At 40.2% G+C, this 288,358-nt stretch overlaps 2 protein-coding genes and 3 long non-coding RNA genes across 88 annotated transcripts in view, besides 7 other annotated features; 4 read left to right on the forward strand and 1 right to left on the reverse strand.

Annotated features, from left to right (window-relative positions):
• Positions 1-13,976: 13,976 nt before the first annotated feature.
• LOC124901014 (uncharacterized) lies at positions 13,977-14,843 on the reverse strand. The gene is made up of 2 exons (XR_007058840.1): positions 14,648-14,843; positions 13,977-14,526 (listed from the first exon to the last, which is right to left on the reverse strand). It is a non-coding gene; the product is annotated as an uncharacterized LOC124901014 (long non-coding RNA).
• Positions 14,552-15,751: an enhancer, noted in NCBI's record as "CDK7 strongly-dependent group 2 enhancer chr5:78907869-78909068 (GRCh37/hg19 assembly coordinates)". NCBI's record gives its function as "activates an origin of replication core promoter dependent on BRD2, BRD4, P300/CBP, MED14 and CDK7 cofactors, with strong dependence on CDK7, by STARR-seq in HCT116 cells {active_cell/tissue: HCT116}" and the evidence as "EXISTENCE:reporter gene assay evidence [ECO:0000049][PMID:35650434]".
• Positions 14,947-90,752, forward strand: TENT2 (terminal nucleotidyltransferase 2). Of its 82 annotated transcripts, none has more exons than NM_001388117.1 (18): positions 14,947-15,275; positions 15,517-15,581; positions 15,724-15,753; positions 20,036-20,105; positions 22,118-22,291; positions 22,500-22,589; positions 25,758-25,995; positions 43,357-43,471; positions 43,611-43,702; positions 45,350-45,416; positions 47,629-47,698; positions 51,123-51,199; positions 51,568-51,696; positions 59,464-59,507; positions 71,398-71,534; positions 82,085-82,176; positions 84,488-84,567; positions 87,705-90,752. In NM_001388117.1, exons 5-18 carry the CDS (start codon positions 22,155-22,157, stop codon positions 87,777-87,779), a joined length of 1,443 nt encoding a protein of 480 aa, NP_001375046.1. In that variant the 5' UTR covers positions 14,947-15,275; positions 15,517-15,581; positions 15,724-15,753; positions 20,036-20,105; positions 22,118-22,154; the 3' UTR covers positions 87,780-90,752. The 82 variants fall into 82 exon arrangements, with proteins under 82 accessions (NP_001375046.1, XP_047272807.1, XP_047272809.1 ...); XM_047416851.1 differs by lacking the exon at positions 15,724-15,753 and adding an exon at positions 16,978-17,066 and having other exon boundaries at positions 45,338-45,416; XM_047416853.1 differs by lacking the exon at positions 15,724-15,753 and adding an exon at positions 16,978-17,066.
• Positions 31,986-32,487: an enhancer, noted in NCBI's record as "H3K4me1 hESC enhancer chr5:78925303-78925804 (GRCh37/hg19 assembly coordinates)". NCBI's record gives its function as "activates a minimal SCP1, AML or CMV promoter by ChIP-STARR-seq in primed H9 embryonic stem cells {active_cell/tissue: H9 hESC(primed)}" and the evidence as "EXISTENCE:reporter gene assay evidence [ECO:0000049][PMID:30033119]".
• Positions 32,488-32,987: an enhancer, noted in NCBI's record as "H3K4me1 hESC enhancer chr5:78925805-78926304 (GRCh37/hg19 assembly coordinates)". NCBI's record gives its function as "activates a minimal SCP1, AML or CMV promoter by ChIP-STARR-seq in primed H9 embryonic stem cells {active_cell/tissue: H9 hESC(primed)}" and the evidence as "EXISTENCE:reporter gene assay evidence [ECO:0000049][PMID:30033119]".
• Positions 74,858-75,431: an enhancer, noted in NCBI's record as "NANOG hESC enhancer chr5:78968175-78968748 (GRCh37/hg19 assembly coordinates)". NCBI's record gives its function as "activates a minimal SCP1, AML or CMV promoter by ChIP-STARR-seq in naive H9 embryonic stem cells {active_cell/tissue: H9 hESC(naive)}" and the evidence as "EXISTENCE:reporter gene assay evidence [ECO:0000049][PMID:30033119]".
• Positions 91,852-92,353: an enhancer, noted in NCBI's record as "H3K27ac hESC enhancer chr5:78985169-78985670 (GRCh37/hg19 assembly coordinates)". NCBI's record gives its function as "activates a minimal SCP1, AML or CMV promoter by ChIP-STARR-seq in naive H9 embryonic stem cells {active_cell/tissue: H9 hESC(naive)}" and the evidence as "EXISTENCE:reporter gene assay evidence [ECO:0000049][PMID:30033119]".
• CMYA5 (cardiomyopathy associated 5) lies at positions 92,342-202,728 on the forward strand. 3 transcript variants are annotated; one of them, NM_153610.5, is made up of 13 exons: positions 92,342-92,562; positions 131,421-141,909; positions 146,333-146,428; positions 147,728-147,961; positions 149,597-149,619; positions 155,182-155,300; positions 161,259-161,408; positions 164,317-164,463; positions 165,568-165,715; positions 191,477-191,610; positions 193,476-193,575; positions 195,943-196,116; positions 201,876-202,728. In NM_153610.5, exons 1-13 carry the CDS (start codon positions 92,414-92,416, stop codon positions 202,120-202,122), a joined length of 12,210 nt encoding a protein of 4,069 aa, NP_705838.3. In that variant the 5' UTR covers positions 92,342-92,413; the 3' UTR covers positions 202,123-202,728. The 3 variants fall into 3 exon arrangements, 2 of the variants coding, with proteins under 2 accessions (NP_705838.3, XP_047272867.1); XR_001742036.3 differs by lacking the exons at positions 191,477-191,610; positions 193,476-193,575; positions 195,943-196,116; positions 201,876-202,728 and having other exon boundaries at positions 164,317-165,137; positions 165,568-165,647; XM_047416911.1 differs by lacking the exons at positions 149,597-149,619; positions 164,317-164,463; positions 165,568-165,715; ... (2 more) ...; positions 195,943-196,116; positions 201,876-202,728 and having other exon boundaries at positions 161,259-161,367.
• Positions 172,548-173,288: an enhancer, noted in NCBI's record as "H3K27ac-H3K4me1 hESC enhancer chr5:79065865-79066605 (GRCh37/hg19 assembly coordinates)". NCBI's record gives its function as "activates a minimal SCP1, AML or CMV promoter by ChIP-STARR-seq in naive H9 embryonic stem cells {active_cell/tissue: H9 hESC(naive)}" and the evidence as "EXISTENCE:reporter gene assay evidence [ECO:0000049][PMID:30033119]".
• Positions 173,733-174,234: an enhancer, noted in NCBI's record as "OCT4 hESC enhancer chr5:79067050-79067551 (GRCh37/hg19 assembly coordinates)". NCBI's record gives its function as "activates a minimal SCP1, AML or CMV promoter by ChIP-STARR-seq in naive H9 embryonic stem cells {active_cell/tissue: H9 hESC(naive)}" and the evidence as "EXISTENCE:reporter gene assay evidence [ECO:0000049][PMID:30033119]".
• Positions 202,729-243,142: 40,414 nt separating the features above from the next.
• LOC102724557 (uncharacterized) lies at positions 243,143-248,867 on the forward strand. Its single transcript, XR_001742517.2, has 6 exons — positions 243,143-243,217; positions 243,593-245,303; positions 245,691-245,871; positions 246,569-246,665; positions 247,318-247,506; positions 248,691-248,867. It is a non-coding gene; the product is annotated as an uncharacterized LOC102724557 (long non-coding RNA).
• Positions 248,868-262,366: 13,499 nt separating this feature from the next.
• LOC105379048 (uncharacterized) overlaps positions 262,367-288,358 on the forward strand; it is a 115,841-nt gene continuing 89,849 nt past the window's right edge. Inside the window, exon 1 of the long non-coding RNA XR_948500.3 lies at positions 262,367-262,446. This is a non-coding gene — a long non-coding RNA (uncharacterized LOC105379048). The remainder of the gene's footprint in view (positions 262,447-288,358) is intronic.

Raw genomic sequence — 288,358 nt, forward strand, 5'->3', positions numbered from 1 at the left:
CAGCCTGGGCGCAGTGGCTCACGCCTATAATCCCAGCACTTTGGGAGGCCGAGGCGGGTGGGTCACCTGAGGTTGGGAGTTCGAGACCAGCCTGACCAACATGGAGAAACCCTGTCTCTACTAAAAATACAAAATTAGCCGGGCATGGTGGTGCATGCCCGTAATCCCAGCTGCTTGGGAGGCGGAGGCAGGAAAATCACTTGAACCCGGGAGGTGGAGGTTGTGGTGAGCCAAGATCATGTCATTGCACTCCAGCCTGGGCAACAAGAGCAAAACTCCATCAAAAAAAAAAAATTATTGACTGTAATCACTCTGTTGTGCTATCAAACACTAGTTTTTATTCATTCTGTCTAACTATAGTGTTGTATCCATTGACCATCCCCACTTTCCTGCCCCCACTTCCCTTTCCAGACTCTTTCCTACCCATCATTATCATTCTACCTCTATCTCCATGAATTGATTTGTTTTAATTTTTAGCTTCCACAAATAAGTGAGAACATACAAAGTTTTTCTTTCTGTTTCTGGCTTATTTCACTTAACATAATGTCCTACAGTTCAATCCATGTTGTTGCAAATGACAGGATCTCTTTTTTTTTTTTTTTTGGCTGAATAGCACTCCATTGTGTATATGTACGACATTTTCTTTATCCATTCGTCTGTTGATGAACACTTAGGATGCTTCCAAATCTTGGCTACTGTGAATAGTGCTACAATAAACATGAGAGTGCAGATATCTCTTCGGTATTCTGATTTCCCTTCTTTGGGGTATATACCTAGGAATGGAACTGCTGGATCATATGGTAGTTCTTTTTTAGTTTTTTTGAGGAACCTCCAAACTGTTCTTCATAGTGGCTGTACTAATTTACATTCCCATCAGCAGCGTATGAGGGTTTCCTTGCCAGCATTTGTTGCTGCCTGTCTTGGATAAAAGCCATTTTAACTGGGGTGAGATGACACCTCATTGTAGTTTTGTCTTTGTCTGATGATCAGTGATGTTGAGCACCTTTTCATATACCTGTTTGCTCTTTGTATGCCTTTTTTTTGAGAAATGCCTATTGAGATCTTCTGTCCATGTTGTAATCGGATTATTAGATTTTTTTCCTGTAGAGTTGTTTGAGCTCCTTATACATTCTGGCTATTAATCCCTTGTGAGATGAATAGTTTGCAAATATTTTCTCCCATTCTGTGGGCTGTCTCTTCACTTTGTTGATTGTTTCCTTTGCTGTGCAGAAGCTTTTTTAACTTGATGTGATCGCATTTGTCCATTTTTGCTTTGGTTGCCTGTGCTTGTGGAGTATTACTCAAGAAACCTTTGCCCAGACCAATGTTCTGGAGAGTTTCCCCAATGTTTTCTTGTAGTGGTTTCATAATTTGAGGTCTTAGATTTAAGTCTTTAATCCATTTTCATTTGATATTTTGTACATGGTGAGAGATAGGGGTCTAGTTTTATACTTCTGCATATGAATGTCCAGTTTTCCCAGCACTATTTATTGAAGAGACTGTCCATTCCCCAGTGTATGTTCTTGGCACCTTTGCAGAAAATGAGTTCGCTGTAGATGTGTGGATTTATTTTGGGGTTCTCTATTCTGTTCCATTGGTCTATGTGTCTGTTTTTATGTCAGTACCATGCTGTTTGGTTACTATAGCTCTGTAGTATAATTTGAAGTCAGGCAATGTGATTCCTCCAGTTTTGTTCTTTTTGCTTAGGATGACTTTGGCTACTCTGGGTCTCTTGTGGTTCCATATAAATATGAATATTATTTTTTCTATTTCCATAAAGAATGTCATAGGTATTTTGATAGGGATTGCATTGAATCTGTAGATTGCTTTGGGTAGTATGGACATTTGAACAATATTGATTCTTCCAATCCATGAAGATGAAATATTTTTTCCATTTTTTGGTGTGTGTCCTTTTCCATTTCTTGCATCAATGTTTTCTAGCTTTCATTTTAGAGATCTTTCACTTCTTTGGTTAAATTTATTCATAGGTATTTTATTTGTAGCTATTGTAAATGGGATTACTTTCTTGATTTCTTTTTCAGATTGTTTGCTGTTGGAATGTAGAAATGCTACTGATTTATGGCATGTAGAAATGCTACTGATTTTTGCATACTATATTGATTTTCCATCCTGCAACTTTACTGAATTTGCTTATTGGTTCTAATAATTTTTTTGGTGAAGTCTTTAGTTTTTTTCCAAATATAAGACCATATTATCTGCAAACAAGGATGATTTGACTTTTTCCATTCCAATGCGGATGCCCTTTATTTCCTTCTTGTCTGAGTGCTCTAGCTAGGACTTCCTGTACTATGTTGGATAACAGTGGTGAAAATGGGCATCCTTGTTGTACTCCAGGTCTTAGAGGAAAGGCTTTCAGTTTTTTTTCCCCCTTTCAGAATGATACTAGGTCATATATGGCTTTTATTGTGTTGAGCTATGTCCCTTCCTCATCCGTTTTTTTTGAAGAATTTCATCATGAAAGAATGTTGAATTTTATAAAATGATTTTTCAGCACCAATCGAAATGATAATATGGTTTTTGTCCTTCATTCTGTTCATATGATGTATCACAGTGGCTGATTTGCATATGTTGAAACATCCTTTCATCCCTGGGATAAATCCCACTTAGTCATGATAAATGATCTTTTTAATGTGTTTTGGAATTTGGTTTGCTAGCATTTTGTTGAGGATTTTTGCATCAATGTTCATCAGAGATATTGGCCTGTAGTTTGTTTGTTTGTTTGTTTTTTTAATGTGTCTTTGTCTGGTTTTGGTATCAGGGTAATACTGGCCTCGTAGAATGAGTGTGGAAGTATTCCCTCTGCTTCTGTTTTTTGGAATAGTTTTAATAGGATTGGTATTAGTTCTTTGAACATTTGGTAATATTCAGCAATGAAGCCATTAGCTCCCGAGGTTTTCTTTGCTGGGAGACTTTTGTTATGGGTTCAATCTCATTATTTTGTTATCGGTTTTTTTCAGGTTTTGGATTTCTTCATGGTTCAACATTGGTAGGTTGTATGTGCCTAGGAATTTATCCATTTCTTCCAAGTTTTCTAACTTATTGGCATATAGTTGCTTATAGTAGTTTCTAATTATCTTTTGAATTTGTTTTTTTTTTTCTTTTCTTTTTTCTGAGACAGAGTCTTGCTCTGTTGCCCAGGCTGGAGTGCAGTGGTGCAATCTCAGCTCACTGGAACTTCCGCCTCCTGGGTTCAAGGAATTCTTGTGCCTCAGCCTCCCAAGTAGCTGGGATTACAGGCATGTACCACTGCGCCCAGCTAATTTTTGTATTTTTTAGTAGAAATGAGGTTTCATCGTGTTGGCCAGGCTGATCTCAAACTCCTGGCCTCAAGTGATCATCCTGCCTCAGCCTCCCAAAGTGCTGGGATTACAGATGTGAGCCATTGCACACGGACTGAATTTTATTTATTTACTTTTTTTCTTAATACATTTCTGTATTTTCCAATTTTTCTCTAAGAAGACTTCATTCTTACAGTCTTAGAAAACAATAAATTCTATTTAACCCCCACCCCACCTAATCAGCCATTAATCACTCCATACAAATGAGTACTCAAATTTATACTTTATTACAGTAATTCCTGACAGCAGTAATTTCAACTTGAAATTTCCAGAGATTCTTTCCAGGTGAATGAACAGAGAACTACGTTCACAGTATAGTCATGTAGAATTTGCAATTGCCTTCTTTGATTGTGTTGTCTATTCTCAGGCAATATCTAAGTTGAAATTACATGCTGACATACTTAAAATGATGTAGTGCATATTAATTTATTTCCTTTTCTATCTTTAATACATCTTTTTTTAACATGTAAAATGAGGAGTACAGATAGTTGCCAAACTGCATCTTAGCTCTTATACTGTAGTATCATTAGCTGAGATTGTTATATAATAAATTCATTAGAGATAGCTTGTGCAACAGTATGTTTTGAATTCCTATGAACACTTTTTTTTTTTTTGAGATGGAGTCTTGCCCTGTCACCCAGGCTGGAGTGCAATGGCACGATCTTGGCTCACTGCAACCTCCACCTCCTGGGTTTAAGTGATTCTCCTGTCTCAGCCTCCTGAGTAGCTGAGATTACAGGCATGTGCCACCATGCCTGGCTAGATATATATATATATATATATATATATATATATATATATATATATATATGTGTGTGTGTGTGTGTGTGTGTGTGTATGCGTGTATATATACACACGCATATACACGCATATATGTATACGTATATGCGTGTATATATGTATGCACGCATATATGTGTACACGTATATACATATATACGTATATGTACATATATACATATATGTATATATACGTATATGTACATATATACATATATGTATATATACGTATATGTACATATATACATATATGTATATATACGTATATGTACATATATACATATACGTATGTGTGTATATGTATATGTGTGTATATATATACATATATACACACATATATATATACACACATATTATATATATATACACACACACACATATATATATACGCTTTTTTTTTTTTTTAGACCGAGTCTTGCTCTGTTGCCTAGGCTGGAGTGCAGTGGTGCCATCTCGGCTCACTGCAACCTCTGCCTCCCAGGTTCAAGTGATTCTCCTGCCTCAGCCTCCTGAGTAGCTGGGACTACAGGCGCGTGCCATCACGCCCAGCTAATTTTTTGTATTTTTAGTAGAGATGGGGTTTCACCGTGTTAGCCAGGATGGTCTCGATCTGCTGACGCTGTGATCCGCCCACCTCGGCCTCCCAAAGTTCTGGGATTACGGGCGTGAGCCACTGTACCTGGCCTAATTTTTTGTATTTTTAGTAGAGAGGGGGTTCCTCCATGTTGGTCAGGCTGGTCTTGAACTCCTGACCTCAGGTAATCTGCCCGCCTCAGCCTTCCAAAGTGCTGGGATTACAGGCATGAGCCACTGTGCCCGGCATTTTTTTTTTGAGACGGAGTTTCCCTAGCTTCCCTCTTGTTGCCCAGGCTGGAGTGCAATGGCACGATCTCAGCTCACTGCAACCTCCCGAGGCAGAGGTTGCAGTGAGCTGAGATCGTGCCATTGCACTCCAGCCTGGACAACAATTCAAGCGATTCTCCTGCCTCAGCCTCTTGAGTAGCTGGGATGACAGGCACCCACCACTACGCTCAGCTAATTTTTGTATTTTAGAGATGGGATTTCGCTATGTTGGCCAGACTGGTCTTGAACTCTGATCTCAGGTGATCCACCCCCCTCAGCCTCCCAAAGTGCTGGGATTACAGGCATGGACCACTGAGGCTGGCCATTTTCTTTTAAAAGACTGTTTTCAACTGCTCTGAAGGGAGCCAGTATAACTTGGTAGTTAAGCAGTTAAAAATAACAAGCTTGGAAACAAACAAACCTGTTTGTATCCTAGCTGTAGCTTTAAATTATTGTCAGGCCTTGGGCAGTTTACTTTATAGCTCTTATCTTCAGCTTTGCCATTTGCAAAACAGGGGAAATAATGGAACTCCTTTTGTAAAATTGGTTGTGAGGAATAATGACATGTGTACATAAAGTGCTTTGCATCCCGTTTGGTCGAGCAGTGTTTATGGAGTACCAACCCTGTGGCAGGCATTGTGCCAAGCTCCTGCTTATCTCAGTACTGCTTTCTTTCTTATCTCAAATTTTCACCTAACTTCTACTCTTCAAGGAAAGGTTCCCCTGAACCCTCTGAGTTAGTGCAGTTAGTTCAGGTTCTCCATGAAGTGAATGCCAAGAAGAGACATGGACGTATGAATGTACCAATGCGCACTCATGCACAAAGGAAGTAGAACTCCCAGATCTTGTAAATTCCCTCCAGTTTACTCAGTGGGCATATTCTTCTACCTTCTCTCTTCTGGGCCAAGAGAGCCCTGTAGGCTGGTTAGCATCTCTCTAAACAATCTGCCTCCCCACTCCCATCTCCTTTTGAAAAAGCAACATTTTCAGCAGACATAACAGAAGCATGTTGGGTATACAGGAATAGGGATGTAAATTAACAAATCCAGGATGAAGGAACCTAGAATTAGCTGTAGAATGATTGCAAATCACAGAAGAGCTTGCATGCCAAATACAAAATAAAAAATCACAAAAACCACATCAAAAGTCCCCAAGTCCCTCACTACTACCCTTCTTTGCTGATTCTGCCCCAAGGTTTGGGGTTGAGTGTGGGAGGAGGCTACGCTCTGCTGGGGGAGAAGGCATGGAGCGCCGGAGTCAGGCTATCTCTAAATTCAAAGCTTGTCTTTGGCATTATTTGTGGGACATTGAACAAGTTGCTTGGCTGGAGATTCAGTGTTCTCACCCATAAATTGGAGATAATTATAGTAGCTCTATTAGAGGGCTGTTAATCAGATTATAAAGGGTAATTGATGTAAAATGCTTAGCAAGGTGCCTGGCATATAGTAAGCTCCCAGTAAATCTCTCTACTATCAATTTTTTCAGGGCATCTGCAATACCCTACCTACTTAAGCCATTTTCAAAATGTGATCCACATACATTTTCAGGCATCATGATGTCAAAAACTATATAAAAATACTTAGAATTGGCCAGGCATGATAGCTCATGCCTGTAATCTCAGCACTTTGGGAGGCCGAGGTGGGTGGATCTCCTGAGGTCAGGAGATCGAGACCATCCTGGCCAACATGGTGAAACCCCATCTGTACTAAAAATACAAAAATTAGCTGGGCATGGTGGCTCATGCCTGTAATCCCAGCTACTTGGGAGGCTGAGGCAGGAGAATCGCTTGAACCAGGAAGTCAGAGGTTGCAGTGAGCCAAGATCGAGCCACTGCACTCCAACCTGGTGACAGAGTGAGACTCCGTCTCAAAAAAGAAAAAAATAACACTAAGAGTTTATTTACTGTTTTTCGTGTTAAAATTGGCTTTGATGGTTCAAAAGCAAACTATTGCAGATCACAATGTGATATCACTCTACAACTACCAAGATTGCTATAAGAAAAAAGACAGTTATAAGCATTGATGAGGATGTGGAGAAATTGAAACACTCACAGGCTGCTGATGTTAATGTAAAATAGTGCAGCCACTTTGGCAAACAGTTTGGTAGTTCCTCAAAAAATTAAACATAGTGTTACCCTATGACCTAAAAATTTAACTCCTAGGTATATACCCAAGATAGTTGAAAACATGTTTAAACAGAAACTTATACATGAATGTTTGTATTAGTCTGTTCTCACACTGCTATAAACCTGAGACTGGGTAATTTATAAAGGAAAGAGGTTTAATTGCCTCACAGATGCACATGGGTGCAGGAGCCTGAGGAAACTTACACTCATGGTGGAAGGTGAAGGGAAAGCAAGAGCCTTCTTCATGTGCTGGCAGGAGAGAGAAGAGTGAGTGGAGGAACTTGCCAAACACTTATAAAACCATGAGATCTCATGAAAACTCACTCACTGTCACAAGAATAGCACGGGAAAAACTGCCCCCATGATCCAATCACCTCCCAGCAATTTCCTCCCTCAACAACTGGGGATTATAATTCAAGATGAGATTTGTGGGGGAAGGAGGGAAGCCTAACCATATCAATGTTTATAGCAGCATTATTTATAATAGCCAAAAAGTAGAAACAACGCTAATGTCCATCACCTGATGAATGGATAAACAAAGTGTGCTATACCCTATAATAGAATATTGGGCTGATAATACTTTTCGGTGGGAGAGGGGGCACTGTCCTATGCATTGTTAGGATGTTTAGCAGAATCCATGGTTTCTACTCCTTAGATGTCAGTAGTAACTCTCTCCTCTTAAGTCGTGATAGCCAAAAATATCATTGCCAAATGTCCCGAGGACAAAGTCACCTCCAGTTGAATACCACTGATACAAATTAATAGTCCTTATATTCTTCACTGCCATTCACTTGCAGTTTTAAAAAACTTCCAGTTTTATTTAAGAATGTTCTTAATGAAGCAATGAAAATTGCAAATTGGATTGTTTTCACCCGTGAATACACATCTTTTAAAATATTCTGTATGAAAAAAAGAAGCATTTATAAAGCACTTCTGCTGCATACCAAAGAACTCTCAAACAAGTGCTTTTCTCTAAGCACTTGTGGGAATGAGTTGCAGGCTGAACTCACTGATTTTATCATGAAACACCATTTTAATTAAAAGATCTATTGACTGACAAGCTGGTTATTCACACTTAGGTACTTGGAAAACATTTTCATGAAAATAAATAACATCTATTTGTTGACATTCATATAACTGAACTTTCAAGCAAAAATAACAATTTGGTAAAGGTTGCATCATCACTGTGATCTTGATTGCTTCCAAATACTTAAAGATTCTGGCCGGGTGTGGTGGCTCACACCTGTAATCCTACCACTCTGGGAGGCTGAGGCAGGCGGATCACTTGAGGTCAGGAGTTCAAGACCAGCCTAGCCAGCATGGTGAAACCCTATCTCTACTAAAAATACAAAAAAATTTAGCCAGACATGGTGGTGCGCACCTGTAGTCCCAGCTACTCGGGAGGCTGAGGCAGGAGAATTGCTTGAACCCGGGAGGTGGAGGTTGCAGTGAGCCGAGATCGTGCCACTATATTCCCCACTGTGCGACAGAGTGAGACTCCGTCTCAAAAAAAAAAAAAAAAAAAACTTAAAGACTCTTCTTCTGATGAGATTGGAAGTGATATTAACAAATGTGATGTGTTTGATAATGTAGGGTAAAATGTGTCAACATTTGGAAGATCTGCATAACTCAGTGAACCAATATTTCTAAATGACAAGTGTAACATGTCACGAATCATGCATGGTTTGAGAGATTTATTCAAAGTGCAACACGCGGTCAGGCGCGGTGGCTCGTGTCTGTAATCCCAGCACTTTGGGAGGCTGAGGCGGGCAGATCATCTGAGGCCAGGAGTTTGAGACCAGCCTGGCCAACATGGCGAAACCCCATCTCTACTAAAAATACAAAAATTAGCCAGGCTCGGTCGTGGGCACCTGTAATGGAGGCTGAGGCAGGAGAATTGCTTGAACCTAGGAGGTGGAGGTAGCAGTGAGCCAAGATTGTGCCACTGCACTCCAGCCTGGGCGACAGAGTGAGACTGTCTCAAAAAAAAAAAAAAAAAAAAAAAATCAAACCAAACCAACACAAAAACCAAAGTGCAACATGGACCAAAAGTTTTTTTCTTTTTAACAGCTTCTTTGAGGTATAATTGAGACATAATAGGTTGTACATGTTTTTTCCTATAAATACACAAATGAAACTACCAGAATAATCAAAATAATGAACATGGGTATCACTCCCAAAAGTTTCTTTGTATTCCTTTTACCTCTTCCTCCTGCCCTTCTTTGCCCTTCCCCATCCCCTACACCCTCATCTTCCAGGCTGCCACTCACCTGCCTTTTCTCACTAAGGATTTGTTTGCATTTTTTGGAATTTTATATAAATAGGATCATATATACTTTTCAAAAAATCTTTTTCTTTCACCGATTGCAATTACTTTGAGATTAATCCATGTATCATTGCTTGTGTCAATAATTTATTTTTATTCTGAGCCGTATTGTACTGTATGGATATACCATGAATTGTTTATCCATTTACTTGGTTTTAATTTTCTTTTTTGTTTTTTGAGACGGAATTTTGTTCTTGTTTCCCAGGCTGGAGTGGAATTGCGCGATATCGGCTCACTGCAACCTCTGCCTCCTGGGTTCAAGTGATTCTCCTGCCTCAGCCTCTCGAGTAGCTGTGATTACAGGCATATGCCACCCTGATCGGCTAACTTTGTATTTTTAGTAGAGACGGGGTTTCTCTATGTTGGTTAGGCTGGTCTCGAACTCCCGACCTCAGGTGATCCACCCACCTTGGCCTCCCAAAGTGCTGGGATTACAGGCGTGAGCCACCGTGCCTGGTCTGGTTTTAATTTTTATCTTAAATTTATTTTTAGTTTTGTTTTTAGAGATAGGGTCTCACTCTGCTTGTAGTGGTAGAATCAGAGCTCACTGCAGCTTCAAACTCCTGGGTTCCAGTAATCCTCCCTCTTCAACCTCCCTAGGAGGTAGGAGCAAGTTTGTCCAAACCTCAGTCCACAGGCTGCATATGGTCCAAGACAGCTTTGAATGCAGCCCAACACAAATTTGTAAACTTTCTTAAAACATTATGATATTTTCTTTCCAATTTTGTTTTTTCTAGCTCATCAGCTATTGTATTTTATGTGTGGCCCAAGACAATTCTTCTTCCAGTGTGGCAGCCAAAAGATTGGATACTCCTGGTATAGGTAGAAATGGGGGTCTCACTGTGTTGCCAGGCTGGTCTCCAACTCCTGGCCTCAAGCAGTCCTCCCACCTTGGCTTCTCAATGTGCTGAGATTACAGGTGTGACCACTCTCAGCCCATCTGCCTGTTAATGGGTATTTGTGTTACAGGTTTTTTAGGTTTTTTTTTTTGTTTTTTTTTTTTTTGGGACACGGTCTTGTTGTGTCACCCAGGTTGGAGTGCAGCAGTGGTGCAATCACAGCTCCCTGCAGCCTCCACCTCCTAAGCTTACACGATTGTCCTTCTTCAGCCTCCCTAGTAGCTGAGATTGCTATTTGTTTTTAGTAGAGACAGGGTTTCGCCAAGTTGCCCAGGCTGGTCTCCAACTCCTGGCCTCAAGCAATCCTCCCGCCTTGGCCTCCCAAAGGGTTGGGATTACAGGTAATTACAAATACAGTTGCTATGAACATTTGTGTACAAGTCCTTCTGTGGACATGTGCTTTCATTTCTTTTGAGTAAATACCTAGGGATGGAATGTCTGAATCATATGCAAATAAATGTATGCTTACCCTTTTAAGAAACTTCCTAAGTTTTTTCCAAAGTGCTTGTACCATTTCATATTCCCATTAGTAGTGTATGAGTTTCAGTTGCTCTATGTTCTGACAAATTCTTGGTATGACTAGTCTTTTGGAATTTACCATCAAATAGGTAGGGTATGTTGTTGAGGTCTTAATTTATATTTTTCTCTTAATCTGTATTTCTTCTAATGACTAATGATGTTGCATATCTTTTCATGCCTTTATTTGTCATCCATATATGGCTTCTTTGATGAAATGTCTCTTCAAACCTTTTGCCCATTTTTTTGGGTTACTATTGAGGTATGAGAGTTCAAAAAATAGACACTCTGGATATAAATTTTTTTTTTTTTTTTTTTTTTTTTTTTTTTGTGGACAGAGTCTTGCCCTGTCACCCAGGCTGGAGTGCAATGGCGTGATCTCGGCTCACTGCAACCTCTGCCTCCCGGGTTCAAGTGATTCTCCTGCTTCAGCCTCCCAAGTAGCTGGGACTACAGGCGCCTGCCACCATGCCAGGCTAATTTTTGTATTTTTAGTAGAGTCGGGGTTTCACCATATTGGCCAGGCTGGTCTCGAACTACTGACCTTGTGATCCACCCACCTCGGCCTCCCAAAGTGCTGAGATTACAGGCGTGAGCCATCTTGCCCAGCCTGGATATAAATTATTTACCAGGGCCTGGCATGATGGCTCACACTTGTAATTCCGGCACTTAGAGAGTCTGAGGCAGGTGGATTGCTTGAGTCAAGGAGTTCGAGACCAGCCTGGGCAACATGGGGAAACTCCATCCTCTATAACAAATACAATAATTAATCAGGCATGGTGGTGCACACCTGTAGTCCCAGCACTAAGGAAGTTGAGGTGGGAGGATCACTTGAGCCTGGGAAGTCGAGGTAGCAGTGAGTCGTGAGCATGCCACTACACTCCAGCTCTTTTGAGACACAGCAAGACCCTATCTCAAAAAAAAAAAAAAAAAAAAAAACAACCACACACACACATTCTTATCAGATACGTGATTTGCAAATAGCTGCTTCAGTTTTTGGCTTGTCTTTCCATTCTCTTTCTGGGGCTGCAGTGACCTATCATAATGCCATCATACTCCTGGGCTCAAGTGATTCTCTGCCTCATCCTCTCAAGTAGCTGGGACTACAGGTGCATGCCACCATGCCCGCCTCAAATTTTTGATGCTGTTGTAGATGGTATTTTAAATTTCAATTTCAGATTGTTTATTGCTGGTGTACTACAAATGCCATTGACATTTGTGTATTGATTTTACGACCTGTAGTCTTGGTCATTTATTTGATCTGATAGTTTTTTGTAGATTTTGTGCCAGAGTTTTCAATAAATAAAACAAATAAAACCAGTTTTACTTCCTTCTTTGCTAATTTGAATGCCTTTTTTTTTTCCTTGCCTTATTGCACAGGCTAGAATCCCCAGTACAATATTGAACATAAGTTGTCAGAGCAGAAATCCTTGCCTTGTTCCTGATCTTAAGTTGAAAGCACTGTTCTTCACCATTAAGTGTGATGCTTTTTATAGACACTCTCTATCAAGTTGAGGAAGTTTCCTTGTAATCTTAGGAATGGATACTGGATTTTGTCCAATGCATTTGCTGCATGTATTGAGATTATCAAATGGTTTTTCTTTTTTAGTTTGTTAATATGGTAAATTACATTGCTTGATTTACCAATGCTAATTCAACCTTGCATTCCTAGGATAAGCCCCTGTTTGGTTATAATGTATTATCTTTTTTATATATTTTTATGTATTTATATATTTATATATCTTTTTTATATAATCTACTTTTTACTGCCTTGTCTCATGTAAACCTGTGTAATTTCCCATTGGGTCCACCTTAGGAAACAGTCTTTAAAGTTTTCTCCGTAAAGCAAGTACCAGTATACTCTTTTATGGTCAATACAATGCTAATTCAACCTTGCATTCCTAGGATAAGCACCTGTTTGGATATAATGTATTATCTTTTTTATATACTGTGAAATAAAAGTGACTAGAATTGTGCATATTATGTTTATGAGAGATATTGGTCCATAGTTTGCTTGTTTAATATCTAGAGTTTGGGTATTAGTGTAATGCTGGCCCCACAGAATGAGCTGGGAAGTATTCCCTCCTCTTCAATTTTTGGAGGACTTTATCTAGAATTGGAATTATGTTTTCCTTATATATACCATGTTAACACCCTACAAAAGAAAGCCTAAGTAGCTGTAATACTATCAGACAAAATATACTTCAGAGCAAAGAACATTATCAGCAAAGAGGAGGGTCATTTGTAAAGTGGATAATTTCATAATAATGAAACTTTCATAAAGGATAAATTCATACAAATAAGAGAATAACTATGTTTATGCAACTAATAGCTGAGCTGCAAAGTACATGAAGCAGAAATTGATAGAACTACAATTGAAAAAAACCAGTAATAGTCAGAAATTTCAATACTCTCAATAATTAGTAGAATAAGTAGACAGTAAATCAGAAAGGATATAGATTTGAACACTAATATCAACCAACTTGACATGATTGACATTTATAGAACACTCCATGCAACAACTGCAAAAAACACATTCATTTCAAATGCACAGTGAGTATTTACCAAGACAGACTATATACTCTGGGCCACAGAACAAGTGTCAATAAGTTTAAAATTATTAATAGTGTACGAAGTACCTTCTCTGATCACAATGGGATTAAATCAGAAATCAGTAACAGGCAGCTACCTGGAAAACTCCTCCACATTTGCAGACCAACACTTACAAAAAACCCATGGTCAAAAAAAGAAAGCAATAGGGAAATTACAAAGTATTTTGAAATGAAGGAAAATGAAAATACAATATATCAAAATATGTGGAATGTAGCTAAAACAGTATAGAGGGACACTTATCACACCAAATGCCTGTACAAACAAGAGACATCTAAAATTAATGGTCATCAGTTTCTGAGTTAAGAAACTAGAGAAACAAAACAAGAAATTTAAAAATTAAAAAATAGCAGAGTAAAGGAAACAATAAACATAAGAGCAGAAATCAATAAAATAGAAAACAGAAAACCAGTAGAGAAAATCCAAGAAAGCAAAAACGGGCTTTGAGATTTGAGATCCGTAAACCGAGAAGCCCCTCACCAGATCGATCAGAAAAAAAGATGACACACAAATTACCAATTTCAGAACCTGAGGGGTCAGATTTTATAGACATTAAGTGGACAATAAAGGAATACAGCTAACAGATTTGCATTATTAAACAATTTAGACATTTCTACAAATTATTAAAGCTCACTCAAGAGGCGATATCAATAAATATTTGTTGAATTAGTGAATACCAGCTATTACTATGGGCAAGGCGCTAAGTCCAGGCTTTAGAGAGAAAGAAAGCATTTTTTTTTTTTTTTTTTTTTGAGACAAAGTCTTGCTCTGTCGCCCAGGCTGGAGTGCTGTGGCACGATCTCGGCTCACTGCAACCTCCGCCTCCCGGGTTCAAGCGATTCGCCAGCCTCAGCCTCTTGAGTAGCGGGGTTACAGGCGCACGCCACCAAGCTCGGCTAATTTTTGTATTTTTAGTAAAGATGGGGTTTCACCATGTTGGCCAGGCTGGTCTCGAACTCCTGACCTCGTGATCCGCCCGCCTCAGCCTCCCAAAGTGCTAGGATTACAGGGGTGAGCCACCGCGTCCGGCCAAAGAAAGCATTTTCCTTCCAAAGAAGCTCTCAGGTTACTGGAGGGGCAAAAGAACAGATAAAGTTTAATGTTGCTCCGGGGGAGAAGATTAGGGGAACACTGGTTAAAGAAAGGCTTCTCTGGGGACAAGTCACTCGGCCAACACACGAAGGACCCACAGAAAACGTCTGTTACAGCTAGAACGGCTGCACGTGAGTTCAGGCAAGGGGCCCAGAAGTGGCCCTCCGGCGACTGCCTGCTCCACCCCTCTTAGTGCAGTCCTAACCCTTTCCCAACTTGTGCTGGCAGCAGTTAAGAAACTCCTTTCAAATCCGGCTGTCTTGCGCCTGCGCATTCAAGCAAAGCGCTCATAGGCGGGGTGGGGGGGGTGGGGGGGGTTGGGGGGTGGGGGGGGTTGGGGGGTGGGAGGGAGGCGGCCACCGGAAGTGTGACCTTTCGCTCCCCGCTGCCTATTCTCATCCGGGGTCACGTCGGTCTTCCGGGTGTCTTTGACAGGGTTTTCTACGCCGCTTTTTCGGCGACTTTTTGCTCTTCCGCTTTTTGCCACCGCCCCCAACCTTCTATATCCTTGCAGCCCCTACCTTTTCTTGTGTTGCTCCTCCCCTGGCAGCCGTGAGGGGGGTTAGATCTCAGCCGGAGCCGGAGCTGGGCCTAGCTGTCCCACGGGCCACCACTACCTCCTTTGGTTCGGGAGAAAGCTACGACCAAGTACGCCCAGCTCGGGCCTTAGAACTTCTGAACGGGCAGTGCGGGTAGGCCCTGCTTAGCCCTTCCCGGAGGACACCTGTGAGTTTAGGGGGTTTCGGAGAGGAACGCAGCAGTGTAGGCCCAGGTCGGCGGCGGGGCACGGGAAACTTTTCCGAAACGGTAGCGTTTTGTTTTGCGTGGGAGGTTCCAGCAGTATCTCTTGGTTATTCCAAATTTATGGGCGGCATCTGGGCTGCTGTACATTTTGAAGAATCTTAGGACCGCTTACTTTGCTTACTCGTTTTCTATTCCTCGCGTACTGCCTCGTCCACCACTCCAGGACCAAAAGAGGAAGATAGTCTTGGGACCCTTGCATGGTGTTTCAAAGGGTGGTGAAGAACTAAGGTACGTAGCTGGATTAATTAAAAAATTTAAAAGGCATTTATCTTTTAAGCCTTAATTAAATGGCATGAAATTGCTTCAGCTTTTCACTTTATAGGAAAATGCACAGGTTAAGACTGTTGTGTGCGTTTCTTTTCTTGTTCAGCCTTTGTAGAAAAGCTCTTCGTCTCTCAAGGTGAGAACACGAAAGGCTTATATGTCTCAAAACTTATGGATTCTCTAAATTACTTGTCTTATCTCTTTCAACTCTTTGTTTAAAGTAGCAGATATTTTTCATTAGGGTGAACAGAGAAGAAACAAAGGGAAACTGTAAAACACAAGCTAAATAACACATGTGCAGTGTATGATTTTGTGAAGAAAGAGATTGTAACTGATTACTAAATCTGTGTTTTTATATTACAGGTAACATAGTAACTTTTGTAAATATCTTCATATTGTATGGTTCAGTACCACCAGGCTTCTAACACGTACTGATTAACAGCCATAAGGCTATTAATTTATACTGATTAATAGCCAGTAATAGTGACGTTACTTTGTTGGTGTGAATAGCCCTAATTATGTCTGTTCTGGAAATGTCCTGTAACAGGTTCCATGTGAAATAGGCCGTTTATGAGTTGTTTAAGAAATGCCCATTTGGAGCCATGTGACTAGATTATTTTTTTGAACACTTGGGTGTAATTTAATTCTTAACCAAAAGGAATATCCTGTTCAAAACCTGGAAGTAGTTTTCACAGTGGGTTGGCAGGATTTAGGAACTGGATTTTTCGTATTGTGGAGAAAAGTGGGTTTGAGATATCAAAGGTATTTGGACAAAATGGACAGTATCTTGGTTTAGCCAGTAAATTTCTGGTTTTCATTCTAGGTATATTCTGCTTTCTAAAGAATCCTGATGAAGGAATTATATATAACCTTGAGTGTTCTCTAATTTGTTGGAGGAGAGGTCAAGTTGAGGACAGAAATTCCAGGTTGCAAATTCCAGGACCAAATACTTTATAACTAGAAATTACTAGGAATTAATCTTTTTTTTTTTTTTTTTTTTTTTTTTTGCAAGACGGAATCTTGATCTTGTCACCCAGGCTACAGTGCAATGGCACTATCTTGGCTCACTGCAGCCTCTGCCTCCTGGGTTCAAGCGATCTCCTGCCTCAGCCTGCCGAGTAGCTGGGATTACAGGCACGTGCCACTATGCTTGGCTAATTTTTGTATTTTTAGTAGAGGCAGGGTTTCACCATGTTGGCCAGGCTGGTCTCCAACTCCTGACCTCAGGTGATCCATCCGCCTCGGCCTCCCAAAGTGCTGGGATTACAGGCGTGAGCCACTGTGCCCGGCCGAATTAATCTACTCTTTTACTACCTTGTCTCATGTAAACCTGTGTAATTTCCCATTGGGTCCACCTTAGGAAACCGTCTTTAAGGTTTTCTCCGTAAAGAAAGTACCAGTATACTCTTTCATGGTCAAGTACAGATTGTGGAACTGATAACTTTTAAGGTAAGGAAAATTGGATATTGCCAATATCTGGATTTTATGTATCTATCATAAAATTTGTCACATAGGAGATGGTAGAAGACCATAGTTAATGTGGAGTAACGTTTTATATAGCTAATCTCTACTTAAGAAACCTTTCATTCAGAGTATGAAGAAAATGATTTAAAATTTTGTGGAGGTCCCCTTATTTCTGTTACAGTAATAGTTTTACTGTATTTTGTGAAACTCTACAGTCTCTTTAAAAAAATGATTATGTTGTTTATGATAATTGTTTTGATGTCATTTTTATTTTCATCAAAATCAATGTGAAATGTATTAGAAAAAGGCATAGAAATTCATAGGCGTTTCATTTACTTCCTCAACTCTAGATGTCTTTCAGAATACCTATATTGGTGAGCATAGAACGAATGCGTCGGAATGATTTTCCTCTACTTGAAGCCTACCTTCTTTAAAAAGAGCCTGACTTGAGGGCCAAAATTCATACTGAGGAGAGGCTGACAGATCCTTTGTTTTGCAGGGGCTCCAGAGCTTGATATATTTCTGGGAATTTGGAATATGCTAAACTAGATTTCTGCCCTAGACTAAACATCTGGCTGTGGACTCAATCTAAGTTTTTAAGCTGGGGATAATTTGGTCATTAACTTGGTAGAGTAGTTCTGAGCCACAAGTCATCTTTAGACTTAGTTTGGATTTGGCTGTGTAAGAGATGAAAACAAGGTGAGGCCTGGGCTCTTGATGTCATTTTGCATCTTCAAATCTTAATATACATGGACCTTATTCAGTTATAGAGGAAAAACAGCATATTTTTTATAGGTATAAACAAAAGTATCTAGGCTTTTTGCTATGAACCGATTTAAATAAACCTGAAAGTACAAGATTTTAATTCTAGTTTTTCTGAATACATATTTCTTCCATTCACTAGATTTGTAGTGTCTATTCCAACAAAATGAACTATCAAGCAAAATTTGTTACAGTGAATTGTATTTAATATCATTTTCTCATAAATCCTATGAAGTAGGATCCTATGTTTTATGGGAAATTAGGTTAGGGAACCAGAGTAAAAAAGGCCAAGAAGGAGTGTGAGCCTGAGCAAAGGGTGAAAAGTGTTCGTTGCCAGTCTTGAATCTGGCAATCCAAGATTTTTCTTTTTTCTTTTTTTTTTTTGTTTTTGAGACAGGGTCTTGCTCTGTTGACCAGGCTGGAGTGCAGTGGCACAGTCTCCTCGGCTCACTCCAACCTCCGTCTCCCTGGCTCAAGCGATCCTCCCACCCCAGCCTCCAGAGTAGCTGGGACTTCAGATGCAGACCACCACACCTGGCTAATTTTTGTTGTGTGTTTGTTTTTTTTTTGAGACGAAGTCTCGTTTTTTCGCCCAGGCTGGAGTGCAGTGGTGCGATCTCTGCTCACTGTAACCTCTGCTTGCCAGGTTCAAGCGATTCCCCTGCCTCAGCCTCCCAAGTAGCTGGGATTACAGGTGTCCACCACCACGCTAGCTAATTTTGTATTTTTAGTAGAGACGGGATTTTGCCGTGTTGGCCAGGCTGGTCTCGAACTCCTGACCTCAGGTGATCTGCCCACCTCGGCCTCCCAGAGTGTTGGGATTATAGGCATGAGCCATTGCACCCGGCCTAATTTTTTTTTTTTTTTTTTTTTTTTTTGAGATGGAGTTTTGTTCTTGTTGCCCAGGCTGGAGTGCAATTGCGCGATCTTGGCTCACTGCAACCTCCGCCTCCCAGGTACAAGCGATTCTCCTGTCCCAGCCTCCCAAGTAGCTGGGATTACAGGCATGTGCTACCACGCCTGGCTGATTTTTTTTGTATTTAGTAGGGATTTCACCATGTTAGTCAGGCTGGTCTTGAACTCCTGACCTTAGGTGATCCATCTGCTTCGGCCTCCCAAAGTGCTGGGATTATAGGCGTGCAGCCTAATTTTGTATTTGTTGTAGAGATGGGGTTTTACCGTGTTGCCCAGGCTGGTCTTTAACTCCTGGGCTCAAACAATCTGCCTGCCTCAGCCTCCCAAGGGATTACAGGCATGAGCAACTGCCCAGCCCAGGATTATTGTATGTATTTTTGCTAGGGGATTCCCTGGAATGCTGCTTAGTTCAAGATATTTCCATTTCCTCTGAAGAAGCTAGGGTGTACAGGTGAGGAAATATGACAGGATTATTTTCTTTTTTAAAAATCTCTTGTAAAAAGACATAAGGGTCTGCTAAAGAAAGTTGACAGACTCTTGTTTTCTGGAGGTTAACCTTGTCTCTGGTCCAAATTAGAGTCAGGCATTTAGGATGAGGTCTGATGATGGTTCATAGAATTTTGTCCACAATCTGTTATGAACCCTGGACTGGTGAGCCTTGTTATCTGTGGCCAACCTAGGGAATTTTAATCTTATGGAATTGAAAAAACAAGGAACAATGTTTGTGAGGGATTTATTAATTTCTTCCCAGATTTTTCTTTTTCTCCCCTGTTGTCTCTCATAGTTTTTCCAGCCCTCCTAGTCACAATCCCCAGAGGCAGCTACTTCAATTCTTCTGGCTACCTAGTTTTACTTTACTCTGTTGTTTAAAAAAAAAAAGAAAAGAAAAAAGAATAAAGCTTCTATAGTTCATTCTTTTGATTTATTTTTACTGAAAATGAGAATTTAGCACTTTTTGTACCCTCTTGTCATCCTCCATATAAAACTTGTGATATATAAACACAAATGTATAAGGTAGTGTCATATATAAATAATATATAATAAATTTTATATAGTAACTCAGTTTTAAAAAAATCAGTATATTCATTCTTTGTAAGAATCAGGTAACTGATTATATTGCCTTTTTTATATTACCTATTGAGTGTTTTTTTCTTTGGTAATTTATTTTTAACTAGCTACTTTTCTGTATTTCTAAAATTATTTCTACTCTGTTAACAGAACTTATCTCTATGGTCAAATACATCAGATAATCCACCAGTTGATTTTTCTTTTCTTAGATATCTTCTTGAAGCCCTGCATCCTCCCATTCTAATTTGAACTGTTAGCTTCCCATCACTGTCATCTCGGGTAATTTACTTTGTTTCTGCCCTACATCAGATCTCCCTTTTTCTAGATTCCAGGTTTTCTTTTTCTTTTTTGATAACTTAAATGTCTAAGAATGTTTCTAGTTGCCTTTGCATTGATAGTACAGCTAGGTATAGAATTACAGCCTGAGAGCATTTCCGTCAGAGATTTGAAGTCATGAGTCCATGTCCTGTGCTATTGAGAAGTCCAAAGCCATTTTGATTTCTTGCCGTTTGTTTATAACATTTTCCCTCTTTGAATATTTTATAAACTTCCTTTTTTTGTGTGATATTCTGAAACTTCAATATAATATACCTTGACATGTAACTTTTTTACTGTGCTTTGTACCCTTTAGATCCTTTCAGTCTGGGGATTGGTGTCTTTCAGTCTTTGGCATTTTTTTTGTTTTATTTATTAGGTAATGTCCTGTATTTTTTCTGTTCTTTCTGGACCTTCTGTTACAATGTTAGATCACATAGTTTAATACTTTTTGTTTTCTCTTCTGTTGTCTTGCCTCCTTCCTGCCCCTACCACCTTTTCCTTTTCGTTCTTTCTAATACATTTCCTCAAAGTTATCTTTTAAATTTCTGCTGGGTAGTTTTGCTTTCAATTTTATAATTTCCCAGAGCCTGTTTATTTTATTTTTGTGAGATAGGGTCTTGCCTTGTGTCCCAGGGTGGAGTGCAGTGGCATGAACATGGTTCACTACAGCCTTGACCTCCTGGACTCAAGCAATCCTCCCACCTCAGCCTCCTGTGTAGCTGGGACCATAGGCAAACACTACTGTGCCTGGCTAATTTTTTTGATTTTTTTTTTTTATAGAGACAGGGTCTCACTTTGTTGTCCAGGCTAGTCTTGAACTCCTGAGCTCAAGTAGTCTTCCCACCCCGGCCTCCCAGAGTGCTGGGATTGTAGGTGTGAGCCACCACATCCGGCCCCTTTCTTTTTAAATAGCATATTCTTGTTTTATATATGCAATGTCTTTTCATTAATCTGAGTTTTTTTTTTGAGTGTTCATTTGTTCCTGACATCGTTTCTGTTTATTCCCAGGTTTTATTTTTCTTCTGGTGATCCATGGATGCCTATTTTAAGTGAGAATATCAGGAGTCTAATTAGAAACTCTAAAAGTATGTGGGTAGGGCCTGTCAACTAGTTGGCTTCATGTTAAGTTGATTAGTTAGCTACCTTGACATTTTCTTGATGGACTCCCAAGTATTATTATGTTCTCTTGTTACTACGTTACATAGTTTCTCTCTCATTTTGTTTTTTCATAAGAGTTTTCTAATTGCTTGCTTTGAGAAAGTGGGCTGAGGGGTCCTATTTTTCTTTGTAGACTTTACCTGATCCTCATTTTCAGTTTATTACTTTATCCTATCCTTTGCAAGACTACAGCCTTGATATATTGGTCACTGCAAAGAATAAATATCTACTCTCCTCCCTGGATCAGTGAAGGATTCTGATTGCTTTGTACAATTTTTCCCTATTCCTGTGGAACATAGCCCTCTTTTATTGGAAGTCTTTTATATAAATTATGTAGACTTTGAGGGGAATCTCAGAATCTTATAAATTGTTAAGACAATATAAAATCCATTCCTTATTTGATCAGACCTGTAAGATCCAAATTCTAGGAATCAGGATGTCATGTGATGGTTTATACCTTTGTATAAATTAGTTTGAGAATAAATGTAATAATCTGTGGGATTTTATTAATGTCAGGTGATAACTTGGATTTCTAAAAGATTTGTTGATACGAGGGTAAAAGTATTAGGGTAAATTAATCAGAAAATTAGAAATGTGCATATATCTTGCTGTTTGAATTATGTTAATCTTAGATTTGGAATTTATTATTAGTTTTCTTTTGTTACCTACAGTGGCACTTAGGAGACCTATTTAACTTTGCAAATAAAATTTGTAACTTGATAACTAATTGTTTTAAGTTAGTGGATAATAGTTATCAAAGTGTTTAGTGTCTTTAAGCTATGATAATTTAATATTGTCTTTTTAAATTATCCTAGGTAGAAGAATACATGTTCACTTCCAGTGAACAAGAGCATGTTCCCAAACTCAATTTTGGGTCGCCCACCCTTCACTCCAAATCATCAACAACATAATAACTTCTTTACCCTGTCACCTACTGTTTATTCACACCAGCAGCTTATAGATGCACAATTCAACTTTCAGAATGCAGAGTGAGTATGGTGATATTTTGGCCCATGTTGTTGGTAAATTTCATTTTCTATTTGACATAAACCCTTTTTGTATGAAACTTTTGAACATGGAGAATATGTCGTCACATTTTTTTTTGATACGGATGTATTTAATTTTTTTTCAGAGACTGGTTTTGTTTTTAAAGAAAAAATATGTATAAATTACTGTTCTTTTCTTTGATTTTGTTAGCTTGTCTAGAGCTGTGTCATTACAGCAGCTGACATATGGAAATGTCAGTCCAATACAGACCTCAGCTTCCCCATTATTTCGAGGAAGGAAGTAAGTACTTCTTAATTATTTTAAAAGAATATTTTTGCATTTCTGAGAACTCTGTAATGATGTATCTTGAATTAATATTGTATGGACCCTAAGCCCTATGTTTTGTTTTCTGGGACCTGTACGATCAGATGAGTCATGGAATTTTAACATTTTTATGCGTTTAAAAATTTTAGGTGTTCTTTTGTTGATTTGTTCCTGCTTTATTGTATGTTTGTTTCTGCCCTACATCAGATCTCCCCTTTTCTATATCCCAGGTTTTCTTTTTCTAGAATAAAGCTGTTTCCTCAGAAAACCACTTTTTAATTGAGATTTTTTAACTAAATGAGATGGCCTGTATTCATTTGCTAGGGTAGGGTTGCCATAACAACGTACCACACATTGGGTGGCTTACACAACAGAAATTTATTTTCTTACAATTCTGGAGGCTAGATCAAGGTGTTGGCAGGGTTGGTTTCTTCTGAGGCTTCTTTTCTTGCCTTGTAGATGGCTGCTTTGTCACTGTGTCTTAATATGGCCGTTGCCCTGTGTTTTCTGTGTCCTCATCTCTTCTTCTAAGGACACCAGTCATATTGGATTAACGTTCATCTTAAAGACCCCACTTTAACTTAGGTAACTTTTCAGAGGTCCTATCTCCAAATACAGTCACATTCTGAGCTACTGGGGCTTAGGACTTCAACATCTGAATTTCTAGGGGGACACAATTATAGCATTTTCTTTCTAGTAAACTTTATGTTTTTCTTTTGATTTATCTACATCTCACACAGGTAAGGTTCCATGATAACAAATATTGTAGTGAAAATTTCTGTGTGACATAAAACTTCCTATAGTCAAGTCAGGAGTCAATTAATTTTAATCTTTGATTAAAAGAAATTCATTTATTTAAAAACAGAACTTGAGAGGTAGTTATTGAAATAACATTCGGCAATATTTGAAAGATACCACTATTACTTAAAAACCTATATAAACATTCTATAACCTTTATGTCCTATTAAAAAAAACACTATCAGTGAACAAGGTGCTGTAAAAAAAAAAAATAACACTAGCTAGGAGTTATTGCTTATTATGTAGTAATCATTATTTTAAGCCTTTACAACTAACGGTTTGATTAAATCACGTAACACTGAGGTAGATACTATTATCCCTTGCCTGTTGAGGAGAAAGCTGACTCACACAAAGGTTAAGTAACTACTTACTCAGAAGTGACATAGCTAGGATTTGAAATGTTGTATGTCTCTGAGTCATATGCTTAAAAGCACTACAGGTTGTTCTTCAAAATTGTCATTGAGAAAAGTTTTATAATAATTCTAATAGTATTGACTTTATTCAGATTTTATTTTTTAGAAATTGCCTTTATAGCCAATTTGTGAATTAAGAATGAAAATAAGCTCCCTTAGGCCGGGCGCAGTGGCTCACACCTGTAATCCCAGCACTTTGGGAGGCCGAGGCAGGCAGATCACGAGGTCAGGAGATCGAGACCATCCTGGCTAACACAGTGAAACCCCATCTCTACTAAAAATACAAAAAATTAGCCGAGTGTGGTGGCACATACCTGTAATCCCAGCTACTCAGGAGGCTGAGGCAGGAGAATGGCATGAACCCAGGAGGTGGAGCTTACAGTAAGCCAAGATCCCCCCACTGCACTCCAGCCTGGGCAACAGAGCGAGACTCTATCTCAAAAAAAAAAAAAAACAAAAAAAACAAAACTCCATTAATTTGTAGTTAAACATATTTTTAAAATTAAAATTGGCATTCTCATTAGAAGATATTCAGCATATATAGCTCTAAAATACTTTTATGTTTAAAAATATTAAATATACTTTTATGCATTTAGCACTGTATATTTTACCTGTGAGTAGGGGTTCCACTTATTTTGCAGATCTATCAAGGAGAGAGAAATTGACATAATCCCAAAGGAGTGTTAAAAAACCTTCTATGGGCCGGGTGCAGTGTCTCATGCCTGTAATCCCAGCACTTTGGGAGGCTGAGGTGGGCAGGTCATTTGAGGTCAGGAGTTCGAGACCAGCCTGGCCAACATGGTGAAACCCCATCTCGACTAAAAACACAAAAATTAGCTGAGCATCGTGGCGGGCGCCTGTAGTCCCAGCTACTCAGGCGGCTGAGGCAGGAGAATACCTGGAAATCCCGGAGGCAGAGGTTGCGGTGAGCTGAGACTGTGCCACTGCACTCTAGCCCGGCAACAGAGGAAGACTCTGTCTCAAAAAAAAAACCTTCTATGACCCATAGAATTTTCAGGCTTAAAAGGAATCGGGCCATTTTCTGTGGCATAAAGTATTACCTACATGAACAACTTAATATATCAATGAAGTAAATGTCTTTTTTCCCAACAAATACTTACTCTTTAATGATTTTTCCCTTTTTATTTTGCAAATACTAAAACCTCCAGAAAAAGAATAATATGGTGAATATCTGTATGCCTTTTGCCTAGATTCATGAGTTAAAAGTTTTACATTTGATTTCTTTCTCTTTTTCTTTCTGCCCACCTGCTTTTTTTCCTGAACCATATGAAAGAAAGTTGTTGACACCATTTTACCTTAAAACATGTCAGCTTATTCCTCCTACAAAACAAGGCTTTTCTTCTATATAACCAAAATACATTGATTATTCCTGAGAAATTTAATATTAATAAAATACTATTATCTGAGTTGCAGCTCATTTTTGAATTTCTTCGTTGTCCAATGTCTTTATAGCTTTATTGAAAAGTGTTTCTTAATTGGTCTTTCCTGCTGATGAGTCAGAACATAGGTGTATTCAAAGAGCCCTTTTTTATAACTAGCACTCAGCTCACTTAATCGTATCTTCCTTATGTTATAGTTTGGATCTTCTTAGTAATTCTATAAATAGAACTTTTCCTACAAAGTTTTCACTACTGAGATGAAACATTGGGGTAGTTCAAATACAGGAGACTAACCTCAATATATACATGTAGTTTTTTCTGTCTCCATTATTACTATTTTTTTTAAGGTGTTGAGAGGCATTTCTTGTGCTGAACATGAATATTTTTAAGATCCATATAAAGCTAATAAAGTGACCTTATTGAAAGAATCATATTGTCATTATCTCTTATGATATTTATATATATTTAATTGCTTTTTATTTGTTATCAGAAAGTTGTATCTTTAATTACTAAGGTATATTGCTTGTTTTCAGGAGATTAAGCGATGAAAAAAACCTTCCTCTTGACGGTAAACGGCAACGTTTCCATTCACCCCACCAAGAGCCAACTGTAGTTAACCAGATAGTGCCTTTATCAGGTGAACGAAGATACTCAATGCCACCATTGTTTCATACACATTATGTACCAGATATAGTCAGATGTGTTCCACCTTTTCGAGAAATTGCATTTTTAGAACCTAGAGAAATCACACTGCCTGAGGCCAAAGATAAGGTAATAATAATGTAGATTTTAGTTTTGCCTTTTGGGAATTTAGTATAAATAATGTATTAATCAAAAATATTTAATATCCTGGATTAAGTAGAACGTGCCTTTTTTTGTTGCAATGTTTAAAGTACTATTCAGCCTAATTTTCTGTCCAAACATTACTTTGATTTTTGTTAGCTATTCTTTTATAGAAATGCAGCCATCAGGAAATCAGATTTTCCCTGATATATGAAAATTTTATTAGAACCCAGACACTTTCTGAGTTTAGAGAACTGTCTTGTTACTTGTTTTTACTGAAAAAAAAAAAAGTTGTCATATAGCTATTGTAATACAGTGTTAGAACACATTTTATTATGGGATATTTGTGTTATAACATGAGGTTTTTTGAATGTCAAAAATAGAGAATCCAGGAGTCACTGAGAAAAACAATACATTCAAAGTGATATAATCAAGAAAGATTTATCAAAAACATTTATAAAAATTTTCAAATAAGTGAAATGAAGCTATTTAAATAATAATTCTTGGAAAATGACATTGTCAGCATTGGGGAACAATGAGTTATTTAATATCTAATAATAGAAACATATCTCTCCTCTCCCCCATATTTAGTGAAACCTAAAAAATCACCTTCTAGGTAATTGAGAGGGGTTTATAATGTAAATATCTGTATTCTCTTGGGTTGTCTGTGGTTTATACTTGCTGTTTTTGCATTTTCAAAGCTGCCACACTCTTGAGAAATAAGACATTTGTAGGCTAAGGAGAAGGACCTTGAAGAAAATATAGCAACTTTGTTTTACTCATCTTTGGGTTCCTATCAACCAGCATGGGTCTGAAACATAGTAAGTGTACAGAAATGTTGGGTCAGAAAAGCAACATCTGCTTCATTCCTTAGTTGTGCTGCTTTTTTATTCCTCTATTATTCTTTTGTTCTTTAATTTTTTAATTTAGTTATAATTGTACCATAAAATTCACCCTTTTAAAGTGTAGAGTTCAGTGGTTTTTAAATATATTCCCAAAGTTGTGCAACTGTACTATCTGATTCCCAAACATTTTCATCACCCCCAAAAGAAACCTTGTACCCAATAACAGTCACTTCTCCTGCTCCCTGGCAACAACTAATCTATTTTCTGTCTTTATCCCATCCTGGACATTTTATATAAATGAAATCATTCAATATGTGGCCTTCTGTGTCTTGCTTTTTTCATTTAGCATGTTTTCAAGGTTCATCCACGTTGTAGCATACACATCAGTACTTCATTCCTTTTTATAGCTGAATAATACTCTATTGTATGAATATACATCACTTTGTTAATGCAGTCCTCAGCTGATGAATTTCTGGGTTGTTTCCACTTTTTGTCTGTTATGAATAGTGCAGCTATAAATATCTGTGTACAGATTTTTGCATGGACATATGTTTTCACCTCTCTTGGAGTGAAATTGCTTGGTCATATGGTAGCTCTGTGTTTAACTTTGTGAGGAACTGCTGAAGTGTTTTCTAAAGTGGTTGCACCATTTTGCATCCTATCAACAGCGTATAGGTTGCACTTTCTTTACATGCTTTTGAACTTGCAAAACTTGTTATTGTCTGCCTTTTTGATTATAGCCATTCTAGTGGGTATGAAATGGTATCTCATCATGTTTTGGATTTGCATTTCCCTAATGCCTAATGATATTGAGCATCTTTTCATTTGCTTATTGGACATTTGTATATCTTCTTGGGGAAATGTCTATTCATCTAGATCTCTTGCCCATTTTTAAATTGGACTGTTTGTCTTTTTACTGTTGGTTGGTAAGAGTTCTTTATGCATTCTACATATTAGACCCTTATCAGATAATGACTTGTGAATTTATGCTCCCATTATGTGGCTTGTCTTTTTACTTTCTTTTTGGTATCCTTTGAAGCACAAAAACCTTTCATTTTGATGCAGTCCAGTTTATCTATTTTCCTTTGGTTGGTTGTGCTTTTGGTGTCATATCTAAGAAACCATTGTTAAAGGTCACAGAGATTAATGCCTATGTGCTAATTTTTAAAATTTATTTATTTTATTATTATTTTTTCCCTGCCCCGCCTATGTGTTATTCTGAGTTTTATAGTTTTAATTCTTATATTTAGGACTTTGATCCATTTTGAGTCAATTTTTGTATATGATGTAAAGTAGGGGGTCCAGCTTTATTCTTTTGCTGTTGGTCCAGTTGTCCTAGCAGCTTATTGAAAAAACTGTTCTTTTCTCCTCTGTAATTTTTTTTTAACCATATTGAAATAGGAAAAACAATCAGGCAAAATCAGTGGGAGAAAGGAAAAAGGCAAAGGAAACTGAGAAAAGATTAACTTGGGTTTTTTTAGTTAGCTGTTTTTTTTTTTTTGATATAGAGTCTAGCTCTGCCGCCCAGGCTGGAGTGCAGTGGTGCGATCTCGGCTCACTGAACCTCCACCTCCCGGGTTCAAGCGATTCTCCTGCTTCCGCCTCCTGAGTAGCTGGGATTACAGGTGTGTGCCACCACGTCTGGCTAATTTTTGTATTTTTAATAGAGACGGGGTTTCACCATGTTGGTCAGGCTGGTCTTGAACTCCTGACCTCGTGATCTACCCACTTTGGCTTTTCAAAGTGCTGGGATTACAGGTGTGAGCCACTGCACCTGGCCTAGTTTTTGTATTTTAAAAAACTTTAGAGATGAGGCTCTTGCTGTCATGCCCAGGCTGGAATGCATTGGTGGGATCATAGCTCATTGCAGCCTTAAACTCATAGGTTCAAGTGATTCTGCTGTCTCAGCCTCCTGAGTAGCTGGGACTATCGATAGGTGTGGGCCACCATGCCCAGCTAATTTTTTTTTTTTTTTTTTTGAGACGGAGTCTCACTCTGTCGCCCAGGCTGGAGTGCAGTGGTACGAACTCGGCTCACTGCAAGCTCTGCCTCCTGTGTTCGCGCTATTCTCCTGCCTCAGCCTCCCGAGTAGCTGGGACTACAGGCGCCTGCCACCAAACCCAGCTAATTTTTTGTATTTTTATTAGAGACGGGGTTTCACTGTGTTAGCCAGGATGGTTTTGATCTCCTGACCTCGTGATCCACCCTCCTTGGCCTCCCAAAGTGCTGGAATTACAGGCGTGAACCCCCGCACCCGGCCACCTGGCTAATGTTTTTAATTTTTTTTTTTTTTTTGGTAGAGCCAGGGTCTTGCTATGTTACCCAGGCTGGTCTTGAACTCCTGGCCTCAAGTGATACTCCCTCATTGGCCTCCCAGAGGGCTGGGATTACAGGTATGAGCCACTGCACCTAGCTATTTTTACTCATTTTAAAGACTATCGTGGATATGAAAGCCTATGTATAAATTAAATCAGACCTTTGAATGAACGTATAAGAACCTTTTTGCTGGGTGTGGTGGCTCACGCCTGTAATCCCAGCACTTTGGGAGGCCAAGGTAGGCGGATCACAAGGTCAGGAGTTCGAGACCAGCCTGGCCAATATGGTGAAACCCCGTCTCTACTAAAAATACAAAAATTAGCTGGGCGTGGTGGCAGGCGCCTATAGTCCCAGCTACTTGAGAGGCTGGGGCAGGAGAATCACTTGAACCCGGGAGGCGGAGGTTACAGTGAGCCGAGATCATGCCACTGCCGTCCAGCCTGGGCGACAGAGTGAGACTCCGTCTCAAAAAAAAAAAAAAATCTTTTACTGTTTTTTTAAGGTATGTATGCTGGTAGCCCTGTTTTCTATGGAATTTATAATGATAAACTATTGAAAGCTCTCTATTTTTACTTGTATTTGTATGTTGTGATAGTTAACTGTTAGAACTAACTAACTGCTAGTTCTGCATATGGAGTAGGCAAATTTTCAATTTCAGTAAATTTAATAACAATTCATATTAGTGTCAGCATAAACCATCTGGTAAAGTACAGTTCTGTATCGATAACATTTTAAAATTAGTTATGTAGAAAGAGATACTCCTAAATATTTAGAATTAGGGATTTATCTCAGAAGGCTAAAGATTGTGTAATTGAACCAATTTCTTTTTTTTCGTTTTTTGAGACAGAGTTTTGCTCTTGTTGCCCAGGCTCAAGTGTAATGGCACAATCATGGCTCACTGCGACCTCCATCTCCCGGGTTCAAGCAGTTCTCCTGCCTCAGCCTCCCAAGTAGCTGGGATTACAGGCATGTGCCACCATGCCCTGCCAATTTTGTATTTTTAGTAGAGATGGGGTTTTACCATGTTGGTCAGGCTGGTCTCAAACTCCTGACCTTAGGTGAACCACCCGCCTCAGCTTCCCATCATGCTGGGTTTATAGGTGTGATCCACCACGCCTGGCTGGAACCAATTTCTTTGAGTGCCACTCTCTACCTGCCAAGTTGTGGGAGAAAGAAGGCAAGCAGTCAGTTTTGCGTTTATTTTTTAAGTGAACATTTTTTAAGAAAGCTAACGTTTATTGATGGTTCTTGTAGGCATTCTACATATGCTATCTCATTTAGTCTTTTCAGCAACCCCATGACATGGATATTATCCTAATGTTATTGAGGCTCAGAAAGCTAAATAACTTGCTCAGGGTTACAGCTAGTAAGTGGTAAAACCAAGATTTGATCTTTGTCTCTAAAAATATGAAGAGAAGGAGGTTAAGATACTTAAAATCAAGGGTAGGCAGATGACATTGTAACTCTAATACAAGGTAATCTGTGACAGTGGTAGCTAATGTTTATTGAGTATCTGTCATTACTGGCATTGTGCTCGACAGTTTGTTTGGTTTACCTCTGTTTACTTCTGTAGAGTATAAAGTGAGTGAAGGGTTCAGTGTGAGATAAAGTGGGGCAGTGGTTTGAAGCCTTGAATGCACAGTAGAATGCTGTTGAAGGTTTTAAAGTAGAGAAATAGCACAGTCAGATTTGTATTTTTAGAAAGTCCTTGCTGTTTAGTGAGTTTGGTTTAGAATGAAGTGGGCTTGGAAGGTGGTGATCATCTTGAAGGCTGTTAAATTCACCCTGAAGATGGTTGATCCCCTTGAAGGCTATCCTAATGAGAGGTGCTGAAGCTTTCAGTTACAGTAGATGGTAGTGAAAAAGATGTGGGAGATAATGTATAAGGAAAATTTAGAGAATGTGTGGAATAACTGAGTGTAGAAGAGAGAGGGTGAAAGAGACATGAATGACTTCAGTGATTTGATACTGGGTTACCAGTAGAGATAAAGAACCTAGATTTGGGGTGTATAGGCTGATTGAGGAAGTACTCGAGTTTTTTGAACTATGAGAGAATCTACTATAAAACATTTGTGCTCCTCAGAAACTTCATGTTCTGCAAATTGCACACTAATCATATAGGGCTTATGAGAAATAGGGTTGGAACAGACTACTCAAAACCTAAACAATTTTGTAACGAGAACACTATCAAAAATAATAATTGATATCTTGGGAAATAACTTGGATAGGCAGGCAGTTTGGCACGGCTAGATGCTGCTGCAGGGGATATTAGAAATACACAAAATAGAGTTGAGATGCTGGCTTGTGTTGGACATTGACACAGGCAGTTAAAAATGGAGCTCTGAGTCAGTGAGGCTGCTGTTAAGGTAGAGACAAAAGGAAATACACCAGCACAGGGCTATCTGAGGCTAGGAGTATGCTTTCTTGAGCAGAAATCTTGGATGCAAATGCTTTTAGTTCCTTTAGATCTGAAAGGACTCCATACTGAGGGGTTTTTTCTTTGTTGTGACAGTTATAATTCTACAGTTATAGCTCCATGTACAAATCACGTACAAACCCAACTTCTATGTTATATTGATACCATTCCTCTGTTTACCAATCACATATAAGTTAATTGGTATTGTAGAAAAATGTAACTGTATTGACAGTATATGTTTGGAGTTCAGAAGTGAGGTCAGGCTAGAGATACGGATTCTTAAGAGATCTGAAACAAAAGTGACAGTTGAAACACCCTAGAGTAGATAAGATTTTTAATTTATTTAGCATTCAAATATTTGTGAGCTCTAGGCGTGGGAGATACACTGTTTTGCTAAACATACATGGTCTCTACCATTTAGGTACAGCATGGTGAGAGGGGGAGCCATTAAAAAATAACCATACATAGGCCAGGCACAGTGGCTCACGCCTGTAATCCCAGCACTTTGGGAGGCCGAGGCGGGTGGATCACGAGGTCAGGAGATCGAGACCATCCTGGCTAACATCGTGAAACCCCGTCTTTACTAAAAATACAAAAAATTAGCCAGGCGTGGTGGCGGGTGCCTGTAGTCCCAGCTACTTGGGAGGCTGAGGCAGGAGAATGGCGTGAACCCAGGAGGCAGAGCTTGCAGTGAGCCGAGATCGTGCCACTGCACTCCAGCCTGGGCAACAGAGTGAGACTCTGTCTCAAAAAAAAAATAATAACCATACATAGGCCGGGCACAGTGGCTCACGCCTGTAATCCCAGCGCTTTGGGAGGCCGAGGCGGGTGGATTACCTGAAGTCAGGAGTTCGAGACCAGCCTGACCAATATGGTGAAACCCCGTCTCTACTAAAAATACAAAAAAATTAGCTGGGCGTGGTGGCGTGTGCCGTAGTCCCAGCAACTCGGGAGGCTGAGGCGGGAGAATTGCTTGAACTTGGGAGGCAGAGGTTGCAGTGAGCCAACATCGCGTCACTGTACTCCAGCCTGGGTGACAGAGCAGGACTCCGTCTCAAAAATACAAAAATTAAAAAAATGCAGATCACAATTTTATTTATATAAATGCTGTGCAGGAAATTAGTGAGTGCTGAGAGAATGCATTTGAGGTCTCAGGGAAAGCCTCTTAGAGGAGGCAGTATTTGAGTTGAGATCTGAAAGATGAATGAGTTAACTAGTTAAAGAGTGGTGGGAGCCAGGCGCAGTGGCTCATGCCTGTAATCGCAACACTTTGGGAGGCCAAGGTGGGTGGATCGCCTGAGGTCAGGAGTTCAAGACCAACATGGCAAAACTCCATCTCTTTTAAACATACAAAATTAGCTTCGTGGCAGGTGCCTGTAATCCCAGCTACTTGGGAGCCTGAGGCAGAGAATTGCTTGAACCCAGGAGGTGGAGGTTGCAGTGAGCCAAGACCACGCCACTGCACTCTAGCCTGGGCGACAGAGTGAGACTCTGTCTCAAAAAGTAGTGGGGATGGGGAGACTGCTTTAGAGAGAGGAAATAGCATGTTTGAGGGTGTTGATGCAGAAAGGAGAATGGAGTGTACAAATAACTGAAAGGAGGTCAAGATGGCTAGTGTTTGGTGAATTGAGGGGAAGTGGTTGAAGGTGTGGTAGGGGAGATGGGAAGAGGGGCATATTTTGCAAGGACTATTAGGCCATTTTGATCTTTAGCCTAATAACAGCAGTAACCTATTCAGGTTTTTTTTTTTTTTTTAATGCAGGGGACAGATGAGTTAAAAAGTTTATTTTCACTGCACTATGGAGAGTAGATTGAAGTTGAGCAAGCATGGATGTAGGGAAGTTGTACTGTAGTATTTCAAGTGAGAGGCAATGGTACTTGAATTAGGAAATGCTAGTAGTTAAGATGAAGAGAAATTGATGGATTTAAGCTGTATTTTAGAGGTGGAATCCATAACATTTGATGATATATTAGATTACAGTGTCTAAGCCTCTACAATATCGACATTTTAGGCCAGCTTACTTTGGTGTGGAGGGGCTGTCCTGTGTACCCTACTACATTTAGTAGCATTCCTGCCACCAATCCCCAGTTGTGACAGCCCAAAATGCCTATGGACATTGCCAGTCATCCTCTGGGGCAAAATTGCCCTAGTTGAAAACCATTGGGTTCGATTGAGAAGAAGGTTTTGAGGATTACACTCAAGTTTCTGGCTTCTACAGCTGGTGGCCTCATTTGCTGAGACAGAATAGAATGGAAGAGGAGGAAGATTTATATGTGTGCTTAATAGGGATTGACTCATGAGTCTGTGGACATGTGCCTTTAAGAAGCTTTTGAAGCATCAGAGTGGATATTTAGCATTGATAGTTGAATATACTGTGTATAGATCTGGAATTCAGAGGTTATTCATTGGCTAGAAATGTGTATTTGGCCATCATCAGCATACAGATGGTAATTGAAGCCCCAGGAAGAGAGTCTATGTCCAAGACTCGTTGAAATCGGTTGAGGAAAGAATAGGAGAACAAATGCAAACTAAGATTATACACAACTGTTTTGGGACATTTGGCAGTGAAAGGGAGGAGCAAAAGGTGTGAAGTTAGGACAGGCTTTTTTTGGTAAGGTGGGAGAAACTCTGGTCACAAATAAATGTTTGTGGGGAAGATTCATAGAGAGGAAAGAGGTTGACCACTCTGGAAAGAAAAGAACAATCATGAATAAGGTTTCCCACAAGGTGGAAGGGGAATGAGTCCTGTGTATAGGTGGAGTGATTGGCCTTAGGTAAGAGAAAAACTTTTTTGAACTGGCTGATAGGAGGAGAGGATAGGTATAGATACAGGGAAATTTGTAGATACGGTAGGGAGAAGTTAGTGGAGTTTCCAGAGTTGAATGGCATCTTCCCGTTTTCTCTCTCAATTACTATGCAAGATAATCTGTTGAGACTGGAGAAGATAAAGTAGGATATCAGAGGTTTGAGAATAGTGGAGAATGTTTGAAATACCATTTACTGAATGTAGGGAATCAAACTGACCAGAGAAACAGAGTGCAGAAGGTTTGAAACATTTTCTGGGTAGTATAGAGGGCTCACTTAAGATTGGTAATAATGAATTCATTAATAATAATAGTGAGTCAGTCAGCTGAATCTGCCAGCTCCAGGGAAAGATTTTGTTAGAAGTTTTTTTAACTACTTTGAGGATAAACATAAAGAATTGAATTTTGAAAATGAATACCCTCTGAGTTTAAATTTTTTCATGAGTTTTTTTTGTCTTTTTTAAGTTACTGTGTTAACAACTCTTTAAAGTAGAAATCTGAGTTATTCCTGAATTTTAACTTTTGTTTTTACTCTAGGTTTTAGAAGAATATATGGTTTTCTGCACAAAAATGAGAATGTAATCAGTTATCTAAGCCCCTGAATTCCATCTACAGTATTAAATTGTTCTTTGAAATTTCTGGTTAGTAGAAGGTATTATGTGAATTGACTTATTTGATTTTGAATTTTGAGTTGAAATGAGGTTAGGCTGAGGTTTTTCTTGGTATTGATTGTAAAATAAAAAGACAATTATTAAAGAATTGTTAAATTCCCTGTGTAATGTTAAATTTGAGAAGGGGCAAATTTTATGGAGCTTCTTGGCATCCTTGGAAGAACAGTTTGGGGATAGTTATCTTACAGATCTCTAAAGGACTCTGTCTTTTTAATTTATGTGTTTGTCAGAAAAATTCAAAAACCACTGAGATATAAATTTACATAGAACACCTAAGAGAGAACTCAGACAAAAGAGATCAAATAAAAACTTGTTTTTTTCCTATCTTTCTTTTTTGGGCAATTCTTTGGCCAAGTTCAGGTAATAGTAGGCGCCTAAAGTAATCAGACTTCAGGGGGAAAACAATCAGTAATCCAAACTGCCTTCTCAACCCACCAGTTTATAAATTAAGAATACTCCAACTTTGTCCTTACACAAAAACATAGTAATTTAACACACAAGAAGTGGGTTGTTTTAGGCATGACATTTTTCTAGTTCTATTTTGTTTCAGAATTGTTTAATTTGATGGGAAAGGGAATTGACTGTGAAGAATGAATTTAAACTTTTATTACACATCTGGCTTTATTTTCCTCAGAAAATTAATACCAGCTCTTTCTATAGCTACACGTAACAAAGATTAAGGCAATGAGAGAGCCTGAGAAATTGCCAGTTTTTATTGCAATGTTTATATGCTATAATGACCTGTTTTCTGGACCATAGTTTAATTTTATTTCTCCCATTTTGAAAGCTCATTGCTGATTGTGTTTGTAGATAGCACTTAGGCAAAAAAAATTTACATTGTAGTATATGATTAGGTCTCGGTATTTCCAGCTAAAAAGTTTTTTTTTTTTTTTTTTTTTTTTTGAGACAGAGTTTCGCTCTTGTTGCCCAGGCTGGAGTGCAATGGCTTGATCTCAGCTCACTGCAATCTCCGTCTCCTGGGTTCAAACGGTTCTGGGATTACAGGCATGCGCCACCATGCCCGGCTAATTTTGTGTTTTTAGTAGAGACGGGGTTTCTCCATGTTGGTCAGGCTGGTCTCGAACTGCCAACCTCAGGTGATCCACCCACCTTAGTCTCCCAAAGTGCTGGAATTACAGGCATGAGCCACTGTGCCAGGCTAAAAAGTTTTTTTTTTTTTTTTTTCCACTTTCTTTTACTCAAGGGCCCAGCTATCAGGGACAGGTGGTGAACTGCTGAGTATACCATGTGAAGGTTATACAGTGTTAAATACCATGTGAGAGCTTTATATATTGGTACATATAAAAACTTTTCTGGGGCTGGGTGCAGTGGCTCACGCCTGTAATCCCAGCACTTTGGGAGGCCGAGGCGGGCAGATCACGAGGTCAGGAGATCGAGACCATCCTGGCTAACATGGTGAAACCCCGTCTCTACTAAAAATACAAAAAAAAAAAAAAAAAAAAAATTAGCTGGACCTGGTGGCGGACGCCTATAGTCCCAGCTACTCGGGAGAATGGCATGAACCTGGAAGGCGGAGCTTGCAGTGAGCCGAATCGTGCCACTGCACTCCAGCCTGGGCAACAGAGTGAGACTCCGTCTCAAAAAAAAAAAAAAAAAAACTTTCTGAATCCCAGCCAGCACTTCACGTGTCCTTATGGCTTGTGTTGACTTCAGACAATGGCAATTTTATTGGTATTTAATTTGACCTTGACTTTGAGGACAAGTTACAATATTTTTTAGGAAAAATGAACATTCACATTTGGAAGAAATATTTATTTTTATTTATTTATTTTATTTTTTGAGATGGAGTCTTGCTCTGTTGCCCAGGCTAGAGTGCAGTGGTGTGGTCTTGACTCACTGCAACCTCTGCCTCCCAGGTTCAAGTGATTCTCCGGCCTCAGCCTCTCAAGTAGCTTGGACTACAGGCACCTGTCACCATGACTGGCTGATTTTTTTGTATTTTTAGTAGAGATGGGGTTTCATCATCTTGGTCAGGCTGGTCTCGAACTCCTGACCTCAAGTGATCTGCCCGCCTTGGCCTCCCAGAGTGCTGGGATTTCAGATGTGAGCCACTGCGCCTGGCCAGAAATATTTATTTTAATATTTTAGGCTACGTATAAGTAAATTTTTTGTGTAGTGAGAAATAGACTAATTAATTTTATAGTGATAGATCTTGGTAGATAGCCTAAGCAGTTAATTTTATAATGATAGATCTTGGTAGGTAGCCTAAGCAGATAATATTGTAGTGATTTAGACAAGTTTAAGAATAATCCACTTTATATATATGTTGTTGGAGGGATTTTTTTTTTTTTGAGATGGGGTCTTACTAAGTTACCCAGGCTATTCTTGAACTCCTGGGCTCAAGCTATGTTGCTGCCTCAGCCTCCTCAGTAGCTGATACTACCGGCATTTGCCACTGTACCTGGCTTGGAATAGTTTTTTTAAACTAAAAATTAGGAAAAATTTACCCCAGAATTAAAGAATATTTTTGGAGTGCCATTATGCATGGTCAGCTTGTTATTACATATATGATCTAAATCGTATATGATTTTTAGCCAAGGATATTTCATATTATACATTCCTCCTCTCTATTTTTTTAAGAACTATAACAACAGTGAGCCATCTCCTGGAATATTTCTCTAAATTAAAGCACCAGAAATGTTGTTTCAACATATATGTGCATTTCTCTTTTTGTCTCATCTGAACTCTCAATGTTTGTTCTAGGGTAAAGTAATATGATTTGATAATGTGAATCCCCAAGTTAATGGGTAGATAATGACGAAAATTCTTTCACATAAAAACTCATTAAATCTCCATTATAGTAGTCCTTGGGAAAGAAAAAGTGTTTCCATGCATGTAAAAAATGGAGAGGAACAAGAATATGGAATTTCATATTTTCCAGTCATTGTAAATTTTTTAACATGTGACTGTTTCTACATTAACAAGGTCATTCAGATGAAAGAACTTTATAAATATAATAACATTTCACTTGGGCATTGTGAAGGAATTTTTTTTTTGGAGACAGAGTCTTGCTCTGTTGCCCAGGCTGGAGTGCAGTTGCGCGATCTCGGCTCATTGCAACCTCTGCCTCCAGGGTTCAAGCGATTCTCCTGCCTCAGCCTCCGGAGTAGCTGAGACTACAGGTGCATGCCACCACACCTGGCTAATTTTTTGTATTTTAGTAGAGACAGGGTTTAACCGTTGTTGCTCAGGCTGGTCTTGAACTCCTGAGCTCCGGCAGTCCGCCCACCTTGGCCTCCCAAAGTGCTAGGATTACAGGCGTGAGCTACCTTGCCCAGCCAAGAAATTTATTTTGCTATTCAACAAATACTGAGTACCTACGGTGAATTCTAGGATTATGTTGATCTGATCTGCCTGATTCTCTACATCAGGGGTTGGCAGAAGGGCCAGATAGTAAATATTTAGGCACGTGGGCTATGTAGGTCCTCTGTTGCATATTCTTTTTTCTTTTCTTTTTAACAATGACTAAAAGTAGAAATTATTTAGCTTGCTGCCTATACTTGGCCTAAATAGTTCGCCAACCCTGCTCTAGGTCAGTAAAACTTAATCCTTCAAGTATCATGTAAAATTTTATGTTAGCCACTTTTACTGGAGATCTTTTTCACATTTGTTACAAACTTGGACACTTTTCTTTTTAGCTTTTTATTATGGAAAATATCAAACCATATACTAGAGAGAAAAACGTATCATAAATCCTTATGTTGCCCACTTTAACAATTGCCAACATATGACCATAACAATTAACAACATATGACTAATCTTATTTCACCTTTACCTCCCTCCCTCATTAGTTTGAATCAGATTGCAGTTATTTTATTTGTAAATATTTCAGTATTCTGATATTCAGTTGATCTTTTTTGTTTATCCTTCTGCCAGGGCCATACTATCTTGATTACTGTAGTGTTATATTAAGTATAGAAGTCAGGTAGGTTAAATTCCCCAATTTTTTTCTCAGCTATTCTTGGACTTTTGCCTAAGTCAAATTTAAAATTCTTCTGTCAGTTTCTAGAAAGAAGCCTTCTGGGCTTTTGATTTCTTTTTCATTTCTTGTGAAACAAATATCAGATGGGCTTTTGATTTTGATTGCATTGAATCTAAAGGTCAATTCTGGGAGAATTGACATCCTTGACAATAGTCTTTTGATCCATGAATGTGGTGTATCTCTCCCTTTATTTAGGTCTTTAGGTTCTCTCAATATTTTCTAGTTTTCAGTATACAAATCCTGCACATCTCTTGGTACATAGATTTCTAAATATTTCATGCTTTTTGCTGCTATTGTGAAGTTCTTAAAAAGTAAATTTTTAATTGTTTGTTGATAGTATGTATGCTTTAAGTAGTGAATTATCTTTTTAGAAAATTAAAACATGAGAGAAAAGGCCTTGGTTTTTTATATTATGTTAAAAATATTAGTTTTGTTTACACATTCTTCTGGTGTGCTTTATTGTCTGTAGAAATGTTACCCTGCAGCCTGGGCAAAATAGTGAGAAACTATCTCTCAAGAAAAAAAAATTAACCAGATGTGGTGCTGCACACCTTTAGTCCCAGCTACTTGCAGGGCTGAGATGGGAGGATTGCTTGACAGGAGGTCAAGACAGCAGTGAGCTGTGATTGCGACATTGCACTCTAGTCTGGGAACACAGTGAGACCATGTATCAAAAAAAAAAAATTGTTGCTCAGTTTATTCTCATTTTTCTTACAAATACTTTGTATGGGAATTGATTAGAATACTTTCAGGCGTTATTTCTTCAATTTTTTTTCTGTCCTTTCCCATGCTTACCTCTTTCGAGATTCCATTTCTTTCCTCCTGTTATTTGTCTTTGAGATGGCTTTTTCTGTACTACTTTCATTTTATTTTATTTCAGTGTTTTTGAGACAAGGTCTCCCTCTGTTGCCCAGGCTGGAGTACAGTGGTGTGATCATGGCTCACTGCAACCTCGACCTCCCAGGCTCAAGCGATCCTCCTGCTTCAGCCTCCCTAGTAGCTGAGACGACAGGCACGCATCACCATGTCCAGCTAATTTTTAAATTTTTTGTAGAAGGGAGGTTTTGCCATGTTACCAAGGCTTGTCTCGGATTCCTGGGCTTAAGCAATGCACCTGCCTTGGCCTCCCAAAGTGCTGGGATTATTGGTGTGCTCAGCTACCATGCCCAGCCGTGTGCTACTTTTATGTGGAGAGGGTTGAGCAGGCTAGCTTTGTGGCTCTAGGACTTCTCCTCTTTTGCTTTTTTTTTTTTTTTTTGTGACGGAGTCGCATTTTGTCACCCAGGCTAGAGTGCAGTGGCATGATCTCAGCTCACTGCAACCTCTGCCTTCCGGGTTCAGGTGATTCTCTTGCCTCAGCCTCCCAAATAGCTGGGACTACAGGCACGTGCCACTGTTCCCGGCTAATTTTTTTGTATTTTTATTAGAGATGGGATTTCACCATGTTGTCCAGGATGGTCTTGATCTCTTGACCTCGTGATCTGCCTGCATTGGCCTCCCAAAGTGCTGGGATTACAGGCATGAGCCACCACGCCCAGCCTTCTTCTGTTCTTACATAGTATTCAGAAATATACTTCCTTAGTGCCTTTGCTTTTTTCCTTTCCCACTTTTATCTAGAGTAGAATTTTTTACCCTCTGTACTATTGGCATTTTGGGCCAGATAATCTTTGCTGTGGTAGAGTTGTCCTCTGCATTGTAGGATGTTCGGTGACATCCTGGCGTCTACCTACTAGATGCCAGGGACCTTTCACCTGCCCTGCCTGGTCCTGTTATAATAAAAAATGTTTTCATATTCATATGTCCACTGAGAGTCAGAATCATTTTACACCTTTCCTTTTCTCCTGATGGCTCTGTACTGTGCAGTTTAGGTTTCTCTTCCTGGCAGTTTCTGCTGTTGCTTTTTCTTGGAAGGGAACCTCATTTTGTTTGGAGGTCTCTGATCTTTCTGTGGTCCCCTTGCATTTACCTATGAATTGTAGCCTATGAAGCTGCTTGCCTATTTTGGTTGTGGTACATTGATGTGGGCTGCTGAATTTGGTGAGTGAGGGGGAGAAGGTATTACCTATAAGCAATTTGATTTCTGCATGTTCTGCTTTTAAGACTGTTTCAAATCCCATTCCCTTTTTTATTGTGTCTGATACCATGTGAATCTTGCTGCTGTTGGTATTTGTCCCACTCCTGAGTATTCATGATGAATACCCGGTCAGTCAATTGTGTTTTATTTTGTGGCCACATTTTGGTTTGGTTTGATCTCTTTGATTTATTCTCCTAGTTGCTCTGTCTTTTGTGGGGTGAGTATTCAGAGATTTAAAAAAATGTTATGCTTCTTTCATTGCCAAATTGCCCAGAATGCCTCTGCCTTCTTAAAATGAGGATTCTAAATATGTGAAAGACAACATTTTACGTGATGGGTGATACTTTTGCCTCATTATGGACTATAAGGCAGTCCTAGAGAGGGAGAGATTAAAAATACAGGAGCAGGACTGAAATACTGGTAGACGTGTTTGTGCCCTTAAGGTGACCAGAAGGCTTGAATACAAAATTATTGGTAGAGAGATTAGCTTTGAACAGGGGAAAAGGACGCCTTTTTTTTTTTCCCCAGATATGTTCATTTTTAGGTCTGTGGTTAAGAGGCTGAGGAATATCACATTTGGTATTCTCAATTTTCTTAGTAAACTTTAATTTAACTGTATTTGCTAGAGAAAGGGAGATAAGTTTAGAGGGCTTGAAAAAGGTAGTAAACATTTTGGAATGGTATGAAAAACAGAAGTGATATCTAACCAAAGACTTGGAAGTAATTGCTAAGTGATGCTAAGGGCCAACCTAAGACTATAAACTTGAAATACTCCAATTTTATGATTTTTAATTTTTTTTTCAGTTTTGTTTCTTAGCAACTTAGATGTAAGAGCAGTGAAGGTGGTTTTTTTTTTTTATATTGACCTAAGATTAGGGTTTTGTAGGACAAGTATTAGAACATGACAAGGAGATAATGTTGTTGAGGCACGATAAGAGAGTGGTTCAAGGGATGCACTGTGTAGTATAGACTGCATAGGGAAAGAAATAACACCATTTTTATGCTGATGGCTTGGGAGAAAATGGAGGATTCAAGGGAATCTAGATCTCTTGTGGTTCTAGAGCAGGTATGAGGAGAGTGAGAAAGTGTGAACTGGATAGAAGATTGAAGCCAAGATATTATATTGGAATTTAAAATTTCAGAGCTAGAGCAGTTCCAGTTTATTGTAAAGACCACATTATAGGAGTGTATACTGATGAAGAATACTGGAGGAAATAAAAGTCCGGAAAGGGAGTATGTTGTGATATGTAGCCCATTTCAGATAGGGAAATCACCTATGTTGATGGCAAGAGTTGGGCTGGAGGGAAAAGTGTGAACCAGATCAGTAGATAAAAGGGTGGTAGGGCCGGGTGTGATGGCTCACACCTGTAATCCCAGCACTTTGGGAGGCTGAGGCAGGCAGATCACTTGAGGTCAGGGGTTCGAGAGCAGCCTGGGCAGCATGGCAAAACCCTGTCTCTACAAAGATTGAAAAATTAGCTGGGTGTGGTGGCACATGCCTGTATTCTCAGCTACTTGGGACGCTGAGGCAGGAGAACCGCTTGAACCCAGGAGGCTGAGGTTGCAGTGAGCCGAGATCGCACCACTGCATTCCAGCCTAGGTGACAGAGTAAGACTCCGTCTCAAAAAAAAAAAAAAAAGGTGGTAAGTCGATGGCAACATGAAGTTAGGGTTTAGGGCATTGTTAGAAGAATGGGATGGAGGGTGGTTTGCATGAGCCTGGAAGACCGGGGACTGGTGACATCTCTTATATTTGGTATTTGTGGGTGTGAATACTAGGGATTGGGCAAACTTCTTTAAAAAGCCAGATAGTAAATACTTCAGGCTTTGCCACTCACATATTGTTTGTTGCATATTTTTATTTGTTTGTTTTCATAATCCTTTAAAAATATAAAAAAATTCTTTTCTCAGGGGCCATACTAATAAAGTGAGCAAGTGTTAAACAGTTTGCTGACCCATGGATTATTTTTATTACGAAGTATCTGTGACTGTACTTTTCTGTGACTTGTATATTTTACTTTGTAAAATTTATGTGTGGTTTTTCAGACCATTCTCTTCCTGTACTTGAGTAATAGTAGCTTTGTTTTGGGAAATATTAAGAAGATAATACATACTCCCTTTTAAAATAGTGTCAGTATAATTGATTTATGCTTCTCCATATAGCAATTACTTTTACATTGCTGAACAAAACTTTTACTTTTTTTTGCGGTGGATTCAAGTTGAGTCAGCAGATACTGGAGTTATTTGAAACATGTCAGCAGCAAATAAGTGATTTAAAGAAGAAAGAACTCTGTCGAACACAGCTGCAGAGAGAAATTCAGCTGTTATTTCCACGTATGTTTCCCTATTTTGCATGTCCTTTAGGTATATGCATTCCTATTTTAAATTTTATCTTTTTTTTTTTTAATAGGCACAGAACCATGCACCTACTTTAGATTTTAAATACTCTTATTACTTTCTTCTGTTTCTTTAGAAAGCAGACTTTTTTTGGTTGGGTCCTCTTTAAATGGATTTGGTACCCGGAGCAGTGATGGTGATTTATGCCTAGTTGTTAAGGAAGAACCAGTAAGTAAGGAAACATTTATTCCAAGTGTGTTTCTCATGTTAATGAGTTAAGAAATTTTACATAAAAGTCATTGAGGGAAAAAACTTGCTTTGTTGTGATTACTTCTTTGAATTTTGTTTACCATAATTGCAGGAAACCTAGGTAATTTTTTATTTTTAAGGCATGTGCACAATAAGCATAATAGGAAGTATAGCATTAATTTAATTCTAAGTTTTTAAAGTGAGATGGCTTCACTATGTGTTTTTTTTTTTTTCAAGAGCTCTACCTCTGTTTTGAAATGTCATTAGTTTGGATATGTTACCAGGATGCAGCAAAGAAGAGTATGTGGCAATATTATCTTCTTGATGTATTTCCTTTCCATTTGAATTCTCACTGATTCTATTTTTAATCTTTACTTTTTTTCTCTTTGAAAATGCTTATTAAGGGAAAATAGATTTCACTAAAATTTAAAATAAGACTCGTGTTTATTAAATTTAAAATATTTTTCTCTATGAATGACATTTTGCCTTTGTTTTTTTTTCTTTTTCTTTAGCAACAATATTGTGTTAATTTAGTACAGGTTGAGTATTCATTATCTAAAATGCTTGGGACTAGAGTTTTTTGGATTGTAGATTTTTTTTTTTGAATACTTGCATTATACTTAACATTTGAACATCCCTGATGCAAATCTGAAATGCTCCAATGAACATTTCCTTTGAGTATCATGTCAGCACTCAGAAAGTTTCAGATTTTGGATTTCAGGTTTTTGGATTAGGGATGCTCAACCTGTAGTATGTTTACCTGAATTTCCTGTTAACTGATACTCCTGTGTATAATACTGTAGTAATTGGTATTCATTAAGCTGACTTGAGGCAGCCTTTTTAAGATGCTGAGGTTTCTTCTGAACTACCAATGATTAATTAAGCTCAGTGTAATTTTAATATGCCTTATTATGTTTTACATCTTTAAAAATACAAAAAATTATTGAGTGTTAATGTATATTTTTACTATTCATATTATTCCACTAGCGAAAATGACTTCTAGTTACTGCAAGTCAGAAAGAGATTTATTCCAGGAAGAATGATATTTTTCTAGGCTTTGAAATCATATAAAGAGAAAGTTTAAAAAAACTCACATTATAAACAGTGGAGAGTACAAGGGTTGTAATTAAAACTTTTTCGTGCTGCTAGATTATACTCAAGCACATCCCACTCATCCTCTAGTGTTATTCACATATCTAAATCATGATGTCATAGCTTTTACACAAACTGAGGCACCATAGATATGAAACTATCCTTGAGCAGCTTAAAATCTAAATAGGGCTAAAATTCTGTTTATTTTTGTTGGAGGTTGCTTTTTGTACATTTATGCTGAAGGGGAAAATGACATAGATGGCTATTTCAGAATTTCTTTGAAAATTGTGCTTTAAGCTTAAAATCAGGAATTGATTTAGAAATGTAGATGTGAAAGATAGCATTAAAGGTTGACTTTTTCTGTTATTTAGAAAAATAAATTGAATATACTTTGAGTATATTGAAAAATAACTCCAAAGGAAAGTATATCTTGTATGTTTTCTTTTTGTTGAGATACTTTAGGAAAATGAAACATTAAACTTAGAAAGATAATGAAAAAACACTTTATTTTTAACTTTTCAGTGTTTTTTTCAGGTAAATCAGAAGACTGAAGCACGGCATATACTCACCTTAGTCCATAAACACTTCTGTACTAGACTTTGTAAGTCTGACATGCCTCAAGTTTGTATGTCACCTGACGTAACTTTACTTAAAATGCCTCTTACATTATCTTCTGGTAAGAACTGTTTATTCTGGTCAGGATCAGTATAATATGAATTCTTTTTTCCAAATGAATTTCTTTTAACTTTTGATGAAAAAGAAGAGTGATCATTTATTCAACATATCTTTATTGCACTTACTGCAAAATATACCACCTGCTGCAGTGGGGGGGATTCAAAGATATGTAAGTTTTAGTTCTTTTTCTCAAAAGTTTATAGGTTGTTAGGGAAATTAAAGCATGAATATAAATAGTTGTAATACAGAGTATCTGTGAAAAGCTAAAAGCCCTATAGGACTTTATATGTGTGAGAGAGAATTTCATCTGGCTTGCAATGATATGCATCTTTACTTGTTTTAAAAATATCATCACTGAACATGAGACCTAAATGTATTACTTCAACAGAAAGCTAATTGTTGACTTAAGCCATTTTATTTTACGATTTTACTTTTTGAATACACTGACTCTAAACATATTTTAATCCACATGTTAAGCCATCTCAAATAATTTCTTTTAAACTTCCATAGAATTTTATAGAAAGTTGAAGTTACACTGTGTGATATTGGAAAGACACTTGTCCATTTGTTGAACAGACATTCATTATGTGCCAGGCTTTGAGCTGGAAAGTACAAGTCAAGTAACAAGTCACTGTCTTTGAATAACTTACATCTGTTCTAGGAGAGAAATAAATGATTTATTTCAGTGGACCTTCTGCATTCTGAATTATTCTGTAAAATAAAGAATAATTCATACCTACTTGAATTTTTAATAGCTATTTGAATCAAAATATTAAAAATGGAAGGGCCCTTAAAGATCATGTAATTCACATGAATTTTTTTTTCTTTTTCTTTTGGTTATTTTTAATAGTTAAGGAAACTGGTGATCAATGGATTTAGTAACTTGCCTGGAGTATAGTTTGTTGGTCTCAGAACCTGTACTTATTACTCAAAACTTTTAACTCCTAATTTTATTTTTCTGAATTCCTGCTCATAAGTTCTATTTTGAAGCTTGATATATTCTTTTTTTTTTTTTTGAGACAGAGTCTCGCTCTATCACGAGGCTGGAGTGCAGTAGCATGATCACAGGTCACTGCAACCTCCACCTCCCTGGTTTAAGCGATTCTCATGCCTCAGCCTCCTGATTAACTGGGATTACAGGTGTGTGCCACCTCACCTGGCTAATTTTTGTATTTTTAGTAGAGACAGGGTTTCGCCATGTTGGCCAGGCTGGTCTTGAACTCCTGGCCTCAAGTGATACATCCACCTTGGCCTCCCAAAGTGCTAGGATTACAGGTGTGAACCACCAAGCCCAGCTGATATATATTCTGTAATTTTGATGGTAAAACATTGTAACAGAAAATTTTCAGGTTTTAAAAAATCCCGGTACTACTTTTTCTGTAGTTAAAAAATGAGAAAATTGCTCATTTGGGAAAGATTTTCAGAATTTCATTTTTACACACTTCTGTATTTTCCTAATTTTCTATGATAAGTATATATTACTTTCAACTCTAATTTTTTAGTTTGATGGAATAAAAATATGTATGTACATTTTATTATATGTTGTATATGATATATGTATGTATGTAATACATATCTGTATGTGTATTTGAATTTCCTATCAACTCATACTCCTTTGTATAATAGCACAATAATTGGTGTTCACTAAGCTGATCTGAATTTTTCACTTGTAGAGATCATGTATATAATATATGTATTTTTCACTCATAGAGATCACACTTATCGAATGCATCCAAGCCCCGTGTATCATGTTGCAAAGCATTTCCACACATAAGACTCTGTAATTATGATTTCTACAGTTACCATGATACCTTACTGTGTGCTGTACCAAAATTAGCTATTCCCTCTGCTGCTAGCCTAGATATATTTTCACTCTTACAGTGGTCTAATGAACTTCTCTATAGATACTATATTAGATCACATTCCTGAAAATAACCTTAATATAAAGCCCCCTAAATGGTATTACTGGAGCCTCCAACCTTAGAAGAATTTGATAATGTCCTCACTTGTATTCTTTTTCAAAGACGTTTTCTTAAATTATTTTAGCTTAGTAAATACTATTTTTTAAAAAATGTGCGTTGGAACACTGTGAATTCTAGAAACATTTGCAGCTATTCACATTATCTTTTGTCTTTCAGCGGGCTACATTGAGAGACCTCAGCTGATTCGAGCAAAAGTGCCAATTGTGAAGTTCAGGGATAAAGTCAGGTAAATAATTAATGAGCTTTCTTTTTTTAGTTCCTTTAGATCATTTTTAGATACTCATCTGATAAAGATAATTAAGAAGTGTATGTTGTAGCATTACAGTTTATTTTAATCAGTTTTTAGAAATCATTTGACTTGGTGTTTGAAATGGTTTTTTAAAATTGAGCAATACTTTATGCTTAACTGTACTTAGCTATTCTGCTTGACATTTTGAATATGTGAGACTATCTAATTTAAAGAGTACATATTTGTATTTTAGATTTTTAAATGATCTCTTGCCTTTTGGAAGTGTAATGCATTCTGAAGAATATAATTAATGAAATTTGACATGTACTAATATCAAGGGGTTTGTTTTAAATACAGTTATGATTAAACAAGTTGTGTTTCATTTTTATGAAAGATACATATAATACCTAGAGTAATAGATATGAAAGGAAAACAGCAAAATATACTTGTTCCATTTCAAAATTTACATTTATATATTCTACCAGCTTGGGTTCTGAATGTCTTATGGGCATTGGAATTGTTTTGTAAATAGATGTTGATTATTTCATTAGTTAAACTGATTTGTTACTGTTTTCTAAAAATAGAATTGTGACAGATTTCATAAAATTTGTCCAGTTTTACAAAATTAATACTGAAATTGTGCCCACAAACACACACACACACACATTGTTGATCCTTATCATTCATAGTTTGTGTTTTCACGAATTTGCCTACTTGCTAAAAGTTATTTGTAACTGCCTACATGAATATTCATACGCTTTTGTGGTCATTTCGTGGACATACACAGAGTAATGAAAATTTCAGATCACCCAATACCATGTTTCCAGCTGAGATAGAATTAGGTGACACACTGTCTTCTTGTTCAGCTTCATACTGTAAACAAATAACCTTCTCACAGTCTAATTAATGCCATATTTTTCACATTTTTGTGCTTTTTTGCTATTTAGAATGGCCCCCAAGCATAGTGTGGAGTTACTTTCTAGTGTCCCCAAGTGCAAGAAGGCTGTGATGGTGCCCTATGGAGAAAATATGTGTTAGGTAGGCTTCGCTCAGGCATGAGTTATAGTACTCTTGGCCATGAGTCCACTGTTAATGAATCAACCGTATATATTAAATACAATGTCTTCAAATAGAAGCACAACATAAAACTTGGTTATGTATTGATGAGTTTATGAAAATGTGACCAGGCTGGCAGATACCTAACCCTGTGCTTACCCTAGGAGCAATGGTATAGTATTCACTAATTCAGTGTTTGCAGCAACTTTATAGAACGTAGCTACTATGAATGATGACTGAATATATATATTTTAAACAAACTTTAATGCCTGGCTCAAGCCATTCCTTTATATATCTAAACATCAATCAGATCTATAAATACTTATTAAATTTCTGCCAAGTAAATTGTGTCAGATTTTCCTAAAGCAGATATAAAATATATAGGGAGATAAAACATAAAGTTATAATATTAGCTAATTATAAGTTTTTAATAATATATGGTTGTAGTTATAGTTACAAAGGTAGTTTTATTCTTTTTCTATTTAAGATCATCCTGCAAACTTTTTTTGTTCCTAAGCTTTTTTTTTTTTTTTAAGAGACAGGGTTTTACCATGTTGCCCAGGCTGGAGTGCAGTGGCATGATCATAGCTCACTGTAACCTCAAATGCCTGGACTCAAGTGATCCTCCCATCTCAGCCTACTGAGTAGGTAGGACAACAGGCACACACCAACACACTTGGTTAATTTTTGTATTTTTGGTAGAGACAGGGTCTCGCCATGTTGCCCAGCCTAGTCTCGAACCCCTGGCCTCAAGCAATCCTTCTACCTTAGCCTCCCAAAGTTCTGGAATTACAGGAGTGTGCCGCTGCACCTGGCCAAATCCTGCTTCCCAACAGAACCATATCTCATGAATATTTGGTTATATCATTAAATAGTGTTCTACAGCATCATTTTTAATGGCTTTATAGTATTTCATTGAGTGAATAAATTGTCATTAACTTAACCATTCTCCTGTATTTGAACATTTGGTGTGTTTCTGGTTTTTAGATAATATAAATAAGTATTTTGTGCATAAATGCTTTCCATATTGAGGATCACTTTTTTAGTATTTCTAGAAGTAGTGTTTGAAGCAGGAACTGTGGATATTTTTAAAGCCCTGAATTCAATTTTGGAAAAATTTTTAACTGCAGACTAGTTGCCATCTATGTGTTTTTCTTTTCTATTGAGTTACTATGTGGATGTAGTACAAATTGGCTTCAGTGTTAGAATTACACAAACACAAAGAATAACTCTATTATTACTGTAAGTTTCCCAAAGCCAAATAACGTATAATATCTGAAGTGTTAATACTACTATCCATTTTTATTAATATGCATGGATAATGGAAAGATTGTAAGATTTTCTTTTGTTCCACCAAATAAGAAAGACTGAAATGGTAGATTTCAAATTTTATACTTAAAAGCTATAATTAATATAGAAATATTTTGTTTTTATTTTAGACAGTCTTTTCACAGAAAAAATTAGTATTTAGAAGTTGGGATCTCGCATAGGTATGAGTAGAACTGACTTACATAAAGTAATCCTTAATTTTTTATGAGTTTAGCCATTTTTTATACATTGCATCATTATTGCCGTATTTTCTAAATTATGAACTGCATATATTTGCTTTCAAAGAAGTAATCATTATGTGTTTGAGTAGTATAGATAGCTCTTCCCAGGTATCAATAGCCAAATTTGACATGATACTGTAATTTACTAGCCTTTTTAGAGGAAATATAATGTGTAGACAGAGCTTTTAAATTATTTCCCCTGTATTTAATTTGGCTTTTTATTCCTGTTGTTTTAAAGTATATGATGCTATAATTCCAGATTATTTGAGAGTGTATAACTTAATGGGATAACTTGCTCAGAAATGTTTTTGGTCACATAGTTTTGTTTATCTGGAAACTTGTGAGATTTAAAAATTTTCGGCTGGATATGGTGGTTCCTACCTATAATACTGGTGATTTGGGAGGCTGAGGTGGGGGAATTGCTTGAGCCCAGGAGCTTGAGGCTGGAGTAAGCTATGACTGTGCTACTGCACTCCAGCCTAGGCCACAGAGCGAGACTCCATCTCTTTAAAGAAAAAAAAAAAGATTTAAAAATTTTATTTGGGGTAATTGGAGCCTTAGCAGTATGTTACTGATCTTTCCACTGGAATCTTATTTTATATTTTCAGTACTCATCAGATCACATTGAAATAACATACTGAGTATTTGTTCATTCTTATTTCTTTAGTGTGTCATTTTAAAAACACAGATCTATGGCCTTTGGGCCCATACTATTTTGCATCATGGGATGGATGAGCATTAATTTAGTTATTAGGAAGGAAGTTTTTTTGTTCTTCAGCTAAAGTTTATTTATTTATTTATTTTTTCTTAAATAGTTGTGTGGAGTTTGACTTGAATGTAAACAATATTGTTGGAATAAGAAACACATTCCTTCTCAGAACTTATGCATACCGTAAGTTTGTTGTTTGTTTATTAAAAATTAGCCTTTTTTTCTTTATTCATTTTTAAAGATGTTTGGCATAAATAGTGACATCTCTTTAGTTGTGTTTAAGTATAGTGTATCTTATTTTATTTGTATATGTTGCTACACTAAAATCATATACTGTCAGTTATAGGTGAATCAAGTGGCATTTTAATAATTGATAATTTTTAAAAGGTAACTAAGGTAAGTTTTAGACATAAGACACAAAGTGAACAGACACAGTGTTTAATATACACGGAGACAGTGTTCTTTGTTTTGGTATGGAGCTGGGAAATGATGTAAACTTTCAAAGAAACTATAACGTCTCTTACCATGTTAAGTTTTAATTTTACTTTCAGTTGAAAATCGAGTTCGTCCGTTAGTGCTGGTGATTAAGAAGTGGGCAAGTCACCATCAGATAAATGATGCCAGTCGTGGTACTTTAAGCAGCTATAGTCTTGTATTGATGGTTTTGCACTATTTACAAAGTAAGTATAATGGGGTTTTACCCAATTTTTAAAAGTAAAAGACAGCTTTATTATGGTGTCTTCTCTGTTGACCCTATTTTCAAATAGTATTGTTTTAAAAGTTCTTTCTAAGGTCCATGAAACACATTTCCTGTTTTGTTGCTTTGGACAAATGTTTCAGAAGTGTTATTCCTTGGAAAATATAGAAGTTTCACTGTTTTTTTTTTTATTTTTTGGAAGTTTTTCTATAGTCACTTTTGTTTTCAAAGAACTTTCACCACTGTATTGTGGACCCATTATCTTGAAGCAGACGAATGTTCAAAAGGCCTATAAAAGTTAGCTCAAGTACTATTCATCATATTTTTAATTTTGAATTTGAGACAGGAATTAAATTATTTTCCTGTTGGTTAAAGAAGCTTTTAATCTCTGAGTTGCCCTCCTTAACTAGATTTTATCTTCATAGGGCTGTTTTATCAGATTGGCTCCCAAATTTTAATTTTGTCTGGTTAGTCATTGTTTATGAGGCCATTCTGGTAAAAGCTATACTTTTGTCGCATGCATAGTGGCAAACAGTAATAAGTGAACACTTGTAATTTGGACCATTCATAAGTGTGAGAATTTTTACGGTACTGAAAATTTCCTAGACGTATAGGACAGACTGACTGGATCTATTTGAAACCCTTACTTTCATATTTCTCAAAAATATCTTACATATGTAGCAATCCAAGAAATAAACATTAAGCTGCTTTATACTTTCTACTTAGCCTGACACCAAGAGTTGTTAAAAGATGGATGCATCTACTGTTTTGTAGTTATTAGACCAGGAGACTGAGATGTTTAATAACTAACCAACTGAACATATGAATATGTGGTGACATGAAGACCGAGTGAAAGACTTGGTATGAATGTAGTAGAAGACCGTTTGCCAGGATGTCTGGGGCTTGATCTGTTCTGGGTTGGTGATACTTCCACAGTTTAGAGTCTTGGTTTCCAAAGATTACAATAATAGGAGAAAACATATTTTAGCATATATAATACTCATTTCTTCATTCTATGAATATGTATAGAATACCTACCAAATAAATGCTAGGTATTCTAGGATCTGAGAATACAGCAGTGAACAACATACAAAAACAATTACCTTCTTCATGAAGCTTACATTTTTGACTTGTAAAATGTCACATTTTCATAGCTGTTACCTACCAAAACGTGAATTATTAAACAACTCACAGATTACTAATAAAATGTGACATTTTTACCACGGTTGTGAATTGAGCTGCTGATAGAGCACTATCAACATGTGATATGCTCAATAATAATTATTACAGTGTAGTCATTAAAAAAAAGTATTGAAAAATATCCTTTTATTGCATTGTTTGGTGCTCCTTGTATTTAGATTCTGAGAGGGATAACAGATAATATTAGCAATTTTGTCAACAGCAGCTTGGGCTTGGAAAGTTGAGATGATTTGATGCCCTTATAGCTGTGTTTCTGTACTGAGGATACTGGGAACTGGGAAAAGAAGAAGGCACCTTTCCTTATGCTATAGATCAAAAATGGTTAGGGTTGGGGATTACAATTTTGTTAACCTAATTCCTGGTAGACTGGGCTTCTTTGGATAGGGATTGGAGGATGATACCCAAATTGAGAATTTCTTTATAGTGAGTCACTTTTACTAGTATAGGAGGATAGATAGAAGTGGTTGGGACAAAAACAAAGATTGTCTTACCAATGCCTTAAAAAAGAGCAGTTCAGAGGTGAGATTGGTTGTCAGGAATTCTCTATTTTGTTTCAGAATTATTATGTTTAAAATAATACTTAAAACGTAGTGATATTAAAAGTTATTTTACATTTTAAAATTCATTTTGAATAAGTTGTGTATACATTTCATAGAAAATCCTGAGAATATACTAAAGTGGACAGAAAAAAAATACATTTCCCATGAATTTTCACACCCAAAAATTGTTATTGTTAATATTTGTTTTATTTTTTCTGGCTTTTGTTTTTTTTGCAAAGGTTTCAAGATGTTTAGCCAAATATAAATACATAAATGTCAAGTTCAGGTCTTTTAATTCCAAAAGTTGGGGACAAATAAATAACTGTAAAGGGTGGATGTTCTTTTTTCCTCTACAAAAACATGGTCTTCTTAAATAATGTTCTTACATTTTCTTTTACCTGTTCATTACATGATTCTCAGACTTTTAGATTTCAAGGAAAGTAATATCCAAAAAAAAAAGAACCAAACTGGAGTTTTTATTTTGCTATGTTAAGTATTAGAACCAAAAAACTGCTACCAATTACTACCATCACTTCATAAAAGATGGTGCATAAAATACCAAAAAAGCAATGATATAATCTCAGAATAATGGACAGACCATCACAAAACAGTCTGATTGTTACACCCTTTCCACTTTTGGCACACACACACACATTTTGATTTTTTTTGTTTATGACAGCTTAGTAACCTTTCCTCTATGGTGGAGAATTTGGGGAGCATTTTTTCATATTTATCTTAATTGAAGTAGTCTTAGAGCTAGCTAGTTCTCAAGAAAATCTTGATTCTACCTTTAGACACATCTTCATCCCATCTTTGTCTGGAGATAGGGTGCCATTATTTGACTAAAGTGTTTATGTTAATGTTCTTAATTTCATAGTGTGTCAACCTTGTCCGTTCTTGGTAATCAAAGTTTTATGGTATACTCCTAGGGTGAAATTGGCATTCTACATTCTTGACAGAATATAATCTTATACTCTGTCCTGTTACTTACAGAATTTCACTTGAACATGTATTACAGATGTAGGGATTAATATTCTTAAATTGGCAGTTTTTAATAATGACAAAATGGAATACACAATCATGCTGAGAGTGTTGATTTGGTACAACTCTTTTAGAAAGCAGTGTTGTATATTTGTGTTCATGTCCTTTGACTCAGTTATTTCATTTCTAGAAATTTATCCTAACGTAATAATGAGTGGTACATATATGGATGTACATGTAAAGCTATTTTTTTATGGTGTTACGTAAATAATAGAAGATTAGAAGTACTCTTAAATTTTCTAGAATAGGGGAATGGTTAAATTAATTACGATATACCCTAATATGAGATCTACATAGCCACCAACAATCATGTTTTTAATATATTTAATGATACAAGAAAATGTTCATGATATATTCTCATACATCATAATACCAATTTTATTTAAAGATAATAACTGTGTATATATATTTGTATATATACAAATACTGAAAAGGTAGGTGCCAAAATTGTATCAGGGTTATTTGTGGACAGTTTAGCAAAGTTCTCTGTACTTCACTATACTTGCAGATGTTTTATAATATATGAGAGTATATTTTCCTTTGGATGCTGGTCTCAAATGATTTTTTTGACTTATCGAGAGAGACAAAATAGTTTAAATGGGCCATCATTTTATGAATCAGTCATTAGAGAGGTTTGATAATCTTCTTTAATGTTAAAGTAGTTCAGGCTAATCTTAATACATGTATTTTTATTGCTGACCAGTCTTGAATATATACTGGTTTGATGATTGATTTGCCCCTCTAAAAAAATTTGAAACATATGACATTGGCTGTTTTAGATAATACTTTGTGTCATTAATCATTTTTGTCCAATTTTACAAAATATATGTCAATCTTGAACATATATTACTTTATAATATATGTTACTTTATAATATATGTTCAGGTGAACTCTTAACATATTTTTTTCAGTGAACTCTGTTCTCTTGTGGGTTACAGTTTACTTTCATTAAAAATGGAATAGGATTTCTTATATATATAAAATATAAAAAATATGTGGCACCACCATTCCCTATTTATATTTTAGTTGTGATTTAAAAATGAGATTTGACTAAAGCATTTAGCATACATGATCATCCATAATATGTGCCCTACTCCTTAATTCTTACTGGTTACCTTAGAAATTTTAAGTTTGACTGACTTCTTTAGAAAAATGTACGTAAATCACAGATGCCCCAATGTGGTATTGAAAGCAAATTAAAAATTTTAAATTAGGGCCAGGCACAGTGGCTCATGCCTGTAATCCCAAGTGCTTTGGGAGGCAGAGGTGGGAGGATTGCTTGAGGCCAGGAGTTTGAGACCAGCCTGAGCAATATAGTGAGACTCCTCCATCTACAAAAATAAAAAATGAAAAAAATTAGTTGGGCATGGTGGCACATATCGTTAGTCCTAGCTACTCAGGAGGCTAAGGTGGGAGGATTGTTTGAGCCCAGGAGTTTGAGGTTGCAGTAAGCTATGATTATGCCACTGCATTTCAGCCTGACCAGCAGAGTGACTGTGTCTTAACAAAACAAAAAAATTAAACATTGCTATTTTGCCAGTCTGATCAAATCATATTAAAATTTAGTTTAGACTTTGCCAAACATTTTATTTTTGACAGAGTAGTCCCATTTACTGAAGTGGTTTATAATTAATGGCACTGCATTCAGCCATTCCTAGGTCTTTCTTGAAGGACATTAGCTACCCAGAGCTAATGTGTATCTCTATACTGGCAAATTTAAGCTACTCCTCCCTAGAAGAAATGAGATGATTAAAATAGTTGCTTTTCTTGGCAGTATCACATTACTGTGAGGGAAAAGGGCAAACAAGAGTCTGCAAGGTGTATTGAGTAGTTACAGCTCTGCCACAAAAAACTAGTTTTTGTGACTTTGGTGAAGTTATTGTACCTCACTGGCCTTAATCTCACCTGTAACACAAACAGTTGGATTAAATGACCTTTACGTTTTGTTTAACTTCTTAAATGCTTTAATATCTTTTCTGCCATAAGCAGAGAAAGGAAATAGGTCCTCTGTATGTAGAAAAGGTTAAAAAGATTAACACATTTCCTAGAATAAATTCCAGTAGTCAATAATTGACTACAGATACTTGAAAGATGACTCATCAAAGCATGAGGGGGAATTGAGAAAGGATTTTAATTATAATTTAAGAGTTAATGAAAAAGGAGGCCGGGCACGGTGGCTCACGCCTGTAATCCCAGCAGTTTGGGAGGCTGAGGCGGGTGGATCACTTGAGGTCAGGAATTCGAGACTAGCCTGACCAACATGGTGAAACCCCGTCTCTACTAAAAATACAAAATTAGCTGGGCGTGGTAGTGCACGGCTGTAATCCCAGCTACTTGGGAGGCTGAGGCAGTAGAATCACTTGAAACCAGGAGGCGGAGGTTGCAGTGAGCCTAGATTGTGCCATTGCACTCCAGCCTGGGCAACAAGAGCGAAACTCTGTCTCAAAAAAAAAAAGTAATGAAAAAGGTAAGATCATCAATTGGCTAGAAATAATAACATTAATGAATATTCATGGAATGTTTACCATATTCCTAGGCATACAGAGCTTTCTGGTAGACATTTTAAAATTGTCTTTGCAGAGCCTGGCCAACGTGGCGAAACCCTGTCTCTACTAAAATACAAAAAACTAGCTGGATGTGGTGGTGCACACTTGTCATCCCAGCTAGTGGGGTGGCTGAGGCATGAGAATCACTTGAATTCGGGAGGTGGAGGCTGCAGTGAGCCCAAATCGTGCCACTGTACTCCAGCCTGGGTGACAGAGCGAGACCCTGTCTCAAAAAAAAAAATTAATAAATAAGTAAATAAAGTTGTTCTTGCGCTTTCAAAATTAATGATTCTTAGTGTGATTGAAGACCTGCTATTTAAAATTTAAATTTTTGGTACATCTATATGGAAAGTTTATGGGTATAAATTTGTGGGGTCTCTACCAGCAAGCTGTTATGGAAACTATGGGCAAAGTAAAATTTTGTAGATTAGCTGTATTCAAGGCATTACCTATTAATCATGTATTCTGATAATGAGCTTTTGTTTTGTTTTTACTTTGCCTTTGAGAGAGAAATTTAAAAGACTGAACCTGTAGTCCAGAATTCTGAAGTTAAAATAGTTGTTATAGTCAGATTTTTCCAGAATTTACATTGCTTGAAGTAAGATAAACATTTTAAAAACTACTAAACTCATTGAGACTAATATCAGGATATTGTTAATAAATAACTTCTGCAGTACACTAATTGCTTCTCTGATGACTAGTGTTTATAAATCTTTTAAAGTTGTAACATAAAGAATTTACTTAATGATAACCCTGCCTCCAAAAATTTCCAAATTACTGAGTTCTAAAAGCTTTTTTGTCCATTGAAAGATCCTCAACCAGTGGCTAGTATTTGTTTTTGTCTCCTAGCATTCTAGTTATGGTACCAGAATGAGATAAAGGTTTTTTATTCTAATTCTCTATAATCTTCTCTTCATCCTTTGTTTTATTATATTTTTAGTATACTAGAGTATTGAATGGGAAAGGTATTCAAGTTTTTAAGTAAGCTAATTTATTGTAAGATTTTCCAATTTGACTTCTGTATTATAACCAAAATTACTAGAAAGCTATTAAAAAGTCTTATACAAATAGAGAGACATTTAGAATTAAAGTGAGTGGGGTTTGAGTTTACTTGGCAGGTCTTCTAGAATGTTGAGTATTTGAATGCCTCTTAGGGGAAAGGAATATATATATCCTTACTTTCTAAGAGTGATTCTGGTAAGTAATGATTGAGTTTTTTTTTTTTTTACTAATATTCTCAGTCATGTACTGAGAACATGCACACATACCATGGAATTTTATTTTATGCCAGTTTTCAACATGGGGATGAAATGTGATACATAAAGGAAATTTAAATAAAGCATCCTACTTTGTACTGCGTGGTAAAAATTTATACCCTTTTAATTATAGTTGGAGACCGTGTAAGTTGGTCATAATGGTTCATTACATTTACATTAATAGATTTCAGAAGTCATTTTTTAAAGTTTTTGCTAAATCATACATTAAAAGTGAATTAATATGCTTTGTTATTGAGTTTATGTAGTTGTTATACATAGTGTATTCCTAATTCTTAAATCCTTCCTAATTCTTAAATTTGAAAATGTATTACTTGTATTTTACCATACTCATGACATTATATTTTACAGTTATTTCTTATATTGTGAATGTTAGGCACTTTACCTTTTTATATTGTTCTTTTCATATTAAAACAATGTAAAATTACTGTTAATTAATGAGATTGGATTTGTTTAAAACGATTGGTGAAGGATGACACAAATATGGTGATAACATGAGGATATAATTTCTTTGTATGAAATTTTATTAATAGCAGATTGTGCCCTTAGTTTTCTGACTTTTGCTGAGCATTCTTTAAAAATGTACTAATGAGGTTAAAGATTTTTCTTTCATTTTTATTTGATTTTTTTTGTTGTTATTTGCAGTATATCAGTTTTCCTGAACGATTTCAATTTTGGTATTGTTAGTGGAAATTAAATAATAAAGGGACAATTATGAAAGAACTATTTTTATCTCCTAGTGTCATTGAACTGTATTTTTAAAATTGTAGTTTTTGATTGCTACATCCATCTTAATAATGTCTATTCAGTATCTGTAGAGCAATCCTTGTCTTGCTTATTGTGTGTGTATGTCTGATGTTGGACAAATTATGTATGTCCCTTTATTGATAGCCTATTATTCTAAAACCATGTGAGGAACATTGATTTACATAGGGATATATGTAGTTTATTAATAAAACCTTAGTTTGTCAACTTAAATATATTTTAAATACAAACTTAGGGATAAGAATTAATTTCATGAAATATTTGAAAATTGTTGAATTTTAGCATAAACCCTTATGGTCTTATACCTGGGATGTAGCTGACAAATTATTGCATTGTAAAATGAGTCACGTGAATCACGGAAGCTTTAAACTTTTTCTTTTTATAGCCCTACCTGAACCCATCCTTCCATCCCTCCAAAAAATTTACCCAGTAAGTGTTTCTTATAAATTATTATAATACATTTTATGTCAAGTGTATGTAGAACTATTATAAGTAGTATTAATGTGATTATAAAAGTAGTAAGGCTAAGTACATGATAACATTTTCTATATATACCAAGAGAACATTTAAAATGTTTCATATACTGTTTCAGAAAACTCTCTTACTTGTTATTTTGTTATTGGCAGACAGTCTGGTCAGTTGTGTTAATGGTGGAATTTGTTTTGCATGATGCTCAAGATTATCACTAATGGAGATTAAATATACTCAGTTGCCCATTTGGCCTTATTCCAGTTTTCTTCCTACTATTTTAAAATATAGCTTCACAGCATTTCTTTAGTTAGTAACTCAGAAATTTTTTGGCCCAGTATATTTATACTTTGAAAAGCAGGGGGAAAGAAGTTGGACAATTGGATAATCTTTCTATCTTTAATTTGATCTTGCTAAGTAATACACCACAACAGGTAATATTAGTACATGGTTCTTGTCTGCATAATACTATGAATCCTGCTGACATTAATTGGAAACATTCAAGAAATGAAGTGTGGCCACTAGAAAAAATTTAATATGTACTTAGTTTGAGTTTAGAGACACATAGGTTATGTATGTATTCATAATCTATAAGAATCCTTGTGTTTCTTTTTCAGTTTTCATGTATTCTTTCTCCAGAATTCTCTGTTTCTTTGTTTTATATCATTAGTGTTTTCCTCCATAGTCATTCTTTTTCCTGCATTTATTTGGAAATAATATTTAAGCTACTTGTTTAGAATGTTTGACTACTCTTCTGAAACCACGTAATTTTTACATATTGGTTTCATATACTTATAAGAAGAGCTGTCTTCTAAACTTACTAAATGGTCATATTTCAAAGAGAAATATCACCAGCTTAGATGATTAATTTTCAAAAAACTTATTTATTGTGTCACACAAAATATAACAAATTTACTTGACATGGAACATCAGTTAAATATAGTTTAATATCTGATAATTGAGAAGAACCAATGTTCTTGGTTTTGAACATAAGTTATTATTGTAATGCACACATGCAAGGTGCTGGATAATAAACGTTCATTTTAATACAGCCCTGCTGTGGTGGAGATCTCACATTCTGTGGAAGGTCATCTGCTAGGAGAGACTGTATAACAAGAGCCTTTTAGAATCTTGCTATCTCATCTTCCTTTTTTTAAACTAGTTTCTGCTATTATGAAGAATTATTATAATGAGTTTCCAGTATAGCTAAGGATCAGTCTTTATGGTCTCTTAAACATTATGAAAAATGAAAGAAAGAACAGAAATAGAGGTAACTTGAACTTTTTGGCCTTATTCTTTTGAATCTTTTTATTTATTCTTTTTTTTTTTTTTCTTAGAGACGGTCTTGCTGTGATGCCCAGTTTGGTCTCAAATGCCTGGCCTCAAGCGAGCCTTCTACCTTGGCCTCCCAAAGTTCTGGGATTACAGGCATGAGCCACTACACCCAGCCTGTTGGCCTTAATTTTGAATGTTTTTCTCTCTCCATAAAGTATTGACTCTCTTGTTTGTACTGAAAGGTCATATTTCATTTTATTGACCCAACCTCATCTTGCTTTAAGACACAGGTGTCAGTGTAGAAAGAGTTGCATATGTTCTTTAGCAAAGGAGCTAATAAACTTATCCCAAAATAATATTGTGTATTGAAAAATGCTTCTGCAGCAGTCTCACTTAAAACCCTATGCTACATGAAGCTCTTTTTACTAATATAGGAGACTGGCGAAATATCAGTGTACTGTGGTTGGGGTCAGAGGGAATGCTTTCATAATACTCAGATTCTTACTGACGGCCCCATTTTCACTTCTGTGTTCTGTTTTTCTTATTAGCTTTCTCCCATGACAGAGTCCTGACTTCTGTTCATATCCACTACCTCTGGCCCTATGCTTTCCATCTGTTTTGCTTGTAAGCTTATTTCTATACCTGTAATGGGGAAATAGATTTAGCCCCAAGGCCTTAAAAAATACTAATAGCAAGACCTGCGAGATTAGGAATCTCCTAATTTGCATTTACATATGGTTACATTGCCATCATAAATATTTAATTAATTTACCTTTACTATAAGATTTTTGTTTACATGGATAGGGACTTACTACCTGTTCTCACACAAGATTTTTTGTTTTATATGAAACCTGTAGGCTGGTCAGCAGAACACATTTTTAATGGTCCGTCTGATGGAACAAACAAGTCAGCTTGTTTGCTATTATTAATAATAACCATCCGGGCGTGGTGGCTCACGCCTGTAATCCCAGCACTTTGGGAGGCTAAGGTGGGTGGATCACGAGGTCAGGAGTTAAAGACCAGCCTGGCCAAGATAGTGAAACCCCGTCTCTACTAAAAATACAAAAATTAGCTGGGCATGGTGGCAGGTGCCTGTAATCCCAGCTACTCAGGAGGGTGAGGAGGAGAATTGCTTGAACCTGGGAGGCGGAGGTTGCAGTGAGCCCAGATTGCGCCACTGTACTCCAGCCTCGGCGACAGAGCGAGACTCTGTCTCAAAAAAAAAAAAAAAAAAAAAAATGTATATATATATATATATATATATATATATATATATATAATAGCCATCGTTTATTTAGTATCCATTATATATGTCAGCATACTGTACATTTTATACACAATTTAAAAAATCCTGAACAAATAAACTTGCAAGGTATTATTCCTCTTTCACTAATGAAGAAACTGTTTTAGAAATGTTACATGATTGATACAAGTGGTACTAACAATTTTTCCATTATACTCTTTCTTGGGGGAAGGCAAAATTACAGTAGTATTCACTAACATTTTATCTAATTTCTGTTGCTTATTACATTTTATTTGTATACATCTGATTGTTCATATACAGATATACCTTTAAGGGCAGCAGTTACGGCAGAATTTCAGCTTGTATAAATAAGTTTAAGATAAGTTAACAACAACGAAAAAACAACTTTGTTACTTTACAAAGGAAACCGCGGAGTTCTTTTAAATTTCTAGCTTCTCTAATACAAAATAGGGTTTATTTTTAAAATAAGAGAAAACAGTTTTGGAATGGAATAAATTTGTTCAGTATACTATGCTTTTTAGTCATTTTCATATTTTCAAAATTTATAACATTTTAAATATTTTTAAAATTGGTATATTTCAGTTCAGTTGTGATATGAAAGGGATAAAAGGCTATAAACATCATTGTCTCTAAAAACTGTATTATAGTATAGAATTACTGCTTATTACTAAATTCTTATTGACTTAACGTAGCTGATGGAGGGGTACGTTATTCAGTTGAATAAATGAAGCTGAGAAAGTTAAATATATAAACAGATTGAGCTTATGAAGGAATCTTTATTTTAATGCAAGCATATTACTATGAGGGTTAACTTAAATTTATGCTAGGTAGATTTATCAATACAACTTGTGTTTTTTAGCTATTTGTTTCCTTCGCTAAAAGTATCTTTGTACTCTAGGAAACATTTATGTTAATACAGTTGCAAGAAAATAACCCTCTTCTTTTTAATAGTTATGAAATAAAGAATTCTATAGCTCTTCTGTGTAGTTAAATGTTAAAAAACACCTTAAATTATACATATATACATATACAGTAATGTGCTGCATAATGATGTTTTGGTTAATGACAGACCACATACATGATAGTGGTCTCATAAGATGGTGATAGAGCTGAAATATTCCTGTCACTTGGTTTTTGCTGTACTATACTTTTTATCATTATTTGTGAGTGTACTCTTTATGCTTATTTAAAAAACAAGCTAACTATAAAATGGCCTGATAGGTCCTTCAAGAGGTATTCCAGAAGAAGACATTGTTATATGAAATGACAGCTCCATGCATGATATTGTCCCCAAAGATCTTCCAGTGGGACATGATGTGGAGGTGGAAGACAGTGATAGTGATGATCCCGATACTGTGTGGGCCTAAGCTGATGTGTATGTTTGTGCCTTTGTTTTTAACAAAAAAGTTTAAAAGGAAAAAAAAAATTTAAAATAGAGAAAATCTTATAGAATAAGGATATAAAGAAAGAAAATATTGGTATCGTTGTGCAATGTGTTTGTATTTTAAGCTGTGTTGTTACAAAACAGCCTAAAAGTTAAAAAGTTTTTAAAATAAAGTAAGCTAAGGTTAATTTATTATTGAAGAAAGAAAAATTTTAAAATAAACTTAAGGTAGCCTAAGTGTACAGTATTTATAAAGTCTACAGTAGCGTATAGTAATGTTCTAGGCCTTCACATTCACTCACTACTCACTCATTGACTCACCCAGCAACTACCACTTCTGCAAGCCCCACTCATGGTAAGGGTATACTGTTTTTTATCTTTTATACCATGTTTTTAGTGTACCTTTTCTATTTTTAGATATGTTTAGATCCACACATACTTATCATTGTGTTACAGTTGCCTACAGTATTCAGTATAATAACATGCTGTACAGGTGTGTAGCCTGTGCAGGCATACGTTTGAGGTGTTGCAGGTTTGGTTCCAGGCCACCACAATAAAGTGAGTCACATGAATTTTTTGGTTTCCCAGTGCATATAAAAGTTACACTTACACTATCATGTAGTCTCTTAAGTGTGCAATAGCATTATGTCTAAAAAATGTACATACCTTTGTTTAAAAATGCTTTATTGCTACAAAATGCTAACAATCAGCTGAGCCTTCAGCACCAGTTGTGGAGAGTCTTGCTTTGATACTGACGGCTCCTGACTGATCAGAGTGGTGGTTGCTGAAGGTTGGGGTGGCTGTGGCAGTTTCTGAAAATAAGACAACGGTAAAGTTTGCCACATTGATTGATTCTTCTTCAAAAAGATTTCTCTATAGTGTATGATGATCTTTGCTAGCATTTTACGTACAGTAGAACGTCCTTTAAAATTGAAGTCAGTCCGCTCAAACTCTGCCACTGCTTTACCAGCTAAGTTTATGTAATGTTCTAAATCCTTTGTTTATACACTTAGAAATATTATCCCTCTTTCACTAATGAAAAAACTAAGTCTTAGAAAAGTTACATGGTTGTTCCAAGCAGTACTGGTATTTTGTTGTCATTTCAACAAGATTCACAGCATCTTCACCAGGAGTAGATTCTGTCTCAAGAAACTACTTTTCTTTGCTCATCCATAAGAAGCAGAACTTCATCTGTTAAAGTTTTATCATGAAATTGCAGCAGTTCAGTCACATCTTCAGGTTCCACTGCTAATTCTAATTATCTTGCTGTTTCCACCACATCTGCAGTTACTTCCTCCACTGAAGTCTTGAACCTCTCAAAGTCATCCAAAAGTGTTGGCATTAACTTCTTTTAAACTTCTGTTCATGTTGATATTTTGACCTCCCATGAATCATGAATGTTCTTAACGGTATCTAGAATGATGACTCCTTTCCAGAAAGCTTTCAATGTACTTTGTCCAGATTCATTAGTGGAATCACTATCTGTGGCAGTTATAGCCTTGTGAAATGTATGTCTTAAATAATAATACTTGAAAATGAAAATTACTCCTTGATCCGTGGGCTGTAGAATGGATGTTGTGTTAGCAGGCATGAAAACATTAATCTCTTTGTACATCTCCATCAGAGCTCTTTGATGAGTAGGTGCATTGTCAATGAGCAGTAGTAGTAGGTCTCAACAGTGGGCTTAAAATATTCAGTGTACCGTGCTGTAAAGAGATGTGTTGTCATCAAGGCTTTGTTTTTCCATTTATAGAGCACTGGCGGAGTAAATTTAGCATAATTCTTAAGGGCCCTGGGATTTTGGAATGGTATATAAGCATTGGCTTCAACTTGAAGTCACCAGCTGCATTAGCCCCTAACAAGAGTCAGCTTGTCCTTTGAAACCTTGAAGCCAGGTATTGATGTCTCTTCTGTAGCTGTGAAGGTTCTAGATAGCATCTTCGAATAGAAGCCTGTTTCATTTACACTGAAAAATCTGCTATTTAGTGTAGCTGCATTCATCTGTTGTTCAGTGTAGCCATGTTAATTTAGCGAGATAACTTCTGGATAACTTGCTATAGCTTCTTCACTTGCTGTTCACTTTGTAATTTTATGTTACGTAAATAGCTTCTTTCCTTAAACCTCATAACCAGCCTCTGCTACCTTCCAACTTTTCTTCTGCAGCTTCCTCACCTCTGTCATCCTTCATAGAATTGAAGAGAGAGTCTTGCTCTGGTTAGGTTTTGGCTTAAAGAAGTATTTTGGCTTGTTTGATCTATCCAGACCAGTGAAACTTTCCATATCAGCAATAAGGCTGTTTTGCTTTTTTATCATTGATGCGTTCACTGGAGTAGTACTTTTAATATCCTTCAAGAACTTTTCCTTTGCATTCGCAGCCTGGCTGTCTTTGGTGCAAGAGACCTAACTTTTGGCTTGTATTGGTTTTCAACATGACTTCTTCACTAAGCTTAGTCATTTCTTGCTTTTCATTTAAAGTGAGAGATGTGTGACTTTTCCTTTCACTTGGTCGGCCATTGTAGAGTTGTTAATTGGCCTAATTTCAGTATTGTTGCATCTCAGAGAATAAATAGGGAGACCCAAGGAAGGGGAGAGAGATGGGGGAATTGCCTGCCAGTCAGTGGAGCAATTGGAATACACATAACATTTTTGATTAAGTTTGCAGTATTATGTGGATACCATTTGTGGCACTCCAAAACAATTACAGTAGTAACATCAAATATTACTGATCACAGATCACCATAAGATACAATAATAATGAAAAAGTTTGAAATATGAGAATTACCAGAGTGGAACACAGAGACCTGAAGTGCGCACACGCTGCTGGAAAAATGGCACTGCTGATAGACTTGCTAGATGCACCGTTGCCATAAACCTTCAATTTGTAAAAACTGCAGTATCTTCGAAGTACAGTAAAGTGAAGTGCAACAAAACGAGGTGTGCCTGTATATATACAGTGGGCGCTCTGTATGTGGGTTATGCATCCATAGATTCAACCGACTACACATCAAAAATATTCAGGAAAAATAAAAATACAACAATAAAAGTAATACAAATAAAAAATATAACAACTATTTAGATGGAGTTTATGTTGTATTAGGTATTGTAAGTAATCTAGAGATGATTTAAAGTATATGAGAAGGTGTACATAGGTTATATGCAAATACTTCACCATTTCATATAAGGGACTTTAGCATCCCCTGGAGCCCTGGAACCAGTTGCCTAGGAATACCAAGGGACAACTGTACACACATATATATAGCAACTTTTTCATTTTAAAAATTGACCTAATGTAAGGAAGGGATCCATCAATTACCTGAAACAGGCTATAAATGAATACTTTTGAAAAGATTTAGCCAGCCGTGGTGGCTCATGCCTGTAATCCCAGCACTTTGGGAGGCCGAGGCGGGTGGATCACAAGGTAATGAGATCGAGATCATCCTGGCCAACATGGTCAAACCCCGTCTCTACTAAAAATACAAAAATTAGCCGAGTGTGGAGGCACGCGCCTGTAGTCCCAGCTACTCCGGAGGCTGAGGCAGGCGAATTGCTTGAACCCAGGAGGCGGAGGTTGCAGTAAGCTGAGATCACGTCACTGCACTCCAGCCTGGGTGACAGAGTCTCACTCTGTCTCAAAAAAAAAAAAAAAAGAGGTTAACAAATTTTGGTGGAGATATTTTTTTTAATGGTTATAAAACATTGTTTTAAAGTTGGCACTACCTGAATTTTGAAAACGTAGAAAAATTAATTTGGAAATAATACATGAAAATTTTCAGGAGGTAACCACACTGTATTGTATAAATGTGCAATAATAATGATATGTGGCATATACTAAACAGTTAATAAATCCTTACAACCATCTGAGTATTTTTCCTTTCCTTGTATTATAAATGATGAAGCTGAGGAACGCTAAGTAACTTGATTAAATGCCTGCAGCTAATAGAAGGGTGATGCTTCACACTTCAGTCTGACTTCAAAGCTAATGCTCTTAGTCACTTCATTATAGTACCTCTACTTTATGTTATATACTTACCTTGATCTCACAACTTGTAAAATCTACTAAAGTCAGATATAATTAAAGGAAATTTTATGGTGAATCTTTAACATACATCACCAGATTAATGATGACCTACCTGCGTGCAATTCAGATATCTTTGCAGAAACTTCAAGGTATCACTTAGTTCTTTTTCTTTTCAGGCAGAAGTATTCCCTATCAGTTTTTCTTTTCCTTGTAACCTTCTTTAACATACATTTCTAGGATCTCATAATTCATATCATTAGGAAATTATGCTTAATCTCTTTTAATAACGTAAATTTCTGTTTACCTGGAGATGGAAAGTGATCATCTTTGACTTAAGCCTTTCATCATTTAAAGAACGGTTTTCAAATAGAAGGTTAGCCATTCTAACTTATTCCAGAAAGCGCTTAATTGTCCACATTTCAGACTTTGAAGGTAACGTAAGATATCATGGGACAGTCTCAGAAAAAAATGATGGAATCTGGCAAAAGGTATTTTTGCCATTATTATAGACAGTTCTATGAGCAGAAGTGGTGAGAGTTCTCAGATGTTTTCCAAGGGATTTTCTATTTAATTTTTTTTAACTTGAAGAGAAATGAAAGATTACGTGTCTTCTAAAGGATCAACATTTAAAAATCATTTGGAAAATGTTTTCAGGAGTTAACAGGTTATACATTTGATTATCAGAAGCCCAGAATAAGATACCAACCTAAAAAATATAATCTTCCCTCTATATAGGCACACAAGCAACAGTAAAAATTTGTAACCCAAAAATTTATTTATTAAAGAGGTGGATGTTATCAGTTTAATTGCTATTCTGTGGACTGACTTTGTAATTTTAAGGCTGCTTTTTTTCTCTTTGACTTTTTGGTTGTTCTTTATGTACTTTCTAAAATATTAGTTTAAGTTCTGAACCCCCTTGTCCTATCTGAAGTAGCATGTATTTTTCTTAAATACATAACTAAAGTGGGGAAGCACCCTTTTAAAGAAATTCTTTTTTTTTTTCTTTCTTTTTTTTTTAATGAGACGGAGTTTTGCTCTGTTACCCAGGCTGGGATGGAGTGCAGTGGCGTGGATTCGGCTTACTGCAACCTCCACCTCCCGGATTCAAGCGATTGTCTTGCCTCAGCCTCCTGAGTAGCTGGGATTACAGGCGCCCGCCACCATGTCCAGCTAATTTTTGTATTTTTAGTAGAGACGGGGTTTCACCGTGTTGGCCAGGCTGGTCTCGAACTCCTGACCTCGAGGGAACCGCTCGCCTCGGCCTCCTGAAGTGCTGGGATTACAGGCATGAGCCACTGTGTCAGGCCTTAAAGAAATTATTTGTTGAAATTTTAAAGCAAAGAATCTTTCTGTAATGTGAATGATCATTAAAAACTGGGGATGTCTTTTCTTTCTTTTTTTTTTTTTGCGATAAGGTCTTGCTCAAGCTGGAGTGCAGTGGTGCAATGATGAGCCCTCCTGGGCTCAGCTGCTTCTCTCACCTCAGCCTCCTGAGTACCTGGAACGACAGCAGTCATCACCATGCCCAGCTAATCTTTCTATTTTTTTTAGAGATAGGCATCACCATGCCCAGCTAATCTTTCTATTTTTTTTAGAGATAGGGTCTCAGTAAGTTGCCTAAGCTGGTCTCAAACTCCTGGGCTCAAGGATTTCATAATTCATATTGCTATGAAATTAATGTGTTTTATTTGATAATAACCTAAATTTCTTTCTGTTTGCCTGGAGATGGAAAGTGATCATCTTTCACTTAAGATTTTGAAAAACAGTTTCCATATAGAAGATTAGCCAGTCTAACTTACTTCAGAAAGTGCTTAATTGTCCAAAGATTGATCCTTCTGCCTTGGCCTCCCAAAGTGCTGGGATTACAAGCTTGAGCCACCATGCCTGGCTTAGGGGATTTCTTAAGGATAGATAGAATTACTGTTTACTGGTAGCTGCCTTTAGGTGTCCTCATTTTTTCAGTTTTGGTTTGGATTTCTGCTTCAGTTCTCCCTCAATAAGCATGACCTGACTCTTTGTGTGTGACCGTGAAAAAGAACAGTGAAGCTAAGAGAAGACTGGCCAAATTGTCGGTCTCAGGTCATTCAGCATTTTAATGGAGTGGATCTCACGACTCTTCAGTTCTTAATGTCATAATTGCTGACCTTTTTCTTTAAATTACTGAACAAAATAAAGATTTTAAAGGAAGTACAATCATTTTTAGACTTCAGATAAGAAAGTGACTTCTGTTTTAGCATATTCAGTTCATAAATTGAATGCTAATTGTGCTTGGTGCTAGGAATCAAAATTAGTAAGAAGCTTTCAGAGCGGGAGCTATTAAACAGTGACCTACTTATTTGATCTACATTATACCTTTTGTTTGATTTGCCAGAAAATAACATTTAAATTTTATAATTTTAAATATTGTCACCCTAAGTTCAATTTTATACCTAACAAGTAAGAGTTAAAGGGGAATAGAGGCACTGCATCTATTCTTCCTTCTGCCTTTAGTCTTTACTAATTGAGGTTTCTTTCCTACCCCCTCCACTTTTAGACATTAAAATTTCTACTTGAATCTTAAAATGTAATTAATACTACAGCTGTTAGAAATGTAAGGGGAAAGTCCCATGTTGAGGAGTATCAACTTTATGAATTTGGTTGGAATAGAATTTTTATTCTGAGAGAAAGGTAATCACTTCATAGTAGTTAACAATTATTGATAGAATTATAGGTAATGGAACAAGGGAGGAGATATTTTTGTTTTCTTGCTCCTTTGTTTTTATTCATATTTTGGGGGCACTAGCATTAAATGATGCACTATGCAATTTCTCTACTACCATTATTTAGAGAGTCTCCATTTTTTAACTTGGCATTATTTAGATGTCTTTAATTACATTAGTATCTATAAGCCCAGGATTGAGGGGTTTGGAATCTTAACCGTAGTTGTCATTCTGCTGCCTTAACTAATTGCTTTTTTTTTTTTTTAACGAAAAAAAAAAATCCATTTCTATTCTGACGGCAGTGGAGAAATACAGAAAACCATCCTTGATGGCACTGTGCAAATTACCTTGCATTATTTTCTAATTGATGTATATAAATGACTTAATAATTTTGATAGTACATTTAGTATATTCGAGAGCCAGAACTTGCTGTTAATAGAGGAAAAATGGATATGAAAATGAATGGGATAACATAGGAAAACAGAATAAGTACCCGTTAGTATTCTTTCTAATAGGCGTCTTTGTTCCTGGATTTCAGGCAAATAATATCCTCTTTTATAAATATTATGGTAAAAGCTTGCTGAATATTGCTTGTTGGTATGTTTCCTGTCTCATTTTCCCTGCCTTCTTTGTCTTTTCAAGCTTAATTCAGGTTGAACATCTCTCTTCTTTTCCATCTAAGATACAGAAACAAAAGAAAGCAAAATTTATAAAATCTTAAAATTAGTATAAGTACTATTTCTATATTAAAGTTACTCTTACGGCCTTTGGGAGAAGTTTGAAGTGACAGAAAAAACTCTTACTTTGTGCTTGATATAGCCTTTATACATGAAGTATAACTGCTCCTTGTAGGAATAATTAAGAATGAGATAACCTTTGTGAAGAAATCTATATGGTATTGGGTAGATCTTGGTTTGTATAGTAAGGTTTTATTTATGAGTTAGAAAATCTTCTGCTAAATAGCGATCTGTTTGGTTAACTGAGTGATATACTCAAGCCAAGGATTAGAATGTTAGTTTTTCAGGTACATTCTGGTCTACTGCAAATACTGGTGAAGTCTTTAGTGGAAGAAAAATTTCAGGTTTCCAAATTGCCAAATAGAGTAAATTTCTTCTCTCTTTTTCAAAGAGGAGCCTAGTTCAGGATTTATAAAGTTTCTTAGTGTGTGTTTTAAATGGCTTTACATTTTTTCCCCTTCTTCTTTTTGACAGGAGTCTTTTAGTCCTGCTATACAGCTGCACCTTGTACATCAAGCTCCATGTAATGTTCCTCCTTACCTCTCAAAGAATGAATCAAACCTTGGGGACCTCTTACTGGGCTTTCTTAAATATTATGCTACAGAATTTGAGTAAGTAAAACTTTAAATTGTGTTTGTTCACTTATATGTGTGTGTGTGTGTATGTATGTATATATATGAATACGAATATATAAGTAAATGCTACAGATTTAGTCAGGAGCTGTGTTTGTCACTTCCAGTGTTGTAAAGTTGTCCAGAAATGTATAGTTTATAAAATTTCCTATGTGACAATGAATTATTGGAAGCTAGATAGATTTTATATTCTTAGCTAATAAATACATTTATAGTTCAGTAGGCCCAGTTTTAGTTGATTTCAATAGTGGTAGGCCCTATGTGTTGGTCCTGTGCAGGTGCTGTGTAGTTTGGAACATCCATTTTCTATACACTTAAAATGTATAGTAAAAAAACACTGCTAAGAAAGACTAATGAAGATCTATTTAATACTTGGCATCTTCGTAAATAGTTGTGTTAGTGTGATATACAAATTGAGGAATGTGTCTTTTCCTTTTTTCTTTTCTTTTTTGAAGATGATATGTAAACATAAAACAAAGAATGTATAATCAGGCTGGACAGAACTGAAAGTTCTTATGTGAGTTCTAAGTCCAGAGAGAGTGGAGTTAGGAGTTACTTGCAGCTCTTCTGATCAATCTGGAAAAGCTTGAGGGGGGAAGAGAGAAGATTGAGGAATTGTACAGTATTAGAGGCAGGTACAGTTACCATTGGATACCACTTTGAAGAAGTTTGCATAGGGTAATAATAATAGTAATAATAATAATAAATTGCTATTACTAGATGGGAAAATGGTTCTAAACATATATTTATTATATTATTATTTATATTTATCATTTCATTCCGTTTACATAATTGTTATCTGGTGTGTGGTATATTATGCCCATTTTACCAGTGAAGCATAGAGAGAGGGGAAGTAACGTGCTCCAAGATCACATAGCTAATAAGAGTAGTATTTCAGGCCGGGCGCGGTAGCTCATGCCTGTAATCCCAACACTTTGGGAGGCCGAGGCAGGTGAGGTCGCGAGTTCGAGACCAGCCAGACCAACACGGAGAAACCCCTTCTCTACTAAAAATACAAAATTAGCTGGGCATGGTGGTGCATGCCTATAATCCCAGCTACTTGGGAGGCTGAGACAGGAGAAACGCTTGAACCTGGGAGGTGGGGGTTGCAGTAAGCTGAGATTGTGCCATTGCACTCCAGCCTGGGCAACAAGAGCGAAACTCTATCTCAAAAAAAAAAAAAGAAAAAAGGATTTCAGATAGCTTTGACACAGAATTCACACTTAACTGTCATACTGGAGAAGTATAAAAAGGTAAGAGCTTTTATTTATTTATTTATTTATTTATTTTTTTGAGACGGAGTCTCACTGTGTTGCCCAGGCTGGAGTGCAGTGGCGTGATCTCGGCTCACTGCAACCTCTGCCTCCCTGGTTCAAGCAATTCTCCTGCCTCAGCCTCCCAAGTTGCTGGGACTACAAGCACCCGTGACCACGCCTGGCTAATTTTTGTATTTTTAGTAGAGATGGGGTTTCATCATATGGGCCAGGCTGGTCTCAAACTCTTGACCTAGTGATCTGCCCGCCTCAGCCTCCCAAAGTGCTGGGATTACAGGTGTGAGCCACCGTGCTCGGCCACGGAGCTTTCATTTATATTAAGATGAAGAAAGATTAAAGACTGGATGAGACATAGTACATAAATAGACTGTGAAGGTTTAATGGTTATTCTAGAGTTCTCTTTAAGATATTGCAATAACAATAGCTAATGTTTAGTGAGAATTTATCTAGTGTGCTGTAGTAAGCTGAGTGATTCCCATGGATTTCAGTTAATCCTCATAATAACCTCTGTCAAGCTTAGGGAATTTGTGTACATGAAACTTGCCCATGGCAATCTACAGCTAGATTGTGGGAGAGTTGGGATTCACTTTCAAGCTGGACTCCAAAACTACATTCTTAATTGTTAGACTGTATTGACATTGTTTATTATGTTATATAAATTAGGGACTGGGGGATGTTTGTGGAGGGGGAAAAGGATTCACAGAACAAAGATAACTTTTTTCCCATGTATAGTGTAGGATTAGAGCATCTGTATACAAATACCTTGAAAATCACCTGCTTTGTTGAACAGAAACAAGATAGTGGATGTGTAGGTTTGTATGTTAATTTAATATTAAAGGAAACTAGTCTGCTGGGTCAGATGATACTGATGCTTGGAAAGAGGTTTCAGAACTTCACCATCTAGTACATTTGTCATTTCATATGAGATATTTTCAGAAATTTGAAATGTGGGGATCACAGCCAAGAATGTAGTCATGGTAATAAACTAGAAGCTGTATAAAAGAATTATGGCAATTGTTAAAAATGTCTATAAGGATTTCTTCTGAACTTTGAGGTAATCATTTAAAAAGTTCTTTTTTCTTTTTCTTTTTTTTTTTTTGAAACAGAACCTTGCTCTGTTGCCCAGGCTGGAGTGCAGTGGTGCGATCTTAGCTCACTGCAACCTCCGCCTCATGGGTTCAAGCAATTCTCCTGCCTCAGCCTCCTGAGTAGCTGGGATTCCAGGTGCGTGCCACCATGCCTGGCTAATATTTTTTTGTATTTTTAGTAGAGATGGGGTTTCACCATATTGGCCAGGTTGGTCTTGAACTCCTGACCTCAAATGATCCACCCATCTCGGCCTCCAAAAGTGCTAGGATTACAGGTGTGAGCCACCGCGCCTAGCCAAAAGTTCTTTTTTCTGAAAGACAAAACATTAAGTGACTGTTAAGGGATGCTTGAGTATATGGTATAAATGTTGCAGAAGTTTTATATGGTCATTTAAAAATTACTATTTTCGGCCGGGTGTGGTGGCTCATGTCTGTAATCCCAGCACTTTGAGAGGCCATGGAGGGGAGATCACTTGAGCCCAGAAGTTTGAGACCAGCCTGGGCAACATGGCAAAACCCCCTTTCTACTAAAAATACAAAAATTAGCCAGGTGTGGTGGCACATGCCTGTAAACCCAGCTACTTGGGAGGCTGAGGCACAGGAATTGCTTGAACCAGGGAGGTGGGGGTTGCAGTGAGCTGAGATTGCTCCACTGCACTCCAGCCTGGACAATAGAGTGAGACCCTGTCTCAAAAAAAAAAACAAAAAACTATTTTTCTTACCTACTTCACTCACACCTTGCTGCTGAAATACTTCTGTTTTGTTACTTTTTGTGGGTACATAATAGGTTTGTATATTTATAGGGTATGTGAGATATTTTGATATAGGCATACAGTGCATAATAATCACATCAGGGTAAATGGGGTATCCATCACCTCAAGCATTTATCGTTTGCATTACAAACAATCCAGTTATCCTGTTTTAGTTATTTTTAAATGTACAATTAAATTATTATTGACTATAGTCACCCAGTTGTGTTATCAAATATATATCTTATTCGTTCTATTTTCTTGTACTCATTAACAATCCCCACTTCCGCCTCTCCCTGCCACTGCCCTTCCCAGCCTCTGGTAACCATCATTCTAGTCTCTTATCTCCATGAGTTCAATTGTTTTAATTTTTAGATCCCACAGATAACTGAGAACATGTGAAGTTTGTCTTTGTGTGTCTGGCTTATTTCACTTAATGTCCTCCAATTCCATCCATGATGTTGCAAATGAGAGGATCTCATTCTTTTGTATGGCTCAATAGTACTCTATTGTGGATAAGTACCACCTATTATTTATCCATTCCTCTGTTGATGGACACTTAAGTTCCTTCTAAATTTTGGCTATTGGGAATAGTGTTACAAAAACATGAGAGTGCAGATATGTCTTCAGTATCCTGATTTTCTTTCATTTGGGTATATGCCTAGGAGTGGGATTGCTGGATCATATGGTAGTTCTACTTTTAGTTTTGGGGAAACCTCCAAACTGTTCTTCATAATGGTTGTACTAATTTACATTCCCACCAGCAGGGTATGAGGGTTTCCTTGCCAGCATTCATTGTTGCCTGTCTTTTGGATAAAAGCCATTTTAAGTGGGGTGAGATGATACCTCATTGCAGTTTTGATTTGCCTAAGTCTGATGATTAGTGATGTTGAGCAGCTTTGCATATACCTCGTTGCTCTTTGTATGCCTTCTTTTGAGAAATGTCTGTTGAGATCTTCTGTCCGTGTTTTAATTGGATTATTAGATTTTTTCCTATAGAGTTGTTTAAGCTCCTTATATATTCTGCCTATTAATCCTTTGTGAGATGAGTAGTTTGCAAATATTTTCTCTCATTCTATGGGTTTGTCTCCTCACTTTGTTGATTGTTTCCTTTGCTATGCAGAAGCTTTTTAACTTGATGTGATCCCATTGTCCATTTGCTTTGGTTGCCTGTGCTTGTGGAGTATTACTTAAGAAACCTTTGCCCATACCAATGTCCTGGAGAGTTTCTCCAATGTTTTCTTGTGGTGGTTTCATAATTTGAGGTCTTAGATTGAATTCTTCAATCAATTTTGGTTTGTTTTTTGTATATGTCAAGAGATAGGGTTCTAGTTTCATTCTTTCGCATATGGATATCTAGTATTCCCAGCACTATTTATTGAAGAGACTGTGCTTTCCCTAGTGTATGTCTTGGCACCTTTTTTGAAAATGAGTTCACTGTAGATGTATGGATTTATTTTGGCATTCTTTATTCTGTTCCATTGGTCTATGTGTCTGTTTTTATGCCAGTCCCATGCTGGTTTGATTGCAGCTTTACTGAATTTGTTTATCATTTTAAGATTGGGATAACTTCAAGATATTCAAGTGGAGATACTGAGTAGACAGTTGGATATATAAGCCTAGAGTCAGGAGACAGGCCACAGAGCTAAATATTTGGGAGTTGTCACCAGGTAGATGGTATTTAACGCTATGAAACTCCTTGAAAAAAACCAAGGGAGTGAATATATAGATGGAAAAGAGAAAAGGGCCAAGCATTGGGTACTCTAATGTTAAGAAGTTTACAGTTTACAGTTAAGAAGTTTACAGGAAATGCAAGGGATAAAGGAATATGTATTGTTAAATGACACAATAAACAGAGAGACAGACAAATGCAGAATGTAGGCATTCTGGGAAATACCTGGCCTAATCTCCTCAAAAGTCAGTATCATTAAAAACAAACAAGGCCGGGCGTGGTGGCTCACGCCTGTAATACCAGCACTTTGGGAGGTCGAGGCAGGCAGATCATGAGGTCAGGAGTTGGAGATCAACCTGACCAACATGGTGAAACCCCATCTCTACTACAAATAAAAAAATTAGCCAGGTGTGGTGGCGGGCACCTGTAATCCCAGCTACTCACGAGGCTGAGGCAGGAGAATCGCTTGAACTCAGGAGTTGGAGGTTGCAGTGAGCCGAGATCGCGCCACCGCACTCCAGCCCTGGGCACTGCACTCCAGCCTGGGCGACAGGGCGAGACCCCCTCCTAAAAAACAAACAAACAAAATGTGAGGGGAACTTTATTAGATTTAAAGAGATAGAACAGTCATATACAATGCATGAACCTTTATTATAATCCAGTTGGGGTGGGGGAACTATAAAAGGTATTTGAGTTACTGTTAATTTTCTAATTGCTGTTGGTGTTATAAAGGAGAATGGCTTTATTCTTAGGAGATATATACTGAAGGATACAGAAATGAACTTTGATGTGTACCGGTTACTAAGTGGTTCAGTTCAAAATACACACACACACAAATGTGGCAAAATGTTAACACTTGTTGAATTGTTTTTAAATTTTATACTTTTAATTTTTTTTGTATTTGAAATTTTTCATAATACATAGATGATATAAAAATGAGATTGGGGATGAGAAGGAACTAATATATGAGTCTATCTAGGAAGAAAGAATCATTGAGATAGGAGGAAATCCAATGGAATGTGGTATCTTGGGAATCCAGAGGAGAAAAAAATGTTTTGAGGAGGAAGGAGTGATTATCTGTGTCATTATTTTTTGATAGATTGAGTAAGAAGCTATATGGACTCCTCTGGACCCTTGACAGGAACAGTTTCTGTGGAATAATGGGGATAAAAAGCATAGCATTATTGGTGTGGACTCGAGAAGACAGAGGGAGAATAATTCAATATGGATAATGTAACTCATTCTCTAGAGCAGAAAAAAACAGGGTAAAATTAGAGTGTTAAGTGGAGTCCAGTTTTTGTTTTTATTGTTGGAGAGGAGAAATAACCCATCTTGATGAAAAATTGATGATACCAGAGAAAGGTATAGTAAATTTTTGGAAATAAACTTGTTTGAGTTAAGAATGGTTGGAATCTAGAGCACAAATAGAATAGGAGCACAGATAATTCATTAATAAAGATTAAAAGTAGAATATATGGACACAGGTAAATGTAGCTGAATCAGTGTGGTTGGAGCTAGTAGGAATTATCTTTGGATTGTTTTAGGTTTTTAGTGAAATGAGTCAGGGACATGTGCAGGTAATGATTGTGAAGGTGGAAATTTGAGAAGTAAGACGAAAGTATGAATTGTCATATACTAGAGTAAAAGGGTGGATTAACTATGGAAAGACAGTACGGTTGGGGGTAGTAACATTAAGAGCCCTCTTTAGCTAAGTGATCATTAATTTAAAGTGTGATCATTCTGTATGGTTGCATCTCTCCACCCATGTTCAGCTGCGTGGGAAAGAATTGGGGAGTAGATTTAATCAGGGTTGTGTTTCAGCCAACTAAGTTCAATGCAGCAAGAGTGGGTAAGAGTTGAGAGTATGTGAAAGGGAGTGATTTTAATAACTGACCATGCATGGGATATATTACATTCAGTCTTGAAAATGTGGGCACAGAGATGCCTATAGGACATCCAGGTGACAGTTTCCAATAGCTGGTTGTAAATGTTAGCCTGGAACTTACTAGAAAGGTCAGAGCTGGAAAAAGGATTTGGGAAAGAAACATCAGATTATTGGAGCCTAAGGTGTGTACTCTAGCATTAGAAGATTCAAAGAGGCTGAGCCCTGATGGATACTAACATTTAAAGGTTCAGATAGAAGATGAGAAGCCAGTCAAAACAGAACTCTAGGATTAGAGTAAAATTTTTTCCCTACCTACGACATTTGAAATTCTTAACCAAGTTTTCTTTCTGTTTGCTTCCCAGCCCATAACAATAAAACAAAATTATATATATTTGTTCACTTAATTTTACTAGTATATATACATATATATATACATATATATGTATACACACACACACACACACACACACACAGCCATATGGTATCAGACTCATAATTTTGACTTTATTAGACTTGAATTTTTCTTTATGTCGCTTAAGACAGCATTTCCAGTTTAATCAGTTGCCTCAAAATACTTTCTGTGGTCACAAAAAGAATGGGGCTGGGCACAGTGGCTCACGCACCTTGGGAGGCTGAGGTGGGCAGATCGCTTGAGGTCAAGAGTTTGAGACCAGCCTGGCCAAATAGTGAAATGCCGTCTCTGCTAAAAATACAAAAATTAGCCAGGCATGGTGGTGGGCGCCTGTAATCCCAGCTACTCGGGATGCTGAGGCAGGAGAATTGCTTGAACCTGGGAGGCACGGAGGTTGCAGTGAACTGGGATTGCGTCACTGCACTCCAGCCTGGGTGACAGAGCAAGACTCTGACTAATAAATAAATAAAAAGAATGGCTAAAGAGAGTTTATTGATGAATGCCAGTCTGTTAACATTACCAAAGAAGCAAGTACCTAACTTGCTTCTAATATAATTGGTTGTCTCAGTTTTATATTTAAAAGATGATCATGTATTATCAGTGTATTTTAGATTAAATTAAGCCCCATATCTGTTCTTCTTTCTGAAACATCTCTCTTGTGTAGATTCTGTATCTTATTTTACACTTTAATTATTGAGTGACGATAACAATTTTTACATGCTAAGCAAATTATGTTAGAGAGTAGATTAGTATGATAAAAGGCTTAGGTTATGGGCTGTGTTTTAAAGAATGAAATATTTAGGGAAGATATTTCTAAATTACCATTTAAATTCAACTCTTGAGAAGACCATTTGAGTCCAGGAGATTGAGGCTGCAGTGAGCCATGATTGTGCCACCGTACCCCAGCCTGGGCTTGTCGACAAAGCCCTGTCTCAAAAAATATATAACTAAATCTACCTTTAGAGTACAAAGAGTATACAATTATATGTCACGTTTTAATGATTTGAAATGTTTAACAATCTAGAAATATTTAAAAGTTCTTTGAAAATGCAGTAGATTGAATCAGTCCAAATAGTAGTGATTCAAAATATTCTTTTTTCTTTTTGAAGCACTTCAAATGATATAATCATTTTAATAACTGCATTATTTGGGTTTATTGTACATTGAAACTTAAATGATATCTGGTAAGGGATTATAATAAAATGAATATATCTATTAACATATATCTCATACTGTTTCTGTGACCCAGTTTAGAACCAAGTAGTGGCATGTAGTGTAAAATCAGGATTTGTTTTAATAGAAATACAGTGGTAAAGATAGAATTTTTGATTTAAGGAAATAAAAGTTGTAATTTAACAGCAAGATATTGTATTTCAATATTCCAAACTCTTCTGAAAGTTAAAAATCAATCTATGCCCTATAAAAATAATGTTTACAGTTTTAATTCTGCAGATTTAGTTGTCCTATAATCTGTTATTAGAAAACAAATAGTCTCAAGGGAAAATTCATTTTGTTAATAAATTTGACTTAACTAGTATAAAGTGAAGGGATGCAAACTGTAGTATGTAACCTTGTTTGCTTCAGGTTTGTGGCTATATAACTCCCCTCTTCACATTGTTGTTGTAAAGAAACAATGTAAGAAAATTGTTGGAAACATTTGTGTGGATGTTTTTGTTTTTTGTTTTTTTAAGATAGGGTCTCACTTTGTCAGTCAGGCTGGAGTGCAGTGGCACGATCACAGCTTACTGCAGCCTCAACCTCCCCTTGCTCAGGTGATCCTTCCACCTCAGCCTCCTGAGTAGCTGGGACTATAGGCGCCACCACGCCTGCTACTTTTTGGATTTTTAGTAGAGACATTTGAAACAATAGAGCAGAGTAGTCTTTCTGTTTGGAGTCTGTACTAATGAACTGCAATACATGAGGGATCTAAAACATTTTCCTGTAACCAATACTATTTCCATTTGACAACCCACTTAATTTTTAAAAAGCACAAATCCTGTTATATATATTTTTAAAGAACTTAAAACTTTCACAAACTCCTCTTGATCGGAACAAAAATAAATTATACTTTCAGTGTGCTTTACAAGAATCAAAATTCACAAGATGCAAGATTTTTCATGCTTATTTAATATAGAAATTAATCAAATTTCTATAAACAAATGCCATACAGGACCCATGATTATATTCTTAGAAATTCTCTTTTTGATAAATAGAGGAGAAGTGTAGGGTAAGTGTTGGAAGGTCCCAAGTGATAGTCTTTCTCTGCTTGCTTAAATGGTAGAGAAAGTTAAATACTACTTAAAAAATGGTATCAGCTGTTCCTCAAATTTATTTTTCTCTCATATACAAGCTGGGTAGTCATATACTTTAAAATGTTCCTTGAAAAAAAAGAAAATACTTGTAATAACTGTTAGATAAACCTTTTTAAAAAAATGTAAAGTTAGTATGTACTAAATACTGGACAGGCCTGCTGATGAGATTGTTTTACTTGAATAAAATTTTACTCTTAACAGCTGCATCTGATATACAGCCATTAAGTATATTTTCATAGAGTATTAATTTTGCTTTCCTAAAACAGCATCCACTTCTATCGAAAATTTCAAAATTTTCTCCCAAATCATACACATAAAGATGTACCTGAACAAAAACTATTTAATAACACAAGAAGATAACACTAGAAGATTACTTCTGTCTTAACAAATAACAGATTGTTACTGCGTTGTTAACTATGACCATAGTTGTTTTTGTTTGTTTACTTGTACTTTCTTTTCTTTTCTTTTCTTTTTTCTTTTTTTGAGATGGAGTCTCGCCCTGTCACCAGGCTGGAGTGCAGTGGCATGACCTCTGCTCACTGCAACCTCCGCCTCCTGGGTTCAAGCGATTCCCCTGCCTCAGCCTCCTGAGTAGCTGGGACTACAGGTGCACGCTACTGCGCCTGGCTAATTTTTGTATTTTTAGTAGAGATGGGGTTTCACCATCTTGGCCAGGCTGGTCTTGAACTCTTAACCTCGTGATCCACCTGCCTCAGCCTCCCAAAGTGCTGAGATTACAGGAGTGAGCCTCTGCGCCCAGCCTGTACTTTCTTATTTTTCCAGTTACTTCATTTTTTCAATAAATATGTGTTGAAAACCTGGTATGTACTATGCACCTAGGTGAAGAGTGAAAAAAAGAAATATCCAGTATCTTGGAGCTTTCATCCTACTTGAGGGAGACACAATGAAGAATAACATAATAAATAGTAAATGTAAGAAACAAATTCTTAGAAGATGATAAGTGTTGTGGAAAAAAAAATATAGAGGTGGGAAATAGGGATTGTGGTGCTGAGGGTTGGGGCACAGGTTTCAGTGTTCCACAAGAAAATTGGGGTAGGCCTTAGTATTGATACAATAAAAATAATATAAGAGAAATTATGAAAATAGTTAACATGGTTACTGTTTTTCTTCTTATAGCTGGAATAGTCAAATGATTTCAGTTCGTGAAGCCAAAGCCATTCCAAGGCCTGATGGTATTGAATGGAGAAATAAATACATCTGTGTAGAAGGTAGTTTTCTGTTTACCATCTACGTATCATCATGGTACTAAGAGAATTACTTGAGTAATTTCAGCTGTGTTTCAGTTAAAAGTAATACATTTATGTCTGAAGTGATTTGTAAGTCTTTTAGTTTAAAATTTTTAATTTTAAAAAGTCATTTAAAATTTTTTAGGTATGAGAAATAATAAACATAAACTTTAGGCATTCACCCTTTCTAGTTGGTAAGATTCGAGCTGTCTTTATCCCTCTTACTTGTGGTTGATGGATAATTTCATGACTTACAGATGGAAGAAAATAGAATCTTTATATGTGATTCTTATATTGACATAAAATGAGTTATATTCTTTTATACTTAAAATATTAGTGCAAGTTGGACTTTTATTAATAGAAATTGATGTTGCTTTAAAAATTAAATGATCTGAAGAAATTTTCTTCTCTAAAATTAATTTACATGTAGTTGAATATATCCTTGAGACACTTTGAGTGAGTAGAAAACTGACTTCAAGGGACAAAATTATTCTCATAGATGCTAAATTGAAGGCCTTTGTAAATCTGGAGGTTAAAAAGTATAAATAGTTGAGAATCAGCATTTGTAGAAAACATCAGATTTTGGATGTTTTAATCTTGAATTATATGCAGTATTTTAAGAGTTTGTGAATATGAAATTAAATCTCCTGCTTTGGTGTGCTAATAAATGGCACTGGGTGGGCATTATTTTAGTTACTTGTGTTCAGTTGAATACTAAACCCTGTTCTAAAGTGCTATGATGATGCAATTCAGTATAATTTGGCATATGACCTTATTCTGTTAAGGAAAAGAACCCCACGATACTGTGATGGTAAACTGCTTTTTAACATAGCCTTTCTAAGCACTAAAAAATAAGCAAGAGGAGTATTTAAAATTATGGGCCTGTGTAGATTATATGACAAATCTAAAAGTTTTGACCTTTCCATCAGACTCCCTATTCTTCCGTACTTTTTCTAGGTCTTTCCCCTCGGTTACCTTTCCTCTTACCAACAACTTCATTCTTTCTGCCTCCAGTCTTTCGCTTTCAGCTTTAAGACATACATAGGTCTTCTCATTCTTGAAAAATACTCTTTATTTGGTCCTACTGGTTCTTCTGTGCATTTTTCCTCCTTTTTCCATGCTAAAATTCTTAATTTCTAGTAATGTTTACCTACTGCTGGCATTATTTAAGACATTTCATCTCATTCCTGATGCCTTTAGTTATCCTTGTCTTCTCATTATTATCTTCAGTTTCCTCGTACTCTTCTGGTTTCTTCCTGTCTCTCTATATGGATTCTTCACTTTTGTGGGTGAAAGGTGAGTGGGATGGTGGTGTGAACATGGAAAGTATATATATTGGAGACACACATACATAAAAACTGTTCCTTTGTTTTTTTCCTGTCTTCTGTTTGCTTTTCTCTTTTTCTGTTTTCTTTTTCTGCCAAATTTCTCATGCAAGTTACTTCTTTTTTCTTTTCTTTGATTTTTTTTTTTTTTTTTTTTTTTTTTTTGAGATGGAGTCTCTCTCTTTCGCCAGGCTGGAGTGCAGTGGCGTGATCTCGGCTCACTGCAACCTCTACCTCCCAGGTTCAAGTGATTCCCCTGCCTCAGCCTCCCGAGTAGCTGGGACTACAGGCGCGCACCACCATGCCCAGCTAATTTTTGTATTTTTAGTAGAGGTGGGGTTTCACCATGTTGGCCAGGATGGTCTCGATCTCTTGACCTTGTGATCCACCCACCTCAGGCTCCCAAAGTGCTGGGATTACAGGCGTGAGCCACTGTGTCTGGCCAGACTTCACTGTATCTTTTTCTAAACCATCCACTTGGGCCATAACTCCCTGCATTGTCTTCCATTTTCTCCAGTATTGAACCTCTACCTTCAAAGGACAAATCAGCTTTTAAGTTAAAATTAAAGTTACCTTTCTGTGATATTTAACATTAACTGCCTCTCTTCGATATAATGCTTTCTTCTTTTTGATGACTTTTTATTATTTTCCTAAGGGTAGGTCTTTGACCCTCTGTAATTTTTCAGAAACCTTATCCACATTTATGATTTAGACTTAACACACCTATGCTGATGACTTTCATTTTTGATCACCCTCTCCCTTGAATTCTATCTACCTTATTAGGCAGTTCATAGTATATCAAGCTTTTCTGTATACATAAATCTAATAAAGATATTAGGCTGACCCATCTGAAATTGCAATTTTTGTAGGTTAAAAACTGTTAACATATTGACAGTATCAAACCTAAAAAAGAAACTGTAGCTCTCATTTTAATAATTTTTCCTTTACATTTGCATTTAACATTGCAGAACCTTTTGATGGAACAAATACAGCCAGAGCAGTGCACGAAAAGCAGAAATTTGATATGATCAAGGATCAATTTTTAAAGGTAAACAATGCATTAGATCAACCCTAGAAACATTAGTAGACTAGTATGCTTTAAACAGGAAAAAATACGTGTGTAGTAGGACAGAATGGTTTCTCTTCTGTGAATCCATTAATATAGCATGATAGAGAACTTATTATTTGAATTTAGTTAAACTTTTCCTTCAAAGAGATCTGGCTCTGTTTTTATTCACATTGCTTTCACTTTCATAGAAATAAGCATTTTCTCTTTTCTTTTTGAGACGGAGTTTCACTCTTGTTGCCCAGGCTGGAGTGTAGTGGCACAGTCTCAGCTCACTGCATCCTTCACCTCCCAGGTTCAAGGGATTCTCCTGCCTCAGCCTCCCAGATAGCTTGGATTACAGACGAGTGCCACCACACCCAGCTAATTTTTTTTTTTTTTTTTTTGTAGAGACAGGGTTTCACCATGTTGGTCAGGCTGGTCTCAAACTCCTGACTTCAGGTGATTCACCCCCGTCTTCCTCCCAAAGTGCTGGTATTACAGGCATGAGCCACCATGCCCTACCGAAATAAGCATTTTCGTAGTGAGCTTATTAAATTTCCAAAATAAGTGAATAAAACCTAATGGACTCTTTTCCTTCCTTAGTGTATTGGGGAATTTATTGTGGCCTTAGAAGGAAGCTGATGTCTGATCCATGCTTTTTCTAATGTATACCCCACTGTCACAGGAATTAGAGTGCTGTTTTATCTTTGTTTATATTTAGGAAAGTTAAAATTTATGTATATGTCTGTGTTTATAGTATGAATTTATTCATCAGTGATGTTGCTAGATGTGGTCTTAATCTTCAGGGACTTCACAACACATTGTAGAAATGCCTTGATATATGTATTGAGACATGGAGGGGAGGGAAAGCTTTGTAGAAGAAAAAGATGAGAGAACCGCAAAGATCATTTTAGAGGCATACTTTTTCATTATCTAGACATTCAAGTGGACTTTATTTTAATGATAATTTAAAATGCAAGTATTGAGGCATGAGTATCACTGGAACCAGGAGTTCGAGGCTGCAGTGGGCTATTATCAAGTTGCTGCACTTCAAGCCTAGACAACAGAGTGAGAGACTCCACCTCTAAAAAAAAAATGAATAAAAATAATGGCCAGGTGCAATGGTTCACACCTGTAATCCAAACACTTTGTGAGGCCAAGGCAGGAGGATTGCTTGAGGCCAGGAGTTTAAGACCAGCCTGGGCAACGCATAGCAAGACATAGTTCACACACACACATGCACGCACATGCTCACACACACACACACACACACACACACACCCCACCTCACCTCACCCCACCCCTGGGTGTAGTGGTATGCACCTGTGTCTTAGCTACTGGGGAGGCTGAGTGGAGAGAAAAGCCTTGAGCCCAGGAGGTTGAGGGTGCAGTGAGCTGTGATTGTGCCACCGCACTCCAGCCTGAGCATGAGTAATAGAGTGATACCTTGTTTCAAATAAATAAATAAATAGATAAAATATAAGTATTCTATTACAAGCTGTCGTTCAAATGAGACTTTCTTAATTTGGCAACCAGAATAGAAAATTTGTCTTATAGAAATTCTTTAATTTTGGCCGGGCGCGGTGGCTCACGCCTGTAATCCCAGCACTTTGGGAGGCCGAGGCGGGCGGATCACGAGGTCAGGAGATCGAGACCATCCCGGCTAAAACGGTGAAACCCCGTTTCTACTAAAAAAAAAATACAAAAAATTAGCCGGGTGTAGTGGCGGGCGCCTGTAGTCCCAGCTACTTGGGAGGCTGAGGGAGGCAGGAGAATGGCGTGAACCCGGGAGGCGGAGCTTGCAGTGAGCCGAGATCCCGCCACTGCACTCCAGCCTGGGCGACAGAGCGAGACTCCGTCTCAAAAAAAAAAAAAAAAAAAAAAAAAAAAAGAAATTCTTTAATTTTAAAACAAATATTCAAGAGAGAATATTTTTGTTTATCAGATTAAATTGAGAACTCAAAATTAGCAATGCTACATTGGTGTTCTTATTGATGAGTGAGCTTTCATTTAGGATTGTTTAGTTGTAAAACCAATACTTTTAGACAATCGAATAACTGACATGAGACTAGAATACAAAGATCTGCAGTCACCAAGTAGTGAGACAGATTTTTAGCTTGTGAACAAGTTTCTTTTCTTCTCCTTATCAATTCAAATCACCATTTGAATTTTCCAGAGGCATACATAAAGTGCCTTATTGTAAATTTACTCTCTCCTTCATAAATACTATATATTTTTTTGAGACAGGGTCTTGCTCTGTTACCCAGACTCAGGCAGCCTCAATCTCCTGCGCTCAATGATCCTCCCACCTCAGCCTCCTGAGTGCTGGGACTATAGGCGTGTGCCACCATACCCAGCCAATTTTTGTATTTTTTGTACAGACAGGGTTTCACCATGTTGCCCAGGCTGGCCTTCAGCTCCTGAGCTCAAGTGATCTGCCCACCTCAGCCTCCCAGAATTCTGGAATTATAGGCATGAGACACTATACCCAGTCTCATAATTATTGTTTTTAATGCAAAAAGCTAGTAAAGATGTAAGACAGTCAATCAAATAATTGAAATAATCCTCTCTTCTCAAATCCAAAGGTTTTGTCTTAATTACCTTGCTACTTTTAGATTGAATTAATCCGTGAATAAATATTAATATTGTCAGTTGTATCTTTCAGTACCACCTATGTGCCCATTTCTTTATTAATGAATTGGAACCATAAAAATATGGAGTTTTTAAATAACATTTTCTTTTCTGATGACAGAAACAATACTTACACTGTGTTAAAAACTTGGAAAATAAAAACTTAGCCAGCCTGGGCAATACAATGAGACCTTGTCTCTACAAAAAAATTTAAAAATAGCTGAGCGTGATGGCATACGCCTGTAGTCCCAGCTACTCAGGAGGCAGAGGTGGGAGGATCTCTTGAGCCTGGAAAGCGGAGGTTGTAGTGAGCCGAGATTGCACCACTGCACTCCAGCTTGGGTGGCAGAGTGAGACCTTATCTCAAAAAAAGAAAAAATTTGAAGGAAAAAATTATTCAAAATTTATCACCTAGAGAGAACCAACTATTAACATTCTTTTAAACTCTCAGTCTTTTGTTCTGCATAAATTTTAGGTTTTAAGAATGATTTTTCTTTCTCTCCCAGTCATGGCACAGATTGAAAAACAAGAGAGATTTGAACAGTATACTACCTGTAAGAGCTGCTGTCCTGAAAAGATAACTGGCCTCTATTTCTTAATAAATTCTTCCAAGAAATAAAGAACAATAGTTTCATCATAATACATTATGTTTACCTCCATCATAGTTGCTTTTTTCATAGTTCTTGTTTTCATGTTTTATTTTTAAAAAGACATATAAAGATTGCATATTTTATTATGACATTTCCTAATAAACCCCTTTGATTTAAAAATGTATTTTTAAAAATGTTTACATTGATGATGAGTAATATTGCATGTGTTTTCAGGTGATCAGATAAAATATATTTTGGGAAATTAACTGAACAAATAAAAAGTTTTTGATATAACTTCAATTAATTGTACCACATGCTAATCCTGAAGAGATGTGTAGAATTTTGGAAAGGGTCTAATTCATACATGCTTAAAGTATAACCTACGTTAGATAGTTTGTTGTCAAAGTCTGTTCTAGTAAAGTGAAGATTCAAGTCAGTTGTTCAGTTACTTGAAGCAAAACGAAATCTTTCATTTCAGTCAAATCACTGCAGTCATGAAATACTGAACAATTGCCTTAAGTCTTTGCTTGACTCACTGGGATAGACTGAGGCTTTGGGTGTGTCTGTATTAGCATTTCATTAGTACTTCACATGCTTTTGATGTACTCTTGAGATTGCTTTAAATTTTGTATTGAAACAACAATACATTTTGCACTGTAGTAATGGGAGCACTAACTCTTACAACAGTTAGTGAATCGTTTTAAAGAATCAGTTCAGTGTAGACATTTTGAAAAGATTGTTTCCTGTGCTTTACGATAGCTTAGTGCAATGTGCACTTCTGTTTTACTTGCCATTTTCCTGCTCTGTTTTCTCTGTGACATGAAGCAACAGAAACTGAGATCAAAGTTAAGATTATATCCTGTTTGTAGTATCAGATATTTTTCTGTGTACAATTATAGGATTGTAATCTAAACTGGAATTTTTAGGCAGTAAGTCACCACAAAATGTTTTAGATAAGACACAATAAAATTATTATAAATAAAAGCTTAATGTTTGTAAAAAATCTCTTTTTTAGTATTTCTTTTTTCACATGAAAGAAGTGGTGGCTGCTAAAAAAAAAGCTACAGTGTTTATTAAGGGTCTTTTTGATTTATGTAAATATTTGTAAATTGGTCAGTGCCTGTAAATTTAAATATAAAAAGTAACCTTGAAAACAGTTTTAACTTTTTCAAAAGAACTATGTCCAACATTTTTTAGACCTGCTGTAGTACAGTTTTGTACCTCTAACGTATTTTTTTTTTGCAGACCAAATGCTAAAACTTTTGCTTTTCTTTGACTTGTAAAAGGTGCACATTTTCATTTTCTTCCTTAAGTTCAAATTTTTGTATGATGTCAAATGCAATAAAATTTATATATGGACATTGTTGAGGTGCCTTTTTTTTCTGTGAAAATCTTTGCTTTGAGATGAGACCGAGGCTGTAGTTATCATCTAGAACTGAACTAAATCTACTTATTAGCCAGCTAACGACATCAATATCTTATGTCTCTGGCATTATGAGGAATGAAAGTTTACACATAGTGAATTTTTTAGATTCCTGATGTGTAACACTTTTTATGCATTTGAGCTTTTCATATTTTGGGGGGGAATTTTTCCTAAAATTTACACTGTGCATCTCTTAATCAGAATGTACTGAGTAGAGTTAATATTCTAGTGATGACTGGGTAATCATTATAAGCATTAGTCATAGTACTATTCAGTAATACTGTGCAACTTTCAGGGATGGGTAAGTATGTACCCTCTGCCTCTACAGTATTATGACATTTCCTAATAAAACCCCAGAATTTACCATGGTGTGGGTTCCTTCACTGTCACTGTTTTCTCAGTTTTCAGTGGCCCCACACTTACTACTGCTTTTCTTTGTTTTACCACGAAAAACAGATCAAGAAGTCACTAAACTTAGACCCAATTCTATATCAGTAGACTGAGGCCTGAAATTATGCACACATAACTGGCCAAATATCAGATAAGTGAACTGTTAATATATGAGAGAATTTTCTGGACTTTTAAGTTATTAATCTCAATTATTTGTGTGGTGAGTACTAAATTATTTTCTGTTTGTGTTGATCTGTCCATTTCTGTATATAGTTGTCCCTCAGTATATTGAGGGATTGATTCCAGGTCAACCCCGTCCTCTTCAGATACCAAAATCCACAGATACTCAAGTCCCTTATATAAAATGGTGTAGTGTTTGCATATATCCTACACACATTCTCTTGATACTTTAAATCATCTCTAAATTACCTGATACGTAATACAATGTAAATGCTATGTAAATAGTTGTTATACTGTATTGTTTAGGGAATAATAATGACAAGACAAAAAGTCTATACCTGTTCGGTACAGATGCAACCATTCTGCCTCCTCCCTACCCCCTCCCAAATATTTTTCATCCTGGTTGAATTCACAAATCCTACATGGTTACGGAGGGTTGACTGTATTTGCATATGTTGTTAAAGTGGTGTTTAAAATGTGCAATCTGTACTACAATTCTAAATTTTGGATTGATTTGAACTAGGATCTTTGCAAATAAATCTCATAGACATTAATGTTTGTAAGAAATTTTTAATTAAATGATGGAAGGAACATAGAATGGCTACCTGTGATTTTGATTAGTGTTTAACAGATTGCCACAGCTGTGATTGAATTCCTTTTGTACTGGATGAGCATGGTCATTTGGGATTACTGATGGTGAAGTCTAGCTGGTGTTAAGAGAATAAATATTGCTGATGCTAAACCTGGTTTAGTGAGCTGTGGAAGCCTTGACTCTGCTGTTTTCCCTCCTTATGCCCCACTAGCTGATGTATCTGTACTGTAATTCAATGATTTACAGTTCATTACCTCCAGACATAATGCATGCATACCAGCTCGTGTAACTGGTGAATAATCCCCAGCTTACAGTCATATTTAACAACTCTGTGACTTGCTATAATTAAAAATAAATGTTAACTCTTCTAGCCATCAAATCATTCTCATGAAATGAATATCTTTATTGTAAAGTTACCTCCATTTGTACATAGCAGTTCTGGTTCTGTTCTCTTCAGGGAGCATCCATTATATGTACCTGCTATGTGCTAGCTACTTTGCTAGTGTGTAGGCTTGTAAGAGATGGGGATGATGGGACAAAGAAGAGTAGTAAACTTACGAAGTCTGCTGGGGAAGGAGATACAAACATAATTTGAATATAGGATTATGTGGGAACCTGGAAGAGAGGTACTGAGTTTAACTTTGGGATTTCAGTGAAAGGTGGTGATCTTGAATGATGGGTATCCTGGTAAAAATGGGACCAACCTTTGAGGCAGAAGGAATTGTGTTAATAAAGACACAGTGGAGTGACTTGACAATGTTGGGAACTCCTGACTTCTAAAGACACCTGACCAGCTGGGCGTGGGGGCTCACACCTGTAATTCCAGAACTTTGGGAGGCTGAGGTGGGCAGATCACCTGAGGTCAGGAGTTCGAGACTAGGCTAGCCAATATGGTGAAACCCCGTCTCTACTAAAAATACAAAAATTAGCTGGGCATGGTGGTGCGCGCCTGTAGTCCCAGCTACTCGGGAGGCTGAGGCAGGAGAATCGCGTGAACCCAGGAGGTGGAAGTTGCACTGGACCGAGATCGCGCCATTGCACTCCAGTCTGGGCGACAAGAGCAAGACTCCATCTCAAAAAAAAAAAAAGAGTAGACAGGTAAAACATGGCCTGTTAGGCAACCGTTACCTTTGTGAGGGTGTTGGGGTTCAGTCTTTGAGCAGTGGGAAGCCATTGAGGGGTTTTAACCACAACTTGATCCGGGGAAAGGTTTGGGGCATTTGGGCCAGTTTCAGACAAAACTTAGCTTTTTGCTAACGTGGGGGAAATTGCTCCTCCTCAAGGTTTAAGATGAGTGGAGATAAAGTTTCCTGGCTCAATAACAGGGACCACTGAGCAAGAAAATACACAGTATATTGACTTGCGATATAAAGAGAGCCGGGACGGAACACTGGTTCAAAACTGGGCTTTTGAGCAGGGCACGCCTAGCTTTGTTTCTCATTGGGTCATTTTACTAGCAATGACAGCCTGAGCTGCTGGAGCTCTTCGGAGTCTCAGTTTCCTCATCTGGGAAACCAGCACTACAGTAAAACCTTCTACAGGTACCACCACAGAATCGAGGTAATGAAAGCGAGACCCTTAGCAGAGTGCCTGGTAGTTAAGTGCCCAGCTCAGGGTATTGTTTGGGATAAAGGGTCCAGAAAGTAGCTCAGCTCAAAACCGAAAAGACTCACTCTGGAGGAAATAAGAGACGGGGCTAGGTTGCCTTTCCTCCTTTGAACCCCCTGGTGCAGCCGGAGCCCGCGCCCCTTAAAGTGATCTCCAGTTGTCCGAAAGGCCCGCCAGGGATCTGGCGAAACGGGGGCGGGGGAGGGCTCAGGGAAGAGGAGAAGCTGAGCCCGGGCCCCAGAAGCTCGGTGGCGAAACTTTGACGCCTTCTATTTAAAGTCGCGGGGCTCGCCCGCCCCCGGCGCCGGGAACCCGAGCCGCCCCCGCAGGGGCAGGGCTGGGGAGGGCAGGGGCCAGAGCAGTCGGAGGGAGAACACCAGGCGCGGCGCGGGCGGCTCCGGCTCCGGCCCCGGCCCAGGCCCGGGAGAGGCGATGGCGAGCCGCGATAGCAACCACGCTGGCGAGAGCTTTCTCGGCTCCGACGGGGACGAGGAGGCGACCCGGGAGCTGGAGACCGAGGAGGAGTCGGAGGGCGAGGAGGACGAGACGGCGGCGGAGTCGGAGGAGGAGCCGGACTCCAGGTAGCGCGAGCCTCTCTCCTCGGCCCAGGGCCTGCAGGGCAGCTAGCAGCACCCTTGCTTGTTTGCTTTAAGTTTTTAAGCTCTGGGGTTCGTTTGCCTCGAGCTAGGCACTTTCTCTCTGGGTGCACTGTCGTTTAAAAGAACTTGAAGGTGAAGGTGCTCGCTGTCAGCTGGAGTGACAGGCCCGCCTGCAGCAGAGTTCATTACCCCCGCCCCCAGCTCCTTGTGACTCGCTGCTCTTGTTTATTCCTGAGGATTTACTTAGGTCCTGCATAACTGCCGAAATGTGCTGGAACACGTACATCTGGCCCGAGGCACAGGAACAATCGCGAAATCCTGCGCTAGAGGAGAAGGGGGTGGGGTGGAGGCGGTGAAGGCGCACTGGTACCTTCCGATGAATGGCGGTCTCCCCGGGGGCCTAGCAGTAGGCTAGGCTGCAATAAGGTGACCTTATTTTGATACAAAGGCCCATAAATTCTTTGGGGGAAAAGAAGCATGAGTTTCAGTAATCCCTGTTCTTCAAGTCCTGGTCCCAAATCCCAAATATCAGTTTCCGTGAATGCGATGAAGTAATACTATGTACAAAAGATGCACCTCCCACCCTTCGATCTCCCACCCTCCGTCCCTTTAAGAAGGCCCTAAAATGAGAATAATAGAAATCATCTAATGTCTATTTGGATTAGCTTCTACCTTCACTTGTTTTCCTTGAGTATGAGTTTTGGGTTTTTTCCTGACTGTGTGTCAGTCAGTGATGTCTCTTCCTCAGTCTGTTCATAACAGTAGAAAGGCTTTGAAGGTGGCAGGTGGGTGTGTACCATCTCAGAACGCCCAGCTTACCTAATCAAAGCCAGCAGAGCCGATGTTGAAGAAGTAGCCCATAGAGGGGCATTGAGGAGGATGGATGGTCAGACAAGAAGTCCTGAATGTATGTCACCTGTTTATCAAACAGCTGCCAAGTGGGAAGCAAGCACAGTCCCTGGCCTCAAGGACCTTGTGGAAAAAGTTTCCCTAACTTTTTCCCCTATGGGGAAACGTTTCCCTAACATGGGGAGTGTGAGACTATATAGAGGTGGAAGGGAGGACTATGGGTACTGTGCAAGGGCAGAAGAGGGAGTGTTGGGCTGGAGCTGCCTTGAAGTAGTGGGCAGGGACTACAAACAGGAAGAGCAGAGGAGAAGGCACCTGTAGGAAGTGGATCAGGGAGTAGGGGACCTGTGATCCCTTGGCAGTGTTGAGAAGGGGAAGTCTGTCAACTCAGCTTTTATAACCTTTCCCTTACTGTTGTCTGGGATCCTCATATCCTTGCCCAACCACAATTTACAACCAAGAGAATCTGAAAACTCATTTACACTAAAATGTGAGCAGCTGACCATTCACTCTGGGGTTGCATTGCCATTTGACAAAGGTCAAGGCCTTCAGAAAAGGATGTGATTTGTCTGCAGTAAACTTCAGCCTGTTCTGACTACAGACAGTAAGGTGGACACCAGGGAAAGAGGTCAGAATAAATAGAGTGGAGGGACACATGAGGGAATATGGAAAATGGAGGCCTGGAAAAAGCATCCAATTTATTTTTTATTGGATGACAAGGGTAACAGGAAGTCAGCAAAACTTCTGGATTTAGGAAAAACACGTATCGACGAAAAAGCATCAAACTCTGTAAAATATCTGAAGAGATTGGTTCTGAGCCAAATATGAGTGACCAATGGCCTGTGACACGGCCTGCAGGAGATCCTGAGAACATGTGGCCAAGGTGGTTGGGGGACAGCTTAATTTTACACATTTTAGGGAGACATGAGACCTCAATCAAATACATGTAAGATGCACATTGGTTTGGTCCAGAAAGGTGGGAAAACTGAAGGGCATGGGGGCTTCTAGGTTATAGGTAGGTTTAAGTTTTTTCTGATTGGCAATTGGTTGAAAGAGTTAAGTTATTCTCTTAAGACTTGGAATCAGTGGAAAGGAATGTCTGCATTATGATAAGGGGATGTTGAGACCAAAGTTTTATCATGCAGATGAAGCCTCCAGGTAGCCAGCTGGAGAGAGAATAGATTGTAAGTGTTTCTTATTAGACTGAAAGAGTTGTTCTATCAGTAATTCCAAAAGGGAGGGGGGTGTAGTGTAGTGAGGCATGTTCCATCTCCCCACCTCCACCATCACGGCCTGAGTGAGTTTTTCAGGTTAGCTTTGGAATGCCCTTGCTGAAAGGAGGGGTCCACTCAGATGGTCGGGGGCTTAGAATTTTATTTTTGGTTTGCAAACCTTCATTTTTAAAAATTCAAAAGACACAAAGTAATCTGTAAACGTTCCTTTACCCTTTCAGGTATGATATATATAATTATCTATAGTTACCTTTCTGAATTGAGGAAAAATTCTCTTTAATTATAAAATGCTTTTGTAGTGCAGGAAAGCTCATCATTTACATACACCAACATGGATATTGGATCAGAGAACTATCCTTCTGATATATCATCCAGTGATATGAATGTGACATGTAACATCAAGAGGCCTGTGAATCCTATTAGTTGTTCCATAATGGGAAAATCCTGTCCTCTTTGAGCCCAATTTTCTCATCTGTAAAATAATAAGAATTCCTAATTCATAAGGTTGTCATAAGGATTGCATAAATTATGTGAATGTGTGTAGGAGTGCTTGGTTCTTAGTAGGTTCCCATTAAGCTTTAGTTTCTTTTATTCCATCAGATGAGTCATTATTAGCAGGAAGGCTCTACCTTCTGCCCACCATTCATCCATGAAGGGAGAGATGGTCTCAGCTTTCAGTATAAATAATGATCCTATTTCACTTTGTATTCATTCATTCACTAAACATTCATGGAGTGCCTACTATTAATATTTGCCATAGACAATGCGAGGTGCTGGGGATACAAAAATAAGAATCCATTACTGTCCTCATATTCACCTTCTAGTTGGAGAAACAGAAAAACGTAATTATGTCATTAGCTGTTAGAAGAGATTTAAGGAAGAAAAGGTGTGTATGAAGCACCTCAAAGTCTTGGGATACATGCTACCTGGAAGGGTTGGAGAAGCCTTCATCATTGGAGCAGTGTTTTGAATCATAATAAAATGCCTCATAGTGCTTGTAGTTTGTGGATATCAAAAAAGATTTTTATGTTTCTAAAACTTCATGGGAGAACTTTTGTGAAAGGCAGATTATAAAACTCACAGGATTTTAGAGCTAGCAGAGGCTTTGGAAGTATCTGTTCTCAACCGATCTGATTTTAGATTCAGAAACTGTCAGGAGTCGTTTGTTCAAAGTCACACAATTTTTTTTTTTTTTTTTTCTTGAGGTAGGATCTCACTCTGATTGCCCAGGCTGGATTGCAGTGGCGTGATCACGGCTCACTGCAGCCTTGACTAACCAGGCTCAGGTGATCCTCCCATCTCAGCCTCCTGAGTAGCTGGGACTACAGGTGTGCATCACCAGGCCTGGCTACTTTTTTGTATTTTTATAAGAGACAGGGTTTTGCCGTGTTGCCCAGGCTGGTCTTGAACTCCTTGGCCCAAGCAATCCATCTGCCTCCAGCCTCCCAAAATCCTGGGATTATAGGCATGAGCCACCGTGCCCGGTCAGCCACAGAATTTTTTGGAACAGAATTAGGAGTAGACCCCAGGTGTCTGGACTCCAATTTAATGTTCATTAATGTATTCATTTGGCAGATATTTATTGAACTCCTACAATGTGCCAGAGACTTCCTAGGCACAAGGAATACAGCTGTGAACAAAATGAATAAGGTCTCTGCCCTGCTAAAACTCACTCCAGTTTGGGGAGACAAATAAAACATATAGTATGTCAAGTGGTAAGAAATTATGAAGACAAATATAGCAGGATAAATGGGTGGGGTATATTTGGATGAGGTAGTGAAGAAAGCCTCTCTGATGAGGTGACATTTGAGCAGATACTGAAGGAATGAGTTTCTAGGCAAAGGGATGACCAGCTGCAAGGGCACTGAGGGAGGGATATGTGTCTTATTTGAGGAACGCAAGTTGGTCAGGATGCTGGAACAGAGTAAGGTAATGGGGCGAGTGGTCAGAGTCAAAGCTAAGAGATAGTTGGGTTGCAGATCATGTAGGGCTTTGTAGCCCATGGTAAGGACTATGAATTTTATTCTGAGTAAAATTGGAAGCTATGTTGTGTCTACTATACCAGTCAGGATAAAAACAAACAAACAAAAAACAAGGAAAGCACAGTGATTGCAATATTCCTTTAAATAATAAGCACCTATACATTTGTATTTTCATTTGACTAATATTTATTTAACACTTACCATGTGCCAAACTCATGGTTTCCTGTATGGAGAGGAGACAGAAGTAAATAGGACTGTTACTTTTGTATTTCTCTTGCTGTAGACCAGTGAAAGCCAACTCTTTCAGCCTTTCCCACAGATCACTTAGAAACTTTTCAGCATTTTTATTTTCGGTCATTCTCTGTTGGTCAATTTTCATTTCTCTATTTAAGCACAGAGGATTTTTGCCACAGCAGTACCCAAAACTTAAAAATCACCTTCAATTGCAGCTTTGCCAGTGCTTCTATAAAACAGGTCTGTCTAAGCTGACAGAATTAAAATTATTAGTGACATTCACATTTAACTAGTCCTTGCAGGAATAAACCTTTTGGAAGGTGCAAGGAATTTGTAAATGGTTTTCATTATCAGTACAGAGCACTCTGTTTCCATATATCTATTTATATGGTGTCTCCCACAGATGTGCTTACCTAGGTGTTTTGACAAGTGTGTTATTTGAGCCAGCCTTCTTCTGAGGTCAGTGGAAAGAGCTCAGAATGGGAGGGGTTGACTGCTCAGGATGCCAGAGGCTGAGGGAGGATAGAAGATAACAGAGTCACTTGTAGCCAGAAACTGAAGAGCTATTTAAGTGTTGGCTGCATGGATATTTTATGTCCTTGGTAAGACTTTGACTCAACGAAGAGTTAAACTCAGCAAGAGTTGGAATTATTACTATTTTTTCTTTAGAAAGGCAAACTTACTAAAAAGTGTAGGACATACTGATAAAATTTTACACACAAAAAAGTCCATAGTCCCTGGATATTCTGAAAACAGGCTTAATGAAAACCTAATTTTTTTTAGTCATTAAACCAAATTCCCCTTCCTACCAACATGACTTAAGAGAATCAAGTACAAGAGACCAGTTGTGGCTGTACATGAAAATAACCTTTGATTTAGCCCAGCATTATCCTATAGAAATATAAGGTGAGCCACATATTTAATTTTAAATTTTCTAATAGCCACATTTTAAAAAGCAGAAAGAAACAAGTGACATGAATTTTAGTAATCACTTAACCCAATATCCAAAGTATTACCATTTCAACATGTAATCAGTGTAAAACTTATTAGAGATATCTTACATTATTTTGTACTAAGTCTCTGATGTTTTTTAAATACTTACAGCACACCTCAATTCATCCTGCCTAACCACATTTCGAGTGCTTCATAGCCACATGTAGCTAGTGGCTATCATACTGAACAATGCAGGTCTGATAATACCTAGAAATCTGTTAGCTTCATTGGAATCTAGAGAACTGCTGCATTGGTAATAAATTCTATATGCCAGGCCCTGTGCTGGATACCAGGGACACAAAGAGGATTGGATGACACAGTTGTTTTCCCTCAAGGAGCTCAGTCTGGTGAGTGGAAGCGGTTAATTTCAATGTAATATCATAAGCATTACACTAAGGATATTAATAGAGGAATATCCAAAGACATTCTTCCTAAAATGAGATTTAGAAAGATTCCTGTAGAGTGACACTGCAGTTGGGCAGAAAGATATTCCAGGCACAATATGTGGTTAGGTATTCCTTTAGTTCCTGGTTCCAGCTCTTGTGCTGCTGATTGCTGCTTTGTCTAAACTTTCTTGTTATTATCCAGAATCATCTCAGGATTTTTTAAGGTTGAGAATATTTGTTGATCGGATAAGTGAATGGTGCGAATAAATAAATGAATAAATGAGTGCCTGAGTAAAGGGCAAGCCTTCCAGACTTCTACAAGAAGCAAGTTTAGTTGGAATATTGAACTTGTTAGATCAGGTAAGATTTTTGTTGGTTGTTGACAGTTCATTTACCAGGGATTGACAATGCCCAGTGAATCTGGAAAGACAGTAGCTTGGAGGGAACAGTGATAAGTACTGAAGGATTGTTCAGTTAAGGTGTCTGCAGTCATCAGTGCCGCCTTCTGTGACTTGTCAGAAAGCCATCCCTAGACTGACCCTTCAGCCAGATCATAGACGGAAAAATAAGAATAGGCTTTGCTTTTTGCTCAGAAAATTTTTCTATTAAGACAACCAAAGTGGATTCAGTTCCAAAATTCTTCATCCTAATCTGATAAAGTCCAAGATATGTGGGAAGATTAATTGATGCTACTGTTCAGTCCACCAAACTAAATACTCAGAGCCCTCTCAGGGAGCTGTTAATGTGTTTTCTTCCTGTAAGTATGCCTCCTTTTAAGAAAAATTCACTTGCTAAATAGAAATTTACATTCACTGTTATATACCATAAATATATACAATTTTGATTTTAAAAAACTTTTAAAGAAATTTACATTCACTGCAAATTTCCTCCTAATGGCTGATTTCACTAGGGCACTTAAATTGTTGGTTTATAAATAAAATTAATTTCTTCCATTTAAAGAAATGTTTTTATTGGCTGGACGTGGTGGCTCATGCCTATAATCCCAGCACTTAGGGAGGCCGAGACGGGCAGGTCACCTGAGGTCAGGAGTTCGAGACCAGCCTGGCCAACATGGCGAAACCCCCGTCTCTACTAAAAATACAAAAATTAGCCGGGCATGGTGGCAGGTGCCTGTAATCCCAGCTACTTGGGAGGCTGAGGCAGGAGAAGCACTTGAACCCGGGAGGCGGAGGTTGCAGTGAGTTGAGACCATGCCATTGCACTCCAGCCTGGGCAAAAAGGGCAAAACTCCATCTCAAAAAAAAAAAATGTATTTACTGTAAGAAAAGAGACTTATTCATTCAAAAGATATTTACTGTGGGCCTACTGTGTGCCACGCAATATAAACATGTAGTGAACAAAACAGGTGAAGTTATTAATCCTCAAAGTTTAGCCTCTGGGAAGGGCAGGTATTAAATAAATAATCTCATAAGTAATTAGCTACAGCAAATGCATTGGTACAATGAATCAGACCTAGGAAGCCAAGGTAGGGGCCTGCTAGGACCCTCAAGTCCCAGTCGCTGAAGCCTCCTTGCTCATTCCCCTGGGAGTTTTCAGTCAGCCTCTGGGTCCCTCTTGTTAGTCCTCCTCCATCTGCCTACAGCAAAAGGTTTCACTGTCTTGTAATGAGAGTCTGGCAAGACAGCCTGGCTGCTGATGACTCTTATCCTAGAAGGGACTTCAGACGTCATCTCCCTTACCCTCATGCTTCTGATGAGTGAACAGAGGCCCAGATAAGAGGAGGGAAACCGTCACTTAGTCAAGGAATATCTAATCTCTTCCAAGCACTATCACTTGTTATTTTGAGTTATTTTTACAATAGCTCTCTGATATAGGCATTGTTTTCATTCCCATATTGAGTAATTTACCTAATTTCAGACAGCTGGTAAGTAGCACAGCTAGCATTCTAACTCCAGTCTACTGGCAGGGCCTGTGCTGGAACCATCATCATTTCAGGGCTCACCTCAATATTATGTAATATATATATAATACACACCTGTTTTTATTAGCCAATTTATTTCTTTTATATTTGAGTACAATTTTGCTATTTTCAAATAATCATTTCAATTTACTTCAAACTTTTTTAAAGGCAGAAGCATCAAAGACCCAAAAAATCTACATAGTAGCTAATCTTGACTAGCATCTTAGCAATATTAAGTTTCCTGATGTGTAATAAGGAGAGTAGGTCTTATGTTTAAAAATAGACATTAGGCAATCCAGTGTGATTGCATTTTCGTAAGGCCAAAGATAGTAGCACCCAAATAACTTCCTTATATGCTGTATGGGATCATGTAACAAACTTGCAACAGTTATTTACCATAATATGTATAAAATTCAGATCCTCTGTTTAAAAGACAATTTATATTAGTTTTGGGGTCATGAACTTTGAAGTTTTTCTGTTTATTTATTTTTTCCAAGAGGACATGAGAAGAGATTGAGACAACTGACTTCGGCTCTTCTTAGAATTTTGGGAGCTCCAAGAAGAGCTTCAATAAATCCCCTAGTCATCCATCACCATTTTGGGCATAAATCAGGTTACATTGCATTAAAAAACAAAAAACAAAAACAAAAAAAAAAACACCTGATAGAACTGAGAAGACCAAGATTATCATCCTGGCTGTGCCACTTACTAGTTGTGTGACGTGGGGCAGGATACTTCACCTGTCTGTGTCTTTACCACAGCTTTCCCACTTTCTCCCTGACTGGCCCCTGTCTACCTCTCTCAGCTCATCTCAAGCCACTGTGCCATTTTCACTACATGCAAGCCAGCAGGCTAATGAGCTTGTTCCTCATCCAGGTCTTTGCTCTTGCTGTCTGCTGTCTCTGGAATGCTTCTTTAAATCCACTCTTCAGGTTTTGGTGCAAATGACGCTTTATAAAAGGGGCTTTCCTCAACTGCCCTGCCACATGGGCTTAGTTCACTCCCTTCTTGTCTTCCGTGGTCACATCATTCATTATTTCACATTGCGCTTCATAGCACCTATCGTTATCTGCAATTTTATTTATTATTGACACCACCAGAATGTAAATTCCATGAGGGAAGGGGCCTTGCTTCTCTGTTGCATTGCCAACAGCTAGAACGCAGTGCCTGCTACACAGTAGGGGCCTAATAAGTGGTGGTTGTGACCGGACACGGTGGCTCAAGGCCTGTAATCCCAGCACTTTGGGAGGCTGAGGCAGGTAGATCACTTGAAATCAGGAGTTTGAGACCAGCCTGGGGAACACGGTGAAACCCCATGTCTACTAAACATACAAAAATTAGCTGGGCGTAGTTGCGTGCACCTGTAATCCCAGCTACTTGGGAGGCTGGGGCAGGAGAATCGCTTGAACCCAGGAGGAAGAGGTTGCAGTGAGCTGAGATGGTACCACTGCACTCCAGCCTGGGCGAGAGAGTGAGACTCTGTCTCAAACAACAACAACAACAACAAAAAAAGAAAAGAAAAAGAGAAAAGAAATGGATGTTGAATGAATGAGTACTGGGTTTCACTATAACATTTTATCCCTAGGATCTCAGCTCCTTCTGTCTGATGAACGCCATTCATATTACCACCCTCCTAACAAATCATCTTGTTCTTTATTATCCTTGTGCCAAGATAATAAAGGGCATGGAGAATGAAAACTGAGCAGTGGTCATTGAATCTGGCAAAATGCAAGTCCATAGGGAGAGATGAATAACTAATAGAAATGCAGACACCTTTGAGAGGGTTTAAGCCTATCAGCATCTGCTTTAAATTGAATCCATTTTTGAATAGATCCTTTCAAATACAGGATCTAGGTTACTTTCCTGAGAGAAGAGGACACTAGAAAGTAGAAAGAGGGAAGTGGGTGCCTAGAAGAGGAGAGGGCATCCAGAGCAGACTGGGTGATATAGTTGTGCCTCAGTCTATCCTGCTAACAGGAGTGAACCGAGGGTATCACCCAGAAAACTGCAGAAAACTGGCTACAAACTGGCCTCAGTCACTGATAACTGCAGGAAGGGGTGACATTCTTATTTCCCTGACTCCTCAGAGAATCCGAAACAGAAGGAGAAGTTGAGCATGGACAGAGTTAACCGTGTTGACTTATAAACTAGAACTGCCTGAAACCAAATGTGGAGTTAAAGCATCTGATAGAGTTAGGACCCCTAGTGCATTTACATACTTGACTCATTAAAAGAAAATTCTGGTGGAGTCCCTGGACACCATCCTAGGTGGTCAGGGAGATGCAGGATAATACAGCCTTTGTGGCTGGAGGGCCAAGCCCAAGAGAGGAATGCTGGCATCTGAAGATCAGGCCTTATTTATCTGAATAACTGACTGGAATCAGTGGTCTACTTTACCTTAGAGAGAAATGGCAAGAAATGGCAACCACTCTTATATTTTTCTTTCTCTTTCTGTTCAGTTCATACTTGCTGCTCAACCTGCTACAGTTTTCACTTGTCAATCTCATAAGTTTCCTTTGACTGAGTTTGCATAGTTTAACACTTTAGAATCATGAATTCAGAAACCCAGGCTTTAGTGACAACACTGCCACCAAACAGGTTTCAGTTTGCTAGGAAAGCCTTACGTAAGTTATTTTCTGTAGGTGAGAGGTGCTGCCTTGGGTTCCAGAATCTTCGCCAGTTAGTTTTGATTTGCAATAGAAGTAAACTGCTCAATTTAAGCAGAAAATTGGTTGGTAGCTCATAAATCATGGGAAGGTTGGAGAACTAGTCATTAAACAGGAACAGCCCCTCAAACCATGCCTTAAAACTGGTCTGATGAATTATTTCAACTCAATTTTAAAAAGACAACCCAATTTAAAAATAGGCAAAGGATCTGAATAGAAGTTCTCTAAAGAAAATATACAGATGTCCAGTGAGCACATGAAAAGATGGTCAACATCATTATCCATCAGATAAATGTCAAATAAAACCACAACAAAGCCTAAGTGTCTATTAATGGATGAGTGGATAAGGAAAATGGGATATATAGACACAATGGAATATTATTCGGCTATAAAAAGCAATGAAATTCTATCATTTGCAGAGATGTGGATGGATCTGGAGATCATTACGTTAAGGGAAATAAGCCAAGCACAGATAGACAAATATCACATGTTCTCAGTCATTGGGAGCTAAGAAAGTAGATCTCATGAAGATAGAGAGTAGATTGGTGGTTACTACAGGCCAGGAAGGGTAGCAGGGAGGCAGGGATGAAGAGAGATTGATTAATGGGTACAAATATACACTTAGGGCTGGGCGCAGTGGCTCACACCTGTAATCCCAGGACTTCGGGAGGCTGAGGCAAGCGGATCACTTGAGGCCAGGAGTTCAAGACCAACCTGGCCAGCATAGTGAAACCCCATCTCTACTAAAAATACAAAAAAAAAAAAAAAAAATTAGCCGAGTGTGGTAGTGCATGCCTATAGTCCCAGCTACTTAGACAGGAGAATCACTTGAACCCAGCAGGTAGAGGTTGTAGTGAGTGGGATTGCGCCACTGCACTCCAGAGCAAGACTCTGTCTCAAATAAACAAACAAACAAACAAATACACTTAGAACAAATAATACCTGGTGTTTGATAGATCAGTAGGGTGATTGTAGTTAACATTAATTGACTGTACATTTCAAAATATCTAGAAGAAAATAAATTAAATGTTCCTAGGGTAAAGAAAAAATAAATGTTTAAGGTAATGGATATCCTAATTACCCTGACTTGATTGTAAAATGTCTCAAATGATCACATGTACTGAGAAAATATGTACAGCTATTACATATCAATAAAAATAAATTAAAATCTCACACACACAAAACCACAATAAGATACCACTTCACACTTTCTAAGATGGCAAAGACAGATGTTGGGAGAGGATGCGGAAGTATCAGAATCCTCATATAACACTGGTAGGAATGTAAAATTGTACAACCACTTTAGAAAACAGTCTGGCAGTTTCTCAAACAGTTAAACATAGAGTTACCATATGACTCTGCAGTTCCACTCCTAGGTATGTACTCGAGAGAAATGAACACATTTGCCCACATAAAAATCTGTACATTAATATTCATAGCATCATTATTCATAATAGCCAATAAATGGAAACAACCCAAATGTCCATTAACTAATGAAGAGATAAAGAGGCCAGGCGTGGTGGCTCACACCTGTAATCCCAGCACTTTGGGAGGCCGAGGCGGGTGGATCATGAGGTCAGGAGATGGAGACCATCCTGGCTAACACAGTGAAACTCCATCTCTACTAAAAATACAGAAAATTAGCGGGGCGTGGTGGCGGGCGCCTGTAGGCAGGAGAATGGCATGAACCCAGGAGGTGAAGCTTGCAGTGAGCTGAGATCTTGCGACTGCACTCCAGCCTGGGTGACAGAGCGAGACTCCATCTCAATAAAAAGAGATAAAGAAAATGTGGGCTGGGTGCAGTGGCTCACACCTGTAATCCTAACCAATACTTTGGGAGGCCAAGGCAGGAGGATCATTTCCACCCGGAGCAACATGGCGAGACCCTGTTTTTACAAAAAAATTTAAAAATTAGCTGAGCATGGTATAGTTCTAGCTATTCTGGAGTCTGAGATGGGAGGGTTGCTTAAGCCCAGAAGTTTGAGGCTATGGCAAGCTATGATCGGCCACTGCACTCTAGCCTGGGCAACAGAGCAAGACCCTGTCTCAAAAAAAAGGGTTATATTCATACAATGGAATATTATTTGGCCATAAAAAGGAATGAAGTACTGATACATGAATGGACCCTGAAAACTTTATGCTAAGTAAAATAAGTCAGATACAAAGGAAAACATATTGTATGGTTTCATTTATATAAAATGCCCAGAATAGGCAAATCTGTAGAGACCCAGAGTAGATTTGTGTTTGCCTAGAGCTGGAAGGGAGATGTGGAAGGGATTAGGGGTGATGCTTTAGGGGCATGGGGTGTCTTTTTGGGGTGATGAAAATGTTCTAAAATTATCTGTGGTGATGATTGCACAACTCTGTAAATATACTGAAAGCCATTGAATGGTACACTTTAAAAGGGTGAATTTTATAGTATGTGAATCATACTACAATAAAGCAGTTTTTAAAAAATCATCTGGTGAGGAAACTGTTGCCATGGCTGGGGCACTAGATGTCACAATTTGTGCTATTGCCACATCCACACCAGCAGTTCCATATTGCAGCAACTGGGACCCCTGCTACTGCCAGAGAGAACAAGGAGCTGCACATCTATTTCTTTCCTCAGTAGCTCTCAAGTCGGTCTAAAAACGGATGTGAAGGTCTTCACTAGGAGAGTATCTGGTGCTGTCAGCTCTGTCTCCCCAGGCCCCCCAAGGTGGGGAATTCACCAACTGGGAAGAGAGATCATTTGCTCAACTGTCTTTTTGGATGTCAGATGTCTGCTGGACCAGCAGGGGGCCCCGGGCTAGGCTTTTCTTCAGATTTTGTTACCTGACCCTCAGATCATTTAACACAGGATGCAGTATATTTTGCTATTTCTGTGGATGTACAACACTTTGTTTAAGCAATAGAATAAACTAGTTAATATTTCCCAAGGAAATTTAATTGAAAATACAACATAGGTCAGTGAACAGATAAAACCATATGAGGTTGAAGTTTTCCCCCATTAAATATCAGCTGAATCTGAGTATTCACTGTTTATTCCAGCATGGACATTCCATTTTACAATAAGAACAAAAAAGTCTTTCACTCTGGCCTCAATATGACCTGTCTTACACACCTTGGTATTTCTGCTTTGAGGTTTCAAAACTCCTTTGAGATCGTATCACTGTTTGCTATTATCAGGAATTTAATTCCTTCTAAAGCCTTTTGGTCTGTATGCCTAGGGTAATCCTCCTTTGGAGAATTGTCACCATCTCACAGGTGGGCTATAATAGAGTGTATGTATGACCCTGGTTCAGGGGAGAAATCAGACTCCAGTAGTGTCAGATTGTCTTCTCTGGTAAGTTGGAAATGGAGGCAGAGATTCTCTTTAGTTAGCTTGGAGGTTTGGGGGACATTTCTCAACTTTTTGGAGATCTAGTCAACTTTATTTTGATCTTTTCTTGAAAATTATTAATTTTTCTGTCAGTCAAAAAATATTCTAGGGCCGGGAACAGTGGCACATGCCTGTAATCCCAACACTGAAAGGCTGAGGCAGAAGGATTGATTGAGCCCAGGAGTTTGAGGCCAGCCTTGTCCACATAGGGAGACCCCCATCTCTACAAAAAATTAAAAAATTAGCTGGGCATCGTGATGCGCACCTGTAGTCCCAGCTACTTGGGAGGCTGAGGTGGGAGGACGATTTGAACCCAGAGGTCAAGGCTGCCATGAGCTGCGATTGCACCACTGCACTTCAGCTTGGGCAGCAAAGTGAGACTGTGTTAAAAAAAAAATTCTAAATGTACATCTGTGAAACTGTCCAAACTGTCCAAGATGTGGTAAAGAAGAATATTAGCTAAAATTGCTGAGCATAATTTGGTATCTAAGATGGTGTCCAGGAAAAAAAAAAAAAGGTATTTAATGCTAAATAAAAACTCTCTGTCAAGGCAGGAATCCCAGAGTGTAGAAGGGTGGGGAGGTGACAATCCATAGGGAAAGGGTATGACCCCCACTGTGGGTCTGAATGCTGTATCACACTCAAGTGTGTTTCTGAAACCTTAAAACAGTTCACCCAAAGTAGAGCGACCAGAATCCTGTGAGCAGACCCTGTGTGCAAGGGTCTGAAAGCCATTCGAACTGGTCCTATCACCCAGGAGAGGCTCCATCCTTCATCAAAGCAAGTCATGCCAACAAGCAGAAGTTTTCCTACCCCTTTATTTTTGTTCTCTTGGATATAGATATTAGAAGAGGGAAAAGCAATAAAATATCTTTTCTGAAAGCCAGGAGTCCCTGCCTTTGTTCTTGGTTGATCTCTTAATCTCTTTGGGAAATAATTTTCTGTTACTGAGGGTGCCATTTGGGGATAGCTATGTTGAGAGAGAGAGAGGGAGAGAAAGAGAGAGAAAGAGGGAGAGAGAGAGAAAATACTTGTAGAGACAAGGAGAGACCAGAGCCAAATTGACACATCAGAGATAGAGTAGCTCCCTTGACTCCTGATGGTTTTCCTGTTTCCCCTTCACTGGGAGGCCTAAATATACCTCTGGCCCCTGGAACCTATGAGAAGTCTCTATTTCTTTAAAATAAAAACCCTCTATTTAACCTAGCCTGAAAGAGTTTGTTCCTTACCACCACAAGTGCCTTAACCCCTTCTTAACATTTCTAACAGCTTTTAAACATTTTTCTCCTGGCTTGGCGCAGTGGCTCACGCCTGTAATCCCAGCATTTTGGGAGGCCGAGGTAGGCAGATCATGAAGTCAGGAGTTCGAGACCAGCCGGGCCTAGTATGGTGAAACCCTGTCTCTACTAAAAATACAAAAATTAACCAGGCGTGGTGGCGCACGCCTGTAGTCCCAGCTACTCAGGAGGCTGAGGCAAGAGGATCTCTTGAACCTGGGAAGCGGAGGCTGCAGTGAGGCGAGATCGTGCCACTGCACTCCAGCCTGGGTGATAGAGTGAGACTTGGTCTCAAATAAATAAATAAAATAAAATAATTTTCTCTTGCAGGCCTTGGCAACACATGTGCTCTAAGCCAGAGCTAGCCAAAAGAACCCCTTAAAACTGGAGTTATGCCCAACATGTCCAGAAATACTATAAATAGATAGATAGATATAGTATTTTTTTTTTTTTTACAATCAGGAATGTTTTGGACATCAATAATAACCCTAACACTGAAACCCAAAGCTACCATTAGTCCTTAATCACCACAACATGCCTGCAGAAAATTTTTAAAAACCTGCTTCAGAATTGAAAGAACTTTTATTTCCCACCCACACATCTTCCCACTGCAAATATTTTAAACTTGATTGAACAGAGCTACAGACCTGAAGAAAGGTCTATATTGACCTAACACCAACTTAAGCATATATCATCCAGGAGCTGGTAGAGAAAAAGTCTTGATCAATTTCAGTTTGATCTCACCAATCAGCGTCTAGGACTTTCTTTCAATCTCTCCTGGAGTTCTCTTGGAGAACTGAATACTAGCAGTTCTCTGGAATGCACTGTTGATAGCCACTTGACCTCTTTGAGCCTCAGACTCTGAAAGAAGCAGGTACTGCTACCTGCTTCACAGGTACCTGTGGGGGTAAATGAGAATGGAGATACACAAGGACATCATATGTTCCTGGCACAGAGTGGGACATGGACGAGTGTCAGTTTTCTCTTCTCTCCCTTCCCCATCATCTACTAGTACCCTGAACTATTGCAGGATCTGGCCAGCAGCCCGCAATGCAACAGGGCTCTTTCTTTGTTCCCAGGTGGATCGGCAGGTCGAGAAATAATAGACACACGCAAGATAATGAAAGCTGGGTCCAGGGGAGTCACCGCCTTCTGGTCCTGCGATGCTGCCAATGTGCTGGATATACCAGCATTTATTATTAAGTTTAGTGAGGGCGGGGGTAGGTTAGTGAGGGATTTAGGGTCATTTGATTATGAGGTGAGATGGTCACATGGGGATGAAGTAATTCTTTAACATAACATCTGTATGCAGAAGTACAGTATACAGAGATAAGAATTTACAATATAGTGTGTGCATCTGTAATTTCTAACAGAGCCTTAAAACAGAAGCACAGTCTTTCCATAACCTGTGATTAGCAAGATATTAATCAGCAGTAACAGTTGCAGCAAAAGCTGGTTACAAACAATCCATAGAAACAGGACGTGAAGCTAGACAACCGGTTAGACCAGAAATTCTCAGAACGGAGTACGCCTTAACCCTAAAGAGGCCTAGAAGAGTCATGGCAAGATCAGGGCGTTTATAGCCCTATCTTATCCATATGAACAGGTGCCCCTCATGCGTCCGTTTATAGGCTCTCCACAAGGGTCTCATTCCATTCCCAGAGCTATGAACATCTGCTTTTCTGGGATAGGAATCTTGGTGATGTGAAACCTCCCTGACTGCACGTCCATTCATAGGCTCTCTGTGGGGGGAAGCACATCACGCGCTGTTGGCTCATTCTGGCAGTGCAACCTGGCATTGTCTTTACACAGTCCTGCATGCAATTTTGTATTTACAATAATCAGGAGCATTTCATCTTTTATTCTGTAGCAATAGTTTCAGGGGGTCTCCCTACACTGAACATGAGTTGTTTCCTAGGTTCATGTTGCCATTTCTAGCAATGCTATTCTTCAGCCAGCACTCCTTACCCTGCACCCTTAGTTGAGCTGCACTCCTAGATGTACAAATAACTCTTCTTAGTTTTTTTGCTTCGTTTTAATTTTAAATCAAAACTAGGTGTGAACTCCAGTGTGGACTGCACCTATCCTCACTAGTGTCTTTTCTCTAATTTTCTTGGTGTGGCTTGTTGGAAAATGTTAAAGCTTTCTAGTTAGTATTTGAATACATTTCAGGGTCCTAAATGATGAGTGTTAAAGCCCCACTGCAAGAATTGTCAGCTTTGAACAGAATAGAGCCAGGAATGATGCACCTGCAGCCACTGAGACATACAACTGGAACGGCCCACTCAGCATAACTTTATGAATGTTTCTAGCACTAGAAAGGATTTCATTTTACATTTCTATTTGTTTAAGGACTGTGTGTAGCTTGCCTTTTGAACACATAATACACACTCAAAGATGTTGACTAAGTTAATGAATAATAAATGATGATGAATCAATGAATTCAATGAATAATGAATGATACAGGGAAGAATAATTAGAAGACATATTAATTTTGCTTAGTTACACTTTCCAGAGGTAATCATTATTAAAGAGGTACCTTTTGGCTTAATTATAGGCTTATTAATAAATTAAAGTGAGTTTACATATCTTCAAAATTTGGACTTCACAAGGTTAATTCAACACTGAAAAGGAAAAGGAAGAGAAGAAAAATATTTTCATTTGTCATTTGCCTAGTATGACACGAGATGTTTTACATATCATTTCCACATAACTACCTTATAAAGTAGATATGAGCCACCTGTTGAACTAATGATGACCTTCAAGCCCCGGAAAGGAAGGGGAAGTAATTTGCCTGAGCTCACACAGTGCCTTAGTCTGTCCGTACTGCTATACCAAAATACCTAAGACTGAGTAATTTAGAAATAACAGAACTTTATTTCTCAGAGCTCTGGAGGCTGGGAAGTCTGAGATCAAGGCACTGCAGATTCAGTGTCTGGTGAGGGCTTGAACCTCCTTGCTGAGTCCTCACACAGTGGATGGGCAAAAGGCCCTAGAGTGCTCCCTTCAGCCTCTTTCATAAGATTGCCAATCCCATTTGTGAAGCCTCCATCCTCATGACTTAATCATCTCCTAATGACCCCAGCTATTAATACTATCACATTAGTGATTATGTTTCAATATATGAATTTTATGAGACACATTCAGACCATAGCACATAGCTAATAAGTAATGAAGCCAGGATTTAAACCTAGGCTGCTCTGAAGTCAAAAATGCTATTTCTACCATGCTGTTTCTATCCCACGGACTTAGCACTGTGGGGTATATTAAGATAATGACACATAGTTTCTGTCTCAAGAAACTTATTGTTAAGTAGAAGACACATGGCAAATACTAATCATAATAATAGAAAGTAACATTTGGCCGGGCATGGTGGCTCACGCCTGTAATCTCAGCACTTTGGGAGGCCGAGGCAGGCAGATCACGAGGTCAGGAGATTGAGATCATCCTGGCTAACACAGTGAAACCCTGTCTCTACTAAAAATACAAAAATAAAATTAGCCAGGCGTGGTGGCGGGTGCCTGTAGTCCCAGCTACTTGGGAGGCTGAGGCGGGACAATGGCGTGAACCCAGGAGGCGGAGCTTGCAGTGAGCTGAGATTGTGCCACTGCACTCCAGCCTGGGCGACAGAGCAAGACTCCATCTCAAAAAAAAAAGAAAGTAACATTTTAAAAAATGGAGCTGGGTGTGGTGGCTCACTCCTGTAATCCCAGCCCTTTGGGCGGTTGAGGTGAGTAGATCAACAGGAGTTCGACATTAGCCTGGCCAACATGGTAAAACCCTGTCTCTACTAAAAACAGAAAAAAGTTAGCCAGGCGTGGTGGCTCACACCTGTAATCCCAGCTCCTCGGAGGCTGAGGCACAAGAATCGGTTGAACCTGGGAGGCGGAGGTTGCAGTAAGCTGAGATCACGCCACCATACTCCACTCTGTCACTCTGGGTGACAGAGCAAGACCCTGTCTCAATTTTTTTTAAATTTAATTTAATTTAGTTTTTTAAAAATGGTAGTTACCAGAGAAGTACTCTGCTGAATTCCAGTAAATCTGAAGTATTGTATTTCAGAGAAGAAAGTGAGGTAAGAGCCGGCTCAGTGACACTTTGGTTTTCTACAAACAGGTATCAAGGCAGGGCTCACATGGTACCCAGTGTTGCTAAGAGTATGGGTAAGAATGTGTGGCTCTCGTACACACTACTGATAGGAATGCAAATTAATCAACCTCTCTGGAGGGAAAACTGTCAATATGTGTAAAAAGCCTGAAAAAATTATTTTGCTTTTGAGTCTCAAATTCTACTACCATATTATTCTAAGAAAAAAAAATGTGCTGAAAGATGTATCTGTAAGGATGTTTATCAGAGTTATTATAGAGGAAACTTGGAAACAATCTAAATGTTCAACAACAGGGTACTGGGTAAAGAAAGTGTTACATGATGGAATGCTATGTTAACTATTAAATAGGAAGTTGTGGAACTGCAGTGATCAGTGATCAAAGTATGGTTTTCTTTCAGGGCATCCACAAGATCCAAACTATTTTTATAGTAGTTCTAAGACATTATTTGCATTTTCCACTTTCATTCTCTCATGACTGTATAGAGGATGAAAAGCTCATTGATTTTTTTTTTTTTCAGAGTCCACATTGCAACTAATCTTTAAAAAAACGACTACTTTTTAAGTTTTGGTGTGGTATAAAGAAAATATCAGCTGGGCGTGGTGACTCACGCCTGTAACTCCAGCACTTTGGGAGGCCAAGGTGGGCCGATTACTTGAGGTCAGGAGTTTGAGACCAGCCTGGTCAGCATGGTGAAACCCCGTGTCTACAAAAATACAAAAAAAAATTAGCTGGGCCTTGTGGTGTGTGCCTGTAATCCCAGCTATTTGGGAGGCTGAGGCAGGAGAATTGCTTGAACCCGGGAGGCGGAGGCTGCAGTGAGCCAAGATTATGCAACTGAGCTCCAGCCTGGGTGACAGAGTGAGACTCCATCTCAAAAAAAAAAAAAAAAAAAAAAAAAAAAGAAAGAAAGAAAAAGAAAATATCCAGAATTATCTAAAAATTACTCCTTCCTTTTCCAACTACATATCTCTGTGAGGCTAGATTTTCTTTATATATTCCTACTAACAGTACATATTCACATTTTGAATGCAGAAGCAGATGTGAGAATTCAGCTGTCTTCTGCTAGCCCAAACATTTAAAAGATTTGCAAAAATATAAAATAATGTCATTCTTCTCACTAAATGTTTTTGTTTGTGTGTTTTGGAAAATAACTTTTTATAAAATATGTTATTGATGTTGACATGTAGTAGGTTATTATTACGATTTTTAGATGAATTAATAAAAATTTTAAAAGTTCTGTTTTAATTGCTACTACCCTAAATATTGATAAATATAACCCACATGAACAAAAGCTTTTTGAGGTCCTCAATAATTTTTAAGAGTATAAAGTAGTTTTGAGACCAAAAGTTTTGAGAATAGTTGTTGTGGAAAAGTATATTTAATAGCATGAAAAAATGTTCAGAATGTATTTTTTAATTTAAAAAAAGCACATTACAAAACATATCATTTGTGTAAAAGAGGCACATCTCAGGATAGATTAAGAATGAAGAATGCTGATATATTAAAAGTGGTCATCTGAGTGCTGGGATTACTGGTTGTTTTAATTTTCTTTTTTTGTGTGCTTCTGTTTTCCTATATATCCTACAGTGAAATTTATATTTGGTTATTAGAAAAATTTTTTATTTTTACAGGTAGGACCTAAAAATCTTGAACTTTCCCCTGAGTTCAACTGAGGAATGGGGCAAAATGTATTAACAAGGGTGGTCTGTATTATGGTTTTTAAAACATTTTACTGGATCAAATGCACATCATTTTTAGTGGGTTTTTCTGTCTTTCTCTTTTGTGGGTGATTAATAAGAGAATCTTATGGGAAATTCAGCTTAATTTTTAGAACTCCTGAAGAGATGTAAGTGCTATAGTCTTATAACAATGATTTTGGGGATGCAAAGTTTTCCAATAATCTAACTTATTCCAATACAGTCCTCTATAAAAACAAAGCTATTGAATCTCCAATTCTGAGGTTTTACAAGTCAGAAATCAAAAGGCTACTAGCAAGTTATTTCCTAATGTATCAGTAAGGATTTTACTTAATCTCTTTGTTTTTTCCCCCTGTGGAATTTTAGAGACTTCTTTTTATAAGTTCTATTTTACTGTTGGTTATGTTTTAGGTAAGAGGTTTCTTGTGTTTTTCTGGTGGTGCTGTTTGAGCCTGATGATGGGTCCATCAGGTAGGTCGTCTGGGTGCTTTTCACTGGCAGCTCCACCAATAGCCAGGCTGCTGCTGATCTGCTTTCAACTTCAGAGGGATCAGGCACCCCTGCCACCAACCGTACCTGGCAGAATTTGTCTAAAGTGGAATAGCCACTAAAGGTGGTACAGAGAGAAAAAGAATGTAAACTACGTAGACAATTGCTTGGAAAGTTGAAGAGGACAGAGGCAAAGTTTAATTGTCAATATAGGTTTTGTTAGCAGACTTTGTAAATTATGTTCTTGAGAAATGAATCTTTCAGGTCGCAAAGGCTACATTGGAGAAAGAAATTAACCACTTTCAAAAAAAGATAAAGATTCCCATATACCCTTATAGATCATTGGTTTGAGAATAAATAAAAAAATGGGGGCTGGGAAATTTTCTAAACATTTTATGTATGCACAAAAGAACATACTTTCTAATACTGTACTTGAAGAAAACACAAAGTTAATGGCGCTAATAAGTTATCATCCAGAGCTGATCCAGCAGAAAATATTTGAGGATTTGTCAGTAACCATAATATAATGATTAATTTTTCTTGATGAATTATTGGCAGCATTAATTGTGGGCCTAGATTGAAATTCAGTGGAGGAGCACCCAGAAATTGAAGAGAACGTGTATGGTTGTTTTTCAATCACAATTTTCAGTATGATCCCCTTCCATCTTCACTCCCTCTTCGCATATGGTACAGCAGTATCTCAAGGATGCTTCTCTCCGTAGCTGGAGAGTGCCATCACTGGGCCTCCAGAGGACTCTCTCTTAGGTTTATCCAAACAGGCCCGGAGAACCAACACACTGCCACCCAAGTCTGTCTGCTGGCACCAGGCAAAGGGGTCCTCTCTCCTGAAACTCCAGGGCTGGGATGTACTTCACCTATCCCTGTTCATCCCAGGAGCATCTGCTGGAGTGAGACATTGGTGTTTTATTTATTTATTTGTTGTTTGTTTATTTATTTTTGAGTTGGAGTCTTGGCCTGTTGCCCAGGCTAGAGTGTGGTGCGTGATCTCGGCTCACCGCAACCTTAGTCTCCCAGATTCAAGCGATTCTTCTGCCTCAGCCTCCCAAGTACCTGGGATTACAGGTGTGCACCACCATGCCCAGGTAATTTTTGTATTTTTGTATAGATGGGGTATCACCATGTTGGCCAGGCTGGTCTTGAACTCCTGCCCTCAAATGATCCACCCTCCTCAGCCTCCCGAAGTTCTAGGATTACAGGCATGAGCCACCACACCCGGCCTATTTTTTTTCTTCTTAAAAAATGACAGAGAAAAAAAAAAGTGTTGCCAAACACTATATTAGGTATATGGACAAACCCCGATTCCATCTAATAGATGAGCTGGGCTTTATTTTTAAATGTATTACTATTATTATTTTCAAGGCTACAATGTAAGGGCTCTTTCTCTGTTGCAAATTTAATACAAAAAATTGCTGGAAGGCCATGAAGGAAATCTGATCAGATTTCTTCTACTTTTTGGACTGATTTGCCCTCATACTTCATGTTTTTATGGAGTTATAATTGTATTAGGAAAAAAAAGTCAGTGTAACAGGTGGGGAGAAGTCTATCATGGCTCACTGGTTTATTTTAAAAAAGATCCCAACCTGACATATTCTATTCAGATGAAGTGCTCTGTCTCTTAGTAACCACCACTCAACATTCATGGGAATTTGACAGCAGTGGCTGGCTTCTGCTCTGTGCTAATATTCAGTAGCTGTTGAAGAATTCCAGCACTAAACAGTTAAGCCTATTTAACTCCTTTGCTGGGAGTCCCAGGAACCTGAACATTCTCATCCTCCATGGTTTTTCACTTGTATCCTCAGCCAAGGTTGGTGTTGCCTATGGTTGAGTGTCTTTTCTCACTCTTGAGTCTGCCTTCACCAGTGGTTCTCAGCTATTACATATCTGAAGACATTTTTTATTGTCACAACCTGGGATGGGGTACTAATGGCATCTGGTGGATGGGGGCCAGGGAGGCCACTAAACATTCTCAGCACACAGGACAGTCCCCACCCCGCTGCACCCCGCCCCCACCCCCCACCCGCCGTCACAAAGAATTATCTTAGCTCCTAATGTCAATAGTGTCACTGTGGAGGAATGCCCACCTCCCAAGACCACAAATAATTGAGTTTCCTATGTTTTGGTCTGAAGCAGTCACTAAGCTATGTAACAATGCTGTCACACCATAGCTTATTTATTTTGGTTCTCTGGACCTGGCGTCTCTTTGTCCTTAGTTTTTTATAATAGTGGAGAATTTAGTGGTTGAGTTTTATGCTTTTCGCTGGCAGACTCGGATGTGTGCTTGCAGTTTATGTAATTGAATAACAGCCCCAGCTCATGGCCAAGACCTGAATAGATAGATACTCCCTAAATATTTATAAATTGATTGTGCATGCTAAAGCCCAAATGGCTCTTTTTTAACTCTGGAGAGAAATGATTTTTGTAATTCCAGAGTTCTCGATGGGTCATGTTAACACCTTTACCTACTACTACGTAGATACTTCCTACTTGGAATAAATGGAGTTTATGCATGCGGCCCACATGTAGTATTTTGGTTCGGGAGGAGTAGGGGTAGGAAAGAAGATACTCACTACTTCGAAATCTCCTACCTTCACATGGATCGCATCTTCATCTTGTCCTGGTTGTAAGGACAGGCACATGTCTTAGTCACTCAATGACTCAAGTTATCTTGGCTGTTAATAACAAGTCTATGTGTATCCCACCGTTAGCCAATTATCAGGACTGTCCAAAGCCCTAGGAAAGACAGAATGATGGTGGTTTTCCAGTCTGCTTGGAGGTTGGAGTAGCATTTGGAAGCATCTGCATAATACTAACATATGTATCACTGGGTTTTACAACTTTCAAGAAGATTACAGACTTGCAAAGGTGCCCCAAAGAATAGCCAGACACACCATGTGGTTTCACACCCCTCTTCTTTTGCACATGTTGTTCCTTTTACCTGAATTGCTTCTAACCACCTGCATCCTGGTTTTCCTGGAAAACTCATTTTTATCTTGCAAAACCTCACATCAGTCTGTCATACTCTGTGATTATATTCCAGACCCTCCTCTCACACACGTATTCAAACAGCATGCCCCACTCTATCCCAAAGTTTAAAGATGTCTTTCTCTGTACCACATCTGATATCTTTTTTCTTTTTCTTTTTTTTTTTTTTTTTTTTGAGATGGGGTCTCGCTTTGTCTCCCAGGCTGGAGTGCAGTGCTGTGACTGACCATGGCTCACTGCAGCCTTGAACTCCTGGGCTCAAGCCATCCTTCTGCCTCAGCCTCCTGAGTAGCTGGGACTGTAGGCATGTGCCACCATGCCTTGCTGGTTTTTAGAATTTTTTTGTAGTGATGGGATCTCACTATGTTGCTTGGGCTGGTCTTAAACTCCTAGGCTCAAGTGATCCTCCTGACTTGGCCTCCCAAAGTGCTGGGATTACAGGCATGAGTGACCATGCGCAGCCTCACATGGGACGCCTTTTGCACATTCTATTGAAGCATATGTCACACTATATGATAACAGTCTGTTTTTAGGTATATCTCTATGCTAGTCTCTAATTTCCTGGAAGGTAGGAATTGTGTTACTCTTCTTTATATTCCCATTGCTTTGCATATTGTGGGTACTTCTTAGAACTTAAAAACAGAATTCTTATTATTTATTTTGCAAGGCTCATTTAAAAAATTTGTGAAATGTTACTAATTAACTGGGTTATCTCTGGTAATGGGACAGAGATAGAGGTGATGGTAATTAAGGGAGACTATGTAGATTAATTTTTTATAACAAGAATGTTTTTATTTACTTTTGTAATTAAAATGAATTATGTATGTGTATATGGAGGTTTTGTTTGCTGCTGTATGCTCATTGCCTAGAACAGTGTGGTCCATGGTGGGTGTTAAATATTTGTTGACTAAATCAAATAATGAATCTAAGAGCCAAAGGCAATAATATATGTGCAGGTATTTGGAGAGTCATTAAGTGATATGAAACTATAGCTTATTGTTATTTTAATAATAATAATTTTTTTTTTCTGTGACAGAGTCTCGCTCTGTCACCCAGGCTGGAGAGCAGTGGTGCGATCTCAGCTCACTGCAAGCTCCGCCTCCCGGGTTCACGCCACTCTCCCGCCTCAGCCTCCCGAGTAGCTGGGACTACAGGCGCCCGCCACCACGCCCGGCTAATTTTTTGTATTTTTAGTAGAGACAGGGTTTCACTGTGTTAGCCAGGATGGTCTCGATCTCCTGACCTCGTCATCCACCCGCCTCGGCCTCCCAAAGTGCTGGGATTACAGACGTGAGCCACCGTGCCCAGCCAACTATAGCTTATTATTACTGTCTCTGGAAACTAGACGCCTGGTGAGTGTCAGAGCAGGGGTTAGAATCCAGGTTTCCTTACTCCTGTTAGCAGATGGTAACAGAAGCAGCTGTAGAGCTGGCAGGGCCTGAAGCTAAAGTAACCTGAGGCATTTCCTTTAAGAATACCAACTTTTATCTTTTTTGCATAATCTGGTTCAAATTGTCAACCCTATTTTTCCAACTCATAGACATTTTTGCAGTAGATATAATATGACTTATCACTCACTGGTAATATACCTCTAAAACTGTTCTGTGCTGCTTACAGAGCATTGTGTCAACCACTATAGTTCTGGAGTGCTTAAAGCTTATGCAAATACAGATGTGCACATGCTGTGTGCTTCTGAGGGAGATCTGTATGGGATCGTGGCATCGCTGAGTTCTAACTGATGGATTTCTCTTGGTCTGATTAGGTCCATAGGTCAGTTTGTGGTGGATACTCACAAGCACGTAGATTATCTATTATATCTGTTCTTACTATCAAGTGGTGTCCTTTAGTTCCTACCAGCTAATAGATGGTATGTGTGGCCATTTATTTGTATTAGGATTTGACTAGTAGAATTACTCTCTTTTCTTTGATGAAGTTCTGAAACAATTGATAGATAAAGGAATGGTAGCTAGAGATGAAAATATCAACTTCATCATTTATAGAGCTGATATCAGAGAATGTGGCTTAGATACAGGACAACAATGTGATTTCTACTACTGAATCTCCTGAATCTCAGAAATAGACAGATTTATATACCCAGTCACAGGCTGTGAAGAACCACAGCCTCTCTTCATATACTTCATAGCACAAGGAATATTTAATGTTGGTGCAAAAGTAATTGCGGCTTTTGCCACAGTAGAATGGGGAAGAGTGATAAAGAGAAGCTAGGCCAGCATTGTTTTACTAATAGATGTCCTTCTACTTGAGAAGAAACATCTGAGATGAGAAGTTAGTGTCTCAACTAACAAGTAAATTACTATCATGCATTTTAAGAAATTTTAACAAGCTAAAAGATATGAATCTTTACATCACATAGTTTACTCCTACACTCTTGTATAGATGACACAGGAAAATGTTGACAAACAACAACTAAAACTAAGCTGGGAGAACACTGATTGTGTCTAGTGACGCTGTTGTACAGGTGAGGGCTTAGGTAAGCACTCAGTTTGTTTTACGGTGGAGCTACTTTCAGTAGCAACATCCGTATACATCCTAGATTTCAGATGATTAAAATAAGGCAACGTTAATTTATATTTATATCACAAATCTATAGTGCAGACCAAATTGATTAATTTGAAGTGAACTTTTAAGACCTTTTAAAAATTTGCACCATATGGTAATCTTGCTGTAAAAGACCACACCTAACATAGTGCCTACCTAGTACATAATTTGAGCTCATTACATACTTGTTGAGTGAATAAATCTTGACTTAAAACAGATGATGCCCCAGGCAAGCAAACCACTCCTGTTAGCAGGCTGCTCTCAAATAACCATACTCACTCTTTTGAGTTGTATTTTTACTAAGGATCAGTTGTGATTGTTCCAGGACCTTTTTATACTAGTTATACTTGTTATTGCTGTAACATGATTTAATTAAATATTGCTTAAGCTGATGAAATATGAGTACAAAAGTAAAAGAGCTGTTGTTCCTCTGAAAACAAAGGTGAATGCTTTAGAAAGACTTTATAAGGAGAGCCACCAAAAGAAACACTAAGGGACATTGATTCCTGCTTACAGAAAGTTTACAGTCTTATAAAGGAGCTAAGATATACATACAAATAACTTGAATGTAGGATGAACAGGAGAATATTACATTAAGATTCCAGAAGTTCAGAGGCAGAAATTTACTTTTGGCTTGCAGCATCATTGATGGATACATGGAGAAGTTGATATATGAGCTGGTCTCTAAAATAAATAAGAGATAAAATATACAAAGATGATTCATTCTAAGTGAAAAGAAAGATATCAGCAAAGGCATGAAGAGTGAAGCCTATGTTTGGCTGGATTATAGAGTTAATGAATGGGAAGATAACCAGGTTTCAAATAGTAGAGGGCCCTAACTTCCAGGCTTCTAAAGTACCTGATCATTGTGATAACAGGATCCTTATTCTTTCCATCCACAATGATGTTGAATGGCCTTTAGTATATCTACAAAATGAACACTTTCTATTACGGCATAATTATGCTGTGTAACAATTTATTCATTCATGGTTTCATGAAATTTTTTCTTAACTCCCTAATGGCATAAAAGTTCCTTTTAACCTAAGCTATTTTTTTTTTTTTTTTTTTTTTGAGACGGAGTCTCGCTCTGTCGCCCAGGCTGGAGTGCAGTGGCGGGATCTCGGCTCACTGCAAGCTCCGCCTCCCGGGTTCACGCCATTCTCCTGCCTCAGCCTCCCAAGTAGCTAGGACTACAGGCACCCGCCACTACGCCCGGCTATTTTTTGTAGTTTTAGTAGAGACGGGGTTTCACCGTTTTAGCCGGGATGGTCTCGATCTCCTGACCTCGTGATCCGCCCGCCTCGGCCTCCCAAAGTGCTGGGATTACAGGTGTGAGCCACCGCACCCGGCCAGCTATTTTATATTATAGTTTGCTGAACTGTTATTCAGCAATGCATATTTTTTTCAGCTAAACACATTAATATTAAATTAATTCTTGGTGAAATATTAATTGTAGAGTTAATGATTGCTTTTAAGAATTCCATTTTTTAAAAGACTCATATAAAACACTAACAGTTTGTATTAAAAGATCACAAGCTTTCTTGGTGTTTTATGGCTTAAAATATATCTTTCAAAGCTTGTAATATAAGCAGGATCATAGGTGACTTTCCCATTTTAATAACAATTGATATTTAATGCATTCTAAAAGACTTCATGAGAAAGATATCCGACCTATTACATTCTTTTGTTTTATATACTTCCCGTTAGTGCACTGTGATTGCTTGAGAGAATAAAGCATCATGCAAATCTAAGGTATTTTTCATAATTATATTCCTATAAAGAACTTTAATGTTACTTTAACTGCTGATCAGAGGAAGGAACTACAAGTTCCTAGAATACAAATCTTGAGCTCAGTAGAAACAAAGTATAATAATATAATCATGCTGCATAATGACATTTTGGTTAATGACAGACTGCATATACAACAGTGGTCCCATAAGATTATAATGCCATATTTTACTTAGTTTTTCTGTGTTTAGCTGTACAAATACTCACCATTGCATTACAGCTGCTTACAGTATTCAGTACAGTAACATGCTGTATAGGGTTGTAGCCTAGGAGCAATAGGCTATACCATATAGTCTCTCTGTAATAGACTCTACCATCTAGGTTTGTGTAAGTACACTCTATGATGTTCACACAATGATGAAACTGCCTAATGATGCATTTCTCAGAATGTATCCCTGTTGTTAAGTGACACGTGTTATACAAACTTAACCTTCAGATAAAAATAGAGAACCCATTTCACTTCTTCAGAAGTGTAGGGGTTTTTTTAAGGAAAGAATGAGAGAATCAATTCAAAACAAAGATATTGATGAAGAAATGTGGGAAACTATTATTTTGGTAGCTCCTCTATGATGGCTACCCATTTCCCTCTTTAAAAGTTCAATTTGTACATATATGTTACCTCCCTCATATTTTTTCACTTATAAAATGAGAAATATTATAAAACCACAAGGCTCTTTCCACTCATGATTCTAATAACTTAATTTTCAATAAGTTACTGGTTTCTGAGCTAAGATGAAATAGGTGTGCCTAGGAAGGTTGATCACAGCCTAAACAGGAAACAGGAATTTTTGGCATGGTCATCATATTCCAGAACCTGATCCTTCATTTTGAAATATCAGATGTTATATTTTTTAGCACATTTAATGAAATTCATTTTTTGAGAGCTGGTTTATACTAATACAACTCACAAAAAACACATTTAGAAAAATATGTCCATTTAACAGTTGGAGATAAGAAGATCACCAGCAAATGTATTAAAGCTCCATTCATAAATTATCTCATTTCCTTCCTACCGTGCAAAGGGACATGAACACACAATGAAAATATAAATTAGAGTTTATCAGGGAAAATTCAGAAATGGAGAAGTAGTAGATCACACACAATCCTATAAGCTCTCATCTCACAAAGAGTAATGCTTGCTCAGGGCATAGCTGGACTACTATGGGAAGGGAAGGGCTTATGTAGAAGAATGATGCTTATGTGATGCTTAACTTATTTATAGGGATGGCGGATATGGAAATAAAAGACAAAATGGAACTTTGTCAGAGAACTGAAAGCAATGAAAAGAATGGAAATTCGAAAACTGAAAAATACAATAATAAAAAATGACACATTTGATTAGTAAACAGTTTAGACACAGTTGAATACAGAATTAGTATGCTGGTTGATGAATTGGAAGAAACATCCAAATGAAGCACACACAGGATACAGTGAAATGTTTCAATTTGTGAAAAACTGGGATCTCAGATGACAAGAGAGGCAATGAGGCAGAAGCAATATTTGAACAGAGTATGGCTGAGGATTTCTCAAAAATGCTGAGGGACATTAATCTACAGATTCCAGAAACCATGCAAACTCCAAGCAGGATAAGATGTCTAAGAATATGATAGTAACTTCTGAAAACTGAAGACAACCACCAAATCACAAAAACAGCTGTAGGGAGGTAGTGGGGGAAAAAAGTCCAAATCATCTTCAAAAAAGTGACAGTTACACTGACAGCCAACTTATCAATACAAACAATGGAAGACAGAAGACAATGGAATGATATTTTTCAAGTGCTAAGATAAAAATAACTGCCAATCTAATTTTTTTTTTTTTTTTTTTTTTTTTGAGAAGGAGTTTTGCTCTTGTTGCCCAGGCTGGAGTGCAGTGGCACAATCTCAACTCACTGCAACCTCCCCCTCCCAGGTTCAGGCAATTCTCCTGCCTCAGCTTCCCAGGTAGCTGGGATTACAGGCATGCACCACCATGCCCAGCTAATTTTGTATTTTTACTAGAGACAGGGTTTCTCCATGTTGGTAAGGCTGGTCTTGAACTCCTGACCTCAAGTGATCTGCTGGCCTCGGCCTCCCAAAGTGCTGGGATTACAGGCGTGAGCCACCATGCCTGGCCCAATCTAGAATTTTATATCCTGAAAAAATATTCTTCAAGAATGAAAATGTAAAAAGACTTTTAATGAAAAAAGTAGGAAGAGCTTGTCCCCAGAAGATTCACACCAGAGGAAATACTAAAGGGAGGAGGAAAATGGTTCCAGATGGAATCTTAGAGATACAGGAAGGAATGAAGCACAATAAAAAGGTTCTGTATCTAAGTAAATCTAAATAAATATTGACAATAAAAATAATTATATCTCACGTGGCTTAACATTTAGATTGAAAATACATAAGGACGTGTAAGTTGAAGTTAAAGGATTCATGGTCTTTGTGTTGTCTGGGAATAGGTAAAAATATCAATTTATATTAGACATTAATGAGTCAAAGATGTATGTTGTAATTTCCAGGGTAATCACTAAAATAATAGTCAAGTAGAATGTAGCTAACAAGCTAATAGAAAAGGAAATGGAATAATAAAAAAATTCAATCCAAAATAAGGCAAGGCTGAGTGTGGTGGCTCACTTTGTGAAGCTAAGGTGAGAGAATTGCTTGAGTGTGAGAGTTTGAGACCAGCCTGGGCAACATATTGAGACCCCCATGTCTATTTTTAAAAAATAAAAAAACAAAATAAGGCAAGATAGGAGAGAAAAAGGAATATAGAATAGGTAGGACAAATAGAAAATAAATAATAAGATGGCAAATTTAACTCCAAACATATTGGCAATTATATTACATTTAAATGAACTAAATGCTCTATTTAAAAGTTAGAGAGCTCTATTTAAATGGTCAGAATGGATTTTTTAAAAACTATATGCTGCTTATAAGCAACATATCTAAAGTATAAAGATATAGGAAGGTTCCAAGTAAAAATGCAAAAAGATATTTCATGCAAATGATATATATGGATGGATAATGCAAACATTAACCAAAAGATAGCTGGCATAATGCTATTAATATCAAAGCAAAGCTTTAATAGTATCAAACTAGACTCTAGAAAAAAATCTTTATTTACAGATAAAAGGGACATTTCACTATTATTAAAAGTTAAAATTTCCAGAAAGATATAACTATTCTAAATCTATTACCTATTAACATAGATTCAAAATGTTTAAGTCAAATATTTACAGAACCATAAGGAGAGACAAATCCACAATTGTGTTAGAAAATGTTAACACATTTCTCAGTGTTAGAACAGGCAGACAAAAAAATATTACTAAGGCTAAAAAAGATCTGAATAACACAATAAATAAGCCTGACTTGGTTAACATATATAGAACACTGTTGAAAAACTGCAGAACATATGTTCTTTTCATGAACCCATAAACATTTTTCTTAAAATGGCCATATAGCCATGAAGTTTCAACAAATTTTGAAGTATAACTTCATACAAAATAAATTCTCTGATCACAATGCAATTAAACTAGAAAGTAAACAAAAAGATAACTAGGAAATCCTCATGTATTTTGAAATTGCAAAATACATTTTCAAATAATCTATGGGCCATATATGAAATCACAAAGGAAATTTTAAAACATTTTGAGATTAATAACTTTTAAAATGCTATATATCAACCTTTAGGTTATACATCTAAATTTGTGCTTAAAGAGAAGCACATGTCTTGACTTCACATGTTAGAAAAAGGGACAGTTTGAAAATTAATGACATAAGAATCTATCTTGGCTATGTGCAGTGGCTCATGCATGTAATCCCAGCACTTTGGGAGACTGAGCTGGGCAGATCACTTGGGGTCAGGAGTTCGAGACCAGCCTGGCCAACATGATGAAACACCATGTCTACTAAAAATACAAAAAATTGGCTGGCATGGCGGCGCATGCCTGTAATCCCAGCTACTTTGGGAGGCTGAGGTGAAAGAATTGCTTGACCCAGGAGGCGAAGGTTGCAGGGAGCCAAGATTGTGCCCCTGCACTCCAGCCTGGGTGACAGAGTGAGACTCTGTCTCAAAAAAAAAAAAAAAAAAAAAATCTATCTGAAAAAGATAGTATAAATATTAAATAAAAAATCGAGATGACACAACCAGTATCAAGAATGACAAAAAAATGAGTAAAATTTTAGGTCTTGTGTACATTTAAAAGATCCTAAATGGATATTATGAACAACTTTAATTCAATGATTTCTAAACATTTAGATGAAATAGATAAATTCTTAGAAAAGTACAAAATAAAAACTAAAAACAAAAAGAAATTCTGAAGTCATATAACTATTAAATATTAAATTGCTAACTAAAAACCTTACCACGAAAAGGACTCCAGGTCCAGACTGCTTCACTAAGTCTACCAAACACTTAAGGGAGAAATAATGTAATATTTTACACACTCTTCCAGAGGAGAATAAAGGAGGGAACAATTCCCAGTTTGTTCTATGAGGCATCATAATCTTGCTACAAAAACCTGACAAACACATTATAGAAAAGGAAATTACATAGGCCGGGTGCAGTGGCTCACGCCTGTAATCCTAGCACTTTGAGAGGCCGAGGTGGGTGCATCATGAGGTCAGGAGTTTGAGACCAGCCTGGCCAACATGGTGAAACCTCATCTCTACTAAAAATACAAAAATTAGCCGGGAGCAGTGGCAGGCACCTGTAATCCCAGCTACTCGGGAGGCTGAGGCAGGAGAATCGCTTGAACTCTGGAGGCAGAGATTGCAGTGAGCCAAGAAAACACCACTGCACTTCAGCCTGGGTGACAGAGTGAGACTCCATCTCAAAGGAAAAAAAAAAAAAAAAGAAAAGAAAAGGAGATTACAGGCTGGCCATGGTGGCTCACACCTGTAATCCTATCACTTTGGGAGGCCAAGGCAGGAGGATGGCTTAAGGCCAAGAGTTTGAGAACAACCTGGTGACATGTCAAGACTCCTGTCTCTACAAAAAATTAAAATATTAACCAAGTGTGATGGGGCACACCTATACTTGCAGGTACGTGGGATGCTGAGGAGAGAGGATTGCTTGAGTCTAGGAGTTTGAGGTATCAGTGAGCTATGATCGTGCCACTGCACTCCAGCCTGGGTGACAGAGCGAGTCCCTGTCTCAAAAACAAAACAATGAAAAAAAAAAAAGAAAAGAAAAGGAGATTACAGGGTAATATCACTCATTAACATGGGAGAAAAATTTCTAAACATAGTATTAGCAAACAAGAAAATCTTGCATTATATAAAAGTATAATGTATCACAGCCATGTTGAGTTCAGTTCAGGAGTTCAAGATTGGTTTGTTATTTGGATATCAATCACTGTAATTTATCACATTAACAGGATAGAAAAGAAAATATGATCATTTCCATAGTTTCATAAAAAATTTTTTAATCGGCCGGGTGTGGTACCCCAGGCCTGTAATCCCAGCACTTTGGGAGGCCGAGGTGGGTGGACCACCTGAGGTCAGGAGTTTGGGACCAGCCTGACCAACATGGTGATACCCCATCTCTGCTAAAAAAAAAAAATACAAAATTAGCCAGGCGTGGTGGTGCCCGCCTGTAATCCCATCTACTTGGGAGGCTGAGGCAGGAGAATTGCTTGAACCCGGGAGGCGGAGGTTGCAGTGAGCCGAGATCGCACCATAAACTCCAGCCTGGGCAAGAAGAGCGAAACTCCATCCCCCACCCAAAAAATTGTTTAATAAAACTTAACATTCATCATTTTAAAAAACTGCCTTAGCAAATAGGAATAGAAGGAAACTTCCTTCATCAGATGAGGGTTATCCTCCAAATGAAAGGGGAGCCTTTGACATCTCTGGTATCAGTCTGTTTGCTTGATCTAACTCAGATCAGCTGAACCTTCTTGCTCAACGCTGAAAGTGTGGAGGAAGTGAGCTTCCCAAGACATTATTTGTCTCACTACACTCCTATAGATAAATCTATGTGGGATGTTAACTGATAATCAGAAGGTTGCTTTGTGAGAATGCAGTCAGAGGGGAATGGATGAGATGATTTTCATAGCCAATATCTTTTAACTATGAAAAGCTGATATTTACATAGATGGGAACACTGAATGGTATGGTGACCATTTCTCTTCTGTTAATACATTGTTTCTTTAGACTGAGTGTAATACTGCCATGGCTTTACACATGCTAATACTGTATAATCATTCTCTAGTTCCTGTTGGCTCTGTCATTCAACTTTGGATCTCTCAGTGAGCCAGACTGTTTATTCATGCTACATTTTTTATATCCTATGACCTTTTCTTGGAATGACCTCCCCATCCTTACACCATCTCCTATCTTCATTCACTTAGCAAACTCCTATTTCTTCTTCTACAAACCAACTCAAGTATTTTCCCTCTGAAGTTTTCCCTTCTGTATGTTCTAATTGTATCTTGCCTATCTTCTGTAATAGTACTTATCACACTGTATTAAAATGTTCTTAACATTCAACTCAGCAATTCCATTGCTGGGTATAGACCCAAAGGAAAATAAATCATTCTACCAAAAAGGCATGTACACTTATGTTCATTGCAGCACTTCACAATAGCAAAGACATGGAATCAACCTAAGTGCCCATCAACGGTGGATTGGATAAAGAAAATATGGTACATATACACCATGGAATACTATGCAGCCATAAATAAGAATTAAATCATGTCCTTTGCAGCAATATGAATGCAGCTGGAGGCCATCGTCCTAAGCAAATGAATGCAGAAACAGAAAACTAAATATCACATGTTCTCACTTATAAGTGGGAGCTAAATTTTGGGTACACATGGACATAAAGATGGGCACAATAGACACTGGGGACTACAAAAGTGGGGAGGAGGGAGGGGTAAGAGCTAAAAAACACACTGGGTACTATGTTCACTATTTGGGTGATGGGATTAATAGAAGCCCCAAACTCAGCATCAAACAGTATACCCATGTAACAAATGTGCACATGTTCCCCCTGGATCTAAAATAAAAATGGAAGCAGAGTGCGGTGGCTCACGCCTGTAGTCCCAGCACTTTGGAAGGCCGAGGTGGGCAGATCACTTGAGGCCAGAAGTTCGAGGCCAGCCTCATCAACATGGTGAAATCTCGTCTCTACTGAAAATACAAAAAATTAGCCGGGCGTTATGACACGCACCTGTAATCCCAGCTACTTCCGAGGCTGAGGCAGGGGAATCACTTAAACCCAGGAGGCAGAGGTTGCAGTGAGCCAAGACTGCAACCCTGCACTCCAGCCTGGGCAACAGAGCAAGACTCTGTCTCATAAAATAAAATAATAAATTTTAAAAACTGGAAATTAAAAAAGAATGTTTGGTTGTCTCTCCATATTAGATTTTGAATTTCTTAGAAGAAGGTTCTAAGTGCTTTATATTTGTACTCCTAGTATTTGAACTCAATGAAAGTTTATTAAGTTTATTAAGTAAAGAAATACATGAATGAATGAAAATGAGTAAGCAACGATTGAGTGAGTGAATCAGTAGGGCTCTCCTGTCTTGTGACCACCACGTGTGTTCTCTCCTCAGCACTCATGAACTCATTCTAGCTGGTAATGAAAACTTCTCTGGTTGGGCACATAGAATTTACAATCAATAGTTAACTCTAAATTGAACTTATAATTGAATTTTATAATGCTTCTACATTCATGGGCATTCAAAATGCTGACTTCCCAGATGCATGTCATAACCTTAATTTTTAATTTCATCCTATTTCTAAGTGACATGGAAGAGAGAAGATGTAGGATGAGTTGAAAGTTTTGTGGAATAGCTTTAATTAGGTATGTAAAAGAGCCTGAAAAAACAGTTTAAAATAAGATTCTGTTCAGGACCAAGATACAGTATTAATTCCTAATTAAGTTCAGCAGTTTAATACCCAAGCAAATGAGTGAGAGCAGAGTTGCGGGGAAGTGGAGAGACTACTTCTTCCCGACCCTTCACTCATGGCATGTATAGAAAATGATATAATTTATAGCACACTAGGGTGAATGGATCTGGCTGCTTGCTATTGCAGGCTAGTGGCCCAAGGGGCCTGGCTGCCCCAGGCTCCCCATGGCTGTGCTGAGAACTAAGGAGACCAGGATCTCAGGACAGCCATAACCCCTTTGCAGTAGACTGCTGGGGAAACTCTGAAGCTTAATAAGGGAAGTTGAGTGCACCTGCAAGGACTTATGGTCCTGGTCCCCACCCAACCTAACAAACCAGGAAGGGTTTGCAGTGAGAAAGAAAGATATGTGCTATTTAAGTGTCAGAGCTAGGATTGTTTAGGCCAGTGATTTTTTTTTTTTTTTTTTTTTTTGAGACGGAGTTTCACTGTTGTCACCCAGGCTGGAGTGCAGTGGCGTGATCTCAGCTCACTGCAACCTCCGCCTCCTGGGTTCAAGAGATTCTCCTGCCTCAGCCTCCTGAGTAGCTGGGATTACAGGCACCCACCACCACACCCAGCTAATTTTTGTATTTTTCGTAGAGATGGGGTTTTACAATGTTGGCCAGGCTGGTCTCAAACTCCTGACCTCAGGTGATCCACCCGCCTCGGCCTCCCAAAGTGCTGGGATTACAGGCGTGAGCCACTGTGCCTGGCCAGGCCAGTGATTCTGAATACATATTGTAGTCGCCTGGCAGCTTTTAAAATCTAAAAACATAGCAATGTGAAGACCAGACCCTCGTACAATTAAATCAGAATCTCTGTGGAGAAGGGTATGGGGCAGTATTAGTATTTTTAAAAAAGTTTCCACAGGTGGTTTTTATAATGTCTCAGAGTTAAGGACCTCTGATATATGCAGAGACTGATGATAAAAACAGTTTACGAAGGGACATAAATCTAACTGTAGATTTTTTTTCAATTGTCTTAATTTAACACTTATGTTTCGTGTTTTTAACAGAAGGTTTTTTGTTTTTATTGTTGTAGACAGATGTAAGCCAGTCAGTAGCTGGGCTTCATCTTGCATATTCCTAGGAGGAAATATGTTTATGAAGTGATGGCAAACGCGGCTGCTGCATTGGTCAGGAATGATAACCGCAGAGGAATTTAAACCCAGCCTTAAGGAGTAGGTAGAATTTACAGTTGCAGAAGTGGAGTATTGTCGGGGCTCTGCATTCTAAATGGAGGAACAGCGTAAGTACAAGTGAGGAAGAGGTAGAAGACAATTTCAGAGAAGAGCGCTACAGAGTCTAAGATGGGGGCCCAATAGCAAATGAAGGAGCGGCCAAAGCCAGCCATCTCGGAAGGGATGAGAGACCAGTCCACGGACACAGCCTTTCCACACTTCTGTATCCTGTAGCAGCTGCAAGTGATCATGCCCAGGCGCCTTTCATCATGTGTCATCAGGAAGGCCTGACTACAGATAACATTTATTGAGTGAGCACTAACTACATGCCAGGAATATTCCCTAAGCATTTCGCATGAGTTAACTAATTTAATCTTCTCAACAAGCTCACGAGATAGGTTCTATTATTATCCCTGTTTTATAGATGAGGAAAGTGAAGCACAGTAGGTTGACATTTTTTGTGACCTCTCTCTATTCAATGACCTGTTTTCTCTTTATCATGACTCAGAGTTCCCAAGATCTATTTGCCGAACAGTGAATTATTGTTAAAACAGGAATTTACCTGTAGGGGTAGGGTGCAGGTACACACTTGGAAAGAATGTCAGATAGGGATTAGAGAGCTAAGGATTTTGAACATCTTTTTTTTTTTTTTCTTCTGTGGATATGAAGAATTTGCTGAGATTTTAAAGCAGGGGGTGGCATACTGAGCTGGTTAGTAAAGCCAGTCTGGGAGGATGCGGCACAGTGGGTTAAGAGTGGGGGAAAATGAGGTACCTGTGATACCAGCTGACCAGTTAGGAAGTTAATGGCAGTGACTAGGAGGGAAGTGGTGAAAAGCTGGGTGAGGTGGCGATCGTGGTAACAGAGAGAGCACAGATACAAGAGTTATTATGAAGATGCTGGTGACTAGAGTGGGCTTGAGTGACTGCTGAGTCCCGACAAGATCAGGAAGGCAATCCTGATGAGAGAAGGTGGTAAATTTAACTTTAGCTTTTTTGAGTTTGTGGAATAGTGAGTCATTCCAGCCTGGGATGTGTCATTGTATTGGGTATCCTGACTTTGGTTTTTAAACTTTATTTGATATACATCCCTCTTTTTGACATGGAAGGCAATATTGATGTCTGTATTTTAATTTCACATTAATCCTTTACCTGGTAAAAATGTATTTACTTATTCTATTAATTAGTATTATTTTATTATGATAATATATAATTAATATTGTTATTTGCTATAGGTTATCAGACCAGGATGAAGAGGGAAAGATCAAGCAGGAGTATATCATATCTGACCCCTCCTTTTCCATGGTGACAGTCCAAAGGGAAGATAGTGGGATAACCTGGGAAACCAATTCAAGTAGATCTTCTACTCCTTGGGCTTCAGAAGAAAGTCAGACTTCTGGTGTGTGTAGTCGGGAAGGGTCAACTGTGAATTCTCCTCCTGGAAATGTTTCCTTTATTGTGGATGAAGTGAAAAAGGTTCGGAAAAGGACTCATAAGTCAAAGCATGGTTCACCATCATTACGCCGGAAAGGCAACAGAAAAAGAAATTCTTTTGAATCCCAAGATGTTCCAACAAACAAAAAAGGCAGTCCTTTAACTTCAGCAAGCCAGGTACTAACCACGGAGAAAGAGAAGTCATATACTGGCATTTATGATAAAGCAAGAAAAAAGAAGACCACTTCAAATACACCTCCGATTACTGGGGCAATATACAAAGAACACAAGCCATTAGTGTTAAGACCAGTCTACATAGGAACAGTACAATATAAAATTAAGATGTTTAATTCGGTTAAAGAAGAATTAATTCCTCTACAATTTTATGGAACATTGCCAAAGGGTTATGTAATTAAAGAAATACATTATAGGAAAGGGAAAGATGCATCCATTAGTCTAGAGCCAGATTTGGACAATAGTGGTTCTAATACAGTGTCCAAAACACGCAAATTAGTAGCCCAAAGCATAGAGGATAAAGTAAAAGAGGTTTTTCCACCCTGGAGAGGCGCACTCTCCAAAGGATCAGAGTCCCTAACCTTAATGTTCAGTCATGAAGATCAAAAGAAAATTTATGCTGATTCTCCCCTAAATGCCACATCTGCATTGGAGCACACAGTTCCCTCTTATTCAAGTAGTGGCAGAGCAGAACAAGGAATACAGCTCAGGCATTCACAGTCAGTGCCACAACAGCCAGAAGATGAAGCAAAACCACATGAAGTGGAACCTCCATCTGTGACACCCGACACACCTGCAACTATGTTCCTGAGAACAACAAAGGAAGAATGTGAGCTTGCTTCACCAGGAACTGCAGCTTCAGAGAATGACTCTTCAGTCTCACCATCATTTGCTAATGAGGTAAAGAAGGAAGATGTGTATTCTGCTCACCATTCCATTTCTCTGGAGGCAGCGTCACCAGGTCTGGCAGCATCTACCCAGGATGGTTTGGACCCAGACCAAGAACAGCCGGACCTGACTTCAATAGAAAGGGCAGAACCAGTCTCCGCAAAACTGACCCCTACCCATCCCAGTGTCAAAGGAGAGAAGGAGGAAAACATGCTTGAGCCATCCATTTCTCTTTCTGAACCTCTAATGTTAGAAGAACCAGAGAAAGAAGAAATAGAAACTTCCCTACCCATAGCTATTACCCCTGAACCTGAAGATTCTAATTTAGTAGAAGAAGAGATCGTAGAACTTGATTACCCAGAAAGCCCATTGGTTTCCGAGAAGCCCTTCCCACCACATATGTCCCCTGAAGTGGAGCACAAAGAAGAAGAGCTTATTCTACCATTATTGGCAGCATCATCTCCTGAACATGTTGCTTTGTCTGAGGAAGAAAGAGAGGAAATTGCATCTGTTTCTACTGGTTCTGCTTTTGTATCAGAGTATTCAGTACCACAGGATTTGAACCATGAATTACAGGAGCAAGAAGGTGAGCCAGTTCCCCCATCCAATGTAGAAGCTATAGCTGAACATGCAGTTTTGTCAGAAGAAGAGAATGAGGAATTTGAGGCTTATTCCCCAGCTGCAGCCCCTACATCTGAGAGCTCTCTCTCACCATCCACAACTGAGAAGACTTCAGAGAACCAGTCTCCACTGTTTTCAACAGTTACACCAGAATACATGGTCCTATCAGGAGACGAGGCCTCAGAAAGTGGGTGTTACACACCAGACTCCACATCTGCTTCTGAATATTCAGTTCCATCACTGGCAACAAAAGAGTCACTGAAGAAAACAATTGACCGTAAGTCCCCGTTAATATTGAAAGGTGTTTCTGAGTACATGATTCCATCAGAAGAGAAGGAAGACACTGGATCGTTTACTCCAGCTGTGGCCCCTGCTTCTGAGCCCTCTCTCTCACCATCCACAACCGAAAAGACTTCTGAATGCCAGTCACCACTGCCTTCTACTGCCACATCAGAACACGTGGTCCCATCAGAAGGAGAGGACCTAGGAAGTGAACGTTTCACACCGGATTCAAAGTTGATCTCCAAATATGCAGCCCCACTCAATGCAACACAGGAATCTCAAAAGAAAATAATCAATGAGGCATCCCAATTCAAACCAAAAGGTATTTCTGAGCACACAGTTCTGTCAGTAGACGGCAAGGAGGTCATTGGACCATCTTCCCCAGATTTGGTTGTTGCATCTGAACACTCTTTCCCACCACACACAACCGAGATGACTTCTGAATGCCAGGCCCCACCACTTTCAGCCACCCCATCTGAATATGTTGTTCTATCAGACGAAGAGGCAGTCGAGTTGGAACGATACACACCCTCTTCTACATCTGCTTCTGAATTTTCAGTACCACCATATGCAACACCGGAGGCACAGGAGGAAGAAATTGTCCATAGATCTCTAAATCTAAAAGGTGCATCCTCACCCATGAATTTATCAGAAGAAGATCAAGAAGACATTGGACCTTTTTCTCCAGATTCTGCATTTGTGTCAGAATTCTCATTTCCACCGTATGCAACCCAGGAAGCAGAGAAAAGAGAATTTGAGTGCGATTCTCCAATATGTTTAACATCACCATCTGAGCACACTATTTTGTCAGATGAAGACACTGAAGAAGCGGAACTGTTCTCTCCAGACTCAGCATCACAAGTTTCAATCCCTCCCTTTAGAATCTCAGAAACAGAGAAAAATGAACTTGAGCCTGATTCACTATTAACTGCAGTGTCTGCTTCAGGTTATTCCTGCTTTTCAGAAGCAGATGAGGAAGACATTGGATCCACAGCTGCTACACCTGTATCTGAGCAGTTCAGTTCATCACAGAAGCAAAAAGCTGAAACTTTCCCTTTGATGTCTCCGCTTGAAGACTTAAGTCTGCCGCCTTCAACAGATAAATCAGAGAAAGCAGAAATTAAGCCAGAGATTCCAACAACCTCAACATCTGTATCTGAATATCTCATTTTGGCACAGAAGCAGAAAACTCAAGCATATTTAGAGCCTGAGTCTGAAGACTTGATTCCTTCACATTTAACCAGTGAAGTGGAGAAGGGAGAAAGGGAGGCAAGTTCATCAGTAGCTGCAATACCTGCTGCTTTACCTGCACAATCATCTATAGTAAAGGAAGAAACCAAACCTGCATCTCCACATTCAGTTTTACCTGATTCAGTCCCTGCAATCAAGAAAGAACAGGAACCCACAGCAGCACTCACTCTAAAAGCTGCAGATGAACAGATGGCTTTGTCAAAAGTCAGAAAGGAAGAAATTGTGCCTGATTCTCAAGAAGCTACAGCACATGTATCACAGGATCAAAAAATGGAGCCTCAGCCTCCAAATGTTCCAGAGTCTGAGATGAAATATTCAGTTTTGCCTGACATGGTAGATGAGCCAAAGAAGGGTGTCAAGCCCAAATTAGTTCTAAATGTGACTTCTGAACTAGAACAGAGAAAGTTGTCCAAGAATGAGCCTGAAGTAATAAAACCATATTCACCTCTAAAGGAAACATCTTTATCTGGACCTGAGGCTTTATCAGCAGTGAAAATGGAGATGAAACATGATTCCAAAATAACAACTACACCTATAGTGCTTCATTCAGCTTCCTCAGGAGTGGAAAAGCAAGTTGAACATGGTCCACCTGCACTAGCATTTTCAGCTTTGTCAGAAGAAATTAAAAAAGAAATTGAACCCAGTTCCTCAACAACTACAGCATCTGTAACTAAGCTTGATTCAAACTTAACCAGAGCAGTAAAAGAAGAAATCCCAACAGATTCATCTCTTATCACTCCTGTAGATCGTCCAGTCTTAACAAAAGTAGGAAAGGGTGAATTAGGAAGTGGTTTGCCACCACTGGTAACATCTGCAGATGAACATTCAGTTCTTGCAGAAGAAGACAAGGTGGCAATTAAAGGTGCTTCTCCCATTGAAACTTCATCCAAACATTTAGCTTGGTCAGAAGCAGAGAAGGAAATTAAATTTGATTCACTTCCAAGTGTCTCCTCTATAGCAGAGCATTCTGTTTTGTCAGAAGTAGAAGCCAAAGAAGTTAAAGCTGGGTTGCCAGTAATCAAAACATCATCTTCTCAGCATTCAGATAAATCTGAGGAAGCAAGGGTAGAAGACAAACAAGATCTTTTATTTTCTACAGTCTGTGACTCTGAACGTTTGGTTTCATCACAGAAGAAGAGCTTGATGTCTACCTCAGAGGTGTTAGAGCCTGAACATGAGCTTCCACTCAGCCTATGGGGTGAGATAAAGAAGAAAGAAACTGAACTTCCTTCATCACAAAATGTGTCACCTGCATCCAAACATATAATCCCAAAAGGCAAAGATGAGGAAACAGCAAGTTCATCTCCTGAGTTGGAAAATTTAGCATCAGGTTTAGCCCCAACATTACTGCTCCTCAGTGATGATAAGAACAAACCGGCAGTGGAGGTATCTTCTACAGCTCAGGGAGACTTCCCATCAGAAAAACAAGATGTTGCTTTGGCAGAGCTGTCTTTGGAACCTGAGAAGAAAGACAAGCCACACCAACCGTTGGAATTACCAAATGCTGGGTCAGAATTTTCTAGTGATTTAGGTAGACAAAGTGGATCCATAGGTACAAAACAAGCAAAGTCTCCCATAACTGAAACAGAGGATTCTGTTTTAGAAAAAGGCCCAGCTGAGCTTAGGAGCAGAGAAGGAAAAGAAGAAAATAGAGAGCTTTGTGCATCTTCTACGATGCCTGCAATTTCAGAGCTTTCATCATTGCTTAGGGAGGAATCTCAGAATGAAGAAATTAAACCTTTCTCTCCCAAGATCATCAGCCTAGAGTCGAAAGAACCACCTGCCTCTGTAGCTGAAGGAGGCAACCCAGAAGAATTTCAGCCATTTACTTTTTCTTTAAAAGGATTATCAGAGGAGGTTAGCCATCCAGCCGACTTTAAAAAGGGAGGAAATCAAGAAATAGGCCCATTACCACCAACTGGAAATTTGAAGGCACAAGTCATGGGAGATATTTTAGATAAGCTAAGTGAAGAAACAGGCCACCCAAATTCATCCCAGGTACTCCAGAGTATAACAGAACCATCAAAGATTGCTCCTTCTGACCTCCTTGTAGAACAAAAAAAGACAGAAAAAGCACTTCATTCAGATCAAACTGTTAAATTACCTGATGTAAGCACCTCTTCTGAAGATAAACAAGATCTGGGTATTAAGCAGTTTTCACTTATGAGAGAGAATTTGCCTTTGGAACAATCAAAATCATTTATGACAACCAAGCCTGCGGATGTCAAAGAAACAAAAATGGAAGAATTCTTTATTTCTCCAAAGGATGAAAACTGGATGTTGGGAAAGCCAGAAAATGTGGCTAGTCAACACGAACAGAGAATAGCAGGATCTGTGCAGCTGGATTCCTCTAGCAGCAATGAGCTGAGGCCAGGGCAGCTCAAGGCTGCTGTGTCCAGTAAGGACCATACATGTGAAGTGAGAAAGCAGGTCCTGCCGCATTCTGCTGAAGAATCTCATTTGTCATCACAAGAAGCAGTATCTGCTCTTGATACTTCCAGTGGTAATACAGAGACCTTATCAAGTAAAAGTTACTCTTCTGAAGAAGTAAAGCTGGCTGAAGAACCAAAGTCTTTAGTCCTAGCTGGAAATGTAGAGAGAAACATAGCAGAGGGGAAGGAGATTCATTCTTTGATGGAGAGTGAAAGTTTGCTATTGGAGAAAGCAAACACAGAGCTTTCCTGGCCTTCCAAAGAAGATAGCCAGGAAAAAATTAAACTACCTCCTGAAAGATTCTTCCAGAAACCAGTGTCTGGCCTATCAGTGGAACAGGTGAAGTCAGAAACAATCTCCTCTTCTGTCAAAACAGCCCATTTCCCGGCAGAAGGTGTGGAACCTGCATTGGGCAATGAAAAAGAAGCACACAGGAGCACACCTCCTTTTCCTGAAGAGAAGCCATTGGAAGAATCAAAAATGGTTCAGTCAAAGGTTATTGATGATGCTGATGAGGGAAAGAAACCATCACCTGAAGTAAAAATACCCACACAAAGAAAACCCATCTCCTCAATCCATGCAAGAGAGCCTCAATCCCCAGAGTCACCTGAGGTGACACAAAATCCACCTACACAACCAAAGGTGGCTAAGCCGGACCTTCCTGAGGAAAAGGGAAAGAAAGGAATTTCATCTTTCAAATCGTGGATGTCCAGCTTGTTTTTTGGATCGAGCACTCCAGATAACAAAGTTGCTGAACAAGAAGACTTAGAAACACAGCCAAGTCCATCCGTAGAAAAAGCAGTGACTGTGATAGATCCTGAAGGTACAATTCCCACCAATTTTAATGTAGCTGAGAAACCAGCTGATCATTCATTATCAGAGGTAAAACTTAAAACTGCTGATGAACCCAGAGGTACTTTAGTAAAATCTGGTGACGGTCAAAACGTTAAAGAAAAATCCATGATTTTATCAAATGTAGAAGATTTACAACAGCCAAAATTCATTTCTGAGGTGTCTAGGGAAGATTATGGAAAAAAAGAAATCTCAGGCGATTCAGAGGAAATGAACATAAACTCAGTAGTTACTTCTGCTGATGGTGAGAACCTTGAAATTCAATCTTATTCACTAATCGGTGAGAAATTGGTTATGGAAGAAGCCAAAACTATTGTTCCTCCTCATGTTACTGATAGTAAAAGAGTCCAGAAGCCAGCAATCGCTCCTCCATCTAAATGGAATATTTCTATTTTTAAGGAAGAGCCAAGAAGTGATCAAAAACAAAAATCACTCCTTTCATTTGATGTAGTAGATAAGGTGCCACAACAGCCAAAATCAGCTTCCTCCAACTTTGCAAGTAAAAATATCACAAAGGAATCAGAGAAACCAGAGTCAATTATTTTGCCAGTAGAAGAATCAAAAGGCAGTTTAATTGATTTCAGTGAAGACAGACTCAAGAAAGAAATGCAAAATCCTACTTCCTTGAAAATTTCTGAAGAGGAAACAAAACTCAGGTCTGTTAGTCCAACTGAGAAGAAAGATAATTTGGAAAACAGATCATATACCTTGGCAGAAAAGAAGGTGCTGGCAGAAAAACAAAACTCTGTGGCCCCATTAGAGCTTAGAGATAGTAATGAAATAGGGAAGACACAAATTACACTTGGATCTAGATCTACTGAACTGAAAGAATCAAAAGCCGATGCTATGCCACAGCACTTCTATCAAAATGAAGACTACAATGAAAGACCCAAAATCATTGTTGGTTCTGAAAAGGAGAAAGGTGAAGAAAAAGAAAATCAGGTATATGTGCTTTCAGAAGGAAAGAAGCAGCAGGAACATCAGCCTTATTCTGTGAATGTAGCCGAGTCTATGAGTAGAGAATCAGATATCTCTTTAGGTCATTCTTTGGGTGAAACTCAATCATTTTCATTAGTTAAAGCTACATCAGTTACTGAAAAATCAGAAGCCATGCTCGCAGAGGCTCACCCAGAAATCAGAGAAGCAAAGGCAGTAGGAACCCAACCACATCCTTTAGAAGAAAGTAAAGTTTTGGTGGAGAAAACCAAGACTTTCCTGCCGGTGGCTCTTTCTTGTCGTGATGAAATAGAGAACCACTCTTTATCTCAGGAAGGAAATCTAGTATTAGAAAAGTCAAGCAGAGATATGCCAGATCACAGTGAAGAAAAAGAACAGTTCAGAGAGTCAGAGCTATCGAAAGGCGGTTCAGTAGATATCACAAAAGAAACTGTGAAACAAGGATTTCAAGAAAAGGCAGTAGGAACCCAACCACGTCCTTTAGAAGAAAGTAAAGTTTTGGTGGAGAAAACTAAGACTTTCCTGCCAGTGGTTCTTTCTTGTCATGATGAAATAGAGAACCACTCTTTGTCTCAGGAAGGAAATCTAGTGTTAGAAAAGTCAAGCAGAGATATGCCAGATCACAGTGAAGAAAAAGAACAGTTCAAAGAGTCAGAGCTATGGAAAGGTGGTTCAGTAGATATCACAAAAGAAAGTATGAAAGAAGGATTTCCATCTAAAGAATCCGAAAGGACTTTAGCTCGTCCTTTTGATGAAACTAAGAGCTCAGAAACACCGCCATATTTGCTGTCACCTGTAAAACCACAAACTCTTGCTTCAGGAGCTTCTCCAGAAATTAACGCAGTGAAGAAAAAAGAAATGCCACGATCAGAATTGACTCCAGAAAGGCATACAGTTCATACTATTCAGACATCTAAAGATGACACATCCGATGTGCCTAAACAATCTGTTCTTGTTTCAAAGCACCACTTGGAGGCTGCGGAAGATACCCGTGTAAAGGAACCACTGTCTTCAGCAAAAAGCAACTATGCTCAATTTATATCTAATACATCAGCAAGCAATGCTGATAAAATGGTTTCTAATAAAGAAATGCCCAAGGAACCTGAAGACACATATGCAAAAGGTGAAGACTTTACAGTGACTAGTAAGCCAGCCGGACTTTCAGAAGATCAGAAGACTGCCTTTAGTATCATTTCTGAAGGCTGTGAGATATTGAATATTCATGCTCCGGCCTTTATTTCTTCAATCGATCAGGAAGAAAGTGAACAAATGCAAGATAAATTAGAATATTTGGAAGAGAAAGCCTCATTTAAAACCATACCACTCCCTGATGATAGTGAAACAGTTGCTTGTCATAAAACATTAAAGAGCAGGTTAGAAGATGAAAAAGTTACCCCATTGAAAGAAAATAAACAAAAGGAAACTCATAAGACAAAAGAAGAGATATCCACAGATTCAGAAACTGATTTATCATTTATTCAGCCCACAATTCCCAGTGAAGAGGATTATTTTGAAAAATATACTTTGATTGATTATAACATCTCCCCAGACCCAGAAAAACAGAAAGCTCCACAGAAATTAAATGTTGAAGAGAAACTCTCAAAGGAAGTTACAGAAGAAACTATCTCTTTCCCAGTAAGTTCAGTGGAAAGTGCACTAGAACATGAATATGACTTGGTGAAATTAGATGAAAGTTTTTATGGACCAGAAAAGGGCCACAACATATTATCTCATCCAGAGACCCAAAGCCAAAACTCAGCTGACAGGAATGTTTCAAAGGACACAAAGAGAGATGTGGACTCAAAGTCACCGGGGATGCCTTTATTTGAAGCAGAGGAAGGAGTTCTATCACGAACCCAGATATTTCCTACCACTATTAAAGTCATTGATCCAGAATTTCTGGAGGAGCCACCTGCACTTGCATTTTTATATAAGGATCTGTATGAAGAAGCAGTTGGAGAGAAAAAGAAGGAAGAGGAGACAGCTTCTGAAGGTGACAGTGTGAATTCTGAGGCATCATTTCCCAGCAGAAATTCTGACACTGATGATGGAACAGGAATATATTTTGAGAAGTACATACTCAAAGATGACATTCTCCATGACACATCTCTAACTCAAAAGGACCAGGGCCAAGGTCTGGAAGAAAAACGAGTTGGTAAGGATGATTCATACCAACCGATAGCTGCAGAAGGGGAAATTTGGGGAAAGTTTGGAACTATTTGCAGGGAGAAGAGTCTGGAAGAACAGAAAGGTGTTTATGGGGAAGGAGAATCAGTAGACCATGTGGAGACCGTTGGTAACGTAGCGATGCAGAAGAAAGCTCCCATCACAGAGGACGTCAGAGTGGCTACCCAGAAAATAAGTTATGCGGTTCCATTTGAAGACACCCATCATGTTCTGGAGCGTGCAGATGAAGCAGGCAGTCACGGTAATGAAGTCGGAAATGCAAGTCCAGAGGTCAATCTGAATGTCCCAGTACAAGTGTCCTTCCCGGAGGAAGAATTTGCATCTGGTGCAACTCATGTTCAAGAAACATCACTAGAAGAACCTAAAATCCTGGTCCCACCTGAGCCAAGTGAAGAGAGGCTCCGTAATAGCCCTGTTCAGGATGAGTATGAATTTACAGAATCCCTGCATAATGAAGTGGTTCCTCAAGACATATTATCAGAAGAACTGTCTTCAGAATCCACACCTGAAGATGTCTTATCTCAAGGAAAGGAATCCTTTGAGCACATCAGTGAAAATGAATTTGCGAGTGAGGCAGAACAAAGTACACCTGCTGAACAAAAAGAGTTGGGCAGCGAGAGGAAAGAAGAAGACCAATTATCATCTGAGGTAGTAACTGAAAAGGCACAAAAAGAGCTGAAAAAGTCCCAGATTGACACATACTGTTACACCTGCAAATGTCCAATTTCTGCCACTGACAAGGTGTTTGGCACCCACAAAGACCATGAAGTTTCAACGCTTGACACAGCTATAAGTGCTGTAAAGGTAAATAGATGTTGAACACACATAATTAATAATATATATATACACATTTAATTTGCTTTTACATTTTCTCAATTTTAAAGATGATTAATATTTGATCATTGATCTTTAAGCAGAATGGTCTGAAAGCAAACTAAGAATATTTCTCCAAGAATTTAGTTAAGGTAGGCTTGACAGACATTCATTGAGTACAGCCCACCCTCCTTATCCTTGAGTTCTGCATGCTTAGAATCAACCAACCGCAGATCAAATATATCCAGGAAAAACACACACACACACACACACAAAACAATAAGAGGGGGCTGGGTGTGGTGGCTCACACCTATAATCTCAGCACTTTGAGAGACCGAGGTGGGAGGATTGCTTGAGCCCAGAAGTTTGAGACCAGCCTGGGCAACATGGGGAGACCTTGTCTCTACTAAAAATACAAAAATTAGCTGGGCATGGTGGCGCACACCTGTAGTTTAAGTTACTTGGGGGGCTGAGGTGGGAGGATCAGTTGAGCCCAGGAGGTCAAGGCTACAGTTTGCTGAGATCCCGCCACTGCACTCCACTCTAGGTGACAGAGTGAGACCCTGTCTCAAAAATAAAATAAAATAAAAAATAAATAAAAATAACAGCAATAAAAATAATACAAATAAAAACAATATAGTACAACTATTTACATAGCATTTATACTGTATCAGGCATTATAAGTAATCTAGAGATTATTTAAAGTATAGGAGAGGATGTATGCCGGTTATATGAAAATACTATGCCATTTTATATCAGAGACTTGAGCATCTTCATATTTTGGTATCTGCTGACATCCTGAAACCAGTCCTCTGCAGATATTGAAGACAACTGTACACACTGTGTGCCACACATTTTTCTAGGCCTAGGGGCTAGCAAGAGAGACAACACAGGGTCACTGCCCTTGAGGAGCTTGGTATTTTATGGCAATAGTCCTTAACATTACCAAAAATGCCAAATAATTTGAAATTTAAAAAATTACCTTTGAGCAAAAAACTGCAAAAAGCAGTTTCCTTCCTATTTATCTACAATATCATCCTTTAAAGAGACACATTTACAATACATTGAGACATTTCATTGCAAGTTATATGTAAATAATACATTAAGACAGTTTAAGATTTTACTTTCTTTGTATTTCCTTTTAATTTATAAAATTCATGTTAGAAGCAGAAATTTTTTTGCATTCTTTCTGGCTATGTCTGTAGGACCCCAGTGTTCCAGATAAGTTAGTCCCAACATGTATCCTCCTGTAAGTAACTATAAATACTCCACTTCCCTGAGATACTATTGGAATGTAGTCTTTGAGACTCTCCTCTACCTTTCCATAGCCCTCCTACTGGTCTCACCATTCTCACCTCTTTAATCCATTCTCCATAGGGCAGCTGGAATTATCTTAAAATTACTAAATAACAATAACGATTGAGGATTTACTCTGTGCCATGCACTATTTTTTTGTTTTTGTTTCTGTTTTTTAGAGACAGAGTCTCCCTGTGTCACCCAGGCTGGAGTGCAGTGGTGTAATCACAGCTCACTGCAGCCTTGACCTCCCAGGCTCAAGTGATCCCTCTACCTCAGCCTCCCAAGCCCCAAGTAGCTGGGAATATAGTCATGCACTGCCACACTGGGTTAATTTTATAATTTTTTTTGTACAGACAGGGTCTCCCTGTGCTGCCCAGGCTGCTCTAGAACTCCTGGGCTCAAGCCATCCTCCCTCTTTGGCCTCCCAAAGTGCTGGGATTACAGGTGTGAGTCACAATGCCCAGTCTTAAGTTCTTTATATACAGGATATCTTTTAGTCTTTCTAACAGCTCTGTCACTGTCATTAGTTTGCAGATAATAAAATCGTCTCAGAGAGTTTAAATGATTTGCCCAAGGTCATGGAAGGCGAAACTGGGGCTGGTACCCAGATCTTTCTGATGCCAGAGCTCATGTTCTTGACTATATACGCATACTGCTTGGCTCAGTACCTTGATAATGGTAGTGATTTTCAATATGATCATTCAATTAGGTCCTTGTTAAATAATTATCAGACTCATTTTGATTCAACAGATAACATATTAGAATCTTGGCATTTTTTAACTCCCAAATTAATCCTTCTCAACTTGTCTGATATTGGTTCTAGTTCTCCAGGGTATAGTTTTGTTGAAACTTTACTTGTTAAAGTTTGGGGTTAGGGAGTAGGGCAACTTCTTTTGTGAAATCTCAGACGTCACATGCATGAGCTACAGTGGAAGTGGGCCCCATTCTGCGGTGATACTTTGTTTTAACTCACAACTACTGAGCACTGCCAGCAGAAAGAAGACTGAATTTTTTTGGTCTTCTTAATATGTTTTGTTTATCTCTATGAGTTTTAGATATTAAAAAATAATCATCTAAGTATTATCAATTTAAAACAAATTTTATAAGTAGAGAGATATGATGTCTCCTGCCTTAAAATCATTTTTAAAGTTTTTTTTAATTCTTGATCTTCTCTAAACAGTATGAGAAGGAGAAGGTGGGAACCCAGTTGACTAAAGCCAAGCAGCTAGCTTCATTTCATTAAGTCAGCCATGAAGATTAGTAAGAGTTGTTTGGTTGGCAATTCCTCCTCCTACTGCTCCTTTCTCCTCCTTCCTCCTCCTCCTCCCTCTTTCTCCTCTTCTTCTTCTTCTTCTTCTTCTTCTTCTTCTTCTTCTTCTTCTTCTTCTTTCTTCTTCTCTTCTTCTTCTTCTTCCTCCTCCTCCCCTTCTTCCTCCCCCTCTTCCTTTCCCCCCTCCTCCTCCTCTTCTTCTTCTTCCTTTTTTCTTCTTTCTTCTTTGACAGGGTCTCACTCTGTTGCCCAGGGTAGAGTGCAGCGGCGTGATCATCATAGCTCGCTGAAGCCTCCTGGGCTCAAGCAATCCTCTCGCCTCAGCCTCCTGACTAGCTGGGACTAGAGACACATGCCATCACACCCAGCTACTTTTTAAATTTTTAGTGGAGACAAGATGTCAGTATGTTGCCCAGTCTGGTCTCGAAGTCCTGGCTACCAGCGATCTTCCCACCTAGGCCTCCCAAAGTGCTGGGATTCCAGGCAGTAGCCACTGCAGCTGGCCAGTTGGCAACTTTTTAAAAATAAAAATCAATTTAAAAAATTGTAGCTTGAGAATTTTCTAGCATCTTAAGGGCAGGCATTTGTGCCTGTTCCAGGAGCCAATGGCTGCAGTTACAGATCACCCAAGTCCTTGTGTCTCCTCCCCAGTCCATCCCCATCATGTGCTTATCTTTTGTCTGTTATTTATTTTCTTCATTTACTCACTCCCTTCCTGCATTCTCAGTGTTTATTTATCTCCCATTGTGTGTCAGGAACTGTGCCAATCATTGAGAGTGAAAAAAAAAAAAGGAAGATGGACTTGTAGATTCCCAAAATCAATACAATGTTGCGAAAGCCCAATGTTCTGAGAAACTAACCTTTTGGGAGTGAAACGGTGGGGTAGGAAGGGGAATGTTAGCAAAGGTGTCTCTAAAAGGTGATGCTTGGGTGAGCTTTAAATGAGATAGAGCTCTTCTAGCAGTCAAGGGCAGGGACAACATTCTAGAGCCAAGGAATACCATATGAAGGCACACAGATGAGAAAGAGTGCAATGACGAAGCCTGTGTGATTGGAGCCTGGGGGCTGTGGAGAAGAGGTAAGGGCCATAGAGGGAAGTAGAGACCAGATCCTGAAGAGGCCTCCATCAATGTTGTATCTCCATCAGTCTGTGGTAGTGAATCAGACAGCTGAAGCTCTGCTATTTTTTCTGCTTTGTTATTTTTTAAGTTTAGCAAGATTGGCTGTTGCTAGGTTTATAATTACGGCTAAAGTGGGTACCATGCTCCCCTATCACCCCATACGTTTTCTAGTTGGCTATTACCCCTTGAGTATTTTAACCCTTTGAGGGTCATTAGAACTTTTAGGTCCCTTTAGTAGGCAGTTTCTCTCAGTTGGTATGCTAAATTTCAGGCCTTGTGGCACTCTGATCACCTTCTCAGGCCATTAGTATAAATGTGAAGAAATTACTCAGGTATATTGGACCAGTTTAGCAAAAAGACTCCTCTCTCAGAACATATAAAAACCAAGGTCTTACTAGAGAGAACGCATTCAAATCTATAGTTCATTAAAACAGGTATGTTTTGAGCTCATCAGTTTATCAAGAAAGTCCATTCTTTCACTTACGAAGATATACTGTCTTTGTGTAGTTGTTTTGAGGTTTTCACTCAAAACCTCCTAATTATCATACAGAATTATCTATAGTCAGATGAGGCAGTAAAGAAAATTTAAGGATTGATTTGTTAGTGGATATAGTATAGTAAGTCTCTACGAAACATACTAAATTTATAAGGAACTTGGAGCTCACTGGTTGAAGTTCTCTTCCTAAATGTCATATACTAAGGATATCTTAATTCTTTTCTTCAGGTTCAATTAGCAGAATTTCTAGAAAATTTACAAGAAAAGTCCTTGAGGATTGAAGCCTTTGTTAGTGAGATAGAATCCTTTTTTAATACCATTGAGGTAAGTTAACACACCCATTTTACCTTAACCTGGCTTGTTCACAGTATCAGAAGTAAATGATTCTGAGGTGAAGGGATCTGACTTGGGGATTTTATGCGCATGTGTTGTTTGCCATTGTTGGTTCGGTTCCATTCAAAGCGAGAATGCTTAAAGTCTTCTCTCTGTGCATAATGAGTGAGATTCCTTTCTGCCTATGGATAAAAGATTTGCCGGTAACGACAGACATGCATTTATTAACACTTACTATAATAGGGCAAATGCTTTACATGCTTTACCTGACTGAATCCTCACAATTATATGAGATAGGTGTTATTATTGTTCCAATTGTATAGATAAGAAACCAAGTCTTAGAGTACATTCCTCATTTTCATGCCTCTCACTGGGTTAACTCTGCAGAAATGCTCTGAGTCACTGCCCAGTGTCCCATGCCCAGGGCCAGTGAGTGCCTCTCATAGCACGACTATCTCTGATGAGTTCATACTCTCCTAGCTGCTGGCTCTTATCCCTTCTGCAGGGAAGAGAGGGACTAGCAATGCTCCATCCTTATACAGAGATGGCCCAGGCACCCTCACCAGTCAATCAGGACTGGCAGAGGGCCTGAGGCCACTGCAGAGGCTGCTGCACAGTTTCCCTACTACTGGGGCCGCTCCACATGCTGGTTTGCTTGTAAGAGGTCTGCTTAATTCATGTTGTGGATCAACTAGTACATGCTAGTTATTTCGGGTGTCACCTTCCCCAGGTGTCCTTTTTAGGGAGTAAATTATGGGATCATCTTATTACTAGCCCCACTAGTGAGGATAGCCAGGCATCTGGATGTGTCTGGACAGGCAACGAAGTTTCTCCCACTGTGGGATAACCTGCCATCTCACTGGAGAACATTTGGGGAGGTAGCCCCCATTCCATATCTGGGCTTTCTGCCTTGCACTGTGATTTTAGTGGACTGATGCATTTCCACCATCTGAAGGCCAGGGATGCTCACTCAACGTGATGCCATTTTCAAGTTTCATCATGTGTGAGTGCAGGTGGGCAAGACTTCCATATGAAAATATATATATTTTGTATTATGGTAGCTAAAACTTTCTTGATGATACTGTTACAGTAAATTCTATTGCTTTATTGCAAAACTAACTGTGGGAAAGGGATTGGTAGGTTAGAAATTTGAACTGTGCATGTGATGTCTGATTCTCTGATCAGGATGCCAGAGGTCAATTCTTTAAAAGGCTGGTGTTTCCAAAAAAAAAAAAAAGCAGCATTTCTTGTTTCATTCAGAAGTGGGCTTTTTTGCTTGTTTGTTTTCAGGAAAACTGTAGTAAAAATGAGAAAAGGCTAGAAGAACAGAATGAGGAAATGATGAAGAAGGTTTTAGCACAGTATGATGAGAAAGCCCAGAGCTTTGAGGAAGTGAAGAAGAAGAAGATGGAGTTCCTGCATGAGCAGATGGTCCACTTTCTGCAGAGCATGGACACTGCCAAAGACACCCTGGAGACCATCGTGAGAGAAGCAGAGGAGCTTGATGAGGCCGTCTTCCTGACTGTAAGTGCCAAGTAAAATGGGCTCAAACACCTTGCGCCCACTCTGGCACATCTACTTTTAAAGCTTCATTTTTCACTATTCCTTAAGATTATTTATATCTCTGTGTGGGATTTATATAATTCTGGCATTTAAACATTATTTGGGCATGCCTGATGCCTATAGAAAAGGCCCAGCAAACCCTGAAAGCCTCAATGCCCAGATCCAGCTGAAAGATACAGCTGAAAGAGACAGCCTGCAGCATCATCATCCATTGCGTCCCACTGGATTCATTGGTCACTGTCTAAGAGGGAGGGAAAGAAGCCTTGTTCCTGCCATGCTTTCCCTCTGAGGGCCAGCTGGCATCCTCAGCCTGGCTCCTGGGGCCGTCCTCTTCACTCTCTAAGCTGAAGTGACCACTCATATGGGCTGTTCCCCCTCTGAGCCTGGCCAAGGGGCTGAGAGTAACATTTGGGTGTGCAAAAGGATGACATAATGGGGTACCCCTCTCAGGTAATAAATATGTTGGTGTTTTTACAAGGGGTTTCTTGGGGACAGGATTCCTTAATTCAAGCAGGTAACTTGTAGACATGGAAATTCCCTTGGGTGCTCCTCACATTGCACCAGCAGAGACACCTCTGTGCTCCCTGCAATTCCCTAGAATATTCAGTGAGATGCTGGGTCTCCATGAAGCCAGGATTAAGCAGAAATAGTGGAGATGTTTTCCCTGAAGGCAGTTCCAAGCCTAATTGTCACACAGCAAGAAGCACTGCTCTTAGGATGACTGGGAACCTCCCTTTCAAAGTTCCCCATCCTCCTACCCTTTAGAAAACTTTGGAGATACAGCAAGGCAAAACGGAACAATGTTAGCCTTTTGATTTGCCTCTGGGGACAGCTCTTGCCAGGGCAAATTTTGGTGAAGTGGACATGGCCATTCTCAAAGAGAACTAAACTCATTACATTGTTTTGTGTGTAATTAAGGCAAAGCTTCTTATTCATAAATTGGGCACTGTTTGTGAAGCATAATGTTAATTAAGTGCTTTTTGTTCCCTGAGAACCTTATCTTTGTTCTGTAAGAATAAGAATAATTTACTTCTTTCTAGAAGAGCAAACTGTAAAAAAAAAAAAAAAAAAAAAAAGGCATTTCTACTTATAAAAGTAATATTACTCATTTTTTAAAATTGGAAAATATAGAAAAGCACACAAAATATCACTCAGATAAATACTGATTACAGTTTTGATCTCTATCCTTCATTGAAAACATTTAAGTCATTTTTCCTGCTTTAGAGAATTCTATTCTGGAAGCTAAGCCATTGGTTGATGAATAGAGAGAAGCAGAGCATAAGCAACTCATTGCCAGTCCCGCTGATCACAGAGACAGAGCCAACTGCAAATGAAACCATCCTCCATCCCTGTCCTGACACTGCCCATCCCACCCATTCCCCCTCCCCTGCACCCCGCCTTGTGAGCACTTATGTCCTTGCTGCCCAGACTGAGACAAAAACAACCTCAGGGAAGCTGAGGGGTTATGATTTTCAAACGTGGGTAATCTTAATGCTCCTGGTTGTTTTTTCTTTCTGTTGTTAATTAGCTTCTCTCTCTCTTTCTCTCTCTCTTTTTCTCTCTTCTCCTCCTCCTTCCTCTCTCTTTCTCCCTAAGTCGTTTGAGGAAATCAATGAAAGGTATATAAAACATGATACAATGTAGTGGCAAACAGCATGACTGGATGCTTGCTTTTTAATATTTTGGTGCTTTATGGAAAATGAGCTGCCAATTAAAAAATGCATTTAGTGGGCTACAGTATTTTCACTTTTAGACACAGTGCTTTTAAAAGCTAAATGACAGCTTTGAAAGAAAACTGCATGTGCTTTAGTTAAATAACAATTATCATAATGTAGATTTTTAACTGCTTCCTCAAGATGTATTCTGCATTTTCAGCCTAATCTAGGCCATCTTTCCTGTCACTGCATATAGAACATTTTGTAGATGCTTAGATGCATTGGTTAAACATGAGTATTTGAAAGAATCATTCATATCTGCCTTGAGTAATTTTATGATTTATGTAATTTTAATGAACTGTTCTATCATTTTCTCTTCAAAAGATAGTCATGCATTTATCTTCTCTTTCTGCTCAGCTAACCTAAATGAATCTCCCTCCTTTGATTTTGTTTTGTTTTGTTGGTGTTTTTAACACTTCATCTAAGAGAATTCTTCATTCTTTCCAAAAGCAAAACACTCAACAAGAAAACATGTTGTCTATAAAAACATGTAACATCAGATTTATGTTTATCTTTCAGAGCATTTCATATTATAATTATCCAACAGATCTGACACGTTCTTCCTTTTGCCCCATAGCAAGACCTGAGGTCTTTCCTTCTGGTTTGAGCCTAATGTTTTCTCCTTTTAGTGTAATTTTAAATGTAAATTTCTAAATTGTAAATACCATCTTCAGTTTACTTCCATCCCAATTCAAATTGTGATACAGCATAGAGTAAAATCAGAAATTTGTATCTATAATGTATTATAATATAAAAAAGGATTTAGATTAGAAATATGATTTTTTTAGGTAATTGAAATCACACAGATGAATCCTATTTACCTAAAACAAATTCTATTCAACAGAATATTACCAGTTAGTTTTTGAAAATAATTTGACTTATTGACATTAATCAATAAGTGTTTTATAACAGTGGCTCTGTTATGAATAGAATTCCCCAAGGAGCTTTTAAAAATGCTGATGCCTGAATCTTCTGAGATTCTGATTTAATTGCTCTGGGGTGTAGATGAGCATTTTTAAGGCTTCCTAGATGATTCTAATGCACAGCCAGGGTTGAAAGTTCTGGTTTATACAATCTATCCTTCGTCCCAGTAATTCCCCACACTGGCTGTGCCTAAATCACCTGTGCAATTTGTTTAACCAAAGATCCTTTGGTCCCACCCCAGATCCACTACATCAAAATTTCCAGAGTGAGACCAGGCATCTGCTTGTTACCAATTCTCACAGACGAGTCTAAGACACACCAATCAGGTCTAGAAACTGATACCCAGGCCTTATTCCGAGTTCCCTATCTATCTATCTATCTATCTACCTATCTATCTATCTATCTATCTATCTATCTATATTTTTTTGAGCCAGGGTCTCACTCTGTCACCCAGGCTGGAGTGCAGTGGCACGATCTTGGCTCACTGCAACCTCCACCTCCCGGGTTTAAGCAATTCTCCTGCCTCAGCCTCCGAAGTAGCTGGGACCACAGGTGCGCTCCACCGTGCCCTGCTAATTTTTTGTATTTTTAGTACAGATGGAGTTTTGTCATGTTGCCCAGGCTGATCTTGAACTCCTCAGGCCAAGTGATCTGCCCACCTCCAGTTTCCTTTATTTTAAACAAATTATTTTTTCTAAATATTATTGACATTTCTTTTTATCCAAAAAGCACATGGATTTACAGTGCCATTCCATCTATACTGGACAGTGTAGATGCATATTTGCTTACTTATATTTTATCCATTCATGGAAGTTACTGCTCAGTAAGAAAATTTGGTGAGTGAAAAGTTGAAAAATGCAATAGAATGTTTTTACCTTTCTAACCATCAGAATATTGCAAATATAAATTGACATCCACTTAATACTAAATACTCTTTCTTCGGTTTTGTGCTTAAATATGTTCATCTGTGTGTCATTTTAATTAATTTCTATTTCATTGTCCAGTTGACAGTGAATTAATTTTTTGCTAAAGCTGCCTGTCTCTTAAAGGAGAGTACACTTGGGCTAACCATTATTTTCCTGTAAAGAAAAAAGACAACAAAATTCTGGGATTTGGTGAAGAAAGATGAACAATTAAAGAAACCGCTGTCAAACGTTCATGTACACGTGCACACACTTGATGAAGCTGGGCGCCATCACTGAAAAGCTTTCCATGTCCTCAAGAAAACTTCTGTCTCAAAGTCTCAATGTTATTGATGTTCCTTTCTATAAGAAGTGCTAATTATCTACAGTTGGCCCTTGAACAACACGAGTTTGGACTGTGCAGGTCCACTGATATGTGGATCTTTTTCAATAAATATATTGGAAAATTTTTTTGAGATTTGTGACAGTTTGAAAAAAACTCAAAGATGAACTGCATAGCCCAGAAATGTTGAAAAATTAAGAAAATGTTAGGTATGTCACAAGTACATAAAATATATGTAAATATTAGTCTATTTTATCATTTACTATCATAAAATATACACAAATCTATTATAAAAATTAAGAACATCAACATTTATGCACACAAACACCACCGTCCATAGCACCATATGCAGTTGGGAGAAATGTAAACAAACATAAAGATACAGTACTAAATCATAACTGCATAAAATTAACTGTAGTAATACTGTACTACTCAAATAATTTCTACAACTATACTGCTACCATACTACTTTAATAATTTTGTAACCACCTCCTGTTGCTGTTGTGATGAGCTCAAGTGTTGTGAATCTCTGCTTAAAAACTGTGTCACGCTAATCATCTCCCTGTGAGCAGTTAGTCTCTCCAGTAAATTGTATATTGCAGTAAAAAGTGATCTCCTAAGGTTTTTGCCTATTTTTTTTTTTTTTACCATATTCGGTGTGATACCATAAACCTTGAATAACGCCATGATACCCATAGGAAGTGGCACTAGTGATCCTGGATGTGCTCCCCAGAAACAGAGAAAAGTCATGACATTACAAGAAGAAGTTGAATTGTTTGATCTTTTCAGTAGATTGAGGTCTGTAGCCACCGTTGCCTTCCATTTCAGCATTTCAGGTGATTCATCTTGTGAAGAGATGATGTAAACTTAAGGTATTAATAAATACAGTACAGTACTGTAAGTGTATTTTCTCTTCCTTATGGTTTTCTGAGGAATTTCTCTTTTCTTTAGCTTATTTGATTTTAAGAATACAGTATATAATATGTATACAAAATATGTGTTAATCAACTCTTGAGGTTATTGGTAAGGCTTCCAGTCAACAGCAGACTATTAGTAGCTAAGTTTTTGGGGAGTCAAACAGTACACATGGATTTTCAGTTGTACAGAGAGTCAGTGCCCTAAACCCCATCTTGCTCAAGAGTCAGTTGTGGTTTATTTTACCTTGCCACTTTTTCTCCCTCCCTTCATATTACATCTCTAAAGGCAGTGCTTGTATATTAAATGCTTTTTCTCAACACTAAAAATGCTTAAATTAAGGAATGCTGTCAAGCATATTTAGACTAAACATTTACATATCTTGAAAAACACATTTGCTTAGAAAATGCTGTTTGTTGAGGGGATTCATTTTTTTTCTCCGTTTTGCTCTTTTGTGTTATAATAATGAAAGGAGTTGCAACCATTGTAAGACCTGCTTCTAAAAGGATGTCTGCCTGCCTTTTCATATGCTGATGTTAAACTGGAATAGGTTCGGTGCATAAGGGAAAACTCTAACATTTTGCTTGTGGTACCTACCATCAGAGCCTTTGTGCTACAAAATGTCCTACATTAATACACATCAGTGATGTGTATTTTTAGAGGGCTTAGTGCATGTATGGGGCACCATTTTTGTTCATTCTGAGCCTATCATTTCCGCCCTCTCCATCCCCACAGTCTTAATTTAGGCTCGTGCTGTCTTCCCTCACTAGACCCTATGGGGTTCTCCCACCTGACCTCAGACCTCCCTCCTCTGCTTACCCTGATCCTTCCTTAGACACTTGCCAAGACAGTCATCTAAATTTCCCTTTTATAACAATTTTGTGGCTCTCCCTGCCTTAAAAGACAAAATTGAACTCTCAGTGGGTATGAAAGGCTCTTTATAGTCAAGCCACAAACGACTTTTCTATTTCATCCCTGACTGTCTGTGTTTCCCAACTCCCACGGTGCCCTCTGGCCCTCGAATGTGCTGTACTTGGCCGCATCTCCATGCCTGGGTTCATACCCTTCTTCTATCTGCAATGCCCTTACTTGTTCTCTCTTCTGCCTAGGAAACTCCCACTCATTAATACCCAGCCCAAATGTTACCTCCTCTTTGAAGCCCCTCTGGAACCACCTCCCCTAAATCAAATGATAGTGAATTTTATTGTTTCTGACAGTAGTAAGTGTAGAAGTCACTCTTTAAATATTCAGTTTTATTTTATAATATTTTTCCTTCATACTGACCATAAATCCACCATCACTGAGATCCTGATATCCACACCCCCACAAAACTATTGGCCTCTTATTTATTCAAAATATGTTTATTAAATGCCCACCATGTGCCAAGTAATGCATTAGAATACAGTAGTGAACAAAATAAAGTCCTTTCCTGCATATAAACGGTATTCTGGTGAAGCAGACGGACAAAAACCGAAGAGGCTGTGATAAGTCTGGGGAAAACAAAGCCTAGTGAAGAATGGAGGGGGCAGGCAAGGCTGTATTAGTAGCGTACTCTCTGAGGAGCTGACATTTGAACAGAGATCTAAATTAAGTCAAGGAAGGAGCTGAGCAAGTGTCTGGGAGAACAAAGTTCCAACAGCAAGTGCAGTGGGTCTGCTGGGAAAACCAAGACATCCATGGAAATGAAGCCTTTTTGTCATTGTTTGTTTAAATCCACATTTCATCTGGATACAAATACTTAGACTTAGCATCAGTTGGCATTCCAGCTAATGAGGGTGTTGAGTCCATAAAGCTGTTGATTTAGAAATTGTGGCTTGTTTAGTCTTTTACGAATGATAGGCTTTATCCTCTCATTGCTCTTTCCCCAGTACCTAGCACAATGCCTGGGACATAGTAAATAAACATGTTTTGAATGACAAAATGATTAGAAGCTTAATATCGAGGTTTGAGAACAAGGACATCTGCAGTGTGTAAGTTTCTAGATGTGCTCTTAGCATTTTTATCCTTTGAAGCCTCAGTGGGTATGAAAGGCTTTGGATATAAATCCTTTCCCTTTAGGAAATAAAGAAAATAATCCCTAAAATGAAGTAATTTTTAGGACCAACTTTATAGGTAAAACACTTAAGACTGTATTGCTTGATAGAATCTTTCTAACTAGAGGATATAGGAATGAAATTTCCAATATTACCAGTTGCCTAAGAATAGATTTTAGACATATATTTCAAGACTTTAAAGCTTTAAATCCTTTTTTGGATAGAGTGAGAGGCCCTGCCTTATGCAAACCACCACTACCAACACCAGCTTCATTTTGAACAATTTTTTTCACTTTCATTCTGTATGTTAATAATTTTTTAACTTATGTAGAGCTCTATTCCCCGATAGGTTGCTTTCTGCAATGGAGAGCACTGCTTCTTTAGAGAAAATGCCTGCTGCGTTTTCCCTTTTCGAACATTATGATGACAGCTCGGCAAGAAGTGACCAGATGTTAAAACAAGTGGCTGGTAAGCATTTTAATATATTAATTACCTAGATGAAATATGGCAGTTTTTGCTTGTTTGTTTTGTATGTAATGATATATACAAAAGATTTTGAGTGTAAAGACATGTAACTGGAAAAAGAAAAGTATTAGTTGTAAAATGTTACAGCTAGACTCTGAAATTGAGCATGGGAGGAACATCCCATTTCTGTGCATTTCCATCTGAAGCTTTATGACTTGCTTGGAGATTGAGGAGGTGGAAGGAGCCATGGAACCAAAGGGTCTCCTCTTTTTTTTTTTCTTTAATTTAAAAATAGGATTTCTCTCCCTCTCTTCTCATTTGCCTCATACCAGCAGCCAGGTATAGAAGAAAAAAGAAGTCAAATGTTTTCCTACGTGTCAAACAGATTTCTCTTTATGAGTGGTTTTCCCCTCTTCAATTCAGTTCTTTTCCCCTTTTTTCAAACTAAACAGATGAGCTTAGAGAACTATCAGCTCAGCACCATGGTCTGTAGCCAGGAGCCTCCCACTCAGCTGTCAGAAGCATCCTGCCAGCTCTTCACAATATTTTTTAATGTGCTATTTTAACAAACAGGACAATGAAACTTATTTAGATTTTTCAAAGCTGCCATGTTTCAGTGAAGTTACCAAGTTTTTCTTACTGTACAACATGCTCAGGTGTCCTCCTTAAAAGATGCTGTAGTCTTCCAAAATCACCTCAAAGATTACAGCTATTCAGGAGGCTGAGGCGGGAGGATCACTTGAGCCTAAGGGTTCGAATCCAGCCTGGGCAACATAGTAAGACCCCCATGTCTAAAAACAACAACAACAACAACAAAAAACCCCAAAAAACAAAAACAAAAAAGATGGCTGTTGTGTTTAAATTGATGATTAACATTCATTCCTGTACAAAGAGTTTTAATTTAGTAACTACTAAAAAGGCTACTGTATGTCTAAAAAGACAAAAACAACACGACACCACACAACACACAAAAACCCAAAACCCCACCAGCCCTTTATAAAATTAAAAACTCAATCATTGATCTTAATGGATTTTCTCTAGAAATGTCTCAAAGTGTTTTCTTGTAATGTCTTTAAGAGGGATTAGACTAGGACAGTGATTGCAAACTAAGAAAGTTTGATTAACAGAGCTGGTCTTTTGCTTTTAAGGGATTCATTATATGCCACTGTTCATTTAGGAGGATATGCTTTTCAATACTTAATGGGCAATGAGAGGACGTTTAATATATTTTAGAGGTCACAGAGTTAAAATGTCACAAAGTGTTAACAATTAACTCAGCAAGTGCACATGGCGGTCCCTGTGGCTGGAAGCCTTTTATGGAGAGACTGATCTCAGAGCCATAAATGTTACTTTGTGCGTCTGTTTCACAAAATTGGAGCCCAGGGTGTTGACTTGCTGCTAAGTAGTTTTTGTGCATTTGGTGACACCTCTCAGAAGTCCTCACCTGTGACCTGAAAAGTTGATCTGATGACCCCCTACCTAAACTAAGCAGATACAATGAGAAAAGGATGTGAGTTTTCCAATGAGAAGTAGCAGCCCATACGATTTATTCCATGCTTATACGATGGCTGGCATTGTGGAAACCGTTAAGCATATCAAATCATCTAATCTCACCATAACCCAAGGAGGTAGGTTTTGTTATTCCCATTTGACAGGTGAGGAAAGGTGAGGAAAGAGAGGAACAGAAAAATGTTCTATTTTCAAGAAAACACAGCCGGTTGGGGTGTGTTTGGCAGGGGAGTTTGGCTTCAGAGTCTGCCCCACAGCGAAAAGGCAGAGTGCTGCTGAGAAAGATGAGAGAAACAGATCATGATAAACAAACATGAATCTAGGCTTCCTTGATGCTGGCACCTGGGGATTTTTTTTTTAATTGTGGTAAAATACACATAACAAAATTTACCATCTTGCCCATTTTTAATTGTACAGTTTAGTGGCATTAAGGACATTCACATTGTGGTACAACCATCACTGCCATCCTCTCCAGAACTCTTCATCTTGCAAAACAGAAGCTCTATATCCATTAAACACTAACTCTCCATATTCTCCCCTTCTCCTGGCTGTGGCAGCCACCATTTTACTTTCTGTTTCTGTGAATTTGATTACTCTAAGTACTTCATCTAAGTGGAATCATATGGTATTTCTCTTTTTGTGACTGGTTTGTTTAACTTAGAGTAATATCCTCAAAGCTTACCATGTTGTAACGTGAAACTTTTCCTCCTCTTATCTATTCATCCATTGGTGGATACTTGGGTTGCTTCCACTTTTTGGCTATTGTGAATAATGCTGCTCCCCTGAGGACGTTCCAAAGGCCAGGTTGAGTGGAAATCTGTATCTGGTCACAGATTCCAAAGTCCAGTTTGGTTAATGCTTAACTCCCCCAGTGTGGTGGCTCTTTTTGGGCACATTTCATCAGGCAGAGGGGTGATTCTTCTACCCAATTCCTTAGCCTCTTATAATGAAGCCCTAAACTTTCATTTTGGTATTTTTTGGTATCATACCTTTTTTTTTTTCCCCACACAGAGTCTCACTCTGTCGCCCAGGCTGAAGTGCAGTGGCACCATCTCGGCTCACTGCAACCTCCGCCTCCCGGGTTCAAGCCATTCTTATGCCTCAGCCTCCCCAGTAGCTGGGATTACAGGCGTGCATCACCATGCCCAGCTAATTGTTGTATTTTTAGTAGACATGGGGTTTTGCTGTGTTGGCCAGGTTGGTCTCCTACTCCTGAACTCAAGTGATCTGCCCTCCTTGGCCTCCCAAAGTGCTGGGATTACAGGCATGAGCCACTGCGCCCGGCCAGCATCATACTTATTCAAGTTTATTACTGTAAAAGTGTAAACAGAGTTGCTAAACTCCGGGTCTCTGATGTTGTTCTACCACATAAGAATTGTAAATCCAGCCATTATTATTAGATTATATCTATGGAATATTCTTATTCCCTTTTCATTTTAGAATTCTTTGAAAAGTAAAAGTATTTCCTGTTTCTGAAAAAAGGTGTTTTACCTTTAATGCTTTTGGGGGAAGGAGCACATTAAAACAAAATTTCTAACCTACATACTTTGCTTCTTCCTTGAAATTAAGTGATTTTCTTGGATCAATTAATCAGTTTTTAAGTTTGTTAATTTACCCGAGAAAGAGAGAGAAATGTGAAAGATGTTTTCATTTTTAAAAAGCAGATACAGCTCCATGTATAATTCATAGGATAAAAGGGGGAGCATTTTCACTGTTCATGCCTCAAGTAATTCTCAAATACTGCTTCAAAGATGATCGACAATCCTTGAAACATTCTGCTTGGTCCTTTCATAGACCTGGGTAACATGAAAATTTACTGAACTACATTTTTCTGGACAGACTTATTTAGAATGTGACATCCATTTCCTGCTGGGAAGACAAGCAATAAATTCCAAGACAGTATCAGGGTCTCTGACCCGTGATCAGTTCCTGGGGAGGTGCTCTCACCAGCGGCCTCTGCCTTAGCATGCAGTTCGCTCCTCAGGTCTTACCTCTGTGGCCTCTGTGGCTTTCCAGATGATGGGTCCCTCCTTCAGCCCTCATCTTCAGGAGCTTCCTGCCTTGCCCCTCTGTTTCCTGTGCTCCTGCCAAGGCCCCTTTGCTTTCTGAATGTTAGCACTGGTTATCTGTCAGCCACTTTGCTAAGCACTCGATAGATATTATTTGCTTCCTATAATGACACTGGGAGGTAATACTATTATTATTGTTTTCTCATTTTAAAGATGGGGAAACTGAGGCTGAGATAACAGAGGGGATGGATCTGGTGTTTAACCTTGGGCCAGCCACTCTGCATTGAAGTCCATGAACTTGACCCTTCTCCTCTTCTGCTTCTCGTTTTTCACAACTGTGTATTTTTTCAGCTCTTTATCGCTGTTGCATCTTCTCAGTTTGTCTCTTTTTGCTACATTCTTTAGACCCATTTGTGTTTTTCTCATTTGTACCTTCTTGCTGAACTGATCTTTATTTTTCTTTTCCTTTGGTGTCCACTTTTAATAAAGTAATCTCATAAAATTTGGCCCATATTATTAATATTTCAGTAAACTTATCTCTCAGGAAATTGTTGACTGGAAAAAAAACCCATAAAAAATAAATGTAAAAACATGCTATTGGGTCAGGTGCAGTGGCTCATGCCTGTAATCCCAGCACTTTGGGAGGCCGAGGCGAGCGGATCACCTGAGGTCAAGGAGTTTGAGACCAGCCTGGCCAACACGGTGAAACCCCATCTCTACTAAAAATACAAAAAAATGAGCTGGGCGTGGTAGTGGGCGCCTGTAATCCCAGCTACTAGGGAGGCTCAGGCAGCAGAATTGATTGAACCCAGGAGGTGGAGGTTGCAGTGAGCTGAGATTGCACCACTGCACTCCAGCCTGGGTGACAGAGCAAGACTCCATCTCAAAAAAAAAAAAAAAAAGCATGCTATTTTTTCAACTATGGGAATAACCTTTTCCTCTAATTTGTAAAATATGTTCAAAGATTTTATGTCATAAGTTTTGGGGGAGAATTGCATAGAAGTTTGATTTATGGCATTGCATATACCATTAATGTTTGTACGCATAATCATGAACTTTACAAGTTTCTAGGAAAACATCCAAGGATTTTGTTGTCATTAAAATTCAGAACAACGGAGTTATACTAGGTGTCTAAAATGTATGCTGAATCAGTAGGCTACTTTTTCTGTAGTTTTTATATATTTTGTTTAATTTTTAAAAAGTTAGTAATTAAAAAAATTGATAGGGCTAGCCATGTTGGAAAGAAAAAATGGGATAGTCGTTTCAGAAAGTGTATTTTGATATTTTATTTTTGCAAGTATTTTTCTGGCTTGAAGATACACCAACTATATCTTAAAAGGGTTTCATTTGCCTCTATCGTGAATATAGAATCTATATTGATACAGAATGATACAACCTTGGCTATCTAGCAAAGCATGTGTTTTGTTTTGAAGGATAAGCAAGTCAGTTGTTGCCTCCTCTAACCTACATGAGTTTATTGCTCCAACTATAGGACTGTAGAAGAGTATTCTCAAGTGATCCCATTTTGGAATACATTTTTGTTTATTTCTGTGTGTATTATATATGTGCACATGTACAAATGCATAGAAAATATTGTGGAGGGATACACATTCAACAGTGATTGCATCTAAAGAATACAGCTGGGCGCGGTGGCTCACGCCTGTAATCCCAGCACTTTGGGAGGCTGAGGCGGGTGGAATCCTTGAGGCCAGGAGTTCAAGAACAGCCTGACCAATATGGTGAACCCCCACCTCTACTAAAAATACAAAAATTAGCCAGGTGTGGTGGTGCAGGCCTGTAATCCCAGCTACTCAGGAGGCTGAGGCAGGAGAATTGCTTGAACCCGGGAGGCGGAGGTTGCAGTCAGCCAAGATTGCGCCACTGCACTCCAGCCTGGGTGATAAAGCAAGACTCCATCTCAACAGATTAAAAAAAAAAATTGGCCGGTGTGGTGGCTCATGCCTGTGATCCCAACACTTTGGGAGGCCGAGGTGGGTGGATCACCTGAGGTCAGAAGTTCGAGACCATCCTGGCCAAGGTGATGAAACCCTATCTCTACTAAAAATACAAAAATTAGCCAGGTGTGGTGGCAGGCGCCTATAATCCCAGCAACTTGGGAGGCTGAGGCAGAAGAATCGCTTGAATCTGGGAGGCAAAGGTTGCAGTGAGCCGAGATCGTGCCACTGCACTCCAGCCTGGGTGACAGAGTGAGACTCAGTCTCAAAAATAAATAAATAAAATTAAATTAAAGTTAAAATTAAAATAAAATAAAAAATAAAAAAATATAATTGGGGTTGGGGGTTTGGGGGAACAAGAGAGCCCTTCTACTTTTATACTATGTATTTCTGTATTCTTTGAATATTTTTCAACAAGCATAAGTAACTTGTGCCCAAAAAATTAATAAAAACAGCATTAGTTACAATAAAACTTGTTTATATTCCAGTTCCACAGCCTCCTAGATTAGAACCTCAGGAACCAAATTCTGCCACCAGCACAACAATTGCAGTTTACTGGAGCATGAACAAGGAAGATGTCATTGATTCATTTCAGGTTTACTGCATGGAGGAGCCACAAGATGATCAAGAAGTAAATGGTAGGATTGCTAACACAAATACAAATGCATATGCATATTCATGCATCTTCATGTGAAGTATTTAAATATACACCTGTATTATGACTCTTCCCACAAAGCATTTATAGCCATTTACAAAACAACAACAAAACCCCAACAACCATATAATGAAATAATAACTACAGAAGCAAAATTTGGGAATCAAGATCAGGGAAAACAAAATGGCATAAATATTATAATAGTCAACACAAATATTGTAATTGAGATTCACATTTGGCTTTGAGCTCTCAGAATAACAGGAGCAATGAAGTGGTTCTCATTTAGAGAAAGGAGGTAACATACCAGAGTTTCAAGGAAAATAAAGTTTTTAACAGTACGAAAGCCTGAAAGACAAGTGTCACGTGTTCCACTTTTAGGGAAGAAGCCATAGAGAGGACAGTGTGCTCCACAATGACCTGAATGCAAATGAAGCATGGGATGTCATGGGTGGCAGTTTCTCAGGTCTGTCTTTGCTAAAAGCCACCAACAAGCCACAAGATTCATTCAGTGTTCACAGTTCCCAGGGCGTGGGCCTAGGTATGGTGTAGTCTTCCTGTGTCCCAAATTAATGTGTGGATAGAAATGAAAGTGCTTAGTAGGGTGAATGGATGGTATGTCTTACAGCTGAGCCTCTGTAAGTATCTCTCAGCTCAGAAGGACTTCTAATAAGCCCTGGAAGCCAGGCAGTTTGAGGTTGTGCTTCCTGATGAATCAGAGCTGGGAGTGCTGCCATTCTGTGTTGCTTGTTGAAGACAGACCCACATACTATGGAAAACAGATGAGCATGTGGCAGGCTTGGCGTCCTAACTCAGGTGCCCAATTTGTAATCAGGAATGAATGGTAATATATTATACTATTACTAATATTTAAGTCTTTTGAAATGTCATGTGATAATTAATTTAGAAAAAAGTTTAAAAAAGCAATTATAGGCATGGTGTAAAGTTGGCTAAATCTGTCTGTAATGTCATGACTCCTGTTTTATTGACCTATTTCCATATGCCTGTCACAGCACAACCAAGTAAGTGTTACTATCCCTATTTGCAAGTGAGAAAACTAATGTGAGGTTACATAGTTTGCTCAAGGCCTTGCAACTTGTACATGACCGGGGGCAGGAGTCAAACACACATCTTTCAGGCTCCAAAGTTTATTCTTTTGTTTGTTTGTCTCTGTGTGTGTTTTGTTACACCATACTTCATCTCCATCTATTTCTAGCTCTATTTCATGGCTCTCTGAGACCCTTCTTATCAAATAGTTGTTGCTTGGCCTGCTTTTTTTTTTTTTTTACTGGGTTTCACCCCCACCCCAAACACTTCCCTATCCTGTGTCTCATTGTTTCTGTGCCCTGAACTGTGTTAATAACAGTTAGCTAATCTGATAATCTAGTCTGTGATACCATGTCATGTTTAGTAGGGTCTCTAGTCACATATGTTATGTACACTGTTAAAGGGAGTGCCAGGGTAATAGGATGTATTAGTTCATTCTCACACTGCTATAAAGACATACCTGAGACTGGGTAATTTATGAAGAAGAGGTTTAACTGGCTCACAGTTCCACAAGGTGTACAGGAAGCATGGCAGAGGAGGCCTTAGGAGACAGAATCATGGCAGAAGGTGAAGGGGAAGCAAGCACATCTTCCCATGGCTGGCAGGGAAGAGAGAGAGAGTAAAGCAGGAAGTGCTACACACTTTCAAACAACCAGATCTCTTGAGAACTCATTTATGAGAACAGCAAGGGAGAAGTCCACCCCCATGATTCAATCACCTCCCACCAGGCTCTTCCTCCAACACTGGGAATTACAATTCAACATGAGATCTGGGTGGGGACACAGAACCAAACCATATCATAGGACCTTGCCTAAAAGAATGATTCCAGTGAAAATTGCAGACACAGATTCTGGGATATGGGAGAAATATTCTTCAGTGTACAGGTCCTTATGAGGTTCTTTAAACTGAACTTTCTGTCCAGAAAGTACAGCTCATTGGAAAGGAGAGAGGCAATTGAGAAGCCTGCTAAGTTGAAGAGCTCCCGATTTTCTTTTAAAGAAACAGTCTGGGTTCTTAAGTGGAAAAGTTTTGAAGATGTGACATTCAAGAGTCATAAGGGGGGGAAACTGAAATTACCATAGGCAAAATTTACAAAGAAAATCATATGTTTTAAAGGAGATAAAATTTCAGTGAGAATAATCAAATTGGCCCAAATTGGTAGGTTTGTTCAGAATGGTATTGGATAATGTTTACTATTAAAATATTCAAAGTAAGATATTTTTTAAAATTTTTGAAGGCAAATGTCTTAATTGGACAAAGTTACTTCTTAGAGTAGCTTATGACCTATCAAAGTTATTTAAGTATTTCTATAAATTGTGGAAATCCCTAGTGGAAAGAATTCTGGAATTCATGAGAAGAAACCAGGATTTGAAACCTGGAAGGTCATACTGAATACCAAAATAGTTTACTAATCTGTAAAGATGTTTAAAAACCATGAAGTTGTCCTTTTTTTATGACATACTCTTCTGAAATATTGGCACTGGTTCTTAAGATTTTCTTGAGAATGTGTTACTGAGATTTAAGCTAACATATACATTATGTAATTTTAATATTCGCTACTGAAATAAGTTACTTTAATTGTGGTATATGAAGCTCAGAATCTTACTAATATGCTATTATTTTCTGAGAAGTGTTAACAAGTATTACTATGTCATCCTAAGTATCTCTTTTCAGAATGCTGTTGCTTTCACATGTATTCTAAGGAGCTGGTTTTCACATAATGGTATCTGTAAGGTTATCAGTTTGCATTTTCCACTGAAAGAAAATCATAGATGACTTTCTCCAGTAACTATAACTTTTAATTAACTTTGGAAGATGTCTTCGATTTTAATTGTGTCTTATGCTAGAGTTGGTAGAAGAATACAGACTGACAGTGAAAGAAAGCTACTGCATTTTTGAAGATCTGGAACCTGACCGATGCTATCAAGTGTGGGTGATGGCTGTGAACTTCACTGGATGTAGCCTGCCCAGTGAAAGGGCCATCTTTAGGACAGGTAAGGAGATGGATGCTAAGGGTGCATTAGAAGACAACGCTCAGTTCTTCACAGACTCTTGAGATCAGCCAGTAAGTGTTTATTAAGCACCTATTGTGTGTTGAGTGTTGTGCAAAGTGCTGGTTATACAACGATGACTTAAGCCTGGGGTCCTGTTCTCAAGAAGCTCATGCTCAGGTGGGGAGATGGAAAAACAGAGGATCATAGAAAATGTGTGGTAAGGGCCATATCCAGATATACACAGGTTATTATGAGAACACTCCAGAGGGGCACCCAAGTTGGCCTGGGGCAGGGGCAGGATCGGAACTGCTTCCTAGAACTGATGCCTGCAGAAAATGCTTTAAAGGATCAATAGGAAGTAATGCGTTAAAGGAGGATATTCCACTTGAAAAAGACATGAGCAGAGGCATCAAGGCAAGAAACAGTATGGAGTGTGCAGGACACTGTAAGAAGTTTGGTATTATTTCTTAGACTTAAACAAAGGAAAGACAAGATAAGAAAGGCTAACATAGAGAGGCCGTGTTTGCAAGGTAAGAAGCTTGGGCTGCGTGTGGGTGCTGGGAACCCCCAAAAGGTTTTAAGCAGTGGTATTTAACTGGAAATGCATTCTCACGATGAAATCTTTTCACAGGGTAAGAAGCCTAAACCAAGGCTGCACTGCCTTTAAGATAATGGTAACCTGCCTCAGGGGAAGAAATAGTTTACTCCTACCCTTTATCCTTTCCTCTTGCCTTTTAAAACAAGCCTTTATTGAGCACCTACTGAGGACAAGATCATGGCTAACTTGTGTGTACTGGGACAGGGGAAAGAATCTTTATTTTGATTTGCTTGTATATGTATAAAGAAAGTCTAGTGGGATTTATAGGAAGCTACTATTAGGGGCTGTTTGGGGATGGGTGAGAACTGGGCAATGTGGAAGGCAGAGAAGGGAGAGAGACATCACCATCTATATTTGATCCCTTTTGGGTTTTTAACACAGAATACACTTTCTGATGAAAAATTGAAAACAGAATCATGCCGAAGCCGTGGAAGATCACGTGCTTCTCAGGTCCCAGGAAAGCAAGCTGGCATTGCTCCACGACTGTCCTGACTCTCTTTCTGCAGCACCCTCCACCCCTGTGATCCGCGCTGAGGACTGTACTGTGTGTTGGAACACAGCCACTATCCGATGGCGGCCCACCACCCCAGAGGCCACGGAGACCTACACTCTGGAGTACTGCAGACAGCACTCTCCTGAGGGAGAGGGCCTCAGGTGAGGGGCCCTCTCCATGGGAGAGACTGCCCAGAGCCCAGTAACCAAGCTCTGGGTCCTAAACTACCCTCTAACTTCTGCTCACCAAGGGAGAAATGCCGTCTAAAATCCTGCTGAGCTAATGAAGCCGCTGACTTGATTTGCAGCTCTATCACAGTTCACCAATGAACTCCAAGTTTGTAATAAAACACAGGCTACAATGCAGAATAACTCCCTTGTAAGAAAAATGTATGTGAATTTTAATGATAGAACATTCTTTGAGGTATATTTAACTTCAGTCATTAGACAGGATTTATGCATATTTTATGGGTTTTTTACTAGCTATATCAGAATCCGTACCACCTAACTCAGGAAACTAATAGTGAGCTTGTGTATAATGTAAATTGGAATGTCTCCATGATAGATTGGTAACATTAAGGAGCTAATTACATGTATATTATCATGGAGACATACCTGCCTCTCCAAAAGCATGAAATATGTAAAGAGATTCTTCTAGGAAAAAAGAAATGTGACGCACTCTCACCAAGATGCTGAAGCTGACATTCATCAATAAGCAGCTGTGCATCCACTAGGCATTTGGTAAATGTTAACTTATCTACCGAGGTGGTGTTTTCTTAGCCTCCCACCTCCTTGCTGTGGAGCAGCTTCATGTACCATGATGCATATTCAGATCATTCTTAATACTCATATTTTGATAGAGAGGTTTTTAGGTTTTCTTTTAAACCAAGTTTATTGAGATAAACTACTTTGGTAGGATATGGAACTTAGGAATAATGGTATGAAACTAGACAGCTTTTTTTTTTTTATTACACTTTAAGTTCTGGGATATGTGTTCAGAACATGCAGGTTTGTTACATAGGTATACACGTGCCATGGTGGTTTGCTGCACCCATCAACCTGTCATCTGTATTCGGTGTTTCTCCTAATTCTATCCCTCCCCTACCCCCCTGCCCCCAAAAAGGCCCCAGTGTGTGATGGTCCCCTCCCTGTGTCCATGTGTTCTCATTGTTCAACTCCCACTTATGAGTGAGAACATGAGGTGTTTGGTTTTTTCTTCCTGTGTTAGTTTGCTGAGAATGATGGCTTCCAGCTTCATCCATGTCCCTGCAAAGGACATGAACTCAGTCCTTTTTTATGGCTGCATAGTATTTCGTGGTATATAAGTGCCACATTTTCTTTATCCAGTCTATCATTTGGGTTGGTTCCAAATCTTTGCTATTGTGAATAGTGCCGCAATAAACATACGTGTGCATGTGTCTTTATAGTAGAATGACTTATAATCCTTTGGGTATATACCCCATAATAGGATTGCTGGGTCAAATGGTATTTCTGGTTCTAGATCCTTGAGGAATCGCCACACTGTCTTCCACAATGGTTGAACTAATTTACACTCCCACCAACAGTGTAAAAGCATTCCTATTTCTCCACATCCTCTCCAGCATCTGTTGTTTCCTGACTTTTTAATGACTGCCATTCTAACTGGTGTGAGATGGTATCTCATTGTGGTTTTGATTTGCATTTCTCTAATGACCAGTGATGATGAGCTTTTTTTCATATGTTTGTTGGCAGCATAAATGTCTTCTTTTGAGAAGTATCTGTTCATATCCTTTGCCCACTTTTTGATGGGGTTTTTTTTTCTTGTAAATTTGTTTAAGTTCCTTGTAGATTCTGGATATAAGCCCTTTGTCAGATGGATAGATTGCAAAAATTTTCTCCCATTCTGTAGGTTGCCTGTTCACTCTGATGATAGTTTCTTTTGCTGTGCAGATGCTCTTTAGTTTAATTAGATCCCACTGGTGGATTTTGGCTTTTGTTGCCATTGCTTTTGGTGTTTTAGTCATGAAGTATTTGCCCATGCCTATGTCCTGAATGGTATTGCCTAGGTTTTCTTCTAGCGTTTTTATGGTTTTAGGTCTTACGTTTAAGTCTTTAATCCATCTTGAGTTAATTTTTGTATAAGGTATAAGGAAGGGGTCCAGTTTCAATTGTCTGCTTATGGCTAGCCAGTTTTTCCAACACCATTTATTCAATAGGGAATCCTTTCCCCGTTGCTTGTTCTTGTCAGGTTTGTCAAAGTTCAGCTGATTGTAGATGTGTGGCATTATTTCTGAGGCCTCTGTTCTGTTTTATTGGTCTATATATCTGTTTTGGTACCAGTACCATGCTGTTTTGGTTACTGTAGCCTTGTAGTATAGTTTGAAGTCAGGTAGCATGATGCCTCCAGCTTTGTTCTTTTTGCTTAGGATTGTCTTGGCTATGCAGGCTCTTTTTTGGTTCCATATGAAATTTGAAGTAGTTTTTTCCAATTCTGTGAAGAAAGTCAGTGGTAGCTTGGTGGGGATAGCATTGAATCTGTAAATTCCTTTGGGCTGTATGGCCATTTTCACAATATTGGTTCTTTCTATCCATGAGCATGGAATGTTTTTCCATTTGTTTGTGTTCTTTCTTATTTCTTTGAGCAGTGGTTTGTAGTTCTCCTTGAAGAGGTCCTTCATATCCCTTGTAAGTTGTATTCCTAGGTATTTAATTCTCTTTGTAGCAATTGGGAATGGGCATTCACTCATGATTTGGCTCTGTGTTTGTCTATTATGGTTGTACAGGAATGCTTGTGATTTTTGCACATTGATTTTGTATCCTGAGAATTTGCTGAAGTTGCTTATCAGCTTAAGGAGATTTTAGGCTGAGATGATGGGGTTTTCTAAATATACAATCATGTCATCTGCAAACACAGCCAATTTAACTTCCTCTCTTCCTATTTGAATACCTTTTTTTCTTTCTCTTGCCTGATTGCCCTGGCCAGAATTTCCAATACTATGTTGAATAGGAGTGGTGAGAGAGGGCCTCCTTGTCTTGTGCAGGTTTTGAAAGGGAATGTTTCCAGTTTGTTTTATTTATTTATTTATTTTTGAGACGGGGTGTCCCTCTGTCAACCAAGCTGGAGTGCAGTGGTGTGATCTCGGCTCTCTGCAACCTCTGCCTCCCAGGTTCAAATGATTCTCCTGCCTCAGCCTCCCGAGTAGCTGGGATTACAGGCGCATGCCACCAAGCCCCGCTAATTTTTTTGGGTATTTTTAGTAGAGACGGGGTTTCACCATGTTAGCCAGGATGGTCTCAATTTCCTGACCTTGTGCTCCGACCTCCTTGGTCTCCCAAATGCTGGGATTACAAGGGTGAGTCACCGCGCCTGGCGCTTCCAGCTTTTGCTCATTCAGTGCGATATTGGCTGTGGGTTTGTCATAAATAGCTCTTATTATTTTGAGATACATTCAATGAATACCAAGTTTATTGAGAGTTTTTAGCATGAAGGGGTGTTGAATTTTATTGAAGGCCTTTTCTGCATCTATTGAGATAATCATGTGGTTATTGTCATTGGTTCTGTTTATGTGATGGATTATGTTTATTGATTTGCATATGTTGAACCAGCCTTGCATCCCAGGGATCAAGCTGATTTGATTGTGGTGGATAAGCTTTTTGATGTGCTGCTGGATTTGGTTTACCAGTATTTTATTGAGGATTTTCACATCGATGTTCATCAAGGATATTGGCCTGAAATTTTCTTTTTTTGTTGTGTCTTTGCCAAGTTTTGGTATCAGGATGATGCTAGCCTCATAAAATGAGTTAGGGAGGAGTCCTTCTTTTTCTGTTGTTTGGAATAGTTTCAGAAGGAATGGTACCAGCTCCTCTTTGTACCTCTGGTAGAATTCGGCTGCAAATCTTTCTGGTCCTGGGCTTTTTTTGGTTGGTAGGATATTAATTACTGTCTCAATTTCAGAACTTGTTATTGGTCTATTCAGGGATTCGACTTCTTCCTGGTTTAGTCTTGGGAGGGTGTATGTGTCCAGGAATTTATCCATTTCTTCTACATTTTCAAGTTTATTTGCATAGAGATGTTTATAGTATTCTCTGATGGTAGTTTGTATTTCTGTGGGATCAGTGGTGATATCCCCTTTATCATTTTTTATTGCATCTATTTGATTCTTGTCTCTATTCTTCTTTATTAGTCTGGCTAGTGGTCTATTTTGTTAATCTTTTCAAAAAACCAGTTCCTGGATTCACTGATTTTTTGAAGGGTTTTTTCATGTCTCTATCTCCTTCAGTTCTGCTCTGATCTTAGTTATTTCTTGTCTTCTACTATCTTTTGAATTTGTTTGCTCTTGCTTCTCTTGTTCTTTTGATTGTGATGTTAGGGTGTCAATTTTAGATCTTTCCCACTTTCTCTTGTGGGCATTTAGTGCTGTAAATTTCCCTCTAAACACTGCTTTAGCTGTGTCCCAGAGATTCTGCTATGTTGTGTCTTTGTTCTCATTGGTTTCAAAGAAGTTATTTATTTCTGACTTAATTTCATTATTTACCCAGTAGTCATTCAGGAGCAGGTTGTTCAGTTTCCATGTAGTTGTGTGGTTTTGAGTGAATTTCTTAATCCTGAGTTCTAATTTGAATGCACTGTGGTCTGAGAGACTGTTTGTTATGATTTCCATTCTTTTATATTTGCTGAGGAGTGTTTTACTTCCAATTATGTGGTCAATTTTAGAATAAGTGCAATGTGGTGCTGAGAAGAATGTATATTCTGTTGATTTGGGGTGGAGAGTTCTGTAGATGTCTATTAGGTCTGCTTGGTCCAGAGCTGAGTTCAAGTCCTGAATATGTTAATTTTCTGTCTCATTGATCTGTTTAATACTGACAGTGGGGTATTAAAGTCTCCCACTATTATTGTGTGTGAGTCTAAGTCTCTTTGTAGGTCTCTAAGAACTTGCTTTATGAATCTGGATGCTCCTGTATTGGGTGCATATATATTTAGGATAGTTAGCTCTTCTTGTTATGTTGATCCCTTTGCCATTATGTAACGGCCTTCTTTGTCTTTTTTGATCTTTGTTGGTTTAAAGTCTGTTTTATCAGAGACTAGGATTGCAACCCCTGCTTTTTTTTTTCTTTCCATTTGCTTGGTAAGTATTCCTCCATCCCTTTATTTTGAGCCTATATGTGTCTTTGCACATGAGATGGTCTCCTGAATACAGCACACCAGTGGGTCTTGACTCTTTATCCAATGTGCCAGTCTGTGTCTTTTAATTGGGGCATTTAGCCTGTTTACATTTAAGGTTAATATTGTTTTATGTGAATTTGATTCTGTCATTATGATGCTAGCTGGTTCTTTTGCCTGTTAGTTGATGTAGTTTCTTCACAGTGTCGACGGTCTTTACAATTTGGTATGTTTTTGCTGTGGGTGGTATTGGTTTTTCCTTTCCATATTTAGTGCTTCCTTCAGGAGCTCTTGTAAGGTAGGCCTGGTGGTGACAAACAGCATTTGCTTCTCTGGAAAAGATTTTATTTCTCCTTTGCTTATGAAGCTTAGTTTGGCCGGATATTAAGTTCTGGGCTGAAAATTCTTTTCTTTAAGAATGTTGAATATTGGCCCCCACTCTCTCCTGGCTTGTACGGTTTCTGCAAAGAGATCCGTTGTTAGTCTGATGGGCTTCCCTTTGTGGGCAACCCGAGCTTTCTCTCTGGCTGTCCTTAACATTGTTTCCTTCATTTCAACCTTGGTGAATCAGATGATTATGTGTCTTGGGGTTGCTTTTCTCAAGGAGTATCTTTGTGGTGGTCTCTGTGTTTCCTGAATTTGAGTGTTGGCCTGTCTTGCTAGGTTGGGGAAGTTCTCCTGGATAATATACTGAAGAGTGTTTTCTAACTTGGCTCCATTCTCCCTGTCACTTTCAGCTACACCAATCAGACGTAGATTTGGCCTTTTCACATAGTCCCATATTTCTTGGAGGCTTTGTTTGTTCCTTTTCATTTTTTTCCCTCTAATCTTGTCCTCATGCTTTATTTGATTAAGTTGATCTTCAGTCTCTGATAACCTTTCTTCCGCTTGATTAATTTGGCTATTGATACTTGTGTAGGCGTCAAGAAGTTCTCGTGCTGTGTTTTTCAGGTCCATTAGGTCATTTATGTTCTTCTCTAAACTGGTTATTCTAGTTAGAAATTCCTCTAACCTTTTTTCAAGGTTCTTAGCTTCCTTGCATTGGGTTAAAACATGCTGTTTTAGCTTGGAGGAGTTTGTTATAACCCACCTTCTGAAGCCGACTTCTGTCAGTTAGTCAAACTCATTTTCTGTCTAGTTTTGTTCCCTTGCTGGTGAGGACTTATGATCCTTTAAAGGAGAAGAGGTGTTCTGGTTTTTGGAATTTTCAGCCTTTTTGCACTGGTTTTTCCCTCATATTCGTGGATTTATCTACCTTTCGTCTTTGATGTTGGTGACCTTCAGATGGGGTTTCTGTGTGGACGTCCTTTTTGTTGATGTTGATGCTATACTTTTCTATTTGTTAGTTTTCCTTCTAACAGTCAGGCCTCTCTGATGCAGGTCTACTGCAGTTTGCTGGAGGTCCACTCCAGACCCTGTTTGCCTGGGTATCACAAGCAGAGGCTGCAGAACAGCAAAGATTGCTGCCTGTTCCTTCCTCCGGAAGCTTCATCCCATAGAGGCACCCGCCAGATGCCAGCTGGAGTTCTCTCGTATGAGGTGTCTGTAGACCCCTGCTGGGAAGTGTCTCCCAAGTCAGGAGGCATGGGGGTCAGGGACCCACTTGAGAAGGCAGTCTGTCCCTTAGCAGAGCTTGAGTGCTGTGCTGGGAGATCTGCTGCTCTCTTCAGAGCTGGCAGGCTGGAACGTTTAAGTCTGCTGAAGCTGTGTCCACAACTGCCCCTTCCCCCAAGTGCTCTGTTCCAGGTAGATGGGAGTTTTATCTATAAGCCCCTGACTGGGGCTGCTACCTTTCTTTCAGAGATGCCCTGCTAAGAGAGGAGGAATCTAGAGAGGCAGTCGGGCTAGAGTGGCTTTGCTGAGCTGCGGTGGGTTCCACCCAGTTTGAACTTCCTGGAGGCTTTGTTGACACCGTGAGGGGAAAACTGCCTACTCAAGCCTCAGTAATGGCGGACGCCCCTCCCCCCACCAAGCTCGAGCATTCCAGATTGACTTCAGACTGCTGTGCTGCCAGCGAGAATTTCAAGCCAGTGGATCTTAGCTTGCTGGGCTCCTTGGGGGTGGGATCCACTGAGCTAGACCACTTGGCTCCCTGGCTTCAGCCCCCTTTCCAGGGGAGTGAATGGTTCTGTCTTGCTGGTGTTCCAGGAGCCACTGGGTTATGAAAAAAAAACTCCAGCAGCTGGCTCAGTGCCTGCCCAAATGGCTGCCCGGTTTTGTGCTTGAAACCCAGGGCCTGGTGGTGTAGGCACCCGAGAGAATCTCCTGGTCTACAGGTTGTGAAGACCATGGGAAAAGCGTAGTATCCGGGCTGGAATGCACTGTTCTTCATGGCTTCCCTTGGCTAAGGCAGGGAGTTCCTCGACCCCTTGTGCTTCCCGGGTGAGGTGATGCCCCACCCTGCTTCTGCTCACCCTCCATGGGCTGCATCCACTGAGATGAGCTGGGTACCTCAGTTGGAAATGCAGAAATCACCCACCTTCTACATTGATCTCGCTGGGAGCTGGAGACCAGAGCTGTTCCTATTCGGCCATCTTGCCAGCCACCTCTAGACAGCTTTAAATAAAGTGTGTTATTTAAGCTCTTGTTTATCTTCATGATCAACAACTATTTATTTAGTTATGATGTGAAATTTTATATGACTGAACAATGATGATAGTTTCTTTCAAGTTGAAGACAGGCTTCACAAAATAATGATCAAAGGATGAATTAATATCGGGTGGGGGACGTTTTGGTGGGATGTAGGCATTTAAGCAGAAGCGTAAACATAATAAGTGTTCAAGAAACAACATCTCTTTTAATGTGCCAGCTGCTGGAAGGCAGGCTTCAGTATTAGCAAATAGCTTAGAGGTGAACTCTGGCCAAAACAGAGGGAGAGAGGAAAAAAAAAAAAAAAAAACCAGACTTTTATTGAGCATTTACTATGTGCCAATCACTAGCCCAAGTACTTTAGGTATGTTGCCTCATTTAATCCCCACAAAAACTCTTAAGATAAAACAGACACTTTGAGAGGCTACTCAGCTCGTATTAGCAGTCAGGATTTAAACCTCATTTTGTGAGATTTCAAAGTCTAAGTTGTTAACCCTTGCTTTACGTCACTTAGGGGAGTCCTGGACCTTAACTGTGAAAACTCATTGATGCTATATGAGAAGAACCCTGTATCAGAAGTGCCAGAGTCCCAGAGTAATCTCTCCCACCATTTTCTACCATCTGTAAGGAAAACCCAGCTCTTTCAGAGGCAAGATCAGCCTGCTAATGAAGTCTCTGAAATGACTCATTCCCTTAATGGCATCCGTCCCCAGTTGGCATTTGCATAAATCACATCAGCACAGTTGGATACTTAAATCAGCAGAAATCTGGAAACCCTGAGACCTAGTAGCCATCTCACTAGGGAACAGTGATGTCATCTCATAAATATGGCTACAAGGAGAAGGGATGGGGGGATGGCGTTCCATTGAGGGCCTTCAGCTGGCCAGGAACTTGCCTACTCTGAGTGAACCTTCTCAGCAATCCTATGAGGCAGTTAGTGATCTCCACTAAATCAGACTCAGAGAGGTTAAATAATCTGGCCAAAGTATGAAATGATGGAGTGAGGGTATGGAGTCAGGATTCAAACCCAGGCCTGTCTTCTTCTTTCAACTAGTTTTAAGACTGCAGCCCTGAATAGACTGAGGCATCCCTCAATAACCTGATGACTGGGTGGTACCATGCATCCTTAGTTTTCTCTGTCCCATGAGAAACATAGATATGAAGAGAGAATGCACTACCATTCAAATCCCCTCTCGTTAATATTTTTCCCTTCCCTGATTATCCTGGGGACTTTGCAACTAAAAAAAAGGAAAAAGAAAAGAAAAGACTCTTTCTGATAACAACAATGCATTCCAGAAAATCCTTTGCGAAAGCCAGAGAAACCAATGACAGTTCCATTTGTAGGAAAAAAAAAAGACCATCCACCAATTTCATTAAGACCAACATCGAGCTTATTAAAACATAAGGCTTGTCATTAGCTTATTCTATTTGAGATCTTGCCAATCAATTCATTTTTATTTTTCTTGTTGCAGGCAAGCATATTAGGGGCCGGCTAAGCAAAAATTTATAATAGAACAATACAAGGGGTTCTTTGCTATTGAGTGGTTATAGTCCAGCAAATTTAGAAATAAAGGGAAGTTGCACATGCGAAGCCCTGTTGATAGTTTAATGCTGGGTTAGATCTGGAGTTGCTTTCCATTTAGGTACTAAGAGGCCCCTCAGTGCCAGGAGGTGCAACGATATGTTCAGTCCATAGCCCAGGTTTGACTCTCCAACCTCTGGATCCCTGCTGAGTCTGACAATAGATAATTTTTTGAGGCAGGAAAAAATTTATTGGCCACAAATTACTATCCTGTTCATTTGCTAAGTCTACTGCTGACACACTGCATCAGAGCCATCCCCCATCAATACAGGCCTCAATATCTTATTCCCTAGGTTGGCATCAACAGACTGAAATAATTCATCTTTAATCGCAGAGTCCCAGGACTGCAAAACTCATTTTTATCTCTTTGGTTCTTTAATGTAAGAGTTCAAGACGGAAGGAAAATTCTGCTCTTTGGGAGTGGCCATGTGTTATGGTTCTTTTGACCATCTGGTTTTCACAACCAACTTTAAAACATTCTTTACACGGTCCGATGCTTCAAAATTCTGTAAAACATTAACTATTTAACTACGATCTGTGTAGTTCAATCTCTAAGATGTCAGTTGTGGAGAACAAGTCTTACAGTAGAATTGATGTATAAAGAAGCTCAAAACTTGATCATCTCTAGTCAATAAATACAAACAATTCCTCCTTTTTGTCCATTATATTAGAACCCCATTCTTCACTTTGATTCTTTGCACAGCAATGGATAAAGTTACTTGGTCTCTGAGAAAGAACAGCAAGCCAAGATTTGTTTGATCTCACTCCTTTGTTGGTTCCATGAAGGGATCATTGTGTGAAGTTGTCATCTCAGTGCCTATGACAGTGCCTGGCATATTGTAACTACTCAATAAATATGTGTTACTGGAATGAGTAAATATCAATTAGCATCAAACACATAACACTGACTAGTAAGAAAAGTTAGTCTAGCTTTGAGGATAATCTCTTATTTAAAATGAGGAAAAAAATAAATTGTGCCAGCAAAGTAAAGAAGAATGGATGAATTAATTGTAGTGCTTGGATATTTAACCAGGAGATAGGACTAGTCTAATCTGTGGACTGGAAACCTTCCCATGGGTAACTCATAGGGAAGGACTTTACAAGCTTATTTATCCATTGGTTATATAACCCTTACATAGGTTCTGGATTTCATGCAAAAACTCTATAGTACTAAACTAGCTCCAAAAATTGATCCAGAGGTCCCTGAGGGAAATTAGGGGGATCAAAGATTACTTCCATTTGTTGTGGTTTAGTTTAACTGAGCCTGGACCATAAATGGGGTATGAACGGGGAACTTATCTGTGTAGATACTCAATAAATGTCTGTTTCACGAATGAGTGAATGAATGAATGAATGAATGAATGAAGGGGATTAACCAATCTCTTTTTGTCCTTGCCCACTTCAAGCCATCTAACTGGCTGGATCTCCAGCAAACAAGATAGGGAGCAAGAGCTAAATGAGTTCACATTTCTTTTCCACCCCCAATCCCCGATAAAACAAGCAGGCTTCAAAGCTCTGGTATGGTGTAGGAAGACAAGTTGAAAGGAAATGAAAAACAAAAAGGCAAAAAAAGATGAGTAATATTAAATCACACGCACACATGGAGAGAGGGCATTGGTTGTCCTCTAGATTGGAGAATCTAATTTTGCTTGCCAGAATAGAAACACATCCATCTTCAGACCTGCAGTCCTTCCCCAGGTATAATGGCCTCTGGCGATTCCAATTTAAGACCAAAGGTGCTAGTTGAACTTTTATGGTGGGCGTTTGAATGGAATGAGCCTACTGTGCCCCCAAGTTACATGACGCAGTGTCTGAAATAGCTGAGCAACTGCCTCCATTCCATAATCCTCACAGAAAACATTTGCATATTTTTGCGTGTGGGCACCGAGGAGGCTCGGTCCCAGCAGTCGGCCCCTGTTGGGTTTGGGGTAGGCGGGAGTGACAATCCCCGGCTTGTGCGCGGGGGCTGAGGGAGCTCCTACTCACCTTCTTCCTGTTTTTCTTTGAATGCTCTCCTCAGGTTGGGTGGGCTCAAAACACTTTCAAAAATTTTCCACCGTTCTGCTGTTTCCTCAGCTGTTCTGTCTCTCCTGTGTGGAGAGAAGTCAGAAGAAGTGTGGGTGGAGGAGGGAAAACTGAGAGAAATATAGTACAGGGATTAGCTGTGTGGGCTGCAGCGAGAGAAGCCGTGTATTGAATGACAAATCTGTGAGAGTCAATACGCCAGAAAGTAGCTGGGAGTGAGTCTCCTGCTCCCTGGCTCTGGCTGAGGCTATGGGCTGGGGAGACACTCCCGGGGCCATCCTCCAGGGCAAGCATTTCCAGGGAGTTGGGCTCAGGGTGCTGGGCCTGTGAGCTCATATTCCTCCTTCTTCCAGCTTTTGGGGCCCCACCTGGTGGAGCAGGAACAGAATTGCCTGTCATAGGTGGGTGTTTTCAGCTGGGGACACCCACTGCTCTGTCTGTAGAATAAGGACAAATAAGGGTAAGTTTCCTAATGAACTTAGTGCAGAGTGAGGAATCCCAGCATTTTTCTTTTCTTTAAATCTTTCTTCCTCAGCCTTCAGATGGATAGGTGATGACTGACCAGTGGTCAACAGCAAGAGATTGGAGCTTCCTTGCACCCTGTGGCTAAAGGAGGCAGTCATTCCTGCTCCTTGCTTCTTCACAGGGTGACAGGAGGGTCACTGACACGATTGGGCCAAAGTTCTTATTGAGTAATTAAAAGCTAGTCACCAATCTGTATGTGAAATTGTTTTCCTGATCCAGTTGTCATATCCCTCTGTAGGGAGCCTTTGGGAGAGGGAGTTATGAGAAGATGATTCCCCATCGCATCCCCCAGTGTCTTCGCGTTTGGCTATTCCTAAATGAAATCTTTCTTCCCAAATGACCTTATTTGACTTTGATCACGTACAACACCTCCTAGTTGTACAGTAAAACCTCAGTCAATGGAAACCCAATCAGTTCCTTCACTTCTAACTTAGGCCTGTCAATTTCCAAAAGTATTCAGGTTGTCCACAATGAAAGACCCAGACATAGTAGAACCAGTAAAACAATCCTGTGAGAACAAGAGCCAAATAATGCAGGACTGAAGAGACTGAAAATGAAGAACTGAACCTCAATGGAACACAAAATTTAAATCTGAACTTACTGGCAGCTAAAGAGAAAACAGGAGAGAGGGGGAGACAGCAAGAGGAAAAAAAGAGATTACATAACTCATCTCTTTTTTTAAAAGGAAGCACATTTCACTAAGAGAGACAATTATATTTCTTGACATTCAGCTCTAAGATGAATTTTTCATGTAGATCTTTATATAAGGGCTATTGAACAAGATAATAGTGATTGCCTTTAAGAGCAGTTTTACAAAAGCTGCAAAAACGTTCTCTGTATAACCATTATTTTAAACAGGATCTGAAAGCATAATGTGAAGCCACCATTCTGGGCAGGCAGTTTTATGAGGATCTCAAGGAATTGTTTGCCTGTGTGACTGTGGAGGGGTAAAGGAGGGCCTAGAGAATCCAGAGGAATGAATGTTACTAAGCTCCTGGGATTCTCTGCCTGGAATATAAATGATACCATTCAGCCTTTGGAGGGTAACTATAGAGAAAACAAAAATCTAGAATCTTTCTGCTGGGACCTTTGGCTTATGCTGATTTTGCAAGAATGTTTAATTATAGGAAAGCCTAAGCCCCATGGTTGTCAGGATTCAGCCCCCATGTTACTTTTCTACAGTGTTGTGAACTAAGAGTGATGTTAGTTCACACCTGTAATCTCAGCACTTGGGGAGTCTGAGGTGGGAGAATCACTTGAGGCCAAGGAGTTCAAGACCAGCCTGGCCATTCAGCCCCCATGTTATTTTCCACACTATTATGAACTAAGAGTGAGACGCTTACCATCGAGTCTCATAATATCATCATTTATCAAAAGAAAAATAGTTCTGTTCAAAAATTTTTATTTACCAACTTTTTAAGAAGGAAAATCTTCTCAATCCTGATTTAACCAAGTGTTTCACCTTAAACAAAAAGTTCCATATTGACAGTTAGTTAAGATTTTATAAGTAGCTTCACACAGCCATGGCTATTCAGTTGGTTTTTTATATTTAATGTTGCTCATGTTCTCAAGTAGTTTTTTTTTCCTTCCCACCCCTTCTTACCCCGCATTATCTTATGATTATTTTTCCCAACCTAAATGATCATAAAAATCAACCGGGATGCTTACTAAACACCTAGATTCAAAGGCCCCTCTTAAGATTCCGATTCAGAAGATCTAATATGCCCAGGCAGGCTTGGGGAACACTGCCTTACCAGCTGGTCCTTCAGGGCCCAGCCATGTACTCTGTTCACAGTTCACACTATGTGGTGTCGACTGACTGCCTGAATGTTGGTGCTGTCAATGTGAATGTCAGTAAAAGCCAACTGTGTTTTTTAAAAAACAATACCTATTTAGCCATCTGTGGTACACTGCAGTGACGACACTAACTGTAGGCTGCTCCTAGGAATCACGGCACTGGATTCCTCCATATTGTTTGTACACAGGCCGCCCCGCTCCCCTGGGGAGAAAGCATACTTAGATCCAGGGGTTGGACATGGTGGTACAGAGAACAACCACACCCTGTAATTGCCAACCCCTCAAGTTACCTTAAGCACATACATACTCCTTTCCTTTTTTTCCATCCCATACAAATTGCTGAATTATCAAATTCCTGGAGAAGCTACTTTACAGGGTTCAAATTAATGTCCCCTTTGAGATTGTGCAAACACATTCAACCAACTCCTGAACTTCTGAGCTGGTAATATAGCTCTTAAAAGTAAAATATTTAATTAAATTTGGATAGAGAATATGTATTTATGGTACAAATTAAAAAGATACAAAAGAGAATACAGTGGAAATTAAGTCTCCTTTCTACCTATCCTTTACCTACCCAATTCTCCTCCCCAGAAGCAATTACTGTTACCTGATTCATATTGATCCTTCCAGATAGTCTGTGCACATACAAACATCTACAGTTTTTTAACAAATGGTAGCATACTATATATGTTTCACCACTTTGCTTTCCTTGCTTAAAAATATTCCTTGGTGAGCATCCCATATCAATACATATGAAACTACTTCAATTAAAAAAAAAATTTTAGGCCAGGTGTGATGGCTCATGTCTGTAACCCCAGCACTTTGGGAGGCCGAGGTGAGTGGATTGCCTGAGATCAGGAGTTTGAGACCAGCCTGGCCAACGTGGTGAAACCTCATCTCTACTTAAAAAAATACAAAAATTAGCTGGGCGTGGTGGCAGGCAGCTGTAATCCCAGCTACTTGGGAGGCTGAGGCAGGAGAATTGTTTGAACTCAGGAGGCGGAGGTTTCAGTGAGCCAAGGTTGTGCCATTGCACCCCAGCCCGGGAGACAAGAGTGACACTGCATCTTAAAAAAAATAATAAAAATAAATTTTTTTTTAAGTTTTATTTTATTGTTTTAAGAATATAATTTAGGCCGGGCACAGTGGCTCACGCCTGTAATTCCAGCACTTTGGGAGGCCGAGGCAGGTGGATCACGAGGTCAGGAGTTCAAGACCAGCATGGCCAAGATGGTGAAACCCCATCTCTACTAAAAATACAAAAATTAGACAGGTGCAGTGGCAGTTACCTGTAATCCCAGCTACTCAGGAGGCTGAGGCAGGAGAATCGCTTGAACCCGGGTGGGGCAGAGGTTGCAATGAGCTGAGGTCATGCCACTGGACTCCAGCCTGGGTGACAGAGTAAGACTCCATCTAAAAAGAAAAAAAAAAGAATATAATTTAACTTATTTACCAATTGAGAGGCATTGAAGTTGTTTCTATTCTCTTGCCATCACAAACAATGCTGCAGTAATAAACCTTGTGCATATATCATTTCACACATGTGCAAATATATTTGTAAATTAAATTATTAGAAGTGGAATAACTGGTTAAAAAGTGTGTACATTGTGAATTTTGATAGATATTACTGAACTGTCTCTATAGAGGTTGTAGTTGTTTATTTGACTCTGACTAGTAGTGTATAAGAGTGCTTAGTTCTTTATACCCTTGCCTAAACATTGGATGATAAAACTTTTGATCTTTTGACAATTTGTAGAAAATGAAATCTTATTTTAGTTTAACTGTGCATTTCTTTTATTAGGTTGAACATCTTTTCATATGGTTCAGAGCCACTACAGTACTTCTTTTTCTATAAACTGATCATTTCCTAGCAATTTTTTTTCTCTTGGATTGTGGTATTTTTTCTTTTTGATTTGTAGAAGCTCTGTTTTTTTAAGGAAGTTAGCTTTCCTATTAAGAGATAAGTTTCAAATCTTTAAAAATTTTTTACCGTGCATATTTTTTATAATAATTGAGTTGGATTTATCAATCTCTTTTGAAAATAGCTTTTAACTTGGGTAGCATATTTTAAAATGCCCCCATGCCGCCTGCCCCCCTCTCTCTTTCTGTGTGTGTGTGTGTGTGTGTGTGTATGTTTATTCACTCATGTTTTTTTGTAGTAGCCAATACAGTAATTTCATTTTTATTTATTTTTATTTTTTTTTTTAATTTTTTTTTTTTATTATACTCTAAGTTTTAGGGTACATGTGCACATTGTGCAGGTTAGTTACATATGTATACATGTGCCATGCTGGTGCGCTGCACCCACTAACGTGTCATCTAGCATTAGGTATATCTCCCAATGCTATCCCTCCCCCCTCCCCCGACCCCACCACAGTCCCCAGAGTGTGATATTCCCCTTCCTGTGTCCATGTGATCTCATTGTTCAATTCCCACCTATGAGTGAGAATATGCGGTGTTTGGTTTTTTGTTCTTGCGATAGTTTACTGAGAATGATGGTTTCCAATTTCATCCATGTCCCTACAAAGGACATGAACTCATCATTTTTTATGGCTGCATAGTATTCCATGGTGTATATGTGCCACATTTTCTTAATCCAGTCTATCATTGTTGGACATTTGGGTTGGTTCCAAGTCTTTGCTATTGTGAATAGTGCCGCAATAAACATACGTGTGCATGTGTCTTTATAGCAGCATGATTTATAGTCATTTGGGTATATACCCAGTAATGGGATGGCTGGGTCAAATGGTATTTCTAGTTCTAGATCCCTGAGGAATCGCCACACTGACTTCCACAATGGTTGAACTAGTTTACAGTCCCACCAACAGTGTAAAAGTGTTCCTATTTCTCCACATCCTCTCCAGCACCTGTTGTTTCCTGACTTTTTAATGATTGCCATTCTAACTGGTGTGAGATGATATCTCATAGTGGTTTTGATTTGCATTTCTCTGATGGCCAGTGATGATGAGCATTTCTTCATGTGTTTTTTGGCTGCATAAATGTCTTCTTTTGAGAAGTGTCTGTTCATGTCCTTCGCCCACTTTTTGATGGGGTTGTTTGTTTTTTTCTTGTAAATTTGTTTGAGTTCATTGTAGATTCTGGATATTAGCCCTTTGTCAGATGAGTAGGTTGCGAAAATTTTCTCCCATGTTGTAGGTTGCCTGTTCACTCTGATGGTAGTTTCTTTTGCTGTGCAGAAGCTCTTTAGTTTAATTAGATCCCATTTGTCAATTTTGGCTTTTGTTGCCATTGCTTTTGGTGTTTTGGACATGAAGTCCTTGCCCACGCCTATGTCCTCAATGGTAATGCCTAGGTTTTCTTCTAGGGTTTTTATGGTTTTAGGTCTAACGTTTAAATCTTTAATCCATCTTGAATTGATTTTTGTATAAGGTGTAAGGAAGGGATCCAGTTTCAGCTTTCTACATATGGCTAGCCAGTTTTCCCAGCACCATTTATTAAATAGGGAATCCTTTCCCCATTGCTTGTTTTTCTCAGGTTTGTCAAAGATCAGATAGTTGTAGATATGCGGCATTATTTCTGAGGGCTCTGTTCTGTTCCATTGATCTATATCTCTGTTTTGGTACCAGTACCATGCTGTTTTGGTTACTGTAGCCTTGTAGTATAGTTTGAAGTCAGGTAGTGTGATGCCTCCAGCTTTGTTCTTTTGGCTTAGGATTGACTTGGCGATGCGGGCTCTTTTTTGGTTCCATATGAACTTTAAAGTAGTTTTTTCCAATTCTGTGAAGAAAGTCATTGGTAGCTTGATGGGGATGGCATTGAATCTGTAAATTACCTTGGGCAGTATGGCCATTTTCACGATATTGATTCTTCCTACCCATGAGCATGGAATGTTCTTCCATTTGTTTGTGTCCTCTTTTATTTCCTTGAGCAGTGGTTTGTAGTTCTCCTTGAAGAGGTCCTTCACATCCCTTGTAAGTTGGATTCCTAGGTATTTTATTCTCTTTGAAGCAATTGTGAATGGGAGTTCACTCATGATTTGGCTCTCTGTTTGTCTGTTGTTGGTGTATAAGAATGCTTGTGATTTTTGTACATTGATTTTGTATCCTGAGACTTTGCTGAAGTTGCTTATCAGCTTAAGGAGATTTTGGGCTGAGACGATGGGGTTTTCTAGATAAACAATCATGTCGTCTGCAAACAGGGACAATTTGACTTCCTCTTTTCCTAATTGAATACCCTTTATTTCCTTCTCCTGCCTGATTGCCCTGGCCAGAACTTCCAACACTATGTTGAATAGGAGTGGTGAGAGAGGGCATCCCTGTCTTGTGCCAGTTTTCAAAGGGAATGCTTGCAGTTTTTGCCCATTCAGTATGATATTGGCTGTGGGTTTGTCATAGATAGCTCTTATTATTTTGAAATACGTCCCATCAATACCTAATTTATTGAGAGTTTTTAGCATGAAGGGTTGTTGAATTTTGTCAAAGGCTTTTTCTGCATCTATTGAGATAATCATGTGGTTTTTGTCTTTGGCTCTGTTTATATGCTGGATTACATTTATTGATTTGCGTATATTGAACCAGCCTTGCATCCCAGGGATGAAGCCCACTTGATCATGGTGGATAAGCTTTTTGATGTGCTGCTGGATTCGGTTTGCCAGTATTTTATTGAGGATTTTTGCATCAATGTTCATCAAGGATATTGGTCTAAAATTCTCTTTTTTGGTTGTGTCTCTGCCCGGCTTTGGTATCAGAATGATGCTGGCCTCATAAAATGAGTTAGGGAGGATTCCCTCTTTTTCTATTGATTGGAATAGTTTCAGAAGGAATGGTACCAGTTCCTCCTTGTACCTCTGGTAGAATTCGGCTGTGAATCCATCTGGTCCTGGACTCTTTTTGGTTGGTAAACTATTGATTATTGCCACAATTTCAGAGCCTGTTATTGGTCTATTCAGAGATTCAACTTCTTCCTGGTTTAGTCTTGGGAGAGTGTATGTGTCCAGGAATGTATCCATTTCTTCTAGATTTTCTAGTTTATTTGCGTAGAGGTGTTTGTAGGATTCTCTGATGGTAGTTTGTATTTCTGTGGGATCGGTGGTGATATCCCCTTTATCATTTTTTATTGTGTCTATTTGATTCTTCTCTCTTTTTTTCTTTATTAGTCTTGCTAGCGGTCTATCAATTTTGTTGATCCTTTCAAAAAACCAGCTCCTGGATTCATTGATTTTTTGAAGGGTTTTTTGTGTCTCTATTTCCTTCAGTTCTGCTCTGATTTTAGTTATTTCTTGCCTTCTGCTAGCTTTTGAATGTGTTTGCTCTTGCTTTTCTAGTTCTTTTAATTGTGATGTTAGGGTGTCAATTTTGGATCTTTCCTGCTTTCTCTTGTAGGCATTTAGTGCTATAAATTTCCCTCTACACACTGCTTTGAATGCGTCCCAGAGATTCTGGTATGTGGTGTCTTTGTTCTCGTTGGTTTCAAAGAACATCTTTATTTCTGCCTTCATTTCGTTATGTACCCAGTAGTCATTCAGGAGCAGGTTGTTCAGTTTCCATGTAGTTGAGCGGCTTTGAGTGAGATTCTTAATCCTGAGTTCTAGTTTGATTGCACTGTGGTCTGAGAGATAGTTTGTTATAATTTCTGTTCTTTTACATTTGCTGAGGAGAGCTTTACTTCCAACTATGTGGTCAATTTTGGAATAGGTGTGGTGTGGTGCTGAAAAAAATGTATATTCTGTTGATTTGGGGTGGAGAGTTCTGTAGATGTCTATTAGGTCTGCTTGGTGCAGAGCTGAGTTCAATTCCTGGGTATTCTTGTTGACTTTCTGTCTCGTTGATCTGTCTAATGTTGACAGTGGGGTGTTAAAGTCTTCCATTATTAATGTGTGGGAGTCTAAGTCTCTTTGTAGGTCACTCAGGACTTGCTTTATGAATCTGGGTGCTCCTGTATTGGGTGCATAAATATTTAGGATAGTTAGCTCCTCTTGTTGAATTGATCCCTTTACCATTATGTAATGGCCTTCTTTGTCTCTTTTGATCTTTGTTGGTTTAAAGTCTGTTTTATCAGAGACTAGGATTGCAACCCCTGCCTTTTTTTGTTTTCCATTGGCTTGGTAGATCTTCCTCCATCCTTTTATTTTGAGCCTATGTGTGTCTCTGCACGTGAGATGGGTTTCCTGAATACAGCACACTGATGGATCTTGACTCTTTATCCAACTTGCCAGTCTGTGTCTTTTAATTGCAGAATTTAGTCCATTTATATTTAAAGTTAATATTGTTATGTGTGAATTTGATCCTGTCATTATGATGTTAGCTGGTGATTTTGCTCATTAGTTGATGCAGTTTCTTCCTAGTCTCGATGGTCTTTACATTTTGGCATGATTTTGCAGCGGCTGGTACCGGTTGTTCCTTTCCATGTTTAGCGCTTCCTTCAGGAGCTCTTTTAGGGCAGGCCTGGTGATGACAAAATCTCTCAGCATTTGCTTGTCTATAAAGTATTTTATTTCTCCTTCACTTATGAAGCTTAGTTTGGCTGGATATGAAATTCTGGGTTGAAAATTCTTTTCTTTAAGAATGTTGAATATTGGCCCCCACTCTCTCCTGGCTTGTAGGGTTTCTGCCGAGAGATCCGCTGTTAGTCTGATGGGCTTTCCTTTGAGGGTAACCCGACCTTTCTCTCTGGCTGCCCTTAACATTTTTTCCTTCATTTCAACTTTGGTGAATCTGACAATTATGTGTCTTGGAGTTGCTCTTCTCGAGGAGTATCTTTGTGGCGTTCTCTGTATTTCCTGAATCTGAATGTTGGCCTGCCTTGCTAGATTGGGGAAGTTCTCCTGGATAATATCCTGCAGAGTGTTTTCCAACTTGGTTCCATTCTCCACATCACTTTCAGGTACACCAATCAGACGTAGATTTGGTCTTTTCACATAGTCCCATATTTCTTGGAGGCTTTGCTCATTTCTTTTTATTCTTTTTTCTCTAAACTTCCCTTCTCGCTTCATTTCATTCATTTCATCTTCCATTGCTGATACCCTTTCTTCCAGTTGATCGCATCGGCTCCTGAGGCTTCTGCATTCTTCACGTAGTTCTCGAGCCTTGGTTTTCAGCTCCATCAGCTCCTTTAAGCACTTCTCTGTATTGGTTATTCTAGTTATACATTCTTCTAAATTTTTTTCAAAGTTTTCAACTTCTTTGCCTTTGGTTTGAATGTCCTCCCGTAGCTCAGAGTAATTTGATCGTCTGAAGCCTTCTTCTCTCAGCTCGTCAAAATCATTCTCCATCCAGCTTTGTTCCGTTGCTGGTGAGGAACTGCGTTCCTTTGGAGGAGGAGAGGCGCTCTGCATTTTAGAGTTTCCAGTTTTTCTGTTCTGTTTTTTCCCCATCTTTGTGGTTTTATCTACTTTTGGTCTTTGATGATGGTGATGTACAGATGGGTTTTCGGTGTAGATGTCCTTTCTGGTTGTTAGTTTTCCTTCTAACAGACAGGACCCTCAGCTGCAGGTCTGTTGGAATACCCTGCCGTGTGAGGTGTCAGTGTGCCCCTGCTGGGGGGTGCCTCCCAGTTAGGCTGCTCGGGGGTCAGGGGTCAGGGACCCACTTGAGGAGGCAGTCTGCCCGTTCTCAGATCTCCAGCTGCGTGCTGGGAGAACCACTGCTCTCTTCAAAGCTGTCAGACAGGGACACTTAAGTCTGCAGAGGTTACTGCTGTCTTTTTGTTTGTCTGTGCCCTGCCCCCAGAGGTGGAGCCTACAGAGGCAGGCAGGCCTCCTTGAGCTGTGGTGGGCTCCACCCAGTTCGAGCTTCCCGGCTGCTTTGTTTACCTAAGCAAGCCTGGGCAATGGCGGGAGCCCCTCCCCCAGCCTCGCTGCCGCCTTGCAGTTTGATCTCAGACTGCTGTGCTAGCAATCAGCGAGATTCCGTGGGCGTAGGACCCTCTGAGCCAGGTGTGGGATATAGTCTCGTGGTGCGCCGTTTCTTAAGCCGGTCTGAAAAGCGCAATATTCGGGTGGGAGTGACCCGATTTTCCAGGTGCGTCCGTCACCCCTTTCTTTGACTCGGAAAGGGAACTCCCTGACCCCTTGCGCTTCCCAGGTGAGGCAATGCCTCGCCCTGCTTCGGCTCGCTCACGGTGCGCGCACACACTGGCCTGCGCCCACTGTCTGGCACTCCCTAGTGAGATGAACCCGGTACCTCAGATGGAAATGCAGAAATCACCCGTCTTCTGCGTCGCTCACGCTGGGAGCTGTAGACCGGAGCTGTTCCTATTCGGCCATCTTGGCTCCCAGTAATTTCATTTTTAAAAACTAGGTATTTTATCATCTGGAATTTATCTCAGTAGATTGTGTGAAGTAGGAAATCCTACTTTTTTTTTTTTTTTAGTATGGCTATCTAGCTGTCCCATCAGGAAAACCCATCATTTTCCCTTCTGATCTGAAATACTTCCATTATTATACACTCAAGAGACTATATGTTTGGGTCTATTCCTGACCTTTATAATCTGTCTATTGATCCATCTATTTATGCCCCAGGACCATACTGGTTTTATTATTGTAGCTTTATAATTTAGAATTCCTGGTAGATTAGGTTGCCGCTTCCTGACTTTTTTTTTCTATTTGCTAGTTTGTATTTGATATGATCTTTAGAATCAGGATGCGTAGCCTCCTCCATCAGCCTGCTCCTGACTATTTGTTATTTTTAGAGATCATGTTAAATTTATAGATTAACTTAGGGAGAATTGAAATTTTTATGATGTTGCATTTTCCTATCCAAGAACTGATGTGCCTTTCCCTTCACTCAAGTCTTTTTTTGTTTCCCTCAGTAGCATCTTAAAAAATGTTCTTTATATAGATCTTATATCTTTATATATTTTTATGTCTGTCACTATTCTAAATAAGATTTTTCATTTTATCTCCTATCTAGTTGTTATTTGTATATAAAGGCTTTTGATTTCTTGTATCAGTTTTATATCTAGCCATCTTACTGAATTCTCTTATTATGTAAGAGTTTTTCAACTGATTTTCTTGGGTTCTCTAGATAAATGGTCCCATCATCTGCAAATGGTAGTAATTTTACCTCCTCCCTCCCAGTGTTTTTAACCTCATGTTTCTCTCTGACTTAATGGGAATGCTTTTAATATCCCCCTTAACCATTATGACCCCAATTATTTTTTACTTCGTAAAAATCCTTTTCAATTCCTACCAAAAATGATTCTGACCCCATTGTGCACCTTAGTCATGGCAAACTTTCCAGTTGCTCCTTGCCAAAACTCAAGAATAAAAGGGCCCAAGCTAGAGAGGCTGTCCTCACAAGCATCAGCTGCTGGGGGCTTCCACTCATTTTCCTCTGAAACAACAGAGAAAGAGACCATCTCTCATTCGCAGAGCAGCCCAAGGCCTTCTGAGGAGACAGTGAGTCTCCTCTAAGTCATTTCTCTCTGCTTTGTAGCAGTGGAGCTACCAAGGGTGAGATGAGCAGGTTGAGAGGCCTCTGAAGCCTGCTGGGCACAATGCTCTGTGATAAGTTTCAGCTCCACTGGAGCTTATCATCCACCAGCAATCGACTTCATGGCTGCTGCTCAGAGGCTCTAGGTGCTGCGCTGCTCACTGCCCTCACGTCTCTGGGACTTCCACACATAAAGCCATCTCTTTCCATTGCACTATGGCACTTGTAGGGAGGATCCCACACTTAGGGCCCAAAATGAGACCATTTGAGTCAAATTTCTAATTGTCTTTCAAATTTTATTATTGGCTGTAGACTTCCAATCATAGTCACATCAGTCGTGTTATTTACTGGTATAAAATCCCTAAGCACCAACTAAGTACCAACAATCGTGGCCTCATTTGCTGTCTGATCACTCACCTTAGTTTGGGTATTCTGTGAACTTGAATTCTACTGCAAACTATGCAATGCTTGTTATAAGTCATATGGACTTAGTTACAATTAGGACAAATTTTTGTTTCTAAAATTAAAAAAATCATAATCTCTGGAAGAGTGCTACTCTTTAGATCTCAAATTCCAGAATTTTTGAAGTTTTTGTTAGGCTAAAAAGCAGGGACAGCTGACATGAAGACTTTGGTGACATCTGAGTGGAGTCAGAATAAGTAGACAAGGAAACGAACCATTTGTTCTAACCTTTTTTGCTTTGTTCTTGGTGCTTGAGCATAAGGTGGCAACTTGTATACAATAAAACACCACCACATTTCGTATTACTTTTGTTTGCGTGCCTGCTGCTTTTATTTCACAGATTCAATGAGGACATTGTGCACATTTGTCAAATCTGCCTGACCTGTTTCATGCACTGAAAGCAGGACGGATCCCATATTTTGACTTCAGTACCATGTAAACCTTTATTCTTTAAATGAGCAATGAGACAGAGCATGCAGTTGACTATATATGTGGAATTTTCTCCTTGACAGACTTCATCATCTTAAGGGCAAACACTTACCTACAAAACAGTATCCTTGCTGTTTAACAACTGTGTTGTTATAAAATGAAGCCAGTGTGTTGTCTTTGTCTCTAAAGCTAAAATTTCCCCACCAATCCTTGTCACTTTTCCCCTTCCCACCCCCGCCTCCTCAACAAGCCCTCAGAATAACAGGCAGAGACAGGGCCTGGGCACATGATAAGTGATCAATACATATTTATTTAGGGAGCAAATGAAGTCTGAAATTCAGTTCAGGCTGACTATGCTTAGTGAGACAATAATTTTGTTACTAATTATAATTAATGTTCATTTAAAACATTTCTTCAGTCATCAATTCCAATAAGATAAGCAATACATCTACCCCAGAATAATATTCTAGATATTAGTCAGAAATTACATTCTCAATCATAGGACATGGTTTTTCATTAATTAACTGAAGCCTAATTAGTTGTCAGTGGACGTGGGACTCAGTGTCATTGATCCAGTCTGAGTGTATCTAAGGACAGTCCTCTCCTGAGGGCCTGGTCAGGTGATCAGTTCTAAAATAACAACCAATATGATTCAAGGAGTTTGCACTGACCTTTTCCAGACATTGGCACTAAACAGCAGTTACACAAGCAGGTCCAGGGTGTCCCCTTACCCCTGCCTTCTGAGGAGCACAACATGAGTTTTGTCCTTTTAGACATGGGGTCAGGGTGGGGTGGTTATTCTGTACAAATGTTTTGCTTTTAAGAAGTTTGAAATTTGTTTGTTTTCTGGGCCAAGAACATTTTTTCGTTTTTCTGGTTCTCCATGTTATTCTCTAAGACAGGTATTAGGAAGTGAAATAAGTCAGCAAAAGTAGAAATAACCTGGAAAAAAATTCATCTGTGGATGAACAGTGACCACTCTTGGATTCTGATGCTTTTGTGGTATATTCATCAATAACAAAAAAAAACAAAGACAAACAAAAAACCCTACCCTTCTGAGAATGAACATGAAGGCTATTGTACTATTGTATTCATTGACAATTATATCTCCTTGCAGGACTCTGGCTCTCCAGCACCCAGGTTAGGAACTTTCATTAGCAAGGAATCTAACTTGTAACTCTAAGGACTCTCCAAATGGAGGTTTAAAGAAAGAGCCCTGCTTGCTTTTTTTTTTTTTTTCTTAATTCATGCTCTAGGCTATGATATCAAACAGATTAAAGAGAATAGGAAAGAAGCACAAAACTATTCTAGCTTGTTGGCAGATTCAGAGAGCTCCGTCTTCAAATCCAGCAAGTCCATTTGTATTAAGTGGTGGGGCTGTTAACAGTGTACTTGCCAAGCCCACTGCCAATTAGACACCACTATCAGCATTTTTCTTTTAATTTAAATAGGCAATTTAGGAACAGCAACTTTGAGAATTTTTTTTTTTTTTTTTTGCAATTAGAATTCTCTTTTCTTGCCAAGATCGAGTTTGCTTTAAAAGATTTCATCTTCTTTAAAGATCTTTGGTTTCTATTAACTTTGGTGGCTTTAGCATGATGATCATGTACAAAATCATCGTAGATTGGTTTAATATCATCTTAATCCAAAAGTGCCCTCTGGCCAGAAATTGATAAAGAAAATGATATATTCTTGGAGATTCACTAACCACAAGAGTAGTCTGTTTTCTGAATTTTTTTAAGTGTCTGGTTCTGTTGCAAAGAGCATTCTGGAAGGCACATAATAGAAATTATTTGATAAAGTAATCTTAGTGGACAATGGCCATTTTGTAGGACCTGGCTTGCTAATCCAGTGGTCATAAAAGGGGAAGAAAATAAGTTATTTGTTGCTAATAAAAGATGTTCATTCACTACCAAATTGAAATAGGAATCATTTAGCATGTGGCATTATGTTTAAAATTATTATTTTCCTCTTGTATTTAGATCTTTCTCTGGAATCAAAGGACTCCAGCTGAAAGTTAACCTCCAACCCAATGATAACTACTTTTTCTATGTGAGGGCCATCAATGCATTTGGGACAAGTGAACAGAGTGAAGCTGCTCTCATCTCCACCAGAGGTACTTTCTCCTTTGCACACAGTGAGCTATTTCCAAGCTATTTCTTCCCTTCCACCCCTCAGAGAAGATGTCCTAGAGGGCAACTTTATAAACTCCCAACCTACTGTCAGTGGTAGGTTTTTGTCATGAGGACCCAAGGTTGGTCAAAGGTCAAGATATTTCTTTTGTTTTTCTGCTTTACAGGTTCTCAGCCTTGGCTACCTGTTAGCAATCAGCCAGGGTGCTTAAAAAATACTGTTTCCCTGCCTCCACTCCTGAAGATCCTGATTTAATTGATCTGGAGATGGGCTCAAACATTTATGTTTTTAGAAATCTCTCTAGATGATTTTTTTTTTTTTGAGACAGAGTCTCACTCTGTCGCCTAGGCTAGAGTGAAGTGGCATGATCTTGGCTCACTGCACCCTCTGCCTCCTAGGTTCAAGTGATTCTCATGCCTCAGCCTCTCAAGTAGCTGGAATTACAGGCACGTCCACCATGCCTGGCTAATTTTTGGATTGTTTTAGTAGAGATGGTTTTTGCCATGTTGGCCAGGCTGGTCTCAAAGTCCTGACCTCAGGTGATCTGCCCGCCTCAGCCTCCCAAAGTTCTGGGATTACAGGTGTGAGCCACCATGCCTGGCCTCTCCAGATGATTTTTATCAGACTCACAATGTGTTATAATTTGTGGATATGGTGTGTGTATGTGTGGTAGGTTGGGGATATTCTTTGAACTCTGTGAACAAGTTACCAGCCTTGTTCTGTTTATTCTTGATGCCTGGCACATAATTTGTGATAGTTAATGTTTGTTGAATGAATGACCAAAAGAGTAATTCAAGGAAGTGATAAAACTATTCAATGACATTTTTGGGAAAATACCTAGATGATGCCAACAAAAAATGTTTGTCTCTGCAATTTTTGTGAAAGGAAGTGAGGAATGGAAAGAGGACCATTTTATTATCTTATCCTAGACACAGAGCTGGCACAAGGTTGAGTGGGCGCAACAAGCGATCGGCTTACCCAGAAACATCTTGTGCTTTTGCCTCGTTTGTAAGATAGTCAGGGCCAGCCTGATGTTTATGAAGAGAAGATGCGAGGGCTGTCTTCCCAGCAGTGTTCTCCCCACAGTCCCAATATGGTGCCTGTCCTTCCATTGTTAGAGTCTCTCCTTTAGGTTATATCGGTGCATCCCCCATTTTTTTTTTTCTCGAATGGAGTCTTGCTCTGTTGCCCAGGCTGGAGTGCAATGGCACGATCTCGGCTCACTGCAATCTCTGCCTCTTGGGTTCAAGCTACTCTCCTGTCTCAGCCTCCTGAGTAGCTGGGATTACAGGTGCGCACCACCATGCCTGGCTAATTTTTTGTATTTTTGGTAGAGACGGGGTTTCACCATGTTGGCCAGGCTGGTCTCGAGCTCCTGACCTTGTGATCTGCCCACCTTGGCCTCCCAAAGTGCTGGGATTACAGGCGTGAGCCACCTCACCCGGCCTGTATCCCCCAATTTTAATATGCACACAGATTTCCTGAGGATCTTGTTAAAATACAGATTTGAAGTCAGGAGGGCTGCGGTGGGGTCCGAGAGTCTGAATTTGTAACTAGTTTCCAGGTGATGTAGATGCTGCTGGTGCAAGGAGCACACTGCACAGCAGATGAGCACTAATAGAGGGTACACCGTGAGGACGTGCCTATGGCACCACGTAGAGGTAACCAGCCACCGGCATCCACGAAGGCCTTATCATGAGTGAAGTTTTCAGCTGTGGATCTGAAGACACTTCGTGGGGGATTTTGACGTCAGGGGAAAGAGTCTAGGGTCTGAAATGTGGGGCTTAGCCTAGGGACAGCACTGGTCCTTGTGGCAATGTTTTAATACTATTTTCTCACCTGCAATAGGAACCAGATTTCTCTTGTTGAGAGAAACAGCTCATCCTGCTCTACACATTTCCTCAAGTGGGACAGTGATCAGCTTTGGTGAGAGGAGACGGCTGACGGAGTAAGTAGAAGAAGAAAGCACAAGTGGGCTGATGGCCCAGCAGTAGGGTCTTAGGGTGTGTCGCCTCAGGGTGGCCTCCGCTGAGCATATTCATGGTGCAGTGAACATGTCGGGATGTGGTCTCAAATATCAATGTGTGCACATCCACACTGTTCGGCTGTGGTTCCCTACCGAGCGATAGTTCATCACTTGGAGCAAGTGTCAATATTTTTATTGGAAATATAAGCACAGATGGTTTGGTTAAAACATTGGCTATTTTAAGGTATGATCTCTGGTTCAGTGGGGGAAAAAAAGGGTCCAGTAATTCTTTTATTATTTTTCTATAGCAAACCAGATATTTTATCAACCCTCTTGAAAAGGCATAGAAGAGGCTGGGCACAGTGGCTCACTCCTGTAATCCCAGCACTTTGGGAGGCCAAGGCAGGCAGATCATTTGAGTTCAGGAGTTTGAGACCAGCCTGGCCAACATGGTGAGACTCCATCTCTACTAAAAATACAAAAATTAGCCAGGTGTGGTGGTGCACGCCTGTAATCTCAGCTACTCGGAGGCTGAGGCAGGAGAATCACTTGAACCTCGGAGGTGGAGGTTGCAGTGAGCTGAGATTGTGCCATTGCACTCCAGCCTGGGAGTGAGACTCTGTCTCAAAAAAAAAAAAAAAAAAAAGGCATAGAAGAGAAGGACAGTTTATTGAGTTCCTAGTTTCTGGCCACAGAATCTTGCTTCCGTAGTAGCTCCCGCAAAAGGAAGCATCAAAGAAAAGAAGAGGCAAAGGCGGAGGATAGGGTGGAGGAAACTGCCCTGCAATTTGCCTGCAAGCTCTGGGGGTTATTTTGCAGAACAAAATGGCAAAATGGGAGAAGGTATGTGAAACTCTTGAAAACTGTAACACACGGGAAACACAGGCTGCTGATGGTGCTGCTGTGCCCTGGTGTCGGTGGCTGGCAGGTGCTCCCAAGAAGGCACTGAGCCAGCCAGCAGTGACTTTCACTATTTCCCTGTCACATTGCTACTTGCCTGTCTGTGGCCAAGCTCAGGTGTTACCTGCTCCTAGTTCTGGCCAAGGCTTCTCTGGACCCTGGCACCCTTTGATCTTACCTGTGTAAAAGAACAGATAACTTGTGGGGTCATTTGTCAGCCACTTACTCATCATCATCTTCAAGCAGCAGCCCTGTCTTGTGTATCTTTGAATCCCTCAAATCTAGCATGGGGCCTGGAACATTGCAGGGGCTAAAAAATATACAAATGAGTGAATTCAGGGAAAAAATAGATTGAAGAAATAGATTGAGCTTTTCTGTCTTTTGGATTCCTCAAAACATCAAAAAGAAAATAAATAGACTGGAGGAGGGTAAGAGTTCACAGATAATAACTGATGATAACTGTAATGTGTTTTATAGAATTTTATTTATTATTAACCTGAAAATCAGGTCATAAATATCAGACAGCTGGGCCTTGCTCCAGAGTGAGGGCTTGTCAGTAGCCACCTCTCTGAAATGAGGTTGAGTAAAGACATGAAAAGTGGAATACATTCCCTTGCATTAATCATTTTCTCATCTGTTAAAGGGGAGAGGGAGAGAGTGCTGACTGAATATTAACACTGCTTAAATTAAAAATGCTTCCTTGCTGTCTCAGCCATTTCCAAGCAAAATTGAGCAATTCTTGCAAACAAGGTCACCCATCAGCAGTTGAAAGTGCTTTTGGTTCATTTCACTAAGGTGCTTATAAAAATAGCTAAGGTGAGACAAAAAGAAACCTTCAACCAACCTCTTAAGGGCACCTACTACAGTTCAAAGAGGCCAGAATCTTGCAGACTGTTGACCGCTAATTATACTCAGTTAATTCCACACTTGGCACTGGCCAGCACTAGCTACCTTGTCATTTAAGAGCTGCACCTCATTTGGTGGCTGTGTCCAGTAAGGTCAGGAGGCATAGAACTCATGGTTAAAGTTTTGGAGATTTCTTTTTTTGCAAGTTTTGGAAGAAAACTATGCAAATTATGTTTCCTACCTGCTTCCCTTGTATTTATGAAGAGAAGTCACCTTAAAGGCAGAGACTGCAGCATTTCTTTTTGTCCTACCATTATTCTAGTTATTTCCTGATTCCCAGCTCTTTTAAGAGTTGCAGTGTACAACATGCATGTTGTATGTATGTGACTGGCAATATGTCAAATGCCTGTTGAGAGTTTGGAGAGTTCTGTGGTGATCTGGTTAAGGTTAGGGATACAATGAACAGAGTATCTTTAGTTAAATTCCAGCAGTTTCCAAGGGCAGAATCCTGCCTAAACTGTGTGAGTTTGTGAATGTTTATGCTTATGAGATACAGGCCGGCGATTCCTGCACTGAGCATACTCTGATTGACTTCACCCACAGAATCCCGTCAGTGCTGGGTGAGGAGCTGCCTTCCTGTGGCCAGCATTACTGGGAAACCACAGTCACAGACTGCCCAGCATATCGACTCGGCATCTGCTCCAGCTCGGCTGTGCAGGCAGGTGCCCTAGGACAAGGGGAGACCTCATGGTACATGCACTGCTCTGAGCCACAGAGGTAAGCGAGCCCTTCCCCTCCCCTCTTCATCAAAATATTATGCTTGGGTGTCCAGGCAGGGCTCTCTGAGGGACCTGATAAATAGCACCCACTTCCATGCTCAACTTCTGAGCCAACTAAGAAAGAAAACAAGAGTCAAGTATATGGAGATGAAACTCTGACTCTGATTACTGAGGAAGCTGATTTTAGAGTGTGTGAATCATACCTGAAGAGGGTTTCTTATATTAAACCCTATTATGAGGCAGACTTACCCAACCAGAGCCTGGGCCAGGTCAGCTTCCTTGCTCTGCAGGGCAGAGTTGGTGCCTGGAGAAGCAGAGAAGGATGTATGTCTCCCTGGTAGCTAGTGGGTAAGAGATAGGGAAGAGGGAGGGGCAGCTGGGTTTTGCATCACAGTTTTTCCTTCTGAACTCACCACAGGGTGGAGAGAGACCACAAGGGTAATGCTAAAAGGAGTCCCTCCACAGAGAAGGAATCAACAGGAGTGAGGAAGAAGTGGATCTCCAACACCTCCCTCCACATTGGTCCATATCGGGGGTTGGCAAACTATAGCCCATAGGCCACATAGAACCCGCTGCCTGTCTGTGTAAATAAAATTGCAGAAACACAGTCATGCTCTTTTGTTTATGTATTGTATTACACTACAGTGGCAGAGGTGACAGATGTCTGTCAAATCCTAGGATATTTACATCTGTCCCTTTACAGAAAAAGTTTGCCAATCTCTGTTCTATATTACCTGTATTGTTTGGTTGGTTGATGTGAAAAAGCCGTTAGCCTGTGTTAGTCTCAGAGCGATCAGGCAGGTATATTATGATCTGAATATGCTCACAGTATGGTTTAATAGAAAGAACACTGGACTAGGAGCCAGGAATCCAGTTTGAGGTCTGGCTCCATCCTCAATTAGCCTCCTGTTGGCTGTTTGCCATAAGTGGGTTAACCCTTTGAGCATACCTTAAATCATCTAGCTCAGCAGGGGACAGTAATGCCTGGCTTGCTACCTTGTGGGGCTGTGAGGATCACATGAAATCAGGTACAGGGAAGAGCTTAGGAACGGTAAAGTATCATACAAATGTGAGGCATTATTCAAATGTAATCCTTTAAAAAGAAGCCTTCAATGCTTGCAAGTTCCCAGAAAAGGCCCACAGATTGGGATTTTGCATATCTCTGGCTGCACATTTCTCCCTGCATCCTACTTGACAGTTTGATTCTCTGAGATGGTTCATAAGGACACCATCTCCAAGCACTACTTAAAGTCACGTTTCGTCAAGTCAGAGCAATTATGATTAATTGATATTCAGTGCTGTGCAATGCATAAGGACCCAGCCCCTACCCAGAGTTTGAAATCACTCAAACTCAGTTTACAGTTAGTAGATTCAGAGCTGAAACTACATATTAATTTCATGAAAATGTCTGTACACCCTCAAATCTTTAAAAAGCCCACACCAAGGGCTAACCTCCAATAACAAATTCCTAGGCTCTAGAAGACAAAATTATGTATTTTGTTGACCAGTTCAACCTACAGCTTTGGCCTTTGGCTCTTTCAGGCTTGGAGTGGGTGCCATAGATTCTGGGAGAAAGAGTGTGTCCCTTTGTGTGGTCTCAGCACTGACAGGTAGGGTCTCAGGGCCCTCATGTCATCCTTCGAGGGCTTCACATGGGGCACCCTGGCCTCTGGGACTCTGAGAACGCTCCTGTGGCAGCCCCTCCTGTCTTCTACTTTTTCTGGTTTAATGATTTTAAATCAACCTACATCACTCTTGATTCTACTCACAGAATCTAGGTTTTCAGATGTCACAATTGGGAAGGAGGCGTGAAGATCATCTCAGGAGAGTCTGCTGGTTTCCTTCCTGTCCATTCCTAAACTTGCCATGCTAGCTCAAGGCTTCCGCACCTCCTCTGCAGTTTCAGCAGCAGCCACCCAGCCTGCACCCTCACTTCTAGTCTCTACCCACTCGCAACTGGGAAATATTTCTAAAACATCATTTTCATCATGTCCCTGCCTTTTCTGCTCAAAAATCTACAAACATCTACAGTGGTGTCAGAACTTGGGTGGGACCACCTGCAGGACACAGTGAAGAGGGGCAGCCAGGAAGAATGTGGCCAGTCTGGGGCAAGGAGTCCTGAGGGGAGTTACCACCAGAGTCCAAAGGGGTCTGGGCTGAGTGTGGGCCAGAGGTGGGACTCAAGGGAGTAAGGGTCCTCAGTCCACCAGGAGGAGGGGAGGCAGTTCCAAGATCGTGCAAGTGTTTAGAGCCAGGCTTCTGGATGATTATTTTTTGAAGAGACCAGCCAGGTCTCTGTTCAAAGCCAGCCAGGCAGAGAGTCAGGCCCCACGCAGGCAGGCTTGGCTTCAGGCCAGAGTTGAGGTTAGTGGAATGTGTGCTCGGCCAGAAATGGAGACAGAAGCAGGGCTGGTCAGGTTCTGTGTCCTGCAGAACTGGTGGAGACAAGGATTCAGGGAATACCTTTCCCTACTTGGCCTCCCAGGTAGGGATTGGCTCAAGGAATGACCAACGCTGGGCCTGTAGGGACCGGGGACCTTCCAAACAGGGGAGGAGAAATGACACATTTAGGCATTCAGAACCCTCCAGACCAGCGTTATGCAATAGGACCTTCTGCAATAATAGAAAAATGGTGCCACACGTGGCTATTAAACACTAGAAATGTGGCTGGTAGGACTGAAAAACTGAATTTTAAATTTTGTTTAACTTTAATTTTTTTTTTTCATTCGACAAATGTTTATTGAGTACCTGTCCTGTGCCAGGTTATCTTTTAGGCACTAGAGATACACCAGAGTACCAAACAGATCAAGAGTTTCTGTTCTGTGTGTGTGACAGTATATACAGTGGTGCAAACATGGCTCCATGCATCCTTGATCTCCTGGGCTCAAGCAATCCTCCCACATCAACCCCTCTAAGTAGCTAAGGCTATAGGCACGTGGCACCACCCCCAGCTAACTTTTGTATTTTTAGTAGAAACAGATTTTCACCATGTTACCCAGTCTGTCTCTAACTCCTGACCTCAAGGTATCTGCCTGCCTTGGCCTCCCAAAGTGCTGGGATTACAGGCCTGAGCCACCACACTCAGCCCAGACCAAGAGTTTTACCTTCATGAAGCTAATAGTCTACTGACAAAGATAAGAAGAGCATGTTTTAATATATAATAAATGATGTCATTATTTTATATCATTTATTCAACAATTAGTATTATGCATTCATTCTTACATTTAAATAAACATGTCAACGTTACGGATCAATAAAATTTAAAAACTAGGATATTTTATTTTAATTTAATATGTAGCCATTTTCTCAGCTATGCAATGTTGATAAAATATATATGAAAAGTGTGATATGTCTCATGTTTATTCAAATGTAAGAATACATAGATTCATATAAGCTGCACAAAACATAAAAAATGCAGGTATTTTCCAATCTAGAAATGGTTAATTTGCTAACAACCTGTACATACTAATGATCACTACAGCTCCCATTTTCTCCAACCTTAATGCCTCCTTATTCCCAACTCTTTGGTTTGCACTTGCCCTTTGGTTCTTCTCTGCTGTCGGACTGTTCACCAACCATCCATTTATTCATTGCACAAATATGTACTAGGAACCACTGGAGTGAGACCCTCTAGAACTCCTTCACCCTTGTCTCTCAGGACTAGGGCCTCTTGGAAGTTGAAAGAGACCCAAGACTCTTCTACTAATTGGGAACTCTCAAAATACTATTATAAAAAATAAAGAAATGCCAGTTAACAGGGTTATTAAAATTTACTCTAAGGACTTACATTTCACATAGTAATTCTTTTAACAGACACAATTGCAGTGACAAAGGCAATGACTTTATATATGCCCATATCTGAAAGAAATGTCAAAAATTCAAATTTATAAAGCCCTCTGTGAAATATGAGGCCCTATTCAAATGGCCCTCCTGGTCTTGTCTGTCACCTTTTCCTTCTTGGCTGCTGGCACCTTCCTATCTCATTGTCAAGGAGAAGCCACCACACTATCTCCACATCTGAGTATCTCTATCCCATTCTCCACCATTAACTTTAATTTTAATGGAAGTGGCCACACATGTCTAGTGGCTACTATATTAGACAGGGCAAGTCTAGAGCCTGGCCCCTGACTTACTTATCCACGTAACATCCTAAAAGTCACCCCCATGTCCTGTCCAAACCCAAGAGGCCAATGGTGATGTTCTCTGCCACATACGGACTTCTTCAGCCACCTTACCATCACTGCTGCTGCCCTTACTGTGTGGATTTTTCTCCTTCTTTTTCACCTATTCAAGTCCTGCCTGTCCTTTCTGGCTGAGTGTGAGCCCTGTGCTCCCAAAGCCTTCTGTAAGAGCCCAGCTCACACTGCCAGTCCCCATCATTGCTACCTGAAACGTTTAGTCTGTCTTGCAGGTTCCAGAACATCATAGTATTCTGGCATCTCTCTCATTAGCAAGGCATTGAAAAGGTCCTTTATCAACTCAAAAGTCTCACTTATCTCCCCACCACCGTGAACCTCTGCCCTTCCACGTGAGCTTCTTTCTGCAATGAAGTTGCCAACTTGCCATCCCCTAAATACTTGCACTTGAGCTTCTGAGCCTTAAGACAGTTGTTGCAAGTCTTGAAGATCCTCAGCCCTCCCTGCCAGACCCGTCGCTTACCCAGATTCTTAGGTCCAAACTGCCCTGGTGTTGCTGTGCTCCCACCCCTCCAGCCTACACATCCGTCGACCTTTCCCTCATCTCTCTTCTTCCATCTCTCATTCCACTCCTTCCGCTACTTTCAGGGCCCCATTCTCAGTTTCTAAGACTACTGGGAGAAAACCCCAAACTTGTGTTACTTTTTTACATAGAGCAATTTAGCTTTTCTGGTCAGCAGTTTCTCCTTTCCAGCCTGGCCTTGAACCTTTCCCTTCACAACCAAAACAGCTTCATTAAATGTGTCTAGTAAACACTTGAAGATCTACACCCTGAGAGGCATTCCCAGCCGTGGTCCGAGTTTCAAATGTGGGCAGTTTTTCCTTCCTGCTCCATACAGTATGGGATCCCAGAGGGCAAGGACAGCACTTCATGTCCTTCACATGCCCCAGAGTGCCTAGTAAAGTGCTGGATACATGGATATGCACAAGGAATAGTTGTTGAGTTGAATTTGTCTGAATTAAAGAGAGGAATCAAAGGCAACCCCGCTGGTGGCAAGGCTGCAGAAAACCTTGAGAAAATGAAAAGGAGAGTTGGTTTGGGGAAGGGGGAGCAGAAACAAAGGATGAAGTTGGCAAAATAATGAAATATTCCTTAAACTTCATAAAGGCCTTTATGTAAGTTACCTATAAAATTTTAAAACTGTAAAATTAATACATTGTATGGAAGGCAAGCTTACGGTACTTTTAAAAATACATGGCAGCCTCAAAGGAGTTTTATTCAAAAGAATGACACGCCATGAATGCGGTAGTTAAAACATGTGGGCAGCTGGGAGAGAATTAGAATGTGGAGATAAATCACAAGGGAGGCATATGTTGGCTATTCTGGGACTGCCTCCTAATGTAGGAGGAGCAAAATTATTAAACATGCTCATCTGTTGGGATAAGCTCTGCATTTTAGCATCTAGAAGAAATCTAGTGAAGTATTTGGGACAGCATTATTGCAACTCCTTATTGTGAAGTGGAGTTAATAACTGAAGAATTGGTTATTCCCAAGTGACTTTCCTTTTCAAATTCCTTGAGATTTCCAGAGTTTTATGTTTCCCATTCGCTTTCATTTCAGATACACATTTTTCTACAGTGGTATTGTGAGTGATGTTCATGTGACTGAGCGTCCAGCCAGAGTGGGCATCCTGCTGGACTACAACAACCAGAGACTTATCTTCATCAACGCAGAGAGCGAGCAGTTGCTCTTCATCATCAGGCACAGGTTTAATGAGGGTGTCCACCCTGCCTTTGCCCTGGAGAAACCTGGAAAATGTACTTTGCACCTGGGGATAGAGCCCCCGGATTCTGTAAGGCACAAGTGATCCTTGGCTTTCAGAATTTGCAAGAACAGCGATTTGAATTTTGGGGGGGTCTGCTGTTCATTCCTTTAGGTGCTATACATTATTCAAAAAGTCTCCCGCGCATTTGCACTAATGATGGCTGCATGCATAGCAATCAGCATGTGAGCAAAATCGACAAGAAAACCTTGACTTTACAGAGCAGTGTGTGAGTAAACAGAATGAAAACAACAACCTCCACTCTTTAGTTTATATAAGTTTGAGTTCTTTCCTAAATTAAAAGATCTACACTTGAGTTGGGAACCGAAAGAGAAAAATGGACTTCCATCTGTTTTACTGGTAAAGGAAATCCTCTGATGGACAGGTCAGAGTGAAGGAAGGTTGTGCTGGTAAGACATCTCTGACGAAGAGCCATGGATGCTTTCCACAAAATGTCACCTCGCTGCACTAAAGGATGATGAATCCTAATCATTAAAGGAATTGTTTCAGCTGATTTAAATTTATAATGAACTCTTTTGTAATAATGTATACTGTAGAACATGAGTCTCTCCTCCCTAAAATTTTAAATGTAGAAAAGTGCTATATATTAGAAATTTCCATTTTGTTAAATAAATGGTTAGAGTCTATAAAGCCAGTCGTGTTATGTGAACTTACTCCATGTAACTTACTGGCCTGGCATCTCTGGAGCAGGACAAACTGCAGAGTAAAACTCATTACACTTCAGTGCAGTGCACTACTATTGATTTTCCTGTGAGAATTTTACACACACACACACACACTTTAAAATCTAATCACTCTCAGACCATAGTTATAGTCAATTAACAGAAGCTGGGAATCTATTTTTACTAAAATTAAGTGGTCATTTTAAGATATTATGTTGAATCCCTCAAAATCTTTCTAAAATATGTGTGCAAAGTGGATAAATCTAGAATGTATGTCAAGATGATTGTGCTTGTCTTCTATAATGTAAATGTGTTGATCATACTTGTAGTTTTTAAAAAATACTTCAAAACTTGAATTCAGATGTTTTCTTTTTTTTTTTTGAGGTGGAGCCTCACGCTGTCACCCAGGCTGGAGTACAGTGGCATGATTTCGCCTCACTGCAACCTCCGCCTCCCAGGTTCAAGCGATTCTCGTGCCTCAGCCTCCTGAGTAGCTGGGACTACAGGCATGCGCCACTACAACTGGCTAATTTTTATATTTTCTTTTTCAGACGGGGTTTTGCCATGTTGGCCAGGATGGTCTTGAACTCCTAACCTCAGTTGATCTGCCCGTCTCGGCCTCCCAAAGTGCTGGGATTACAGGCGTGAGCCACTGTGTCCCGCCCAGATATTTTCTTGAATTGAGAAATAATATCCTTCTTTCTGAATATATTCTAAAATCTCTTGTTTAATAGCTAGAAAATCTGAACTGGATCTGTAACTGCCTTACTAGAGCCCTTGGAGGCCATTACCACCCTGATTGCAGTTCCAGCAGTTGCTGGCAAGATGGAGTCTTGGTGAAACTGGAGAAGTAACTTGCTGCTTTGTGGAGAATGTTAGTTTCACTTTCTCAATCCTTGAAAATGTTATCCTCAGGTTCTGACTGCTCAGCCAGCCGTGCTCATTATTACTGGTTGTTGTTGTTGTTGTTGTTGTTTTGGTGTGAATGTGTAACCAAGTGAATTTTAGAATTTATCTCAGTTTGGCTTTCTCCAAAAGTAGACCAACTGCAAGGCTCAGTGCCTGTTGTTTACCTAGGAGGTGATTCCAGGAAGAACATTTGAGGAAGTGGGTAAAGTCATTAAAGGACATGTGTTATGAGTGGGTTATTACCACTGTGGGCAGCTGGGCTCTCCTGTGCCAGAGGACCCTCTGGAAACCACACAGAACATACCAGAAGCTGACACTCAACTCCTGTCCAACCCCTATTGTTGAAGGTGGCCTGGAGTCATTCCCATCCCCCAACTTTCCAAGCTGCATTTCCTGGTCCTGAGAAAGCCCTCATCAAGAGTAAATGAGAAACACAGACACCTGAGAAGGTATGTCGAAAACTGTCTAATGCAACTGCGCATGCACCCTCGCTAGCCGCGGGTGAAGGGGACCAAGTGCCAGCAGCATCTGCCGTCAGGTTGGAAGCAGCTCTGGAATAAAGGAGAAAACCACCATAATGGAAAGAACCAGGTTTGAATCTTGATTGATCCCCTAATAGATAATCGCTTTGGGCAATTCAGATCCTATAGTTATGTCTTTTCTCAGGATAATTATAAACACCAGGTTAAATGAGCATGTGGAATGGCACAGCATTTTGTAGTTTATATGATATGACAAAGGACTCCAGAAATCCTCTAAGTCCAGCCCTCCACTCCCCAGTGAGTGACCCTCCTGTCTCTGACTCTGTGGCAAGGGGACGGTGGAAGGTAGGGCTCTGGGGTCAGGAGATCCATGTGTCAACAGCCTCTGTCTGCCGAGTGATAGGAGATTTCTTGGTTGGTCCCTGGGCATTATTCTAGTACAGACAAGTAGAACTAAATTAATACAATTTCCACATTCTATTAGAGAATTGTCAAGCAATGTTTTTCTTCCTTGGCCCTTCTCTGATTTTCATTTCCCTTCCTTCTTTCCTTCCTCTTCATATAACACAGAGCCTCAGAGGGAGGGAAGGAAGTCAGCAAATTTTGGTCAAAATTGCTCCCCTGGAAATCTGTCAATGATGTTTATTAATTTAATAACAGGTACAGCACATGAATTCTTTCTTTTAGTCCTCATCAAAACCTTGCAGAATAAAAATTGTTGCCATTTTATAGCTGAGGAAACTAGTCTCAGAGTAGTTAAGTAATTTACCTTGTTCACAGTCACAGCTGGCAGGTGGCAGAGTGCAGATTTAGATACAGCTCAAATTCTGACCTAAGATTAGAATGATTATATTTTGCTTCATTCCTTACATAGATCATTTCCCCACATATATGTGGTGTGTGAGAATTATGTGTGTGCACACACTTGCATGCATATATACACTTTCCCTTCCCCCCCCGGAACTGACTTCCTTCCTAAGCTTCTGTTTTGTTGTTGGTGCTGTCATAACTCTTGGAAGACATGGGGTTACTTTGATTTTTATTTCAATAGCAATGTGACCTTAATTCATGTATGCCCAGCACTATTTTCACATGGTTGTTTGAGAGTTCAAAAGAGTCTATAACATTGTTTGTGGAGAAAATACTTTATCATACATGAAACACAATTCTGCTTCTAGAAGATATGGGGTCAAAATAAAGGAGTTTGTTGGGGGGGAGGAAATGAGGATTAACACTGGGGTCATTTCTCTTTGCAAACACACCTGGCAACATTAGATGGACATATTCTTTGTTAAAGTCGGAAATATTTTTCTACTGGAGCAAACCAGAACATGTTCCTGTTGTTTTTCTGGAGGTACTTCCTCAAAGTCCAACAGAATTAAAGTATTGTACTTCATCACACACACTTACTAAGATGTGTGCTTAAAGTCCAAACACAACACTCTCCCATCAGAAGCATCCTTAAGGCCTCTGAGGGCTGTATCTGAAGTCCCTTCTCATCCTCACTGTGCTCATTGCCCATTAATCATCGCAAGTGTTGAGTTGCTGAAAGAACCCACACAGTTTACATAGGACTCAAAACAGTTTACATTGGTGGAACAGCTTTATTACAGGCAGAGGAAACAGTACAGCCACACAGAAGAAGGATAGGCATGGAAAGGGGTCCTGAGATCTCAGGCGCAGGCCTCTTTGGCCTCCCACTACTGGGCTGCACAGTGTGCACATTGTCTCCAGGCCTCTAACTACCAGCAGTGTATGTGTGTTGCAGCTTGATGCCAGGAAGCTCAACTTTTGTCTGTGGTGGTGATGGTCTCTCATAGAAGGTGAGCTGGTCACAGACACTTTCTAGCTATGTGATAGGCGTAACCTTTGAAAATCACCTTCCTCACTCCTGCAGGCTCTACCAAAACCAGGTGCAACATCAATCCAATGATTTTTACTAAACAGTGCTAACAGGCAGATATATCCTGCTCTGAAACAACTGATGGATCCATAATATAGAATGTCACTTATTGCCAATTAATAGATTCCATGGGCTGGGCACAGTGGCTCACACCTATAATCCTTGCACTTTGGGAGGCTGAGGCAGGCTGATTGCTTGAGCCCAGGAGTTTGAGACCAGCCTGGGCAATGGGGTGAACCCTGTCTCTACTAAAAATACAAAAAAATTAGCCAGGTGTAGTAGCACTCACCTGTAGTCCCATGTTCGTGCCACTGGAATCCAGCCTGGGTATCAGAATGAGACCCTGTTTCAAAAAAAAAAAAAAAGGATTCTGTGTCATTGTCCAAGCCTCAGTGGCTCTCTAGGCATGCAAATTGCCAGTTAACATCAGGTGAAATTAACTCACGCTAAGTACTTCTTGGCTTGAATTCCTGAGCCCAGCTGCTAAGGGGTGGTTCAAGAATACTACTAGGAAGAGCTGAATGCCTCTGCTGCCAATAGCCATCCTCTTTAGGTCCCTGATTTGGTGACTTCTAGGGCTAGGGTGTGAGTCCAGGCACATCCCTGAACTGAGTGAAGTTGGAGTTGATTTCCACCCGTCACAGTGCTCGTGAGGGAACATATATCCTGGGCTGTTTTTAGAGCAGGAGATAATGCATCTCATTTTCCTTTACTACCCTTGAAGTGTGCCTCTCTTTCATGTGCCCCTGTTTTTGTCCTAAGTGAACTGTCTTTCTATGCTGAACTTGTTTTTACTATTAATATCAGTAATTTCAGATCCCCAAGTAACATATGAGCTTTATAATAGTTTGAGAATAGTTAAGAGAATGAGGACTATTTGGCTTGGAACAAAAACACCTTAGGGAAGGATATAAGAGGTCTTCAAAGATTTGAAGAGCCGTTACATGGAAGGAATTAAGCTTAGTTTGATTTTTCTACTAAGAGCAGTGGGTAGACGTCCCACCAATGGGTAGAAGTTGAGGAATTCAGTTGAAGAGAAGGAAGAACACCCATCAGTGACAGCTGGCTAAGGGGCATGTTGCTTAGTGGGTTATGAGCACTCAGGCAGAACGATCAACTGTCTGGAATATCAAAGAGTGGATTCCTGCTTTAGGTTCTAGATAGATGGTGTTTAAACTGTGTTTCTGAGTACTGGAATTCCATGGAGGTGCCTGAAGGTCAATGTGGGATCCAACAGGAAGGCCAAGTGGGCATACATTCAAACCCCTATCTCATTTCATCACACTAGCTCAATTTTTATCTATATTACACATTGGATTCCATATTATAATTTATTTGATAAAACACCTTCTATGGTCAAATAATGTTTGAAAACTAGAAAACCTCTAAGATTCAAGTCTGAATATGTGACCCAGGGTGATCCCAAAGCCTACAAGTCCTCCATTCTTTCAGGGTCCCCTTTCTTTTACTATTTAAATACTGATGTGATGTTGACTGCAAGACATTCTGTTTCCTATCCCAAATTTCCAAGAATTCCTGTAGGCAATTACATTTTCCTGGTTAACACCTCTGACCTCCTGCTTCCAAATGCTCCTCCTCACCCCTAGCCATCTCATCATTACTTCTTAATGTTCCCCTAGGCCCATTTGGTCTGCATCATCCCAAAACATGGACATGGTGCTCCTTTGATTCCTTAAGGCAGTGCTAACACAAGGCTGCCATCGTTAGTGGTTAACATGGCTTTTCTTTAAGACTTGGGGTGACTGAGGGCAAGTTTTCATACATAAAACTTCATACATAAACATGAAGCTCGATGGAAAACATCCAGCATTGTAAGGAGCCCCTTCTGAACTTTTCTTCACCCCATTTTCCTGCATATTGAACAGACTACTCCATTTTATATTATTCTGTAAGTTTTAGCCTCTGCTCAAGCTTTGGTTTTTCAGAGCAGGCAATGAAATGAGAAAACACCAAACATTAAAAACACCTCTCTTACCAGTATAGACATCTTTCATAATTTTATGACAGCAAAATTTTGCACCCCTTATCTGTGTCTCTGCTATCCTTCCCAAGTGTTAGGCTTCTCTCTGCAGAACTAAAAGGCCCATTAAAGCAATTCTCCCAACCAAAGCACATTCCTCTTCCCAAGATGAATTTGGTCATTACCTCCGAGGATGGTTTTAGAATCCCCTTAGCATCTCCCCTTTTGTGGTTTTCTGTAGAAGTAGCCAATGATGAGAAATTCTTTTTCAACCTAACTGGACTTCATTTTGGGTTGCCCCAATACCATGAAGAACTTTATTCTTTGAAGGATTTCAAGGAGAAATGATACCGGTCTAGAGTCAACATGCTACTTTAAGATTTTATAACTTAGGGGGAAGGGGTTAAAATAATTAAGAAAAAGAAAAAGTGGTGAAGGAGAAGCACCAATCATTCAGCACATCTGTAGTTGTGTTCACCATGGGTTGGGCACCATTTAGGCCTTAAGGAAATGGCAGTCATTAAATCAAACAAAATCCCTGCTCTCAAGGAGCCTGCATTCTAGTGGAGGAAGACAGACAATAAATACAGGTATTGTATGTCAGTGGGGAATAAGAACTAGGAAGAAAAATACATCAGAGAAGAGAATAAAGAATAATAAGAAGTACCAGCTGGGCACAGTGGCTGACACCTGTAATTCCAGCACTTTGGGAGGCTGAGGTGGGAGGGTCACTTGAGGCCAGGAGTTTGAGAACTGTGTGGGCAACATAGTGAGACCCTGTCTTTATAATAAAATAAAGTAAAATAAAAAATTTTTAAAAAGTAATAGCAGGTAGGGGGTGCTGTATATTTTAAGTATGGTAGGAAAGTATCTCTGATAAGATGATATTTGGCTAAAGAGCTAAATGAAGTGAGGGAGCAAGCCCTGTGGATGTGTGTGAGGGAGGAGCATCCCATGCAGGAGGAATAGAAAGGAAGGAGGTCTTGAGGAAGCAGGATGCGGGTGCATTAGAGGAAGAGTGAGGATCCCAGTGGGGCTGCAGTGGAACACGGGGGAGAGAATGGTAGTGGATACAGTCCGAGAGTAGCTGGGGACTGGTTCACAATGGCCTTGAAGGCCAAGTAAAATCTTTCTGTTATATTCTGAGTGAGTTGGAAAGAAGTTATAGTCATGAGGAGCAGAGGCAATGGCAGTCAAAGAATTTGCTTTTCCAGTGTTTGGGTATCATGTTTTTCAATATCAAATGGGGGGTTTTATAAAGGCCTCCTGGCCTGGCCTTTTGCCATTTTCAGCTTCTGCAGAAAAGTGCTGAAAGGGCTGTATGGGTGGGAGAGAAGAACAGGCATTCTTTGTCTCATTCTCAGCTCTGTCCAGGATCCCTGTGGCCCTGCTCACTTCCTGCTTTCAAGAGGAGCAGCTGCTGCTGATTGGTTGCTATTAGGACCAGCCTAGAGCCAAACTAGGGGGAAAAAAAACCCTGCTATTTTACCCGGGCTGACTTTGGGCTGAATTGAGTCTGTTTGTCCACTATGAAACGTTGGCAACCACCAAGAGTGGAGAAAAATACAAGCACATTTGAATGTTTCGTATCTTTTTAACTGTGTGATTTTACAGTTACAGAGAAGATGAGATAATGACATAATCTAGGGAGACTATCTGGCCAAACAGGCCTCATATGTGTGTATCTATGTGTGCATGTGAGTGTGTGTATATATTTCATATGTGTGAACATGTTTGTGTGTATCTATATGTATACGTGTGTGCATTCATGTGGGGAGGTAGAGGGATGGGAAGAGGTAAATTATCATGACAATTCAGGGATGGTTTTCCCACTGAAGAGTCCAAAACTGGACTTGGGAGAGCGTTTAAAGGTTGTCAGATCCATGGTACTCAGTCACATTAATCAAGCTCACAAAAGACTAATTAATAATTCAGAATGCCATTTGCTTAATTTATAGTGAGAGATCAAATTGCCAAGGGGGCTGGGGAATGCATATCTGCTAGTCAGGGGATTCTTTCGCTAGGACCCTGAGCTCCAGGCCCTGCAGGCACCCACATTTGGGGCTGGGCTGCACAGACTGCTTGAGGCTGCCTACCTGTCAAACTCCACATTCTCAAGAGAACAGATGTATCTTCACGAGGGAAGCCTGTGATAGTCAAAAAGATTGTTTGGTGATCAAGGCAAGGCACGTGGATGGTGTGAATGGCCAACATTATTGAACTGCACGGCCAGCCGTGTGGCCCAGATAGTTGGTTTTGCTGGTCGGAGTACTTTCTTCCTGCATCAGCACTGGGCTTCCCTGAGAAATCCTGATACTTTGCCGCGGTCTGTCTATTCAGTCTGACTTCTTACATTCACAATTCCCTAAAAAAAGATGTCTGAGGACTATTTCCCAGACTATAGTTTTCTTTTTTATTTAGTGAATACTTGATTAGATTTCTGGGCCCTCCCCCTCCTGCTTTTGATCTGAAAACTATTGTGCCTGTTATGGTAACCTTTGTGGATGATAGAACTTCATTTATTATGTGAAGATCGTGCTAACTTAATACTCAAAAGAAAACCATTCTTGCAAATGCACATGTCACATTTCACCATCTCCCATGGGTTGACTACAGGTGGGAGGAGGAGGAGATTTTCATTCAAGGATTTGGTGTAATTAATGAGAGAGAGCAGTTCAGAACCAGAACCACTTGAAGATCTGGGCTGAGACACGGCTCTGCTCGTTCATATCTATGCGTCTTTAGACAAACTGTTTAGCGTCTCTTAGGGTCATCATTGTAAAATAGGAATAATACTTGCTATGGTTTGAATGTGTTCTCTAAAGGTTGTATTAAAAACTTAATCCCCAGTACAACAGTGTTGAAAGGTAAGACCTTTAAGAAGTGATTACTTCATGAGGGCTCTGGCCTCATGAATGGAGTAATGTCATTATCTTGGGAGTGAGTTTGTCATTGTGAGAACAAGTTTAGTATGAAAGTGAGTTTGGCCCCCTTTTGCTGTCTCTTGTGAACTCTTTGGCCTTTCTGCCTTCTGACATGGGATGATGCAGCAAGAAAGCCCTCCCCAGATGTGAGCCCTCAATTTTGGGCTTCCCAGCCTCCAGAACCAAGAGCTGAATGCCAATAATTTTAATTAATAATTAATAATAAATTTATTTTAATTATAAAGAATTATATAACTGTAATTCTTTATAATTATATAATTATATAAATATATAATTTTTATATATAAAAATTATATAATTTCTTTATTATAATTCAATTATAAATTACCCAGTTTCAGATATTCTGTTATATAGCAGCACAAAATGGACTAAGATAGGTGGTTCATTCAGACAACAAATATTAATCAATTACTAAGATGCCAGGCACTGCAGTAGGTACTAGGCATACAGCAGTGACCAAATTTAACCAACATTCATGCCCTCAGGTAGCTTATGTTCTAGTGAGAGGAGCATACAAAGAAGGAGATAAATACATAAAGTGTTTAATATCAGAAAGTGACATATGCTGTAAAGAAAAATAAAGCAGAAAAGGGCTGTTATGACAAGTAAATGAAAAAATTAATGTATGTAAATTCTTGGCAGAGTGCCTGGCATAAAACGACAGCAAACATTTTAGCTGTTCTTACTAATTCAACTACAATTATAGAGCTTGGTGTACCCCTCAGAATAGCACAATGTCCTCTCACACACCTCAGCATGTAGTTAGGCTACCCATGACCACTGTATTTCCAATGAAAGTTGAATATTTTTCTATTTTTGCTTAGGGCAAAAATTCAGGAAAAGTATTTAGAACAACGCATAAATTATCCTTAATTTCACCACTCAGAGATAACTGGTATTAACATTTGATGTATATTTTCCCTGGCTCTTCTTTTTTCTTTAGACACACATCACATGTTTTTAAAAATGCAAATAAACTCCCTGCTATCTAATCTGCTTTGATCACTTAACGCTGTTATGAATATCTCATGTCAACAAGCACAGATTCACATCATTATTCTCATGCCCAGGTATAGTCCACTGAAAAGGTCAACCTTAAACCTTCCAACTGCTCCCTCACTGATTAATACATGTCCAACTGACATCCCAAGTTTTCATTTCTATGAAAATGCTTTGGTTTTAAAGGCACCAACTTCACTATTTGGCCCCGAGTTTATCTTGATTTTTATCATGGGAAAGTGTATGTTGTTTCCATATTTACTATGAACTTTAATCAGTTTTTATAAAGCCAGCAGGGAAGATTGAGTAGAACTCTTTCATAGGGCAAGCTTGGTGCCCACTTTCATTTATAGTCAATTCAATGTCATCATATTCAACTGAAATATATTTTTAACATTCACCGTGTTAGGACACCACCCTGGCTCCTGCTGGAAGCCAAGATGAGTAAGACATAATTCTTGTCTCCAAGGAGGCCGTGACAGATACACAGACATCTGTGATACGGTATATAGGTCAGAAGAATCATGACATTTCAAAGTAGAGAGAGAACATATTGGTTTGGTGTTCTCATGAAAGGTTGTGCAGAGTTCAGGGCATTTGGGACATGCTTTTATTGTAGTAGGTGGTGGTGAGGATTAGGGAAGTCTGGACAGAGGCAAGAGTATGAGACAAATGGGAAACAGGAGGGGAACCATCCAATCGGACACAGGAAACAAGTAAGGAAGCAGTGAGCAGCAAACCTGGAAGGTACCTTGAGCCCAGTTGATAATAGCTGTTGAGAAAACAGGCAGGAGTGTTTTTACTTAGCACAGTACACGATGGGGAGTTATTAAAGATCTTTGACCAGTGAATAAAGTGGAAGAAGTAGGAGTGATTATATATGTGAGTTGCCAACTAGCAGGATAGTTATGTGGTTATGAAATTCTGAAGTGGAATATTGGCTAAGGGAAAGGAAAGCAGGGAATAGACCCCAGAAGACTAAGGTATAGAATCTAGAGGCCAGAAGGGGAGATGAAAAGCAAAAGTCCCAGAGTACACAGACTTTTGAACCTGGGTTCCTGGGAGCATGACTGTGCTACCAGCAAAAGAGGCAACAAAGAACACACAGTGGGCTAGTGGGGAGAGACATCATTTCAGCTGGGACTAGTTGAGTTTGGGGTCATGCAAATGGAGCTGTTCATCAAGTCTCAAGCTCATGGACAAGCTCAAGGTCAGGGGTCCATATTTGGGCATTTTCTGCATTCCAAGTCTCCCTTACCAGCATTGTGAACTTGGGGAAAAGTTATTTAACTTTTTATACCTCAGTTTCTTCATCTGTAAAACTGCAACAATAGAAGGCCTACTCATCCCACTCTTAGGGCTGTTGTGAAGAATAAATTATTTAATACCCCCCAGGCACATAGAGCGATGCCTGGCATGTAATATGTATTTAAATGTTTGCTTTATGTCATCAGCATGTTGATTAAGCAGGACTCTTTAGATATAGTCTTAAAAGACATTTTATTGTTGTCTCCTTTGTCCTTTAAAGGTTATTCTGGGGAGAAGTTCTAAATAAAAATGTAGGCAGAGAAACTCAGGAGGACTCAGGTGGCATATCTTTCTCAGAAGAAATGTCTGGACAAAGGCCAGATGGCTGAGTAGAAGTTGGCCAGATTGAGGGAAGTGCATTGTAAGGGCAGGAGGAAGGAGAGGAGAGTGTTTCTGATATACAGTAAAGGTGACGGGGTGAGAGCCTGATGTCTTGGAGGAACTAAAGATGGATCTTTATGGCTGCGGAGGTGCTTGTGGGAGGTGACTCTGGGTGGTGGCTGTGGGAGGGCTGTGGGGTGATTGTGGAGATATCTGTGGGGGTGACTGTGGAGGGTGTGGCTGTGGGGCTGGTAGTGGAGATAAATGTCTTTGGGGGGGAACTGTGTGTGCCTGTAACTGTGGAATTGTGGAGGTGCCTGTGGTGTGAGGGTTCTTCTCTGAATAGGGCAGGTCTTAAACACAGGGCCTCATAGAAAGTGGGCAGGAAATAAACATTGTTGAAAGTGAAGTCTACAAACTATGTAGGTTTTTCATTCTTCTTTAACACAATTTCCCTTCTCACAATTTAAAACCATCATGCATCAACTTCCTGCTTTTATTCACTGGAAAATTTTAGGTCCATCTTCAAGTGGTTCTCGACTTGGAAATCAGAGGGAGAGAGCTCTTTTGGGCTCTTCATGTAGAAGCTCTCATAGAGTTTGTTTGCTGCTAACCACGTTTTCCCAGATAGTAACAATTGAAGGCGAGTAAGGGATTGAAGCCTAGGGCCAAGAATTATCCTTTAGATAGGGTGAATCAACTTGACTCTGTTCAAAGCACAAGATATCTCAAAGGTCGTTATCTTTAGAAAAAATGTTGATCAATGATATCTTTCAGGCAATCAACTGTGTTGAAATATAATTTATACTTCTTTTTACTTTCTCTTCTTTCAGTGAATTAAATTATAACCAAGCTTATTTCTTGATTTACATTTCTCCTTAATTATTCTGAGCTAAGTTCTACCCTGCAGAGCTCCAGAAAATGGATAAAATATGCATTTGAGTGTCGAACAGCAGCGGCAGACACCTACACACCAAACCCTGGCTGTGTGGGATGCTGCCATTTTCCCCAAGTCATTTCAGGTCAGAAACACCTCTGCTCCCAAAGAATACTGCTTAGGGGCCCACACACACAAGGTCTCTATGCATCTTATGATATGAGAATCAGGGAGCAGCTCATTGTTCTGCACCCTCTCGAGTATAAGACCAGGGCTATTTTTCTGCCCCTATAGGCATAGAAAGGGTTCTCCAATTATTCAGCCCAACAGGACCTCTACAGGGCTTGAAGTTCAGAATCAGAGAATAATTTTGCTTTGTTGCAATCCATTTAGCAGAGCCTTCTTTTTAAAATAACATTAATACATATCGTTGTGGAACATTTGGAAACTAGAAAATTGTGATGCCTAAAATTAAAAAGTACCCTCAATTCCACAGAGTTAGTCTCAGTTGGCATGTTCTTTGGCTTTTGGCCTTTTGCCTCCTCTCTTCCCATAATGCAGATGTAATGCCTAGAAATGTCACAGGCATCTTACAACCTTGAAGACAGAATTCACAGGCTGAGCATGAAGGAGCATGAAGGTGGAGCCTGGGTTCTCAAAGACATTGTTGAAGTACCATTCTGGTTCTCTACTGCTACCTCTAAACTTTCTGTTGCTTGAGTTAAATAAACCTCTATCATTTGAAGCCATTAAAATAGCTTTCTATTGAAGTATAACATACTTTTGGAAAAGTGCATCACAAGTTTACAGCACGATGGAGTTTTTCATAGCTAATACACGTGTAGACAGTTCCCAAATTAAGAAAAAGAACATTATCATCCCTGAGAAGTGACTTCTTGTCACTCCCACTTCTGAAAGTAACCAGCATCTGAAAATGACCATAGATTAGTTTTGCCTGTTTTTGAACTTTATGTGAACCAAATCACATAGGTTTCCCTTTCTGTCTGGTTTCTTCTGATTAACATTCTATTTGTGAGATTTATTCATGCTGCTGTGTATAACATTATTTGTTCCTTCTGCTTGTTGTGTGATAGTATAATTTATAAATATACCACAATATATTTATTTATTCTGCTGTTCATAGACATTTGAGCTGTTTCCAGCTTGGAGCTATTTACAAGTAGTACTGCTATGAACACTCTTGTACATATCTTTTAGTGAATACATGTACACTTTCTGTGGGATAAGTAACCAGGAATAGAATTCCTAGATCATGACATAGGTATGTCCTATTTTGGTAGATACTACAGGTATCCAAATAGTTTCCAAAGTTGTGTCAATTTACACTCCAAACAGCAGTGTATGAGAGTTTCAGTTGCTTCATAGCATTGCTACTACTTCATACGAATTGTCTATTTCATTTTAACTATTCTGATGATATGTAGTAGTATCACATTGTAGTTTAATTTGTGTTTTCTTGATGGTTATGCAAGTAGAACATCTTTGCATATGTATATCAGCCATTTGGATATCTTTTTAAAAATTTCCTGTTCAAATATTTTGGCCATTTTTCTATTATGTTATCTGGGTTTTTTTTTTTTGTAGGGTTTCTGTATATATTTTGAATATGAGTCTTTTGTTGGATATATGTTTTGCAATTATCTTCTCCCCTTTCTGTAGCTTAATTTTTCACTCTCAATAATTTTTGTGATAAAAAGAAGTTTTTAAGTAAAATTCAATTTATCCTTTTTCCCCTTTATGGTTAGAAACTTTTGTGTTCAATATAAGAAAGTTTGCCTACCCTAAGGTCATGAAGATAGTTTCATGTGTTTCCTTTTAAATATTTTATTTTAGTTCTCACATTTAGGTTTTATATATTGTATGTATATATACATAAATAATTGATATACATAAAAGTTATATAATTGATTTTTGTGTGTGGTGTGAGGTAGAGGTCAAAATGCATTTTTTTTCCTCATGGAAAAAAATTGATCTGATCCTATTTATAAAAAGACACCTGTTCTCCAGTGCATCTTAATGTCACCTTTGTCACAAATGCTTCAGCTATTCAAATAGTTTTTTGTTATTACTGGCAGCCAGATAATCATATTTTCTCTATGTGTACATGTATGTGTATGAGTGTGTATACACATATGTTCTCCTTCATTCCTTCAATATTCTTTAAGAATATAGTTTTTAATATGTGCTTAATGTTTCCTTGTATTGATGTACCATCATTTATCTAACAAATACTCTGATGCTGAATATTTAAGTTGTTTCCAACTTTTGGTTATTATGAGTTGAAAATGAATGACCTTGTCCATAAATATTTGCACAGGCATCTCATCTTCCTTAAATTAAGTTCTCAGAAATGGAATTATGGGTTAAAATGTACAAAATGTTAAAGGCTTTTGGTAGATACTGCCAAATCAGCATAGAGTTAAACACTACCTGAAAAAATGGGGAGAATGTGCACTTGAAGTGCCTAATTCTGCAGCTGAGAAGCCAATAATACCACTTTAAAATATAAATATATTTATTTGACTTTTTTCAAACAACTTTAGTGAATTTTTCTACTCTTTTCCTTTCTAATGACAACCGAAGTCATCAGATCGGAAATTACTTGACCTAAAAGTGAGATTGGCTGTCCAGGGATACCAAAAACAATTTCAATATAAATGCCTGACTATTTATTTCTTGTAGTTGAAGCTGAGAATGTGAGCACTGGAGGCAGGCTGTTTTCACATGCCACACATTATTTCTGCTTTCTCTTTTAGTTCATAGATTAGTTTTTTTTTTCCCCCTTTCTTTTGCTGTTGTCATTTTCTTAAAGTGACTGTCAAACAATTGTTCTTTTTCTTCATTCCCTAAACACTGAGTACAAGCCTGAGTCTTAGTGAATGATTCTCTCTCTCTTCAGGGTACAAGGTTTACATTGAATCAAAGAGGTTAGTACGAGCTTTTGGATTTTGGAATTATAATGAGATCATCTCTTAGCAACTACGCTTGAAGCTAATGCCATGTGTTCATTTGCAATTGTATGTTAAATTGACTTTGGTCAATCAATGCTAGGTTAAAAAATAGAGGCCATGTAGAACTTCTTGCTCCATTATGATAAATGCTGTGACTCTCAAGGATTCTGCTGTGGACAATGGGATATAGAATTCAATCAATTTGGCACAATGCCGATTGCTTTCTAGACTGAGGAAAGAATTGACAGTTGGATGAAGAGAGGTTTTGTGGAGGAAGTGCTAATAATGTTGACCTTCAGGAAGAAGTCCTATGCTGTTGTAGGCAATCCTGGGTTGGCTACTATAGAAAGTGCAGAGGAGATCACTGGATCAGAGGACTTAGGCAAAAAGCACAAGTGGGCATTCTTGAGGAAGCCAGCAGATAAACTGCCCCAGATCAAGGAGGACTCTTGCAGCCTATTCTGAGCTCCATCTCAGTTGGTGTACAGAACCTCACAAACCAAGATAGGTATGGAGGGGGACAGGGAGAGGTCCCCTGGCTCTCAATCTTGCTCAGCATTCTGAGTCTGAGCTTTCTTTTGTTGTCTCTTCCTTTCTTTCTCCTTATTTTTCCTCCCCATCCCCTCTCCTCCCCTCTTCTCCCCTCCCCTCGGCTCTCCTCTCCTCTCCTCTCCTCTCTCCCCATACCAAGTTCTTCCTGTCTGAGCCCCCTCAGTCAATTGCCTGGAGTTCTTGACACTGAGGCTCATCAGCCAGGGCCTGTTGGAAGTAAGCAGCACAGACACAGACCTGCACTCTTCTATCATCTCCTCTGGTAAGACATCTCATAGACGATGCTCAGCTCCTGGACACGGCATTGGTGGGTGGGATAATGATTACTTGTCTAGACTGTGGCCTGACTAGATGGGGTTATATCTAGTCACTTGCCCAGGGAGGGACCAAGACATAGTCAGGTCCAGCATCTTCTCATGACATGAGACACCCCCACCCTGTATTTCCAGTCCCACTGCTTTTGATTTCAGTGATGCCAACAAGAGCTAATTGGTTCTATTTAAAGTATGTTGGGGAAAAAAGTCCCTGTTTCTTTAGTTAGGATAGGGTAGGTTATACTTCAACAACAAAGCCCTGGACAACTCAATAGCTCACAGACCAAAGGCTGTTTTCTTACTTTTGCCATACGTCCATTGTGGGTTGGCTGTGGCTCTGTCTCATGTCATCCTCACTCTAGGACCCAGGCTGATAGAGCAGGCTCCGTCCAGAACATCACTATCTCTTGCAAGGTGATGGCAGTAGGCAAGGGGTGGGGGGTGGGCAGTGGAGAGCTCAGTGAACCACTTATTGGCTCTTAAAACTTCTGTTTGAAGTGATACAAGGTTCTTCTGCTCAGATTCCATTGGTCAAAGTAAGTCATGTGGCCAAATCTGCTGTCAGTGGAGTGGGGAAAGATAATCCTCCCCCAGAGAGCAGCATGGAATGTTTGTGAAAAATAACACAGTAGACCACATGTAGTCACCAGAGGTTTAGAGATCATCTCTATGCTGAAGACCCTTAGGCTGGAGGTTCTTAGACTTTTTGTGCATCAGAATTATAAGAATTCAGTAGGTCTGGGATGTGTGCTGAGAAGTTGCATTTCTAACAAGTTCCCAAGTGATGCTGAGATGCAGATGCAGCTGGTCAGGAGGCCACACTTTGAGTGATTTCAGAACCACTGCCTTAGGCTGTTAGGGAGCCCCTCGAGCAAGCACCTCATCCATGCCCCAGGGCATATCAGCTCCTGTGTGGAGAGGCCTTGCTCACATGTTTCTCTTATTGCTGAGCACTATTTTAACAGAGGGCAAACAGATATTTATTTTCAAAGATGCTGAGAAAAGAACTCTCTAGCATTTTATTTCCAAGCATCAAATGTCCTGAAGGAGGTCTGGAACCAAGCAATGGGGGCATCACAATCAAGAAAGTTCATGGCAGGAGCCAAGGCTCGAGGTGGGGGAAGCAATTCTGAGACCTGGTGGCTCCATCATGATATCAATGGATTGTAAGTGTCTTTTAATTTTTCTTACACCAAAATGTTCTTCAAGAAGAATGAAAATGATCTTTTGGCTCAGGGACAGACAGGCAGACCAATGGCGTGGAATCAACTGCCCAGAAATTGACCCGATATGAAAACTTGAAATATGATAGAAAGTAGCATTGATGGCAGTAGGAAAGGATCGCCTATTCAATAAATAGTACTAGGACATTTATCTATCTGGAAAAAAAATTAGATCCTACAAAGTTCTCATTTATACTTAATCTAAGCAAGAACACTTGTTTTCCTTTATAACCACAATACAGCCACCAAAATTATGAAATGAATATTAATATATTACTATCATCTAATAATGCTCAAATTCCCATTCAAGTTTCATTAATTGTCCCAATAATGTCATTTATAGCAAAAGAATACAGTTCTGAATCATACATTGCATTTAGTTATGTCTCTTTAGTCTTTCTCAATCTGGAACAATTCCCAAGTTTCTTCTTGTCTTTGATAATCTTTTATTTATTTATTTACTTATTTATTATTTTATTTTATTTTTTTGAGAAGGAGTCTTGCTGTTGCCCAGGCTGGAGTGCAGTGGCGTAATCTTGACTCACTACAACCTCCGCCTCCCAGGTTCAAGCGATTCTCCTGCCTCAGCCTCCCGAGTAGCTGGGATTACAGGTGCCTGCCACCATGCCTGGCTAATTTTTCTATTTTTAGTAGAGATGGGGTTTTGCCATGTTGGACAGGCTGGTCTCGAACTCCTGACCTCAGGTGATCTGCCCGCCTCAGCCTCCCAAAGTGCTGGGATTACAGGCGTGAGCCCCCGCGCCTGGCCAATAATCTTTTTTTTTTAAATTCTACGTTGGTCCAATAGAATTGACTTTGATAACCTTGACCCTTTTAAGCAAGTTATTTTATAGATTCATTTTATATTTGGATTTCCATTATGTCTTCATATGATTCCATTCAAGTTATTTCCTTTTTGGTAGGAATATTGCAAAAGCAATGCTGTATTCTTCCGGATGTATTCTATAAAGTGGCACACAATTTTGATTTTGTTCCATTATTGATGTTAACTTTGATCACTCAATTGAGATGAGATACGATTTTAAACTCACCTATCTGACAAACATGGAAAAGTCTGATAATGTCAAATATTTGCAAGGATATGGAGCAAGAGAAGCTGTTTTACACTGCTGAGAGGAACATAATATGATATAACTTTAGAGAGTAATTTGGCGATCCCTAGTAATTTAAAAATGTGCATACGCTATAACCAGCAATTCCACTCCTGGATACATTGTTAGAAAAACAAATGCACATGTACCAGGAGACATGTATAAGAATATTCACAGAAAACAACCTCAGTGTCCATCAATAGGACAACAATTCTTAAATTATAGGATAGTGGTACAGTAGAATATTATACAGTACCAAAAAGGAAGAAAGAGAGCAACAACAGGCTGAAAATCAATCAATGTGGCTGTCCTTTGAAAAATAAATATCTTGGGCAAAAAAGGCTATAGAAGAATACATACTGAACGATTCCATTTACCTAATGTTAAAAAAGCATATAATACGAAACAATGTTTTGTAAAGCTATCAGGAAAAACAAGGGAACAATAAATACAAATTCAGGATAATGATAAGCTCTGGGAAAGGAGAGGAATACATACTTCCAGAAGGAGTATGTATTAGTCCATTTTCATACTGCTATGAAGAAATACCTGAGACTGGGTAATTTATAAAGAAAAAGAGATTTAATGGACTCACATTTCCACATGGCTAGGGAGGCCTCACAATTATGGCAGGAGGCAAAGGAGGAGCAAAGGCACTTCTTACATGGTGGCAGGCAAGAGAGCATGTGCAGGGGAATTGCCAGTTATAAAACCTCACAATTATGGCAGGAGGCAAAGGAGGAGCAAAGGCACTTCTTACATGGTGGCAGGCAAGAGAGCATGTGCAGGGGAATTGCCAGTTATAAAACCATCAGATCTTGTGAGACTTACTCACTATCATGAGAACAGTGCAGGAAAACCCATCCCCATGATTCAGTTACCTCCCACCGGGTCTCTCCCATAACATGTGGGGATTATGGGAGCTAATTCTAGATGAGGTGAGATTTGAGTGAGGACACATCCAAACCATGTCAGAATATTTGGGGGCTTCAACTATTATTCTGGTTTTTATTTTTATTTTTTTGAGACAGGGTCTCCACTCTGTCATCCAGGCTGGAGTGCAGTGGCACAATTACAGCTCACTGCAGCCTGGAACTCCTGGGCTCAAGTGATCTTCCTGCCTCAGCCTCCTGAATAGCTGGGACTACAGGTGCACATCACCACACCTGGCTAATTTTTAATTTTTTTTTTTGAGATGGAGTCTCTCTCTGTCGTCCAGGCTGGAGTGCAGTGGTGAAATCTCAGCTCACTGCAACCTCCGCCTCCCAGGTTCAAGTGGTTCTCCTGTCTCAGCCTCCTGAGTAGCTGGGACTACAGGCCCAGCTAATTTTTCGTATTTTTTTTTTTCAGTAGAGATGGGGTTTCACCATATTAGCCAGGATGGCCTCGATCTCCTGACCTTGTGATCCACCCACCTCGGCCTCTCAAAGTGCTGGGATTACAGGTGTGAGCCACCATGCCCGGCCTAATTTTTAAATGTTTTTGTAGAGACAGGGTCTTGCCATGTTCCCCAGGCTGGTCTTGAGCTTCTGGCTTCAAGACATCCTCCCACCTTAGCTTCTCAAAGTGTTAGAATTACAAGTGTGAGTCACCAGGCCTGGCCTTATTTCATTCTTTATAAGGGAAGAGGGGAGAATGGGTTCAGGAAAGAGTTTATGAGGGCTTCAGCTGTTGTCTTATTCTTTATACCTTATGCATAAATTGTAAATCTCCTTTTGTTTGCATTAACTATTTTATAATTTTTAAAAAAATATGTAACATTTCACACCCTCAGTTTTCTGTTTTTGCCATGGGCTGATGGAAGTTTCTTCTGGTCTTGGGCTAGCATTTGAAAACCATGCCCTAGCTCACGTTGTTGGTGCGGAATCACATCCCTCACCCACCAACGCTGGCACTCATTTTAGTCATTCTCAGACTGACCATTTCTCCTAGTTTGCCCATGATAGTCTTTGCATATACCTGTAAATATGGTTTGGCTGTGTCCCCACCCAAATCTCATCTTGAATTGTTGCTCCCATAACTCCCACGTGTTGTGGGAGGGACCCAGCAGGAGATAACTGAATCACGGGGGTGGTTTCCCCCATACTGTTCTCATAGTAGTAAATATGTCTCACAAGATGTGATGGTTTTATAAGATGTTTCCCCTTTCACTTGGCTCTCATTCTCTCTGCCGCCATGTAAGACGTGCCTTTCACCCTCTGCCATGATTGTGAGGCCTCCTCAGCTGCATGGAACTGTGAGTCCATTAAACCTCTTTCCTGTATAAATTACCCAGTCTCAGGTATGTCTTTATTAGCAGTGTGAAAACAGATTAATACACCTGTTACCCAGTCTAATTATGAATAATGCTTTCAAAAGTGTTCTGGTTTGGAAGGTAAATTATATCAAGTCCTACCTACATGTATATAACATCTTTATCCTCAAGAGTTCAGATGGTTAAAGAACTCACAGACCTCATCCATTTTATAGGTGAAGGGAAAGCATCCCTGAAAGAACATGTGATTGAAGTTAGTCCAGCCACTGGCCAGTCTCAAAGCTGGGGCCGGATCTTGAGTTTCCCCATTTCCTCCAAGTGCACTGTTCTTGTGCTGCTTCTGCCTTAACTAAGTCTTAGAGTAGACCTGGAAAATGCTGACCCCACACATAGGAGTGATTTCATTAACATCATTGATTCTCATGTCTAAAACAAGATTTAGGGAGATGGCCTTTTGAGAGTACACAGCAGATTGCTGGGAGGTTGGCTGCAATTCAACATGACAAGTGCAGCTTATTTTTTGATTTGTAGTATCTCTGGGTTATAACTCATAGAATAAGTCTTTGGCGTGTGAATCGTATGCAAAAGTTATCTGCCACGATGAGCTAAAAATCCACAAAACCACAATAAACGCCTCTTGTGTGAGGACCTTTGTCCGTCTCACTCAATATTCTGTCTTTAGCAGCAGTCACTGTCATGGGGCATCGTTGTCCTTCCTGGCATGAGTGAGGATGGTGGGTGAAGACGAAGGTGCAACAGTCTCAAGTTCTCCTTAATAACAAAGAATGCACTAATTCAGATCCCTGAAGGACTTACAGTTTTAGCCTGGATATAAAGAATTCTCTTGGTTTATTATCAACTATGTAGTATATAGTACTACATTTGTCCAGAGGACCACCTATTAGAAGCTTCAAAAGGTTCCCACTGTTTTTTTGCATTTTGTTATTGTGGTATAATTAACATATAGTAAACTGCACATACTTACAGTATACAGTTTGATGAGTTTTGACGTATCTGTAAAACTATCACCACAATTAAGATAGTAAACATATCCATTACCCTAAAAGTTTCCTTGTGCCTCTTTATAATGAATCCTCACTGCGTACACAACCCTGTCCACACTGATCTGCCCTCTATCAGTACAGATTAGTTTGCATTATCTAGAATTTAATATAAACAGAATCATACAATATATACTCTTTTTTTTTTTTTGGCCTAGTTTCTTTCATTCCATGGAGATGCCATCCCTGGCATTGTGTGTACCAATAGTTCATTCCTGTTCATTGCTGAGTAGTGTTCCATTGTGTGGCTATACCACAATTTGTTTATTCACTTGCTGATGAGCATGTAGGTTGCTTTTAGTTTTGGGCTATTACAAATAGGCTGCTGTGAACATTCACGTACAAATCTACGCATAGACAGATGTTTTCATTTCTCCTGGGCAAATACCTAAGAGTAGAATGTCTGGATCATGTGATAGATGTGTGCTTAAAGTTTTAAAGGAACTGCCAAATTTTCCAAAGTGGTTAAACTATTTAAGATTCCCACTAGTGGTGCATGAGAGCTCCAGTTTTTCCATATTCTTGCCAACACTTAACTTGGTCAGTAGTCTTTGTATTTTAGAAATTCTAGTGGATGTATAGACGTATAGTTTAAATTTGCTTTTTCCTGATGATTAACGATGTCGATAATCTTTTCATGTGCCGTTTGCTTTTTTTTTTTTCTTTGGTGAAGTGTTCATTTTTAAACTGGATTATTTGGGTGTTATTAAGTTGTAAGAGTTTCTTTTATATATTCTAGATAAAAGTCCTCTGTCCAAGATATGTTTTTCACATATTATTTTCCCAATCTGTTGCTTGTCTTTTTCATTTTCATAATAGTATCCTTTTTTTTTTTTTTTTTTTTGAGACAGGGTCTCACTCTGTTGTCCAGGCTGGAGTGCAGTGGCGTGATCTCAGCTCACTGCAGCCTCCACCTCCCAGGTTCAAGTGAGCCTCCTGTGTCAGCCTCCCAAGTAGCTGGGACTACAGGCATGTATCACCACACTCAGCTAATTTTTGTATAGACAGGGTTTTATCATGTTGCTCAGGCTGGTCTGAGCTTGGTCCTGGGCTCAAGCAATCCACCCGCCTGGGCCCCCCAAAGTGCTGAGATTACAAACATGAGCCACCGTGCCAAGCCATAACAGTATCTTTTAAAGAGCAAAAGTTTTTTATTCTGTTGAAATCCAGTTTATTGATTTTTTCTTTAATAGTTCCTACTTATATCCCATTTAATAATCCAAAGTTACTAAGACATTCTCTTGTATTTTCTTCTAGAAATGGTATAATTTTAGTTCTTATGTTTGAGTCTATGATCCATTCTGAGTTAATTTTTGTATATGGTGTGAGATAAATGTTGAGGTTCCTTTTTAACATATAACTACCCAGTTGTTCTAGCATCATTCATTGAAAAGATTATCCTTTTCCATTGAAAATGTCTGGGCATCTTTGTTGAAAGTCAATTGGCCATATATGTATGGATTCTCCATTCTGTTCCATTAATCTCTATGTCTATCTTTGTGCCAGTACCACATGATTTAAATTACCTTTAAACTTTATAGTTACTTTACTTAATTACTTTATAATATTTGAAATCAGTTCCTCTAATTATTTTTTATATGAAGGCTGCCAAACTTTTTCTTTTTTTTTTGAGAGGTGGGATCTTACTCTGTCCCCCAGGATGGAATGCAGTGGCATGACATAGCTCACTCCAGCCTTGACCTTCTGGGCTTGAGCAATCCTCCCACCTCAGCCCCCTGAGTAACTGAGACTACAGGCACGAGCCACCATGGCTGGTTCATTCATTTTATTTGTAGAGACGGGGTCTCATTATGTTGGCCAGGCTAGTCTCAAGCTCCTGGCTTCAAGTGGTCCTCCTGCCTTAGCCTCCCAAAGTGCTGAGATTACAGGCATAAGCCACTGTCCTGGCCCCCCAAATTTTTTAGAATTTTGCAAACTTTAATGGAAACCCTATCTAGCCTTTGTCTCTATAGACTGAGAAGTCTTGATTTTTTTCTACATTTTCCCTATCTAGAGTCTTGATAATTATTTTAGTGGTTCTTTATTCCATTGCTTCTATTCTGGATGTGTTTTCTTTGGGTGTGTAATATGTGTGTGTGTGTGTGTGTGTGTGTGTGTGCATGCGTGTGTGTGTATGGATGTAAGGCACAGTGCTTGGCACATGAGTGAGCACAGAAAGAGTAGCCTCTTTTCCTCTTACTATTGTCATTGTCATTGATGCAAATGCAGTTTGCTTTCCAACATCTTTCCAAAATATATAAAGCCATTCACTCTAGTTTTGGTCCCAGCAATTATGCCCCGTTAACTTCTTCAATAAATTTAACAATGATTCCTAGGTTCCATATTAGCTATTCTAGTGGATGCATTGAGGTATCGCATTGTGGTTTTAATTTGCAGTTCCCTGATGATTAATGATGTGGATTATAATGATGTTGTACACTTCTTAGGACATAATAGAAAACTCAGATATTATTATTGTAATTTAAATTCTTTCTCCCTAATTATATAACTGAACCCTTTTCACACTGATTTTTTTTCAAGGATCTTGCCCATTCACCTGTCTTTGAGAGAGCATTCTGTGGTTTGCCCTGATCAAATTAGTGTTTAATTACCTGAAAAGACACCCGAAAACTGGAGATTTCCTCATTTTCAGAACCAGTGATTTCCCTGGTTACTCCCTTTTAGATTTTTAAATAAGAGTTGTCCTGCAGTGATCCCAAGACCCTGCTGGGGCCTCTTCTCCATTGAGAGATACATTTACTTGTCTCTATCGTTTGTTTGCTTTCTTAAATTTGTGTTCTATTCATGACAAAACTTTCCAATTCCTAACCACAACCCCTAAAAATACAATCTTTAAGAGTGGGGTGTGCGTGTGTGTGTGACTAGGTCAATGGGTTGGGAAAGTTCAAATCGTGAACTCACTTAGCAACATGCAACATTAGGTTTATATTCCTGCCTCCCTTGCTTGATGAAACCAGTCAAATTTCTGTTCAAGTTTCAGCAAAATTCCACTTTAAATGATGATATGACTTTAAGTGGAGGAAACTATCTTATAGCATTTTGGAGGAAAAGGAAGGGAGGCTGACAGGCAAAGTTGTTAAATGTTAAATCAAAAGCTGAAAAGTCATTGAATGCAAAATAATTCAAACTCCAAGTGAGAGAGTTCAGGAGGGACTTCTCAGAATGAAGGGAAAAAAAAATGTCAAACCAGCAGTAATTGAAGGAAAAGTCAAATGGAGGGTAGAAGTCTCCCTTCTCAGAAGCAAAGGGCTGCTCTGTCTTTATTGCCTCCCCCAGTCTCCCGCCTTTTTAAACTGGGGACGAGGAAGGTGATAAAGCCTAGAGAAGATAGATGGAGGGAGGGCAGGGCAATCTGTGGCTGAGCAAGAGCTGCAGGGGCAGAGGCCGAGAGGCCCCAACTTGGGCTAAAAGGGTCTGAGAACCGGGCAAAAAGCTGCCAACAGCAGGAATATGAATTAAGGAGGGTGACCTTACAGAAATAGAAAGAATGACCTCTCTCTAAAATCTACAGAAAAATGATGAGGATATTAGCTAGTTAGGAAAAAAAAAGTCATTGCAGATTGGGGTATGAAAAGACCTTAGAGATTGCAGAACCCACCCTGTGTTTTATGGATGGCCAACAGCTGAGAAAAATGAGCCATGGGTCCAGACTAGTCTACCAAAGTATAATATGTTTGTATTTGAACTAAAAAAAAGATAATGTCCCCAATCTTCAAAGAAATTGTATAGTCCTAGAAGATACGCTTTTAACAAATCTCGTGGTTTTATGTAACACTTAGCATCCTCAGATCTCTGTTTGAGAAGCACCAGTTTCATTATCTTGCCCCAGGCCACAGCTTGTTTCTTGAAATTGGTTTTTTTGTTTGTTTGTTTTGTTTTGTTTTGTTTGAGATGGAGCCTCGCTCTGTCGCCCAGGCTGGAGTACAGTGGTGCGATCTCAGCTCACTGCAACCTCTGCCTCCTGGGTTCAAGCACTTCTCCTGCCTCAGCCTTCGGAGTAACTGGGATTACAGGCGTGCATCACCACACCCAGCTAATATTTTGCATTTTTGGTGGAGACAGGGTTTCCCCATGTTGGCCAGGCCGGTCTCGAACTCCTGACCTCAAGTGATCCACCTGTCTCAGCCTGCCAAAGTGCTGGGATTACAGGCGTGAGCCACCGGGCCCAGCCAGATATTGTTGTAAATGTTGTTTTAAAGTCTTTTGAAAGAAATAATGGCCCTGAGTGGTGGTTCACACCTGTAATTCTAGCACTTTGGGAGGCCAAGGTGGGAAGATTTCTTGAGACCAGAAGTTCAAGGCTGCAGTGAGCTGTGATCACATCATTGCACTCCAGCGTGGGTTAGAGGGAAAGGGAAGGGGAGGGGAGAGGAGGGGAGGGGAAGGGAAGGGAAGGGAAGGGAAGGGAGAAGGAAGGAAGGAGAAGGGAAGGAAAGAAGGAAAGAAGGGAAGGAAGGAAGGAGGAAAGAAAGAAAGAAAGAGAGAGAGAAAGAAAGAAAGAGAAGAAAGGAGGGAGAGAGAGAGAGAAAGAAGGAAGGAAGAGAGAGAGAAGGAAGGAAGGAAAGAGAGAAAGAGAAGGAAGGAAAGGAAGGAAGAAAGAAAGGGAAGGAAGGAAGACAAGAAAGAAAAGAAAGAAAGATCATCATGTTTGGTGCTTAATCAAAAGTTCCATACATTTTAATTTTTTAAAAAATAGATATGCTAGTTGAACAGTGTTGTGACATGCAAGTTCAATGCTATATACCAGAGGCAGAATGGATCAGGGCCAATGAAGACAAGGGCCTTCACCCCTGCCACCCTCATCTCTAGCCTGGGCCTAGCTTGGACTGCTATGAGAGCCTTCAGCTGGTCTTCCTGCCTCCTGTCTTGCCCTCTTCCAATCCATCTTCTGCACTATGCCTCAGAGTGACCTCTCTAAAATACAACCTAATCATATCACTCTCTTGCTGAAACTATTGGTAGCAACTCACTGACCACAGCATAGATTCAAAACTCCTTAGCATCCCTGTCCTCTTCTCTGTCCTTCTCTCTAGTAGTTCCCCTCCTAACAGACATTCAAGCTCTAATGATTGCTTCTTACCTTAGCTCATCAGGCCACTTCATCTCTGTGTCTTTGCTAGCAGTTCGCTTCTGCCTAGAATGTCCTTCTCCCCTTCCTTCTCTACTTAGAGAACTTCACCTCAATGCTCGAGGTTCAAAGCAGGCCGGGCCCAGTGGCTCCCAGCAATTTGGGTGGCCAAAATGGGAGGATCACTTGAGGTCAGGAGTTCAAGACCAACCTGGTCAACATAGGGAGACCCCATCTGTATATTTAATAAAAAAAAAGATTTTCCTCATACTCCCGGTTAAAACTGATCATCCCTATGATGATGTCTCACTCCTTCTTGCACACTTATCATAACACCTATAATATTTTATTGCACTTATTTATATACAAATTTATGTTAGAGAAATCAGTGGTTTTCAAACTTTAATGCATATAGTTTGCATTGAGACTTATCCAGTGTATAAGACTCATCCAAGAAATTTCTTTAAAATGCAGAATTCCTTGGCTTCACCCTCAAAGATTCTGCTTCAGTAGGCTGGCATCAGAGGGTTTCACAGACACTCCTGAGCCTAAGGAAAGCTTATGCTAAAGAAGGTCTGTCTTTACCTGAGTGAGGCACCATTTTGCCAAGGACAGAGGGCACTGCTGGTTTGTTCCACCCGCTTCTCCCCAATCATTGACTCACAGGAGTATGAGCTTGAGAGGTCCCAACACCCCCTTCTTCCCCTCCTACTCTCTCAGGGGTAAAATATGCAAAACTCATTTATATTCCCACAAGTAGGTGAGAATAACATTCTGGGCCATCACCATTCAATAATGGAAGCTTTGTGCAAAGTAGTGACAGGTGAGAGGAATGATTTCATTTTTCACTTTGACAATTGGGTGAAGCAGATTCCTGGCAGTTCTGCAAAGGTTTTATGCCCACATAGTTACCCAAGGGATCTGCTTAGCAACCAAGAGATGCTGCAAGGAGAAGAAAACAGCAGCGGTGTCTTGTAACTGAGATGCTGGAGTACAGAGAGGAGAGAGGGGACAGCCCTGCCTAGGGGCTACTGCTTGTTCTCTGGTCTCCAAAGAGACTGGTCCTGAATGTCCCAGCCCCTCTCCCCTACCCAGAGCCCATGCAGAGCTCACCGTGCTGGAAGCATCGTTCCCCAAGGGGCCTGGCTATGCTTTACTAGATTGCTTCTTTGTACAACTGTTTTTTCTAAGTATAAAATTCAACCTATTTGTTGAAAGTTTTGAGGGAGTTCAATAAATAGCATCTTCTTCTATGCCTGGGTTTTGTAATGAGAAATAGACCAAAAAGGAGGCATTTGGCAAAGTAAATATGACCAGTTCCCTAATAAAGCTGATATTGCAGAATGAGGTTTGTATCTCCAGGCAAGGGGGCTTTTTAATATTGAACTCCAGAATGGAATTTAACCCCCTAAACAACAGCCCCTCCAATCCTCCCCGTCTCCCACAGAGCAGGGCCCTACCCTCTAATACTACCACGAGCTAAGACCATCCAGAAGACTTGCTCTTGGCTGGTAGGTTGACTCCCTAGAGGAAGGGGAGTGGCGGGATTTGGGCAATCCCAGTGTCTCTCCTACACCACCAAACTAGTAACTCTTTCAGCCTCTCAGGGCAGAGTGAGTCAGGGGCCTATAAAAACCTCAGGGTTACCTTCCCAAGGCAGGAAACATCAGACTTGAATCCAGGCATTTCCCCCAACCCAATCATGTTTACTGTTAAAAGCTTTGGGAAATACATGAAAAGTAAAAGAATAAAATACAAATTGTAAGATATACTATATTTTTTCTATTCTAAGGCACATATCTCTTACTTTATCATATTTCTTAAATCAGGACAGGTTTTATAATTGATGCATGTTTAATGTTCTATTATTATTTCTTCTTAAAAGACTTTTGTTAAGCATCCAGTGCCTCTTTGAGTTGTTAGTATCTTGGAAATAAAGAAATATGGTAAATTTAATTTTTTTCTTAAAAGATAGCTATTATACTAGCGCATCTTCCTGTGCCAATAAGTAGTGAAGACTTGTTGTATAATAACTACAAAATATCTCATCATCTGGATGTACTAGAATACACTCAACTCATCTCTACTCCTTGGCATTTAAGTTGTTGTTTTGCTTTGTTTTAGTATTGTAGATAAATTTCCTTGTGTCTAAATCATTGCTCCAAATATGATTTCTTCCCCTTAATAACAGGTCCTCCACTTCAGCATATTAGCCTTTTTAAATCTCTTGGCTTCCTATGTCCATATTGTCCCTCAAAGAAGTTATCCAGCTTCACTTCTCATCGGTATTGCCTGAGAATCCTCTTAGGCAATTGTGCTGAGAATTGTCTCTCAGCACAGTCGGCAGCTCTGAATATGATAGGGCTCTGTTATAAGGTGGCTAGTCTTTTTACACATTCAAAGGTTGTCCATCTTCATGTTTATCCTGTCACTCCTTGTCAACCCTCCCTCCTTCAAGTTCAGTCCAGAGCGTCCTGGAAGAAAATGAACAAGCGCAGAGGACAGGGTCAAGCACACACATGCTCATTGTTGTCACCAAGCTTTGCCACCAGATCCAACACAGTACCATACAGTGCGCTGCTAGGCTAGGCTGGCTGATGTGGAGAGTGGTTTTGCCTAGGTGAGAGACAATCCCACAGCCAAAGCAGGCAAAGAAGCGCCCACAGACAGCCTCCCCTCTGTCTATACCCATGGCACGGAGGCACCACGGAGCGAGCACTGCCCAGGCAGTGGCAGGCACAGCATTTGTCTGGATGCCTGGAGCATGCTGGTTTTGTCCCTCCCTGCACCCCCTTCTCTCTCTCTTTACCCCACTGTTCAGGATTGGAAGGACCTGCTTCCTCTGGAGGCCAAGGAGCATCACTGATGTGGTTGCTGGGCTGTGTTTTGGTCTCCAACGAGCCCTCCAGAGGCGGCAAGGGGAGGTGCAGGCCTGGGTTGGATGGTGCCACGCAGCACATCTTAAGCAGCAGCTACTCTGGAACAGGCAGCACTAAGTGCTGGAGGAAAGACAAGATCTCATTTCTGTTGAGAGCTGCTTATGGCAGTGGTTCCACGGAACCCGTCCCCATTCCGACCCATCTGCTCGGTCCTTGGGTATAGGCAGGGGACTCTGCTGGGGAGGAGCACCATGAGCTCGCTCCTCAGAACCATGGGCAGAAGCAGATTGGACCGTCGCAAATGCAAACCTGGGTGTTTAGTAGAGAAAAAAATCTTTTCAACTCTTGGCTCTCCAGAGAATAATGTACCAAAACAAAATGGATCCTGAGGACATCTCTCAGCGGGGTGACTTCTACCCAGGTTAAGTAGAAAATTCCAGGAGCTTAATATGCCCAAATCACAACTTATTGTTTACCTGCTTCTCCACTGGGGTAGAGATCCTCTTGGGAGCTTCAGGTCAAGTGTTTTAGAGTAGAATTTGGTTGGACTGTTCTGGGTTAGATGGCTCACAGATGGGCTAAGCTCCTTCAAGCTATGGCAGTTTATGTTTAAGCAGTGTCTAGAATTAAGGGGGCTTATAGGATTTCCCAGCCAGGTAATGCCCTAGGGTAGGGCTCACTGGTAAAAGAGCCCAAGGAGAATTCCCAAGGGTCACTGCCAGGACAGTGGATTTAGACAGGAGAGAAGGGCAGTTTGAATGGCCAGTCTCTAAGGTCTCGGGGTCTAAGGAAGAGACTCTTTCTTGAAATAGGGCAGGAGAGCAGAGTGTTTGATTTGCAATCGTGGGGCAGATTCTGCAAATCAGGCAGATTGCCCTCTCTGAGGGCATTCCCCTCAGAGAGACTACAGCCTTCCCTGGGGCTTTCCTTCAAAGGGACTCAAAGGAGATTTGGAGGGAACTCTCCAAGGGTCAACATCTTATCAGTCCAGTAGGGCTCTGAGAGTTGACCCAGTCATTTTATTCAACCCTGGCAGAGCAGAGAAGATTGGGGAAGTTGAGTCAGACACAATCCCATGCCCCATAGATCCTCACAGGAGAGGCAGAAAGGGGGCCCATGGGCTTATTTTTCCTGAGGTTCCATCTGTACAATGAGACTTCCTGCCTGGGGGCAGGGTGGGGGAATAACCTGAGGGTCTCTCCAGCCAGCGGGGAGAGGAACTTGGTCAAGTCCCCTGAACTGGGTTGGTCGCTGTGTTAGGAGAATGGGGGGAGCCTGCAGAGTCAGCTGGAGGGAAAGTGGCTTTCTGTGTTGGGGCTTCCCCACTATCGACACTGCAGAGGCTGTACCTTCTGCCCACCATTTGAAAGAGACATCATGGAACGTAAAAAAAAAAAAAAAAAAAAAGAAGAACTCAAAGGTAATAAGGAAGATTTAAATCCTATAATCAAAGAAAACTAAGAAGTTAAGATGGGCTGAAAGCCAAACATTTTAAACAAGAAAAGACATTTAAAAATAAGCTTTAACATAAGCAAGTTTGTTTAATATTTCAATATAAAAAAGGAAGAAAAAAACCTAAAAATAAGTTTGTTTTTTAAAATGACAGAAATAAAAGGCCTCAAGTTCAAAAAGTAAAATTTAAGAAATTTTTAATCTATGAAGTTGGAAGAAGAGTTAAAATCCCAATGAAAGAACATTGAGTTTTTTTTTTTTTTTAAGACAAGATACAACTAGATGAGATTTAAAATAAGATAAATGGCTGGACTCCAATAAAGATTAAAAACCTAAAAATGAAGCTATACATGATTAAAATAAAAACCAAGAGCCATTGAGGCGAAAGTTAAAAACATGTTAGTAAGTGAAGCTAACAATATCGTAAGAATTGTAAACACTATAAAATAAAAAGAAAAAAATCCAAGATAAAGTGAAAGTGAAGAGTTTTTAAATTTGGAGAGAGGGTAAAAGACCAACAGGCTGAGGACCAAGCAGCAGGCAACGCCTTCCAACGGCGTGCAGGTCCCAGGCACTCCTGCTTCTCCTGGGGAGTTGCCTCCAGGTCAATGGGGGGTCATTTATTTTGTGGGGTGAAGAGTCAAGAGGCAGGAAATCAAGAGCTCCTCTCCCCCTCCTTGTCCTAGACATCGTCCCCAGAGGCTCACGCCTTGGTCTGACTCTGATGGTAATTCTCCTTGCTCCTCCATTCATGGAGGTGCAGAAGGAAAATAATTTTTCAGAGCTGCTGCAGCCATGAGTCAGGGGAAACTGTCTTAGATCCTGCTGGGCCCCGCCTCCCCACAGGAAAAAGGAGAAGACATGGAAATGGGTGGAGAGAAAATCAAACATGGATTGAGGGTACACTGTCTAGAACTGTGAACCGTTCACTTCAAACGCCTTCTTTTTGTGTCTTCTGCATCAGAACCTGAATACCAGTGGCAGGAAGTTCATCTTCTGCAAAGTTGCTAAAACTATCCCATATGTAATTATATATTCTTACTGTATTGGCTCAAAATTGTGCAGAATAAAGTGTAACCTAAAGAGAAACCAAAAATAGTTACTTGATTTCCTTTGCCAAATTGCCTTGAAAAATGTAAATGCGTGAAACTTTAAAATTAGGTAATCAGCTAACAAGTATTTGTTGAGTATCCTGTGTTGGGAGCCTGGCAAGCTTCCCTGGAAGCAATGAAGACAGACTTCCTGGCCTCAGCTGGGCACAGAGGGCCACGAGCTGAGTGCAGGCTGGTGTTCATTACTGTGACCTACTTTTCATCAGTCTGATAGCCAAACAATATAGTGTGTGGATGCTTGTTCCTCTAGGATCTCTCTTTGGCCCACTACTAAGGCATCCAGGTTTGTTTGTTTGTTTTTGTTTTTCTTTGAGAAGATATCATTACCGCAAGCAAGTGGGGATTCTATAGAAGTGCTGTGCTTTATATCTACTCCTTAACTTGCATCCTTCTGCCTCAGACCATGCTGCAGGTCTGATTACACAGCCTCAACGGCAGCAGGTAGGATCCTCTTGGAAGAGCTTGGATGACATTTTAAAATTAATCTCTGACTTTCATGTTTCTGTTTATTATTGTGTGTCTTAGTTCATTCAGGCTGCTTTAACAAAATACCTGAGACTGGATAATTTACAAACCACAGAAATTTACTGCTCACAGTTCTGGAGGCTGGGAAGTTCAAGATCCAAGTGCTAACAGATTCAGTGTCTGGTGAGGGCTCACTCTCTGCTTCATAGATGATGCCTTCCTGCTGAGTACTCACATGGTGGAGGGGGCAAACAAGCTCCCTCAGTTCCACACAAATCTGGGAAGAACACCTACTTCCAGCACTGTGGACACATTTCATTACCTGCACTCAGAAACAGTGTGCTGAGCCCTTTCCTGAGTTTCTTCCTGGAGCCCTTTCCTCCCTAAGTTTTGGACACAGGGCCATGGAGTCAGCTCCAGGGCTAACACATGACACAGACACCATGCTGTCCTCCAAGAGGAATGTATCCTCTCCCCATTCTTTCAACAAAAATGATCCTCATTCAGGTCATCTCCTAGCAGGGCCTCTGTCAGTCAACCAGACATGATCCCTAGTGCTGGATCCTATCTGGGAGTCTTCCTCCAAACATAAAATTGACCCTGTGACTAAGAGTGAAGCATTTGTCCATCCTGAGCCTTTGTTTCTTCATCTAGAAAACGTGACTTGCCCTTTTTATGTCAGCAATGAGTATCCAATGAGATGATGACCAAGCACTTTTGAAAGGTGTAAAGTCATAGATGATGCTGAGTTGGGGAAAACCAGGAGTCGATTGCTTTGAGTTCTTTCAGCCCAGAGTGGTAAACTCGTGGGAGAGTTGATTTCCATTTCCCGAATTACATCTCCCTGGCCTCGTTTATACTTTCTTTAGCAAAAGATTAAACCTTACATGAATTACTTACATACCTTAGTGGTATCTTGCCAAGAGACTTAAAAATGTCACAGATACTGGGGGTGGGGTATGGCGAAGGATTGCCTAGGTGGGAAGGCACTCAGGGAAAAAGAGAAAGAAAATCAGAGGCTACGTGCTGTAAAATAAATCCAAACATGTAGGCCCAGCAGTCCCAATACAGAATAGACTGGATAAATGAAGCTAATTAGTTCACTAGCTTGTGAAGCAAAGCTACAGCAAGGATTGACTGTGGGGTTGGCAGTTATTCACCCTGCCCTTGCCCTTGCCTGCAGCCACAGCAGACGTTACTAATGGATTATAGCACTCTTTCTCTCTGGGCTGACACTTGACCTCCCATTCCTTCTCAACAAAATGCTTAATGGTTTGGATTGGAGGTAGCCTCTTAGACGAAGCTAATTTTTTTAAGCTAGTAGGCTTGAAGACTGTAGTTAGATCAGGAGAGCCCACATAACAAGAGTACATGGAAGCTACATTCATTAAGGAAAAAAAAAAAGCTTTGTGGCCATATGCTGGAAGAAACTGCTTCATGAGGGGTTTGGGCAATTGGTGGTGGTTTGTGGAAGGACCATGGACCAAGTGAAGACCAGTAGAGGAGGGAGAGGGTCAGAGCCTGCTGCTGTAGGATCCCTGAGCCTGCTGCTCATCTCCCCTGAAGCCTCCCCTAGTGTGTGTGTGCAGGTGCGCAAGAGAGCGTGCACACACACACGCACATGCACAATTAATCCCCTAAACTGTGACACCTATTTAGATATTTGGTAGCTTACATTTAAATTTAAATTAATTAAAATGAAATACATCTAAAAACATAGTTCTTCAGCTGCACTAGCTGCATTTCAATTGCTCAGTAATCACCCATGGCTACAGTATTGGGCCACAGAGACAGAGAGCATTTCCATCACCACAGAGAGGTCTCTTGGCAACCTAAAGCAAATCCCATGGTATATCTTACTTATAACTTTGCTTAATAGCCCAGCATCACAGGCCCATCCTCTCCTGGTGGGAGTTAGTCACACAGGCTTATTAATAGAAACTCACCTCTTGAATCCCTCCCTCATCTGCGCAGACAGAGGGATCAGGCAGGGGGAAAGAAGGAGAAAACACACAATTTCAAGAATTGAAATTATTTTTCTCCAACATGAAAGTTACAGGAAGAACAGATGGCACTTTTTGAAAAATGAAAATCTGGGATCAAAGAGAAGGAAAGTGCCAAGAATGAGTCTCAGGGCTGCTGTTGATTTTTCCTGACCGCCCCAGCCAACTCAACATGATCATTGTTGTTTCTGTTAAACACACACAAATGTTCTGAGTTTGAAGATTGTCTCTGCGTTGCAGAGAGAACTCTTACTTTTATATTCAGTTGAAAAGAAGGTACTATGGTTTGCCCAAACTTTTTATGATTCTATGATTTCCTATTCTGCCTGCCTGTCGGCTGTTTTGTGTATGAGGCAGAACAGATAGCTTTGACCTTGGAGCTGCTCCACGGGAGTTTCTGCAGATGGTTCTTAATAATAAGGTGTTTGCTCATTTGTTCCTAGGTTCTTTTATTTCAAAATAAAAGTGCAGCCAAATTGACCCATGGGGAGAAACAGATTAGGCAGAAAATAGCATCTCTTTAGATTTCTTACTCTAAAGTACTGATCCCATCTTCCCATGAAATTGCCCCACCAGGATGCTGGCAATCACAGACACGGGCAGGCCAGAGGGAGGCGAAGCAGGACCCTTAGTTCCGGGCAGCCACCTGCTGAGGGCCAGGAAAGTCAGCTGAGGCTGGGAGGACAGCCTGAGAGGCCAGGATCCAGAGTCCAGGGGGTCAGTGAGAGGGCAGGCCCAAGCTGTTCCAGCTGCCAGGCAGGCACCTCGGAGGCGAGCACAGGCCATTTCCCCACCAGCCTGGTCCAGGTGGCCTCGAGGCTACAGGGGTCATCTGGGAATGGGTCCTGCCCCTGCTTGAGGCAGAGATGAAATCTGGGTCTATCAGACCTGAGGGACTTTTAGGATCCTCTTCCTAGGTCCCCACAAAGTGCCTGAAGATAGGAAACACTTGATGTGCTTGTTAAGCACAGAGCACCGGGGCCTGAGCTTGGTTGCGGGGGGTATTTAACAAGCTACTCAGTGACTCTGACCCGAGGAAAGTCTAGGAAATACTCCTCTACCCAGTGGTTCTCAAGCTGCACCCCACAGAGCCCTGAGGTCTCTCAAGGATTCTTCAACACTACAGGTGTGGCATAAAAGTGAGAAGGAAGGATGAGTGTGCGAAACTCAAGGCCCCCACCCCTGCTGCAACCTGATAATGGTGAATCATGGTAGCAAATGCTCACTAAACCCTTCTGTACTAGGCACTATACATGCATTATCTCATTAATCCTTACTGTAACCCTATGAAGTAGGTTTTTTTCTTTTCTTTTTTTTCTTTTTTTTTTTTTTTTTTTTTTTTGAGACGGAGTCTTGCTCTGTCGCCCAGGCTGGAGTGCAGTTGCTCGATCTCGGCTCACTGCAAGCTCCGCCTCCCGGGTTCACGCCATTCTCCTGCCTCAGCCTCCTGAGTGGCTGGGACTATAGGTGCCCGCCACCACGCCCGGCTAATTTTTTTGTATGTTTAGTACAGACGAGGTTTCACCATATTAGCTAGGATGGTCTCGATCTCCTGACCTCGTGATTCGCCCGCCTCGGCCTCCCAAAGTGTGGGGATTACAGGCTTGAGCCACCGTGCCTGGCCTGAAGTAGGTTTTATTACAATCTCTATTTTACGAATGAGAAAGCTAAGGCTCAGAGGGTAAGTAGCTTGTCCAAGGTCACACACCTCATAAGTGGCAGAGCTGGAATTCGAATTCTGAAACTCCTTCCCATTACGTCATGCTAACCTTGAAGAAGCTCCACTTATATTTGTTTTATCTGTTATTGGGGGCCTTGTCTACAGAATGTATTCTATTGCTAATACAAATTTGAAAATATTAACTTAAAAACACACACACACCATTTATAAATTTAGAATAGGAGAGGAGGCCGGGCATGGTGGCTTACACCTGTAAACCCAGCACTTTGGGAGGCTGGGGTGGGCAGATTGCTTGAGCCCAGGAGTTCAAAAGCAGCCTGGGAAATATAGTGAGACCCCCCCGCCCCACCTTAAAAAATTAAAAAAAAAAAAAAAAGAAAAGGAAAGCAGACTTTATTTTTTATAAGGTGTTATAGTCCGCAAGGTAGCCATCCCACAGACTGGGAAGCACAGCCTCCAGCCAAGACCAGAGAGACGGGCACTTGGAAGGAAGAGAAGTTGGGGTAGGAGCTTTATGCCAACCCGGCTGGCTAAACATACATATTCAATAGGTTGCAGGAAGTGCTATGTATACTCATGAAGGTAGTCCTGACACGGGCGTATTGAAACAATATGTATATAACATATGACCCATGTTCACCTTGGGATGGAGACTGAACATTGAAATGTATTACAGCTAGGCCCTATATGTCAAAAGGTCTTTTTAGCAAATGATGGCACTTAAGTGCACAGCCTCTGTAAGCCAGCCGGGACCAGTCCATGTTTGGTGGTCTTCCTATCAGGAGAAAGTTACAGAAATCAGTCTCTTATTCAATCACAGATACGATACAGCTGGTAGAACAGGGGATCAGTTAGTCAGTGTCTGCGAGCTGGATGAGCTGTAATTGTTTTAATCTTGCTTATCTTGAGTCCAGTTCTTGTTCAGCAGCTAGAGGAGGGGATAAAATCTCGTGGCAGTTAGAACATGTTCTTTTTTTTTTTCTGCGACAGCGTCTTGCCCTGTCACCCAGACTGGAGGGCAATGGCACAATCATGGCTCACTGCAGCCTTGACCTCCCTGGCTCAATTGATCCTCCTACCGCAGCCTCCTGAGTAGCTGGGACCACAGGCATGTGCCACCATGCATGGCTAATTTTTTTATTTTTTGTAGAGATGGGATTTTGCCATGTTGCCCAGGCTGGTCTCGAACTCCTGACCTCACGTGATCCCTCCACCTTGACCTCCCAAATTGCTGGGAATACAGGCATGAGCCACCCACTGGGCCCACAGTTTATTCTTTAAGGCGTGTGTGACTTAACCCTTGCCTGGCATAGCCTTAGATCCTGTGTATAATATGGTATCTTATTGTAACAAAGAGTCTGTTCTGTCAATCTTATGGTCTCTATTTTAACCTGAACGCTGGTCAGTTGTGTTAAAACCATAAAAGAGAGGGGGAATAATGAGGCATGTCTGACCCCCTGCCTCGTCATGGCCAGGAACTGAGTTTTAAGGCTTTTCTAGAGTCCCCTTGGCCACAAGGGGTTTGTTCAGTCAGTGAGACACTTAGGATTTTCTTTTTAGTTTACAAAAACATACCTAGTCTGATCCCTACCTTTTATACAAGAAGAATCAAAGCCCTGGAGAGGTGAAATAATATGTGGTCACAAAGCTGGTAGCTTCCCCAAGAGAGGCTAACTCTGAACCGGCTTCTGTCCCGAGCCAGAGTGTGCCCAAGGTCAACATGGCCTGCGACATTTCCACCTGCAGTCTGGAGGGCCTCCACCCAGATTCCTAAGGCCAGTGGACACCATCTGCTGAGGAAGAGTTATGGCCCCAGCTAAGGGCTGGATCCAGTACTAGGGGCACTTAGCCAAAGGAGAAAACAAATGTCACAGTTTATTGTGAGCAAATTTATCATCTTGTTACATGGGACCATGACTTCTTTGTCAGCCTGCCTCACATCCCTGCAACTGCAACTGAATCTGATCCTCTTTCACTCCTGTTCTAATGAATGTCCCTGTGGCTTAGGGCCTCCAGAAAGGGTGAAATACTTTTTTCTCAAGGTGGCTGTATTTCATGTGCTGGTGACATTTCTCTCTTCCCTGAGACTGGTTCATCAATCATTTGGAGATGTTTTGTAACCAAAGGGCAAATGTATTTCTCAGAGGAGCAGCCTCCACTCCAGCTCCCTAAGCCAAGGCCAGGTGATTAGGGAAGGGTTTGGGGAGCAGCCAGCCCCTGTCTTCCCAAACTAGCCATCTGGGAAGTGAGCATGCTCGCCTTTTGCTCCCTCTGGGGAATGGACGCACCGCAAGATGCCTGTGAGTCCTGCTCCTGGAACATTTGGGTTTTTGCCAGGCTACTGTCCCTCTGAGGGGGAGAAGGAAAGTTTTATAAGCTTCACATGCACTCTTTGCTTGGGGAATCCAGTTGAGCCTCCAGGTTGATTTATTTGATTAAGTATCCAAGACCTAGTGTTTTAGTTAGTTCCCCCTGTCCCCCACCCCAGGGCTATTGTCAAAGCTATCCTTTCATATTGAGAAATCAATTTTCCTCACTTTGCTGAAATGAATTCACATAGTGCTCATTTTGGAGAGGACTTCACCCTGCAGGAGACTTCTTGAATGATGCACCTCTTGACACTGCGCTCTCGGAGGGGCTTAGATTCGAAGGGGTAGTCTTGGCTCCTTTTATGGGCTCCTGGTGCTCTCAGGTTTCTTTTTTTTCTTTCTTTCTTTTTTTTTTTCCCGAGACAGAGTCTCGCTCTGCCGCCCAGGCTGGAGGGCAGAGGCGCGATCTCGGCTTACTGCAAGCTCCGTTTCCCGGGTTCATGCCATTCTCCTGCCTCAGCCTCCTGAGTAGCTGGGACTACAGGCGCCCACCGCCATGCCCAGCTAATTTTTTCTTTTTTTCTTTTTTTTGTATTTTTAGTAGAGACGGGATTTCACCGTGTTGGCCACGATGGTCTCGATCTCCTAACCTCGTGATCTGCCTGCCTCGGCCTTCCAAAGTGCTGGGATTACAGGCGTGAGCCACTGCGCCCGGCCCTCAGGTTTCTAAAGAAGGCAGTTCTACCAGACAGCCTTTAAGCATCTCTTGTCATTGCATGGCAGATGGATCGCAGAGAACTGCCTGCATTTCTCGCAGTTGTAACATCTCTGATATATCTCAGCAGAAAGTCCCACAATAAGCAAATCTGACCAAGGAAATCTGACATTTGTAGCAAGAGCAGTACTGCAATGCCGCACGTCTGTAGAAAAGTCTGGAAAGACGGATGAGCAGTTGAAATGAGGGCAGGAGAAGCAGGGACATTGAGAAGGGAGCAGTGCAGCATGAAGGGAGGCAGCACTGAAGGGAGGGCGGGTAAGAGCCTCAGGCTTCCCACCGGCCCAGGCTTGAATCCTGGTGCTTCTGCTTTCCAGCTGTGTCTCCATGAGCAAGTCTTGGTGACTTCATCTGAAAATAAAAACTACATCATGGAATTGTTAGAATTAAATTAGTTAATAGAAAACACAGTGTTAAATGAGTAACACCGAGCCTGGCACATAGTATGTGCTCAATAAATACTAGCTGTTGTTATTTACCTCTCCTTGGGAAACCACAGTGGAACCCCTGGCTTTGTGTGGGGACCTGACCAGTGAGGTTTGGATTCTCCCTGTGATTTCCCCACAACTTGGGCCACCATGTTTCCAGGGACCTGGGCAAGTGGAGTGGACTGCTTAACCTGCCATGAGACATGGGGTTCAGCTTCCTAAAAGCAAGGAGGCTGGAAGGCAGGTGATTTGCTCAGGGCTGAAGTGCTCCTCAGTCTCCTGCCCTATTCATTCGCCATTTCAGAGGGGATTTTTCTGTTAATTAAAGAGAAGGGAGACCAATTACATTCACCTCTGCTGCAAGGAGAGGAGACCCATCGGTGTCTTTGCAAGCCCAGCCTCATTCCAGCACCTTCCTCCCCAACCTCGTTAGACAGAAGACTGGGTCTCTTTTTCAGTCTCTTCAAAAGGAGGATGAAGGACTCCCAGATAAAAACACAAATGGCAGGGATAATTAAATCTGGCAGTGTTTGAGGTAAAGCCCTGGCCTCTTTCTGTCCTTCTACCTCCACAGGCGCTCATTCCTGTCCTGTGCAGTCCTTGAGTAGAAAGAAATAACAAACACTCTTGGCTCTGCAGCGAGTTGCAGCCAACCATGTTTATGAACTGCAGGGAGAGTTCCCCAGCTAGAGCCTCAAGGGCTGTCCTATGGGCTGGTACAGCTGCCTAATAAAAGACCATTTTCATAATCAGTGTTCAGTGAAAACGTGCCATTTTCATTTATAGAAACAGTGAAGCCACCTGCTTCATAAAGGCACCCTCCTCCTCTTCTTCCTCACCCCAGGGCTGAATCTTCCAGCTCCCTCCCTCAACCAGCTGTGTCTTGTCAAAGCTCCAACCTCCTCCCTGAGAAACAGAAATCTCTCTGACCATCCACCCCAGGTGCATTGCTTTTCATACTCTAGAGTCTAGGATTAGGGGCTCACCCACAAAAATAGCTTCCATGGAATGGTCAGCCTAGCAGGAGCTGGGGGTTCTCCATCAAGTGAAGGTAAATCCACAATGAGTCTCCTTCTGAGCCCTGACTCCCTGATGCACTCCCTGCCGATTCCCACACAGCCCCGGCTGAGTCAAGCACTGACAACTGAGAGGGTGGAAGAGGAGAGAAGAAAAGGCTGCTGCAGAGACAGGAGCACAGGAACCCACAGTTGATAGAGAGCCTGGGAGCAAAGGAAAGGAAGGAAGCAAAACAAAAAGACGAATGCAGCAGGACCTCCATTAGCCAGCCAGCTTGGGGAATGGGTCATTATGGTTAATGGAAGTTTCTAGTTAACTGTGAATGAAGCCAAAATCTTTTTTGTCTTAACCCCTTAATTTAGAAAAGCTTTCCACAAAATGTGACTTCACTTTCTTATCTCTGTTACAGATGGGGACTATGAGATCTTACGGCATCTCAAAGGGCAGAAGTCTGGACAGGAAGACCAGTTGCATAGTGGAGGGAAGTATCCTAACCTGGATTAAATATATGCTGAATTCCTCTGTTTATCCTAAAAGCTAAATCCCTGATATAAACTTGCTTTTTCATGTTTTTATGATTTAGCTTTATTTTAGGGATTTAACTTTATTTTAACCATGGGTTACTGAGAATTTTTGTTAAAGTTTAATGGCATTGTGTACTCCTATTCACTCTTCAGAATCTCAGTTCAATATCACTTCCTCCATGAAGCCTTCCTGATTACTTTTTCCTTTCTTCCCTCAGGCCCTCCCAGTTATTTCCCTCTCTAAGGAGCATACTATGTTTAAATAATTTGTTAACATGAGCTACAGGGGGCAGGTGGTTGAGGGAGGGCTTTCTCTGTGAGTCTGCTTATTAAGAAGCTGAGCTCCCAGTCCTTGCCTTGTGATAATAATCAAGCCCCATTACTTGAGAGCTCGCAGAGGGCAGAAAACAAGGGCTGCTTCACTGTTACATGCACAGGCCATGGCCTGAAACAAGGAAGGGAAGGAGGGAGAAAACAACGGGAGGACAAATTCTATAAACAGGTCAGAGGAGAGGGAGAGACATTATTTATCAGCTTGGTGATTTCAACTTAATTCTGAGAAGACTTAATCCATGTCTGTTTCCCTCTGGTCTGTAAAACAAAATGCCTCCTACAATGTTTCTGAGTTGTTTCACAACTCAGGAAGACGATATTTCTCTTTGCCATAAGACAATACATTTCCTAAACGTACTGTAGTGGGTAAGGGTAGGGTGGGAGTTTAAAAAAGAAAATCAGTCAGCAGCTATGAAGAGCCAAAAGGACACAGTGTCAGATCTGTGGAAATTGAACCTAAGGATAGATCTGAGACCAACAAGAGTTAAATGGTCAACTCCACTCAACATTTGCTGAGTCTCTATTCTGTGGGCCCTAATAGAAAGTCACCAAAACAGTTCTTGAGGGGTCAGGACCTATTGCTGAGAGTGGCAAGTCAGGAGTAAAGCAAAAAGAGGGCAGGACTGGCCTCATGTCCAGTTGCACAGCCCTGGTTGTGCCATGTCTCTGGGCTGGGAGACAGCTGCCTGGCCACTGGCCCTTGGGCCATTAAAAACACAGGGCCACAGAAGGAGCAGGCAGGGCTCATATCTGGGGGATTAGCTCCATCTGCCCTGAGTGCAGTGGAAACCGTGCATCCTTCCTCTTCCCTGGGCCTCATCCTGGTGCCTGCCCCCAGCAGTCCCTGGCAGCCTCATGTCCACCTGGCCATGATGTCAGGTCTATTTAAGCCAGGGACCTGGTGATCCTTTCCACAGCCCACTGGGAAGGCCTATGTGTTGCTGAAAAACAAATAAACCAACAGCTCTCTGTCACCATGGGTTCTACAGACCTGGGGATACACGGCAAAGGCCTGTCGTGGAGGTTGTAACTCTTTGTCCTTTAGGATTCCCAAGGTAGACCACGTGTGTGCCAGCCCAGCAGGCAAACTGCCCCGTATGAGTTTGTCCATCAACTGTGCGTGCAGATCTTTACTCGCATGCATGACACAGGAAGCCCACGGGACACTTCCCCAGCACGCCCCGCTTCCTCTGCACTCCTGGAAGGAAGACCTGTTCTTGCTTCTTCCGTACTCTCAGGATCTGGCACAGAACCCGACAAAGGGTAGGTTCACAACAGATGTTTCCCAAATGAATATAATAATTCTATTTTCAGGACTCAGTGATGATGGGATGAAAGTCTGGCTCATGGTCCCTCTGCTTCTTTAAAGGGATGGGCTCACCGCATCTCCTTAGGGACCCCATGAGCTCACCTGCTACTCAGCCGCCCATTCCTTATGCCAGCAAGTCAGAGCATGCAGGGTTCTGCCCCAGGTGGGCTTGGACTAATGTACTTCACTCTTCCCTCCCTCCTTCCAGCCAAGGTGACCAATTGTCTCAGGTTGCCAAGTCTGAGGGGTTTCCCAGGACACAGGACATTCAATGCTAAAACCAGAGATGCCTCAGGCAAATGTGCACAAGTCGGTCATTTCATGCCTCTTTTCCTTTCTAGAAATATTTAATGAACTATGGCGTAGGCCTGGCCCTGAACGACACCCTGGGGACCCAGCAGCAGCAAGGTGCAGCTTCTGCCCTCAGCAACCTCACGGTCTAATGGACGCGGCACAGTGGGCAGGAAGTGACACCAAAGAGCATCAGGATTAGGAAGTCTGTTCGGATTAGCATGGAATCAGGTCAGGGAGACAAACATTTCCTTAATATTTGGAAATATTTCCTTAACATATGAGTGGGAGTTTACAACAGTTTTCACATTCTGGGAGTACCACCGTGTTCCTGAGGACTCAGGAGACTCAGCGGGCTAACAGTGTTGTGTGTGGAATGGGGTTGTTATACTCAGGAAAGTACAGACCCAGGCTGTCGGAATGTGTTGACTGTTTACTTGGGGAAGGAGAGCTAACTACAGAGCCAATCTCCTCTTGCTGGGGAGTGAAGAAATGTCAACTGCATTTCCACCCTGTCTCATCAGCTTTGTCCCTCCCTTCTCTACTCTATGTCTCCTCCCACATCCAAAACATAAACATAAGTAAGGACCTCGGCCCAGTCGCAAGATCGTTTCAGTTCCTTTCTTCTCGCACCTCTGCCTTGATTTCCAACACGTCTATAATACAGAGCCTGTTGAAGCCAGGGCTGGGAGTCACCATTGCCTCTTGGCCTAGGATGTCAGAGTCCGAGTTCCACACCCCCACATGGGCAGCTCCGGGGAGCAAGCATAGAGTATTTAAGTCCCCCCTTCATGGCCGTTTCTCAGATAGCTGGGGGAAGGACCTTCAATAGTAGGAGGGAGTCTGCTCACAACCTGCTTCTTGGTTGATCACATGCTACTCTTGAAACGGAGATAATGTCTGGCCTCTCTGATTTTTCTGGCTTTAGAGTCTCCCTGCCCTGGGAATCATTGCTGGCCATGGCAGTTGCTGAGACTGGGAGCTAAAAGGTGCATCTGAGTTGGAGTCTTGTCATGTTCCTTCAGGTGTGTGTTGGACCAAGCTGCCTACCATGTGTACGCATACTGCCCACACATGTGGTTAGCACCCTGGATGGTTCGATTCCATGTCAGCTTGGCTGTTGGTGGGAAGTGGATGAGTGGTCCATGGTGAGTTCACTCATTTCAAAATGGCAGCCTGTGTTTACTAATGGATCGAGGCCTCTTGGGTTTTTCTAATTGACTGAGGCCATTATTTCTCTCTAGCACTCAATTCCGGGGGTAACTAGAAGTGATGACTTATAATCAAATTTAGGATTTTTATCTTTCATTTATTATTATTATATTCAAATTTAGAATTATTATCCTATTCGTTGCAGTTTCACTTTGTCTTATATCTGTCTTCTACACAGGCCTTAACAATATAGTTGTTTCTGACTGGTTCACTAGAGAAGCCTTGGTATGAGTCAAGGGTGGGATGTCTTCCTCAGCCTGTCATGGAAAGATTCCCATGAATCTTCTTCAGGAGGGCAGGTGGTCATGTTTCTGGCCCACCAGCTCTGATGGTTGCACTATCTAGGGCCCATTAAGCTGCCTTAGAAGAGCTTGGCACTGCAGGAGGTAGGGCCGAGTATCCTGTTTATTGAGGGCCAGAAAGCCCTTTCAGAGCCTATTCTTCTCATCTGCACACTTTCAGCAGACTCTCTGGAGCAGCCCAGCTTCCCAGAACTGAGATCACTAAACCAAGAAGAGGAGGCACCTTGGACCTGGGTAAAGGCTCCTTTCCAAGCTACTGCACAAAGAGGCCCAGGAGAAATCAAAAGATCATGGACTGTTTTTGCTATTGCATGTGTTCCACCTTCAGTATGGACTGTTGCCCTCCTTGCAGGTACTTCCCTTTAACTTTTCTTTTTGGCTAAGATCCTTTGCAATGTATTGTAGAACTTCTGCCTGCCAGATGTTTTCCCCTAAAGTCTACATCAATGTCAGTAGTCTATTCTTATGGATTCAATAATTCATTACAATTCTGAACTGGATTTGCAGGATCACTCTATTATTATAAAGGAGAGAAAACCCTATACCAAAAGGGGCAATGCATGTAGCATTTTTTCTTTTTTTGAAACATGTTCTTTTATGATTGGAAGGACAATAAAAGAAAAGATTATGCTGAAATCATTAGGAAATAGGTTTAGTCACTGAGGCTGAAATATAAAAGTATGGAATGAAAGCCCTCTACAACCCTGGTGGAGTCCTAAATAAAAACTAAAGCCCTTTCAATAAAAATAGCTTAAATTTGCACTGTGATGACATGTATAATGATGATATTGATGACAAAGACTAAGAAGAGGAAAATGTCAACTATAATGATGTGGTTTGAGTGCCTGACCAAGTGCCATGCATGCATTGATTAGGTTACTGAAATCTTTATACCGGAATGCTCCACAGTTTTACAACAATTGGCATTTTAGCTTGACTGGTATCAGTTTGTTCAAGCTGGGTCAAGAAGGATTCTGGAGTCACATGCAGGGTCATCAGCAAACTATGCAATGATCAATTTTAGTGGTGTCAGATACAGCCAAGAAAGGAGGTGGAGAGCAAGTATGTCATGCACTTACCATCCATGCAGCTGAAACTATGGTTTGTTTGTGTCTCTTCTCATTCTGCAAGGGGTTGAGTCATCTCAGCTGTTGTATTTTGTATGGGGTTATTCATAAAAGCACTGTAGCGGGTTGGCTACCCTCTATTGCCTTCCTATCATACGCCAGGCACTCTGCTGCATTCTTTGACTGCATTATCGCTAAACTTCAGAAGCGCTAGGACAGTGGCCTTTCTTGGAGTAACCTTGTGCCCCATCGCCCACCCTTCTTTCTGCTTCCTGTGGGTGCATAGTCAGTTTCTGTGACAGGGCTGATGTCATGATGATTTCAAGTGGTGAAATCAGAGAGTAGGTGTTGTCTTTGGGCCATTTCATGATTTGGCCCAAAGACAACACCTACTCCCTGAATAATATCCATGAAAACTTAAGACAGTCACTCAAGTGAGTCATATTTTCCCTGTGGATATGACTTGCAGATGTCGAGATGGAACCTCACCAGGGCTTCCTTCTGAAATGAAACTTCCAGAAAGCAGCAGACAGACCACAGAACATCCTTCCTAGAAAAAGAAAAGCCGTCTGTAGACCAGCAACAGCTCTGATCACATGACTGCAAGCAAGGTTTCCAAAGAAATCAAAATGATAGCTTGAAGAATGAGCATTGACAATTTCTTTGTAGAAAGATTCAAATTCACAATGTGATCAATTAAAAGGAATCCTAGCTTACATTTTTTTCTCAAAAAATATTCACAAATACTGTCTTATTTGATTCTCATGTTAACCTGTGGATATAGGCGGTGAATATGAGCCGTGAAGACATTATTCTCCAATTTATAATTGAGAGAAGGGAGGGAGGGCATCAGTGACTTGCATCTCAGGGTACATGAGAGTGAGTGATTGAGACAGACTCAGGTCTTTTGGTTACTCCTAGTACAGTGCTCTCTCCACCTCATCCTGCCTTTACAAACTGGAGGCAGGTTAAGTAGCAATTCATTTATTTTTCTTTCAGAAAGAAACATAGCTTTAAAAGAATGAGGATCAAAAGTTGTATAAATAGATGAGGCTGGTGCAGTGGCTCATACCTGTAATCCCAGCATTTTGGGAGGCTGAGGCAGGTGGATCACCTGAGATCAGGAGTTCGAGACCAGCCTGGCCAACATGGCCAAACCCTATCTCTATTAAAAATACAAAAAAATTAGCTGGATATAATGGCAGACACCTGTAATCCCAGCTACTCGGTAGGCTGAGGCAGAGAGAATTACTTGAACCCAGGAAGTGGAGGTTGCAGTGAGCTGAGATGGCGCCACTGCACTCCAGCCTGGGCAACAGAGCAAGATTCTGTCTCAAAGAAAAAAAAATTGTATAAATAAATGTAAAAAATTCAAGTATTTTCATTCTATTTTATAATACAGTCAAGGTGTTTTTTCTTTTTTTTTAAAGGTAGAAAAACTGAGGGGCAGAGGTAAGTAGAGACAAAGGAACAGAAAAAGACATGCTGTAGTGCCATACAGGCCCAAGGCTCACAGGGAGTAACAGCCCCATAGTGTGGCTTTTTTAGGATACAAAAGTGTGGTCATGTTTTTACAACTGTACGCAGAAATATGGGCAGTACTTCTGTGACCTGGTGACACTGAGGATAAAATTTGAGCCAGGAGCCAGAGGTCCCGTAGTACTGGCCTGAAACCAGGGAGATAATTCTTTGTGATGCTATAATGTTTTAACTTCTAGAATGAGCCTATTGCCCTGGCTTTAGTTCTTTCTTTATAATAAGGTGCAATAATGACTATGGAGAGCATAGAACATGAAGAGCAAGGGAAAGCCTGCAGAAGGAAACCGGTCACAGCCCTCTAACGGGTGCTCAGCCTCCCTGCCCATCAGAATCGCCAGGGAAGCTTTAAACATGCAATTCCCAAGCCCACCCCAAACAATGGAGTCAGAATCCTGGGAGTGGGACCCAGGCATCAGTACTTAACGCTCCTGGGGTGCGTCTAGGATGCAGTCAAGGTTAAGTACCTTCTTTAAGAGATTTGTCCAAAAAGGCTGACTGAGGAAAGGAAGAAGCACTGAAATGGGAAAATTCGGACGTGAGATTGAGGGTAGCCAAACAAAACCTTCCCCTGGAAAACAGATTGAGGACAAAAGATGCAGGGACTCACGAGGACAGAACGCTGGGCACGCAGTGGTTGAAGATGGTCTCTCTTTGACTGACTTTCCATGGGTGAAGATAAAGGAGAGAATTGAGGGACTTCCCTGGAAAGTTTAGTGTAAGAACATCTTCTGCCTTTTTGTATTTAATTAATCTTTCTTCTAAATAAAACATTTTGAGGGCTGGGAAAAGGCGCTAAATCTGCCAATTTGTTTGGGTTTTGCCTTACTCTGCCTTACACAGCAGCGGTATGGGAGGAATACTCACCTGAGGGAGCACACTCTTAGGTAGAACTCCTAAGCTTCTCTTCCTCTTTTTCTTTCTTTCTTTCTTTTTTTTTTTTTTTTTTTTTTTTGAGACGGAGTCTCGCTCTGTTGCCCAGGCTGGAGTGCAGGGGCGCGATCTCAGCTCACTGCAAGCTCCGCCTCCCAGGTTCACACCATTCTCCTGCCTCAGCCTCCCGAGTAGCTAATTTTGTTTTTCGTATTTTTAGTAGAGATGGGGTTTCACCGTGTTAGCCAGGATGGTCTCCATCTCCTGATCTCGTGATCTGCCCGCCTCGGCCTCCCAAGGTGCTGGGATTACAGGCGTGACTCTTCCTCTTAAAGAAGGAAAATGCTGTGGCTGTGAATAGGACACACGAGGAGACACACAAGGAAACCCACATCAGTCACCACAAAGGTGATGAGACACAAGACCAGAGGAAGTTGGCAGGAAGAGGATGAATGAGGGGTTGCGCTCTGAGACAACCTGGGATAAGAATGATTAAAAAAAAAAATCACTTTCCTCATTCTGAGACTGCATTGGGATGAGGAATTGCTCCTTTCATGACTGATCTAAAAGAAGCAATGAGATTTCATTTGAGATGAGGTCTTGATGTCAATATCACCTCACTTGCCGTTGATACCCAAGCCCAGGAATCCTCAGCATCATTGCCCTCCCTGCGCTCCTTAGAGCCGAAGCTCCCTGCAGTGGGATACTTACTCAGCTTTGCATCCTTTAGGGCAAACAGTTCAGCACCTACTGAAGTGAAAACTAACCTGTAGTATTATAGAAACTAAGTGAACGTGTTGGAATGAGTGATTAGATGCAGCTAGTGTTGCTGGTGACTTTATGAGCAAAACTCCCTGCCTCTCTCAGAAAAGCAGCTCCCACCTCCTGTTGCTGCAATGTCAGTGGCAACACCCTCTGCAAGGACAGGTTCAAGAAAGGCATTTTCAAACCCCTCCCAAGCTTGTTCAAAATGGCGCCACGGTCGGGTGCCGTGGCTCTCACGCCTGTAATCCGGCACTTTGGAAGGCGGAGGCCGATGGATCACTTGAGGCCAGGAGTTTGAGACCAGCTTAGGCAACATGGTGAAACCCCGTCTCTACAAAAATTACAAAAATTAGCTGAGCATGGTGGCGCAGACCTGTAATCCAGCTACTTGGGAGGCTGAGGCAGAAGAATCGCTTAAACCCGGGAGATGGAGGTTGCAATGAACTGAAACGGCACCGCTACACTCCAGCCTGGGCGACAGAGTGGGGCCCTGTGTCTGAAACAAAACTAAAAACCCAAAATGGCACCAGAAGGCAAAATCGACTAGAAGAGCTCTCTCAGTCTCTTTGGGTTTTTTTTGTTTGTTTGTTTGTTTGTTTTACGAGGAGTGGGATTTCTCAGTGGGCATGAGTAAGGAGGGGGCGGTGCAATGGCAGCACTTAGGATAGCAGGGCCCGCCACTTGTCCAGGGGCTGCAACTGGGGGTGGACTTAACCCCACAGCCATCGGGATGAGGTGTTTCTCAGCCATGTCTTCAAATTCATCTGCATTAAACCTGGTAAAGCCCCACTTCTTGGAGATGTGGATTGCCTGGCAGTCAGGGAACTTGAAGTTGACCCCCATGTGGGCCTCGATCACATGCTCCTTGTTCTGCAGTGTGGTGCCGATGGACACGGCAATGTGGCTGAGGTGAACCCTGGCCACTGTGCCCTGGGGCTCTCCAAAGACCCCCCCCACATGCCTCTCTGGAGCCGAAGGTGGGGACAGCATGGGGTCAGAGATAGGAGCATCCGTTGGAAAGATCCGTCTCCAGGGTCCCTCGGAGTAACTCATACCAACAGCAGACTGCTACACCTCTGAGGGGCTACTGTGTGCAGAGGCTGCACGTAGAAAGAAGGGTGGGCTTAATCAGCAGCACAGACTAGAGGAGTTCTTGAGGCGGCATTTAAAATGATAACCCTTGGAGAAACGGGGCAGAAGCGCTGAGAGCAGAAGGGGGTCATGTGGTCTGATCTCACCCAGACCCAGGGCCTGGGAGGCAGTTGAGGGATTAGAGTACCAGGTGTCACTGCTTCCCAGAAAACACAGCTTGAGACCCAGGGAGAAGAACTTCTGGTGCCAAAGTTCTTTCTGGAAGGTCTGCACTGCTCTGAAACTGGGTATCCATGTGGGCCTGAGGACCGGTCTTTTCTATTGGTGAGAAAGCTTCTGTTACCTCTGCAGCAATAAGTCCTGAGTAAGCTTCTGGAGACTGAAAACCCGGCGACTACTGAGCAATGCATCGGCATGCACACTTAGGAACCTTATTTGGAAGCTGACGTCTCCTTTGCTCAAAGTCTGGCTTCTTTCCCCCTAGCATATAAAAAGTTTCCAGTCTGCATCTCCCCTCCTCTGATGTTCTTGATTAATCACATTCTGAGGTACAGCTTGGAGCCTGGCCTGAGCCATCAGTGAGCGGAGGCAGATATATTGGTCAAGACAATTACAGAGATGGGTCAGAGCATCAGAGGCTTTGGCCGCAAGTGCTGGCGATTAAGTTAGAATCCTTTGGACAAATGGATTAGTGCTGACTGGATGGGCTCACTCAGACAAAGGGAAATAAAAGACAACTTTCATCAAGACTAAGCTGCATCTCCCAGCCAGGCAGCCATCGTCAGTGCCTAGGAATGTCTGTTCTGGGACGCAGGGTCCAATTTGCCTCATTAGCCGGGACGCTGCACCTGCATTGGACAGGAATATGGTCCAAATTTGGAGGCCTAAGAGGAGAAAATCTAAGCCAACCTCTGTTGCTTCCAGAAGATTCCAGTCTTATGAAGTGAGACATCTGTCTCATTTGGGGTCAGATAACCACTGGACCCCAAGTTTACGAACATAGATACTTTGCAGTAAGCCAAGGGGCTTCCAAGAAATATGGCTGGTCTCAGAGTTGAACTGTGTTTGGGTTGACAGTGGCCTTTTAAATTCTCTGGCATCACCAGAGCCTGGCTGATGGGACCTTGCCTTTAATCAACACCGAGTAAAGAAACCTTCCAGGTGTGGGCTGGGGCTGCAGGGTACGGACTTTCCTGCTGTGTTCTCCTCCCCCTTGAGATGTCGGGGGACAAGGGCTTGGTTTGAGGTTTCCCGTGTGTTTCTTTGATGGAAGCACTGGGACCTTTGAAAATCAATCAGTAATATTCCTTCTGATTGGGGAAATCAGGGAGAGCAAACTGATCCCTATCTTTAAGGAAAGGTGGGATTTAGGCCAACATTTCTCACATCTGATTGCAGCTTAGAATTGCATGGGGCAGAGCAGTTAAAAAACTAACGCGTGGGATCTATCCAGACATTTCTCATGTAATTGTCTGGGGTGAGGCTCAGACATCCAATATTGTTTCTAAATCTCTTTAGCTGACGTTAATTGGCCAGGGTTGAGACACTCGGATTTCAGGTCCTCAACCGAAAAGAGAGTTTGTGTGTGCACTGTGTCCTGTCTCTCTAATTAGATGATAAACTCCTGGAGAGCAAGGATGGGGCCCCGTGTTTGGCATCTTCTCCCGCAGGGTTTAATGGAGTGCTGTACACCTTGGGTTCTCAATAAGCATTTAAATACAAATGCTTGGATGCATGAGCAAACAGCATTACTCTCTCAGAAATCTCATCCACTTGAGGCAGTGACAACTATTTTAAATACACTGCAATGCAGAGGCCCCTTTAAGGATGTCTGGGCCAGCTGGCCCTGCCACAATTACACTCAGCACCATTGTAACTGCTGAAGAAATGTCTAGACAGAAAAACCTTCCAGGCAATGAAAGGTAGAAGGTGTTTAGGGTGTATATATATATGTATATATTTAATTTTTGTTTTTGGCGAGTCTCAGGTAAAGAAAACAGAGAAGCCTCATCATAGGCAGATTATTTCCTTCTGTGACTTGCTGGGGAGGATTATCTCATTATCTGATTTTCCTTAGGGAAGTAAGACAAGACAATAGTGTCCCTTGTCTAAAAACTTCTGGAAGGATCCTCTGCAATTATCTAGATATACCATTATGATTCAAGTACCTGCGGGTCTGACCACTTCATTGATAAAGAAGGTTTATTAAGGAAATTAACAAAATCACCAGAAAATAGAGAGGTAAGTAAGAAGAACAAGTCAAGAGAGGGTGGAACTGGAGTTTAGAATGAAACCTTCCAATACAAGCCGTCTTTGCTAAATAACACTATCATCCATAGACTTTATTTTTAAAAAATGATGAGCATTTTGAATTTTAAAGGAAGCAAACACAACAGGGAGGAATTATGAATCAAGAATTTGATTGAGACTGGATGAAGCATCACAATTAAGCGCTTAAAATACCATAAAAAGTAAATTTCTTGCCTTCCTTTTCCTTCTGCTTTTTTTCCTTTCTCTTCTTTCCTCCCTCCCTTCCTTTTCTTAACACTAATTGAGCTGAGAAGCAAAACTTACCATCACATTTACTCAAAATGGTCATGATCTAATGGGGGAGACAGGAGGTGGCATCAGGAGCTCCGGCCCAGGGTAGAATGTGAGATGCTCCCAAAGGGAAGGGAGCTTTGCAAAGGGGACAAGATGTTTTAGAAAGAGGAGAAGCAGCATTCACAGATGAGTCCGGAACAGATTCTCAGAATCTGAAAGGCCATCTAAGGCCAACTTATCCAGGGTCCCTTATGGGATCCTAAACTGTCAGTGGTTTTATGACCTTTCTTCAGTATCTGTAGTCATTCAATTGCCAGACAGGTCAGCATCCCAAAGACAAATGATAGACAAAGTCTGTATCTGTCGATATCCATCAGGACTTCTTTGGTTATAAGAGACAGGAAATTGACAACCTGGTTGAAGCAAAAAAGGTAAAGGTAATTGAGTGCCTCATAGCACTGAAATGTTCAGAAAATAGTCCTGGCTTCAGTCGAGACTGAATGTAGGGGCTCAAATGACATCTACTCTGAATCTCTCAGCTTTGCTTCCCTCAGGTGTTGCTTCCTTGTTAGGCAGGCTTTCCCCTTGTGAAGGCAAGACAGCCACCACCTGCCCAAAGCTCCTGTCTGCTCAGCAACCCAGGCGGAAGAGGGCAGCTCTTTCCTGCTAGCCTTGGGCAACTCTCAGGCCAGCTGGAGTCAGGGCTGATGCCTAGACTAATCACTGTGGCCAGGGATGGAGGACACGAATGGACCAGGCCTGCTACAGAAACACCCCTGGGGCCAGACAGCGGACACAGCTCCACCCAAATCATTGAGAGTAGGGATGGGGCTGCTCCCCAAAACAAAACCTGGGGACTGAGACCAGAAGGGGCAATGGGCTCTGGCCAGTCAAAAACAACCCAAGTCCCCTTCAGTACAAAACACATACATCTATAAATCAGAAGAACAATTCATAGGAAAAATAAAGTAAAAAGGTAAAAATTCCCCCCCAAATCCCACAGCGTATATATAATGAACATATTTGCATTCAAAACCTTTTTCCTGTTCCTAAGCTAAAATGCCCCTCTACAGTTCTTATCCAATGACCCTAACTCCACCTTCCTTAGCTACATAGCAAAGGTTAACTCCTTTTAGAAAGCAGAAGACACCCTCCAAATGTTTGAAGACAGCTCTCATGTCCCTGCCAAGTCTTCCTTTCAGCCCAGTATTCTACCTGTGCCTCAGTTGTTCTGGTTTCCTGACCCACTGGGTCATGGCCGTGATCCTGCCTGAGGCTGGCTGCAGTTGGTCCATTCCTTCTTGACATGAGCTGCCTGGATCAGACCTCAATCCTTGATAGTGTGGATGGGCAAAAGGGGGCTGCCATTTCCCTTGCTCCGCATACCACCTTTTGTTCACAAAGCCTCTGATGACATTCACTCTCTTGGCAGCTCTGGCCCTCTGCTGGTTCATGCAGAGCCCAGAGTCCACCCAAACTCCCAAAAGCCTAAGTCCTCCCCAGAACACCTAGCCTCCCCCATTCCACACCACTGAATTCACAATTTGAACCTCAATGCAGGATATTGCAGGATATCACATGCATGTTGACTAAGCTTTCTGGTTGTTCCATTTTGGTTTGCTTTAGTTCCAGCCCGAGAGATGGTGTAGAGCCCCCTACTGCCACGCATGTGTCAGCTCTCTGACTCAATGGGAGTCAGAAGCACGTTGACCCAGGTGTGAGTCATAGGTGGGAGGGTGACAGGACCGAGCCAAGGCTACAGCACACACGTAGAGTGCTCACCTTGTTCAGCACACACTTAGAGTGTTCACCTTGGGTTGGCACCAGTGTGAGCATCTGTGGATGACCAGCTCTGATGCTCGCAAACTGTGCTGCCATCTATGCTGTACTTCCCTATCTGGTCACTAGAGGAAAGGAGATGACCTTTAGCCTGGGGTGAAAGTGGCTGGAATTTCAATAGAGATGGGGAGTGGGACTGGGGGCGATTTCTAGGTGTCAGAGCTCCACATATAAAACATGAGAGAGGGAAAGGCAGCCACCCTTGAGAGAGAAGCCCCTGAAGAGAGGGAACAGGTAGGGAATAAGCAGACGGCGAGAACCCTGAGGGCCTGCGTGTCAGTGAGGAGCCCGCCATTCAAGACGTTTGGAGCAGAGGCCTGATGGACTCGGAACTGCCCTATAGGAATACCCCGGGCTGCTGGGCAGGGAGGAGTGAGGCCACAGTAGCAGACTAGAATCTACATAAAGGAAGTTAAAGTCCCTAATCAGGACATAATGGTGGTGAGGATAGGGTGGGGGAACAGAGAAAAGGCATTCCAGAAATCAACTCAAAAGGACTTCGCAACTGTGTGTGTTTTGGGGCTGAACTGGGAGGTATAGAGAAAGAGTGATTAAAGATAACCCTAGGGTTTTAAACCAGAGGAAACTGGAAAGTGTTAATACCTGGATCAAAATTAGAATAATCAGAAAGAGCAATGGATTTGGAAAAAGAGAAATTGTGAAGGAAGAATTAGACTTTAGGTAAGTCGGTAGTATTGGTGGGATTCTGATGATGAGTGGCAGGTGGTTAGAAAAATGAGGGCAGGCATTTGTGGAGAAGTTGGAATTGGAGGTGACAATTTGGTTTGTTATATAGAAATAAGAATTGAAGCTTCAGAATTGGTGTGTTCAATATGGAAGAATGTGAATGCTGGTGAGGGCTGTGGACAGGTAAGTTGCGAGTGATAAAGTATTCTGCAATGGAAATTTCTATCATTAGCATCAGGATCCCATGCATGAGATAGGAGGAGAATAAAAAACCAATGAAGGAGAAAGAGAATGTAGGTGGAAATCTGAGATACTGCAGATCATCATAACCATAATTTGTCAAGACTTTTTTTTGCAAGTGATAAGAAACAATTCAAATTGGTTTAATAAAAAAAGAGATATATTGCCTCATATAACTGGTAAGTCCAGGGTAGTCCACATTCAGACGCATTCAGTGGCTCAAAGACATTGAGACTTATTTTTACTCCTACGCTGTATTCTACTTTCCTCTGTTGGCTCAGGACTCTTCTCTTTATGGTGACAAAATAGCAGTCAGGAACTCCATTCTATCTTCTGCCGCAGGAGGAACAAACAGTTCCAATGGTTGCCATTACATGCTCACCTCTGAGCCAATCTCTGGGGCCAAGAGGTGGCTATGCTCGGATGTGAAGCCACACTCAGCTCTGACTTGCTGGTCTTGGAGAGAGCAGCACCTCAACCTGGACACTGAAAATGGGATGCTGAGGGTGGGAGAGGGTTGGTTCCCTAGAGGAACACTGGGGTGCTGCTCCCAGAAGAAGGTAGAATTGACACAACCAAGACAGTGACTATCCACTACAGAAACCAAGGGAAGAACTTCAGGGAGGGTTGTAGTCAACAGTGACAAATGATGCGGAGAGGATGACGAAGAGAAGTGAATGGGCACAGACTTCAGACATGGTGGCTGAGTCATTTGTTTCTTTCAAAGATTGTAAATATGTGAGGAAAACAGATTTTAGTGGGTGAAGGGATGGGTGGGAGTAGAAACACTACAAAGGCAGGCAGGCATCTGCTATTTCAAAGAAGTCCATCCGTGAAAGGAAGCAGACAGACTAGCTTTCCCCCAATTCTGTCCCACAATTACTGAGCGAGACGCCGTGCTAGGAATTGGAGCCCCAAGATTAATAATTCCCAGTCTACATTCTCAAGAAGCTCAACGCTTGGAAAGGAAGAGATAATTGTAAATGAATAAATTATGGGGAGAAGGAATACGTCATGATTCCAAGGTTTCAGAGCGGGAAGTTACAACAATGAGAAGCTGATATTAAGCCAGAGCTATCACAGAAGACAGAATGATGAAATCAGTCTGAGTGTACAAGGAAAGGCTTTTCAGGGGAGGTGGTACCTGAGCTGGGTTTTGTAGAATGAATGGGAGCTCATTTTAGGAAGCAAGATGGGGAAAGCAGTGCCAGGCAAAAGCAAACATTCCTTAAGAGGTTCACAGACGCGTACTGCTACAGGGAAAACTCCAGAGGATGGGAAGAGTAGGCAGGGAGGCCTGTGTGATATGCTGAGGGGTGTGGGGCAGGGGCAGTGAAGGGTTTTTAGGTCAGTGCAAGGCAATGTCAGATTAGCGTGCTAGAAGAACCTCTCTGGACTCAGTCTGGAGGGAAGCCTGGGGGAGACCGAGGGGCCAGTTCAGAGGATGTGTTGATAGTCATGTAAAGGAGTGACCAAGTCCAGCACAAAGAAGGCGGGGACAGGGAAGAGGGGAAAGAGTGAGAGGAGCACCAGGAGAGGGGAGAGCCCGTAAGACAGTGAGAGGGAGGCAAGCTTTGAAGACAGGTGATGGGGCTGAGGGCAGGAGGAAATGCATCCCTGGAGAGGGTGACGCCAGAGGTGCAGGTGGGAAACGGGTAATGGGAGGAGGCAGAGAAGGTGGGCTCAGGCATGGGTGGAGGCGGAGAGAGGCCAAGCAGTCAGAGAGGAGGAAAGATGGAGAATATGGATAAGAACCCAGGGCAAGAGTGAGAGAGGCAGGAGAACAGTTGAAGAGCTTTCCTTCTCTCCATGAAGAAAGCAGTGAGGGCCAGGCATGGTGGCTCATCCCTGTAATCCCAGCACTTTGGGAGGCCGAGGTGGGCGGATCACCTGAGGTCAGAGGTTCAAGACCAGCCTGGCCAACTTGGTGAAACCCCCGTCTCTACTAAAAATACAAAATGTAGTTGGGCGTGGTGGCAGGGGCCTGTAATCCCTACTACTTAAGAGGCTGAGGCAGGAGAATCGCTTGAACCCAGGAGACGGAGGCCGCAGTGAGCCAAGATTGTGCCACTGCTCTCCAGCCTGGGTGAAGAGTGAGACTCCGTCTCAAAAAAAAAAAAAAAAAAAAAAAGAAAAGAAAAAAGAAAAAGAAAGCAGTGAGATCACCTGTCACTATATGTGGGCTGCAAATTTCCCTTTGGGGAAAATGGGGATAGTAACAGAAGCAATGGATCACTGAATCACATCAACTCCACCCCAGCTGTCCCCTCCTCTCCATTCTTCTGCCATTTGCCTCTCCCAGGTCTTCATTAACTATACCAGTGGTTCTCAGGGTGGGTGTGGGGTGCTTGAACCAACCTTGATCATCCTGGGAGCTCCTTAAAACTCTCACCCACCCTAGCATCTGATTCAGGAGGTCTAGAGTGAGCCATGGGCATGTGTGTTTCCAGAAAATCTCATATAGGAGAGATTCTGAAATGTATCACACAACTTAGAATTACTAAGGTTCATAGGACTGAGTCCCGGAATTTGCCATGTTGTGGGAGAAGACGGGGTGGAATCATTTGCAGAAGCTAGGTGGGTGTAAGTGACTCAGGAAAGGAGGACAAGGAGGAGGTGGCTGTGCCAGCAGATACGGGAAGGAGCGGGGGCTCCTATTCTCACATTCAGCAGATACGCCTCTCCCAAGCATCACTAGGCCAATCCCCACCCTTCCCAGGCTGCCCTTTTTATAACTTTATTTCCCCTTCAGTATTTCCCTTGATGTTCACTTTAGCCTGTGGGCCACCAGCATCAACATGCAGGGTCACAAAATGTGATTTGCCAGTGAGCACACAACAGACTAAGAACTATCAAAGCTGAGCTGAGGATAATCATGATTTTCTGAAATATCATGGCCATTCTTCTGAAGGCAAGGAATAAAACTGGGGAGAAAACCCACCCCCACACACACGGAAACTTGACAATGAAAAGGCACTGGGTACCTTCAAAAGTTGCACGAGTTTGTGTGCAGCACTGCCCTCTGCTGGTCAGAATCAGACCTGCAGCTGTAAGGCAACAGCATCTGACTTCTGGATTTTACGGTAAAGAGGACAGGTTAGTTGGGCTTCCGAGTCATTGTAGGTCAAGTCACACACTATCATTAAGTCCACATGTGTGACTCTTCAGGTACAAACTGAGCCTGAAACTTTAGGCTTGGAGGTTTCCAGTTAACTATATTCAAATAAAGACGCAACTGCCTAGGAAAAACACGAAGTCCCTGAATAATTTCTTTGTAAAATATTTGGGTGTGCATGTAATGGATACAGTCACCTGGAGACAAGTTGCAGAGGTAGAAATCTTTCCTGGAGTCAATGAATGAATTTTTTAAAAGTCTGATAATTCTATGCTGTTAATAATCATGGCCAACATTTACTGAACATATATGGTTATTGGCATCTTCTGTGCATTACATCAACTAACTTTCCTAACAACCCAATAAGACAAGAACAATTATCATCTGTACTTATAGATGAGGTAACAGGTATAAAAGAGTCCAAGGCCACAAAATCTTGGCAGAGAAAGAGATTACACCCAGAACTTACTATACAGCCTCCTTGTTAAGGTCATACCAACTGCTTTATTACATAGACACCAAAATACGTAATTGCTCTAACATCATAGATGTTTTATTTTGTGCTTCTATAATGGTCCCAAGTAGGTGTTTCTTGTGACTGGGTGCCTCTCCTCCTCCAGGTGCTGCAATTCCGGGACTCAGATTCCTTCAGGCTTGTGGCTCCTCCACCATGATCTGGGTCTGGTTATTTTCATACACATCTAGCCACCCAGAAGAAGAGAAAAGAGCAAGGAGAAGGCACTCCTGCTTCTTAAAAAACAGCTGTGGCTCACAGGCCAATGGAAAGAACTATTCTTCTGGCCACACGTAGATGCAAAGGAGGCTGGGAAATGCTGTCTCTGGCTGGTCAGCCTCTTTCCAGCACCAGTGCCACATCATGAAAGGGGAGGCAGGGATTTTGGTGGTCAAGGGCCACCTCTGCCCTCTCTCTAGTAAATATGATGGATGGTTCACTGATTTAAGCCACACCTTTGGCCACTACCCCAGGTGAACACCACAGCGAGGTCCTGAGACTGGGTTCCTTTAGCAATAAATCCTTGGAAGGTGCCTTTCCTCTTGACAAAGCACTTTTACACCTTTACATTTAAATTATCCTATTTAATAATTTAATTATTCCATTTCATCCTCACAACTCCTGTGAGGTGGGTTAATTGCCTTTATTTCACAGCTAAGGAAAATGAGGCTAAGCCGTCGGGTGGTTGCCCAAATTCCTACAGCTGGGATTCAACCAGTTTATTCTCGTTGCCAGATCCTGGAAATAGTGGCAGCTGCTAAGCTTAAGTGGAGTTTGACCAAAAAGCTTTATGGTAGAGAGAGAGAAGTGGGCAGAGCTGTGAGCAGAAACAGGCACTCACAAATTCGTGGCCTGAAACGACACTGCTCATTAAACCTTGTGACTTTTGGTCCAGTCTCTGCCAGAAATTCTAAAGTTGGAAAAAGTTGAGAGAGAAGGGAGGAGTGACAACTGCAGGCTGCTGGAGAAACAGCAAGGTTCTCAGAATTTTTCTTCTACCTTGATCAAATGTCACAGAAGGTATAGAACCATGACTTACATTTCACAATTTAATGATTTACATTGCAGATTTCATTTACCTTGGACGATCCTATCATGTTCTTTGTCGTTGTGGATTTTTCCTTCTGGAAACTTGTGAGGGGACTTCATTTCCCTCCCATACGCCCCCTCACCACTTTTAGTCTTATCAGAGTCTCTGATAACAGTCTAGTAATGAGGGACTATCGTTACTTTTATTCTCACCAAGCTTTCATTCTGGGCTAGTTTAAACATTTCAAGTTTTATTTTATATTTTTATTGTGCAATGTTTAAAATACACAATAAATTTAAAGTGTTAGCATTTTCCTAATATCTTTATGTTGATTTCTAAATTAATTCAGTTATGTTTACAGAATATACTTTCTTTGCTTTCAATTATTTTACGTTTGCTAAGGTTTATTTACAGCACAGAATGTGGTCTATCTTGTGTACTTGAAAAGAATGTGCATTTGTTAGGTGAAGTGTTCTGTATAAAAATCATTTGGGGCCAGGTGCAGTGGCTCATGCCTGTAATCCTGGCACTTTGGGAGGCCGAGGGGGGCGGATCACCTAAGGTCAGGATTCAAGACCAGCCTGGTGAAACCCCATCTCTACTAAAAATACAAAAGATTTGCCAGGCTTGATGGCAGGTGCCTGTAATCCCAGCTACTCAGGAGGCTGAGGCAGGAGAATCGCTTGAACCTGGGAGGCAGAGGTTGCAGTGAGCTGAGATCACGCCACTGCACTTCAGCTTGGGCAACAAGAGCGAAACTCCATCTCAAAAACAAAAAAATTACTTGGGTAAAGTTGGTTGATAGTGTTGTTCGTGTCTTCTATAACCTTGCTGATTTTATGTCTACTTTTTCTATTGATTACCAAGGGAAGAGTGTTAACATCTCCAACTATAATTATGGATTTGTCTGTTTCTCCTTTCAGTTCTTCTAGTTTTTGCTTCATATATTTTGAAATATTGTTGTTAGGTGAATATGCATTTAAGATTATGTCTTCTTGGCAAATTGAACCCTTTATTATTATGAAATGTCCCTCTTTATCTCTGAAATCTGCTTTGATAATAACATAGCCACTCCAGTATGGTACATTTTTCTCCATCTTTTTACTTTTAACCTATCTGAATAAATACAGAATATATTTAAAGATATATCTTGTATCCTGTTTTCACCTCTAATTTTTGTTCTTCTGTTTTCTATTTCATACCTTATTTTGGATTATTTGAACATTTAATATTATTTAATGTTTGTTTGAATAATTAGCATTCCATCTCAATTTAGCTACTGGCTTCCTGGCTATATCTTTGTTTGTTTTTAAAAATTTTATAGGTGCTCTAGGGGTTACCGTATACATACCTAAAGTTCCACATTCTACTTACAGGTAGTATTTTCCCACTTCAACTAAAGTATAGACTCTTCCAATCATATTGGTTCCTTTACATTTACATACATTGAAATCTCCACTATATAATTTAATGATTTTTGCTTTCAGTAGTCATACACAATTTAAGTAACTGAAGAGGAGGGAAATAGTATTTATTGACACAGATATTTACTATACTGCTGTTGCTTTTTCTTCATTTCCTAATTTCCAGGTTTTCCTCTGATATCGTCTATCTTCAGCCTGAAGAACATCCTTTAGCATTTTTTTTTTTTAGGGCATACCTGCCAGCAATCGATTCCTTTGGTTTTCCTCCATGATAACAGACCCCATGGGGATTATTAATTTCTAATTTAATTAGGTTACAGAGTATATTAAGTATAATTTCAATCCTATTAAATGTATTCAGACTTGTTTTATGGCCAATGCAATTGTCTATCCTTGTGAATATTTATGTCCATTTGAAAAGAAGGCATTATTCTGCTGGTTTGGGGTGTCATGTTCTACAAATATTATTTAGACCAACTGTGGTTCATATCTTCTATATCGCTACTGATTTCTTTTTGCATCAATTACTAAGACAGAAGTATTAACATTTTATATTTCTTCTTTCAGTTTTGTTTGTGCTTTACATGAAGTTTTTGAAGTTCTGTTTTTGGATGTACACTCATGTAGTCTTATGCCTTCTTGATGTATTATTATGTATTGCTATGAAATGTTTCTTTCATCTTTGACAATAATCGTTGTCTTGAAATCCATTTCATTTGACATAAATATAGCCATTTCCATTTTCCTATTATTTTTTATCTAGTATATCTTTTTCTATTCCAGCATTTAACTTTTCTGAATTTTTGTATTTAAAGTGGGAAAGTAGATTTTTTTGCAGATAACACTTGTTGGGTCTCACTGTTTTATCTAGTTTGACAATCTCTGCCTTTTAATTTGAGTGTTTGACCATTTGTATTTAATGCAACTATTAATATAGTTGGGTTCAAATATGCTATTTGTTTTCTATCTGTCTCAATTGATCTTTGTTCCTTCATCTTTTCCTACCCTCTTTTGGATTTATTGAGTATTTTTAATATTCTATCTGCTGTTGGCTTATTGGCCATAGCTCATTTTAAAAACTATTTTCATAGGGTCATTCTACAGTTTACAATATGAATCTTGAACTTATCACAACTTATTTTCAAATAATATTATACCACTTGACAGCAGCATATTTCTACTTCTCCCTTCCAGTCTTCTGTATTATCATCGTCATACAGTTTATTTCTGCATATGTTGTAAGGCCCATATACACTGTTATTAACAATTAAATGTCTTTTAAAATAAGTTTAAAAATTAGAAATAAGTATTTTATATTTAATCACATATTTATCATTTCTGTTTTTCCTTATTCCTTTTGCAGATCCAAATTTCTATCTGATATTATTTCTTTCAGCTTGAAAAATATCCTCTTTTATTTCTTTTAGTGCAGGTCTGCTGGCAATGAATGCACTCAGCTTTTGTTTGCCTAAAATGTTTTTAATTTTTGTCTTTATTTTTGAGGGATTTTTTTGGGATACAAATTCTCGACTAATAGTTTTTTTTCTTTCAGCACTTTAAAGATGTCATTTAATTTTCTTTTGGCTTTCATTGTTTCTAATGAGAAGTTAGTCAAATTTTCAGCTTTGTTCATATATATAGTGTGTGCATGTGTGTGTTTTCTGGCTGCCTTTGAGGTTTCATCTTTGTTACTGATTTCCAGCCATTTGATTATAATGCATTTTAGTGTGTTTGTCTTTATCTCACTTCAGTTTTGCTGAACTTCTTGAAACTGTGGGTGTATCTTTTCATCAAATTTGGAAAAATTTTGGTCATTATTTCTTCAAATGTTATTTCTTAATTCCCCCAGCCCACCCTTACCTTTCCTGAGACTCCATTTGCACATATTATCCCACAAGTCACTGAGGCTGTGTTTATTTTTTAAGGCTTATTTTTTTCTCTATGCTTTAGTCTGGATAGTTTCAATTGTTATGCCTAAAGTTCACTGTTCTTGTTTTCTGTAATGTCTAGTCCTCCTTAAGCCAACCAACAAATTTTTCATTTCAGACAACCCATTCCTTGGCCCAGTATCATTTTCCCTTAATGATTTTAAATTTTATTCTTATCAGATACTAAATTTTCATAGGTGTTTGTGTTTAATTTGCTTTTTATTCTGTTTCATTAATCTATTTGTGTATTTATGCTCTAGAACCGCATTAATTTTTATTATTATAGATTAATATATGTCAATATCTGGAAGGGTTAGTTCTCCCTTAATACTTCTGCTTTTCAGTCTATTCTTGTTTATTTTTTCAAATGAAGTTTAAAGTTGGTATGTAATTAAATGAAAATTCTGTTGATGTTTTAAAAATTGTACATATATATTACCTTAGGGGTAATTAGCATTTTTCTTATGTCAGAGCTAAATATGCAAAAACAGGGTTAGTCTTTACAATTTTTTCAAGTTTTTTGCATCCCTAAGTGGCATTTTAAAGTTTTCTTCATATAGATCTTAAATATTTCTTTGTTTATTACTAAATATTTTGTGTTTTTGTTGTTGCAGCTATTATAAATGAGGTCTCCTTGTTATTATATGTTCTCAGGGGTTATTGCTTTTATATAGGAAGACTATTGATTTCTCTAGTCTCAACCACTTAATGTGTTCCATCATTGTTTCCCAGTCATTGCTTACTATATTTTTCAGGTGTATATAATATACCAAAATGGTGCTTTCTTGAATTTGCATATTCTTTTTCATAATGTCCTAATATTGCTTTTGTATGTTTTATTTTTCCTTTCTTTTTGAATATCTTAAACATACCCATTTAAAAACCTTTTCATATTGTTCCATTGCTGTAATTTATAGGGTGTAAATTTTCCCAACTATTTCATCTGTTGACGGTATTTTAAGATAATTCCTTTTTTCATGGAATTAGAGATATTTTACCATGAGCTCATCTTCAGGAGAAATAGTTTCCTGCTGTGTCCCATGAGGCTGTACTGTGCAGGCATATGTGTCATTTGGTTCATTATTTGCCTTTGCTGCGTTCATTCTTAGATAATTTTTATGTTTACTTTTTAATTGTAACTTCCTTTAGTTATGGTTTGGAGGAATTCTGACTAACACCCACACAGGGTGCAATTTTGGAAGTTTGATTTTTGGAGGTCTACTCTTTCACCACCCACAATGTTGGACAGATGGTCAACTTCCTGATGCATCCTTAGACCAGTGGGCAGAGTTCTTCTAGTCCTTATTTCCGGAAGGAAGATTACTTTCTGGCTTTTAGCTTTATTCAAAGAGGTCCGTTCAGCTTCTTATCACCTGCAGGCCTGAGGCCTAATCCTCTGCTCCTGTGGGTTTTAAAACCTATGCTAGCACCGGTTTCTGATATCCCTATGGACCATTTGCTTTTAACACCTGCTCAATTTTATGAGTTTGCGTTTCTACTTCCTTTTTGGACCTAGGAGTTTTTCTTACTTAGTTTAGAATTTGGCTATGAAATGGCAACGATAACAACGACAAAAGTAACATTTTTTTGTTGTTATAGTTTACCCAGCTTTTATATGGGTTTGCAGCATAATGGGAACTTCCCACATCAGTTCAACCTGTGCCATTGACCAGGATTTCCTGATGGCCCCTTAAGTGATTCTGACACATGCTCTTTCCTGACATAGACAGGAATACTTAACTTCAGACTATCTTGGACCTCAGCAAGTAAAATATTCCAGTTGTTTCTATACATTCGGTCACTTAGCAACTTTTTCCATGCCCTCCTTTCTACTCTTTTAAATACAAACATTTGTTGAGCATCTATTTTTTGCAAGGAACTGAGCTTGTTATCTGGCATAGAAAACTTAATGAAGTGAGATCCCTTCCTTGTAAGAAAGACATCACTTTCTATGGCACAGAGCCAGGGGCCAACTTTTGTGCACTATAGTAAGTACCTGAAATAGAGTTAGGAGCAATGCATTTACAGGGAAATGTTGCTTAAAGGTTGTTTGTTTCTGTGTTTTGGTTTTCTGTTTTGGTTTTGAGACAGGGTCTCACTCTGTTACGCAGACTGCAGTACAGTGGTGTGATCTCGGCTCACAGAAACCTCTGCCTCCGAGGCTCCATGCGATCCTCCCACCTCAACCTGGGACTACAGGCGTGCACCACCACCCCTGGCTAATTTCTGTATTTCTAGTAGAGACGGGGTTTCACCATGTTGCCCAGGCTAATCTTGACCTCATGGCCTCAAGTGATCAACCCACCTCGGCCTCCCAAAGTGCTGAGATTACGAGTGTGAGCCTCTGCACCTGGCCTGTTGCTTGAAGATTTTGTGTATGAATGTGAAACAGATATGACCATGTGTTTGTCTTCTTTTGCATATCCTGGGAATAATGAGTAAGAGTGGGAAAGCAGCCCACAGGGAGTAGGAGAGAGAACATTGCAGAGAATTAGGGCCCTTGGCTACTAGTTCTTGTTGCTAACCAGTCCAGGGACTCTCAACCCCAGCTGCCCTTCAGACCCCACCCACCTGAGGTCCTGACTCAGCTGTTCTGAAGTGGGCTCCAAACATCTACATATTTAGATTTGGATGTTTCTGTAGGTGATTTTAATGTACAGTTAGGACTGAAAACCACTCACCTAATTAGATGACTTTGGGTAAATTATTTTAATCTTTATTCCTTCTGTGCCTTAGTGTCCTCAAGTATCAAATGAAGCAGGTAATTTCCAGATCCAGAAATCCACTCTAACACGTAATAGTTGCCCAAGAGGGGGCTATTTTTGTGACATTTGTTATTATTGTTTTTGTTATTAATACTATTACATAATCTCACTGATTTTTAGAAGCTTAGTCTTTTTACTGACAGAAAAGTATCAGTAAACTCAAATGGCAAGCAGACTAGTTTTTCTATCATCCAATGTTATAATTTGGTTTCCAGAAATTATTAGGTAATGGTAATTGATATAACAGCTTTGCCCATTAGATCACCTGCCTTTACACACTGTACTATAAAATAATGGACTGAGTTTTATGACTTGTGGAATCCACCGTATTGATTTATAGTCACAGCTCAGGGCTGTGTGTGGGTAGGCACAAAAGTGTGAACACTAATTGTTAGTGAACCCATTTGGAGGACTACAGAGAGGTGCTCAGAGGCCAGGGTTCCAAATGTTTCTCATTAATTATCTTCAAAACAAACTCTCAGCGTAAGAGCCCCAATTAGGGAGCAACACATGGTTTAGAAAGCCCTGGTGGTAAATTTCCTGATGTACTGGATTTCATTTTGGGAATTAGTGTAGTGCAATGGAAAAAATGTGAACTCTGGAGCCAGCCAGACTGGGTTCAAATTCTGGCCTTACCACTTACCAGCTTTATGACCCTGAGCAAGTTACTCTGCCACTTTGCACCTCAGTTTCCTCATCTGATATATGGAGATGATGATAATGGTACCTACCTCACAAAGCTATTGTGGATGAAATCAGTTAATTCATGCAGAGTACTTAGAACAGTGCCTGGAACATGCAAACATTCAAGAAGTCTCAGATGCAACTTTTGTACCAAGACAAAGATCTAATCCATAGGAACAAATAATAAAGAAAATTGAGGCAAATGTCAGGGTGGTTGTGATGGTATTTGGGGGGTGGGTTGGCCTTGACTGAAGTCCTTACCTGGCACGGGCTAATCCTTCTACATGGAAAGCCAACGTTGCCTGGGCACAAGCCCGCTCCTGAGTGGCCAGACTGATGAGGACGGAGGATCCTGCAGATGAAATATTGTTGGATCAGGCACCGGATGGCTCATTCCCTCCATCTTTCTTTTTGGTCTCTCCCTCACTTCTTTTTTGTCCTCCTCTCTCCCCCTCCTCTTTCTTCACGCTAAGCCAGGCCTTTGCCACATCAGCCTCACCAATAGGACCCTCAGGGATTGCGGTCCCATAAGCAAGTCTAACTTGAGTCCTTGGCCCAGTTCCTGGCGCTTCATTTTAGCTTCTCCCATCCCAAGTGGGGCTCTTGTGGCCCATTCTTCTCCTTCTTCCCAAGAGATGGCTCAGCTGCCTGCAGATGAGCCTCCTGGGTCCCAAATAGAAGAGAGTCTTGCTGACTGGGAAGGGGTGGGTGGCTGCTCGGGCTTGCTCTTTCCCTGGCAAAGCCTTTTCTCATACACACATTTTGCTCAGGGCAGTTTTTGGAACACAGACATGCCAAGCCGACCTCACCTCTTGTTAACTGGGACTGAGGAGTCAAGTCCGTTTTGGTCTTAATTAAAAGAACATGAGGATCAGGGTCAACTGTGCAGAAGAATCAGGAGCAAAGTAAAGAGATTAAAGCCATGCTTTGTTCTCATCAGAAAGTTTGATGTTTTGAGAATATTGAGTTGTTATTGAGTCCTCCGCAGTATCTCTCAGGAGGAGAACAAAATTGGCCCATAGAAGGCAAACTGACTGATCCCACCCCTTTCACAAATTCTTCTTAGCAACTTGTTTTCATGAAATTGAGAAGCAGTATGATGTTGTATAAAGAGCAGCGACTCTCATTCTTCACTTTAATAATTTTTGTGGACCTCTGAAAATGCGAGCTTCGCTACTCTCCCATAGCCCTACTTTGGTATCCACATTTCAACCAGATTAGTTTCCTGGGGCTGCTGCAACAAAGTATGACTGACTGGGTGACTTAGAACAACAGAAATGTAAGGTCTCACAGTTCTGGAGACTGGAAGTCCAGGACCAAGGTGTCGGGAGGACCGTGCTGCCTCTGAAGGTGCTAGGGAAGGATCTGTTCCAGGGCTCTCTCTGGGATTCAGGTAGTTCCTTGGCCCTTGGCAGCATAACTCCAATCTCCACGTGGTGTGCCCCTCATATGCCTGTCTGTGGCCAAATTTCTCCTTTCCATAAGGACACCAGTCATATTGAATTAGGGGCCCACCCTACTCTAGTGTGACTCCATCTTAGCTAACTACATCTGCAACCCTCTTTCCAAATAAGGTCATATGCTGAGATACTGAAAGTTGGGACTTCAACATATGAATTTTGGGAGGATACAATTCAACCCTTAACAGCTAGAGCTATGCCCCACAGACCGGATTCCACAAAACCATTGCAATCTGCTTTGCACCACCCACTCCACAGCTTGACAGTCAAGTGCTCAGAGGCTGCATGTTTGATTGAAGCACGCTGATGCTGGTTCTCCATGTCCTGGAAACGAGGCTGGAGACAGGGCCAGGGGCTAAATCATACAGAGCCCTGAAGGCCATGGGCGTTGTGTACTTTATCCTAAGAGCAGTGGGCTGTCTTTGATGCTTACAAACAGAAGGCTGATCAGACTCTAGAAAGAGCCTTCCAACTTTAGTGTTGAGAATGGAATAAAGTTGGGGCAAGGCAATTCTTCAAGCAAGTGACAAGCTGGCCTGAACCTCAATGGTGGCAATGGGAATGCGGGGAAGATGACTTGGAGAAATAGCTGTGATGTATCAGGGTGCCTAGAGAAAAACAACCTAAAGTGTGTGTTATTTTAGCAAAGGCACTGCCATTTGGGGACCGTTGGCAAAAGGAACTTGTCATTTGGGTTTCTGGATATGGACACTTTAATGTTGGCACAGATTCCCTTGTTTTCAAGGAAGTTACCAAGATAAACCCTCTAGTCAAGCCAAAGTAAAGCAAGTTGATTTGGGGAAGATGTCATACCTGAGTGTGGCAACTGCAGAGTGTGATGTTAAATGTTGAAGAACTGGTGAAAAGTTTTCCTGAAGTGACTACTTAGACTGAATTATTCGTATCCCCCATGTATTAGGTGCCTATTTGCTGCTGCAACAAACTACCACAAACTTAGTGGCTTAAATCAACACAAATGTATTATTTCCCAGCACTGTAGGTCAGAAGTCTGACTTGGTTCTTGCAAGACCACAGTCAAGGTGTCAGCAGGGATGCAGTCCTTTCTGGAGCTGTAAGACTCTTTCCTCTGTTCTAAGGCCACCCACATTCCTTGGCTCATGGCTCCTCTCCGTCTTCAATGCCAGCAGCACATTATGTCTCTGGCTCTGCTTCCACTGTCTTTTTCTAACTCTGTCTTCTGCTTTCTACTTTTTTTTTTTTAACGGAATCTCGCTCTGTCACCCAGGCTGGAGTGCAGTGGTGTGATCTCAGCTCACCACACCTTCCACCTCCCAGGTTCAAGCAATTCTCCTGCCTCAGCCTCCCGAGTAGCTGGAATTACAGGCGTGCACCACCACACCCAGCTAATTTTTGTATTTTTAGTAGAGATGGGGTTTCACCATGTTGGTCAGGCTGGTGTCGAAATCCTGACCTCAGGTGATCCGCCTGCCTTGGCCTCCCAAAGTGCTGGGATTACAGGTGTGAGCCATGGCGCTTGACGCCTCTTCTACTTTTAAGGACCTTTGTGGTCAGATTGGGCCCACCTGGATAGTCCAGGGTACTCTTCCCATCGCAAGGTCAGCTAACTAGCAAGCTTAATTTCACCTGAAAACTTAAATCCTGTTTGCCACATAGCCTAATGTATCCACAGGCTCTGGGGATTAGGATGTGTATATCTTTGGAGACCATTATTCTGCCTCCACAGCCCACATGATGTTGATATTAGTATAATGTGGGAAGTGCAAGGTCACATAGTGTCGTTGTCTTATCTGGGCCCTGGTGAATCAGAGAGAGGGTTGCTCTTGAAAGACTTGGGGGTTTTCAGGGCCAGTTTTCCTGGGGCAGCATGAGCAGGCCTTAGGCCAGGAGACAGGGGCAATGCTTCCTGCTTTCTGGTGTAAAGGGGATGGGGGTATAGACCCAGGGTTGGTTTGGTCTATTCGAAGGATTCTTGCTGAGATGGGACAGCTTGAGAGGAGCTAGATGTGGTCCTGAGGCTGGGGTTTTAGGGCCTGCGGGCTCCAGGAAGAACATAGTGAGCCACTTCTGTTATGCCCCAAATATTCAGGAAGCATCACCATCTGCTCTGGGCTGGGGAATTAAGTTTCCAGAATCAATGATGGGGTGGGGCTGGGGGTCACGTCCCCACTTGCAGTGAATCTGTATGGGAAAAGCACATCCTGGAGAAAGGAGTTACAAGGGGATGCATGATGAAATCCCTCGGAGATGCCCAGACATGGTGGAGGGAGACCTGGGCGGCTGACAGCTATTCTGCTAGTCCCAGGCAGATGGGGGGTTGAACATTAAAAGAGATGAAACTTTATGTTAGGCTACGAGAGCAGACATCCAGGTTTCAGTGTGGGGAGATGCCCCAGGACTTAAAGATGAAGGGGCTGTGGGAAATGATGGCGGAGGAGAGGTCCAGGTCTAGGTCTTCAGGGGAAATGGAATCTCCCTACCTTTCCTGCTCGAGAGGGTGCTCAGCTGTAGGGAGGGGGTGCTCTTCTTCTTTTGGGGCTTTATTGTCAAAACAGAGGAGTGGTCTTCCTGCACGACCCAGGGAAAGTGCCTTTTTAATGAAGGACTTCTGTCCTTGGGGTCTTCTCACCTTCCCTTTGTTCCATCTTCTCGCCTCCTTGGCCTTTTTCTCTCACTTGCTATCTTTGTTCTTATTTAGAGGAAAGGTTTGGGTAAGACTATTCATTTCATAGGATATTTTCTGCTTAATCTTTTTTTTAGAAAATGGTAAAGTCTTCATTTCAGACACCTAGCCCATGCTTGTCCATAGAATTACATGTTCCTATTGGAGGGGCTTTGTCCAACATGCATCCCCTGGAAGAGACCCACTGGCCTTCTCATAACAACAGAAGAGAGACAGTAATGGGCTCCATGACAGACAGCTTCTCACTTCCGTCATTCCAACTGGTTCTGGGAGTAGGGAGAGCTTATACCAGCTGCTTCATGCAGGCTCCAAAGGGCATTTTGTTTTAGCAGTGCCCTTTTCCTTAGGAATTGTCGCGTTCTGCCTCTCCCTCTCATTCATTCACTCAGCTACGTGCTGAGTCTCCACCAAGGAGAAATGACTAGAGGCAAGCGCTGCTCTCAGGAAACGGAGTTACACTGTGAGGCAGTTTGTGAGTGGATCCCAGGCTTAGCAAGACCCACTGGAAATTCTCTCAGGGTTCAGAGAGGATAGAAGAGATGAGGGCTTGAGTAGATGAGAAGAGAAAACTCTTTGAAGTCAGCCCTTGAAAGATTGGTTCAGCAGAGAGCAGGGGCTAGGACATTGCAGATGAAGCAGGGAGACAGCATAAGGGATATCATAAATATACATGGGATACGGTATATGTGTGTATGCATGCATGCATAATAGTTATATGTGTAAATAGTGCAAAATCCAGAAAGTTAAAAAGATATGTATTCTGGCTCCTTGTTCCTCCTCACCCAGTTCCCCTCCCTAGAGGCAGCGTTTATGTTTAAAAATATTTAACAAAGACAGAGTATCGCTCCGCATCCCCAACTCATGGCTGGATGGCTGAACCGTTTTCTAAGAGTGGAAGTATCAAACATGCATGTTTTCATTGTTTTATCCGCAGTGCATTCTGTGACCACTCTCCACAACCAAGTCCTCACAAAAAATACTTCATGCACCATTTTGGGGACCAAGTTCCTGCCCCAAGATGCAGAAAAATTGAGAGGCCTATATAATGTTAGCCACCCCTGCCTCCTCCCAGGAATCCACAGAAATCTCCGGAGGACTCTGGGCTCCTGCAGGTCATGAGTTGTGGGTCTGAGCCAAGAGCATGGAGATCTAAGAGATCTAAGGGACCGGGAGGCCCCAGGGGCATGTGCACTGCACATTAAATGGAAAAGGTTGACCCATTTGGAGACCAGGGCAGCTTACAGCCAAGGAAGGGCTGCCTCTGCCCCCAAGGGGATGTGTAAAGGGGGTGCCCAGGGACACACAGGAGCAGCCCTCATGGAGGGCACTAACAGAATCAGGGTTCACAGGCTGCAGGAAGACAACTGAGAACACACAGATGGACTCTGGCTCTTCCCAGATGAGTTTCCTGACCAGAAGAGAACTCCCGCATAGAAAGGTTATGTGGGAAACACTCTGGTTTTTCTTCTCCTGCTGTGAAATCAATTAAAAACAGGATGGATATAAAATGGTTTTATAACCTCCTCCACCTCTGGCTTCCTTTCTTCTTGGGGATGAGCCAGGCAGAGTGGGGAGAGACAGGAGTCTCACGGTCTGCAAATTCTGCAGCAGTTTAAATGATAGTGACCTATTGCTTCAGCTCTCCTCAGGGGACCTGGGGCTGGAGGAGAAAATGTCTCCTTGGAAAGTGGCCAAAGGAAGGAGAGCCCCATAGAGGGAGTGAGGGTAGGTAGGGCCCAACCCTTCCAAGTTCTGGGTCAGTCTTAGGTTCAGAACGCATCTAACCTGGGGAAATGAGACAGCCAGTTTTGGAAGAGAGTTTATTTCCCACAGAACAATTCAAATGGCTTGTTAGCCTCGCGCACACTTGCTTGATATGACCCAACATGAATAATTTTCATTCCTGTTTTGATTTACAAAAAATGATAGTACATAACTTTTTTTGAGTACTACTCTGTGCCAGGAACATACTCAGATACCTTTCTTACGTTAACTGTAATTCTTATAACACTACTGAAAGTTAAGTACTATTTTCTCCTGTTAAAAATAAGGAAAATGAGGCTCAATGAGGCTAAGTAAACTTCTCAAGATCAGAGAGCTAGTAAGCGGCAAAACCAGCATCCAAACACAAGTTTGTTAAAATAATAATAGTTCTGACTTATTGAACTCTTCTGTGGGCTAGATATTTGACATACATTATCTGAAATCCTTATCACAACCCTGTGAGGGATTTTGCTGTAGCTCCATTTGACAGATGAAAAAGTCATATTTAAGGAAATAGTGCAAAGCCCTAGAACTGACTTGGTGAAGTCTGGCCTTGAACCTGGGTCTCTCTGGATTCTCTGATGCCTGTATTTATTCCAAGTGTGCCACGCAACTTCGGGGACCCAGAAAGGTGCTCTTGCCCTAGGTGCTTCCAGTGGGTGCTCTGGGACCAGCGAGGGGCCCCCACTGGTTGTCCGTGGTGATCTGAGGTTGAACTGAGCTGTACACAGAGCATGAGAGTGGCTTCTGCCAATACACATTGTTCTCCGCAGCATGTAATGTTTTCTAGGGCCTTGGCCAACTTGGCTGAGGCATTGTAGACATCTTGAGGGACTGGGTTCCGAGCATCTTAAACGGATCGACAGATTTTATCAGGAAGTACTGCTTCTTACCACAGAGCTGCCCACATTTTTCCCAGTGAAGAGTATTAGCTGGAACTAGGGTTCCAGCTATTTTTACACCCGATGTAAAATCATGTGAATGAGCTTCCATGGCTTACACATCCCTCCTTACTCGTCAGACAGTTCTGATCTGCTTTAGGCAACCCCATCTTCTCTTTATTCCTGTGTTATTTTCCAAGGCACAGCCACCCACAAAACATCTTGGGGAATCTTGATGTCCCAATCCACATCTTCGCTTCACTTACTTGCTTGCACCCTGAAATCTGTAGTCCACAAGCAACAGCCACAGCAAGACAATCCGAGATTGGGCTGGCATTGAGAAACGCCCAAAACATGTTTACATCTTGCATGTCTTTTAGGGCTCTTGTTAACCCAAGGAGAAAGAGCAGTATGAACACCGGTTTTAGAGAATAAATCTAAGACCCTGTTAGTGCCCGAAGCAGGATTAGAAAGTAGATTTTCACCGGATTCCATTGTCCCCAATTCTCTTGCTCCAGACCCTATTCTAAGGCATAAAGTTAGGGAAATAGCCACAGAGGCTCAGGCACATTGCCCTGATTTGAAATGTTTCCCTCAAGGGGTCCTTTCAGTTGTTCTGAAAACTCAGCCTGAAAATTGTAAATGCCCCATAAAGGCAAAGCTTTTACCTGGAACAATCCATTGCAGAAGAAGCATATTCCCTAAAGCCAAGGTTGTTGCACAATTTGAGCTGTCTCACAAGCACCAGCAACTAGTCATTCATTTATTCAAGAAATACATACTGAGTGGCTTCTAGGGGCCAAGTACTGCCGAGTACTGTGGACTCAGCCTAGCTCTCCTGGAGTGCAGAGTGCATCGGAGGAGTCAGTTGAACAGGAACTTTTAGTGAAGTGTGCGCTCTGGGAGTAGACAGCAGGGGGGCCTGGGCAACCCCAAGGTCAGGGTTGGCTTCTCTAAGGAAGTGACATTTAAACTAAGACCTGGAAGACAGTAGAAGCTGGCCAGGCAAGGATGACATGGAGTCCTCCAGTGTGGCAGCCATGAGTATGAGCCTCGCAGACCTCCAAGATGGAGGAACTTCATTGACCAGGAGCCCAGCTGCTGCACTCTGCAATCCATCACCATGCCTGTATGGAGGCCATGCTTCCCATAGGCTACACCAAGGCAATGGCTGAGGTTGGTGGGAGTGCCAGGGCAGCCTGTTCCTTGGAAGCCAGGACAACTCTGATGGCCACCTTTGCTCAAGAACACCCCCATAACGCTGCTGAGCTTCTTTACATTGCTGGGTGGTCTACAGTGTTTCTCTCCATCCTTCCTCCCATCTCTCCTTCATGTGGAGTCAGGCTTGCACCGTGTTCCTTATCCAACCTCTCTCCTCTCCTGCCTGCCATGGGCATGTGTGACATCGCTCAGGGAGGATGAGAAGCGGGAGGTGAGCTGAGCCAAGAGGCCAGGAAAGAAAAAAGGGAAAGGGCCCTGGGTAGAGCCGGGCAAGTTCTATTGTCCCAGCAGGAGGAGGAAAAGTCAGACAGGAGGAGTCAAAAGTTGATTCCAGGGGTTGTTTGAGATTAGAATCCTGTCCCTTCTTTTTAAAATTCCAGAATGGCTCTGGCTAAAAGCTTCCTGTTTCAGGACAAAGTCCCAAAGGAACTTTTTTGTAAAGCCATCTTGTAGATCACCTATAAAAGCTTTGTCCTTCCCTAACATTTATATCCTTACAGGTATCAGAAGAAGGTGGCTCTCCAGAGTGTCACCTTGGCAGGGCCAATCCCAGTCCTGACTGGGGAGAAGCCCAGGTGCCAGGAGTGTTGTTACTGCGGCAATGGACGCTGCAGTCTGCCGGCACCCGATGCCGCTCACCAGCTCCATCCTTCTAATCAGCAGCCGAGGCTCAGATTCTTCCCAGCTGCATGGGGAGACTGTCCTGCTCGGGCTGCTGTGAGTCACTTGGCAGATCTAGTTCTCATTGCACATTAATGCATTGGGGATTTTGTTTTATTTTTTTAAAAATAAAAGAATAACATTAACATCAAGGGAGGTCATCAGAGAGAAAAAGAGTTACAAAAAGGCAGCATGCGGCCTGTGCGTGTGAGGTGGAAGGTGGAGCGGGGGTGGGTTTTGGCCTTTAGGTGGGCATGGCTGCCCCAGCCAGGGCTTCAGTGGTGCCTTTCACATCCATTCTTTATCTATAGGATGCCTGGGGATTAGGTAGGAGTGCCAAAACACTGCAATTATAAAAAGAGGGAAAAATGACCCTGTTGGTGATCATTTAAGGAAGTATTTTAGGACAACTGAAAGGAAATAGATCTTTACACAGCCTGTAGCCTGTAAGTGGAACCCATTACCCCCATTAGGTGTTCTGCATGGAAGTAAAAAATGGGTCCGAGAATAGGTCAGATAAATTCACAGATATTAGATGTCATGGTCACTAGGATCAGCCTATGAAGAGCAAGTTACCATGTTCCCATGAAAATGTTACTGCTGCCCCCAGAGGACCTGTGCTCCAGCCACATCAAGCTCCTAAATATTTCTGGAACAGTGAGTCTTCTTTCTTGAGTCTGTGTCTTTGCCATGCCGTTGCTTCTAGGTTCCCTTGCCACTTTTTCCCAAGAGTGGTAAACTACCACTTATTCTTCAAGATCCAGTTCAAAGCCTCCTCTAGAAAGCCTTTCTTGAATCCTCTAGGGCAGGGGTGGTCACTCCTCACTCTGTGCCCCCAAAGCCTGCTGTACCAAGCACACACACAAAGCTACCACTGCACTATAATTGTTTGTCTGCTCAACTGGACTATAAAATTCTCCAGGGTAGAGATTGTGCCTGATTCATGTAGCTTAGCAGAGAGGCTGGCCTGCAGCCTCTGTGCAGGAAATACATGTGAATAAAGGAATGAATGTTGAGTTACATCAACCAATGGTCTCACCACTTAAAGGACATATTCTTAATGACATTCTCAGAAGCTTTGCTTCTAATATCACTTGGACAATACTCTTCTGCCAGGACATATTCCTGTTTATCTCAGCTAATATATATGCTAGTCTCCAAAGCAGCCATCTGTGTAGTTGAAGTGAAGTAGCCAAGAGAATTGAGATTTTAGTGTCTTTAACTTAACTGTGTCTCTCAGACAAATGAGCCAGTTCCCCAGAAATCTGGTCTAGAAACATTGCCAATGCACATTCCAGTGACTTTGAGATGTTAGAAAAACAGACATATCACCTTTCAGGCTGAAATCACTGGGAAGTGCATTTTAAAGCTGGGTTTCCTTCCAGATCCTTAGGTTGTGAATGACACACAGTCTGTGGAAAATTTATGAGATCACCAAGAAGCCGAGGTCTGAAGTGTTCAAGAAGTGTTTAACCACAGATCAAACACAACATTTGCGTGTTTCTGAAAAACAACAACAACAACAAAAAACCACCAAACAGCAAACAAAGGTCTAATGATCAAAATGGTGTCCAACTCAAACCAATATGAGGGGTCTGCTCAGGCCCATATGTAGAGATTCTGAAGATGATGAATTGTAGGAAGAGAAAGGAGAGTAAGACCCTGGCAAGTATGGGAAAATCCAAGAATAATGAGGGGTGCTGCTCGGTCAGTTAAATAACTATCCCTAGAGAAAAATTCCTGGAAGCCGAGAACCTTGGGTTTCAACCCCAATTTACATCTTTTTAGAAAATCATTTGAACTTAACTTTCAAATGATTGACTGCAAAAATTTGTTAGTCAATTTAAAAATATCTATACATGCTTTTATGTGTGTGTGTGTGTGTATGTGTGTGTGTGTGTGTGTGTATTTTTAGTAGAGACGGGATTTCACCACGTTGGCCAGGCTGGTCTTGAACTCCTGGCCTTAAGTGATCCACCCGCCTCGGCCTCCCAAAGTGCTGGGATTACAGGCGTGAGCCACTGTGCCCAACCTACACGTGCTATTAACTTAAAGGCAAATGTAAAGTGTTTTGATGGGCCGCAATGCAGCTTTTTATTCAGAAAATAGCTTTGGGGCAGCTAGTATGTCCAGGGCCCCTGACTGGGCCCTAGAGATGCAGCAGGGAGTAGGACTGCGGTCGCCTCTGCCCTCATGGGACCTAGAGTCTGGTAAGAAGAACAGGCCCAGAATAAGTGATTACATTAATAGCCAGTGGCAATAAGGTTTTGCTGGGAGACATCCAGAGGGTTCTGTAATATCCAGTAAGGGTACTTGATTTATTCCAAAGGGCAAAGATACTCACCCTGAGGAAGTGAGCCTGGGCTGATGCTCAGCATTGTGGATGTAGGGAGAAGAATGTTCCAAGAAAAGGGAGGACTCTCAAGAACCGAAGCTTACAGAATTGCTGAAGCCCAGGATGAGAGGAGGAATCACCAGAGAAGGCTTGAGAGATAGGCAGGGGCAAGACAAAAATATTTAACAGCTGACACGTGGATATAATTTCATAAACTATTACATTTATCTTAAATGTAATTATAAAATGTGTTCCATTTTATTCTCTAAATTTGCTAAATTATAGATATTATTCAATGTCTTCCTTTCCAAGAGATTTAAGTAATACTACAAATTGTTTATAGATGTGATTTTTTTTTTCTTTGATGTAACTGCCACTAGATAAATGATGCCCCTGAGCCATGAGAAAACTTTTCCAATGATTTTCCCATTAAATTGCTGCACATTAAGTAACACGCAGACTCAGGAAGTGGAGAATCCACTTAACTTCAATGGTATTTTTCAAGATGCTTAATTTTCTCTCAGCATCTGCTGAAATAACAGCCATTGCATTAACAAAGTTTCCTAGCGCTTGTAATACTGCCTTAGATTTTTATCTATTCAATATCTTTATATTGACTAAGTCATGAAAATGGTATATTGGAATCACATGCTTGAGTTTCACCTACTCCTTAGGCTAGATGAGAGGCTCTAGTGGGCAATTACGTACTGAGCTGCCAGTTCAGTATTTTGGCTCAGCCCCTCAGGCTGTAGATAACCTCCCTGCACTGCGGTTTTCTCATGCATAAAATGGAAATTATGGTATCTGTGGTGTTCCACTGAATTAATATACATCTAGAATGAACACAGCTGGCGTTCTATTCCCATTAGCTCTCCCCTTTAGTAATAAAATTAATATTGTAAATGCCCAGGACAGATGACCATCAGGTATCCAAGCTCTTCTGATAAATGTAGGAGTAATTCAACAGAGAAGAATTTCTCACTGGTCTCCAGACCATCCTTATGGGTGCCTGTCTTTCTCGAGAGTGCCCATCATTCCTGAACTCTGCCCGGCACCTGACCAGGACCTGTAGGAAGCATATTAATATGCACTTATTTGCTCTTTCAATTTTCACTGGGTACTCTAGGAGCCCAAGTTCGACAAAAGCTGATGTTCCCACATATGGCCAGGTGAGGGCGACTCTGAGGGAGCACTGGCCTGTGGTAGCTGACTACAGCCTGGGAGGGTACCAGAGTCCCTATCAGGGGTAATGTCATCCCTTTACCATGGGATTTGGGAATGCTCTGGTTAAGTGAATTCACTGGGACAAGGCCTAGAGCTTGGTGAGCATAGGGCTTGCCTGCTGAACACCACCACAGTGATCCTCAAGCAAAACCCACCTGGATTGGGAAAACACCAAGACACGGGCATGAGGCAATCCTCTCATGGTGGAAGCCAATGGCAGTGCCTAGAAGTCCATATTTTGGGGGAAACTGATTGGCACAAGCATCAACCAACCAGAGTAGATTCAGCATTCACTCTTTGGTTAATGGGTGGAGAGGAGATAGGGGAAGTAGTTCCAAAGCATAGGAGAATTTTACTATTTAAGCAGCTAGTACCATTAACCATGCAGATAAACACAAGTTGAATGTTAACCTCAGAGCCATATTAATGGCCCTGGATGCATAGGAAGAACATGGACAGCCACAATGGTCTTATGAGATCTGATGTAAGTTTTTGACAGTGTTTTCTGAATACAATATGAAGAACAAGTTGAAGGAAGTCAAGACTGGAGGCAAGGAAACCAGTTGTGATACCTTTCAAGGGTTCAGGTTGGGATATGAGAGATATTTAATGTGTGTAATTCTCAAGACTTGGTGATTAACTAGATGTGGGAGGTAAGAAGGAGAAGGAGTCGTCAAGGATGACTCCTAGGTTTCTTGCTTGGGAATTTAGGCAGATTAGGTCACTATTTTTCTTTTTATTATTTTTTTATTTTATTTTATTGTATATATTTTTTATTATACTTTAAGTTCTAGGGTACATGTGCACAACGTGCAGGTTTGTTACATATGTATACCTGTGCCATGTTGGTGTGCTGCACCCATTAACTCGTCATTTACATTAGGTATATCTCCTAATGCTATCCCTCCCCACTTCCCCCCACCCCACAACAGGCCCTGGTGTGTGATGTTCCCCTTCCTCTGACCAAGTGTTCTCATTGTTCAGTTCCCACCTATGAGTGAGAACATGTGATGTTTGTTTTTTTGTCCTTGCGATAGTTTGCTGAGAATGATGGTTTCCAGCTTCATCCATATCCCTACAAAGGACATGAACTCATCCTTTTTTATGGCTGCATAGTATTCCATGGTGTATATGTAGGTCACCATTTTTCATGCCCCCATAGAAAATCAGGAGACAGGCATGTTTGGAGAGGGGCTGTGTTCAGTCTGGTGTTGGATATGTTCAGTTTGAAGTACCTAAGACCTATCTAAGCAGAGATCCAGTAGGCAGTTGGAGATATGTGTACCACACAGAAAGAGGCCTGGCTGGAGATGATGATTTTGGAATCCTTACATATTGCTGCATGAAATTGCTGAGAGAGAGAGAATACAGGTGAGAAAGGCATGGGTTTGAGTCCAGAGTAACAACAACATGTAAAGAACAGGTAGAAGATAAGGCAGCACAGGGTTAGGTGGAAAACCAAAATATCACACTCTAACAGAAGGCAGGAGAAAGGTGTGTTGGGCATGGTGAATGGGCACTTAGCATCCATTCCTACCTTCTCTGCTGTCTACGTTGTCTTCTTGGACAGCTCAAGACTACTTTCCCCAGATTCCTTTGCAACTACAGGACTGGATGCAAATTAGGTTCAAATTCAAATTTGGGAGAAGATTGCTTTGGGAATGTCAGGAGAGCAGAACCTTCCCATGATCCTTTTGATTATTGCAAGATAAACCATAAAGCCTTTTCTAGAATAGCAACATGGAAATAATGAAGAAAGAAACTGCTCTGACAAAGTGAGTCATCTTCTTTGAGGGCAAGTATGTTGGTACAGAATGTATTATATTTTAAGGGAGGATTTCTTCCTTTTTCCTGAGGAAAATGAAGAGCTAGGATTCTGGACCCAGAGGTTTAGGCAGGGTCAAAGGAATTCCTGCCCAGGTCAGTTAGTTCGTGTGCGATGACAGAAGTGCACTGGAGATCGCTGCAAGATGCGTAGTTGATATTTTCCAGAAGTATAGTTTGGTATCTTATTTTAAGTTTACCATTTCTATCTTGTAATTCTCTTTTGCTATCCTCAAATCTTTTGAGTATTCTCAAACGCCACCACCTAGTGCTGCTATACTTTGGAGAGTTAAGGGAAACATGTAAAGAGTCAGCTTGGAGTAGGGATTAGGAGGCAGCAAGAATGGTGCACGGTCTGGCATGGACACCTGGCTGAGGAGATGAGAGGCCAAGTGACTCCACTGCATTCACACACCTCGATAGCAACAAGATTAAGACTAGAACGTGGGTCTCCTGACTCTAGTGCTTCTTCCACAAAACATCACCATGTAAACCTATAAGAGTTTTGAGGTTCTTTCTGAAGTAGGGAGATGAATTAGATGCTGTGTGTATTTCTTTCACCTTCAATAAGACTGCTTTAGTTACTACCAAAATGACCAACAAGCTAAATTGCCACATCCAGTGGACTTTTCCAGTTCTTACATTGCTTGCTCTCTTAGCAGTATTTAATACAGTCAACCGTTCCCTCCCTGAAATATTCTGTATTATTCAGGCTTCAATAAGAAAAAAAAGAAGTCAGTCTTGACATTTTAAGCCCTCACACCTGTAATCCCAGCACTTTGGGAGGCCGAGGAGGCAGATCACGAGGTCAGGAGTTCGAGACCAGCCCGGCCAACATGGTGAAACCCCGTCTCTACTAAAAATACAAAAATTAGCTGGGTGTGGTGGCAGGCGCCTGGAATCCCAGCTACTCAGGAGGCTGAGGCAGGGGAATTGCTTGAACCCAAGAGGCGGAGGTTGCAGTGAGCTGAGATTGTGTCACTGCACTCCAGTCTAGGTGACAGAGCAAGACTCCATCTCCAAAAAAAAAAAAAAAAAGAAAGGTTGGAAGGTTTTGAGATGCAGCTGTATCTCTGAGAATGCCCCTATCACAACTGACCTGCCAACTGGAGGTGGGACCTTTGCACCTTTGCCAAATTCGGGAAGGTACAGGAAGGAATCAGAACACACTACTATGGCTACAATCTAGGATTAGGAAACTGCTACCACCACGATGACAACTGAGCAATCACGAGGCTAATGACTAGACACCACAACACTGCTGGGGAAAAGCTCCGCATCTTCAACATTGTACTTGCCAGCGGAAAACAGCCAAAAGCAATGGGACTACAGCCTCTGCCTCAGTTTCACTTTCTAAATCTTGAATGGCACATGTAATTGGTGGAAACTAATTTGCATCCAGTTCTCTAGTTGCAAAGGAATCTGGGGAAAGTAATCTTGAGCTGTCCAAGAAGACAACATAGACAGCAGAGAAGGTAGGAAAGGATGCTAAGTGCCCATTCACCATGCCCAACACACCTTTCTCCTGCCTTCTGTTAGAGTGTGATATTTTGGTTTTCCACCTAACCCTGTGCTGCCTTATCTTCTACCTGTTCTTTACATGTTGTTGTTACTCTGGACTCAAACCCATGCCTTTCTCACCTGTATTCTCTCTCTCTCAGCAATTTCATGCAGCAATATGTAAGGATTCCAAAATCATCATCTCCAGCCAGGCCTCTTTCTGTGTGGTACACATATCTCCAACTGCCTACTGGATCTCTGCTTAGATAGGTCTTAGGTACTTCAAACTGAACATATCCAACACCAGACTGAACACAGCCCCTCTCCAAACATGCCTGTCTCCTGATTTTCTGTGGGGGCATGAAAAATGTCTAAAATTTTCATTTTAAAATTTCATTTCATGTTAAAATCTGTCTAAACTCCCAAGCAAGAAACCTAGGAGTCATCCTTGATGACTCCTTCTCCTTACCTCCCACGTCTAGTTAATCACCAAGTTTTGAGAATTACACACATTAAATATCTCTCATATCCCAACCTGAACCCCTGAAAGGTATCACAACTGGTTTCTTTGCCTCCACTCTTGCCTTCCTTCAATTTGTCCTTCATATTGTATTCAGAAAACACTGTCAAAACCACATCAGATCTCATAAGACCATTGTGGCTCTCCATGCCCTTCCTATGGCATCCAGAGCCATTAGTATGGCTCTGAGGTTAACATTCGACTTGTGTTTATCTGCACGGTTAGTAGTACTGGCTGTTTAAATAATAAAATTCTCCTGTGCTTTGGAACTACTTCCCCTATCCTGTACCTTTCCCTGGGCATGATAGTGGCTTTCTAAATTTTCTTAGAAATGTGTTTGCCTTTAAATGTTCTAATATTTAAATGTCTGGCTTCCAAAAGGAGTAAAAAAAGAAAAATGAAGGGGGCAGAGAAATGCACTAGTCTTTTAAATCTCCTGGAAGTTGCTTCAGTCAGAGAAGGTGGGGCTTGTAACAATGGCAGTGAGGGTTGCAATAAGGCCGCTCTCTTATATCAGCACCTCCATGATCATAAACAGCAATCAGGGCACAGATCTTTGATATTTGGAGGAGAGGGTCCTCATTGACCACCCTGGCTCCCACAAGCTGTATGCATGCTCCTGGAACCTGTGCACAGCTGCCTGCCACGAAGCTGGGGGTGGTGGGGTGGCAGAGGGATGCTCACACCAAAAGCTGAAATTGACCAAAATTAATCACAGTTTACTACCCAAGTCTTCCCGTAGAAGTTGCAAGCCTTCAAATAGACTCCAGAGTTTCGAAACAGTTACTCAGATGTAGTTTAATAGGAGAACACTATGATTCTTTAGAAATGAATCCTGACATATTTAAGGGTAAAGAACCATGATGTCTATAGCTTTCTTTCAAATGGTTCAGCAAGCAAACAATAAAACTATAGGTATATAAAGAAAAGATGGCAAAAAGCAAACACTTTTTGAATCTATGTGGTAGGTATGTGAGTATTCATTGTCCTACAACTTTTTTTGTATTTCAAATTTTTTATAAGAAGTCATAACAACTACTAGATAAGGGATGTGGGGGAAGTGATTTCCTGTTTGGGTACTAGTTTCGTGGCCAGATGGATGGCAAGAACCATCCAAATTTGCACATGCCTGATTTAAGCATGTCACAAATAGTGGAGAGCATTCACTTAGAGGCCAGAATCTTCAAGGCCTATTGTACCACTCTAAATAGTTTCTAGTTCATCCATGAGCTAGCAAAAGCCCATAAATAGTTTTAAACAGAAGAATGACAAAAGCATGCTTGCACATATTTGAAACATCATTCAGGCTGGGGAATGGTTGGAAAGGTAGCAAGACTGGAAGCGTTGGGCCTTTTAGGGATTGTTGGTCAGTCTTCTGGGTCAATTGTAATGAAGCCTAAACTAGCACAATGACCATGGAAACTGTGAGGTAGAATAGATCCAAGAGAACTTTACAAATATGGACCGAAGAATGAGACATCTCAAACTTCTATTAACCTCGGTTAAAACTGAAGTCTTAAGTCATCTTGATATTTGCTGAAAATCCCTGGAAAGAAAAGTCATCCTGTTGACATAAGTACTTTAAGAAATTAAGTGCTATGTTATTTATTGCCCATCTCAGCGAGATAAGGAAGACAAGTTTATAGAACACTTACATCTTAGCAATAATCAGAGTATAATGAAAAAATAATCCAGGCAAGGCAAAGATCTCAAGTAAGACTAAAATGTACATGTTCTGAATCATGAATTATTATTTCAGTTCCTCTCTATGCTGAGAAAGAGCAAGGGGTTTACCAAGTGTTTGTAGCGCTTTTATGTAGCCTCTTGGAAATATAACCCTTAAAGCCTTGTGATAACCCTAGAGGATAAGAAAATACTTTCTTTTGAGAAATTGCTTATCTATGTCATAAATATATTTGTTATGGGAAAGTGAATTATTTGTGTAATTGTAGGTGAAGTAATTGTATTAACTAAACTACCATTCAGTGTATTATGTAACACAGAAAGCACCCAACTTCCTAGTTTAATTTTCTCTTTATAAAGTGCTGAAATTAAAACATGCCTTTGACCAATTCTGATCCAAACACATGGCAAATCTTTATTCTTCTGTATGTGGTAGAATAGTCAGGACTTGGTGATTGGTTTGAAAGAGTGAGCAAGGAAGAATCTTCAAGACTGATGCCCGGGTTGCTGGCTTGGGTAACCAGGTAGGTGGTGAAGCTATTCAGTGAGTCAGGGCACACAGGAGAAGGAAGAGCAGGTTTCCAAGACAGTGAGTTTGACTTTGAACATAAAGAATTTGAGGTACCTGTAGGACATCTGAGTAGAGCTGATTAATAGGCAGATGGAGATATGCATATGGAACTCAGGAAAAAGATCTGGAAATTTACATTTAAGCCAACTGCACACAACTCAGGTAGAGCCACTCTCAGCTAAATTTGGGACCCTTGTAATATAATCTGAACCAGGAAAATGCAAATGTTTTTTAACACCATAATGCTTTCCTCATTGAGAATAGGACACGTTGACTTTGAAAGAAAATCAGTATTCACTGTGGTGAAATATTGCCCCTAGGTAATTTAAGAGGAAACCAGCCATAGCATTGATGTTGAATAACCAAAGGGCATGAAGAACCCTCCGTCTTGCCCCCACCAGGGTCCACATTATAATAGGCACTCAAAAATTATTTGTTGAATGAACAAATGGTGAAATATCCCCATTCCCTACAGCCTGCTCCCAAATATGTCCCTATTACCTAATGAAACAGAAAATGCACTGGATGGAGGTATTTTCTTAAGTAAAAGATCACCCCCAGGTACTTCTGGGATGGGTAATACTGCAGCCACACCAGTCACACAATTCTCCAGAGAAATAATTTCTGGAAATGGGAAGAGGAACAGACATGGGGGAAAGTGGGAGGAATGGGAAGAGAGAAGAGGCCACAGAGGTCAGGCTGCTTCCTTCACATCTTTTCCTGGGGTGGATCTGGCCTCGGCTGGAGGCCCTTCACCCTGAACTCTTAAACGAACAAAAAGTGTCCTTCCCACCCT

Source organism: Homo sapiens, chromosome 5, assembly GCF_000001405.40.
Source record: "Homo sapiens chromosome 5, GRCh38.p14 Primary Assembly".
In the NCBI taxonomy this organism is placed as follows: domain Eukaryota; kingdom Metazoa; phylum Chordata; class Mammalia; order Primates; family Hominidae; genus Homo; species Homo sapiens.

Excerpts from the sequence above, each read along its gene's own strand:
- CMYA5 (NM_153610.5), top strand. The coding sequence starts at position 92,414 with ATGGCGAGCCGCGATAGCAACCACGCTGGCGAGAGCTTTCTCGGCTCC. Across the intron at positions 141,910-146,332 it reads CAGCTATAAGTGCTGTAAAG|GTTCAATTAGCAGAATTTCT; the intron begins GTAAATAGATGT and ends TCTTTTCTTCAG. Across the intron at positions 164,464-165,567 it reads AAGGGCCATCTTTAGGACAG|CACCCTCCACCCCTGTGATC; the intron begins GTAAGGAGATGG and ends CTCTTTCTGCAG.
- TENT2 (XM_011543221.4), top strand. The coding sequence starts at position 22,155 with ATGTTCCCAAACTCAATTTTGGGTCGCCCACCCTTCACTCCAAATCAT. Across the intron at positions 22,590-25,757 it reads CCATTATTTCGAGGAAGGAA|GAGATTAAGCGATGAAAAAA; the intron begins GTAAGTACTTCT and ends GCTTGTTTTCAG. Across the intron at positions 47,699-51,122 it reads AAGTTCAGGGATAAAGTCAG|TTGTGTGGAGTTTGACTTGA; the intron begins GTAAATAATTAA and ends TTTCTTAAATAG.